General features: G+C 36.8%; 1 protein-coding gene across 1 annotated transcript; it reads left to right on the top strand.

The window, feature by feature from the left end:
• The first annotated feature begins 16,551 nt into the window (after positions 1-16,551).
• LOC109045056 (teneurin-2) lies at positions 16,552-154,941 on the top strand. Its single transcript, XM_042770552.1, has 7 exons — positions 16,552-16,861; positions 20,144-20,251; positions 120,224-120,523; positions 134,777-134,818; positions 136,653-136,928; positions 154,755-154,811; positions 154,922-154,941. The coding sequence occupies exons 3-7, from the start codon at positions 120,295-120,297 to the stop codon at positions 154,939-154,941; spliced, it is 624 nt and encodes a 207-aa protein (XP_042626486.1). The 5' UTR covers positions 16,552-16,861; positions 20,144-20,251; positions 120,224-120,294.
• The last annotated feature ends 53,577 nt before the right edge of the window (positions 154,942-208,518 follow it).

The raw sequence follows: 208,518 nt of genomic DNA, 5'->3' as shown, positions 1-208,518 counted from the left end.
CATGAGGCTGAAGTCTCTTCATGTGACCCTCTGTAGAAAAGTCCATCACTATTTCTGTTACAGACCATTACGTTTAAATTGTCATTATACCACAAGCAAAGTCATAATATCAGTTTTATGTCCTTTTATCTCTGTATGCGGTTCTCTTTTTAGCCTCACTGCCAAGTCAGTCACATTTTGGGCTGTTCTTATACCAATGTCTTAGACATTATGTTCCTGAAAATCAAATTAGCTTTCAGGTCAATTTCCTTCTGTGTTCAAAAAGCGAACAAAATGCTGTATAAATAACTTTTAACTCGGAGCGTGTGGACAATGGACCGTTAGCTCTCTCAGGGCTTTTTCTGTTCCAGTCATAACAGGCTTAATGGCCAACGTGGAGCTTTAATACGCAAACTTATTTAGTTTGCTTGTCTAAAGCAGACTTATGTGGCTTTAGTCGCCCACCTGTGATAAACCAGAGAATGCCTGTGAAAGTCTATTGTCATCAGATCATCCCAAGAGGTCACTACATCCCACCACTCATTATTTTCTTTCCTGTTGAAGCCACTGTCTCCATTCCCTCTCTTCTCTTAATGAGAATGCTCTGTTTTCTCTTGAGTATCACTCCCTTTCGGCCTCTTGCAGTTGCAGTAGTGATGCCCACTTGATCTCAGGAGCGTTATTTTGTTTAGGTGAATTAGCAGCAGTTTTTTTGAACCAAGCATTTCATTGTTGGCATATTTGTTGTGAAATAATCCTTCAGCTAATATACAGTAATCAATTACAACTTTGATCAATTCTTGGCATTTTACAAGTTAATAGTTAATTGACTTCCATTTCAGAGAAAAACAAACATATTATGTATGCAGGCAGATTGTTTAAGTTACATCTTTTAATTATCAATTCTTTGCAGTTTACAAACTAGACATAGTCAGTCTGGAAGTGATGAAACTGCAGTGAAACACCTGACCTAACTAAGTCTACTTTAAGGATGGAAACGAACGTAACACATGGGGATGAAGTCATTAAATAGTGTCACTTCTGAGTGTGGTATTTTAAGTGCAAAAACCTGCACCTTATTCACTATTCAGCTGCACTCCCATTTAACCAGAGACTGTCTGCTCTGAAGTAATGAATGCCACGAGTGTTATGAAATGAAGTAAATGTAATGGATTTAAAAGAGATATGTATACATATGTAGTGATGTAGTGTATGTATTGGGTTTGGAAGTTTGTAGTGATATTTTTTTTTGTTGTATGAGTTATGATTATAAAGTAGCTGTAAAGTTAGCAATGTTTAAGATTGTGATTTATTTCAGCACTTGAAGTGTAAATGTCCTGACAGTGATTTAGCTCAATAACGACTCCTTACTTTATAATTGTTATGCACCATGAAATCTGAAATTGGCTTACAATCTGATCCAATCCAGTTGTTTTAGATTGATTCATAACTATAACCAAAAATTGCGCTTAGAGGAGAGACAGTTTGTGTATTGGCATGGAATATTGACAAATTAATAATGTTAAGCTTTAGATTTACAGTATCATTTGGATACAAAAATCAATGTATATTTATAATTGTTTCCATTAAAAACAAGTTATGCCAGTTAATACTTAAAGATATTAAGTTTAAGATATAAATGAGCTCTGCCATGTAGTATTTACCTCGTTTTGCAATGTAAAGTAAGCTATTTACTGTGAATGTGCAACACTTCAGATACATTAGCTTCTATTGGTAAATAACTAGAAGAATATAATTTAAGTACAGTAAAAGGTAAAACTATTTGTGCTATAGTTGTGTATGTTAATGATTATGATAATGGATATCAGTTTGCAATATTAAGCAGCGCAAAAGATCTGCAAGTGATGACACCGGAAGCCTTGAATGCTCAAGTTAATAATGGCTGCATCTGCTCTAAAAATGGTGGATAATTGACCATTTTTAAACCAAGCAGGGTCATAGAATTACAAATTATGTAATGCCATATAACACATAATGAGGAAAATAATCATTACAAGTCGAGTCAAGATGTGTGTTGCACATAATAAAATGAAATAGGGAAAGAAAACAAGAACAATTAACTTTATTTGCTTTAAATGCAATGTTGCTAGTGTGTGCATATGTAATCTGAGACTCCATCTGTAACACACTGAGTAGTTCTTGTCATCATAATTGATTATTAAATTCCATTATTGTTGCATCATATCAAACGGATGCATTTTTGTGCATGATTGCACTCTTACCTGATTCACATGAGTCTGTTAGTGACAGAGAGCACGATGCTGTCAGTGCGTGCAAATTATCCTTAGTGAATCCTCCCACAGTGTTCACGGTTACTCTGAGATGAGGGACTTTAACTCCCCTCTGCTTTTCTTTGGCTATTTATTTTTAAGATGGGAGAGGACAGAGGAGCACATGGAGGGCATTGAAAGTGTCTCCTTAAGAATTTAATAAGAAAAGAGATCTTGATGGATTAGGGGTCCTACCCACATAGGAGACATTCACCGAATGAGGAATGACGAAGTGAATTTTTCTCTGCCCACCTCGTCTCTGGGGCCTTTGCTTTCAATTGATGGAGATTAAAGAAGGCTAGAGGAATGTGGTCTACCGGAAAGGTTTTTATTAATATTTATATGCATATGAAACAAGCTCGTTCGAGCATTGGAAAGTGGTTGGTTTACATCATCCAGCATGACGAGAGATGGAAATACAAGTCGCTGGCTCGTTCAGACAGCAGCACCCTGTGGAACATCTGCAAACCCTCGAACACATGTCCGATGTGTGTTTGGATATATGTGGTGTGCTTAATGGGACATCCACCCTCAAGGTTAAAAAATGAGTGGGCTTCAGCATCAATGGATCTGTGTAGGCAGCGAATCGACCCAGTGGGGGCCTTGATATTACACAGCGGAGAGAAGAGAGAGTAATCCCTCATAAATAATAGATAACCAAATCCTCTAAAACACAGCCAGCATTGCCAGCCATGGGCTGGTGATAACAACTCTCACAGTGGCTGGGTCAAGCTTCCATTAATACTCAATTACACCCTGGAAGCAAGGTGCCAGAGGTTACTATTGTTTCTGTTATGGGAGTAAGATGGCTAACTTTACTACAAACATTGAGTGGAACAGGTGTTCCTCATCCATGTAGTCATGTCGTATCAAACATGAATACTCTTATGTCCTTGTATTATTTTCTTTGTGGAACACATTTGTTTGTGGAACACAGAATGTGAATGTTGAGGTTTTCGTTTCATTTGTGAGTGCTTAGTGATTTATGTTGTTGTAGTTTTGTAAAGAACAAACGAATACAGTAAAGATACATTTATTCCCTGCAATGTGAGTGGTGGGGGGGGGGGTGGCGTATTCTTGTTTTGTTCTATTTATAAATAGCACCTTATATACTTTAAATTCTAAACAAATGTATGCATTTTATTTTTAATCACAACTGTAACTGGTGGGAACTAGTCAAAGTTACTCAAAAATGGTTAAAAAAAAACCAAGATCAAATTAAAGTTTCTTCATTTTACTTACTAGACCAATAATACTAGGCACTTATATACCGAGACATAATCTGTTGCCTATTAAAAATTATGCTTTCATACTGGTCCCAGCATACATGTCCTGTGAGCAAGATTTATATGAGCCAGACTAATGATATTACAATATGAATATATTTATATGTACCAAATGTGGCAGTTGCATCTGTATTGTGGTTTTACATTTTGGTGCATCAACATTAACTTGAGTTTTTCAGAGGGGCAGTCAATTTAAAGGGGTAGTTCATCTAAAATTCTGTCAGCATTTAGTCTCCCTCAAGTTGTTCGAAATCTGTATGCTTTTTTTTTCTCTCCAGCTTTTGAATACAAAAGAATATATTCTGAAGAAATATTAGTAACCAAGCAGTTGACGGTAGCAACTAGTATGTAAAAAAAAAAAAAAAACTTGGTCAAATGTTTGGTTACTAACATTCTTCAAAATATCTTCTGTGTTCAAGGTAAAAAGGGTGTTGTTTTACACTACCATTGAGAAAAATCCAAATAGAGGGAGAGCAAATGAAGACCAAATTAAGATCACAAATTGTGTTTGCATTTGTCTTAAATTTCAAAATTGCACCTTTACATGTTTCACACCAGATTTGATCACTGATGCCAAATGTCACTGGTTCTCATGTGTCGTAATCAATGGCGACAAGGCAAATGAGTACAGTAGGTGGCCATCCAAAACTTTGTTTCTACCGTCGCTCATAGCGCCGCCACAGCGTCTGCAAAGTGCATTTGCAGCTTTTGACCACTGAGTGGCGCTTTAATCACAAGTTTTCAAACAAGCGCATCAAAGCACATTTTCGCAAATAGACGTCAGCTTTGCCTCACCGAAGTGTTATATTTGACTGCAGTCGGGGAAAACGAAAGAAAAAATATTTAACATTCACAGATGAAAGTTTAGTCCCTATGAAGATATGTGCATTTCTTAGAACAAATTCAATAAAAGTGGTAGCCTATTGTGAGCTAGGCTTGCGTGTTTTATAAATTATTTTCTTTATTTTAGTAAAACATGAGGCACTGTATAATTTCGCTCCCATTATTTAGGCAGCCTATTGTGAGAGAAACAAATAAATTAAACCTGCACGATTTAACTAAATCATTGAAACTCTGTAAAGAATGGATGGATTAATAAAACGTCCTCACTTATCAACAAAGTGCACACGATAAAAAAAAAAAAAGAGCTTCATTAATTGACAACTTCAGTGATTTTAAATGGAGTCATCTTTACTTGCTTTCATATAACAAAAGTAAAGTAAAAATAAATAAAATAAATAAATAAATTGCAGCCGCATTTAAATGCAGGTTTGTATAATATTCCGTAAAATATCAGTGCAAGATTTGCTCTGCGCATGATGCTGAGTGCACGTGCAGCATTTATTCTTATTTGTCTACATATTTTATTTTCATTACAAATCTTGTTTGGTTTTATTTTGGATAATTGCATGTAAAAAAATTATTTACTTTGTAATGCATATGCATGTATTATCATTCGCTAGATATATAATTAATCATCTACTGTCTATGTATAGAAAAGATCATGTTTTTATTTTAGTAAGTAAATGATATCGATTGTGATATAATGAATTTGATTTTTGTGTGATATTATAAAATATGAATTTAATAGATGAAATTTTTGTGTTTGAGAATTTGAAGAGTGAGCTCTTACCTGTCATTTCTGCTTCTTGATTAGAGTAATTCTACAGTCAGAACCAAATTAGCAGCGGCAGATTCTGAGTCATTAGAATTAATTACATCAACAGCTCTTTAAAAGTGACTCACAGCGCTCGGCGTCTCTAGATGCGTACGAGAGTGTGTTTGTGAGAGAGCGTATGCTTGCTTCCCTCTCGGGAAATCTCCCTGATGAGAGTTCTCCCTGATGGACACTGCTCTCAGGAGACTTTGTGATGAGATTTGCAACTGTTTAGCAGTTAATAAATCCATCAGTGCACTCCAAACCCCCACAAACATACTTCCACACTGTCCTTCTGTGCAGAAAATAGCGAGAGACTGATGATGCATGCCAGCATAATTAAGAACAGCCATTCTCTCTCGAGAGAGAAAGGGCTTAATCCGACCTCCTTTAGGGGACTGTCTCTGATGACATGCTCCCTTAAAGACATGCACATGATCACAGACAAGGAAAGCAAAAGGAGGAAGGGAGCCGAATCGTTAAATGCTTGCTTGTTGTCCTTGCACTTTTCAGAAATGCATCAAGGTATTTAGAATAATTATTATCCCCATCTTAAGCTGCCAAACTAATTGTGTGTTTAATTATTTCGCTACAATAGCGTCGGGTTTTCCCAAGGTTCCGGTGCCAGTTAAGCTGCTCATAATTGTTGTCAATTTGGCATTAACTATTTAGCAGATTAAGGATTAAATAGAAATCGAAGTGCAATGAAGGCCATCGAACGCTTCACAGTAGCCCAGTTAACAGAAAGGTGTTGTTTTCGGCCCAGCGAAGTACAAATCCTGTTATGTAGCACACTGTAATGCGTTCCCATCATTCTGTGCTCTCTTTAATGATGTTCGCTCCTAGCATCAGCAGTTGTTGTGGTAGCGGTGCCATGTGTATGGTAACCACCGCTCTGCCGTGATGGATGGGGCTACATGCTGTTGGGGTGCTTATACTTGTTATACGTGTTGTATCGGTAGCTACACAGACAAAAAAAATGTGTCTCTTCAGGCTACCTGTAACGTTCTATCATTTTACCGCTGACAGAAAACCCAAGTTGTGTGGGCCTGTGTTCGTGTAGAGAGCGCGGGGATAGGAGAGAAACCGAGAGGCTTCTCAAAGCCGCCCACACCTGTTTGGCCTATAGGAGAAGCTGTGTGCTCTCCATTACATCTGAGTGATCTAACCGAAGCACCAACCTCACCTGCTCGGGCTTTTCCTCGGGCCATTAAATCTGAACTTGTTCTCCAAACATCCAGCATCATACATGCTCCAGTCCAGCGGTCTCTCAGATCTTATTGCACAAAACCCTGTCTGACTAAACCAACAGAGCGGCCCCGCAGTCCACCAAAGTAGCTTGAATATTTCTTGCTCCTTGTACTTTTTAGGAAATGAAGGGTGATTCACTTGGATTGAGTTGTGCCTGCTTATATCACTGTTTAGTTGCATGCATTTAATGCTAATTCACTAAAGGAATTATGCAAATCAAGTAACAACAAAAACTCGCCCTCAGGATCTCTTCTGAATGCAATTTGCGTGGCACAATACCATAAATTACATGCTGGTTTTGAGCACTCTTTTGACTAGCACAATCTTACTTCTGGGTATACATCTAAAGGCATTGATATCGAGACATTGATTGTAGCAGATCACTGAAAAAAAAAATGGTTTGGAAACAATTATCACTCAGAAATTGCTAGTAAATTTCACAGTGATTAAAAAAATGATGGCATGTAAAGGCTGGAATACACTGTGTGTCTTTTAAAATCTGAACAGATTTTAAAGCACAAGGGTCAGATAGACAATAACAGTAGCAATGGGAGTAGAAAGTTCTCCAGGTGATCTACTGACAATGCAGGAATTAAAGAAGACAAAAACAGATCATTTCCATAATAACCAGAGCAATCTAGGAACATCACAAATTTGTGAATATGGTCGATGTTAATCATGTGTGTGTGATATGCTAAAAACAGAAGCTTTGGGGATTTGTCCCCCTTAACAATATGATTAAAAACCACGCTGTGTATCGTAAATAACAATGTTTCATACTTTAAATAATTGTGTAAGTACTAAATCAACACAAACGGGGCAAAAAAGTGTTTTGAGTTTAGAAACATTTTGAGTCTCCCCCTCCCTTGCCTCACAGTGCTTTGGTCCAAATGCTTGCTTTCATCTTTTACATCACCTACAGTACCTACACACACACATGTCTGGTGAGAGAGAACAAAGTCAGTAGTTGTGGAACTCCAGTAAGTATGGCTGTCAAGGCTATTTTATTCAGTTTAATATAGGATGAAGTGATTATTTTCTCTTTAATACACATGATGCCAATGTATTTTTCGATGAGTCCACTATGTTAGCAGTAATAAAGTTACCTTCTTGACGGACAGGGTTGCCAGGTTTTCACAACAAAACCTGCGCGATTACTTCTCAAAGCTAGCCCAAACTAACCACGTTTCGAGGGGGTTGCCTGGTAAAATTTGCATTCCAGGGGCTAAATATCACATTATTGGGTTGCTTCAACCCACGGACATGAAAAAAACCCCCGCAGCAACAGTATTAAAGTAGCCCAATTCCAAGGGAAAACCACAGACTTGGCAACACTATGACAGATAGTAATGTCTACAATAGATGCGACCTCTACAACGCGGCGTGACCACAACAGCTTGACGTTGTCTAATTTAGCACAGTCTCCCTGCTGCAACATTTTTATTTGTCCTTTAATTTGTGTTTTAGTTTTCCTTATAAGTACAATTTTAGCTGTATTATTTGTGTCCCCTTCAAAAATTGCTTTTGAGAAATTTTATGTTTATTGTAACATAAAACTGTTAGATGGAATTTACACCCCTGGCCCTATGCATCATACATTTGATGACTTTGTAAATAGTTACAAAGGAAAAACTGGGCATCATAAACTAAATGGGTCACACACTACCAGTCTTTTAAATCATTTTGAACACAGCATACTCACAAAGAACCAAGTTCCTTTGATAAAGGAGGGGTGTGACAAATGAAAACAGTGTTTTATAAAATCAGCTCAAAATATCAAACATGTTTGATATCCTCCAACTGGATGGAATCATAGTCTAAAGCAGAGTTTTTTGACCATGAGTGACCATCATACACTGCAGTTAACTCAAATCTGCACACTTTCGGCAACTAGGATCAGTTTGTCCAGACTGTAAATTCAAGGAATAAATCTGGGCAAAAGTCATATACTGTAGCATATTTCAATCTTAAAAATGAATTAAATGTGAAATTTTGGAAGTAGAAAGAGTGAAATAATGTTTTCTTGTAAAAGGTACCACAAAAGACACTATATATAGAGTAACACTAATTTATATAGTTGTGTTTGTGCTGAAAAAAATGAAAATAACTTAATTTAGATACTCATGGCCCGGTGGATCAAAGCTGGGTTGCGAAGCATTAGATATGATTGTGGCATTTTATTTAAAGCGAAACGATTCTTAAATGCTGCCGAAACCGTCAAATAAATTCATCTCATGCAGGTAGTGTGGCATAAAAAATCCTTCCTTAATAGTGCTATGAGGTCATCGGCTGAATGTTTTATTAGGTATCGCTAGATGATGAACGATGATTTTTACTTTGCTTTCAAGCTGGTGAAAGTGCCTCATAAAAGACTCTTTGCAATATGATCTCTGAATGTTGAGATGATTACCTACCATGCTAAGGCTGTTTTATTTTTAGCAAAGTGTGTAATGGAGTGCTAAATTACAGCTTCCTTTCAATGAAAATGTGTCTGCTGTGGAAGAATAGGAGTAGTTTGCAAACAGTGAAAATTATTCTTATTTCCACACATACTGTAGCTGGATTTAAGAATAATACAGAAACAAAACTAAATCATTCAAACACAATTAACAAGCTATTCATGTTGTCCCACTGTTTATCTCTAAATTAAGATATTATGATAGGAAGATAATGTGATAAACTAGATTTGTAAAAGGAATAATCAGTGCTACTCCTGTTTAAGTGCCTGAATTTGCTGTATGCAAGCCATTAAATATTCATTTGATATTGGTTATCAATCTGTTTTTTTTTTTTTTTTTTTTTTTTTTTTGGTTAGTGGAGAGTGACTGGAAATTAAAAATACACATTGCAGGCTGAACTAGAAAGTCCTGCCACTAACTCTGACATGCATCCCAAAAAACAACATAAAAAAAGAAAAAAAAATATGCACAAGATCTTGTCCAGCAACTAATTGATGCATCAAAAAACAACTAAAATATTCTAAAATGCTTGTACAGTTGGCACATTTGTTAGTGTTTTATTTCTTCATTTTAACCTACAGGTGTACAGAACCATATGGCTCCCTGATGTTGTTAGTCTATGTAATTGTTTTAGCCATGTTTGAATGGCTATAACAAAGTAAGCATGTATTAAATGAAGTATGGCTCGTTTAAAGCTCTTGGTACCTGTTGCCATATTGCGTTTACAGCTGTGGTGAAACATCTGGAGTCTTGTGTGTCTGAGTATGCGTGACGCTGTAGTGATGCTGTGGACAGTCTGAAGCAGGAGAAGGATTTCTGGAGTTGGGGATGTCAGCGTTTACGTTTCATTTGGTTCATTGGGGTAATACATCATCCTGCAGCACATTTCTGTTCAGTTTGATGGGGAAGGATATCTTGTATTGTGGATGATAGGAGGGATTAGGTTTGGTTTAATTTAATTTGATGGGTTGGTTGGGTGATGACAGAGGGCATGACAGAGACTGGCATGCCCTCATTGTGACACAGAAGAATAATTCATGCATTCATGTCATCAACAGCTGCTGTAGAGATAAAATATATTTCTGTTAAAGCCAGAGCTCTGTCTGTCAAGCCAACACAAATTTCATATCCACACTGGGGTTCAAAAGTACACATTTGAAAAATGCTTCTATTTAAGTTTTTGCTTGTAGTTTAGCAGTTGTCTTCAATGCAAAATATATTATCAGTACAATGTTTGTTACCATTAAAAACGTCGGTTAAATTAAATAAGTTAATTTCGGTAACACTTTACAATAAGGTTCCATTAGTTAATGTTAGTTAATGTATTAACTAACTTTGTTACCATTAAAAACGTCGGTTTTAACAATTTTCATCTTTGTTAATGTTAATTAATGAAAATACAGTTGTACATTGTTAGTTCATGTTAATTCACAGTGCATTAAAATGTTAACAAGCACAGCTTTTGATTTTTTAATAATGCAGTAGTAAATGCTGAAATTTACTAAGATGAATAAATACTGTAGAAGTATTATTCATTCTTAGTTCATGTTAACTAAAGTAGTTAACTAATGTTAACTAATCAATCTTATTGTAAAGTGTTACTTTAATTTCTAAGCTTAAATTAGCATTTGAACCCCAACTGTATGTTATTTGTTGGGGCATTTCCGTAATCCTGTCAGGTCTCATCTTTATCCACATTGTCCCTACATTTTAGGTACACATTATTTTGAGTTAAATCTTCTAGGATAGCAATAAACCTAATGAAGTATAACAAATGTCCCATTTTCCTTGTATATATGCTACACAGATCATTTCTGCAGTGATGGAAGTGGTGAGCTCTTAATGGAATGAAGCACTGTAATGCTGCACAGTGCCAAAAGAGGTCATGTGTGTGCTATGCCAGTATACTCACTTAAAAGCATATGTTAAGATTGACTAAGAGCATACAGCAAAGACACACAAGCTTCTATAAATTCCTTCACATACAAATAAGCTATTTTAAGAAGCACATATTTTTGTATTCATTTTTGTTTGAATAAATTGTTTTGTGTATTAAATATGTTGGAGTTGAAAGATTTTTTAAATTTAATTTATTTCTTTTTTTCCCATGTTATTCTGTGTTTTTGCTGGTAACTGAATATTTTATTAACCTATTGGTCTCTATATATGCTGTATCACACTAGGTAGCCCCGCCTACCACTGAACCTCATTGGTCCATACTGCAGTTCTCCATAGCTGATGTAAAACATCAGATACATTCTGATTGGCTGTGATTGTGTCATCACACAGCAGTTTTGCATTCAGTGTGGACAGACGCATCTCTCGTCCCTTGGAGCTTGTTACATTGTGCTTGGTTAAGATGCAGTCAGAGAGATGGTCATGAAAAATAAAAGTGTCTGTTTATGGTGTATAAAAAAATAAGGGCACTGCAGGTAAATAAGTAATAACAATAAAACGACAACAAAAAGTCTACCATAGAGTCTAGTGGATAATTTTGACCTGCTTTTTTTGTGTGTGTGTGTGTGTGTGTGTGCGCTGAATAGATGAAATTGAAATGACTATAAAGGTCCTGTCCGATTAGTAGATTCTAATTCGGCTCTCTGAGAGCAGGAATTCAAAGAGGAAGAGAAGAGTCCATCTGTCACAAATAATGAACACAGTCTCCATACACATTAAACCAGGAAATGACTATATAATGGCACCCGGTGGACTGAGGCACTATTTATGACAAACGTCCATCTTGTCAATTAGCCAGCACAGACACACACATGCACACACTCACACACGCAAATGGCATCGTCACGTCAGGTATCTCTTAGATGGGCAAGGGGGGGAGGAATGGGACTAAATTGGCTGAGGAAGGTTATTGTAGTTTTCCATTTAGAGTTTATTTTTGTTTTTTTAGTATTTTCATTTGTAATTTTTTTTTTTTTTTTTGTTATTTTTAGTTTTAGTTTTCATTTTAGTTTAATGTTTATTGTTTTTATGTCAAAAACAGGTGCTTATTTTGTTTTTAGATATTTTAATTTCAGTTTTACTAATTATAAAATCATTTCGGGAATCAACATCACATTAACAAAGTAATTTACATCTGAAATAGGCAGAAACACTGCATTGTGTCTGTTGCTTGTTGCTACTCCAGCTCAGATGACAGAAAACATGACAGCACTGCATCTTCACAAAGCCGCCGCAGCTCAGCAGTGTTAAAGACATCTTCAAATTGGCTAAATCTGCTGAGTGAACTTCTCCCACACAGACAAAACATGTTAGACTATTTCAGGATAGCTCATTTACTTGAGTTTTATTTTAGTCTTTCATTTATTTTCCTTTATTTATTCCTGTTTTTGAAAATGTATTTTCAGATCAAATCCACTTTTGTCTTAGTTAAAACATTACTTGTGAAGTGTGCCATTTTCAGCCTTGTGAAAAAGAAACAAACTTCAGCATACTTTTCAAAAGAGTACTTATTTCAGAAATGATATATTTTAAAAGAATGCAAGTCCAAACTGAATGTTACGTTTCCGCACACTTAACTGCAGGATAATTACAATGAAATGGAAATGCATTTAAAATTTATATTAAATGCATTTTGTTGGAAATAAGAGTGCTTTTTTTGACCTGCAGTTTTCAGTGTAATTTCATAATTCAGTTGTCTTTGAAATTTGTTTAAAGTTTTTTTTAAAGTGTACTTAAGTGTGTTAAGAAAAATAGATATGAAATTATACTGCATAGTGGTTTTTTAAAAAAAAATTAAGTACACTGCATGTGCACATTTATTTAAAGTGTATTTGAGTGTTTTGTGAAAATTAGATGTGTTTTTTTCACAAGGGCACACCAAGGGATAGAGTACAAGGCAGATAGATAGGAAAGGATTGAGGATGTGAAGCAGGTCTTCAGGCATAAGCAGGATGACGAGCAGCTTGCAGTTGTTATGTTCCTCTAAGTGACAGCTAATGAGATCAGACCTATATCTTTGGGATGTTGAGTGGCAGTGCTTCTATTAAAACTCTCTGCATCATTCCATCCAAGCCTCTCTTCTCTGTCCTCCATCCATCACACACTCCTTTCAGGAATGGACTTGAGCGTAGGTACGAGGAATTTCAAATAAAGTGTACAAAGAGAAGCTGTAGCGATGTGGTACGTTCTGTAGTGCATTATGGGTAATCTTTGTGAATGAGGATGGCTCTTGAGGGGTGTACTCAGATGTTGGTGTTGCTAAGAGTGTAACATTGTTTGTGTGTATGAGAGAGAGAGTACTTTGTGTTGTATATTGTGCTTCCAAAGATCTTGCTGAAAGGATTTATTTATTTATTTATCATGAGATCTTTAAGGCTCTGCATGTGGACGTTCTTGCTGAAAGGATTTATTTATTTATTTATCATGAGATCTTTAAGGCTCTGCATGTTGATGTTATTTTTTTTTTAAGGGACGAAAAAAAGTATGGTTTGTTTTTTTAGGACTTTTAAAGAGATGTTTTCAGTTAAACTAATTTCTTAAACCATTGTTAACTTAAATAATTATTTTTAAATATTAAAAATATGCATTTATTATGTATTTATTTATCTCAGAATGTTGTTAGATTTATGCTTAAAGCAAAGGAAAAAATCTACAGAGTGCATTTATGTATGGATGGATGGATTTATGTATTTATTTTATAACATAATATATTCAAATATCACATTAGTAATATGTTTGTTTCAGTGCTCTGAAATAGTAGTATCTCAGAAATAAATATATATCTGTCATCCTTGGCATGTTGTCATTTAAGTATTTCCAAAAAATGTCAAGAGCACTTGATAAGTGGATTTCAGATTGCATTCCTGACTAAATCTGTTTTATATATGATGTGAATAATGGTGAAAAGAGGTGTACAGCACAATGTGATGAGAGTGTCAATATTAATGAGCTCTTTAAATGGGTATGTTGTTTTGAAATTAATCTAGTCGGTTGTTGCAGTGGTTTTTGATGGTATTTTCAAAAAAGCCCGTGTGTGTGTGTGTGTGTTTTTTTTTTTATTCATTTACATGAAAGCAGAGTGAAGAAAATCAAAAGGGAAAAAAAAGGAAGTGTGTATTTGCACTGTATATCCAGCAGGTGCATGAGTGGGTTTAAGTGAGTTTATTTGCTCCAGTTTTAGATGCTAAGCAGAAGGATGCTAAGAGACAGATGTCTATGGTCTCACTGTATCTGTCTGGTAAGAGAGCAGTGATCAGGGGAATGTGATTCATCCTAGAGGGGGTCCTTCAGAAACATGCTATACCCATATTCAGAATGCCAGCTTGGGTTATTCAGAGGAAATGCCAGCTTTTCTAAGAAACATTTCCACTGTGAAGAACCCTTTGGACTCTTCGCTTCAGTTGATGTTTGACATGGCGAACTGATTTCATACCTTACTCAATTTCAAAGCACTTAGTGAAATTACATGTGTTTGAAGATGAGCATCAGCAATGATGGCAACGCTATTTGTATTACACGCATAACAATGCAAAAAATGCAGAAAGCAGAGAATAAACCATTGAATAACATTTGGCCAGATAAAAGGTGGCAGGCCTGCGGAGATGAGAGCTGCTGCTGCACAAGTGCTTTTGTAAACACTTTAATATTTCATGAGATCCAACCAAAATCTTTCCTCTCATTGATTTGGTTTGTGGCTCAATAACTTTTCTTAATACATCTTCCCTCTCATCAGATTGTTTCAAACGAGAAAGGGAAGCATCTGTGGGATCTTTTAAATATTGGAATATGTTTTCAAGCCTTTCGTTAATGATTTGGTTCCAGTGTTGAAAAATCTATTTTCTGTTGATTGCCAAGCTAAAAGATATACAGCATTTAAAATCAGCATGAAATCCAAATGCACTTTTTTTTTATGCACACTCCTGACTTTATTATTCAAAGCTTGGCAAAAGTGTGGCATCTTTCATCAAAATAAAATAACATAGATATTTTTGATCATCTAAATTGGGCCTAAAAAGTTTTTTTTTTCTTCTTTTTTTCACTTTTTCAGTTTTATTTAGTGTGTAATGTTGCTGTTTATAACCTTGCAGAATTCTTTTTTTTTTTTTTTTTTTTTTATGTGCAAAGCTCAAAGTCCACTCTAAAAGAAATAAAACAAATGGCTTGTTCGGACTACAAAGCGCCTCTTCTGGATATTGTGAAGTCACAGTGACACACAATTCCTGCAACAACAAAAAAAAAAAAGTGATGAGATGCAATTGAGACCATAGACTGGGAAGAAAAAAAACATACCACTGTGAAATGTCCTGTAAAATCTGTTACAAAGGTTTTACATGATCTTAATATTGATCATAAACATTCTCAGGATCTGAATCAGGCTCAAACTGGTATGGCAAAATTGACGGCATCATTAATATTTACAGCTGAGCAGACAGACTGTACCTTAAATACAAATAAAATATAAAATAACTTGACTTGAATGAACCAAGTTGAAGATTCCTTCCTTATCATTTTTCTACCTTCTTTGTGGTGTGAGCGCTTGCAGTTCAGTGCATCTAATAAAAAATAATAAATCTATAAAAATAAATAATAAATCCACATTTTGTTAAAAGTTGTTTACCTAACCAAACTTCAGTTTCATTTTCACCCGAGTTCTTTAGTGAATGTAGACATTTTATATTATTTTATGTTTCTATTATTCAACTTAAGATCACATTGGAATGGTTGAGCTAGAGAAGAGCACATTTTCTTACATGGTGCCTTTTCGCAATCCAGTCAATTCCTTGTATCATTTCTAAAGTTGTACTCTGTTGAATATCCAATTACACTGAATCTACACTTGGGAAAGCTGTGCTACAGTTTACAAATACAAAAGTGCCTAACGAATCAAGCTAACAAATTGAAATTGACCATTTGAACAAATTGATTCACTAAAATAACAAACCAACACTGAGCCAGGACATTTATTGAGAGTGTTTTCTTATTGCTTAAGCTCATTTGTGCTCAATGCAACAGCATAAAAGCAATGATGCAACATTTTGTCACACTACACCGCAGTCAAGATCCTGACAATGTTTCTAAATTAATCCCTGCACTACTTTTAGTTGTTTATTTCCCAGCACCATTTGATTTATGTGGAAGCAACATGCACATGCAGTATGAGTATTGCTTTTGCAGTTTACAGCATCAACCTTGAAAATGCCTCTGCAGAAAAATGATTGCAGATGCTGATGGTCTTACAGACTTTGTTAGTAATCCTTCATGAGAGTGGAGCCAGTGTTTTGGACTGGTTGAAGATGGACAGATAGCATTCTGTGTGGCTTGATGAAAGAACAACACAAAGAAAGAAGCTTCACCAGTGTATCGACAAAACGCCAACGCACAGCACAAAGCTTCGGGACAAATGAGTTGGAGCAGAGGTTTGCCATTTTAAACAAGCTCTGCCATTTTAAAGAGAGATCTCACATGTGATTTAATCTCTAAAGAGTTTCTTTCTTTCTTTTGTTCTTTCTTTTCTTTTTTTCAAACACTACAACTTTCGGCTCCTTTTTTTATGATAATGCTTGTCTTCAAATACACATACCCCTCTCTCGCTCTATCTCTCTTGGTCTCGCTCAAGCAGCCGTCTCTCTCTCTCTCTTTCTCTCGTAGCAGAAAGACATCTCGCATTCATTATCCCTTGGCCTTGGCTCGTGCTGCTGTCCTCCCTTCTGCACTGCTCAATTACTCTGTCTTCCTGGAGCGTGTGGTGGTGTCAGGCTACTGTAATGACTTTCTGATTATCTGTCTGTCCATGATGAATGAGATGGAAATGTACCTTTGTGGCCAAACAGGTCTCTGGATCCGCACCAAGTGGGTACGTCGAGGGGCTACGAGCACGGCTCACTGACAAACCTCTACCATAAATAAAATACCACCGACTTGAGCAGTTTGCCTCATGTGCCACCATTTCAAACAGTTTGCTTGGTAGCAGCATTACAAAAGGTAAAGCACCAATCCATTACCTTAGAAGAATGGATGAATGGACATTACATAACAAGTGAGATGACATTTTACAGTTTTGTTTGATGATATAGGTTAATCAAAAGTATTAAAAATTAATATTTGGTAAAAATTAGGTAAAAAGTAATAATACACTGTTTTTGGAGGGGAAATGTAAATGATTATTGGGGTACATTGGACAAGAAAATACAATTTCAGTTTTTCTACTTCAAAATTTCATGTTCAGCTTGTTACAGTATGTGCTGTTTTTTTTTTTCTTCGTTGTACTATTTTCTATAGCATCTGATTGTTCACGTGTATTTGCATAGATAAACGTTCAAAAGTGCTTTTGATCAAAATATCTACAGTAGGTTAAATATGTGTGAAAATATGGGATTGTTTTGTACTTTAATTGTTAATGTAAATTCAGCCTCCAGCTGTCAATTTATTTACACTATTGGTACTATTTTTTTTTCTGAGTTGCTTAATTAATTATAAGAATAAATAATTATAATTATTATACATAATAAGGATTCATAATTGAAGGCTGCATGCCTTCTTTTATCTTTAGTTATTATTTGAACTACGTTTAATAAAATGTGTTAGCACATTATATATAAATAGCACTTTTTTTCCCCCTTCCTGCTGATATGGCTGTCGACTAAAACACAGCTTTACTCTGGTTTCTGAGTAAGGGCAAGGTCAGACTCTATGTTACTGACCCTATTGTAAATGACATTGACATTAGATGGTTAACCAGAGTGACAGTAATAGGCAACCTGATCAGGTCTGGTTACCTGAGAGACGAGTCGAGTCTCAGTCGTCACTCAATCCGGACCTCCATCGGTCCCTCGCTCTCCCGCTCTTATCTAGCTTCTCTGTCACTTCCTCCCTCTCTGTGTTTGAGCTTCTTGTTCAACCTCTGATGCTTTTCTTGTTGCTCATTTACTCATGTGGCTGCCCAGTGTGGACACAGTAATGACATTCTGATTGTCTGTCTGCAAATGAGAATGAAATGGGTGTCTGAAGAAATTGCTATTTGTAGAGCCATCAATTGTAAATTGTGTTCAGTGCCTTGTCTGACAAATGCTTAAAGAAGGAAACATTCTGGCATTGTGAATGCATGAAATTACACTCCAGGATTTGAATTGACCCCATTCAAGGCATCAATTAAAAATTAAACAATACGCTAGAACGGCTGTGCACCATCCAACAATTTCATTGAAATAAAGAGTCCCCGTCCCTATTACTGTATTGTGTTCTTTCAAAGCTGCTCTAAAGCCGATCCTCTCTATTCTCTGTCCTATTGCCTGACCAGTGGCCTAATGTTCAAAACTCTTCTTACAGCTGAATAAGTCTGAGCTTGTCTACTTATTATGTGAATATTTCTCTTTAAACTCAATCCAAGCGTTAAGATGAAAAGTCCTGTGCAGCCTTTAAGATAAGAGATTGCGCACATTTGCTGCTTCAGAGAGAAAATACATGAAACATTTACTGTGCTTGTCTATGCACGATGAAGCATGCTCCATGTGACAAACTGGTAGTTTAATGAAAAATAAATGTTTGCTTAAATCACGCTTTGTGATTTCTCTCTTATTTGCAGAATAAATGTGAGGCTTTCTGCTTTGAACTCTCAAAAATACAAAGAAAATATGCACTAAAGTATATGGGCATTTGATTCATAGACTTTTTCATTGCACAATTTCAAAATTCCACCATAGCAAACAGTTTCTTAATGTGTAATGTTGTATATTATGATAGATTTTGTGTGTGTGCAAATGTTACCTCCATTTTAAATATGTGTAAATGAGAATCAGCATCTCAACTACAAAATTCATTCTCTAATCAGCGCTGATACTTGAGCGCTCCACTCGTATTTAATAAAATTTTAACATTCAAATCAATCACTTGAATGAATATTTTTAGGCATTAATGCTCTCAAAATTTAACAGATGTAATTGTCATAGGAGGACTCAAATCCCCATTGGTTTTAATTGCTCTTTTATTAATTCTGGCTGGGCGAAAGGCTGACGCATTTGAACAGTACATTAGACAGAGAGGGGTCATTTGGCTGTGTCTGCCAATACATCAAATCCTGACAATAGTTGCCTGTAATGATTTCACTGTATTTAACTCCTACCACATACTGATAAAGAAATGTTATATATATATACCTCTACTTTAGGATTCCAGTGTTATGACAACCTGCCATTTTAAATGTATCATATTATAGCTTGTGTGTGTTTCTGACTTATCTAAATTCTTTTTTTTTTTAAAGAAACTTGCATTTATTTATGACTTTGGTTTTAAAAATACAAAATGGTTCATGAAAAAAAGTTATTTATATTTTTTTTTTTTTTTTATTTTATTGAATTAAATTGTAAGTAGCCTGCCATTTTAACTTAACAAAATGTACAGTGTTGGTATTATGGTATCATATGGTAGTGCCGTGATGGTTTAATATATATAAAAAAAAAAAAACATGGTTTTGAACAATTGTCATATATGCTGTAATGTTTACATTGTATTCATTATGTCATTATCATTGTACAAAGTGTTGTGTGTGTGTTTATTGGTGTGTTTGCATTGTGTATGTGGGCACACACTTTGCCCTGTTATGGAGGGTTCAAGGAACAGTGATCCATGGTGGACCCAGGCGATAGGGCCATATGGTGTGGCATGTTGTGTCATTAGTGTAGGAACTTGAAGGGGAAACCAGTGTCTTAATTATCTCCAGACATCCTGCAATACTCAGACCTGCAGAGAATGCTTTAGAAAATGCCCACACAGGCGTTAATGCATGGCGAAGCTATAAAAATGCTAAGTACTTTCTATCTGATATCTGTTTGATTTAATAGTGTGAATTTAATTAGTTTTGTAAATATGGGCTTGCAAGCAATGTTTTTAATTCACCTCACTTATAATCATTCTCCTAATCTTTTGGGAGCTTTCACACTTAAATCCTGATTTATAACCGCACAATTCAGGTAGGCTCTTCCCAGTTCCAGAGCTATTATTCTCTATGTGAATTTGTTTGCTGTATTTCTAATGAATTGTGTGTTGAAATCTCGCATGTTGCTCTTTTCAGCTGTTTATTAGGCATTTGTGTGTTTGTTTCCCCTCCTTTCTGTTTCAAGATACAAATGAAACATGAAACATTCTGTTATGAACCAGTTTTTTGGAGTTTGAAATCATTGCACACTTTGCATAAACTGAACAGTTATATATGTTCGCATTGCATTAAATGTGATCTATTTTTGTATGCTTTCCATGTTTGATTCTCAGGTCATGTTGAAGTTTTGGAGAGAGACGTGAGAATGCAGCAGAAACTGTCACACACAGCGCATTAAACACTCAATTAGATCTTCGCTGCAACACTACACCTGTAAACTGGTAAGTAATTTATCATACCTCTGTTCATTAATTTTGTAAAATACTTAAACGCATACAGAAAAAATGCAAGTAAGTAATGGCTGATTTTATGCATCAACACTAAAAAAAAAAAAAATAATTGACGAACTATGTAATGGTGATTGGCCAATCAGAACTCAATATTGTAACAAGCTGCTCACAAGCTCATGCATGTTTTTGTAATTATTCATGCAAAATGGTTCAAGCCAACTTTTGACATTCTTAAAAGTCATCAGAAGGTATGAGCATTATCCAGCATGTCACCGACTTTGCAAGAAAAATACATCTTGAGAATCCAAAAGCATTCACTGTGTGATGAAGCCTATAAGAATGCAGTTAGAATGTTCCTATAATTCAAGTTATGAAAGAACAAAATATCCATAGTTAAATTCCAAACAAAGCTAAAGCAGCAACACACTGGAAATAATTAATCATTGTGTAAAGGTAGCTATAGGTATTCCCTATGGGATTTTTTTCTTTTTTTTTTTTGTGATTTTTTCTTTATTTATTTTTTTTTTGTTTTAAGGTAGCTATAGGTATTCCCTATGGGATTCAAGTTGACATGTCCCATTCCATGGTGTTAGATAAACCAAAGTTTATGTTTACAGAGGTTAAAAAGTAGTATTTTGCACCAGATGAGATAGAGGTTAAACATTATAATGCTGTGTGGGCTGTTGATTTTGTGTTAGTTACTGTTGAATGGTATTGTTAATTTTGATCTTTTGAGTTTAGATTTTGGGTTTTTTTGTGAACTGGTTAATTATAATTATTGCCTAAAATTAGAAATATCTTTAAAAATGATTTTATCCCTAATGCAATTCGGACGTTGAACAACTGTCCTCATGTACTGTTGTATGCTCTGAGCAGCCGTTTTGGAAGATGTCTGTGTGTTAGTCTGTTGTTCTTGTTGTTTTTGAAATTGTTGGTTTGATTGTTGACTTGTGAGACCGAATGCAAATTTATCATTGTGCATAAAAGTGCTGAAAATGAAATGAACCAGCTGCACAAGTTGGTAAGTGCAGATTAGATTTCTGACCACTGGCAATCTGTCCAAAATGGGCTGTCCCACCAAATTCAAGAACGGAGTGCAAGATGCTTTAGGATGTCTTTAAGGACCCCAGAGTGTCTAATGGCAGCTATGGAAACAGTCATTGTAAATGTGCACTAGTTAAGAGTTAGAAAGAGACTGCACAAATCTGGTAAGTTCAGCAGAGCAAAGTTCTGCTCTTAAAAAAGATTATGAAGGTAAGATTGGAGTTTGCCATCCAACACCTACACGGGGAACAAGAAGAGAACTCCAAAGAGTGGTGATGGAGGAGGTGCTGTGCTTTGGAGGTGTTCTGCTGCATCAGGGTCATTCTAAAGCCAACTGTGAATTTCACATTATGCCAAAGAGTGCTTAGGGAGAATGTGAGACTGTCCATAAAAAAAAAAAAAAAAAAATACTGAAGTTGGATATATACTGCAGATAGATAGAGTGTGGTTGTATGTTAGCAGGTATATTAGCTGGAATATGCTGTGTGAAAGTATGTTGTGGAGCTGTGCATGTCTGTAACAACTGGAGGCATGTTGCCTGTGGCTGCTAGAGGTTTTGGCTAAATTATGAATGTGTGTGAATGGAGTGTCTGTTTTTTTCTGAAAAATTCAGGAACGAGCAGTAGCAACTCGTGCAGGAACACACTGAAATGTGCGAGTCAGCCAAATTTTGACAACAAAAGAATCCTTTATTATATAAATGTTTGATGTGCAATTTGCTCTTTGGATTTTCTAAAGCATGTTCAAGGCGTTTAGTACAGGAGTTTAGCAATTATCGTGGCTATTTTATTTATTTATTTTGTTAGTTTTGGTGAATAGCTGTTCTAATTTTACCTGTGCTGGTTTCCTTGACAACATGTTGAAAACTGAGCGGATGTGAAGACTGGTAATTTGTTGAGTATGTGTAGAATATCGTGAAGGGAAGTTGGTTGTTTTTTTGCAGATGTGCACTTGTTTTTTGCAAGTGTAGGTTTTGTGCAGATGGGATTTGTAAGATTGTGTTATGATACATACAGACACAGACTCTAATGTTTCTCGCAGTTTACAAGGTCACCCTGTTTTAAACAAAAGCACGAAAGGAACAAATTGAACAGCATCAGTTGTGGCTGAATATTTTCACGGACATTTATTTCAATGTATAATTAATATTGTAGGCTAGATGTGTTTATTAATATATTAAGAGTTATTTCTTTCCATTCATTCATTAATTTGTGCATTTATTTGTATTTATTGTCATTTTTGCAATTTACTATTGCTAACTAGTGTCTTTGGACTGGAGACATTTTTTTTGTAGTACAGTGAACGCTTTTATATTATTTTCAACCACGTTTTTCCACAGCCATTTATTTACATTTTAATTTTATGTTGTGGCAGTGGCAGTATTTTATTTAATTTTATTATTTTTATTTTTTATTTTTTATTTTTCAAATCAAGCCATTTTTGTAGTTTAGTATTGTTAATTATGTAGACACTCGTTTTCTATTCTGAAAGTTACAGCTTATTTCATAGTACAGTGAACACTTTTAATTCTCAAGATCAATGAGTTAGATTTTTTATTGTGGCCCTTTAATCATTTCATCCTAATTTATATTATATTAAAATAAATTATCAATTTGTTAGTTTTATCATATTTTTTCTTTAATCAATTTAATTTAATAATGTGTTTTATTTAATTGTAGCAGGAGAATTAGTAAAATTTTTGAATCTGTCACCTTCATTAATGTCATATAGATGTTTACTCTCTCAGCATTAATCAGCATCAGTTTTATTTCACAGGTGCTTGTGTCTGTTTAGGTATGAATGTCTGTATTGAGTCTGGTATAGCAGTTCTGTTAAACACAGACTGGCATCAGAAAATCAGCGTTTAGTCTGTCCCGCATCTTGTGCTCTATTACATCCCATCTCCCTCTTCTCTCAGCGAGTTGACCTGAAATCAGGGCTGCGGGTGAGGGCATCTCTCTGACACACGCTAGCACAGCTTCTAGTATCACACACAGGTACACAAACACATTGACAGTAAAGATATCCTGCGGCGGCCTGAAACACTAGCTGAAATCAGACACCTACTCAGCTCTCTGCCAAACTCAATGTTGTCAGCGTGTGTGCGCGTGTTTGTGTGATGCATCTACTTTTAAAAGCCCTTACCTAGGAAGAAAAAGCATTGCATGTCAAAAATATAAAATGTATTCTTATGTGCTCAAAGGTTGGTCTTGTTATGCTGTCATTTGAAACGTTGCTTCTATTCATTTTCCCACCACTTCCTCTTTCATTCCTGACATCTACAGATCACTACAAATCACATTTTGAAAACAGACGTTCACTTGCAAACATCATAAGGCATAAACGTCTCCGAGAATCGAAGACTTGTTTTCTAATCTTTTCTCCACTATGACAAAATTACTCTGGAAAATAAACTCCGCTAGACAAACAAACAAAACCCTTGTGGCACAGCTGTCATAGAGCATCAGCGGAGAGGACGACTATTCCTGGAGCTCTTCAGAAAACAGTAGGAGCACTCGTTGCCACTTGCAAGACATCCTGCTGGCGAAGGGGCCATCTCCTTCTCCATTTCTTTCCCTCTCATCATCTCTCTCTTTAGCCTCATTCTTGTGGCTTCCTCCCTCCATCTCATTCTGCTCTCAAACAGTGGGATCTATTTCCACATGAAAGCGGAGAGGGAGGTGAAGGCCGCTTGGAGTGTCCTGCTCTTCCTCTCTGTTTCCATGGAGATCATGTGCAGTGTGAGCATTGTCCAGTTTTTAGAGTGGATGGAGTGGTCTTGTTTCGGATGCTTTCTTCGAACTTGATGACTTTAAAAAGCATCTCGAGAATAGATCCGTACTGTATATGAGAAGTGCCAGCGGAGGAAGTTCTTGATGGCTGAGTGGCCCGTATTTTTGTTCGATGTGGGTCACTTAATCAAACACATCCACTTGTAACTGAGTTCTCATTTTTATGCATTAAGTCAGTGTGACGTCTGTAGGCCCTGTAGGGTTGTGAATTGAGTCTTGTCTCAGGTTTAGAAAGTTAAACCTAAAAACTATATTTTAACTTTTTGTGCTTGTGTAAAATATGCTACTAGAATCTAAGAATTTCTCCCGGACAGATTTCCAGCATTTTCTAATTGGTTGCAAGGTGTTTTGAATTGCAGCTAGTGCATTGCTAGGTGATGTACGATAAGGGGTTGCTTACTGACCCATATCATAAAAAGCGCTCTGTGGTCTCTCTGCCCTTCTTTTCACCACATTTAATTGTGCATGCAAATGAGTTTTCATGATCTGCATTTAGCTAAGTATTACAGTATGCAAATAATCATATACTGTATACGCTACTGTACATTATATTACTGTACTGTACTGAACTTAATGGAGTTAAATCACATTTTTGCTCCCTCTTGACTTTATTTTTTATTCTGATCTTGCAATGTGAAAGACAATAGACACTGCACTCTTATTTTCCCCCTCATCCGATATATTCAACATATCCAATTATTTAAATAATTATTTCACTGAATTTCACTTGGATTATTGTTTCTCTCGCTTATTTCCCCAAATCTTTTTCTGTACTTCTCATCTCTATTTAGATCCTTTACTAAGGAGCTTGTAAGAAAGCAACAGAGATGTTTTGGTATTATTTATTTATTATTATAGTTTATATACTATATACTATTATAGTATATTTTATGTGCTTGTCATTTTATTAGTTTTTTTATATATAGTTCTAAATAGTTTTTAAATACAGTTTTAGTTTGATTTTAGTACTTAAACTTTCAATTAGATGCCAAGTTAGATTATTTGTACTTATATTTTTTGTTTATTTTTTTTTATATTATTTATTTTTTTTAATTTTATTTACATTTTATTTTATTTAAGCTTTATTTCAATAGACAGTGTGCTAGATTTAATGTAGATTTAGTTAACAATAACAACACTGGAAAGAAAACACACACTAAAAATTTCAATCACTGTACTTAAAATTTGGTAAATGACAGATTATTTATTTATGTATTTATTTATTTATTTATTTATTTATTTATTCAGTTAACACGGCATGTCAGGTTTGTTTATTTATTTATTTATTTATTTATTTATTTATTTATTTATTTATTCAGTTAACACGGCATGTCAGGTATGCCTTTGCATCCTGTAGAAATGTGTGACTGAAATCCAGACAATATCCAAGAAAATATCCAGATACTATCCTGATAAGAAATGTGTATTCATTTCAGGTGTAAAGGGGACCAGTGGTAAATATTGGTTATTTTATTTTTTCAAGATTTAATTATTTTCTATATTTTTAAAGGACGTTACATTTCATTGTTTTATGCTGGTAAAATATAAGATTAGCTACATGCCAAACTTGTGTACTTTAGAGGTTTGTTCACTTCCTGCCTTAGCAAAAACCACTAATAATGTATCATTTTCCTCAAACTTTGAGAACTTTCTGAGCTTTTACTTGTAAACTTTTACACACTGACTACTTAAATAGAAACTTTTCTCTAGCAAACTCTCGTTCCTTATCCCAACTTTCTCTCTTTCTCGGCTTGACCTCTAGCAGTGAGTTCATTCAGATGGAGCTTCATGTGGCCAATCACACTTTCCAGCCAAGTAGTCTGCCTCTGCCAGCCGGCCAGTAGGAGCGATGAGGAGCAGGATGTGTTTTTAAGCCACCAAGGAATATCTGGCCGGAATCATTGAGATTGGTTCTGGGAGGAAGCTTTGTATGTTGTATGACAATGCAGACCTTCGTTGCTAGTTCATACCTGGTTTCTACTTGCTATCAAAACTAATATTTGAGTTATAACAAGTCTCTGAAGAGGCTCTGCAAGAAATCAACCCCAGAATAAATAATCTTATGAACCGAGGTGTGAATCTAAGGACAAGAGCTTGTTAGAGATGAATATGATTTGTATTGCATAATTTACACCTTTCGATAACTACAATATAAATCAAAATTTTCACACTTGAACTTCCTTTTTAGATGTGTGTCTTCAGATACAGGTGATAGCAAGCTAACAACCTGGGAAGAATTTGTTTCCCTCTGAGTGCTTCTTTTTTCCAGACAGACTGAATTTCAATAACCTCTGTGTTTGACAGTGAAAGGAAAAAAGATGGTATGCAATTTAAAGTGCTAAATCTTGGTTTTGACTGACATCTAAATGCAGATGTCATTGAGTTTTTTTAGTTTAAGAGAAGAATGGAAGCGTGAGATTTAAAGGGTTATATCACTGCATCACCATCTGCCCCTCGCTGACCTATTCCGTCCCGACATTTCCCCAAAAGCTGTTTGAAACCCCAACTGTGGACTCTTCCAGAACAGATCTGTTCGTCTTTAAATGTCTTCCTTTCTTTTATATAGAGTGTGCTATGAGGTCACTTCAATTATCATCCATCTCCAAAGGTCACTGTTGTTCCCTTGAAGAAATGCCCTAAACTGCCTTTGTTTAGAACACCCACAAGTTTTGGGCACCCACTATTCAATATCTATGCAAACCGTTAAAAGGAAAATGAAAACCTTGTCATATTTGATGTATCGTGTTGTAACATCTGTAATAAAGTGCAGTTCAGCCGACTGTAGTTAGAGTGGCTGTTTATATAAACATCTGACATTTATATGCTTTGTTGTTGTGTGTTCTGTTGAGGTCAGCGAAATGACAGAATAAATTGCAGCCCACAGAGGCAGGCAGTATGTTTGGATGGGGGGAGAAAAGAAGGAAAAAAGTAAAATTTGGTTCTCGTAGGATGTTTTTGGAAAGCGAGTGACAAGGAGAGGTTGATCTCTGACAGCATGCTTTTATTGAGTTGTCTGAGATATGTCAGAGACGGAGGTGTAGCTGAGTGCATTTGATGGCTTGTTTGTTTTTTGCAGTGTTTTTGACTCTAAAACAGGAGCATCGAGGAATAATCTTCAGTGTAATTAGCTTCTATTGATCCCAGCGATTGGGCTGAATTCAAACCGTGTTAGTGCCCCCCAGCTCTTCACAGTTGAGGTGCTCCACCAATTTCCTCTACTAATTAAAGTCAACATGAAATAGCATGCACAGCCCATTTTAATTCAGTAATGTCAGTTAAAATGGATGTGCAACACAAATAAATTTTTGGTTGGGTTTTGTTTTTTTAAATGGGTGTTCAATTAGATTATATGTATTGGGTGTTTTGTTTTTGAATGCAAGTTTGCACCCAATTATGAGGAGTTTTTTTTTGATTAGGACGTCGTGGCTGAAGGTCAAGTTCACCCAAATTTTGTGTTTTTTTTTTTTTATTTGGTTGTATTGTATGAAGTTGAAGTTTATGATAAGTTTTAATTTGTAATAATTGTAATGTTTTTTATCAGACCCCTCACCCAACAACTGGACTGGGTGCCGGCATGTCTGTGAAGCCACAACTAACAACCAGAGGCAGACAAGGGCTGCGTTTCTCAAAAGCATTTTAAGCTAAGTTGATCGTAGAGACCATTGGTGGCAGTGGAATTATGATCTAGCTTACAATGCTTTTGGGAAACGCAGCCCAGGCCTCTGGTTACCATAGCAGCAAGGACACATTGCAAGGTAAGGCTGGTTTTATGGCCCAATGATATTCATCTCACCCCACTGGAAGTCACTTTGAATCAGACAAATACTGCCCATAGGAAAGGACTTATTTCATTAATTCATAGCCAATCCTTTCTATGAATGAATATGCATATCCTCAGATCATTGTGTGTATTTTAGTTAATTTTAGTTTCTGTTTTTAGTTTTTCAACTATAATTACCATGATGTAAATGTCAAGGACCGCACTAGTTATTTAGCAAAACTGAGAAATAAGAATCTAAAGATTGCTTGTCTGTAACAGATCATTTAAACTTGCCATTTCATCTGTACATTTTATATCCATCATAAATGCCTTGTTCCAATACCAGTCATATTACAACTTGGCATATAATTCTGCTGCCATAATGACATGCTGAGGGGTTTCAAACTGAACCTGTCTGTTCCAATCTACACCTCCCGAGCCTCGTCAAACATTGAATTATGATATTAATATTTTCATATTCCAATATTAGAGTCTTAGGAGATGGTTTTGATTTGGTATGAAGTTAAAATGAGCAGGAGAAAGATGACGATTGAGGTTTTTCTAATCGCCAGCAACAAACCTGACTAAATGATTCGCTATTCTCTCTGATTGTGCTGATGTTCCGGGTGCTTCAGTCTCATTAGCGCAGATGATATGCATCTTATATTCTTCATATTGTCAGATGAATAAATTGTCTCCCGATTGGAGCAGAGACGTCCAACTTAAATGAGAAATTCAGTGAATATTTCTTTCATTTCGCATATCATCTCTTGGTTACCCAGGAAAAGCAGCTTCTCTCTTGCTTCCTCTAGTCTTTCTCTCTCTCTCTCTCTTCTCAATTGGTAATCATAATAATGTAGCGGCCCATAATTATAATAGACCTGCTTGTCAGAGATACGGAACAGATTTCAAAGCTTAAATTATTCACAAGGCAACTGAGAAAACGGAGTTTAAACAAAAAGAGAGGCTGTGAAAATTACATGTTATGTTCAGTCTCATTCATATTAGAATGCAGTGCTGTCCAGGATTTCTGACTAGCTAAGCCAGATTTTTTGAAGTTGTATGAAATATGATATTGTCTATCTCAGTCCTGCTCATTGTTTTACTGTCTTTCAACCAGTCTTGTTATTATCAATTTTCAGTGTACTTCTAAGTCCGCATTGGTGCAACAGATAAACAAAGACTAAACACTGATGAAACTCGATGCTGAGGATTGTTAGTTATAATTGACCGAGAATCGTTTCACATTGCTCTACAACATACAACTTGTAAGTAATCTCTCTAAACCTGAGACCAATCTTCCCTCTAATGTTTCGATCTTGTTCTGTCCAAACCAGCCCACTCTGGTTAGTGTTGTGTGCAATCTCATCTTGAATGAACTCGGTCTTGGTGCGTCCACAGAGCTGTTCGAACAGATTGAAGTAAAGGTCAACAAGACGAAGGAATAGCCACATGAAGCAAGCCTTGGCAATTTGCTTTTCCCTCTTATTTAGAGCCAAACTTTCATCAAAAAAAGAGAAAGTTTAATCGAAGTGAGAAAATGAAAGGCTTTTTTCTCCTTTTTGTTATTCCTTTTTGAGGTTCATGTTAGGGGGACAGATTTGGGTGTGGTTTCTTTGTTATGCTTTTTGTGTAAAGCAATTTGTATTTTTTTGATTGGTTTTTAGCTACTTGTTTTGTCTCGCACCTCAGGAATTTATTTAAGGCTTTGCCTTCACCCTAAGCAATATATTTGCTCATTGCTGTCTTGCCAAGTAAAAATGTTAAAGATTTGGGTTTCATTTTCAACTGAGAACCGGTTTATGTTTGTGAAACAAGACACACTGAGTTTAGTGCGTGTGAGTGTGTGTGTGTGTGTTTAGGAAGCAGTTTCATTTTGGTTTTGGTTTTGGTTTTTTTTTGGGGGTTATTATCTGGCTTGTCAGACTTGTTTTACTCAAGCTCCCTCTACCCCTTCACTCAAGGGATATCCCAGTGACAGTTGTGAGCTTCTTCCTCTCTCAGTCCTCTTGCTTTCCATCACAAACTGTCATTCTCTTCTCTTTTCTATGGCTTTCAGATTCTCTCCTGCTGTTCTATGTCCACTTCATTGGCAACTCTGCCAGAGATACCACAGTTGGACTTTTGCTAAGTTTATTTTTTATTTTTATTTGATGGATTTTGTGTCAAAATTTTATATGTATCTTATTTTAAAATGTTTTGTATGGTCATCTAAGTATAGTCTTTTTATGGTATAGTCTTATGGTGGAATGTTTAGTATAAAGTTGTTTATTATAGGTTATGATTTTTTTTGTAATGCTTTTTTCACTATTAACTAGCACACTTATCATATTGGCTGTTCATTAGTACTTTATTAGTACTACTTGATACTAAGTAAATGTAAAATAAAAAAATAAAATTCTGATAGTTATTTAGCAGTTTGTATACTACCTGCTATTTTAATAGACATTTATTTAGAGGTAATTATTTTTTTTAAGAATGCTTTTTTTTTTTCTTTTGAATTAATTAATTTATGTTTAATATATATAAAATATGTTTTTTTTGATGTTTGTTAGAATTAATTTTAAATGAGTAAATAAAAATGTTTTATATTACTTGATATTATTTTAGTACATTTGATATAGTAAATAAGTCATGTGAATTGCATTGCAGGATACAGTATTCCTACGGTACATTATCCCTGCGACCCTACAGGGAATTAGTGGTTTGGAGAATGGATGGATGGGTGGATGGATACAGTTTTCCACACAGTGTGTTTTGTTGTATACTGTATACTGCATACTTTGTCAAAAGTAGCGAGCCATCCAGATATTGCATGCATATGGAAAATGTTTATACTGTGAATAGTATATGTACTGAATACTAAGCAAATAATATGACTTGTATAGTAGTATGCTATTATGAATATAGCCTTTCAGCCCTCATTTTATTTAGCACTTTTAAGCGTTTTCTGTTTTGATGCAGTACCCTGTTTGTATCTAAAATACATTTATTTTATTCTCTCCATTAAAACTGTTTAATGAAACAAAATGATTTGTGAAAGCATTACAGCATAGCCCAGATTTCACTCACAGCTGGGGTTCTGAATTTAGTTTGATAAGCAACAGAAACTTTTATAAATACTACACCCTTGTTTTATTCAAGGTAAAACATACTATACTAATGCAATGTAAGATTACAGCAATATAATAACTGCTGACAAATCAAGTGCTGGACCTGTTTTTGCACACTCACTCTCATGGAGCAGTGATTGTTTCATAGCTGTGAATGCTCAGATGTCTCTCAGCTGCACTGAAGTCCCATTTCCCAAGTGGGATTAAGAAGCAAAAACAAATCTATGCAACATCTGTGTCTTCCTCACAAGAGTGCATTACTATTGACTTGTAATGTGCTTCAGATACTTATGAAATTACCTTGTTAATTGAGCATCTGGTAACCCTGATTCTGCACAGTGCCCTCACAGTCAAAACGAGAAGCTCGATCTGTAGTAACAAAGTACCTTTTTTATGTGTTATGTGGTCAATGTTGAGATTAGGTTTATTTTTGCCATTTACCTTGTTGGTTTGTGGTGATATTAGGTCTTTTAGTTTACCACCCTTCTCCTCAGGTGTCCTCTATTCCAGTGTTTCTCAATCACTGTGTCGCGGCACACTAGTGTGTTGTGAGAGGTTGTCAGGTGTGCCATGGAAAATTATCAAAAACTTCCTATCTCTATTATATTTTGTTGTTGTTATTATTTTAAATCAGTGCTATTGGTTATCGTTATGTCTGTTTGTGGGTTTTACAAATATTTAACCAATGAAAAGCATTCAAAAGAGCTTTAAACTAAATCTTTAAACGCCATTGGATCCTCAAACTGTCAGTCAAACCTCATAACTCCACCCACTGGGGCAGCTGTGGCCTAATGGTTAGAGAATTGGACTTGTAACCAGAAGGTCGCAGGTTCGAGTCTCGGTGCTGGCAGGAGTTGTAGGTGGGTGGGGAGAGTATAAACAGCACTCTCTTCCACCCTCAATACCCATGGCTGAAGTGCCCTTGAGCAAGGCACTGAACCCCCAGTTGCTCCCCGGGCGCTGGATATAGCTGCCCACTGCTACGGGTGTGTGTTCACGGTGTGTGTGTGTTCACTGCTGTGTGTGTGCACTTGGATGGGTTAAATGCAGAGCACCAATTCCGAGTATGGGTTACCATACTTGGCAAATGTCACAGCTTTCACTTTTTAGATGTCTACTTATTCACAATGCAAGGGTAATTAAAGAACTGATGTTCGAATAAGTACAGCGTTTTCTTTACTCACTGTTTTTAAACATTGTCTATAAAAGCTAATGTTTTTTGTGTGTTTGAAGAGCGGAGAAGAGTCTTATTCTTTTGCACTTTTTAAATATCCTGTGCATAGCGGTTCATCTTTTATTTCATGAGATTTTGGCAGAATGTATTAAAAAACAAGAAAAACCGAGCTCCCATATAGCTACAATAAACTGTATGACCTGTAAATTGATAAAAACGTAATGTGATTAATTTACTGCCTCAGATGCGGCTGTTGTAATGATGGACAAAACACATACCTTTGTCATTTGCTTGTCAAAAACCTCGTTAACTCCATTTGAGCATGATTTTCAGAAAATATTAAGACCAAGTGTCTGATCATATTTAAAGCCAAAATACCAACTCTGACGACGCATTTAATTATTGGAAAAATAATTAAACAATGTGTAGTACTTTGTAGTACTTAGTGGTGTGCCATTGGATTTTATTTTTTATTTATCAAAACTGTGCCATTGGGAAACACTGCTCTAATCTCTTCTGCTTTCCACCATCAAGATGAGTCCTTCAGACCACCCCCTGCTCACTCAGACCATTTCCTGTGTGAGGGAAAAGCTCCAGGTAAACCTGTTTTAAACCTGACCTCTGCTCCTTCCCATCCCCGTCTACAGTTGCCATGGATACAGGGCCACCAAGTGTCTGTCAGGTGTCACGGACAGCAACCAGGTGTGACCTCTTGGCAAGCATCTGACTATGGAGGGTTCCACACGAGCAGCCTCAGCCAGCGCAAACAACATCTGACAGGAACAGGCAGAGGAAGTAGGCCAGAGGTGATGACGTCTGTGAAGATGTTGGCCAGAAACTATGCTCTTCAGGATGGATATGGTTATGGTTCTTTTAATGGTTAATGGTTCTTCTTTTATACTACTTCTTATTGCCAGAGACATTGTAAAAAGGACCTGAAATGACAGGAAGTAGTGGTGTAAAGGGGACAAGTTGTGAGCCAGGTTTGAACTGGCATTTGCCATATGAGCACAACAGTTTTTTGAGCATACTGTATATTGATTATGTTTTGCATAACTACTGTACATGTTGTACATAGTATTAAAGGAGTAGTTCACCCAAAAATGAAGATGTGCTGAAAATGTACTCGCCCTCAGGCCATCCAAGATGTAGATGAGATTGTTTCTTCATTGGAACAAATTTGGAGAAATTTTGCACTACATAACTTGTTCACTAATTGATTCTCTGGAGTAAATGGATCCTGTCAGAATGAAAGTCCAAACAGCTGATAAAACAATAATCCACACCACCACAGTCCATCAATAAACGTCTTGTGAAGTGAAAAACTTAATGTTTTTAAGAAACAAATCCATCAAGGCATTTTAACTTTAAACTGTTGCTTCTGACCAAAGTATGAATCCAAAATAAAGCTGCTTACAGTGAAAAAATCCATTTCTTGTTTTCCTCTCACATCAAAATTCTGTTTTGGACTGTTGACGCTTGTAAACTGTGCTTGATCTTTGCATACAAGTACAGTGATAGTAAATTGTAAAGGGTGTAATTTATGTGGATTTCTTGTGTTTTCAATGGAAATAGCAAAAACAAAATGTTTTTCCCCTGTACTTCCATTGGCTTATTGTAACAAGTAGTCCTGACCCAACTCAAGTTATTGGATGAGCCAGAAGTTGACATGCCAGTCTTTTTAAAAATTTGTTTTTCACAATGTCTGCAAAAAGTCAGCTTACACAGTACTTTGCTATTTTAGCACATTAAAGGGAAAAAAGTATTGAAACATTTTATTTAAAAAAAATGCACACAACATCTTTGTAGCAACAAAACTGTGTGCATGCATACATACTATTCCAGCCCAGCAAATATTTCAGTCCCAGCAAATTCCAGTTCTTTGCAGAACTGACTGGCACATGTCTCGGGCTGTAGAAAGAAAACCACAAATACAGGTCTCTGTGTAAAGCAGGCTATTGGCAGTTGCAGGGTCATGTGATTGGAAATGAATAGCACTTTGTGGTGAGGGGGATTGACTGCGTAATGGAACAAAGGGTTTTGAAAGGCTGTTAGCTGGAAGCAGCGGGTCCCATTCCTTGAGAGATAAGATAGCACAGGAAGTGAAAGGTTCTGTCACTCGGGCTGACTTTACATGGCTTTTAGTGTATAGATAGGGTTGGTCATATCAGACCGGTAAACATGCAGAGACACATGCACACATACTGTACACACATTGCTCTGTTGTTTACCTTTAAATCATATTTGATAAAGCTTCTGATTGATCCATTTCTCTTTCTGACAACATTAATCCATTTGATATTGCTGTGCTGTAAACAGAAGGTGGCATCAAAATCCATTCTGCTGAAGCTTTTAGACACATTCACCTGTCAGTTTACTGATCTTAATAAATGGGGCCTTATGTTTTTTTTTTTGTTTTTGTTTTTACATTAAAATAACACACAAGCTGACCAAAGCATATCCGATTCATTAATTCTGAATCTCAAAATGAGTTAAACATTACAACTAGGGCTGGGCTATATATATATATCTCGATATTGCTAAAATTTTTACGATATTCAATATATATCTCGATATGTTTGCATTTGCATTTAAATAATAATAACAAAACTCTAGACCAAGTGATCATTACAGCTTTTTATTAAATGAACACATGAATATGCAACTGAAGTAGTGCAAAACAAGTAAAGAAAGTGCATTCTGTCAACTTTTTAGTGCATGCCATTGGAAATTTACACTCTGCAACTGGGGGAAATAATTAAATTGGGATAAGTATTTTTTTTTTTTTTTACAAGTTTTTAGCTAAGAACACACGTCTGTCTACTGTCTCTGGTTTAAGAGAAGCTCTGTGGAAAAAAAAAATAATAAATAAAACTATGTTCCCACTGGCACTAAAAACCTTCTCAGGTGGGGAGCTAGTTTCTGAAGCACATAGGTATTTCTTTATATATATATATATATATATATATATATATATATATATATATATATATATATATATATATATATTATTTAAAAAAACGGATTTATGTGGGTGAATTTTCACATTGGTCTGAACAAAAACTGCAGACTGGATTATTGAAAATGCACATCCATTCTCTGCCAGTAGGAGGTGCTTTTGGAACGTCAGAAATGTACTGGTTTCCCCGGTAACGGCTGTAAACAAAGCTGCTCAGCTTATAAATTATACTATATCAGGTAAAATGAAAATGCGATCGAAAGTTTTCTGAAGACAATTGAATCAGCCTATATTGACGAGGAAAGTCCACTGATGAGTTACCAGCTTAAGCCTACATTTAATTTTAGTCATTTTAACTTAGGGCTGTCAATCAATTAAAAAGCATTGTTCTGTGTCAAGATGCACACCTGTAACATTTTCTTCTAAGGCATTTTTGTAAAAGTTGCTTAAGTATCTTAATTTAACTAAGGCCTAGTCCTGTCTTAAACTGAGCGCCGTTTGTGAAACCGGGCCGTCAAGTTTTTAATCTAATCAACATGGGCATGGACAAATATGGATGCTTTATGTAATGTATGTTTATTATTAGTGAACCATAGTTAATAGAGCATGAAGAGCAGACATGTTTCATAGGTCATAGATGTTTTTCAAAGAACTTGTTCATGTCTATTAGACACATGAAAGAAAGAAAAAAACCCATAGAAATACTAGGTTCCTATTACTTCTCTTTCTTTGCACTGAGCAATTTACTTACACAAACCTGTTTGCATTTCCGCAAGACAGGGCAGCTCACTTCTTCTGAACATGCAAAATGTACATGTATTATTTATTATTACATTTGTTTGCCTCTCTGTGCCACATACTGTATTTTGATGCAGCTAAATTCTCAAAACTTTCATTGATATATTTGACTGTTTCTGTTGTCAGACAACAGGATGAATATGAAATAGTGACTGAAACACAACCCATTAAGACTAACCTGCTCTCCCTTCCAAGATGTTAATCTGCACAAAAATCCTGATTTATAATTGTGCCGTCTGATAAAATCAAATAGGCTACACATTAGAGAATGTGTAAAATTAGAGAAGCAACATATCTGTTTTAACTGAAAGCACTAAACAGAGCAGACTCAGAGAGAGAGAGGTGTGCACGCACTGGGAAAGAGAGACCTCACACTCATGCGGCAGTCAGCCTTAGATGCATAATATTTTCATGTGCTACAAGCAGGATACACAAGAAGAACGTTCAACTCGGACACGCAGATTATTGTAATAAACACTGTAAACAGCAACCGTTCGCATGTCCACGCTTAATGCGCATCTCGTACATGAAAAGCATTTTAGGGGGCCCTTGGCTTTTGGGGGCCCAAGGCAGTCGCCTACCTTATGGGTTGCCTAATGGGTAAGTCTGCCCCTGGATGCAGACATATGTTTGTCTGCATAATAATATAATTAATATATGTATAAACATAATAGTTTAGCTTCTGCATCTTGAATACTAATATTTACTTTCAGCTTAATGGACTAGCCTGCTGCATCCTTTTTTCACTTTAATTTTGAGTTTCTTTGTGTGTGTATATATATATATATATATATATATATATATATATATATATATATATACACATATATATATATATATATATAGCTGAAATGTAGCTCAGGGGCATTTATTTTGCTTGTAAACGTTACCACACTTTGATTGTGCAGAAAGGAGAAATCTACAGAAGGACAAGCATCACTTCAACACTCAACCGATCTGGGCTTTATGGTGGTGTGGCCAAACTCAATCCTCTCCTCAGAGTAGACACATAAAAACACACTTGGAATTTGCAACAAAGTACCTAGAGGGTCCTCAGACTGTGAGAAACAAGATTATCTGGTCTGATGAAGCTCAATTCCAAGCATCATGTTTGAATGAAACCAGGCATTGCTCATCACCTGCAGAGTACCATCCCAAAAGTAAAGTGTGCTGGTAGCAGCCTCATGCTGTGGGGCTGTTTTTCAGCAGCAGGGACTGAGGAACTTGTCAGAGTAGAAGAAAAGCTTGATGCACCAAAATATAGAGATCGCCTTAATGAAAACCCAGTCCAGAGCATTCAGAACCTCAGACTGGGCAGAAGGTTCACCTTCCAACAGGACAGTGACCCTAAGCACACAGCAGGAGTGGCTTATAGACAACTCTGTGAATGACCTTAAGTGGCCCAGCCACAGCCTGAGCTTGAACCCAATCAAATATTTCTAGAGAAACCTGAAAATGTGCTTCTGCGCCCATCCGACCTGACAGAGCTTGAGAGGTGAGGAGAAGAATGGCAGATAACTGCAGAATGCTGATGTGCAAAACTTGACACTTCATACCCAAAAATACTCTAGGCTGTAAATGTGCTTTAGCTAAGTACTGAGTTAAGGGTTTGAATACTTATGCAATGTACTTATTTCAGTATTTTTTTTTTTTTTTTTTTTTTTTTTTTTTTTTTTATAAATTTACAAAGTTGTGACAGTTCTGTATACAGTACACATACTCACTGGCCACTTTATTAGGTACACCTCACTAGTACTGGGTTGGACCCCCTTTTGCCTTCAGAACTGCCTTAATTCTTCGTGGCATAGATTCAACAAGGTTCTGGAAACATTCCTCAGAGATTTTGGTCCATATCGACATGATAGCATCACACAGTTGCTGCAGATTTGTCGGCTGCACATCCATGATGTGAATCTCCCGTTCCACCACATCCCAAAGTTGCTCTATTGGATTGAGATCTAGTGACTGTGGAGGCCGTTTGAGTAAAGTGAACCCATTGTCATGTTCAAGAATCCACTCTGAGATGATTTGAGCTTTGCGACATGGTGCATTATCCTGCTGGAAGTAGCCATCAGAAGATGGGTACACTGTAGTCATAAAGGAATAGACATGGTCAGCAACAATACTCAGGTAGGCTGTGGTATTTAAACAATGCTCAATTGGTACTAAGGGGCCCAAAGTGTGCCAAGAAAATATCCCCCACACCATTAAACCACCACCACCAGCCTGAACCATTGAGACAAGACAGGATGGATCCATGCTTTTATGTTCTTTACGCCAAATTCTGACCCTACCATCTGAATGTCGCAGCCGAAATCAAGACTCATCAGAACAGGCAACGTTTTTCCAATCTTCTATTGTCCAATTTTGGTGAGCCTGTGCGAATTGTAGCCTCCATTTCCTGTTCTTAGCTGACAGGAGCAGCAGCCGCTGTGGTCTTCTGCTGCTGTAGACCATCTGCTTCAGGGTTCGACGTGTTGTGCGTTCAGAGATGGTATTCTGCATACCTTGGTTGTAACAAGTGGTTATTTAAGTTACTGTTGACTTTCTATCATCTCTAACCAGTCTGCCCATTCTCCTCTGACATCAACACAACACAACTGCCGCTCACTGGATATTTTCTCTTTTTCGGACCATTATTTGTAAACCCTAGAGATGGTTGTGTGTGAAAATCCCAATAAGTCAGCAGTTTTTGAAATACTCAGACCAGCCCGTCTGGCACCAACAACCATTTCTCGGTTATGGTTGTGTGTGAAAATCCCAATAAGTCAGCAGTTTTTGAAATACTCAGACCAGCCCGTCTTCGGTTGTGAAGCTTGAACAAGGTCACCTAATAAAGTGGCCTTGATGCCTAAAATCATTTGACAGCCCTAATGCTGACATGTGATATGGCTATATTATATATTTATATTATATATATATATATTGAACAGGTGTAATTTGTTATTTTTTATTTTATTTTATTTTTTTATTTTTTTGCTGGTCAGCTTTTAATGTCTACGGATTTGTCAACATACATACATTTAATTATGATGCAAGTAAAATTTGGCAGCTAACTAGTGTAGCTTAACTATAGCCTGAAGAGCTTTTGTGATCAACTAATTGACTGAGGAACGCAGCTGAACTCGTTGCTGGTTTCGTGCAAAGAGTGCTCTAATGTATCAGGCAGTGCAGCGAATTCATCAGAATCAATTGTAGGTCTGTGTAAAAATGATTGACTGCTGGATTTGGCCTGCAGGGTGCCAGTTGAAGAGGAGAACTGACAAACAATACACCAGGCTTAGGAATTGTATTTTGGTTAAGCAATGATTGCATAATACATTTGGGTATTATTATAGCAATTATAATCGATTATGCAATCAGTGCTTTGAATACTGTCATTGTCACAGAGACCCATAATGATGCATGGGTGAATTTTTATACCTGTAGTGCTGCTGTAAGATTTACTTAGCAAAAACAGACAAAAAGTGTTGTGTGATCCTATCAGAGTTTGGTGCACTCAGGTTTATTGGGCTTTAGTATAATAGATCTGTTGGGACTAGACTTGTGACCTCACTTTCAGATGCTGCTGAGCGGTCCATTGAGATTGTCTGGGTCGGCATTTGCTACTAAGTAAAGACAGTTTGCCCTCGAGCAGCTGTAAGAGGTGGCGACACTGTCCCTATCACGTCCTCAGGGTCCTTCTGTCCCATCTCCTATTATATTCAGACACATATTGGTGTGGATGCAGCATTGCACAAGTATTTGGTTACCAGTGCCATTATTTACACTACCATTCCAAAGATGGTAAATGTGATGGAAGAGACATTTGTAATGTTACAACATATTTCTATTTCAAATAATTACTGTTTTCTTTAAATTGCTTTAATTGAAGAACACACACACACACACACACACACACACACACAGAGAGAGAGAGAGAGAGAGAGAGAGAGAAAACTCAGTTTCCACAAAATTATTTAAGCAGCACAACCATTTTCATCTTAAGCAACAAATCTGCATATTAGAACTGGACTGGTGTAATGATGCTAAAAATTCAGCTTTGCCATCACAGGAATAAATTACATTTAGAAAAAAAAATATTTTTACAGAAACTTTTTTTTTTTTAAATATTTGTTATTATATGAAATAAATACAGCCTTGGTGAGCATAAGAGACTTATAAAAAAAATCCATTAAAAGTTTATTTCTTATTTTTATTTATTTATTTAAGATGTTTTCTTTTCTTTCACAGTGAAGATGATTTTGTATTATTTTTATGTTGTTTTGAATATTTGTTTTTTTTTTTGTGGAGATGTTCCGGAATGTCTGGATTTCATCCAGTCGATTTTTAGCTCTTTATCTATGGATTAAATCAGCTGTTTTACGGGAGCCATAGATCAATGATATAAAAGACATCAAAATCAATCAGCCTTGAGACTGTATTTTTCTGTTTTTTTGATTACCAGTGCCGGAATAACATGCACGCCTCCCCTGTTCTCTCTCAAATGCCTCTGTTACTCTTCCTAGCTGAGAGAGAAATCAATCATAACTCAATGCTTTTGACATGCTCAATGGCACTGTCTGATTGGCTGCGGCTAGTCCAGTGATTTCTCATTACCGGCACCTCATACGGTACCCCTTGGGGCTTCTGTGACCCCTGTGATTCTGCCACTGTTACTGTGATGTCTGCTCATCTTGCTGCTGAGATGAAATAGTGCTTCTCTAACTAGTACAGCACACTGCATTGTTTAATGAGAGGCTACTGCATCAACAGGCTGTGCGGATTGTGCTTGTTGTGCGTTCACTTCCTGTGTGTTGTTTTTGAAGTGATATGGTGGTTGAGTAATGAAGTCTCCACAGGTTATTCTAAGAACACATGGTTATTTTTCTTGGTCATTAGCAGGCAACGTTGTTGATTGAAAATCCAGCCTCCTGGTGGTCCAGCACGGAAGTCTGCTGTGGTGATAGAGGTTTATCAAACATTCTCACATCTAATCTGTGCAGTGACTGTTAGAAAGTGAAGCAAAGTACATCATGCTGTATCTTTTAGAAAGTGTGTGATTAGTTGTGTGTGTGTGTGTGTGTGCGCGCTGGTCCACTTGTGTGAACAGACATTTGAAGCAGGCTGTTGCAGTATACCATGTGTCAGATGAGATTACAGGAGCGTTTACCCCTTCACAGTGTCCTTGAACTGCCAGCACTCAGTCAGAGATTGAACTCTTATGTGTTTACTCGTGCTCTGAGACCTTGTGTGTTAGTGAGGCCATAAAGTACTGTGAAATTTGCAATTAAAAAAAAAAAGTTTTATGAAAATCACATATTATGGAACCCACATGTTAATTTTAACTAAACATATTCTTAACGACAAAATAATACAAGAATGTAATTTATGATATTTTTTTCTGCTTTCTGTACGTGTTAATTTTTTATTACGTGTTTAAATAGTAAGAGGAAATGTATTGGGTTGTATTAAAAAATTGTAGGTTGTGAGAATTTAGACTTGACTCAGATATCAGTTACAAACTGAATTTAGGACAACATATGATAATAGCCCAAATCGGATGCAATGAAATAAGATCTGATACAGTATTGTATGTGTTTTTGCTGTTTATGCACATGTAACAAGATCCGCTTACACTACAATTCAGAAGTTTCAGATCAGTTTTTTTTTTTTAATGAAATTAATACTTTTATCCAGCAAGGATGCATTAAATTGATAAAAGTGGCAGTAAAGACAGTTATAATGTTACAAAAAAATCAATTTCAAATAAATAAATTATTCTTTTAAACCTTCTATTCCTCAAAGAACCATAAATAAATGTCATGTTTTCCAAAAAAAAAATACAAAAAAGCACCACTGGTTTCAACATTGATGGTGGTAATAAAAAGAAATGTTTCCTGAGGAGCAGTGAGGCATATTAGAATGATCTCTGAAGGATCATGTGACACTGAAGATTGGAGTAATGATGCTGAAAATTCAGCTTTCCCATCCAAGGGATAAATTATAATTTAAAATAAATTAAAACAAGTTATAATAATATTTGACAATATTGCTGTTTTTACTGTGTTTCTATTTAATAAATACATCCTTGGTGAGCTTAAAGGGTTACTCCACCGCAAAATAAAAATTTTGACATTATCACTTACTCCCATGTCATTCCAAACCCGTAAAAGCTTCACACAACTATTTAAGACATTTAGTACACAATTTAAGATATTTTGGAGGAAAACAGGGAGGCTTGAGACTGTCCCATAGACTGCCAAATATATAACAGTGTCAAGGTCCAGGAAAGTATGAAAAGCATCGTCAGAATTGTCCATCTGCCATCAGTGATTCAACCGTAATGTTATGAAGCAACGAGAATACTTTTTGTACACAAAGAAAACAAAAATAACGACTTTATTCAACAATTCCTCTCCTCTGTGTCTCTCCAAATCAGCCTAACGCCATTTTGGCAATTCTGAGCTGTACGCAGATGGCTTATGCTCTTCTGTGTCAAAAAGTATTCTCGTCACTTCATAACGTTACGGTTGAATCACTGATGGCAGATGGACTATTCTGTTATTTATTTGGTAGTCTATGGGACAGTCTCAAGCCTCCCTATTTTCATCCAAAATATCTTAAATTGTGTTCCGAAGACGAACAAAGCTTTTATGGGTTTGGAACAACATGGGGTAAGTGAATAATGACAAAATTTTAATTTTGCGATGGAGTATCCCTTTAAGAAGGCTCTTTCATAAACATTTAAAATCTTTGCCACCCCAAATTATGAGCAGTACTGTCCAAAGCAAGGCATAATGCACAGATATGATCTTTGACACAATCAGTTTGTATTCCTTTGCATGAGTAAGTAAAATATTTACAGTATTTCAGCTGTTTTCTGTATGTATTGATTGATCTTGTTTGTGAAAAAAAAAAAAAAAAAAAACTTAAGTAGCTAATGCTATGATTACATTTTATTACAGTGAATATTAAAGAGGCCATGAAATTAGAAATCAAATTTCCCATCATTTTGTATTATTAAAACATCAGAGGTTCAGAGTGAGGATTAAATACAATAATTTTTGACTATTAAATGTATGACTCAAATAAATAAATAAATAATCCTTGTCATGACATCTTTAAGTAAGAACTGTATAAAAAATTGTTGTTTACATGTATTTAGGCTTAACTGATGATCAATAATGATTAGATATCACTTATTGGATTTGGAACAACATATGGTAGTTACATCCTAAATCTGATGCAATGAAATCAGATCTGATATGTGCTTTTGCTGTTTATGAACATGCAACAAGATCTACTTACCGTATGCTGCATACGTTTAAACCGCAAAAACATGTATAAGATCTGAAAAAAAAAATTGCTCTTTGCAAAATTGCTTCATCGACTTCCATTGTATGAGAAGCATTTCTATCAACACTTTTGTGTCTGATTTTTTTTAAATCTTTTTTTTTTTAAACTGTAAATATAAAGTGAATGTAACTTGTAACTCTGAGAATGTGGTGAGGAATTGTATTAAAGAGAAAAGTGCAGGTGGACAACTAGGTCACACTGCACAGAGCAGTAAATGTTACACAGCTGTTTTTCCTCCTCCTGCCCTCCCTCTCACTTTCATTGCTTCAGTACTATATTTCTAAAGGCCTGAGCTCCCGTGTGTGTTAGTGTGTCTTACTGCCTTGAGTCCACACACAGCAAAGCTGGACACATTTGGTCAATGAAGGGCTCTTCCAGCAGTATACTCCAGCAATAATGCGAAGGCTGAGAAACTGGCCTCGGTTTGCCAAAGTTTTTGACATTTTGAATTTTTTTCCACCTGTCACAATCAGTTTCTACTCGCTGCCTTAGTCTCTGATTCAAACCGTGTGCTTAATTCCCATGTCAGTGATGCCGTTCCAGAAATTTTTTTTTTTTTTTTTTTGATCCTAATGCTCACTGTTTTAATTGTTCTGTTTGCATTTGCAAGAATTGTGAGATGTTTTTTGTAAATGTTGTTCCACTGTCGAGTTTGCCATTTAATTACCATACAGGGAAATATTCAAATTCATTCAGAAAAGCAACAGAAAAACAAAGCAATTTCAGTTTATAATTACATGTACAATTTCACTGCAATACAAAAATGTAGTTTGCCACTTTTTTCTGTGATGGTGCTATTTGTTTTAACTGTGTTCTGAAGCATTTAATTTTTTTCTTTCTTTTATTTTTTCTGTTAAACCATTCAACCGTGATTGGTTAGTTCACCTTTCATGCATTTGCACCAGGTATTAAATGCACTGTGAATGCTTTCCAGTGCCTGTATTATGACCGCATTTCTCTCCTCCTTGATAATGTGTTTATTATCACCTGATGTGTGGAGTGCTTTTGGCATCTGGCTAAATACAGTCTTCACATCTCTCCGCAATGCAGGCTTAAAGAATGACATTTTAAGAACAAATTTGAAAAATCTCAGCAGTGAGCTTGTCCTTAATGCTTGGTCACGGTGTCCTCTGCTATGCTGGAATTTTTTGAAAATTCAATAGCAACAGTATTGAATATTCTTCAACACAACATGTTCACTTTTATGTGCCAGGTTTTGATTTTTGTATATAGCAAAAGACTACACTTATTTATTGCCCTGCTGTCTCTGTTTCTTCCCTTTATCCATGTGCTTCATTTGAACATTTTTGTCACCTGCGTGTTTCTGGCATGCTTGTGTATTTCTACTCCCTTAATCCAGCCTCTACACTTTCTATGATACGTTTTTTTTTTTTTACCATTCATTCATTCATTCATTCATTCATTCATTCATTCATGCAGATAGACAAACAGACAGACAGACATATTGTCCATTTTATTTTAAATTGTCTGTTTATTTCAATGTATGTAACAGATGTTTGGTCTGTGTCTAGGTTATTTATTTATTCATTAATTTATTATTTTTTAATGCTCTTCAGTTATTCTAATATATATATATATAGATGTTTGGTCTGTGTCTAGGTTATTTATTTATATAATATAAATACCCATTGTTATATTATGCTCTTCAGTTATTCTAATATATATTTTTATTTTAAATTAGAATTAAGTGTAGAGAAAATGAAAGTATGTCCTGCATAAATGGTTTTAGATCTCACTCATCCCATTGGCTTCAGCATCTCGCCCTGTCAGGTCACGAATGCAAAATCAGCCACACCGCAGGCTTGCCCTGAAAACACTCACTGTGTGTGTCAGGCGTGTATTTGTGTGAGTGACCAGAGGGAGAACAGGCTGACGGGCCCGGAGGGGTCACACAGCTGGACTGGGACTGGCACTGGACATTCACAGCAGCCTTAGGGAAACGTGCACTGGGAGCGTCCTCTCATTGCAGCGTTACACATGCAAAATCACACACTGACACCACCACACTCACTGTAGCCTGAAGCGGGAGCGGGAACTCAAGATGGCCTACCTTTGTCCACACGTATCCCATCGTTACTCCAGCAGTTTGGTGGTTGTGTTAGGGGGGTTGGGTTTAGACAGAACACTATGCAGCTAAGCTGCAGATCGCATCTCTATTTTTGTAAGTGCATGGTGGTGGATTGATTGTGGCTGGCAGCGTCGTGAGGCTGGGCTCCAGCATATAAACTAATGTTTGTTTTTCTCTCTACCAGCACCAGTGTTCCCTGAACTCTTTTCCGAGAGTGGGTTGAGCGCAAATTCCCATGGATTCGAAAAACTTCACTCCATTGTGTGCCTTTATGGATGTTCGTTCATGCTTTGAAAAAGCAAACGGCTGCTTTGAGCATTCAACATTTTAAGTTGTCAGGGGAGCCCATAGATCTTTATTGAGTGGGCAAGAAGTGCTCTGCCCAACAACGATGCCACAATATAGCAAATAATACTAAGGCAGAACTTGCTAATAATAAATGTCAAGTACATATTGCTTCTTTCTTTTGTCTGCAAAAGTAAATCCCTATGTAAGCTTAAAATCAGTTCGCTTAGAGATTTTGCAAACAGAAACTAAAGCCATTTGATCTAGGTGATTTTCTCTTTGATTAAAATTCTCTTAATAAAAGTCCCATGTTTTTATCTCTTGCAGACAGAGTAGCATCTTTTTATTTCTCATTCATCTTCAGCGTCAGAACTCACCAATAGTGTCTCGTTTAGACGAGCAGCTAATTTTCATTTGAAGCTCTTCAGTTTTGAAGTCACAATTGTGGCACAGTCTCAGGCCTGTGAAATGTGACTCCTTTATTGTCGGCACTCATCATTTATTTTATCTCTGCTGTAGTGTCTTTAAAGATGAAAGGAATTAGCGAAGCATGAAACAGGTTCATCCATTTTCTATTCTTGCCAATACTCACAAATCCAGCAAAAGCATGCCCACATTTTCATATCTCGGGGATATTTTACCTGCCTGCACATTCAAGTCCAAATTCACACGTAAGCTTCCTAATTGCATTGAAATTTGCTTCTTATATTTCATCTTATGCAAGAAATATTGTGCCTAATTATGTATTCATAGAAACCATTAGGAGAAGGAAGCAGGCATCTTAATGCATTTATTTTAAGCCCTAATTTAATGTAAGTGGTCAGATTTATGCATTTAGAATAATGATCATCAGCATTCATCAGCTCCTCCTGTGATCTCTCACTCCAGAACACACTCTTAGTGTCAGAAATGCTTCACCATTCCTGCAGGTAACAGAATAACAGGGAGTTGAAAATGCAATTGGCAAAGATGAAGCATGCTTAGAGATGGAGCCTCTTCTTGCACTACGCTTTAGTCATCAAGTGTCTCTGCGTTTGGAAAGTTACTCTTGATTTCCAAATCAGTGTGATTCAGGAGTAATGAGCTGCCTAACGTCTGTTCTGTGACTCTGTGTGCCAATGAGCAGTGATACAACTCTATCTCTGTGTAAATAAAGCAAGCACCCACCAGAGAGATCGCACAGCAAGTTGAAATGTGAGATGAGTTGGTATTGAGACAGACACATGGTGTTAGTATTTAAGAGCATCTTTTTTTAGGCTTTCCTATAAACACAGACTCACAACCGTGTTATGGCTTCAAACAAACTCTTCTTTTTTTCTTTTTTTTCTTTTTGATCATTCTCTTGTGGCTAATAGATGCATTTAACTTGCTCCAGTTTCTACCACAACAAAACAGAATTGTGTAAGCACATAGAGCGTCTTGATCCAGACAGAAGAAAGCGTGTCTCCAGACCTCTTCTTTTGTGGGCCAGTTCAGCTGACTAATGTGTCCCGCTCTGTCCTCATTTGGTGAGGCTTTTAAAGCTAAAGAGGTTATTGCAATATATATCTTGACTAAACTTGGCCTTCTAGCAGTCACCCCCAGAAGACTGAAACTCAGACACACGTGGAGCTTTTCAGGCTGGTGTTGCTGTCCAAGGTGCTGAATCACACTACCCACATTGTCATAAGAGCTGTCCAAGGTACTGCTCCTCTGTCAGATGTTGCTATTTAAAGTTCTGTGGCTGATGATTTGCCATGTTTCTTCATTTTGTTTCTTTTTTAAATTTTTGTAGTTGATGTTTTGGTGGGGTTATATTATTGTTTTATTATTATCATCATCCTTTTTAATTGCTTGTTTTGTTTTTATTACATTGTTGTTTTGTTTTTTGTTTACATAGTGCTTAAACAGATTTTTTTTTCTTAACAAAAAGGTTGTTTAGTTTCAGTGTAGTTTTAGCTTCCATCCCTTGTAAAACAACGTCACGATGCATACTATGCTTTATCAGAAAGTGCACCATAATCAAAATGACGCTATTAGAGTTTGCTGAAAGTGTTATTTGTCAAACTCATAACAAAACAGTTGCAGTTCTTGCTGCTATAAATGTCATTGCTGTAACCGCTCTTCTGCATGCTGCTTCATTATTGTGCTGTTATTGATTTCAGTTTTATCAGCCTCTAAACGTCATGTACAATAACAAATGGTGGCTTGTTTTACAATCAGATGCCCCATCCTGTCTAATTGTCTCTGATTCTTTTCTTTTTTCAGACTACCTGATACTGATTGAATATACAGTTTGAAAACTTTTTTTTTTTACACTAAATATCTGTTAACAAATATATGGCCTATAAATATGTGAAAAACAACTATATATATGTGCAAAAAAAAAACAAAATATAATATATATATATATATATATATATATATATATATATATATATATATATATATATATATATATACAGGTCATTCTCAAAAAATTAGCATATTGTGATAAAAGTTCATTATTTTCCATAATGTAATGATAAAATTAAACTTTTCATATATTTTAGATTCATTGCACACCAACTGAAATATTTCAGGTCTTTTATTGATTTAATACTGATGATTTTGGCATACAGCTCATGAAAACCTCAAAAAATTAGCATATCATGAAAAGGTTCTCTAAACGAGCTATTAACCTAATCATCTGAATCAACTAATTAACTCTGAAAAACACCTGCAAAAGATTCCTGAGGCTTTTAAAAACTCCCAGCCTGGTTCATTACTCAAAACCGCAATCATGGGTAAGATCTGCACTAATTAACTCCTGACAAAAGATTCCTGAGGCTTTTAAAAACTCCCAGCATGGTTCGAGAACTCAAAACCGCAATCCATCATTGACAGATGGCCCTCAAGCGCCGGGAGGGTAAGACACAGAAAGAAATTTCTGAACGAATAGGCTGTTCCCAGAGTGCTGTATCAAGGCACCTCAGTGGGAAGTCTGTGGGAAGGAAAAAGTGTGGCAAAAAACGCTGCACAACGAGAAGAGGTGACCGGACCCTGAGGAAGATTGTGGAGAAGGACCGATTCCAGACCTTGGGGGACCTGCGGAAGCAGTGGACTGAGTCTGGAGTAGAAACATCCAGAGCCACCGTGCACAGGCGTGTGCTTTTGAACCAGAAACAGCGGCAGAGAAGCGCCTGACCTGGGCTACAGAGAAGCAGCACTGGACTGTTGCTCAGTGGTCCAAAGTACTTTTTTCGGATGAAAGCAAATTTTGCATGTCATTCGGAAATCAAGGTGCCAGAGTCCGGAGGAAGACTGGGGAGAAGGAAATGCCAAAATGCCTGAAGTCCAGTGTCAAGTACCCACAGTCAGTGATGGTCTGGGGTGCCATGTCAGCTGCTGGTGTTGGTCCACTGTGTTTTATCAAGGGCAGGGTCAATGCAGCTAGCTATCAGGAGATTTTGGAGCACTTCATGCTTCCATCTGCTGAAAAGCTTTATGGAGATGAAGATTTCGTTTTTCAGCACGACCTGTGCACCTGCTCACAGTGCCAAAACCACTGGTAAATGGTTTACTGACCATGGTATTACTGTGCTCAATTGGCCTGCCAACTCTCCTGACCTGAAACCCATAGAGAATCTGTGGTATATTGTGTGAAGAGAAAGTTGAGAGACGCAAGACCCAACACTCTGGATGAGCTTAAGGCCGCTATCGAAGCATCCTGGGCCTCCATAACACCTCAGCAGTGCCACAGGCTGATTGCCTCCATGCCACGCCGCATTGAAGCAGTCATTTCTGCAAAAGGATTCCCGACCAAGTATTGAGTGCATAACTGAACATAATTATTTGAAGGTTGACTTTTTTTGTATTAAAAACACTTTTTCTTTTATTGGTCGGATGAAATATGCAAATTTTTTTGAGATAGGAATTTTGGGTTTTTCATGAGCTGTATGCCAAAATCATCAGTTTTTAAAACAAATAAAAGACCTGAAATATTTCAGTTGGTGTGCAATGAATCTAAAATATATGAAAGTTTAATTTTTATCATTACATGATTGCAATGAATCTAAAATATATGAAAGTTTCTAATTGCTAGACCTGTTTATTGAGAAGATATATATATATATATATATTGATATATATATATTATATATATGTAATATATACAGTATCATAATATATATATATACAAAAAACACAAAACAAACATGACACAAACAAAAAAAAAAAAAAAAAAATTCATGATGCTTATTTATTATGCTTATATTCTTATATTCAGAACCCTGACATCTGCCACACTATCCATCTTTCATGCCCCTCTGTCACTCAGCCCGACACCGTTTCATCTTATATCACCAAATTTTGCCAAGAGGTCTTTGAAATGCAGACTGTTTATGAACATTTGAGAGAATGTATGTGTATATGTAGATGTTTCCCAACTTAGTCACAACAAGGCATTAAAAAGAAGCCTTTGAAGTATTTTGATGTTTCTTTGCTGCTCTCTTGCCAGTTTCATAAATAGGTCAGACGCTCTTTGCGTCACTTCTGTTCATCCGGTAGGCATATAGTGTGTATATTCACTCCGGCATCTCTTTTCCTTTCCTCCTGCTTTATGCTTCTGCTTATTTTAAGTCTTTTCTTCCGGAGCTGTTTCTGTCAACTTTACAGATGTACTTTATTATTTATCATACACAACTGGTTCTTAGAGAAATACTCATTCATTCACAGAAGACAGTGTAGTATTACACAGTCATGTATTGAGGGCTGTAATTTTTGTAATTTTCTTTGGAGCATGAGAAAGGATTGCACTTCTTTAAAGAGGTGTGATGGTACACTATTTTCTCTATTAGTTATGTTTGCTTCCTACAGACAGAAACTTTTTCCTTTTAGATGAGCTCTTTGTGGTTTTGTTTGTGTGCCAATTTCTACTGAATCCATTCAGCTGCGTTAAATTGACTGATGCATTTATCTGGGCTAAAAATGTGTGTAGTTTAAAGGTGTGTTATGTATCATTCGAGTTTATTATAGAGGGTAAGGCTATGATAAAACATCAAACTGTTTATATGAATTTATTTACTGGTTGTAAGCTGATCTTGCGCTGCAAATTTTATAGTAAGGAAGTGTATTGACACTTATGTTCGTGCATGTGAGTAAACCCTATATGCTTGCAAGGCCTCACATCATAGCAACAGGCATCTATCTCCATTTATGATGATAATTTGCATCTTCTCAGGCTGTAGATTATTCAGTGTCTGGAGGATTCTGTCCTCCTCTGCACCAGAAATTCAGACACAGCCAAGTTGTGGTCGCACCCATAGCAGATTCATAGAGATGACACACATGGCAATGACGCACACGCACATCTGATCCACCTGGCTTGACTATGAACCACACTCATATTGCAGCCATTCCAGACGCACTGAGAACTCTTCCCCACAAGTGCTGTTCAAAAATATATTCTTCTGACTCTTATATGAGACAGCATTCATAACACACTTTGCTTTTTTAGCAGATTTCCAATGAGAATGCTCAATAAGGGACTAAGAGGACAAGGAATAAGCCTGTGTGGTAGTAAACATTTCTTTCTTTATTATTTTTTTCAGTATTGTTTTAGATATTAGAATGCAGATTAAAATAATAATGTTGTTTATGATAATTATATATATATATATATATATATATATATATATGTATATGTGTGTGTGTGTGTGTGTGTGTGTGTGTGTGTGTATTTATATATATATATATAATCTGTGTGCAAAAATTTAGTTGCATTACATAGAAAGTATAACACATTTATATTTATAATACTTGTATTATTATTATTAATATTATTATTCAAACTCTTAAAAATCATTTTCAGAAATTCATATAAGCTGACATAAAATATACGTATCAAATAAAAACAAACTTAAAAACTTAAATGTTGCTTTGCCAATCAACTGAAATAAGTTTGAGTTGGAACTATTAAAACTGAAAAAATGAATAAATAAATGGTTCAAAGCTTAAAAATAAAAAATAAAAATCTAAAGCAAATAAATAAATATTATAATAGTAAATGAATAATACTAATTTAACGCTGCTGGTAGTAGTAGAATTACAAACCTGCTGCACACCTTAAGTTTTATAAGAACCGATGATTTTGTCCAAATTGACATTGGACAAACTGGAAATATCACAAAGTTTTCAAATTGTTTTAGTATTATTACAAACCTGAGGCACACCTTAAGTTTTCTAATAAGCCATGATTTATTTTCCCCAAATTGACAGTGCATGATTAAAATATTTAATAAGAAAGTATTAAGCTAATTTTTTGCTTATTTAGTCTCATTTAAGCCTAGAAGCTCTGGCTCTTTCTTTGGATCTTTCTTTAGATTGATGATTAGGTTTGTGATGTGGACTGAGGTGTTGTGTAATGTCATTTGTTTTGTTTTTTGTTTGATTTTCTGTGGCATTAATCCACTCCACTCTATCTAGATGTTTGACTTCAGCTGTTTAATAAGACTGACCTCTTCTCTCTGGTGACTTTGACGCATTAGATTCTTTTCACTGCGGTTTTATATTTGTCTATTGTAATTCAAGGAAGGGATAAAACATTTTTTTTAGAAACCTCCTCTTTAGTGCTGTGGCAGTGTTCCCTCTGTTCACATCAGAGACTGAATGGGACGAGTCACAGCTCTCAAATGTTTCCAGGCGGAGTGTATTATCAGCGCTTCCTAGTCCGAGGGGAGGTTGTTAGCGTCTCATCTTCATGCAGAAAGAAATAAATCAGAAGCAGTGAAGGCACTTGTGTTACTCCTCAGACACTGGCTTATGCAAACCTTGAGGGAAGAGGCGTTAGATTGATTGTTAAAGCTGACTGGGAGTGCAGGAAACTGTCTGAAGAGCAGGATAAATCCTGTTTAAAGAAATATCCGTGTCTGGTTAGACATCATGTGACTGCCAGGCCTCATAGGCATTGTTCTTGAGGTCAGTGAATGCTGCTTCGGTATGGCAGGAGACTGGGGGTGATTTTGGGGGGTGTTGTTAGTTGATGTTTAGGGTGTTTTGTTGGTTTGTTGTTGAGCACTGTTTGCCAGTAGATGGAACGTCTGGGACTGGGGAAGCTAAATCCTCAGTGTTTTCTTGGTGGCTGGATGGACAATTTCATATTTCTCGATTTTCTACTTCCTGACTAACAAAGGAAGCTTTTTAGTGCAGTGAATAGCAGATTCTATGCACTATACAAGCTTTTATCTCTGTTTTGTCATTTTTGTGCCACATAAAGTAATGAAAAATGTACACTACCATTTGGGGTCGGTAACATTTTTTATGTTTTTGGTTGGTTAGTATATTTTTTTTGTTTTTTAAAGTAAAACAGTAATAGTGTGAAATATTATTCCATTTCACAATGACTGTTTTCTATCTGAATATATTTTGAAATATAATTTATTCATGTGATGCAAAGCTGAATTTTCAGCATTATTACTCCAGTCTTCAGTGTCACATGATCCTTCAGAAATCATTCTAATATGCTGATTTGCTGCTCAGTAAACATTTCTTTTTATTATCAATGCTGAAAATGTTTGAGAAAATCTAATATTTGAATATTTAAAATGAAATATTTGTAATATTTTTTTTGTTGTTGTTGTTTGGAAACCGTGATTCATTTTGTTTTTCAGGATTCTTGATGAATAAACATTAGTTATTTGAAATAGAAATCCTTTTTACCAATGTAAATGTCTTTACTGTAATTTCTAATCAATTTAATGCATCTTTGCATGAATGAATGAATGAATTATTATTTCTGACTCCAATCTTTTAAACAGCATTTCTTTTAAGTATTGATTACTTTTAGTCACTTTTACAGTATAATACCTCACATGCTAATTAAAGTGGCAGTGTAACAGTTAGTATTGATTACTTTTAGTCACTTTTATAATACCTCACATGCTAATTAAATTTGCAGTTATTTGGTTCTGTTCCTGTCCTAGTTTAGTTTATTGATTCATTAGTGCTCATTAGTTAATTCCCATCACCTGTTTGTCATCAGCTGCCTGCCTTATTTATAGTCACTCCTTTGTTCTAGTCTTCGTCTGGTATTAGGTTTGTATTGGTGTGTATCTACCCCTCACCTCTGTGGATTATTTTCTTCCTGGATGTTATTAAAGTACTTACTGATTCTATCATCGTTCTCATGTGCCTTCCTCAACACAACTGTGACAGGTAGATGCTAGATTACTTAAATTTTTGTTTTTGTAATAGAAAAAAAAGTTAGTAAAATGGCATTTTTAAGGTGGAAGTTTCTGAAGTTGGTTTGTGACGTGTGTCAGTGTTTTTTCTCTGAGCTGAGTTATGAGTGCAGTGTCATTTGCGCATGTGGGAGTAAGAGGTGAGATCAGACATTCTCAGAAGCCTTGGAAAGCTGCTCTGAAAGTTCGCCTCTAAGTCACACTTCATGTTCAATCAGAGAGGCATACTCTCGTCAAACTGAGGAGATAAACAGGAGCTTCCGCTGCATGTGTTGCATGATGGCAGCATGATGTTGCCAATGTGTTGCATGATGTCTTGATATATCTCTTCAGTTATTCATTAAAACGTATGAATTCTGCTCGTTTTCTCTGTTTTTAAACAAACAGAACTGTAACTGAATACACCTAGCTTTTTGTCCTGATTGTTATAAATATTCCATTATTCCCCAAGTCTGGGAGTAGACTAGATGAGAGACGGGCAGAGAGCATGAGGTTTGCTCTGCAACATTCTAATACACATTTCAGGCATTCTCCTTTCTTTTCAATTTCCCTCTTTGACGACTTTACAAATAGAGCGTAAGAAACTGCGCCAGTGGACGGGGAAATAGAGATGCCTGAGCACTGCGTCTATCTCCTCTGGCAATCTCCGCTGTACTGTAACAATCCCGTCATGTTCCAGAGAGGATTAAATGGGCTTTAATGGCAGACTTGTCTCTGTATTTCCTGGAGAGTGTTTTAATCTGCAGGAATATCCCTTTCTTTTGAGGGTTTATGTCAGATTTTCTACTGCCCTCAATGTTCTGCTTAATGGGGAGTCTGGGAGATTGGGAGAGCATGTCAGGAAGCAGGTGTTCAGGATAAAGTGTGAGCAGTCATCAGAAAGGCAGTTTAGTACAGAAACGTCCCCCCACACTGCCGTTTAGACTCAGTCTGACTACAATAGTACCTCTCGGATCCCTTACAACAATGAGAGCCATTACAGTGTGGTGATGTACAGTACTGTCTTAGCAGATACAGCTTAAGACATCTGCGTAACAAAATATAAAATTTTCATATATAGGTTGATGTGTGTGAGATAGATGAGTTTGACATTTTATTTTAGGTGTGGTTTTAGGTTATATAGTTGGCCTTCACCTCTTTTTCTCTCCTTTTTTTATTGTATGTTTAGGTAGATGATTAAATTTTTTGTTATCTGGTGTTTTTATTGATTAATGGTTGAATATTTTTGTTAAGTTATTCTGAATTAGTTGTGTGTCTGTACTGAATGCAAAACACAATAGAACAGATAAGAAGGGGGAGTAATTGGATATTTTTTCAATATATTCAATGTATTCAGTGTATTCAGCTACTGTAATTACTTTGTTCTGATTGTTTTTGTACTTTGTGTATTAGCGAGGGTCATAAATAATCAAAACTAGCTTGCGGAGTCATGCTGTATCTGTGAATGGCTCCAAATACCAAATTATACAAATTGAGGACAGCAAAAACCTCGCTGTGCAACTTTGGAGAAACAAAACAGTGTTCATTTACATTTTCATTTAATTTTCTACTGGCCCGTTGCACCGCATACAGAATCAATCTTTCTAACTTCATTTTCAATATATTAGGAGGATGGGAGGGAGAGCCGGGGAAATATTGATTGTCTGAGCGTGCATTGTGTCTCCGCACAGACTGAACTCTTTGTATGAATCAAATGAAATTGCAGTTTTTCTTATCAGGGTGAAAAAGAAGAATAAAGAGGAAAAAGAAACACGAGAGAATGATAGTGGTTATTTCATCAACAAAACCGTGACGGTTAAACAACAAATTACAGCCCGGCATAAATTTTTTTTTTTTTTTAAATCACCCGGCGGTGGTTGTAACATTCCAGCCGGCTCAACATGCTGAAGAAAGGATTGGGAGACAGTTTACTGAATGTCCAGGCTCAACATGCTGCAGAAAGGATTGGGAGAAAAGACAGTGCCCAGCAACTTTGCTGAAACATAATCCAAGGTAAACTCAAAAATATTTTCTGACATGAATTTGACATGTGATTCAAATCAAAGAAACGCTAAAGAAAACATATTTCATAACCTTTTCTTTATCTCTGTTTAAAATAAATTATTAATAATATTTATAAAATTATACAAATTGTATTTTATTTTTATTTTTTCAGGACAGAACATGTGGCAGTGCATAGTCCTATGTGAAATATTCATTCATTCATTCATTCATTCATTCATTCATTCATTCATGTTTTTATTTATTTAAATTCATGACAGATGTTTTTTATTTTTTTTTTTTCTCTTTCTCTTTTTTATTTTTTTCTTTCTGTCTCTTTCTCTAATTTCTCTATCTCTCTCTCTCTCTCTCTCTCTCTCTCTCTCTCTCTCTCTCTCTCTCTCTCTCTCTATCTATCTCTCTCTCTCTCTTTCTTTCTTTCTTTCTTTGAGCCCAGTCTCATTATAATGTATATAGTTGTGAATATAAAAACAGATATTGTTGTTATTAATAAGAAATTTTTTTTTTTGTGATTATGTTTTGTATGTGTTTGTTTTATATTATGTTATTAGTTTTGATATTGAAATTTGTTGGCGTGCAAAGGTGTGCATTTTTGAATTTTTGCATTGAGACAGTTTGAAAAATTGAATTGTGATATTGTTATATTGTTTCAATGTTTTAGGGTTAAATATTTCTCAGTTAGGCTGGATTGATTGATTGATTGATTGATTGAATGCGATTTTTCACTATTAATACACATAATGCAAAGTAAATTTTTTGCTTTTTAATTTTTTTTTTTTTTTTTTTATTACTATTCTCCATTCTGTTTTTTTTTTTATTGTTTTTTTAGGTGTTCAGAAGATAATAAATGTTTGAAAGATAGGGAGTAAGATGAGACAGGAGGTGGTGTTATTATGAGATCTGTTGGTGGATAGACAGCACTTTACTTGATCTTTGTGTATGGGGAGCAGATGTTTGAAAGATAGGGAGTAAGACGAGACAGGAGGTGGTGAGAGAAAGAGAGAGAGAGGCCTCTAATGGTGGTTGTATATTAAACAGCTGTCTGTCTGCACACTGTCTGATTGATGGTCAAAGACAAGCTTCATTTCCTTGCCTAGCCAAAACTTCATCTTGTTTCAGAAAGCAGTCATGGGTGTGATTCAGGTAGAAAATTGGACCCATTTCCATGGGACTACATCCTTGGAATAAGCACTTGTAGACACACATATTTTCTCCCCATCATCCTCAAATGGTTTTAGGCTCTCAAGAGACGTACAAAGCTATTGTGTGGCAGCCATCAGTCTAACCGAATTAAATTGCTCAGTCATGCACTGTTTATTCAAATTTTCATTAATGGAATAGTCATCTAGCAGAGCATCCGAGCTATTTTAGTAGTAAATGGCAGCCATGGCTATCCCTAGTCTCCATCCACTTTAATTTTATATAAAAGAGCAGCTTGGACATTCTGATAAATATCTTGTTTACACACAAGAAAGAAAGTCATAGGATTTTGAGTGATGGCAAAGTTTCAGATCTGTTTTTGGTGTGAATGTGTATGTGTGTGTATTAGTTCTCAGATAGTTCATTATTCATGCTCAGTTGCAGAAGTTTTGCATGTTTGCACCGGTCATCAATCGTATTTCAGACCAATAACAGTTTTTATTAGGCTGAACAAATAATTCTGCTGAGAAGAGAATAAGTCTAGTCCCCACAAACACTGAATGAGTGAGAAAAAAGAATGAGTGAGTGTTAATCCAGCTTACATTGCATCTATTTCAAAAGATCTTTCTCCTCAAGCTTTTTGTATCTTTGAAAATTCATTGCACACCTGCTGGTACCACTTTGAGAGCAGTATTATACTAAAAAATCAAGCTGCAGGATATATAAATATATGTATTTTTCATAGAATAAAATGCTGCAAATCGTCTGTTCTGGAAGGACAGATTTATACACTGATTGTATTGTAATTGCTTTATTACCTCACTTTTATTTCATGAGTCATCTGTCTGAGTTTTTCATCATGAAGTTTGAAGTTGGGCAGCCAGATGGACTGCAACAATAAATGTGAGATAATGTGTTTTCAGAACTCGGGCATGAGATTGATAATGGTGCCAAAATATGCCAGAAAATGTAGGCTAAGTGATACGTCTTTTTTGGCCATTATTAGAACAGCATTTTCAGTTCCACAACTTACATCTTTACATCATTCAACCAGTATCAGCTGGTGGCATCAAGATATGTCACACTTTGTTGGCATATTTATTTACATGTATAGATGATCCGTAAGAGTGTTTAAACACCCTCATCTTGCATTTGATCTAAGTCATGTCTCTGGCTGGCTGACATCACAGTCCTTCATGTGTCGGTGTGTAATCCGCGTGATCCATTATCAAGCAGAACGCAGGAAGCATATGTTGTCAGACTTGTTGGTTTTGGTTCATGACAACACATCGCGAGAGTGAAAATGTCATCTTTCTCTCTGGTTTGTTTGTGTGTACGGCAATATATCTGGCGCCAGTGGCAAAATAAATGACAGTTTTCAGATGATTTCATAGCATCACTGAATTCATTAAGAGAATCCAATCTGGGAGGCCTCTGTATTTCATTCTGGCAGCAGCATGTCACCCATTTTCCCCAACGCCCACCTCCTCCTGGTAGTGGAAGAGAATGAGAATTTGTCTTTTTCAGTTTTTTTTTTTTAAGATAAGTTAAATTGAGTTGAGAAGCTGTTTTGTTTTGAGGTAATATTTTATTTTCAGATAGTGTATCTTGAATAAAGTTTATAAATTCAAGATTGAATTAAGTTTTTGAATATAAATCTAACAAAATTAGGTTCTTGTTTTGAATATTAAACAGAATTTGGTGAGGTTTAGTTTGAACAACAAGAAAAATGTTAATGTAATAATAAAAATAATAAATAAATAAATAAATACACCACCATTTGAAAGTTTGGGGTCAGTATGATTTTTCAGATTTTTTGAAAGGAGTATTTTATACTCACCAAACATTAAATTGTGAAATGTTATTTGCAATTTAAAATAACTTTAGAATAACATATCTATTTTAATATATTTTAAAATGTGATTTTAATATAAAGCTGAATTTTCAGCATCCAGTCTTCAGTGTGTCACGATCTTTCAGAAATCACTCGAATATGCTGCTCTACTGCTAAAAAAACATTTCCTATTATTATTAATGTTGACAAATGTTTTTTAATATTTAGTATTAAATATTTTTAGTACTTAATATTTTTGTGTAAACCATGATACAATTTGTTTTCCAAGATTTTTTGATGATTAGAAAGTTTAAAACAGCATTCGTTCATTCATTCATTTAGTAACAATGTAAAAGTCTTTACTGACACTTTTGATCTAGGTTATGTCATGTTTATTAAAGTATTAATTTCTAAAAAAAAAAAAAAAAAAAAAAACATTTGATCTAGGTTATGTAATGTTTATTAAAGTATTAATTTCTAAAAAAAAATACAATAAAAAAGGCTTGCTGACGCTAAACTTTTGAACAGTTCTGTATTCTGTAAACAAAACAAAAACTAAAAAAAAAACCCTAACTTTAAACTACAAACTCTAAACTTTAATTTTTAATTGTTATTAACATTAGATATCTTTACTGAAATAATCAAGATAAAAAAAAAAATGAAACATGTTTCTCTCTTTCCAGTGTTCAGTACTTTTTATATACAGCATTCTTTGTTCTCATAGTTGAAACCTGCAGTTGGTGAGAGAATAAACTGGACAGGTGAGAGGAGTGAGCTGGGAACGCTGAGCTCTAACCCTGCATTATGCATGGATGACATACAGACATAAACACATTTTCCAGTCTGCAGATTTCTCCGTCTTATCCAGCAATGTCCTATTGCACTCGCTGGAATGTTTAAACACCTAGCGTGAGTCCCCGAGGGTGAGAGGAGTAGAGAGGGAAGATAAGAGGTGAGAGTAATGTCAAAGCTCCTCCCCTCTGTGCCTCACCTCTTCTGGGGGAAATTTCTATCTGCGTTGTGTATCTGTCTATCTCTTCTCCCGTCTCCCTGGCACGGCTCCTCTATCTTTCCATTATCTCTCTCGTGGGCCCCGGCATGAATTCACTGAATAGCTCCCTCTTTCTGCAGTGCTGTTTGGGCAGCACACCGGGACGCTTTTAACCTCCAGTGTTTGTTCCTGTGGATCCCAAAGATCGGCCGGTTCAACTACTAGTGGGACTCTTTTTTCATATGTATGTGTATGATTTTATGTGTTTTTTTTTCTCTTTTTGTGTGTTTTTTTTCTATGGTGTGTGTGATGAAATTAATTGAAAAGAAAAGCAAATAGCTGCTCAAGGAGCTTGGGTATTGTTATCATTATAATTAATGGATGGAGCTGAGTCCTGTTTTCTCTGTGGCCCATTAGCTTCAGGGCTTAGGGATCTAATGAGGTGGCTTTCATTTGTTGTCAACTGTACTGTGAAGGAATCACTCAAATGAAGCGGAAGACACTGTCATTTGGGATGTCCTGAGGAGAGGCTGACGGGGCTCAGATGTGGTCAAGAATTGCCAAGTGAGGCAGGCCGGATCGCACTAATATAGCACTAAACGGCACCGCTGAGCAACTGTAATACAGGAGGGAGCTTTATCTATCTATTGCTATACCCATGGCTATGCCCCATTCCTGTTTGTGGAAAGATTTGCCACTTACTAAATTGGTTTTACTGTACAGGAAGCTATTTTATCTTATTCTTTTCAGTCCTTTGAAAGCTCACATGTAAAGACATATAAGCTGATCCATTTGAGGAAAAGGTGTAACACTTACGGTACCTGCAGTTTTAGGAGGTTCTTGGTACAGTACTGTACACTCTTAAAAATAAAGGTGCTTGAAAAGTTCTTCATTGCAGTGCCATAGAAGAACCATTTTTGGTTCCACAAAAAACCATTCAGTCAACAATCTCTTTCTTACCTTATTATAATCTGAAGAACCTTTTGTGAAACAGAAAGAGAATGAATTGGAGATACTGTAGCTGCTCACTCCACACCAGTGGACATGTAGGGTGAGCCCTTGTCTCCAAGGCAGGCTTGAGATACATCCAGTCATGTGACCTGGGCAAGCAGACTATATGTGTGTGTGTGTGTGTGTGTGTGTGTGTGTGTGTGTGTGTGTGTGTGTCCAAGGGGATGTGTGCCAGATATAAGCTCTTCATTCATCTCAGCAAAACAGCTGTGAAAGTGCTGAGTAAAAAATTCAATTAAGAGCCAGCTGTGCTGTGCGTCACATCTCCCTTCAGCCAGATCCTTCTCTCCCAGGCTCCTATCTCCCTCTTTTTTCTTTTTCTCTTCTGTAACATCCTTCTGGCAACCCGCCTGTGCTCCAGCACCACCCCCTACTGAGGGAGGCAACCCCCTTCAAATAAATGCCCACTTACCCCCTGCAGCACCCTCTAATTTGTGTACATGACTGCAAGCTCGCATAAATATAGTTTTGAGAGTAAACAAATCAAATTACTTGACTTGTAGAGAATTGTTATATTTTAATATTATTTTATTGTTAATATTAATATAATTAATCTCAAACCTTATCATTATCTTTTGTTGAACTCACCTTTCTTCTTCTTTTTCTTCTTCTTCATAATAATAATATTAATTAGTTTCATTATTATTATTATTACTATTACTACTACTACTCCTACTACTACTTTTATTATTGTTATTATTATTATTATGAAGAATAAAAAAAGCATCTTCTAAACTGTGGTTTTTAATGGTGACATGATGATGATGATAATTTTTTTGTTGTTGTTATTATTGTTGTTGTTATTATTATTAATCAAATTATTGTCTGTAATAATAATAATAGTCATTATTATTATTACTACCGAATTGTAGCCCTTGTCATTTTCTTTATGCCAGTCCAATTATATGCATTTAACTCCAATCATATATCCATCCACTCTTAACCACAAGGCCCCAGTACTGCTTTGTAAGCTAATCACTTGTAACTCTATAGGTTCAGGTTTTTAATGAACTAATTTGCATTTTAGAAATTAATCAAAATTGATTTAATAATTAACAGTGTAATACATCTTACTCAAAGTTTAACAAATGTGGTTTAGGAACTTGCACACAATGTCGTGCTTGCATTTACAGTGACATCATTAACCCTGAAACTTGCCACTGTTATGAATTATGAACAATGATGCAAGCAAAGCAATCAGGAAATGCTCATTGCACATCAAAGCCATCGATAAACTTCCCGTCATCTTCTGTCATCGTAAGTAATGGCCTGTTACATGTTTTAGAATGCCCGTTGCCATGCAGCAATTAGGAGAGAACGAATATGTCGCCTACATTGTGGTTTGTGGGGAGAAATGCCTCCTCCACACTAATTCCAGCATGTAGCAGTGCAGTTTACCAAAGCAATTTGCCCTTTACCGAAGCGATGCTTCTAAAGGAGTCAGATTAGATTATAAATCCATGTTGTTCCCACATGTACCTCATTCCTGGTGGAAACTAGTGGGTCTGTAAGATTTAGGAGCTAAGGAGAATTAGGACTTCAGTTAATCTTCACAAAATACCCTCTGCCGGGCTACCTCAGAGATGAGAGTTCAAGAAAGCAGTTTCGACACTGCTGACATCGGAGTTCTTCGCTCAGAACAGTTAAGAGAAGTAAATTAACTCCTGCATCTCAGTCACGTCCAGACGTGAGCACATTTGGCTCTCCCACAAACCCTGAGAAAAAAAGCTTCTAAGCGAGGGGCCATTGTGTCCTCCCTATGCTTGGCCTCATGCTGATTCTAACAGTCTCATCTGCTTACAAGCGCACCTTTGCTCTCTTTGACTCTCTAAGCCCTGGTGGAAATCTAATAGCAGCAGGTGTGGATTGAAGGAGAGGATTGCATTGCCCTTCTCATTTGGAGTCAGAAGAGAAGGTTCTGCTCATAAATATACAGCGTTTGGTGGAATTGGAATGCAGCCCATGGGTGAAATATTGAACATCCATGTGCACCCATACAGTGTGCAATATTTCATGCTTACACATCATTTTAGCATGGTGTTGGTATTGCCTTTGTTGTCTTGTGAAATTTACAAGTTGATATCTTTGTTGAACCTCTTCTGAGCTCTGACTGCTGGCCTGTCCTGGACTTTTCTATCTTTTACTGGCTTTCCAACAAACACATACATATTATTTTGCATGCAAACTTACACAGGCGCAGCATGACTATCATGTTTTCCATCTTTGGCTTCCAAAACCATGTGTTTACATGCAAAAACAGACATTATTTGGCTCCGCAGGCGTGATGTGGTGTGGTATCTGCAGGAAAGAGACTGATAGACTGCTCTCTGACATAAGGTGACTCTGGTATGTTGTTTGCAGGTAAATGTGGGTCTCCTATGGAAACATTTTCTCATATGCCTGGTTGCCTAGTCCCAGCCTCACACGGCATGCCTGTAGATCAGCCACTATCCATTTCTTGATGGTCTGATGCATAATTCTCCCAAAAGATGAAAGATTTATCTCAATTTAGCAAGCTCTGATTTGACTTCACACAACTTCTGGGAGTAAGTGGCACTGAAGATCTGAAAAGTAATGAATGCTGAAAATTCAGCTTTGCATCACAGGAATAGATTACGATTAAAAAATATACTATAAAAATACATATTTACAATATTACAGTTTATAATTAAATAAATGCAGCCATAGTAAAAATAAGACATTTCAAAAACATACAAAACAATATTACCGACCCCAAACTTTTGAATGGTTGTATGTGTAAATAGATATATTGCAAGTTCTTGAACACATCTGGAGGGTCATATGGTCACATGTGGTCTGGTATTACAAAGACAATCAGCTGTCCTTCCTGTCTCTCTGTGGCACTGTCTTACGTTACAGACATTGCAGTTTATTGCTCTGGTCACATCTGCACTCCTCATCGCTCTCTGCAGCATGTTCACGCAGGTGATTATGAACCATGAACAACATCTGGTGTTTTTCAGAGTCAGCAGAAAGGTCTCTTTATTGGCATAAGTTATTGGAACTGTGACATTAATTTTCTACTGCCTGTATCCTTGCATGAATAACTTCTCCAAAGGTGCATGTGCATTCAAATTTTTAATTCATAGAAGAAGAATGGAAAAAATTGTTTAAACACTTTCTAATAAAGATCTGTAAAGGTTTTTTTTTTTTTTTTTTTTTTTTTTTTTTTTTTTGATGATATTTTTTTTTTTTTTTTTTTTTTTTTTTTTTTGATGATATGCAGGATTTTGTATATATATATATATATTATATTATATACTTATATATATATATATATATATATATATATATATATATATATATATATATATATATATATATATATATATATATACAGTGCCGTTCAATGGTTTGCGATCAGTAACATTTTTAATGTTTTTAAAGATATTTCTTATGCTCATCAAGGCTGCATTTATTCGATCAAAAAATACTGAAAAACAAATTAAATTTTTGTGTATATAATTATATCATTTAGTCCTGTAATGCAAAGCTGAATTTTCATGAGCCATTTTTCAGCCACCTCCAATCTTAAGTGTCAAATGATCCTTCAGAAATCATTCTAAAATGCCAATTTATTATAAGTGTTGGAAACAGTTGTGCTGCTAGGTTTTTTTTTTTTACCTTTGATATGTTCTGCATGATTCTTTTGTGAATGAAAAGTTAAAAGAAGAGCTTTTTTTGTTATATTATCATATCTTTGTAGTATATGCAAATCCATATATTCCATATTCTCTCTGCTATTGAGTGTGAATTGAGTGGATGTGCTGCTTTAGAAAGTGTCAGCTGGCACCTTCACACTAACTCATGCCTCGCTCTCTCTTTTACTTCCACTCGTTTACTTTCTCTGAATCACAGGCAAATCAACATTTTGTAACAAAAGCTAAAGGTGGGTTTGTGTGAGGACAAATGGTCAGTGTTGTGGCAATGCTGAAATTGTATCTTTGAGACTAATACCGTCCGAACCATGGATTAAAGCCGACTGATTTTGGTCGCGGGACAAGGAAAACAACTCCATGCTGAGCAGTGTTGGTTTGAAGCAGAGAGAATAACCTCATTGAGAATCACAGCTTGGTACAAAACAGTTTCTCTCTTACTGGCCTCTATCTTGTTGCAGGTGGGGGGGCACGAGCCAACATGGACAAAACTGAATGCCTCCCCATCTTTGTCTCCAAACAAATCTCAAGACGGAACACACGCTGTTTTATAACCAAATCAGACAATCACCTGTAGAGTGTAAGAAATGTTTGAAATGCGTATTTCAAAGAGCAGCCATGGGGTTTTTCTAACAAGGTGTTCTCAAATAATCGAGTTTTAATGTTCCCAACCTATAGGGAAATATGCAGTAGATCTTCGTTTGGTGTTGAATAACGCAGAAACTCTCAACAATGACTCCCTGGTTATGGGCTTTAATTGCATCCCATTTTCGTTCTGCCCTGTTCTCGTTCCTTTTTAAAGTAATTTAATTGCAGGTGCATTAATGCACTAATCAGAGTGTCAGATTTGTGAAACTAAAAGACCAAATTTCAGTCACTTTGTTTGTGTGCAGGGTAATACACCCTCTCCCCATTTGTGACATACTGTACCCTCCTAATATTATTTGTCAGGTATGAAGTGGAAATTATTGTTCATGACTGACTTGTGCTAAAAAGACTTTAGTGAAAGGACTTCACAAAACATCTCTTCAACAGGTGAAAAACCTCCATAAACTCAATTTGGCCTTGACATTGCTGAAGAAGGCTGCAAATGATACACGTTTAAGTGAATTATGGTGCATTTGGTTAATAGTGTGTATTATTATTCAGAATTGCTGCCAATAGGGACAAATAAAATCATGACCCCCCTCCCTCACCCCCCTTTTTTCCCTTTTTTTTTTTTTATATATAAATGCTCAGTTTTATTCAGTAATTATGGCCTCTCTGTAAATGGGCTTTCCCCCCCAGTCATCTATATAGCAAAATAATAATAATAATAATAATAATAATAATAATAATAATAATAATAATAATATAAAATAAAATAATAATAATAATATATTTGACCTGAATTCACTAATATTTGATTGATTGGTCATATGTGGCTTTCAGAGGTCAGCTATTTGTGAATAATAGTTGTTGTCCATCCACTCATCATTTCTTGGTCTATACAGGATAGCTGAAGACAAATTTCAGTTCAGACCAATATTTAATTTGCATTTGTTTGCTTATGGATAATGTACAGCCAAATCCTGATCACCCTTTCTAGGTTTATTTTGTGATAATGATTTTATTTTTTTATAATGATTTGTTCACTTGTATGATTTGTTGTGTCTTAATTGTTTTGAATGTGGTATTAAAGTCTTTTTTTGATACTGGATAATGAAAAAAAAAGAAAAAGGAAAAAAAGAGCTGATTTTCATTCTTCTCCCATCTCAAGCAGGTGCACCCGCATTCGGGGCATGTACCTGAGGAGCGAGCACATACTCCTTAAGGAAATTACAGTTGAATAATTTTCTGAGGTTTAATTCGATTCGAAGGCTCATAAGTTCCATCAGCGCTAATGTTTATCCGCTCGGACAGATGCTTGAGGCGTCGGTCAGTTGTCCCTCAGCGTGAATGGTAGCGTCCGATCTTACTCACACGCGCTCATTCAGCGCGCGCCTCTGTTTCGCTTAATCAACGCAGAAGGTTGTAGAGACTCGCGATCTTGCGTCGTGTGCGCATTTTAAGACAGCGGGATCCCTACGGACGGTCATCGTCTAACTGACTCTCCTTTCAGTGGTCATTAGCTCTCTGCGTTAGGCATTGTATCCGCTATCCTTTGCTTTCAAGTGTGATGCTATATATTTAAAGGAATTGACAGTTATCTTAAGAAAAGTATTGACTCGTCGGCGTTGCGTTTGGAAGGTGCTCCTCGAGGGAAATAAAAGTTTCCTTCGGGAAATGAACAGGCTGTTCAGCGCAGGTAAGATCTTGCATTTATATGTCAAGCTCTGTGCGCTTTTGCCAGCACGCGTTTATGTCCCCGGATGCTTTTTTACACTTGTATGAATGCTCAAAATGCAACTAAACAACCATGTCGCTTCACTGACAAATCCTTTTGATTAAACTGACCCGTCGTTGTAATGTGGATCTCTCTCGTTGGTTTCATCATCCTCATTATTTCTGGCGCTTGAGCGGAAAGCCAAAAGGACGCATCGAACACTTTTTTTTTCTAGTTTGCAATTGTCTCTCGCGTCTGCTTTGCAGTTTTGTGGATTCAAAGCTAGATCGTTGAGAAACAGGCTTACATTCCGGTTTAAGGACACTGCATACCGACACTGTCCATCTATGAGAGCCCGCTCTCGGTGAATTGTCTGACCCTCTGCACCTATTTCCCCTCCGGCTATTGACAGCGATGCATAAGGTCATGTATCATCAGCAGCTTCAGAACATGCCAGAAATGGCTAATGGTGTAGTCTGCAATTAGTGTTTTATGCTCTGTTAAGGTCAGAAAAGGCACATACCTACTTAGTGTTTCAGCAGGGAAAGCAGTGTGTTATTGCCTCAGTTTACAGCAGAATACTCAGGGTTTTGGCTCTCTTAGGTTGACTATTTTGCTGCTATGCACTTAAAGGGATAGTTCATCCAAAAATGAAAATTCTGTCATCATTTATACTCAACTCATGCTGCTTCAAACCTGTACAACTTTTCTCTGTTAACACATTCTGAAGAGTGTAAGAACAATGGATGGTGACTGAATATGTCAAACCTTAAAACAAAGATGCAAAGGTATCTTAAAAGTCCACCTGAACTATATTTCATGTGCATGGGAGGAACAGACCAACATACAGTATAAGTTATTTACTGCTTTCCACAAATCAGTCATGAGAGTACATGAAAGAAGTTTTGATGTCAGATGACTCATTTCTGATAAATGATTTGGTTAAAAATGGTGGAGAAGCTATGAGCCAGATGTGTGTTTTTGTGTAAATGCAATAGATACCAAGATAGTGCTTTTTCATGGTTAAATGGAAGTCATGTGTCTAATGGATAAGTTAATCCAACAATAAGCAGTTTCCAATTTATGTGGCACATTTTGTAGTGACAATTATGTGTTTGGCTTTAGAATACCCTGTATTTGTGCACTTTAGATAGATGGATGTGATGGCAAAGAACAAGCATTGATTCTTCTCATTTATCTTTGAAGTAATGCATTATGCACAGGTGCAATTTGTTCACCACCGTTTATAACATGAAGCAAACCTGCTACGACTGGCGGTGTGAATGGGAAAGGGATTGTCCACTTAAAAATTTAAATTAATTAAATTTTGATTTAAACTTGTATGACTTTCTTCTGTGGAATGTAAAAGAAGATATTTTGAAGAATATTCCATTTCATGGGCAACAAATTCAATAGTAACCAAAACGTTTTGATTACCAACATCTTTCAAAATATCTTCTTTTGTGCTTCACAGAGCAAAGAAATCCATACAGAATTGGAACAACATGAGGATGAGATGATAATGACAGAATTTTAATTTTTGAATCTCTTTAAGTACCGAATGTCCAATTACAAGGTTTAAAGAACACTCTCGTTCTCTCCCCAAATTGCTTGCTCAAGTTCTTTCATTTTAGCTGTCTCAAAAGAAACTGGAATGACTTTGCTGAGTGTTTAAGAATCATAGCTGTTATCGTATCATGTTATACTATCTTAGCACTGGCTGAATGTCCCTTACTATGTGACGAGTTCGCTGTATGTTTGTTAATGTGTTTTTTTTTATTGATTAGGTTAGTTATTGTTGTTGTTGTTATTATGTAGATAGAAAAGATCAAGAGATGGAAGCTCCCTGCTGGGCCTCTGGCTTTCATCTGCTCGCACTATCTCCCCCCGATCCGTCCCTCTGCCTCATCCCCCTCTCATGTACCGTATCTCTCAATTAGAGCTCAAAATCAAATGGACACCAAGTAGAGATCAGATGAGGGCTAGGAAGTGAGAATATGTGATGTTTGAACAGAATGAGTCAAATCTTCTTCAGTTTTCACAGATACAGACTAAAAATCTGGCCAACTGCGTATTTGTGCCTCCCTCTTTAAAATCCCACATGCAGTTTCAAGGGGATGAAGATTGGACCGATTATCCCACTATCCAGTTGGCACCTGCCAGACATCGTTATCAGCCTCTTAGTACCTGGTGTGTGTGAAAGCCAACAGAATATTTAGATGTAAGCAGTATATGTGTAGATAACACTCAGTGCACACACACACACACACACACACACTCTGAATGGCTAAATGGGTTTAACGCTGGACAGCCTTGCATGTCATACACAATCCCTCATCCTGGCCCAGTTGGCACAGTGTAACTCCAGCTAACATGGCAGAGCAAGCAGTGAAGAGCCGATCACACTTAGCAGTGCTCGCTCTCACTCTCTCAGTTAGTGTGTGTGTTTGTGTGTGGCCTTAACCCCCTTAAGCTCACACACTGGCTCGTTGCCTCCTTTGGGCCGCAAGCAGCATGGCTCTCTCCACAAACTCCAAAATGAGAGCAGATGCTGGACTCAACCCGGCTCTGCTGAGCACCTTTGCTGAATGTAAACTCCTTCTGTTTGCATCCCCCTGTACCTGCTGCACTTGTCTCTCGACTTCTTAGTTTCTTTGGTGTGTGGTTTTTCACACTTAATGTAAAGACATGTTAACAAACAGCAACAGATGTCCAACTTGTTTAAATATATGCTTTAGACTCATCTCCCTTCTTCTAGGTGAATGGTCCTTTAAGCTTCAGGGCCACCTCAGGTCAAATCAGAACATTCAAATAGTCACACCCATGTACACAATGGGAAATCGAAATCACTTTGAGTGAACTTTGTACAACTTCTTTTCTTCTGTGAAACAAAAAAGAGAATACTTTGAACAGTATTGGTTACTATTGATTTCTGTTTTATGGACAAAAGTTTTGAGAACAGAAATTTCTTAATTTATGTTTCACAGGTTTGTGGTGACATGAGGGTGAGAAAATGATGACAAAATGCCATATTTTGTTAAATCATGCTTCTGCAAGAGTTTCATCAGTTTTGCATTGCAAGATTGCAAGTTGTTTAACATTCAAAAACAGACAAATAGCTAATAATAACCATACTTATATATAGTCGCTTTGGATAAAAGCGTCTGCTAAATGACTAAATTTAATGTTTTTGAAAGAAGTTTCTTCTGCTCATCAAGCCTGCATTTATTTGATCAAAAATACAGAAACAGTAATATTGTGAAATATTATTACAACTTAAAATAATAGTTTTCTATTTGAATATACTTAAAAAAATAATTTATTCCTGTGATGCAAAGCTGAATTTTCAGCATCATTACTCCAGCCTTCAGTGTCACATGTAACATCCAGTCTATCACATGATCATTTAGAAATCATTCTAATATTCTGATTTATTATGACTGTTGGAAACAGTTCTGCTGTCTAATATATTTGATGAATAAAAGGTTAAAAAGAACTGCATTTATTAAGAAAAAAAAAAAAAAAAAAATTCTAATAATATATATTCTAATAATATATTTTCTTTACTATCACTTTTTATCAATTTAACACATCCTTGCTGAATAAAAGTATTGATTTTATTTAAAAAAAAAAAAAAAAAGACAGAAAAAAAATTACTGACCCCAAATTACTGACCAGTAGTGTATATTGTTATTACAAAATATTTATATTTTAAAAACATAGCTTCTTTTTTTTTTATTTATTCATCAAAGTATCCTAAAAAAAAATCACATGTTCTGAAAAAATATTAAGCAGCAGAACTGTTTCCAACTTTGATAATGAATCATCATATTAGAATGATTTCTAAAGGATCATGTGATAGTGATCCTAAAAATTCAGCTTTGCATCACAGAAATAAATGATAATTTAAAGTATAATAAATTTAAAAACAACTATTTTAAATTGTAATAATATATCACAATATTACATTTTTTTTTTTTTTGTATTTTTGATCAAATAAATGCAGGCTTGATGAGCAGAAGAAACTTCTTTCAAAAACATTAAAAATAGTAATCTTTCCAAACTTTTGGTCTGTACTGTATATATAGTGTATTTCTTTTATTTTTAATAATAATAATAATAATAATACCTCTTGACCCTGTTTCATTCAGTCTAAGAAATGGAGTGTCGGCTTCTCTTTCTTTCTTTTTTTCTTTCTTTCTTTCTTTCTTTCTTTCTTTCTTTCTTTCTTTCAATTAATCTTACATTGAATTGTGTAGACACTTTTTTCAACTGTTAATCAGTTGTAAATTTACTGCATTCCAATGACTTGCTGTAATGTGTTTGATGAACTATATTCTGTCTCTATGTGTGTACACCAAACAGATCTGGGTTAGCGCTGACAGTATTTATTTATACCCACATTGGCGTCTCCCACATTTGAGGACACACAAGAGGATCAGTCTTCATTACTGTCAACATAAGCCTGACCCTTTTCAACCAATTAGCATTGTTAGGCAAAACTCTAGTTCACGCTTGTGAGTGTGTTGTTGTAGACTTGTTTGTGTGTAGATATTGGCCTGGCTGATGTAGCGAAATCCATTTGCAGTTATAGGAGTGTCTGCATCATTATCAAGCCACCCTCCCCAGTCCTGCGTCCTTCAGCGAGGTCCGTGGCGTGTGTGAAGGAGAGCTGGGAATGAGACCAGATAGATGGGGTGTGTGTCAGGTAATGGAGTGTTTGTTCGAGGTATGGAGATGCACTAATGGATGAATGTGCGTGTGTGTGTGTTCATGCTTGTGGTCAGTGATTTGGCTGTTGACTTGGCATAAAGTGCCAGATTTGATATGCTGTCTCACAGGAAGTCACAAAATGCTTGTGTGTGGTGTGTTGACACATTAGGTGTATGGCCTCTCCCCTGTCGAGCACTCTGACAGATGCAGCCTGTGATTCCAGTCCTCAGCAGATTAAGAGATTACGGTGTTGGGTGGGAGTGTATAATAACCCTAATGCATCTAAAACCGCATTCACACACGGACAACTGAGAACATCAGAGTGCTGATGAACTATATCGGCACTCTTCAATATCTCTTCATGATAGATCAGGCCGACACTGACCATGTAGTTAACAGCTGATAGTTTCACTTCTAGTCAGGCTGGGATAGATGTGGCTTACCTCAACACGGCACAGCTCAGGTTGCTGTTGATAAGTGTTAACTAGGTGACAGTGTCAAATCCACGACCCAGACAGACTTACAACTACATAGCAGCTTGGATGCAACTTTTAGCACAAGAACAGTCTCTCCTCGCACTTGCTGCAAAGCAGGATGGGATTGCTTTTAGTTTACAATTATAAACACTACAATTTGAAAGATTGGGGTCATACATTTCCATTTCAAAATAAATTATTTTTACCTTTCTGTTTATCAAAGAATCATGAAAAACTAAATATATAAATTTTCCTAAAAAAATAAGCAGCACAACTGTTTTCAACATTGATAATAATAGGAAATATTTCTTGAGCAGCAAATCAGCTTATTAGAATGATTTCCGAAGGATCATGTGACACTGAAAAAGACTGGAGTAATGAGGCTGAAAATACAGCTTTGCATTACAGAAATAACTAAAATTTTAAAATATACCATATTAAAATAGATAACAGGTATTTTAAATAATATTTCAGCAATGAATAATCAAATGAATGCAGCCTCATTTTCTTCAAAAACATAAAAAAAAATATATCGACCTAAAGTTTTGAATAGAAGTTTCTATTTTTGGAAAAGTAGCAAAAATAAATATATATACTTTATAATAATACTAAAGTACATGTACCTGTCTCTGAAAAGCACGTTTGTGTGCTCTACATTCAATAATAGGAAATACGTCAGCACAGAAAAGTTAACTGTGCTTGTCAAACTATTTCATGGGGTCTTTAACTTTTGGGAGCTGGTTCATGAATGTCTGTGTTTCTTTGTATAAACATGGGTTTTAGGCGTTAGCGAGGGAGTTCCTGATTGATGGTGTCTTATTGCAAAGGTAAACTCAATGCTGATTTGGCAGTGGCCCAGGATGCTATCTTCAGCCTGTATCAGAGAGGAAGAGCCCCCTAGACATCTGTCATCAGTGTCTTGCCCGCTCTGATACCTCGCCGCTGGCACTCTGAATTGGTGCTGAGTTACAGCAGAGCTTCCCAAAGCTTTCATAAACCATCATGAGTGTGTGATTGCTGTTCTATTGATTTTGTGTTGGGGTGAGGGGAAGCTAGGGTGCTGTTATGTGTTGTTTTGTGTTAATTTATTTTAATTTTATGCTTTAACCATAGACTTTTACCAGAAACTGATTGAGCCATAGTCCGTACTGTATTATCATCATGTTGTCATTAAAAGCTTATTCAGTACTCTGTCTTTCTCTCTTTTTCCCCTCATTTCTGTCTTGGCTCCTGTTGTTCTGGCTGATTGTTAGTTTAATTTGACGCTTTTGAGGGATGGTACATCACTTTGCATTCTGCTTTTTACAGGTGCTTTTATACCATTTAAAAAGAAAAAAAGTCTCTAATGCTCACCAAGGTTGCATTTATTTGATCAAACACACAGTAAAACAATAAAATTGAGAACTATTTTTGCTTAAAAACCCAGAACTAATCAGAACATATCAAATGAGCTGAGAAAACAATAAAATTGAGAACTATTTTTGCTTAAAAACAGTGAAGTTATTAATTATGTATAAAGTTATGTGTTTTATAAATTCATAGGAATCCTGAATTGTTTAATAAAGTTGTTGTTTTGACTTATGCCAAAAGATCTGAAATTTCTCAATTCATAAGCATTGCTGAATAAATTTCATTGGGAAGAAAATATATATTCAAGAATGTCCTGATGAGCGGCAGTTGTGTGGACAAAATGCCTTGATGTAATGTCAGAGGTCTGTATCAGAGAGGAAGAGCTCCCTAGACATCTGTCACCAGTGTCTTGCCCGCTCTGATACCCCGCTGTTGGCACTCTGAATGGGTGCTGAGTTACAGCAGAGCTTCCCAAAACCATCATCTGACTGTGATTCCTGGCACTGGCTGTTCTGTTCAGTGGGGTGAAAGCGAGGGGTCACTCAAATGCTGTTCTGTCTAAATTTATACACTGGTCACTCAAATGCTGTTCTGTCTAAATTTATACACTCGTGTTATTGATGCAAATTTCTGTGCTTTAACTGTAGATGTTTACCAGAAACTGATTGAGGGAAGCTTCTTGACACATGAATATGAGTTCACTTTACTCAAACGGCCTCCACATATCTATCAATAGAGCAAAAAAGATTCACATCATGGTTTGCAACAAAAAGCTGTTTTGAGGCTATCACAATATGGACCAAAACAAGAATGTTTCCAAACCTTGTTGCATCTATAATTAATGGTTTGACAAAGGGGGGTCCAACCCGGACTACAACTGACTGAAAAGTTGATTGCATGTATATTATTATGCAGATTCAAAAATATTTTTATATTATTCATTGAGTCACAAAGATTTTAACAGGAGATTTTTATGCTGTGAGTGTACGTTAACAGGAAGAAGATGGAAAATTGAGAGACATTGAGAGCAACAGATAGGGGGAGAGAAGATTTTTTTTTAGAGTTTAGATCAGATAACATCTCTTGAGACTCTAGACAAAAGTAATTAAATAAACTCAGATGTTTCTACAGCTAACATGATGTTTAATTCATTAAATTCTTAAGAGAGTTTTTTACAGTTCTGTTTAAAGGAATAATGAATAAAGAATAATATAAGAAGATGAGAATAAGAAGTCTGGCCATTAGTAGATATGACTGTTTGCTGATTAGCGGTGCTTTAAGGCAAATTAATAAATAAAGATAACTTATTTAGATTAAACTCTCATAAATGTCCTGCTTTTACATCTTTATTGAGCAAATGAAAATACTTCTAAGGCTTGTGAAAAAGGCCTGTGTTCTAGTAATTTAAGCTTTAAATAAAGCAGTGACAAACAGACAGTTACCATGTAGCTGATAGTTTATCTATGCAGTTAAGTATCTCATAGTTTGGTTGTAGATAAACTGGCTCACAAACCAGCTAAATGAGTAGTATACACAAAGTTAGGGCTCAAAGAAAACCAAAGTTTCCCATCGGTAATTACAACATCACATTTATGTGTTCTCTATTTTGTAAATACAATCATTCAGATGTGACCTGAAGAAAGCATAAACACTCAGACATCTGTTTAAAAGGTGAAATTCAGCAGCTGTTCTCTCTAGCAGTGGGTCTCCTACAGTGATTAGTGTAAAGGGACGAACAGAATACTAAAATAGGTGACACAGAAACCTGGGGTCACCGCTAAGGGTCTGCAGAGACTTCTTGCAGGTGATAGCATCTGTGTTCGTCAGAGAAAAATCCTCAATTGCTCGCTATAAAAAAGCAAAACCCTCTCCGTTAGCTTGCTATAGACCACATGTATATTCTAAAGCAATGCTTCAACAATTACCTGCTGACAAATGAGACCAAAGTCAATGTATTTTGGAAAAAACAAAAGAACATGTACCAACAGCAAACGTCAGAAAAAAAAGAACAACTACAGTAAGTCTGTAATCCCATTGGCCTCAATCCCATTTAAATGTGAGGTGATCTGAAAAGAATATTTAAGCATTTCAAGACAAGATCACACAAGCCCTTGTTGTGATGTGAAGAAGATGTTTATGATTTTACCTGAACGTTCCCAGTTTGAGCATCTGGAACTAAACGGGATATTTGGCTTATGTTAGTGCCAATACAAGATTTCACATGTTTGTGATTTTAAAGGTGCCTTAAGCAATTGGAGACATTTTACTAACTTTTTTCTGAATTACTCCGCCGCACCCTCTAAAGACATGTCAGCAAATCTGAACATGCAAAAAAAAGGATGAATTGAATTCAAAAGTGAGTCACTTATTCTGTACTTGAAATAGGGGGTGAAATGACTTGAAGTGAGTACTATGAAGGGTGCATGTGATCGTAAATGGCAAAATTGCTTTCTTTAAGTGACCTGTTGTCTGTACGCTTTGCTAACGGCCTTGTGTAAGAGCCATTTGTGAAGAGATCCAACTGCTCAGTTTAATTTGAAATGACTCTTTGAATGTAGTTTGGTTCCTGTACTGCCTTTCAAGGCAAAAAAAGCGTTAAGGATTTACCCATGATTCAGAACAGATGTTTCTGACTGGATAGTTTTCTGGCATACTGCATGTTTTCTGTTTACAGAGCCTAAAGGTGTTACAGAGACAGCCGTGATTATCCCTGCACACCTATTTCACTTATATCTGAGGCATATTAATCCCCAAAACACCTACAGCACTTTTAAGAAAGAGATGCAATGGTCATTTCCATATTTACCTGACTTGAGATACATGCACTTTGATAGATACGTAATGTGCAAATTTGTGGCAACCATCACACAGAGAGCAATCTCGCTACTCACCGCTCCTCACTAATATCACAAGAAAGAGGAAAGAGATGTTATGACAAGTGATTTATGGCTGAGATGTCAGGCCCAATGATTTATTGATTAATCTCTGCTGGGAACACTTTCAGGAGTACAAGTTTAACCTCTGAACACCCTCTCCCCAAATACAAAACACATACACTATACTCTCTTGTGCATGTATGCGGTCATTTCCTGGGAGTTAGAGGAGAAAGATCTTACCTGGGCACATTTTGTATCTGATGACCTTCTGTAGATGTGCCTCTGTCCTTGTTTGTGGATAAAATGTGTGCGTGAAAAACACTTGTAGGGTACCTGACTAAACCTTTCCACCTTTTTCACTTTTAAACTATTTGTGCCTCACACACATCAGCGATAGCTGCAGTGTTCTTCTATTGATTATAGGTGCTAAAAGCATTTGTGTTATGTTCTGTAGAGCTCTGTAGACTAAAGGGACATTTTTATGTAGAGAGATGGAAAGCACTGCTAGTTCAGACAAATGCTTTCAGCTTTTCTGAGACCTTCTGCAAGCTTCCCTTTGAGGATAAATTACACAAATAAAATAGCCGGATTACACTTCATCCTCAAATCAAAAGGGGGGAAAAGAGATTACATTTCTCAAGAATAGAATAAAATAAAACAAAGCAGTTTTAAATGCCTTTATTTATTTATGTATTTATACTTTTTTATATTTATGCATTTCGTTTTTTTATATATTTCTTTTTCTATTGCCATTTTGTGAAACTCACCCTTGAACTGTCAGCTCTACACAATCCTCTGTATTTATGTGTGCGCTTTGACTGCACTGGACAGTCAGAGGTTCTGTTTAAAGAAAAGACTTCCTGTTTGATCCACAAAAATCTGTACAGCTACTTAAGATTAAACTGTCCTATCTCATTCATCTAGGTTCTTTTACTCACCCTCAGCTGGTACCGGGTATCTCAGCGCTTGTGTTTGTGTTTGTATGTATGTGTGAGTGTGGCTAACAGTTCTCATCTCTTTCATTAATTATGCACGACATGCTTGTGATTGTCCTGTTGCTGCAGTGCTTTATCAGACGGTGAAGGCCACAGTCACTGATGAGTGTTTTTCTGAATTCTCAAGCGGTTTGAACTGGTGCATTTTGTTGCATTAATAGATGTAATCTTGGGGTTTTTTTATTTTGCCACCAGTGTGATAACAGACAGCAGGTAGGGTGTGCATGTGTTTTGTTAATCTGGTTGTGTGTGTGTGTGTTGTAACCTGGCCATCGGAGCACAGGTGACATGAAACCTAAGTCTGTGGTCAGTGCAGGGAAACAAGCTGTTTCTGTCTTAGTTTTTTGTTTGTTTTGTTTAGTTTGTGAGTATTGTTTTATTAGGTCTGATAACAGCAATCGGAAATGTTGGCTTGATGAACATGAGTGCGTTAACAACAATCGTTGATGCTCACTTTCTTCAGAACAGCTCTTTTCCTCTCTCCTTTACAACCCTTCCATATCCTCTCTTCGTTGGCAGTGGAATTTGTCTCTCATTCCCCTCATTACCAGCAGCATGTAAAAGCTGCCTAAACAAACCTAATTAGCTCATTAAGAACCAGTCTTAACTACCTCCTGGGCTTTGTTCACATGCTGTAGACTTCTAAATGTTGTGGCTGATTTACTCTTGTACCGTGTGATTACTTTGCTGGGTTCATAGTATCTCCGGCTGCATCGCCCCAGTGCCGCTCCTGCGTCTTACTGTACGATTCTCTGGCTCTCTCCCACTGAGAGCCTTCCATTACAGAACTTGTTGATTTACGATTCTCTGGCGCTCCCTCTTTTCTTGTCTGGTCATAATCAATAAAAAGACAAGTTAAAAATTGTAATCGTAGGTAAAAATTTATTATATGTTTTACATCATAGGTGCCCCAAATTTTTATTATAAAGTGTCAACATTTGTGAAAAACATGATTGAGGGCTGTGGGCAGAAAGTATTTGCATTTGTGAGCAATCAAAATTATTTATATCCTCTATATTTCAATGCATGTATGGATTGATTGATGGATGAATGAATGAAAATACATACATGCATGCATACATACATAAATAAACATTTTCACACAATCGAACTAAACACCATTGGTTGAGATGGTTCTTTCTTGTTTTTTGTTTTTTTTGAGCTGGTCAAGGTGCTCAAATAAATACTATACAAATTCAAAATATTTATGATTTACTTCATAAAGCTGTCTCATCATATTAAGCTGAGATAAAAGTATTTTATTATTGAACAACTTACAGGTGCATCTCAATAAATTAGAATGTCGTGGACAAGTTCATTTATTTCACTAATTCAGCTCAAATTGTGAAACTCATGTATTAAATTCAGTACACACAGACTGAAGTAGTTTAAGTCTTTGGTTCTTTTAATTGTGATGATTTTGGCTCACATTTAACAAAAACCCACCAATTCACTCTTAACACATTAGAATACTTCATAAGACCAATAAAAAAATATTTTTAGCGAATTGTTGGCCTTCTGGAAAGTATGTTTATTTACTGTACATGTACTCAATACTTGGTAGGGGCTCCTTTTGCTTTATTTCGGCGTGGCATTGAGGTGATCAGTTTGGGCCACTGCTGAGGTGGTATGGAAGCCCAGGTTTCTTTGACAGTGGCCTTCAGCTCATCATAGATTCTCTATGGGGTTCAGGTCTGGTGAGTTGGCTGGCCAGTCAAGGTCACCAACACCATGGTCATTTAACCAACTTTTGGTGCTTCTGGCAGTGTGGGCAGGTGTGCCCAAATCCTGCTGGAAAATGAAAATCAGCATCTTCAAAAGCTGGTTAGCAGAAGGAAGCATGAAGTGCTCCAAAATGTCTTGGTATAAACGGGTGCAGTGACTTTGGTTTTCAAAAAAAAAAAAACGCAATGGACCAACACCAGCAGATGACATTGCACCCCAAATCATCACAAACTGTGGAAACTTAACACTGGACTTCAAGCAACTTGGGCTATGAGCTTCTCCACCCCTCCTCCAGACTCTAGGACCCTGTTTTCAAAATGAAATACAAAACATGCTCTCATCTGAAAAGAGGACTTTGGACGACTGGGCAACAGTCCAGTTCTTCTTCTGCTTAGCCCGGGTAAGACGCCTCAGGAGTGGCTTAACAAGAGGAATACGACAACTGTAGCCAAATTCCTTGACACGTCTGTGTGTGGTGGCTCTTGATGCCTTGACCCCAGCCTCAGTCCATTCCTTGTGAAGTTCACTCAAATTCTTGAATCGATTTTGCTTGACAATCCTCATAAGGCTGCGGTTCTCTCGGTTGGTTGTGCATCTTTTTCTTCCACACTTTTTCCTTCCACTCAACTTTCTGTTAACATGCTTGAATACAGCACTCTGTGAACAGCCAGCTTCTTTGGCAATGAATGTTTGTGGCTTACCCTCCTTGTGAAGGATGTCAATGATTGTCTTCTGGACAGCTGTCAGATCATGATTGTGTAGCCTAGTGAACCAAACTGAGAGACCATTTTGAAGGCTCAGGAAACCTTTGCAGGTGTTTTGAGTTGATAAGCTGCTTGGCATGTCACCACATTCTAATTTGTCGAGATAGTGAATTGGTGGGTTTTTGTTAAATGTGAGCCAAAATTATCACAATTAAAACAACCAAAGACTTAAACTACTTCAGTCTGTGTACTTTGAATTTATTTAATACACGAGTTTCACAATTTGAGTTGAATTACTGAAATAAATGAACTTTTCCACGACATTCTAATTTGAGATGCACCTGTATATACTTAAGATTAAAGTAGTACTGTAAATAGACATTCATTTTTAAAAGTGCATTTTTTCCATGTAGTCACTTGAGTAATAAAAACTACATGTATAACTTTATTTGTTATACAAGAAATAAAACTGTAAAATGGTTTAAATTAAATATAGAAAGTTAGAAACACAATGCTAATGAAGCTTGACTTGTCATGTCAACTTCCCATTTACATTCACTGTAAGACAATCATTCGCTCATGTTAAAATTCACTTAAAATCACAGTGAGCTCAGTGTCGTGATTCCAACGAATCCTCTTTCCTTATTTTATAGGATTATTTATTTATTTATTTTATCCACAGTTGTGCATGAGTCTCTCTTCTGCCTCTCCATCCAACAATCCTGACTCCATTAGTAAATTCAGGGATCTGGGAGAAACATGGGAATAATCTCGTCCAGTACACAAACTCTGTCATATCAGTTTAACCAGGCTCGATCACTGTGTCGGGTAAAGAATAGATTAAATGTCTTGGCTGATTATAATCTGATCCACCCTACGGCTGTGCTGTTCATATTTGGTGTTTACTTAAAGCGGATGAAAGGTAAATCGACAAAAAACACTTTAGCTTTGATTTTGCATCATCCTGACATAAAAACATATATGATGTAATAGCGTGAAGTAGCAGATTTAGCAGGCTACAATGGATTTGCAGTGCGATGCTATGCATGCATGTGTGTATTTGTAATATTTTTGCCTCTGCCAGTTAGCAGTGTTTAATCCTTGGGAGTTTAATTAAGTCAGAGCTGTAATTAAATAGGCAGGTGCTAATTTGTCTTAAGTCTTCAGTTATTGGGTCAGAATGTGACTGTGTGAGTGCGCTGGCGAGCCTTAAGCTTGCTTTGGTGCTCGCACGCGCTTCTCATTGTCCAATCACGTTGTGTTTATGTGGCGAGGTATTTAGGGGCAGGACTGCGCTCTATTTGCATGTGTAGATAGAATATTACGAGCGTTGGGCCGGCAGACTCCATTTGAAGCAACAGCTAGTCATTTGCACACAAAACAGCCTCTTCTGCGAGGGCCCTATTGAATTTACATGACGATCGATTTTGATATTTGCTGACAAGGGTGCTTTTTTAAGTACTTTGTGTCTCGTAGCCTGCAGGTAATTCCGGCTGGCCTATAGATTGCACATGAAATAGGTCTTTGTGTTTGATGAGTCCACTGGCTTGCCCTGGGCTCACCTCTCAATGTGTGTGCAAGAACGATCCGTCTCAGCCGTAGGGACTCAGGCTGGCTTCAGTGTGTGTATTGATCTATTACCCCTCGGAAGCCACTCACGCTTTTACCCTGCAGACTTGCACGACACCAAGCCAAATCTCTGTCTCTCCTCTTTTGTACACGAGTCGTCTCTCTCTCTGCCTTCGGGCTTTAGACTTGTTCAGCTCCTGCTCTCTGTGTTGGCCCTCATATTGATGTAAATTTCCATGCTATTGGTTTGTTTATCTGTTGGTTTGGCTCCGAATGGAGTGTAAGCGACAGGTTTTACTCTGTGCTGTAGTGTGTGAAGAGAGCACTTCAGATGAGCTGCCGTTTTTTTTTTGTTTGTTTGTTTTTTTTTACTTTAATATCTCCAAGAGGAGCCACAAAATGAAGTGTCAATGTGGACCTGGGCTCCTGGAGGAAGTGATGTCGTGACACATCACGCAGCTGACCTTCCCGTTGCGCCGCTGAACTGAAATTAAAAATTAATCTATAGTGTAAAGTCACCCAAGGTTAATGAATTATGAATTGCTGCTAATCTGCACAGAATCAAACTGGAGGAATTCTTAACGCACATCTTTGTTAATTGTGTTTTAACACTGGCTGTGAAAGTCAGGTCGACTCTCCGGTATTTATTCTCTCCTGCGAGCTCACCTTATTGCGAAAGCTGATCTGCATTACAAATGCAGCACATTACTTGAATAACCAGCAAATGACAAATTCACACATTTCCCCAAATGCTCACATTACCGGCACATGCAATGCAATTTTGAGGGAATTTATAAAGAATATATATATATATAAAGAATATATATGCTGTATGTTGCTTTATATTTTGTATTTATTATATATATACAAAAAAAAAAAAACAATGCAAATGTTGCTTCTAATTTGTCACAAAAAAAAAAAAAAAAAAAAAAAAAAAACAATAGACCTTCTTTCATCTTTGGAACACAAATGAATACATTTTTGATTAAATCTTAGCTTTCCGACCCTACATAGACAGCAACTGAACTACCACATTCAAGACCCAGAAAGGCATTAAAGACATTGTTAAAATAGTCCATGTGACATCATGGTTCAACCTTGCAATGAACAATGAGAATACTTTTTTGTGTGCAAAGAAAAACAAAAATAATGACTTTATTCAACAATTTATTCAACAATTAATGCATTGTAATGCATTTCAGTTGTGATGCTGTCTATGCAGGCTCAGAAAGCTCTTAGATTTAATCAAAAATATCTTTATTTGTGTTCCAAAGATGAACAAAGGTCTTACAGGTTTGGAATGACATGAGGGTGAGTCGTTAATGACAGGATTTTCATTTTTGGGTGAACTTTAACTGTATATATGCAAGAGTATAATAGCAATATCTTTGCTAATTACAATTGCCAATGCAATTTTGTCATTGCTAGCAGGCAGTTAACCACAGAAGATGTGATGTTTATGCAATCAGATTGGAAGGGTTAGTCAGTATGTGTAAACAAAATTTCTAACCTAATCTTTAAGTTTGTTGACTTATTAGAGTTGGAATATCTGTAATCATTTACACTGTCATTTTGTTTCAAACTTGTATGACTATGAAGCACAAAAGATGTATTTTAAGTTCTGTATTATTTTTTTTTTTTATTTTGATTAGTGTTAGGTTGGGGTTTGTTTTGTAGTGCTGTTTATTTTGCTCGTCTCACAGTGCTAGATTAGGTCTAGTCCCACAGTGAGAGGAAGCTTTTCTCTGTGTACTCAGAAGCTGCTTCTCAATAGAATTACACGCACCCCGGCTTCCAGTCACGCTGGGGAACTCACAATGAAGTGTGAAAGTTCGAGACACGTCCACTGCAGTCCTCTTCAGACACAGTAAAGCATACACAAATGAAAAGTGCACATGTCTATGTACACGCACATGCAGGTTTGTACACGCATATGTTATTGAGCTTGTTTTGTGAACATTGGTGGGTGTAAGACTGGTCAGGGGTTTGTCAGATTAACAGAGCTGACTTCAGTGTCAGTTTGGGGGCAGAGAGATTCTGGCAAAAACACACACATAGCACACACACACACATAGCCATACATACATATACAAGTAGAGTTCACACAAACTCATAGGTAGCTCCTGACAGAACAGTGTTTTTCTTTATCTATATTTCTGGCTTTTTGGTTTGCTTAAACATATTTTTTTTTCCCCTGAACTACCGAATTTTCAAGTAGGAAACATGAATAATAATAATAAAATAAAACGTAAAAATAAATAAATAAATTTTTAGAACATGACTTCAAAGAAACAGAATCCCAGTTACCATAGTTACTAATTTATTAATTTCTGTGGAGATATTTTAAATAGATTAAATAGGTTTTATTTATTTTAAAAGAAACAGAATCCCAGTTACCATAGTTATTTATTTATTTTTTTTTTTTTTATTTTTGTATTTTTGTTTTATTGTTGTTTTTTTGTTTGTTGTTGTTTATTGATTTTTGGCTTTCATGTAACTTCGCTGTCAGTTTCTGGTCATACAATAAAATAATCTCCAAAATCAATATTCTGTGTCCATTTTTTATTTTATTTATTTATTTTATTTTTAAATGTATTTATTTATAGTTAATTGTTCAACATTTTTACTTTGAGATTCAAGCATTATTAAAAGCAAATTTCTTTGAGCTTTTAAAGTGAAAAAACAAACAAACAAACAAAACAAGGACAATCAAAAATGATGATGTACTAGCTAAATTGCCTTCAAAATTTGCTTTCAATTTATTTTTTTTTTATTTTTTTTGAGGATTCTGGGAGATGTGTTGTACTAGTCTATGTGGCATAATATGCATGATTTTTTTTTTCTTTCTTTTTTTATCAGTCAGAGGAAGAAGACAGACATTCGGCTCCTGTTCTCCCTTAATTCTTTCCTCTTTTAGATGTTGTAAGTAAGTTGATTTTCCTTTGCTCATATGTCACTACAGGCTTATTGGATCAGCTGGCCCATCAGTCTGTGTGTGAGTGTGATCTGCTTTAGTGAGCTCTGCTGCAGCTGTCAGGCTGACGAGTGAAACCCTGCTGTCCACAATCACACCAGATCAGCTCAGACGTGTCCGGTCTCGCACCACACCGCTACTGGGCTGCATTAGTGCGGATGTGCCTCAGGAGACGTGAGAGATGCTTTACCACTGTAACAAACTAGTTTCCTTGGTAAGAGCGTTTCAGTTATGTGCTCCAACAACAGCAGAAGTCAGTCAGCCAGCTCCAGGCTGTTGAACAGCATTGCTGAAAATAAACACAGGTATTACTATTTTTATGCCATGTGCTGTGAAGGCGTAGCCTATAAATCTCTTTGGAGTTTTTTAAATTGTTAGATTTTTATGGATGAACAATATGCTGTGAAAGAACAGCGTGTTAGTGCGAGATTCTTGTATTCATAGTCACATCTGTGTGTGTTTGTGAGTTTGTTCTGCTCTGTTCCTAAAGAAGGTTGACAACTGTGTTTATGAGTCAAGCGCTACATTTAATTCTGCTTGTGTTCTGTCATGAAAGCCTGCAGAGATGACCATGCTGCCATATATTCAGGAACAGATGCACAGAAACAGAAGGTGGAGTCTATTGCTTTCAGGACCAATACATGTGAACCTATCAGAATATAAAAGCCATGTGGAGGTCCGTTTGATATGCACAGTTATGTGGAGGTCTTTTTGATAGTTGTTTGTTTTTATTTTTTTGGTTTTTTTTATTAATTGGTTTTTTTTTGGCTTTTTGTTTTTTTTTTGTTGTTATGTTGAAATGGATTGAGAATTGGATGAAAAATAATTAAAATATATAATTCATATTTATATTAATATACATTTTTATTCATTTTACTTTACATTAGGACAGTGGAAAACATTAATTTAAAATATAAAATATTTTTTATAAAATTTTTGATTGATTGATTGATTCATTCATTCATTCGTTCGTTCGTTTGTTTTTGGCTTTTTTTTTGGTGTGCAGGGGGGGGGTGGGATGAGATAAAATAATTTATTTTTTTTTATTTTTATTTATATTTTTTAATATTTAATTTACTTTTAATTAGCACAGTATTCATTCATTCAAAATATACACACAGTTGTACAATATAATATACAATATAATATAATATATATATATATTAATATAATATAATATAATATAATATAATATAATGGGAAAATAAGTTGTAAAAAACTCTCTATGTTGCCACTCTGTTTACCTTCAAAATGCATCACAACATGGAGGTTTGAACATGGCAAACACCTTGCACATTTCCTTATGTCTTTAAGTTTGTCCAAATTGATATCAGAGGTAACATTTCAAAGCCCATCTGTATAAGTGAAAGACAGGAACGGTGAGCAAGGAGCATTACGGGTGCCTGTTAACTGTGTTAATGAGATGATGCCCTTGATGGCTAGGACAGTTGATTGAAAGTTTCCTGGCATGATAATTAATCTTCATTCAGATCAGCACATGGGGTCATTTAGTCTGTACAGGTGTATTTTAAAATCCTACATCACCTTTCAGGGCTGCAGTCACTTGGCAAGTTTACAGTTTATCTTACAGTTTACTCACACAGAAACAGAATGTGTAAATACAGTATGGTGCAAATACAAATACATGATGGTGCACATAGACCGGTTTCAATGCTACAGATGTGTGCAGAGTCTCTCAAGGTCTCCTTCAGAACCCTGTAGTTGACTCCAGCTTTAGTATCTGTGTTTAAATAAAAGTTGTCTTAGTGTTGCACTAAGTTGTTTGAATGAGACAGACTCTGTAAAGAATAATATTGTATAATTGATGGAAGACTGAACCGCACTGCTCAGACTTAATGCAGTGCAAATTTAAAACTGTCAATAGTTTAAAGCTTGTTTATAGATCTTGGGGATCATTAAATACTAAAGCAAGATCTTTCAAGCTTGTACTTAAATGCTGAGATTTTGTCAAGTGCACATGAGATGTGTATTGTAGATATTAGCTACTATTGAACGTGTTTGTGAGGCTTTAAAATAAGAAGCGGTTCAACAGGTGGATCTGTGTGCATTAATCTCCACTGAGAGAGACTTTGGCTTATAGCTGCATTTGCTTGGATCTCCATCTGGAAACTCTGACCACTGAAACACATTGGAGGGATTTTTTTAATGATTGATGTGATGTATTCTATTTTGAGTATTTTTTGTATAGAGGGTGGGTGTTTTTTTTTATAATATTATTGTGGAGTTTTTTTTGAGCACATTTAATGTCTGGCTAAACTGGATTGTACTGTAAGTGCTTAGAAATAAGACATCTTTATAGTTCATTTCTAAAAAATTAAAGGCTTAATAATAATAATAGTAATAGTAGTTATTCTAAAACTATAGATTCTAAACTAATATTATTTTTGTTGTTGTTGATGATGTAGTTTTTGTTGAATATGTAATTGTTTTTTAGATTTAAATTATTGATTTCACATTCAACCTCATCTGTTAATGGATTAAAGATAGTTAAGCAGCTTGTTTGCTAATGGTGGTATCTAAATGATATCCCTTGAAGGAATGTGTAATCGATCACCTGCCCAACACAAAGTCAGAAATAAACAAAAAGAGGAAATGAACGCAATTGACAAACTTACTAAATTAAAACGGCTGGCCGCTGTTTCACCAAGAAACACAAACTATCTATTTACCCTTGTAGGCATAAACTTGTTACATCTTTTCAAACGCATACATTAAGCTTGACTGTATCGATCTCATATTGCCAGCAAATTAGCAGAACCGATGTGAATGTAAACTGGTAGTTAATCTTTTATTAAGCCTTTGATAAATGACCAATTGCAATCAATGTCCATGAGAAATGGACATTCATTTGCTTGATGTTTTTCAGGTAAAAAAAACAAAACAAAACAAACAACAAGATGAACTAAAAGAGACAGAAAACAAGTGTTGTGAAACAGAAAGGTGTTGGTTTCAGAAAATGGAAGATGTGCTATTCACTGCTGAGGATTGAATTTTGTAAGTATATTTGGTTTTATATTTTTTATAACATAAAATATAGCTCTTTTATAGCTCACTTCGAGGAATTTGTATTCATCTCTGATATTGTTTGTGAATGTGTGGTATGAATGTGATTCTTTACCAGAAGCCTTTATTAAAAGCAAATCTCTGAATAGACTTAAAACCTCGGAATTCGTCTGTTTATTCATTCCCCAGATGAGCTGCAATTTAATTTTCAAACAGGGGCCACAGTGAACAGCATGGTACTCGTTTAAGTCGAGGTGTGTTTCATTTGAGCAAAGTATGCTCTCACTTTTTCTATTGCTTTTCCTTCAGTTGGATCAGAAGGTTATCTGTCTGGATGAATGGCCTTTGTTTCTGTACATGTGTATTAGTCTCTCTGTGTAGACGGCGTGCTATTGAAGAGCAGTGTAGTGTCATCAGCTTTGACAGGATGATGTGTGTTTTGGGAATATTTCACTGCGTGAATCTGCTTGTCTCCGCCCACTGTGCATGCGGCATGCAGGAGGTGGGAAAAGCTAGCTAGCTAGCGTGCGTTAGCGGTTACGTGTCTGGCATGTGTGTGTGCTGTTTGGACTGAATAAACCTATTGAACAGGGACCCCTGTGATTTCACGTCACCCATAGCAAGCAGGGAAACATCCCGTGGGTCTTTGCTCGGAAGTCTCTGAATTCTCGACAGCACTGTGACCTGTCAAATAAACCTCATTCTGACTGCATAGTGGTGCTTTGTTAAGCCGTCTCATTTTCCCGTTTTCCTCATTTCTCTGCATATCAATGGCACGCCTGCTTCCCAAAGGGTTAAGGATCCAATCTTCTAACTGCCGGGATCTCGTCAGGTCCGTGTGTGCCATTTGTTCCACACGTGGAGAGACTAGTGCTCTGCTGGGTAGGATGTGCCATCCGGGGTGTGCTGAAAAGGCTTCTTGCTGATTAAAATGATGATTTAGTGGATGGTGGTGAACTGATTCCCTGAATATGCCTCAGATGAAGTCTTTCAAATTAACTGCTTTCCCTTATCCATGTGAAGACTTATGAATAGAAAAACCTTTAAAGATGGGGAATATGTCAATCAAACTGCACCCCATGAAGATAAAGCCTCATTAGCTACAGGTATATAGGGCTGAATTTAAAAACAAGGTCTTCTCTGGTTATATATCTACTAGTTAAGTGTGCTTTATGTTGGGTTACTGTAAAAAAACTGATGTAAATAATATTTAGAAACATGAAAAAAATTAAAAACTTAATATTTATGAATTAGTAATTGCTGTGTTTAATAATAATAATAATTATTATTATTATTATTGTGGTTATATAATATAATATATAATATTCATTTATTTTCTTAATTACAGTGTGTGCACTCATGTATAAAGTCTTTGATTTTTAAGTTGTTACAATAAATCTCCTCTTGAAAATGTTATGAAAGATCTTGAAAGATCTATTTGTTATATTATTCTCTAATTTCAGAGCAAAGTTTGGATCATTTTAAATATTCAAAGACACAGTAAAAGTGTGGTCTACTTCATTTAAACATTAAAGACCGCATATATAGTGTGCTTCTTATTTGTCTACGCAAATGTAGCGAGCCCTTCCACCTGCGAGTGCTCATTAATAAACATGTGCAGAATGAAAACAGGCTTGTAGAAAGGCCACCCATTTGACCAAGCAACTAATCATTGAACGAATCATGTATACACACATCTGACATAAGATCAACATCAGGTGGTTGTGTGTTTGTGTATTTGTGCATGTTGATTGAGTGATTGAGGATTTGTGAATATGGAGGGGCTTCTGTGAAGGTCAGCGGCTCTCTGGAGTGTTTGAGGGTTGTTACCGATACCTTTCCTTGCATTAACAAGGCCGTTAGGTGTGTGTCCATATTGTTACAGCAGCGCTGAGCTTTTAAAGCTAAGAGTATCTTTACTGACTATGAATAAGTAAAGGTGTCTCTGTGTATCTCTGCACATTATTCTTTCAGGTGTTCAGCAAAATGCACCATGATTGTCTCAGAAGGTGATGGCTGTCTTCAGGTGGGAGTTGTTGTCTAAGAGAAGAATGGAAATGGTTGTTTAAAGAGGCAAAAACGAGTTAAATTGGGGCGATGTTTGCTGGTGTTGAAGCAGGCAGGATGGAATATATGTGGTATTGTTTTGACTTTGAGAGAACGAGGTGGATCTGACATATAGTCTCATTACAGGGGAGGTTGGCAGTGTTGCGAGCGGTGTCATCAATTATGAAGAACTTGTGTGGTGTGTAAGTGTGGGGCTTATGAATAAAGCAGTGTGTTTTTTGTTTATCCCACAGGATTAGATGTGCTGACTGAGGTCAGGCTCTCTCTGGGGCTTTGGGTCACCTGAGTATAAACATTAGAGAGAAAAGCAGACAGACCACTGGGATACGGTGCAACAGGGAGGGGTGATTTCCTCAGGACACACTGATCTCCTCCTGGGTGTGTGTGTGTGTGTGTGTGTGTGTGTGTGTGTTTGTGTGTGTGTGTGTGTGTGTGTGTGTGTGTGTGTGTTTGTGTGCGCAGGATGTTTTTGTATCCACACAACATATAGCTAGGCCTTGCTGTACAGTCCAGCTTAAATTGGTAGCTGTATTTTGGAACATTGTAGCTGATTTTGAGCTGGATTTTAAATGGTCCAAGCTAGTCATTAGCTTCTGCAAACAAATTAGCTTCCAGTTGGTCATGCCAATGTATGTTTACGTGTTTAAAGGGATAGTTCAACCAAAAATTACAGTTCTGTCATCATTTACTCACCCAGTTGTTCCAATAATAATAATAACAATAATGTTTTAACATTAGTGTATATTATTAAATATAATAAATATTTGAAAAAAAAATTTTTTAAACGTAATGTCTTCCGTTGTTAGGGCCAGATTTACTAACAGCTTGTGCCAGCGCAAACCGTCTTTTGGCGTTAAAATAGTAATTTCTGGATTTACTAAAGACACACAGTGAAGAATTAGCACTGAAAAGGCGTTGACAGTTATTTTTTCACCTGACCTTGTTGAATATTCATTTTTAGGAGTTTCCCTTTCAGATGCACAATTTATGGTAGGAGAGTATTAAAATAAATCACGCAATGTGATTTACTAACATTTGTGCTCGTCAAATTACTGGCGTTTGCGCCATTATTTAACGCCCAAATACAAGCAAGTCCAAAAAGCAGGCGGTAATTTGCGCTACTCTTGGTAAATTGCGCTGGTCATTATGGAAATGATCTGGCTGCGTTTGTGTTCTTTAATGTGTGCATTGTTAGTAAATCACTCACAGAATTTCCCCCTCCCATTGGCACTTTTATGGAATTGCACTCTAACACTAGTTACTTGACTCAACTACCAGATAGATTTTTTCAAATTTTTATAAATAAAATATTGAATGTGGTATTTTTGTTTTTTAGTATTGTTATCTTTTTTTCACCCTGCTGCAAGATATTTACACACATTTTTATTTTTATTGCATGTTCATTTATAATATATATATATATTTTTAAATAATCAGAGGATGCATTCAGCTACCAGCAAGTGTTTTGTACTCTCAGGGCCGTTTAAAACCATATTCAAACAGAATTCCTCAGACATTAATCCACAATCAGCACAGAAAACATGAAATGAGTGTGCGGATTCCGTGTGGGTTTCGGTGACCCAACTTCTCCTGCCTGCTCGGCTCACAAAACTCCTTTTCTCTTCTCTTTCTCTTTTTTCTTTGAGTGTCATGTTGAGTTCATGGCTCATACATTTATACAGCCATGGCCTGACCTTTCTTGTTCCGTGTGCCCTATTTACTATTGTTATCCTTCACACAAACGTCCTCTCCTTTTTACTGTTGTTATAGTTCAAGCATGCGTGGTCTCCTTTTTTTGTTGCAAGAGCTTTTCTATTGCATAGGCAAGATGAAGTCCCTCAGGCAGGGGTGCTATTCCCCGCTGTAGGTATAATGAGCTCCAATCTGTCTGTTTGAGCCTCAGCAAGAGGGGTAGTTGCTCTGGGGGCCTAAGAGAGATGGGCTCTGCGATGTAGACTCTGCTAAGGGCTACACCGTCCTGGTGCTTCTGTAATTGTCTGAAGTTGGTCAGGGGAGCGGTCTAATTGTTTCACTGTTTAACTGACTGACTCCATCAATATCTATTAGGGCTGTGGATTGCAGGTGCAGGGCTGCTTAATTCACTTCTGGTTGGGGTTTTATCTAGGCTGGTGTTATAACATTATCATTCAGCGGAGAGTGTGTGTTTTTTTATTCTGCCGCTGCTAACACGTCCCCAGCGTGTTGATTCTAACACGTCCCCAGCGTCTTCTGTGTTGGTTTTTTTTTTTTTTTTTTTTTCTCTCCATCCACAGTGAGCTGAGTACACTCTCAGGTTATGCTGGGATATATGACACCCTCAACTTTAACTGATGTCAGGAGATCTAATTGCACAATTAGTGTAGGCCTACAAGTTTGTAAAACTTGTAAAAAAAAGTTTGGCTTGATGGTACACATTTAAATAGAAATGTACCACCAGGATTTCACAGCCTGAAGGCATCCAAAATCCTTTTTATTTTACACATAAAACTTTATTAGTTTATTAGATATACATCTGCATACTGGTGCTCTGCAGTATTAGAGAAATGCAGAAAAGAGGGGAAAAAACTTCTATGATGTATATTTCACTTTGATACAGATTGTGAAGGCAAACGTTTTATTTCTTTGGAATAACATGTACTGATGCACAATAAGAGGAGGATTTTTGCATCAATAAAACCATAGTCTAGTATATTGTTATAAATGATGTATAGTATAACATCAAAAACTTTTATTTTTGAAGAACCAAATAGGCAACAAAATGTGGGCTGAACTATGGATTAAGAAAATTTTATTTTTGAAGAACCAAATTGTTAAAGTTTTGTGGTCTTTAACTTAGATTTGTGTTTTTCTTTCTTTTTTTTCTCCCTCACCTGTATGACTTACTTTTCTGCAGAACACAAAAGTATATCTTTTGAAGAATTTTGGTAATCAAACAGTTTTGGTAACTATTGACTTTGAAAAATAAAAGAAAAACAATATCAAAATGTCTCCTTTTATGTTCCGCAGAAGAAAGGACGTCATACAGGTTTGGAATGAGATGAGGGTGAGTAAATGATGACAGAACTTTAATTTTTAGTTGTATTATCCATTTAAGAGTGTAAAAAAGAAAATATCTAGAGAATTATAACTATCCCTTTTGGAGGGTTTTGTATCGTTTAAGGTAAGCAGCTGCACATCTCCATTTGTTCCCTCCATGGTGCCTGTAGGTGCTTTGAGGGCTGATTTTGTGATTGGATTATCTTCAGAGAAGCAGAAATGAACCTGGGTTGTCATAGCAATCAGGAAGTTCCAGTAGTCTCATGTTATTTCACACCTTGTTTAATATACCATTTTAATAGATTGGTCTTAATGGTGTTCCTCCTCAAACAGAAGGAAGAGTGAGGAGCTTTATTAATTTACCTGCAGTAGGTATGGAGAGGGTCTGCTGAATGACAGCTATTTTAATACGGTCTGGAGTGAGTGTGCACGCATATGTGTGTGTCCACACACCCACTCTGTGTGACTTATCAACCTTCTTTCTTTCTTTCTTCTTCTTTCTTATCAACCTTCTTTCTTTCTTTCTTTCTTTCTTTCTTTCTTTCTTTCTTTCTTTCTTTCTTAAGATTAATAATAGAGAGTTTTATATTTAATTGTTCTCGTCAGATGTGAGAATTTATCTCTCAGTCTGTTATTAAATACAGCTTAATATCCATCTATATGAAATTTCGTTTCAGAGCCTAATAACTTCTTTCTAGATAGCAGAAGGTGACATCCGGAAGCTTTAGTTGTACTGACACCTCACCTGGCTTTGATCACTATCTAGCTAGAAATGCCCATTGGCCCTTTAGGTGGGAAAACAGAAGTTGATACAATAAAGTCAATATTTCTGCTCTGATTTCCCCCTACACTTTCTCGCTTTCTCTCTGTACTTCCCTTGTCCCTGATCATCTTGTTTTGGACCGCTCATCCCCTCCTTCTGCTCCTAAGATGACAAACCCCTGCAGCTGTCTATGCTGTATTTGGGGAGAAGTGTTTGAAAGCCTGGTGAACTAATAGAAGTGTTTATACAGAGGCTTGCTGTGGTGTGGTGTTTTTTTTTTACTCTTGACTGTTCTCTTGTTGGTTACGGGGGGGAAGATGTTGCAGCAAAAGCTCTTAGGCTGCTTTTTCTCTGCCGCAGCCTGAGGTGCAAGAGAGAGAGTGGGTGTCTATGTGTCTTGACTGTGACTCACCAGAGTACTTTCATTCCCTTTAGTTTGACTCTCCTGTGAATGCAATTAAGCACATTGGGTCAGGAAATGGACTGCAGATTGTAAAATATAAGCACGACTGCTGGTGCAGCACTGATGGAGAATATCTGCATTCTTTAGTCAAGTGGCAACAACTTTTTATTTTATTTTTTTCCAAAGTGTTGAGCGACACACAGACATGCTGTCAGATTTGGGACTCGTCAGGTAGTCCGCCGTTGGCTGAAGGTTACCGGCAACATCTCTTGGGTTGAAAATGAGCCAAGGCAAACTTAGGCCCGTTAGTAACTCAGAGCTTCAGTCGAGCGTGAATATCATATCAGTCATTCCACGAGTGAAGTTCAGCTCTCCGCTCAACAAACATCAGTGACATGGCCTTTTACTGCGGGTTAAAACTCTGTATGCTAATTTGCACAATGCCCCAAAAGTCACAGCACGTTTAAAACAGGAGTTGACTGACAAGGCAAAATGATCTGAATCAGCTTTTTTTAATTAAACAGAGTCAAAAGGCTGCTTAACATCGGTTTTCCTGGGGTGAGGAGAGATATTGACAAACTCTCCATAAATGTCATTCTTGCAGACGTGTTTTGATGTTCTATGAATTATGAATGTTTTCAGTTTAAATAATTCTTCGGAGGGCATAGAGGAAGAGAGCGTGAGTGGTATAAATGGGAAAAAAAGTGCATTAGCATACAGCACACTGTCGATCTCTCCTCCGCTCAGTGGCCTGTCTTTTATTTACAGCCTGCGCCCTGTGGCAGTTCTCACTCTCCATCAACCCAATTAGAGGAAGTGTGGGTTGTCTGACCCCTGGTGCTGCCTGGTTCCCGGCGAAGCAATGGAGATGCTTGCTTTGTGAAGCTGCGAGCCAGCCTTGTTAGTATTGCAGACATTCACTACACTACACTACACTACACTAGCCAATCTTCAGCGCCGCAGCTTTCGCTACCTTTGGGAACCGGCTTTATGAATGCAGATACACGAGCAGCGGAGAGGTTTTGATCACTGTTTCTATAGGTAATGGACTGTGAGGTCTCTGGGTTGACATGAGATCACAGACTGAATCACTCGGCTCTGTTGATGTCTGTCCTGGTTAGTTTGATTCTGACCGCATGTACAATTCATGAATGGGTCGGTCTACACGTATGGAATGACAAATGGAGGCCTACATGTGAGACAAATTTGCATTTTGGAGAAGAAAAAAACGGTCCTTCATTATTTTGACAACATGAAATCAAAATCGACCCGTTTGCTAACAATAATAAATGTTCCTGGTCTTGTCGAGCACTATTCATCAGTGCACATTACTCTGAAGAGAAGAAAAAAATGTTTGTTTTGTCATAGATGTGGCCTGCTGGGTAATGCATACGCTCCCCCACGTCGCTTTGTGATACTTGTGTGTGGGCAACTGGATTTTGAATCCATCGTGGGTCATTTTCTGATCTTGCACTAACTTCTCCTTAGTATTTCTCTGCTGTAATGTCTGTTTACAGTCAAAACATCCATTAAAAAAAATGAATATTATAAATTAAAATAATGGCTCTCAAGCTCTAAATTACTTTGAAATTAATTTGGAGATAAAATATATAACCCAATGGAGTGTCCTAAAACCTGGAAGTTTAGCATTAGCGTTTTTGAATTTTTTTCTTTTTTTTTTAAACTATCCTGAAGTCAATGGGATTTTGTTAATCTCTGCAGGTAACACAAGCTCAAGATGTTTGCATATTTTATCCTATGGCAAAAAAACAAAAATAAAAAAACACCTGAAATACCCCACTTGAGACTTTTGGAGCTTTTACAAGTTTTTGAAAAAGGATTGTTGTGAAATGGGACTATGGGCCCTATCAAACACCCGGCGCAATGTGGTAGAGGGTGCAACGCAAGTGTTTTTTGCTAGTTTCAGCCCGACGCAGTTATCATTTTCATGTCCTACACCACGTTGTTTAAATAGCAAATGCATTTGTGCCACATTTAGATTAGGAGATGTAACGCGTCTTACAGCCACAAGGATGTTCCCAACCATAAACAGGAAGCTGTTAGACAGTCTGTTTGTCTGTGTGCCCCGAGGCCCATGAGCCCAGTAAAAGAGCATGTCTCATCAAGCCAGCATCACTTACTGCAGTGATAAGTTCTACCTCACACGGATAAGCAGCAAAGATGCTTCTGTATAATATTTCCCTCATTCCTCGAATCCCTCTGTCTGTAGCGGAGGCCGCTGTGGATGTTTGTTTATTTGTGTGTGGAGGTTTCTAGTTGAGTGGTGCGACGGCACAGTGCTTGCGGTTTGCTCTCCAGGCATGCTGTCACTCAGAGGGAAACAGAACCCATGACCCATAAAGCCCACAGGTTCTGAGAGGAGTGTAACTAATGGATACCTCTTAGAGAAAGGATCCCCGTGGAGCTGCACACACTGCCGCCACAGGGCAGAGAACGAGACAGAGGGAACGGATGAAGTATGTTATAAACATAGGTGCTGTGAAATGGTAAGAGGGGTCAGGAGTTATAGAAAAAAGGGAGGATTGAACAGAAAATAAAGGCAAGTGGGGAGAAGTTAGAGAAAGACTGAAAGAAAGATAAAATGGAAGCTCTGAAAGGCAAATGGATTCCCAAAGGTGTTGGTCTTTGCCTGATTGGCTGTGTATTCTTCAGACAGGGTTAAGTAGTTTGTGAACAATGTTGTGTGCATAATGAAAGAACTGAAACCTTGTTAGTTTAATAAGGGTATAAAATTAACTTTTTGCCATACATGTGGTAAGTGATTTTATTTTATTTTATTTATTTATTATAGTCACACCGCTGTTTATATTTCTTTTGTCCTTGTGACAAATATTGGTGGCAAACATATTTGCCATCACTCATGCCACCATATACAGTCCTTTGGTGGAATACAACCTTAATTAAATAAATATTAAAATACCAATATTCATCTCAGTTTTCTTCATTTTCATTGTTTGGAGTGGTTGTGTGTAGGCATGTACATATGTGGTTTTAAGTACATATGTTAATGCTGGGTCTGTTTTTGTATAATGTGATTTTTTCAGAATCAGTATCAGAAAATAAATATTTTCTCTCAAAAAATCTGTGTGCAGAATTACATTAGTTTTTGAGGATTTGTGTGTGTGTTATTGTTCAGGCTGTTATTTACTGTAACTCTTTGTCATCGGAGCATCATTCCAGGAAGGAAGCCACATACAGATCTCTGTATTGGTGCATTTCAAGGACATTTCCACACACACCCTACTCTAGTCATTTTGGGAAATGCCACAGTCACACATCTCTGTATTGTCCCCTTTCTGCTTGTCGTTTTTGCCCCCTTTGGTTAAATGTGAAATTGCAGTGCACATTCCCACCCGTGTGATTAAGTGTAAATACATACACACTGAAATGACATGCTGTCGATTTTAACAACACCATACCTGCGTCTCTTCTTTTAGTCTCCGCGTGTTAGTTTGTGTGGTCGTGAAAGAGAATGATGTTATATCACTGATTTCCCATGTTTTTCCTTTCCTAAGAGCCGGTTCGATCCGATATATCAGCGCAGGCATATTTGTGGAAGTCTTTTGTTCCACCGGGTACGGTGTTTTGCTTTCTCTTTCGACTTCGCTATTTCATTTAAGCTATTTATCATTCATCCAAAATCGCCAGGGACAAAGAAAAAAGAGTGAATAAAAGGATGGGGGAAGTGAGAGCTTCCAGTGGAGGATAACAGGGTATAATAGGCCCCAGAAACAAAGCAGCTCATTGATTGTGTAATGAGCTTTTATCTGCGGGTATAATTGCCCTGCTTGTGTTAGCTCATGTTCGCTCACTCTCTGATGAGCAGCTGCCCCGCCTAACGCCGGAGCATCCTCAACTTTACTTAGAGTTCTTCCAAGTGTCACAAACTACGTCTAGTTGTGTTTGATGGATGTCCTTGAGTCGAACAGAGTTCCTCTGAGTATTTTGGTTGAAGGCCACGCCTCTTTATTTTTGATAAAGTGCACCCTATAAGCCCAAGGTTGCCCATTCCCACAAAACGAACAAGTGTGATCAGACGTGTTCCCCGGGGTTTTATTTTTCATTGTGTTTGGCCAAAAAGGCATCAAAAACTGGATTTAAAAAACCTATTTAGAAACAAACAAACGTAAGACATTAGCATCCGGCCCAACCACGCCACTCTCCAGTCCTGAGGCCCTTCATTTGCATGACAGAGGCTCCCTTCAATTATTTAGCAGTCCGTATTTGATCAACACCGGAGAGCCCAGTGTTCTTCTGCAGGGACAAGCTGGATATTTTCCCTTCATTATTCATGAGAAAAAAGAGAAGACAGCAGAGGAAGAGGAACGGATAGGAGAGAGAGCAGAAGAATAGATTGGGCGTAACAACAATGCGGCCGGTTTCAGTTTCATGTGTATTAAAAGTTTTTTGGCTTTGATTAATATTTTACAGCGGGTGAAACTACCACGGACCTTTCTTCCATTCGGGGCCCTAGTGGAGGAGAGGAGTTCACGCTATCACTGAGGCTTTGACCCCTGATTCTGTAGTCATAAGGGTCAAGAGTTCAAAGGCTTTTTTTTTTTAATATGAGACATTGTGAAGACAGAATGTAAAGATGTGAGGATTAATGCTAATGTAACCTGAATTTAGCTGGTGTTCTACGGTTGACTGTCAATCCACAGAATATTTGATTGTAGTATTAAATGGGAAGATATTTTTTGGGCTTGTTTATATATGTTAGTTTAACCTGAGTTTATTTGATTGCAGATATTTTTTGGGCTTGTTTATATAAGATGACATATGGCATGGCTGGTAAATATAGGACCAATACAGTATGTTCACCATACAAATGGAACAGCACCAGTCACTATAAAAGTAATTATCAACAGCCTCTAACTCTCTACTCTGTTCGTGCCAGTGGCCTGGCTTTAGGTAGGTGACTAACCCACCAAACCATTCCATTCCAACTACTGCACCAAGTCAACTAAAATAAATAAATAATATGACTCATAACCTTCATATGTCAGTTCACAAAATCACAAAACATTAGCTAATTATATCAATAATACATTATTAGTATCCATTAACGACGACAAATTAGCCATCTGTACCATAACCCAGAAGTTCAGAATTTCTATTTTCAAGCAGACTCTGGTTTGCACAGAAAGCTCTAGTGTAAAAACACCCTTAGCTTGTGCTGATTTCCATCAGCAACAGGTTTTGTCAGCTGGAGCTAGCGGCAAGCGTCACATGAGCTCAACAGTTCTTTGTTCTTTCTGTCATTTACGCATGAGAGCGGCACCGGTAGTGAAGCCGTGAGCCGCAGGTCTGGAGAGAGCAAGAGGAGAGCAGCTCGGCCGTGTTCACTGTGGCTGACTCTGTCACCTGCGGAGTGACTGTCAGATCAGCCTGGAGTTTGGGCCATCCCTAATGTTCATTGCTGGGGAGTGTGGGTAATTGGAGAGAATCGCTTCTGTTCCAGCACAGCCGTGCCTAGTCTTAGTTCAGAGCCAGAATGCAGGAAGCAACACTTTTCCCCTGAAGAAATCTTATGTTCTGAGATCACTCCAGTTTGTCAAATCTGTGGCTCGGGCCTGAATGTGAATGAGATGCTCAGGCAGCTGAAGTCTGCGTCGGGAGGTGCTTTTGTCCTTGACTTGTATTTCACTTTTCATTTTGTGGTTTTCTGTCTCTACAAAAATCACCTTATGGAGGAAATCTCTGCAAACTGAGTCACACATTAGTATTGGCTGAGATGAACCTAGAGTGCATTAGGATAAAGTGGCTGAGAGCATTCAGAAAACCCAAAGCATTAGAAAAGACTGGAGAATGTTGTTAAGGTAGTATTCGTGGTTGTGTTTCTAAGTACATGGTCTCTATCTTTACATTGTAAAATTGTATCCAGCCATAAAAGGTATAGTTTAAACCTGTACGACTTTCTTTCTTCAGAACAAATGCTATGACGTTTTTCTTTGTGTGTGTGTGTGTGTTCCACAGAAGAAAGCTGTAAAGGTTTTGAATAACATGAGGGTGAGTAAATGATTCATTTTTTTGAGTGAGCCAAGCTAATATTATCCGATTCCTATACTCTTCTACAGAACTATTTCACAGCAAATCTGCCAGATGACGTTTAAAATTCTAATTATGCACCATATGTTACAAACGATGGCACATTAGTTTTCTAATATGTTTTATTTGCTATTATTATTATTATGATATTTTCCCCTCCGATATAAGATTGTATCCATGTTTAGCCCATATGCCATCTGCTCAAATGAACGTGTTCATGCCCAAAAGATTACTTGGAAATTACAGAGTGAATGTGTATTTGGAGTATAACCGAGCAATGAACAAGTCGGATAGCGACAGATAGAGAGAACGAGGTCTCGTAGCCAATCTTGAGCCACCACACTTTCCATTTCCTACAGTTCAGAAATAGACAGCTTTGTCAGCTTCTTTGGCAGTGTCTTGTTTGCAGGTATGAATAACAGCCAGCTGATATCTTCTCCATTTCTGATATCTCTCTCTCCGAAGCACGGCTGATCCTCCTTCCCCCCCAACCGAGTCCTCGGCAGGGGAAGACGGGTGTTATGAAACAGTCTGTTATTCATGCGTGAGAGGGCCTCATTGCGGATCAGCGTTATCGTGCCTTTATTTAGTCAGAATGATAATGAGAAACAACAATGGATTCAGGTTATGGGAATCTAACTGTCCTTGTAATAGCTGTGGCTGTGTGTTGACATCCTTCTGAAAAGATCCATATGGCCAGTCAAAACATTGCCACACAATCAAAACAGCACCGATGCGTTCAGATGTAAATAACAGGCTAGGTTGCCATTTGCGCAGTTAAAGCAGAACAAAGCAAAATGTGTTCTTTGTGATTTTTTTAATAGCTCCGCAAAGTCAGCGAACGGCACTTTTTCAGTTCCGACATCACTGAGATTCTTCCTTTTGTTTTTAAGTGATAGATTCACATTTCAAGCTGGCAGGTTCTCCGCTCTCAAGTGCTGCTGTTTTGAGCCATTGTTATATATCCGTAAACTCTTACCCAAGTGTCTTTTTTTCAGATTGTGGTGAAATTGTTGCCGGATAACAGCAACTGTAATTCTCCTTATGACACATTGTTATGCCATTTTGTAGGAAAGACATGAGTTGTAAAATAACAGTTGTCATGTATTGTCGTGTACATCCAGTTAACGACTGGATTCCATGATATCTCCTATCAACTGCATCATTCACTCTATATTTTTTCAAAGTGTCTTCACACGTTATCCTTTCACTGCATGATACAGAGATGGCAGTGTGTACTGTTCTCCTGTCAGAAAGCCATCAGACTTAGTCTCAGTCTCCAGCATCTCTCACTTGCATATACCTGAAGGAAATTGTCCATAGGTGTCAAACGCTCTTAGATAAAATTCAGCTCTGTTCCAGAACCTAATGAGCTGCCTCGCTGCCTACATAGGCAGCTTGGAACTTTAAAAGTGAATGATTTGGGAAAACAGAATGTTTTGACCTCTGCACAAATCTGCAATCAAAAAAATCAAATAAGAAATGTTTCTTGAGCAGAAAATAAGCATATTAGAATGATTTCCGAAGGATAATGTGACACTAAAAACTGGAGTAATGATGCTGAAAATTCTGCTTTTTATTAAAATAGAAAACCTGTATTTTAATTTGTAATAATGGAATATTTAATTAATTGCAGTAGAACAATTTTTACTGTGTTTGGTTCATAATCAACTTTTCTCTTGGCTCATCTGCCATTATTATATATTTTTTTAAACTGAGCTTGTCACAGACCTAATGATTTATCTAATGCTGACATGGAATTTGACCTTAATGTAATTGTGGAACAGAGCAGCTTTTTATACAGCTGTAGTTTGTAATTGAGTCGATAATTAGTTAAAATGTTTCACAATAATAACATTAAAAATACTGCTTTGTAGTCAAATTTCAATTAGCTTTTAAATATTGTTTGCTAACAGTGTCCACTATATAAAAAGTGTTGGCTTAGCATTGCAGAGAAACTTTAAAGTTGATTTAGAGTTTTAAGGGTAATGAAGGTAAATCAAGGTGAATGTTTTGTAATGTGTTCTATTAAAATAAATAATTTTATATTTTAGTGTCTAATGGGAGATCTATCTGTGTATTGCTTGTCTACCATCGGCCACCTGTGTTGATAAATATCTCCTTAATCTGACACATTGTGCATTAGTGTCTCAGACTGAGAACTAATGTTGTCCATTAGCTCGCTCTCTCCCACACCCACTAGCATCACAGTGCCAGGAGCCGCTTAGCATCCACTTAGAAGGGTGTTTGTAGTTGTTAGTGTGTTTCTGAAAGTGTCTCAACATCAAACGCTCTGGTTTTCTGGTGTTACATGCGTTAAACTCCCATTTACACGTCATGATGAAGTTTGTATGATAGATTGCGGAAAACTTTGGATAATGTAGTTTGTATGGTTTGATTTTATTTAAGTAATTTATTTATTTAAAAATACATCAAAGTGTTTTTTCTTTTTGGAGGTTGCATTTAGAAATCTGGGCTCAAGTATGAATCGTCCGTATAATTTCATAGTTGTGTCATAGAAATGTGTTGTGATTTGGCTAGACATAGTTTTCTGTGCTGTTGTACACAGTGTTTTTGGGGTGTTTATTCTGTCCTGTGCCAGTGTGGCACGTAGCAATAATGCACAATAATAACTACATCATCAGGAGCCGGTTATCTCTGTGTTCCTTCTGTCGCTCGGCCGCCCTCGTGTTTCATTCACCTAGAGCCTGAAGACATCTTCACCTCCATCTCCCTGACACAGAGCTCATTTTTAGCTTCAATACAACTATTCTATTCTATTCTATTCTATTCTATTCTATTCTATTCTACTTTAGCTGTTTATCTTTTATGCAGAGCTCTTTTTTTGCTTTAATATTATATTATTGCTTAATACAGGTGTAAAAGAGGTGCAAAGTTCTTTTGATCTGAACATGCAAACCACATACTAGTGTAGACAGAAATGAGAGATGCACATATGTTTGTGTTTATCAACATGCAATAATGCTCAAAAAGGCACATTACATGCAACTGATATTATGTATTCTCCATATTAGAGACCCTCCACAAGGAGGACCAGAAGGAATGCATATAGAACACTTGCTAGCACTGATCAGGATGTTAATAGTGAAAAAGGATGTTAAAATGACCTTAAAGCCTGTTTATGCTGCAGACAGTTTTGGTTTGTTTTCAGACACGATCTGACTGTCCGTGCTGTTATTTGTGAGTGATCGAATTGCATCTGTGTGTTTAGGCAGTGTAGTATTTTCTGGCATATCTACATTTGTTACTATAGGGTTTTTTTTAGCCGTCAGCATGATGCCAAGAGACTTTCTCCCATAACTGCTGGCAGTATGGAGAGAGCTGACAGAAAGCTGGAAGTTTGTCCTCGGCTTATTTACGTCATGCCGTTTGGCTACTGTGCTGAATTCAAACCGTGCATGTTTGAGACAGTGGGAGTGACAGAGGCGGGTATGTGCTGCTGTATTTTATGTTATGTATCATTGGCAGAACAGTGCATAGTGGTTTATAGAAGAGGAGGTGACTTGACTTGTGTGATATATATGGGTATGTTTTTGTTTTTTTTTTTTTTGTTTTTTTATTTTTATATTTTGTGGCAGTATTATAAAAACCCACATAGAGGTATCAACATTTATAGCCACTTTTCAGGTCTGTTAGTGTTCTTACTGGCTCTTCATCTAGGGTTTTCACATTGCATTTAAGCCTGGGTTAAAGCCTTTTTAAGTGTTGACTTTGCAGGTCTAGTTCCAAATTGCAATGCCATTTACAGTTGTTTAGATACAGACAACCAATCATAAACTTCCTCAGCATGTGCCTTATTAAATATTCATATACTTTGCGCAGTCACAGACATCTTCATGCTGTTTTAGTTTCAGAGAAACTGTGTAAAATGTTGAACAGGGATGACAAATGTGTTAATGAGTGATGAAGAAACACTATTATTATTGCCTTGACTTAAAATATCCAAAACTGATTTATGTGGTGGCATTTCTACAGATGGACGAGCGGTTATTAAAACAGGTTGCATGCTGTATTTGTCTCATTAATTTTATGAACGTTATAAATATGAAAATAAGAATCTTAATCCAGAGTTACCGATGTTCAGCATCAAATTTCATAACCTAATTACCAAGGGCTAATTACTAACCTAGGATGAGGTATAAACAGTGTAATACTGTTCATGGCACTAGATAATGAGGGTTATGTTTATATGCCGACCCAGGATTTACAGTTCCAAGTGTCACAAGCCAATATGTGTATCTGTATCTTAGGTAATTGCATGTCCTTTAAAATGTGCACTTTCAAGTTGCTGAAAGTGTTAATGGTGTTTCACTTAGCTAGACACCTCATACTTAGTCATCTAATGTTGACATTCAATGCACAACATAGCCATTTTTTTTCCTGGAAATAGCTTTAGCGCTATGTTTCACTCCCTAATCTACATGGGAAAAACTGAATGAGGCTTTTGCAGTGTTTTTGCATGTGCCAGAATGCAGCTGTAAGTGTTTCAGATGAGATCAGACCGAGAGAATGTGCAGTGCTTTGATGTGGGATGTTTTGCATTGGTGTTTGTGGAGATGAGAGCCAAATCGAGTGGAAAATGCTGGAGATACTTTGTCCATAAGCACTTTTAGTCATTAAAATGGAGAGACAGATATGTTAGATCATGACAGCTGTAAATGTCAAGGGGATAAACATCTTGAATAGGCACTCATTGTGTGCGCGCATGTCTCCTTACTCGTGCAATCAAGCTAATGTGCTTTCTGTTGCGTGTTGGTATATAAATTATAGAGAACACTCTTAACAAGTCCCTTGTCTCATATTCCCATACATTTTAACTTTTTGATTTGTTTTGATGCTTTGTCTTGTCTTATTTTGTTTGTTTTGGCTTGGGTTTGTTCCATATTTCCATACATTTTGTTTTCCTTTGCTCTGATGTTTTGTATTGTCTTGTCTTGTTTTGTTTTGTGTAGAGTGTTGTTGTTGATGTTTGGTTTTGTTTGTCCCATATTTCCATACATTTTTACAATTTGTTTTGCTTTGCCTAAATGTTTGTCTTGTCTTGCCTTATTTTATTTTGTTCCAGACGTCCCTACATTTTTACTTTTTTGTTTTGCTTTGTTCTGTTTTATCCTGTCTCGTCTTGTATTGTTTTGTTTTGCTTGTAAATAATCAGCAAACCTTTTCTGTTTGTTTGTTTTTGTTTTGTTTTGTTCTATATTTCTATACAAGTTTACATTTTGTTTTCCTTTGCTTTGATGTCTTGTCTTGCATTTAGTTTTTTGTTGTTTGGTTTGTCCCATATTTCCATACATTTTTACAATTTGTTTTGCTTTGCCTAAATGTTTGTCTTGTCTTGTCTTGTTTTATTTTGTTCTAGACGTCCCTACATTTTTACTTTTTGTTTTGCTTTGCTCTGATGTTTTATCCTGTCTCGTCTCGTCTTGTATTGTATTTTTTTTTTTTTTTTTTTTGTTTTGCAAACCTTTTCTGTTTGTTTGTTTTGTTTTGTTCCATATCTCTATACAAGTTTACATTTTGTTTTCCTTTGCTTTGATGTCGTCTTGCATTTTGTTTTTTGTTGTTTGGTTTGTCCCATATTTTCTTACATTTTTACATTTTGTTTTGATTTGCTTGAATGTTTTTGTTCTAGATTTCCATTTTTTCTAGATTTCCATTTTTTTTTTTTTGTGTTGTGTTTATTTTTTTAATTTTTTTTTATTTTTGTTTTTTGTTGTTTGGTTTTGTCAGTGTAACATTTATTTAGTGAGATTTAATTATATGAAAACATCAGTAATTAACAAAACGATACCCCCTGCCTTGACTATATATACTGACAAATAATCAGCAGACCTAATAATAATTCATTATGTAATTTGATTGGAATTTATTTATCAATTGACAGATTTCTGTGTTGTTTGCTCAATTTTCTTTTCTTTATTTTTTTATTTTCTGACATCCTTTATTTGGTCACTTATTAGAACAGCTTTAGTGCAGATTCGGGCAGGAGTCACCGTTGCATCATGGTAAAAAAAATTGCACGCTTCTCTGTAAAAAAAATAAATAAATAAAAAAAATATTTGCAAGAATGATTCCTGTCCATGGTTGATATATTCCCTGTGGTGTAAGCATTGGATGTTTGCACACCTCATCCATTTTTAATTTTTTAAGTGTTGTGGTGGAATGTTTGTTTGATGTTGAGGCTCACATTGCCTGCTTTTGACAAATCTGCTCTAATTACTCTCTGATTAGTATGTTTCTCAGAGTTGCTGAAGGTCACTTTCCGGAATGGGTGAAGATAATTACTGCAGGATGACATGTGCTGCCAGCCACAGGGACGGAGGAAGACTTTACACAAAATGAAAGGAAGCACAAGGGGATGGAAAGTGATGCTGAGTGGATACAATTAGAGTAGGAACACATGAGCGAGAACAAGTGTGTGTGTGTGTGTGTGTGTGTGTGTGTGTGTGTGTTTGTGTGTGTGTGTGTTTAATAACCCCAACATCCCATGTTGGAGGTGAGAATATGAAGCAACGTTTTCTCAAACACTCTTTTGAGCCCACTCTGAATCTTTTCACTCTGCGGAGATTAATCAGTCTGCCGTAATCACCCTTCAAACTCTACCTTTGTTTAATTAGCCCATCCAGCATAGAATCAAGAGTCGAATAAAGAAAATTTCATTGCCACTGAGGGACTGAGAGACAAGACCAACGGAAGAGTGAAGATCATTTGTGCGGTATAACTTAAAGCAGTGTAGCAGTGCATTTTAGGTTAGGAGAAAATGTTCTCATCAAACAAGCAATTCTTTTGTAGAGGGCGTCTGCTCCCTCTGTGCTCTCACTGCAGAGGCCGCATTAGACACTTTCTTTGCTTTCACACTCTCTCAATCCCCTCTTCCAGCTATTTTTTCTTTCATCAGGGCACCGTAGACTTTTTTTTTTATTTAGTTTTTGCACTCAGGAACTTTACAAGGACACCTTGTCTCTCTGAAGACAATTCACTTGAGATACAAACGTAAACATAATAATCCCAAAATGCCATTTAGAATTCATATACTGATGAAGGGCACAGCTAATGAATATGTTTCTGAGAAATAAGCTTTTGAGCACGTCCCCTAAGACATTTTTGCAAGTTTATGTTTCTATTGAAAGTGGGAAAGAAAGATAGAAATATAACTGGAACAGGTATAAATGAAGTAAGGAAATAAGTACACAATACCACATTTACCTTATTTATTTATTTTATTTATTTATTTAATTTTATTTATTTTATATTTTATTTTCCCTACAATCCAATAAAGTCCTATCCTACGTTGGTCCTAGTTGAATATCATGTTTAACTCACATATGTCACATTACTAAAGTAAAAAGGGTTGCAAAACCAGCACAAAATAAAATCGATTTGCCTTAGCATAACCTCATATGTAATGAATGCATCTTAACCTCTGTCATGTATTCATGCTCCCGTCTATTTCAAATTACAGGCCTATTTAATAAGCAGTTAGAAACTCAACAAAATGACAGATGCTCTTTGTTTGCAGTGTGCTATACCTGTTCCCATCGTTAATCTGTTTTTGTTTTTCAGAATAGCATCTTCACAGGAGATAATTTCTCTGCAATCTTTTACGTTTTCAATTTACCTTCTCAGCGTCTCCTTCTCTTTACCATTGGTCCCTCTGCACCTCTGCCTATTTCTCCCTCTCTCTTACTTCCTCCCACTGGCGTATTGGATTTTCAGTCCATTCTAAATAAATTTAGCCACTGTGTTTTGTTGTAACGAGCTCTGTCGATTGTCTAATGTAAGTATGCACAATTTACACCACTGACTTGGCCATTTGTGGAATGCTTTAACATTACAAACAAATAAAAAAGCACTATCGCCTGTAGGCTCTCACTGAGAAGTAACACTGCGAGGATGTGCATTTAGCATAAAATCCCAAAGGCCCCCATGTAGCGAAGGAAGAGCGCATTTCCTTTCTCACTTCCATCAATATGACAACTACGTCACACTTCTGCTTTACAAGACCGATGTTTCCCGCTGCATTTTTGAACTACTCTCATCCAGTAGTTGTTGCGCACAGGTTGCTCTCTTCTGAAGTTTTGAGCGGACCTTTTGAAACACGCACTAGCTGTGTGGATGTCCTTGGATTTACAGTCTGGCCGCTGTGGCATAATGGCTGTTATCAGTGGGGGATCCAGTGACTTTAACCTGAAGCATTGTGTAGTTTCTTCTTTCAGCTGAGGGTCAGATCTCTTCACACCCACTGTCTCAGGCCTCCCTGGAGGTCCCACTCACACTTAACCTTCCACTGTCACCCATGCTGTGTTCACGGTCATCAAGCCTCCTTGGAGGTCATTTGTTTGGTGGAGATGAATGGCCGACAGCATTCTCTTTATTGCTCAAATACTGCCATGCCAAATATCATTTTAAAAGGCTGGACATAAAAAAAAAAAAAAAAGGAAAAAGAAAAAAACTTAAAAAATCAATAAAAAAAGAAGAAGAAAACTGTCATCATCGATCCAGCCATAAATAAATAGTTTTTTATTTATAAAAAATATTTTAATAATAATAATTATTATAATTATTATTACTTCTACTATTATTATTATGAACAAATTATTATTATTTTTTTTAATAAAAAATAATTTTTATATATTATTATAAAAATATTATATAAATTGGGGGTCAGTAATATATAATGTTAAGTCTTTTATGTTATTAGCTTAGTTTTTAAAAATTATACACTTGCTTCAAGTAAATAAGTAAATAATAAATGAATACATAAATATTATTGTTATCGTTATTGTTGATTTTGGTGTTGATGATTTTATATATATATATATATATATATATATATATATATATATATATATATATTTATATATATAAGAAATTATTATTTGTTTAGTTTTAATAAAAATTACAATTAGGGGTAAGATTTGATGTTAAGTCTCTTATGCTTATATTATTAGTTTCTTTTTTAAAAATAATTAAAGTAGTATTCGGTAAGTTTAAAATGTTTTATGCTTACATACTGTAGTTAGTGGGAAATCTGTCAAATCAGTCTGTTATAAATTTTAGATCATTTTGTAAGAATATTAGATGTTTCAAACCACTGTGCATTAACTGGTCTAAACTGAAAGTTTGCGTATTCTGAGTGTTGTTATGAATGTGAAATGCACCGCCATGTTGAATATATGGAAAAGGCAGCCATCCCTACTCTCTGCACTCTGGTGCACCCTTCATTTCATCCCGAATTTCTTCCTTCCAAAAGATGTCTCTCCTAATGACGCTAAATCTAGCATGCTTAATTGGACCAGTGAACTATGTTATTGGAGCTGGAACTGTGTTTCTATTGGCCCCAAAGGCAATGTCACCCCCGTGACACCAGGGTGGGTGGAGGGGGAGGAAGTGCAGAAAGTGTTGGAATGGGTTGGTGGTCGAAAGAAAGACGGAGTCAGTGAATGTTGTCACTGTTTTGCAGGATGTTAACTCATAAATTGTAAGGCACTTGTTTATGTGGCATGCTCTTCAGCATTCGTGACTGGTTTGTAGATAAAATGGGACATGGTGGGAGAATGATGCACATTATACATGTGGCACAGCTGGGGAGGATGAAGTGCCCTTGGGAAACAGTGCTGGGCCTCGGTATTACCCACTGAGCGTCACTCTATTGTAAACTTTTCCTGTGTTCAATCTTTTCATTAGTGGCCTTTCAAACAATAGCCTCTTAGCTTTTCCTGTGTTCAATCTTTTCATTAGTGGCCTTTCAAACAATAGCCTCTTAGCAAATTTAATCAAAACATGTTTTGCTTCTATAGATGCATCACATCATACAAAGTTTCATATTTTATTTTATTCATATAATTTTTCATAACATTATTTATTTATTTTAGTAGCCAAGCAATCTGTTCAGTGGCAGTGCTGCATATATAAAGAAACACAATACATTCTCTGATAGTTTTGCAATGCATTTATGTGTTTACTGTCGTTTGCAGAAAATTACATATTGGCCACAGATGTACAGTGACATACAACACACATTACTCAAAAGCAGAAATATGTTAATTCAGTTTGCCATTGTGAAGGTGTGAGTCATTTTTCAAAGACCTGCCAATACGCAACCACAATATTTTCTTTGTCATACTGAGATGTGAGTGTTGTTGTCTTGTTTATCATACAGGTCCATCTTGAATTTCCCACTCTAAGATCTGGCGTCCATTGGCAACGGTCTTCTGAGCGTGCAGCATATTGCATATTCCCTCCCCCTGTCATTGAGCCCTCTGGGTTCAGCTGTCCCTTGGCCAGACCATCCTTCAGTCATCTGTGACTCTTCATCTGATGGACATTAATTGCCTCCCTCCAGACTTGTTTGCTATGACTAGGCCCTGATTATGATGTCATGTGTGCAAGGTTGTGTGGTGACCCATGGCCCATAGGCACTCTGGGAAAACTAGCTTAATAAGCTATTCTGGTGACCAGCCGCACTGCCTTATTATGCCCATTAAACTCATTAAATATATATAGACATTTTGAACAGTCTCATTGACATTAAAGAGATAGTTGATCAAAATAATCTGTCTGATCAAAAATACAGTTAACAAAGTAATAAAACTACTAGTTGGAAAAAAATTGGCCATCCATCCATCCATCCATTTTTAAGGATTGTTTGATGAATAGAAAGTTCAAATTAACAGCTTTTATTTGAAATAGAAATAATTTATAACATTATAAATGTCTTTACTGCACATCCTTGATGAATGAAAGTATTAATTTCTCGCTGATCTCAAACTTTTGAACTGTAGTGTTGTAAGTTTATTAGTTGAGTAAAACACAAAAATAGATTTAGCAGAGTGTTCACACATTTGTTTTTTCATACAATGCAAGGGAATGGAGACGTTGGATTTTTAAGCTTTAAAACGGATGAAAAACATAAAAATGTTATAAACGTAGTCAATATGATAAATTTGTTATGATGTTATGACAAAGACAATTCATAAATAGATTTGTGAGCCAATCCTAGCTAGTCCTTGTATGTCCAGTATTTGTAGCGTGGTGTTTTCAGTGGGTTTAAATTAGAGAATGAGGGCGTGAAGTGATTTCGGTGCTTTTATCACCGCCTTCTAAATTGAGCTGTGATGATGAGGAGGGGTGTCCTATTCACCTGATGAAGACCGCAGATATGTCGGCCCACTTGCGGCTCTCCCGCTGACATTTCCCGCACAGGAAATGTGTCTCCACTGGCATTTATTCAAGGTGGAGAGGTTTCGGCTCCTGGCCGTGCGTGTCATTTACCCAGGAGGTGTTTAAACAGTGCTTCTGCGGCTTTCTAACATGTTTTGCCCTGCCCTTCTCGTGTCCTGTGATATGAAGATTAAAACCAACAATAAGGCAGAAGAAAAATGCAGCTTCACTCAGCCATAACGTGGCACCTCTGTCATTTTGCTAATTACTCTGCATCACCACTCTCTATGGTGGCATTTATTGCAAATTTGAATAATTTGCCCAGCAGATGGTAAGAATGTCAAGCTGTGACACAGATTTACTAATCTTCCCCGAGATGACGGTACAGGGCTGTCAAGTGTATTGTTTTAATAATGCTGGGAGGTGCCGGCGGGTGACGTCTGACCAGCTCTGGCAGCCCTGGCATGGCCCGTGGGTCACATGCTCCCGTCTGCTCTCCACGTCGTCTGTGTCAAAGTCCCAACGTCTCTTTAACCCTCATCAAGGTTGCGTGGAGAGGAGATGAGAGGTGCACCTGTGCTCCTGAGCCACGCTCTCACCTGGTTCTATTCGTGTTCCTCATCTGCTGTTGTTGCAGGCGTTAGGCTTGTCAGCTTTTCTTAACTTCTGAACTTCTCGTCGGGCTCTTGGCATATGTTTGCACGCCTCGCTGAAAGGAAAAAAAAGTAACGTTTACATTAGGAAGTGTGCTTGGATATGCCTTTTTCCAGTGCTGGAAACACTCAGTGGAGCACTGCGCAATCTCGGTTATTTCACCCTACGTGAGCTGTAGGTTAATGTACATGTAATTCTGCTTGTGAGTGATATGGCATGGGTTTAGTCGTAATCTCGCCGGAGCTGTAGAGGAAGTCATTACTCAAACTCCCAGCAGACCAGACTGTGCGCTGTCTCTAACTGTTTCCCCTTGCAGCAGCTTCCCTCCGTCGGTCTTTAATTACCACACATGTTTGCACCTTCGCTCTGGCGACTGCGCGGTTTTGACGGTTGGTGTTTGCAGCGACGTGTCAGCACAGCACCTCTGACTGCTTTAAATCCCTTTGTTTAGAGGCAGATTAAGAAACTGAGAGCATGCAAGGATGTGGATTTTGAGATTAGTCTAATAAACAGCCAGTCTTGTAGCTCTTATTTGTGAGAGTGTGAAATTAGGGGGTTGATGGACAATTGAGACAATTGAGATTGCTAGTGAGAGGATATTAATACGGATGAGAATATATTGTATAATATGTTGTATTATGTTTTTTTTTATATATATATATATATATATATATATATATATATATATATATATATATATATATATATATATATATACAGTATATACAGTATATATTAAGGCTGGGCAAGTTAACGTGTTATTACCACATTAATGCATTAATTGCATTAATGCATTAACACCGACAATTATTTTATCGTGCATTAATGCAGTTTTTTATTATTATGAAAGTTCGTTGCTCGCTGGCTCTGACTACAAATACAGACAATAATTGCATTAATGCATTAACACCGACAATTATTTTAGTTGCGCACCGGTGTGAGCTTGAACGTGCCCCAGTACTGGCTTGGGATGGGTGTCATACGCATCTCAACCAATGAGAGCATTCGGGGTGGGTCTAGGATTGATAAGCGGGAAATAGGAAGATTCCGATAGCAAGTGAAGACAGCGGAGAATAAGCGTTCTCAGTCAGCACAGTGGAGTGCATCGTTTTGTTAACTCTGTGGTTTATTATTTTGAGTCGTTGAGGATGCGGTAACACACGGCCCTCTCACAATCTATTGCTTTAAAGATCTATCACTTTTGATAGATATTGAGCATAAGTGCATCACTAGAATTTGGTTGTGTGGACCTAAAATGGTGGCCTGTTTCCAGCTGAAGTCTGCCATGAACAGACTCTATCCAGTCAGTCATACCTCCATGTAGGACATGATTAATGACCCCTGCCTGGGAGAGGATGCACTCATTAAAATCTTAATCAAAAGCCACACAGTTCTCCTCTGTTCTGCTTTTTCCTTACCATCAAGGCTGCGGCACAATTTCAGATCTGTTCCTCTCATCTGTCTGTAAAATAAAGGCAATAATGTCACACATTAAAATTACACCGCAGATAAAACACATGTCTGTATGCTCTACATGCTTAAGGGAACTCTCCCCTCTGACTTTCTCCTAAAATTAAACCAAAGGGCTTATCTCATTGGCTGTCAAATAAATTTTGCCTTGATCTGTATGTGTTTTATGCCAATTTAATTCAGTGCATTGGAAAGGAAATGTCTTCTCATTTCTATCTTATTTGCCTTTGAAATATACTTTATGCATGTGGTGTGTGTGTATGTGTGTGATAAATATCACTGCTGAAGAAAAAAAAAGTTTGGGTAACACTTTATTTTGATAATCCACTTTAGACATTTTACTAACAGTAAGTAACTTTGCAACTACATGTCAACTAGCAGTCATTAGAGTATTAGTAGACTGTCTGCTTAAAGGGTTAGTTCACCCAAAAATGAAAATTAGCCAATAAATTACTCACCCTCAAGGGGTCCTAGGTGTATATGACTTTCTTCTTTCAGACGAATCCAGTCAGAAATTGTCTTTGATCTTCTAAGCTGTTTAATGGCACTCAGTCTCACATGGCTCTGGGATGTGAACAAAGGCCTCCTGTAGTGAATCGATGTGTTTTTGTAAGAAAAATAACAACATTTAAAACATAATAATCAATTTAATCTAGCTTGCGCTCACTGTTGTACACGGAAGCAGTTCCGGGCAGATGACCTATGAGGTCGGCTTTGCGCATGCGCCACTCAGAAGTGACGCATGGGAGAGATCAAAACAAAACAAAGGTCATGAATTAGAAGTGTAAAACGAGGATTTGTAAATAAGAATGTTGGAGGATTTCGATATAAGCCAAGAGGAGACTGGTTTTCCTTTGCTAAATTAATAAAACTGCTTCCTTTGCTCTTGTCAACAATCGTTGGTTTTCACAAGACTCACCGGCACATGTGCAACGCTGACTTCATGCGTCATCAGCCCGGAGCTGCTTCCGTGTACAACTGTTGGCGCATGCTACATTAAAGTGATTATTACGTTCTGAATATAGATATTTTTATTACAAAAATGCATTGATTCACTTCAGAAGGACTTTGTTCACCCCCCGGAGCCATGTGAGACACTTTTTATTATGAATGGGTACTTTTTATTTCACTTCCGCTGAGAGCCATTAAACAGCTTGGAAGATCAAAGACAATTTTTAATTTAACACCGAATGGATTCGTCTGAAAGAAGAAAGTCATATACACCTGGGATGACTTGAGGGTGAGCATTTTATGGGCTAATTTTCATTTTTGGGTGAACTAACCCTTTAATGTCTTCTAACACTTTATTTTGATGGTTCCACAACATACAGTACAACATACTGGCTATGAGAAACTTTGAAAGTATATGTCAACTTATTCTGCTAACCCTAAACCTAAGCTAACAGTCTACTAGAGTTAGTAGACATGTACTGTAGTTGCTAATTAATGAGTATTAGGTGATATGTACTGTAGTTGCAAAGCTACTTACAGTTAGTAGAATGTCTAAAGTGGACTATCTAAATAATGTGTAACCAATATTTGGACAAAGATAAAATCATTTGTAATTTCTGTGCCACTAGTGTCATCAAACAAAATGGCCAAAATAATGCCTATTTCATACATAATGTTTGTGAGTGAGTGAGTTGTACCTGCTTTATAGCCACAGCCTGGCCTAGAATAATGCAGATTAAAAAGCTGTAATATGCTGAATTACAGAAGCAGGTGTCAAGTTATTACTGATTTATGTAAGGCTTTGTATTTTGATTGATTCACTTAATGTCATTTAAATTCATTTCAAAGCAAGAAAGATACATTTCATTTAGTTTATAACTGTAAGTGCTGCGGTCTCAGATAAAAATACCTTCTAATGTTTCAGCTTGACAGTTTGTAGTTACTCTGCATTTTTAATATTTTTACATTATATGACTCAAGCAATAGCTGTATTTTTGAAGCGCCACAGATCATATACTGTGATGAGAGTTCAGGGTCATGTTTGTCTATGTTTGTTATTCTGGGTTTAACGTTGCTGGTGTGGACATTTAAACTAAAATGTGACCCTGCCATCTTGAATAGAACATTGTCATTATTTACAGTGAAGCTTCAATTTCTGAATCTCTGAGGTTAAGGGTTTGTTTATGTCTTTGCGTTGCTAAGAGTTCTCCCAGCTTAAATGCTTGGTGATCTCTCTGTAGCAGTCAGATTTTTCATACTGAGCTGTTTCTGCGGAGACCCGTGTCATTTTTAAGCTCTCGTCCTTGAAAGTTCAATTTAGGCAGAAGCTCTTTGCCATGCCAAAAATTTGCCTCTGTATTTTTTCAGATTAACTCAAAACACTTCTGTCGTTCTCCTGTAAAGCCTTCAGTTCAGCTGTGATTTCATGGTCTGCACTGCTGTTTTATTTACATTCTCTGTTTGTGTATTTTTGGGAATTGATTATTTGTCTATTTGTTTGTGACTGTGTCTTTTTGTGTGTTTTAATAAGTTGAACACAGATTCTTAACCTGATATTCATTGTTCATTTTTTGTTTACATTCTCTGTTTGGTGCTTTTGTGTGTGTGTTCACTCGTGTGTGTTTGTTTTTTTTAGAGTGTGTTTATTTAGGTACACACTTTCAGAAGACATCCATGTAGGTACAGGAAGGATAAATAGATGGAAGGATAGATAGATAGACAGACAGTTGGATAGTTGGATGGATAGACAAGCACACAGACAGACAGATAAATAAATGCACAGTATGGATAGATAGATCGATAAATATACAGACAAGCAGATAGATAGACAGACAGATGGATAGATAGATGGATGGATAGACAAGCACACAGACAGATAGATAGATGTATGGATGGATAGATAGATGGATGGATAGACAATGACACAGACAGATAGATAGATAGATGTATAGATGGATAGATAGATGGATGGATAGACAAGCACACAGACAGATAGATAGATAGATGTATGGATGGATAGATAGATACGTAGATGGATGGATAGACAAGCACACAGACAGATAGATAGATAGATGTATGGATGGATAGATAGATTGATATATAGACAATGACACAGACAGAAAGATGTATGGATATATAGACTGATATAGACAGACAAACAGATAAATGATAGACAGATTGATAGACAGATGGATAGATAGGCAAGTCCACGGATGGATAGATAGATAGGCAGACAGACAGATGGATAGATATATGGATGGATAGATTAATAAATAAACAAACAGATAGATAGATAGATTGTTGGAAGGTTGGATAGATAGGGATAGATTGGATGGACAGATGGATTGATAGAGGGACAGACAGATGGATAGATGGATATATAGGATGGATAGATAGACAAGCCCATGGATAGATAAATGGATGGACAGGCAAGTACATAGAAAGAAAGGAAGAAAGATTGATCACCTGTCCTAGATTCTTCCACCATCCTGTTGTTGCTCTACACTCCATGGCTCTGTCTTCATCACATCCCCCATCACTCTCTCTGGGGAGGATGGCTGTCCTGTGAAGGGGGGGAGTATCAGTGGGCTGAGCCTGAGGAGAGGGAGGCAGGATCTGCTCTGATCCCTGAGGCCTCACTTCTCCTTCACTGCCTGTAATGAATGGAACGACTGACCTGGTTGTGCTACAGCCTGGGCTCATATTGACCCGGTTCTCCTCCACAACATCGCGCATCATCTCACCATTGTGTGTTAGAGCAGCTCCAGGGCTCTCCTTTAACTAGCCCTTCCTCCATCCCACACACCCACGCATGTGATGCTCTCGAAGAAACCCGCGTCACTGCACCTTAAATCAGTTCTCTGAAAGGCCCCTGCAGCCCAGTGGCTGACCAAATAACCCACTCCAGACATCAACAAAGCTTTCTAGTGCAGGCCTGGTGGAGTGAAGAAAGGTCAGATGCAATGAAAAGAAGAACTTGAAATGGACAGTTTCGTATTTGAACATACATATACGGTGATTGGTCATTCATTTACAAACAAAGACTTTTCACGTTCCATAATCCGTTTTATATTCGCCATAGTAAACGCTCCCATTCTGAACCATTAATGGCCTCAGTGATTGAATGTTTCATTTTAGCCCATAATGAGGCCTTTATAAACATTAAATATCCGCTTCTAATCAACAGACACTGGAGGCAAATCTTAAAATGACCTTATAGTCTCCTTTAATGAATCCGCATTAAGCCAGTGTCGCACGCTTTGTCTCTCTCATTCTTTTATGCGAGTGTTCCGCAGTAAATAATTATCGCGTTAGGTGACCTGATTATTTTTTTCCTCTGCATATTCAATTATTTTCAGTCTGTGCAGGACAGCTAGTGGCCGTGTTGTTATGTAACGATCTGTTGCCGTACAGGAAAATAATTCTCTCTGCACCAAACGCCGGACCGTCCCTGGGGCGGTGGACTTCTCCTCCAATCAAGCTAATGTAGGTGGAACAGCATGGAGAGCGCTTGTTGAGGGGGATAAGAGCAGGCCGGGTAGGTTCTGGCAGCAGTTATTAGTAAAGAAGGGAGGAGAGGGGGGGGCTGATGTTTCCTGTACTCAGATGGCTCAGGTATAATAACTGTGTGTGTTTGTGGAGGAAGGATGCCTGCAGCTGGACTAATGTGGGTGAATTTACATTTAATTAGTGTCTAATTACTGTCAACTCGCTTTCATGCTAAAACCGTGGAATCGTGTCTGAAGTTAGAATGGCATTTGTGTCAGAAACATGGCCTCTGATTAGCTGCACACTGAAAGGTGAAAAAAAAAAAAAAATGAAACTGTGCAGAGAAAATTTATGTATTTTTTTTTTTTTTTTTAATGTATTTTTATGTTTACATGCTCTGTATTAATTCAGCATTTTTGTGTGTGTGTTTTGAGTTTTATGCTTATCACACACCCCTCTCTCTCCATGACTTGTGAAGCAAACCTTTCCATGACCCAAATGAGGATTGACCATAATAATAATAATAATAACATCATCATCATCATCATCATCATTTTATGTTGATTTTACATTTATTTAGGGGTTTTATTTTACAGATAATTTTCATTTTTTCTCACCAAGGCTACATTTATTTGCTCAAAATACAATAAAAACAGTAATATTACAACGATTTAAAATAACAGTATTCTGTTTAATATATTTAGAAATGTGGTTTATTCCTCCGATTATAAAGCTTAATTCTTCAGTCACATGATCTTTCAGAAATTGTTGTAATATGCCGATTATGTGATCAAGAAATATTTCTGCTTACCATTTTTGAAAACCAATTTTTAATACAGTTTTTTTTTTTTTTTTTTTTTTTTTTTTTGTGTTTGTTTGGTTCTTTGCAACAGCAATAATTTGAAATTTGAATATTTTGTAACTTTATACAGTAAATGTCCTTATGGTCACTTTAATCGATTTTTAGTGCATCCTTGCTCACTAAAAGTATTACTTTCTTTCTTACACCAAACTTTTGAATGGTAATGTACTTATGATTAAGTTAGTCATAGCTAATGTAAATAAACACATTTAATCACATAAAAGCATTAAAGGGGTCCTATTATGCTCTTTTACAAAGTCTTGATTTTGTTTTTGGAGTGTACTAGAACAGGCTCTCATATTAGTTTGTTTGAAAAACACATTATTTTTCACATATTTTACATTATTACTATACCTTTCTCCCTAGTCTGGCATGAACAGCTCGAAGAGTTCCAGTATCAAATAAAGGCCTGCTTTCTGGAATACGAGATCTGCTGTGATTGGTTAGCTGGGCCAGTCTGTGCTGTGATTGGTTAGCTGGGCCAGTGTGTTGTGATTGACAGCACTCGGCACCTGGTCAGGAAATGTAGTCCCTCTTACCATAGCTGCCTGCAACGAGCTTCAGTTTAAATATTGCAGCAAAATCAAATCAATTTAAGTGTGATTTAAACCCGGATGATTGTAACCACTCTAAGCTCGTCTCTCTCGGGAACACTGGCGTGTCTCCGACATAGTGATAACACTCGTTGTCTTCTCTAGTGCAGCTCACCAGGTCTCGTTCAATTCGTCGATCTTTGTGATATCACAAATCCCGGAAAATATGCGTTGTAGTCCAAACGAGTCGTTCGTTGTATTTTTTGAAAAGTGATTTCTGTTAAATAAAATATCTCCTTTTGAATTGGACTTTGAGCTTTGTAACTTTGCAGATCTTTTTATGCTCAAACAGCAACATTATAGACTAACTGAAGTTGAAAAAGTAAAAAAAAAAACATAATAGCACACCTTTAAATAAACGGATCATCAAATAAAAAAATAAATAAAATAAAATACCCCAAACTTTTGAATTGTAGTGTTTTTATGATTAAATCAAAGTTACCACAGTGAATCACATAATACCATGTGGTTCATTACTGAGTTTAAATAATAATAATTATAATAATTTCACAGTAATAATATTAACTCACATTTATAATAAAACCCTGAAAATACGAAAAATAATTTTAATTTAGCAAAATATTATAATGATAAAAGCACTTTCAAAAAAAAAAAAAAAGTTGGTTCTTATCTTTGATAGTTCAGGACTGGGGTAGCGTCTCAGCCAGTATGCATAGGATTTCAAATAGATTAGTGCTGGTGTTTTTGTGTGTGAGCGTGTGATACGATCAGGCCGGGCTGTGTTTGGCTCTCTGTTTTCCGTGGCACATCCAGGCATCTGTGATTATCCTCTCTCATCCACAGAGGGAGCTTTTCTCACTCTGTCTGCGATAATGAGGGAGAGACTCGCAATGCCCTCAAGTCATTTCCTTTCTCCTCCCCCTTCTCCTCTTTTTCACTCTATCACTCATTCTTCATCGGCATCATGACTTCACTCCTCCACACGTCTCAGTTCCTGCTCCACTATTTCATCTGTGATTATGGCTGTTATGACAGCTGCTTCTTTTTGTTTAGGTGTTTCTCCACTGTTTTGTTTATGAATGCACCATGTAACACAGATACATTTCCACTGTTTTGTTTATGAATGCACCATGTAACACAGATACATTTTGGTAGACGTTTTTTTTATAGTCCTGTTCCGCAAGTACTTTTTATAGCAATTATAATAACTAAACCTAACCTTAACCCATGTAGTCATCTTATATAGCCCAGTGCTTTCTTAGGCAGGTACACTGTGAGTGCACATACTGTAAAATAAATTGCACATATCAGTTCTGATTCTGTTTTTGCCTGTATTTTTGTTTCTGTTTGGATTTTGTTGGTAATTGATTTTTTAGTGTGGAAAGATTATATGGATGTTATTTGGTTGGGATTTGCTTGGCTATGGCTATGTTGTTCGGCTGGCAATACCAGCACTTACCAACTCAAATCAGCAATCCATGCTTGTCTTTTTAGCAGGGAATATATATTCTGTACTTTATTGATTTGTGTTGTCTTGTGTTACCAGGTGAAGGACTGTACAGCTGTTGAGACCTCCACCTTGCGGACTGATTTGATCATCGGGCTGCAGCAGCTGTCATGGATCTGAAGGAGCGCAGGCACCGTACACTGACCCATGGCCGCTGTGGAAAAGATTTCCAGTTCACCACCTCCTCCTTGGACAACGATGAATGTCGCGTACCCACCCAGAAATCCTACAGCTCCAGCGAGACCCTAAAGGCTTTCGATCATGAGTCACGCCTTCATTATGGGGGATGTGTGGCTGACCTGGTGCATCATGAAGCAGATGAGTTCACCAGACAAGGAGGTAAAAACACAAAAATATACCACAGGTTTCAGATATGCTCACATAAACTGCACATTTGCTACACAGACTTGGCCAAAATACAGGGTTCAGCCCCAAATAATCATATATACAGTATTTATTTATTATTATTTTTATTTACTATTTTGACAAAAATGAATACTTCTGTATATTAAGGATGCATTCAGTTGATCACAGTTGACAAGAAAGATATTCATAATGTTACAAAAGTCATCTATTTTAAATAAATGCTGTTCTTTGGTACTTTCTATCAGAGAATCTACTGATTTAAACAATGATAAGAAATGGAGGATAATAAGAAAATTATTTCTTGAATCATGTGACACTAATGGCTGCTGATAATTCAGTACAAAACATAATGAATCATACATAGAAATATAAAATATTTTATATTATAATATTATTGTAATAATATTGTGCACTGTATTTTTAATCAAATAAATACAGCTTTGCCTTGGTGAGCATAATTTTTATTTCTTCATTTTTATTATTAATCTTAGAGACCCTAAACTTTTGAATGAAAATGTATGTATGACAAACTGTACAATATTTTGCCTTTAATTATGACATATGTCAAGCACTAAATTACCAAATTACACACAGTTTAGTTTAAGTTTACTGTAATTCAATCAAAAATTTGATGGTTAGGTTTTGTTTTAGACCAGATTTTCTTGGTGGCACTTATGTGTGCACTAGAGACAAAGTGCGATGATAGAAACATTAGCCATGAGTATGCTAACTAGTCCATCCAGTCATTTGAGTCTTGCATACTACTGTTAAAAGTATAAATGTATGAATCTCATAAAGGTGCAAATGTTTCAAAGGAAGAAAATTATTTCATTTTATAAATATTCTGTGTTTTGATCATAACTCGAATTGTTTTGTAATTATAGATTGTTAGTTCATATTTTGTTCTAAATGTAAATTGAAATTAAAGGAAAAATTAAATCAGTGATAGCTCTGCTGTTAGATGTGATCTTAATGTGAATCTTACTGTAAATATAAGATGGTTAAGAGATGGTTCCTGTTTTGGCTGTGTACTGTATATTCACTGTGTTTTGCTTTTGCACAACAGAATAAGAACAAATTTAGACGTATCAGGAATCATTCTGAAATTAGATCATGATTCACTTTATATTCTCACACCTAGTTAGAGACTAACATGATTTAATTTCATTCTTATTTAAGGGTATGTACAGAGAAAATGTTAAAGTGATTATATTTTGATTAGATGTTTTTGGACATGGATATCTGTGCTTCTACATGGCATATGTTGTACAGTGAAGGTGTGAAACACAAAAGCAGGACAGTGTATTCAGTTGCAGGCCATGTCACCGGTAGCTAATCCCTCTGCTCTGTGTTTACGCATGCTGCTGGAGAAAAAATGCAACCCGATCTCAGAGCGGTTATTTCAGTTACAGGAAGTACCTCCAATTCCGCCCCCTGCTGCTTCAAATGTGTCCTTAGACGTTCCTCAGATTGATGCCACTGATCCGCCGTCACCTGTTCAGTCTTAGCCGTCTTATAACTTACGTCGGTCGACCCAATTCATGCCTCAGGCTGTAGACTTGTTGCTGACTCTGTGAAGGGATGTTCGGCACAGTGCCAAACTGCAGATGCATGCGAAAATAGCAGGAGACCTTTGATCGGTGCGGATCCAAATTGAAGGTGACTGGCTTACTAGCTCAGACTTGACTGATTGGTTCAGATAATCTTTGTCTTTTACATCCCTTTTTGAATGTCTTTGATGATGCTAATAAGAAAAGCCAGCCGCTTCACCTGGGTCTGGCTAGAAAAGGAAGCAGTAACAGGAAGAGAGAGCGAGTTCTATGGCATCATAATGAGCAGGCTGCCGTGGATCCGGAGCGATGCCACGGATGGGTCATCTTTGAAAAAGGCGGTGTCAGGCCTGCGAGTCGTCCTCTGCGTGAGCCGCTGCTGGTTCCGCATTGATTGCACCGAAATGGATTCGATGTCATTGATCACAGCCAGAACGAGTGAAAGAGGAAGACAAACCCGCTGGAGAGATTGCAGCCTCTTTTTTTCTCCCTCCATTCAACTGTTTCTTGCCACAGCACTTAGCACAGCACCACTGACAACAGATCCCAGAGCTCTCGCAGCCCGGGGTGGAGTGGCCTACAGTCCCTGGGGGACGTGCGGTGACAGTGACAGTGAGCAAGAATTATGGGTAGGTGTAGGGAACTGGAAGGGGAGAGGACAGATAGACAGACTGACAGGCGCAGTGGCTGTGGAGAAGCAGAGAGTTGGTGGCCGTCAGATTGATGCCGCTCGGCTACTTAAGGCGATAGCAGCTCACTGACTGCAGATGCATCTGTGGGAAGTGTTGCCACGGGAGACTAACAGTGTGCAAGGGGCCATATGTAATAGCACTCAAAGGGCACTGCCAAATTACGCTGCTCTCTCCCGCTCACTCACATAGTCATCACGGCCCACGTTAACGGTTGCGCAGAGAGGAAGCGAAATATTACTTTTCAACTTTTTAAGAGAGCTATTTTCTGTCTGAATGAACAGTCCGACCTTTCACTGTGACTCCATTTGGTGTTTGTGGACTCTGCATGCTCCTAATGCTCCTCAGAGTCACGCTGAGAGCAGATTTGACTCTTAATGCCCTACAATTTCTAAATCTCTTTGCTTTGTGGGATATGAGGACATGCTCACAGGTCAGGATTGTCAATCAGACAACTTTAAAACTGTACTTAAAGCATTCATGGAGTACATGTTTTGTATTTTTTTTTAGGGATACATGGTACTTTTGCTGCTATCATCTTTCATCTTTCATTCATTCGTTCATTCATTCAATTATTCATTCATATTTACATACATACATACATACATACGTACATACATACTTAATTGGTCGTGCTTTTTTTCGTTTTTTATTTTGAGTTCATATTTTTATTTACTTAAATGTATTCATACATACGTACATACATACTTAACAAAATAAATAATAAATAAATAATAATAAATAAAATAAATATGGTTATAATAAAATAACATAAATGTAAATAAATAAATAAAAAACATTATTTTTTAAAACAAAAATCAGTATCTAATTAATTTAATTAATTGTAATTAATTTTTTTAAATGTAATCAAATCTTTTTTAATTCTGTAATTTATTTTAATTATGTTTAATTATTAGATAATTTAAATTATTTTTTTTTAATGTATTTTTTAGTGATTATTATTTAATGTACAAAATAGTATATATCTTTTTTATACAAATTTAGCCAGAAATAGCAGCACCATTCCTAATTGCTTTAACAGTTTGACAAAAAAGTAAAATAATAATTATAGATCTTAATAATTATTATTAATAAATTCTGTCCCCTTTTAAGAATAGTCAATTACATTTAATGGCCAAATAACTCAAAAATATACAAACTGCATGCACACACACAAAATCTGTCCACTTTTGAATTATAATTTATGGCTTTATTTTTTTATTCTTATGTGGATTTTTTTTGTTGTTATTTAAGAATGTGGGTGACCAAACACTTTTAGTTCCTATTGACTTCAATTATATAAACAACAAAAAATACAGTTGAAGTCACTGGGAATTGAAACAAAATATAATTTTTTTTCTGTTCCACAGATAAAAAAAAATAAATAAAAATAAAATGCATACAGATTTGGAACAACATGAGGATGAGTTAATAATGCCAGAATTTCCATTGTTGTGTGGACTTTCCCTTTACGTAATTTACAATTAGTTGTTAGGAGTGGCATTTTAGCCAGAACAGTGGAAAATTGCACTTAATCAGTCAAAATGGTTGTAAATGGCATAGTATTGAATTGATTAGGAGAGGTAGATTCTTAGTATCCCGTGCTTTGATTATAATTGATCTGGCCACTTATTTCTATAAACTGATGTGTTAGACGTCTCAGTAATGGCCCCTCTTAGGTGAAAATGAAAACTGAGCTGGGCTCTTTGGCTCACTGGTGGCTCTAAAGCGTAAGGTCCAGCTGCAAGCAGTAGGGCAGTAGATCGAATGTTCCATCACTCTTTGCCCTTCTATGTCTTCACACCCCTGCAGGGGCACATCTGTGTCTGCACAGGCCTTCAGTAGAGGCGGCCCATCCTGCAACACCATCAGCTGCAGCAAGCTTTTTATTTGTTGCTTCTCAGCATTTGTGTTGGGGACACTATTGACAGCACTTTTTTTTTGGTAGGGAGGCTAATTTAATTTGTTAAATTAGTGCAATTATTTATAAATTTAAGTAAATAATTAAAATGGTAAAAAATGAGCTTTTTAATCAATTGACAGCCCTACCTACTGTATTAAATGTGCATCTGGGGTTTTTATAGATTGTCATCACTTGTCGTGCCACACAGAATGAGAATTAGTTGCCGAACTAATGAGTTTCACATCAGGAGCTTTAGCGGTCCCTCGAGGTGTTTGTTTGGATCCAGTTTGATCCTGGATTTGTGTGTTGGTTCTTGTTCCAAACGTCACAGGCTCTGTTGTGGATTTCAGAGGACCATGGCACCCTGCCTAACCCCTAATTCCTACTTTATGAGCTGAGCTAAAACAAGCAGATAGCTTGCGCGTGGTATTCAGAGAGAAGCAAGGAGGAGTTAGTCATATTCTGTTAAGGAGCCGTCAGCAGTTTGTTTGTGACATTGTACTCGACTTTTCCCACTCCGTCCCTCTCTCATCACCCCACAGCTGCTGTTTTGATGTGGAATAAGCTGTCAAGTCACGCATTTCATTGATTATTTTATTTTGTTGATTCTGTGCTTTGTTGGTGTATCGCAATAAATCTATGTAGGAAAAGATCAAAGGGAGAACAAAAGAACCTGGCGGGTATTAAATATAAAAGACTGTGAGATTAAATGCAGTCTCTCTCTCTCTGTCTCTCGCTGTCCTCGTCACATTCTATTTCTCATTGCCCTGTAGCCTCGTCCACTCTCCCGAACACCCTGAAACTCTTTTCACATCAACCTTGAGACAGCTGAGAGTTTTCTTGTTTGCTCATTGATGGCTTGGGAATTGGTTTCAAGTGTCCCTGAAGCTTCAGATGCCTCCTCTGTCTGTAACTGCTTGTCAAGGCACACAAGCAAAGAAGTGCAATTCAAGACAAATATTTTTATGCTTTTAATTATTTAATTAACCCCAAAAACATCAGAAATATGTCCGAACATTGATCCTTTAGACATGGTATAAAAATTATATCTGAATATATTGAATTTGTTTATGAATTGGCTTGATTTTCATTTGCACACTTTAAAAAGAATATACCATTTAATTTGATTTCTCTTTATTTTATAAAAACATTTTCCTCACTACCCTTGAAACCATTTGTCCTCAGAACAACTTAATTTGACCATTATTTATAAATCTGTTTTTTTTTTGTACTATTTTTATTTTTATACATGATTTATTTTATAATTAATTAAATATAATTACAAATGTTTATTAATGTTAGTATTATTAGAATAGTATATATGTAAATGATATATATTATATTAATTTAGTCTTTATTTACAGTTAGTATTTAAGTGCTTATTTTCTGTCAAAACTTTCAATTCTGTCACCCATTTGCAACATAAGAAAAACAAAACCTTGTCAAGTACAAAATTTAGCTTAACACCTAAAGATGTTCTGTCTCACTGTGGTACCAGTTCAATAGATCAAGCTGAAAATCATTTGAAACCATCCTGTAGTCTCAATTCATTAACTCACTGAAGTGTATGATACATTTTTGACACATTATTTTTGTATCTGACTGTGTGACACATATTGAGTGATAGGCAAGGAAAAACATGCATTTTGTGAAAAGCTCAAACAGCGGGAGATTACACCCAAACATAGGTGAAAAACTTCTGAACAGAGTAATCCAGCATTTTTTTATTCTTTGATTTATATTTGCATGTATTTAATTTATTTTAGTTGATAAGTAGATTTTTGTGTGTGTGTGTTCTGTCCCAGTACTCAGAATTAGCATTTAAGAATTATACATTTAACAATGCATATTTGGTATTTGGACAGTCTCCACTCACTGCTGATCTTACGTTGTACGTATATGCCAGCAGGCTTACAATAATTGCATTAACAGGTCCCTTAATCTTTTAAGAATTTAATATGGCATATTCTTGCTGAAAGCCTTTAATCTGTTCTGGAATCTCTCAAGGCAAATGCACATCATGATCACAGCCAGCATTGTTTCATTATGATATCTTGATTCCCATGAGGGCTGAATAATTTAATGAAAAATTAAATTTTATATGCATATATGTACATATGGCCCCTGCTATTTAGTCCAAATAACTTTTTTTTTTTGTTTTTGTTTTTTTGTCGCAAATACTTTTTGTATTACTATTTTTACTGCTACTAATAATAACAGCATTTTTTTTTAAATGAGTTTTATTAGTTTATTTTTTTATTGTGTGTGTGCGTGTGAAAAGTGCTATACCCTTCACAAACAGCTAGTTTAAAATTAGAATAGCTTGCAGGATTGGCATGGGGCCATTTTACCTTTTATAAAGATAAGGTTAAAAACAGTGACTTTTTCTGATTTAATTTATGCTCAAAGCTGCTGACTTGAAATGACTATAAATAAAAACCTGTGAGCTCTATGTTAAAGCTAATACATTGCTTGGCAACTGCAAACAACTTACAGATTAGTGTTGGGCGGTATGGTCATTTTTCAAATCGTCATATCGCCAGCCCGTGAGATCGCCGATTCACAATATTATCATGCATGCATGGCGGCAAGAGAGAGACTCTCTGTACTTATCATAGGTTATTTCATAACTATGTGGTGTTTTAAACCACGCGTGCGTGCGAGAGAGAGCCCATGAAAGCACCAATAATCGAAATAATATACTTTCAAACATGCTACTGATAAACTAACGTTAAATATATAAAATATATATATAAAAAGTATTCGGATACAACAGTCATATATTGCTGTTAGGACCACACGTCCTGTGTCGAGTTTGCCGCATCAGAGCAAAGTTATTAGTCTGCAGTCAACGATGAAAATCAAAAGTAGATTTATTTTAAAGACCAACAGTTTAACACTAAATATTGGACATAAACGAACACGTTAAATATAAAAGTATTTAAAACAGGTACATTCATATATTTGCAGTAAAGTTCAATTGAACGGATACATCAGTGATACAGCGCTCCGGACCGCGCTCCGCATGACGAGCCCGACGCACCGCCACAGAAACAAGAATGATAAGCATTCTAACATAACTGTGGCATTAAACTCAGTTAGTGAGGGCTCGTTTAAAATATTGCACATATATATGCCATTCAGATTACTTGTTAAAATTCAACAAAATACCTTTTATCAGCAGACGATGTACGTCTGTTTGTGGATGGAGACTCCTTCACTGACTACAGGCTCTAATCCTCATTTGCGAGCGAGTGTGAAATGCGGTACTGAAGTGAAGTAGCGGGGCAATTTGATAATAATAGCCGAATTATGATAGGCCGCCTAATAATAATAATAATAATCATTTAATACATTTATAGGAGAATGAGCCTAATATAGTCTTGACTATCGACAAAGACATCTGCTATCATCGATATCTCCGACCATCGTTGATATACGATATTATCGTCTATCGGCACAACCCTATTACAGATAGAATAATATAGGTTACTAGTTATGTCCCTGTGGGTCTCGGTCCTCCAAGTCCTACCTCCAAACACCCTTTTGTCCATGGCAGCTGCAGTGGGTGGTTGAGAAGTCTAATGAAGGAGCTTACCGCGGTACAAGAACACCATATCCAAAAAGACAAGACTCAATGACCGGAAGGCCATCAGGGGGTCAGCTGGTGCTTAATAGCACTCATGACATGCTGGTTAAACTCACAATTTGGACAGCTGTGACACCTCTTCTGACACCAGCCTGCTGAGCTCTGTTTAATTGCTGATGGCATTGCCTGTATCTCTGAGGCTGTTGTTTTATCCCTCTGTAGGAAGGATTCTTTTAATTATTAAATGTTTGGTACAGTATAGCGTGGCTAAGTGGCTGCAATTTGGGGGGCTTTTGCCCTTGGGTTCAATTATGGCACTACGCTGCTGAGCGCAGGGTATTTAATACTTTGTCAAATCCAGTCTTATAAAGCATCTCGCTCAGCGCCTGGAGACTCTCCGTAAAACATTCAGACATTTCTCATGTTTTTTTTTTTTTTTTTCTTTTCAGAGGTTAAAATGACACTTTGTGTAATGAGCAGCGAGCTTGTGGTGTAATTGGAAATACTGAAGGTCTCATAAATTAGAGATATGTTTTTTGGTGCTCTCTCGATTGATTAGTAAATACAACTCAAGCTATTATACGGGTGTAATGGAGTGCTAAATGCAGACAGATGTTTTGATAAAGTTGTCACCACAAATGTACAAACTGTTAACCAGATGCCACCAATGGGACCCCAACTCGAATGCCAAAAAAATATACTCACCCTCTTAGCGCTCCCCTAGGCTTTAGATCTGCTTCCTTCAGGTCTTCAAACATGTCAAGCTTTTGCAGCGTATGTGTTGGTGTTAATACCATAGGTTTATGTCAGGTGGTTTATGAGAAACAAAATGGTTCCCAGTGGGGTCAGATCTATTTCTGCGGCTCAATTAAAAGGTGTTGAGTGGCCGTGTGGTGCGGGTGGCTCACATGGGGCAGTGCGTTTGACACTGAGGGCCCTGTTCTTGCTTAGCTGTTAACTCTATGTCCCAACATTAATGGGGGCCCTAATTATGTGCTATGCATCTTGGGAACAAAGTATGCTGTTAAAACTCACCGGACACCTGCTGCTGAGCGTAAACCCTCTCAATTAACACCCTGCCCTTCTGAGACCACCGATGATGGCATACCACCTACAGCGCCAGCACGCCCCACGCAGGATCTGATGTCACGGGGACAGGTAGGAGGCTCTGAATCAGACAGCGTGCTATATGTGATCCTCACATGTTCAGCCAAGATGAAGCGGCTGTTTCCGCTCGGTATCTTCAGTGCTGGGAGACATTATTTTTACAGTACTGTATTAAAATATTGTGCAATTAATGTATTAAAAGTAACTAGTTGTGACACATCTTGACATTTTATACTTAAAACATGTCTAGTTATTTTTTCTGTTAAGTTTTTCAGAACTAGTTGATAAAGTTCTTGTGTGTTTTAAATTTAGTGCTGTCAAAATAAAAGCCATTTAATATAAAGTTAAATAAATATCCCCAAAATGTTTTTTTTAGATTGACAGTGACGATAAAGAAATGTATAATGTTACAAAAGATTTCTATTTCAAATAAATGTTTTTTTTAGCTTTGTATTCATCGAAGAACCCAAAATGAAATAAAATAAAATACTTATGCATCACAGTTTCCACAAAAATAATAAACATCCAACATTGATTTTATATATATATATATATATATATATATATATATATATATATATATCAATATATATATATATATATATATATATATATATACACACATAAATATATCTTTATCACCAAATTGCTGAAGGATCAGTGACACTAAAGACTGGTGTAATGATGTTGAAAAATCAGCTTTGCCATCACAGGAATAAATAACATTTTTAAATAGATAACTGTTATTGTTATTTTTGTGTATATATATATATATATATATATATATATATATATATATATATATATATATATACTATCGATATATATATATATATATATATATCAATATATATATATATATACTATATACCCATATCTATATTTTTTTAAATCAAATAAATGAAGCTTTGGTAAGCATAAGCGAGTTCTGTTAAAAATAAATAAATAAATATAATCATATATATATATGGTCAGCTATATATATATATATATATATATATATATATATATGCTGTTTGCATTTATATTCTTCAATCAAAAAATGTCTTAAAAATGAAAGGTTATGTGCATGAATTATGGTGTAAATTAAAGAAATGAACTTGTTACCTGTTACTTGTATCTGTGGCAGGAGCTGATTTACCATGGAGAGCAGTATGCTGTCAGTCAATTATGGAAAATCTGTATCTCTATCAAATGTAGGTGTAGCAGTCACGAGCAAATGATGGGGAACCCAACTGCATCTCTATAGCAATATAATTATAGAGCACTACATTTGCGAGTTGCTTGGAGAGCACAATACAGTGAGTGTTGAATAAGAGGCAAATCTGAATGGGTGCTGATTGATTGAAGGTGTCATGGTTGTGTATGTGCGTGAGCTGAAAAAGAGAATGGACCTGGGTGTAGATATCTAGAGGGGTTCAGAGCCAGCTGTGTAATTTCATTAATGGCACCAAAATCCCACGATCCACTTCATTGCATACCTTACCTGGATCCCAGCAGGCTGACCTTGATTTATTTCCTTTTGCTCTACATAGCTCCTTTTCTTTATATCAGGGTTTATTTATCCTCATACTCTCTGTATTAACCCTGTACACTGAAAAGAAATTGGTGCAGAAACAATTTTTACTTTGAAATTGGTTGTAAATTTCATTGATTACAAAGAAACGACAAGTAACTGTGGCAGTCTTTTATTTTTGGTTGTAAATTGGTGGAATTTTTTTTTTGGTGTGTATATATATATTATATATATATATATATATATATATATATATATATATATATATATATATATATGTATATATGTATATATGTATATATATATATATAAACTAAGATTTGTGAAATGTAAATCCAAAATTGTGTGATGTTTAAGAAAAAATTCTGAATTGCAAGTCATCAATGTGCAACTGAAAGTTCTGTGAGGAAAAGTTGAAATTGTGAGATATAAAGTTTAACCACTATTTTAAACAAGAATTGTAAGAGAAAAAGTCACAATTTATTTATTTATTTATTCCATGGTGGAAAAGTGGGCTTCAAATTGAATTATTATTATTTGTTACATTTTTATAATTTACAGCATATACAGTAGCACTAAAAAGTATTTCGACATTTATTCCACACTTTAATAAGTCAAAATGTCAGAACTCAGTTCACTTTTTTCCTGTTTAGTCTACCAACAAGGTTGATGTCATCCAACCAAGATATTCTTGTGAAATTGGCTCTTTAAATAAATATAAATCATATGTCACTCGGTTTGATATTCTAACACAGTGACAATTATTCATTTTAAAATATGCCTAAAGTGTCCAAATCCTTTTTGGATTCACTGTGCGTGATTTCTCCTACATATTTTATGTAGGTGTGACAATTTAAAAGTGCTGTACCCCACACGTAACTCTTCCCAAAGTTTCTTTTAAAAGAGGTAAAGTCTCAATTTGTCAAGTGGCAGATTTAAATAAGATTCAGGCAGCGTTCACTTATTCTCGCAGGTTCCCACAGAGTCATTTCCTCAGCGCATGCCTTCAATAACAGTAATAACCATCAGCCCACAGAACATGAACAAACATGCAGCACAAAGACGCTCTCTGGAGCAGGTCCATTACCCACCATCATCAGTAGTGGGGTGTGGGGGGTTATAGAGAGACCACAGAGAGGCATGCAGATCTAGACGCAGAAATCACATCCTTCTCCCTGCTGAAACGGAGGTCTTTTTATATTACTCAAACGGCCAATCAGCCCCATCTCTCAGAAAAGTCAAATGCTTCTTTCATGGGTCTGATGAAGTATAATGACCAGAGGACAGATTTCCAGTCTTGGGGCCTAAAATGGCATTTGAGTCAGTCCTCGGGGGCGCAAGGCCCGTGATTTATTTCATTGTTTTTTGTTGGGCATGTGTAAGGTTTTTAATTGAAAAAAGAATTGGGGAGAAACAGATCTAGAGTGTGTATATGAGCACTGGATGTGTAAATTACCTCTCTAAAAGCCCTTTTTTAAGACCCTACGCCACCCTCCTGTGGTCTTTAGAATTATTGAAACTAGTTCTGAACTTTTTTCTTAAGACATGTTAGACTGATTTGGCACCTAAAATGTAATACGAAAGTTATGCATGCATGAATAGATAAATATATAGATAGAGAGATAGATCCATTACTTTAGATCAGTTGACAGATCTTTAAATAACACTATCCACAACTGTGAATTCAGATCTGCACAGATGGCTTCTTAGTCAGCTGTACATATGTGAAGTGCACACACACTGTTAATCACTGTGATAATGTATCACTTTTTTTCCCTCTCTCTCCGATGAGCTGCCTCCTACCTTCTCTACCAGTTTTATTTTTTTATTTGCATTTATATTTACATTGATTCGCTTGGCAGGTTCACCAAAGTAGCTTAAAATGTGCATACTGTTGATGTAAGAGGGTCAATATGTTGTACCTCATATGCACAGATAAAGCTGGAATAAGAGCTTACGGATATGACAGTCTGTTAACTAAACATATATACATTAGAGATAAAAAGTAGTGGGGGTTTTTTTTCATTTTGTTTTATTATGAATATGTGTATTTGTATTAAGCTTTCTAGCACTTTCTGCACTCATCTCAGTCTTTGAGACCCCTCTTTATATATATATATATATATATATATATATAGTGATATTGGCTGAGTTGATTGTGGTACTGTTTCCCAGCACACCATGAAAAATCATGCAAATTATACCATATTGTTGACTGTTTCTACTATTCGTTTAATTATTTTCAGATTTATTTTAAGTTGTGTGCGTGTGGTGATCAATTAAAATGCAGCTGTTTTCTTCTGTTATTTGAAGTGTTATTGTGTTCTATACACTAGCGTTGAAAGAGACAGTTAAAATAAAATATTAATAACAAATAATATAATAAATTAGTAAATTTAAGTTTTAATTATTGATTGAAAAACACTGAAACTGAAAAAAAAAAAAAATTATTTTGCACTTTCTATTAATCAATGAATCCTGAAAAAAATACAGAATGGTTTCCACACACACACAAAAATAAAATAAAATAATAGTAATAACCAAATCAGCATATTAGAATAAATTAAGACTGGAGTTATGGCTCTTAGAAATTTAAATTTGACATCACAGGAATATACTATTATTATTGATTTATTTTACTGTATTTCTGATCAAATAAATGCAGCCTTGGTCAGCATGAGAGACTAATGTCATAAACATTAAAAAAAAAACACCTTACCAACTCCAAACTTTTGTAATGCTATTTTATATGCAATGTATGTGTAAAATGATTAAAAATGTAGATTAAACTACATCATGGGTTTGTGCACAAGTGGCAGTTTTATTTCTGCAAATTATTTGTGAAATATGAAAGATATGACCTATAAATAGTATATTTTCAGACGGTGTTGCTGGTAAACAGTTCATTATTAAAACTGTGATGTTTTAGACAACTACAGAACAAGGGCAAATTGTTTTACTGCCTCAGACACCATTGACTTTGCTAGCTGTAGGAAGTAGTTTGGTAACCTCAGTAAATGCGTGACATGTAGGAATTGAGTTCTACTATTTGAGGACCACTGTCAGGAGAAGAGTGAGCACAGGAAATAGAAAGCCAGAGATCAAGAATATATGGATCGCGGTGGCTCTTCCTGCAGTCATTGTAAGCACAGGTGAAGTGAAGTGTGTGCAATGAAGAAACAGGCATGGTCATTGATATGAGGAGATTGTCATGATCCCCAATCAGAGGTTCTCAGAGGTAATGAAAAGTGTGTAATTGAGTAAATAACCCACAGGAGAATAGGTATTCTGTAAAAAGAACTGCATCCACCAGCCAATGTAAAAATCTGAACATCTGAAATGAGAATGAAATACACACACACTCGCACACAAGTATGTTGTATTTTGGAGAACTTTAAAAGAACATATTGTAGTTTTGAGATTTTTTGATGACATTACATGGTCTTAAAGATGGTGGGTTTGTTTTTGCAGCCTCTCTCTGTGAAAGACCACCTCCTTTGGGATTTGTGATTTCGACAGGCTTTGAGTGTGTTTTTGGGATCGGTCCCCACTCCGGGAATGATTCCCAGTTTGAGAAAAAAGATGCCCATTCTTTTGGTTTACTATGGTATTTTTCCATCTGGCTGTACTAGAAATTTGTAAACATAAGAAGGGAGCAAGATGGTCTGTTTCTTCACAGTCAAAAACAGTCAAACCTGTTTTATTCTTTTTTTATGCTTTTCTGAAAAGCAGTAGTTATCAATCTTTAGTGTTATAAATTTTTTGTGTGTTGATTGAAGAAATGTTAGTGCAGTATGTGATAAATGTATCAGGTTAAATGCGAGTTTGTTTTGTATTAAAGATGGTGTTTTGTGTTGTTGTTGCCCTCGCAGAGTACATGGATCTCTCCCCATTCCTGAGCTACTTCATGTCAGGTACAGTACGGTCTGACTAGACTGATAGCAGTACTAGTTGTGTTTGTAGCATTACTAGTAACATAGAAAAGTCCAGAGTTATTTTGTAGCTGTGTAGTTATATTAGTTGTTGTTAATGTGTCGTTCCCATAGCATACAACTTAAGTTATTTTGAAAAGAATAATTATTTTTGAGCTACTACAATCAGAAGTGTTTTGTGTTTTATGTCCACCCACCGCATAGTATATGGAGTGAATATGATGTTATGTTGTCTTTTTTTTAAATGTGTATATCAGAGGCTGTGTGGATTTTTGTGTTTAGGAGTGTTAATGAATGAAATTGCTGCTTTGTTTACAGCTGATTGGAGGGCATGCATTGACTCTTTTAATTACTGGAGAGAAGAAATTGGTTGTGCATGCCTTATCCTTTAATTGTTTTCCCACAGCCTGTCCTTAATTGGGACTCCGTTGTGTTTATTGATTCAGTTTGATGTGCTTTAATTTAATTTGGATGGCGTGCTATATATACACATATATGCGTGTGTGTGTGTCCAGCTCTCTGTGAATGTGGTAGTTGAGGTTGTGTGTGTGCATGAGCACGGTCACACTCATCAAAGTAGGAGGTGTGATGCTGTGAGAGAAATTTCGCAGCAGGTAAAGTGCTGCAGTATAAAATAGGCCCCTTAGCCCTGCACCGCACATAACCTGACGTCTGAGCTGACGTCCACTGATTTGAGCTGTTAAACCTCAGGCTCCAGCTGCCCCCCTTTGCTTTGTGAGTCTCTGCCTTAATATAGTTTAAATGTTCAATTCAGTTCTATTCAATTTATTTGTATAGCGTTTTTTTCACAGTACATACTGTATTGTTCCAAAGCAGATTTACAAAGAATAGTGCCTTAAAATGTCCAGAGACAAACATAGGAAAAACTTACAATTATCTGAAGAGAATGTGTGTGTGTATATACTGTGTATATACTGTAGACAGAGAGAGAGAGATGCAAACATGCCACTGGACTTTGCGTAAATGTTTATTTTTATTTTTATTATTTGGTAAATGAATAAGTGATCATTACTTTGTGATATATTGTAACAATATAACTCTCCCTTTAGATTTTGTTTAACACATGCGTGCATTTCGGACAATTTTTATTTATTTATTCATATACTTTTGAAAGTATAAATAAATTGTTAAGAGTAAAAAGCACTCACAGCTCCTCCTTTGCATCTAGAAAAAGAAGCAGATTATTGGCGAACATTCATACCAATACCACTGACATCTCATGATTTGTAATACCACTGCAAAAACTAATATGCTAAATAATACTCCTTTTTTAAAACTGTTCAATATTATTACAAATTTGAACAAATTAACCAAAAACCAAGTGCAAGGCTTTCAAATATTTCTCAGTTAAGTAAATATTAATCATGCAGTCAAGGGAACAGTAAGAAGTAAATTAAAAGCAAAGAGTTGTTTTCTTTTTATTATTATTTATTTTACTTTTTTCTTGTCAGTATTGTTGTTTGATCAATATTAATGCTGTAATTCTGGTCCGGTATCATAATTTGTGTTTTGTTTTAGTATCGAGTCATTACCAAAGTAGTGTACAGTCACGATATCCTGTGTTTTATGTCCTGCCAAGTGATGCTTTTTCATTTTGGATGCTATTAGGAAGGCTGTATGCACTGTCTAAGCATAGTTCTTTAGTTTAGTTGGTTAACTTTCTTGATTAGTATAGCTGCAGTGTGTAGTGTGTGTGTAAATGACTTTCTTCACAGGATGAATCACAGCCGCCTCAGGCCATTCCCTCCATATGCATTGATGACTGACAGGTTGTGCTTTGTTTTTACCATTTTAGGGAACTTTACTTTAGCCGAGCTGGGCATTTGTGAACCGGCCCCCCATCAGAATGCGTACTGCCCTGAAATCGGCCTCTTGCAGCGTGGCTACTCTCTGAGTGCCAGCTCCGACGCGGACTCTGACCCAGAGGGCCCGATCTCACCGGAGCGAGCCATCCAGCTGTGGGCCGGCCATGACATCAAGTCCCGCCGCAGCTCTGGCCTCTCCAGCCGGGAGAACTCAGCTCTCACCCTCACCGACTCCGAGAACGAGAACAAGTCTGATGACGAATCAGGTGAGAGATAGCATGTGAGAATTAGCAGAGTAGAGAGCGAGTGTGGTGTTTACGAGAAATTGAGGGTGCGACAGAAATCTTTAAGGCGATTTTGAGTGTAAGGTGTGTGAGAACAGATGCCAAAAATGTGCAACGTGATAAAACATTCACTTTTATTTGTTCGACTCGTTTAGAGCTGAATTAATTTCATTTTGTGTTGCTCTTACCTGGGTGTCACTGTGCATCTGTAATCATTTCCCAAACCACAGCTGCTTTTGTTAGTCAAACTGCAGTGCTTTAAAGCTAATCTGCCACTGAAGAGGTGTATAAATAGATTGGATACAACATGACATGTCACACTCAGTTAATATAAAAAGATCATTCACCAAAAGAAGTTTTAAAAATGTCAAAAGGGCACATGTTCATCAAGCGAAAATGTTGTGGCTTTTCTCCCCCCACGCATTTCTCCACACATCTGCCTGGATGGATGTTATTGTTGACGACTGAATCCTCCCGGTACCTTTCCTGGCAGGAAGATCAGTTTTGGGTGATCTTAAATCTTCTCATAGTTTGTAGAAAGTAGGGATGTAACGATTCACTCAACTTTTTTTTAACAAAATGAGATTTAAGACAAATTATCAATTAAATGTGTCCTTTTGTTATTGCTTGGACAAAATGCTGCACGTTTCTTTATGGAATTGAAATATAACACTATAATAATATACTAATATAGCACTTGCATATTATTGCTCTTTTGTCGGTTTTGATTGCTTCTATTGTTCTCATTTGTAAGTCAATTTGGATAAAAGCGTCTGCTAAATAACAAAATTTAAATATAAATATGCAAAATAACATAACATAACATAAAATGCATATTATTGATTTTACATACATGCAATGAAAAGATTGTTTGATTTGATTTGTTAGTTGGAAGAAAAGAATGGTTTGTTTGACTTCAGTTTTGTTTATTTATAAAATAATATATGTATGAAATGGAAAAGAGAAGGCGGGCTGGACGAGATGCAGATTCACTCTCTGCCAGAAGGTGGCGCTTAAAGCGTTTCCTTGGTTTCCGCTGTAAAAAAAAACAAAACAGTGCTGCACTTATGAACTTTAATATGCATTACACAGAGGCAAGATGAAAAGAAAAATGCCATCTAAACTTTTCTAAAGACAGTAAGTTCCCCTCAGACATACATTCATATAAACCCGTAATTGAAACGCGATTTGTTTAGCATCTCAACTGTTTTGAATAGTCACATATTTGAATTGATTTTCAACCGGCTCGCAGTTAATCATTACATCCCTAGTAGAAAGTGTCAGAGTAGGTTAATGAAAAGGCAAAAACTCCTCCTAATTAATTGAGTTCTCACTGTATCAGACCTCAAACAGATCCGTCAGCTGTGAATTTTAGCATCGTTCAAACTCTCTCTGACAATTTATCAAACTACTCTACAGCTTAAACACATAAAGAAACACCTTGGAAAGCAGTCGTTTTCATCTCGCCGGCTGATAATTGCTTCACAGATAATTGCCACGCTAATCTCCCGGCCGCTGTTTCCTTGTGCCGTCTTCGGTTTTTACGGCACGGGAAGCGCGTGGGCACAGCATGTGCCAGTCACCAGATCGCATGCCTGTCTGCTCCGACAGCAGTGGACGCGAGCTGGACACCATCTCTCATTGTGGCACCGTGGCTCATTCCCACTGAAATCCCAATTAAACGTCGCACCAGGCTGTGCCTGATAATCTGTGCAGGATGTGTGAGTCACAGAGAAACCGTAAAATTCAAGAAAAAAAATTCATCTGATATAATTTTTTTCGCCCATATAAAGATAAGAATTCACTGTTCTGAATAGCATGTTAGCATACTACCCTTACTCTTTCTACAATATACATAATTTCTCAGTTGCTTGGCATACTAGCATACTACTTTTACTGAATTCATTATGATATTCTGAATAACATGCTAGCATGTTTACTTTTATTAAGATATGAATTCAGTATCCTATTCCAAAAAGCACACTGCTTTTATTGTTTCTGCCATATAAGGATACTGTAAGAATTCAGTATGCTCTTCTAAATAGCATGCTACTGCTTCTGCTATATAAAGATATGAAATCAGTATACTATTCCAAATAATACACTAGCATACTTATACTATTTTCTAAAGAAAATAACTCAGTATGACATTTCTAATAACATGCTTGCATATTTCTGAAATATAAAAATGGGAATTCAGCATGCTATTTTGAATGGCATACTACTATCAGAGACACTACATTATAAATATTTAAATCAATTAATTGAATAAGAGAATGGCATACTACTGCAGCTTCTGCCATATCTTCATATGTTTATATGAATTCATTATGATATTATTAATAGCATGCTAGCATACTGCTCTTACAGTTTCTGCTATATGAAAATTAGAAAATATGAATACAGAATAGAATTCTACAATATTTATTTATTTTTGAAGAAGAAATTTAATTCAGTAGGCAATTAGCATACTGCTCTTACTGTTTCTGCCATTTGAAATGTAGAAATTATGAGTTTGGCATGCTGTTCTTGTAATTCAGTATGTGATTGGTATACTAGCATACTACTTTTACTATTTCTGTCATATAAAAGGTAGAAAATATACATTTGGCATGCTATTACTATCGTGATTTGGTATGCATTTGGTATACTAGCATACCACTCTTACTATTTCTGCCATATACTGTAAATACATAGTATTATGCTATTAATTCAGCCCATCTTAACTATTTCATTGAACGAATGTTTCATGCATCTTATTCATGGCAGGGGCTAACATATGCCTAAAATCAGGCTGCTAAGAGCCTATCAAAATTCAGTTGGTGGTATTTTAAATTTTATTGAGCAGTCATCGTGAAGGTCTACATATAAGTATAGTGAATCTATAAGTATTATTTTACCCAGTTTTGGCCTTTTTTCTGAAAATTGGCCTTATGCATCCATTAGTTTTATTTTTTTGTTTGTTTTGTGTATATTTGTGTTATTATTCATTTGGATATATTTTGATGAAAAACTAGATAGGGTGTGATTGATACTTCTGTGAGTCTGTGCTCGAGAAAATCAAGCTTTCTTGCAGCTGAACTGAATTAGAAACGGGATATTGCTTTCAGTGGATGTGTTCTCACAAGGAAGAAAGCGTTTGTTCAAAATAGAAGCAGGTAAATCTGTCATTTCTGTCTTTCCACTTCTAACACACTTTGAAGTCTCACCCCATCTTTGCCCCTTATCTTTTTTCTTTCACTTTTTTTTGTGTATGCTGATGTACTTCAATATACTCCTCTCTCTCTCATTTTCCTCTTTTGCCTTGTTATATGGATGTGTCAGCAGCACCAATCACTTTGAAAGACAGGTGTCACTCACAAAGGGAGAGTGAATGGGGTCAGAAGAAAATTTTCATCCATTATCACCCTCCGTCTGCCTCTTTCCAAATACTCTCCCAGATGTAAAAGCGGCTTTCAAAGTCTACCACCCGCTTTGACTAAAAACATCCATTTGTGCTTTTGAGATGTTAGGTCTAGACATGAGCATACTAGTCAATATCTGATTGGGCACAGAGTCAGAAATTGTTGTTGAGATAAAAATAGCAGTCGCTCTTCAAGGTTCTTCATACAAGCAGCTTTTAGTGAAGACTGAGCAGCACTGAGCTTTATTTATTTGTTTTGTGTTAATGTCTGATAAAATTAATACATGTTATTCCAGTGTGATGCATAAGGTTTATTGTTCGAGATATTCCAAAAACTCTTTTTTAATTTAAATTAAAGCCAGTTTTTAATCAGTTTGTGATTTTGTAAGATGTGCAGTAGGAGGTTGTAAAATACACACCATGAAATAAATAATGCAGCATTTTATTCACTATTCATCAAGTCTTAGAATTGTGCCATATAGAAGAAAAAAAAAAAATATTAAAATAAAAACCACTGGATGTGCAATATACATCTTAGTATCTTATGCTCAACAAAACTACAAATCAAAACTATTGTAAAAAAAAACAGAAATATTGTGAAATTGTATTATATATTTAATATATTTTAGATTATTCCTGTGATGGCAAAGCTGAAGTTTTTGCAGCCATTACTTTTCTGCTGATTGATATTTTTTGTGGAAGTCATGATACTACCCAGTAACCCCCCCCCCCCAAATAAATTCTTTGGTGAATAGACATTTCAGAATAGCAGCATTTATTTAAAATAAAAATCTCTTGTAACATTATCAGTGTCTTTACTGCAACTTTTGATCATCGTTGCTGAATAAAATTGTTAATTTCTTAGAAAAAAAGCATTGGTGCATATAAATAACAATATCTGAAATTTAATCAAATTTAAAAACAGCCATGTTTTGTGGCATATAACAAAAGGCCAGTATGGGCTGTGGTGGTAACATGTCTCATCAAATCATCTATAGTGATTTTATTTATACAAAATCATCATTACATCAAAGTTGACTATGTTTTTCAGTCCAAATACAATTTTTGTGCATACTGTATCTGTTTGGAATGGCAAATTATCACATGAAATGCATTTTAAAAAAATCTATTTTAAGCTACATTGATATGGGGTTTGAAATCATATTCAAATCACATTTCTGGAAATCTGTTTCAGTCTGACTGCTTTGAATGGATTTGCGCCACAAAAAACCTAAACATGTCAGACATTACTGAAGGAAACATGCTGAAAGTCATTGCAGAAACAAAGCTGTTGATGTGAAGTGCAGGTTGTGGAGAAAATAACAATATACTGCTAGTCCGCCTACTCTGCACACCTCTTTGAAGTCAGAGACCAGCATAGAGAATAATGCTGTGCATACCAGCCTCCCTCGTTTCTGCTGCTTCTGGTAGTCCAGTGACACAGTTACACATTGTCATGTTGTTAGACAACATCTGTATTGCCAACATGTTGCTGTTGCTGATTTTTGACATAGACATTACAACACCTCATTGCCATAGAAACATATGCAGCCAGCCCAAGTCTTATGATGATGACCGGGATTTGTGAAGTATCATAATTAATGTCAAATCCTTTGTTTTTCCAGATAGTGAAAGTCTTGCCCAAATCTCCACTAGCCTTTTAGAAATGATACATTTCAAAACACAAAGCAATTTTTTTGTTAATTTTTATAATAGCTCAATTTTAAAGAAGCAATAAAGGGATAGTTCACCCATAAATTAAAATTTTGTCATTAATTACTCACCCTCATGTTGTTCCAAATCCGAAATACCTTTGTTCCTCTTCGGAACACAAATTAAGATATTTCTGATGAAATCTGAGCGCTTTCTGACCCTGCATAGACAGCAAAGCAACTACCATGTTCAAGGTTCAGAAAATTAGTAAGGATATTGTTAAAATAGTCCAAGAGACATCAGTGATTCAACCTTAATTTACAAGCAGAGGAATGCACATGCATGTGTCGTGTACTCTCGTGAATGTGCGTGAAGACTGACATGAAAGAGAAGAAATCTTTGAATAAAGTTGTTGTTTTTGTTTTCATTGCTCACAAAAAGTATTCTCGTAGCTTCATAAAATTACTGTTAAACCACTGATGTCACATGGACTATTTTAACGTTGTCTTTACTACCTTTCTGGGCCTTGAACATTGTGGTTGCGTTGCTGTCTATGCAGGGTCAGAAAGCTCTTGGACTTCATCAAAAATATCTTAATTTGTGTTCCGAAGATGAATAATGATCTTACAGGTTTTCTAGGAAGCATCTTCACCAAGCATTTGTTTGCTAACAGTAATTTAGTATAGCACGTTATTCACCATCATAACAAAAGCTTCCTTCATACTGTAACTTTATTCATGCTGCCCACACTATCAAATAGTTTCAACTCATCCCCTTTAAAAGAGTCAATAGTACATTAAAGAGTTCGATTCCCTCTGGGATGGATAAAACAAACCCTTATTCGACTCTTGCTGCTTATCGATGGCATCTCTTCCATGTGATCCTCCTAGAATATTCTCCTCACTACTTTTTGATGCCGGGTGAAGTGCACGCTTTTTGTTATTAAGCAGGCTGGATGACTGGAAGCCTCTTCAATTTGACTGACTGATTAATGCCCACATGCTACGGTTCCCAGAGCATAGAGTCAATGATCTTTACGTGTCTGGGGCTCCATTACACTGCATGGGTGCCGTCATTTCCTGCTGCTGTCTCTGTAGTATTTAACTCCAGTATTTCAAGTGAATACAGCTGTTCATGAAGGTGCAAAGTGCTGGCCTGCTGTCCAGACGAGATTGTCTGTCATTGCTGCTCTCTGTAGCATGTTTGTTTGCATAAGTATTTGTACTCCAGCCACATAAGAAATTATCCCATCATTCGGTTGCAGTCCCATGTGAGTTGCATTTGGCAGCAGTTCGGCGATCAGCGTTTCGCATCACGTTCGGTAAACAAAGCAAGCTTGGTAGGAAATTGTTGCGTGATTAGGTTGGGGCTTTTGTTTGCTGGATTATTTGTAGTCTTTCACACTGATCTGCATCACTAAGTATTTAAGAAGCTTTGTTGGGGACTTGGAAAAATTGTGTTTTTTCTTGATGATTTCTTCGTTTTCTTTTACAAAGTGGGGAAAGCATTTAAGATAATTAAGTTTGAAGCTTAAATGTTTCCCTGCTGTGTGTGTCTGCCTGTGTAGGAGGCCCATGACCATAGACGTGCAGCACATAACAGAGAGGATTGTGGGACTGACCATTACGTTTCATTATTACAATAATAACTGCAATTGTTTTCCTTTTTTTATCAGCTCCACTTTATCTGAATGAATAACCATGAATTGTGCTTTGGTTAATGCGAATTTCTCAATGATGTGGGGGCGGACTCGCATTAAACCAACAAGATTGAACCGAACAGATCGTGGCTCTTTTTGCAGATGTGTAGCGCGAGTGAGATTTGTGCTGAAGATTATGGTATGAATGAGGCTCACTGCAAATAACTGCAATCAGTCCTGTAATGGGAACATCAGGAGAGGTCTCGTTAATAAGGAAGAAAAGAGCATCAGTAGAAGAAGAGAGAAATCAAAGTTGCATGCTGGGATATTCATATCTTAGAGAGGAGATTGGAATTATTTGATACTCGCTGAAATGAGTTGACTGCATGTGGGCTAAAGGAACACCGTACAGATGCATGAAGGGGTTTGTGTGTTTGCAGGATGTGTTTAATGAATATTTCGCTATTTTGAATGCGCTGCTTAAAAAGGATGCTGATTGGTGGGAAAGCTGTGGAATTGTGCCAGAATATTTCTTGAAATAATGTTTCAACTTTCTTTGAGGTGAACTCAAATTGAGAGTTTTATTGCACTACTAATGACCCTCGATGAAACGTATCAGCTTTCACAATTATTTCTTACACACATGTTTGGCTAATGGAAGGGCCACTCTAAGTTAAGCACCAGCTACTTATGAACTTCAGTTCACTTCTGCTTTTTCCTCGCTGTATTGTCCTTTGCAATTTACAAATGTTTAAACTCTTATCTAGCTCTGGATAGAAAGGAGTAGTCAATAAACAGCATTCAGATTTTTATATGGCTGGTGGTCGACAGTGAAGTGGATAAAATCATTTGTGAAGAAGCTTCTCTCTATCCTGTCAGAACTGTTGAGCGCTGAGGTTGAGTAAAAGCTTTTTGTGAATCTTATTGACCTCTTCCACTAAAGTTGTAAAGGAGGGAAATGTCATAGAGTAATTTGATGGAAGGTAAACAAACTCACACATTTGTGCCGGACAAAAAAAAAAAAAAGGATGCCGATGCAGTGTTACCATAAAAGAAGTAGTTTGGAATACAGTTGTATTTAAAAATGACCACTGTATAATAAGAATAAGAATCAGTCAGTCAATCAATCAATCAATCAATCCATGCAGTTATATAATAGTATATCTGGCTAGTCATGTGATCTCGACATGTCAGACCCCATGAGATAACTACTGTAAAATGAATATTAATTTATTACTAATAATTTGACAATTTTTTGAATAATTGTTCGGTGCACTTTAAAAAATAAATAAATGTAGTTTGAAGTAGGACTGCATAAATTAATCGAATGTGATTGTCATGCGCATCTTGTCAGTAAAGCCGTTTCTGTAATCAGTAGTAAATCTCCATTCAGATGGAGCAGCATTTACTACACAGAGCCCTAGATCTCTGACTAGCTGTTGCTAGGAGTCCATAATAGTGTTAAACATGTCACTTCCTGTTGCCAGCAGGTGGTGCTATGCAAAAAAAAATTACAGACGATATAATCATATGATTATGAAATTAGAGAAATCGTTGGCGATAATAACAGCTGTTTGCGTCGCTTCTCAGTGAACATACGGCTCTGTGTAGTAAATGCTGCTCTATCTGAAAGCACTTGAAAATACCACATTTAATCACATATTTTTACTCCAAATTCACTTGATAATGTCAGTCGAGTGTTTGAAATAAATCCTTCTGTGAGATGATGTGACTTCTTACACAGAATAAGGCACGCAACATATTTCATAGTGTTCTAAGCAGTGATAGAGGCTATGTCGATTAGCACTGCATTATAGACATACTTTATTATAATGAAAATTATAATAATAATAACTCGGATAAACCATATATTGCCATAGTCGTGTGTTTATCACATTGAATCAATGAAAGCAGTGAAACCTGTTTATTCAGCAACTGCTATAAGCATTTCCTGGGTTTCTTCTGCGAGGCATATTTGGAGTTTCAGCACGAGAGCACCCTCTGACCTTTGGATGGAAATTTACTGCTGATCACAGAACCGTGCATCACTAAAAGATATGCATGACAATCGCAGCTTCTGTCTAATCGCGATTTATCGTGCAGCCCTAGTTTGAAGTGTGCAACTGTTTTTTGTCGACCTCATCAACAAACGCTAAACAAACAAATAAACCAACAAGCTGCTTTGCTATTCATTTCCCCAAACATTTAAGAAAATTTACAGTCAGCCAGCAGACGTGCTCGTAAAACTCTCTATATTGTTGCCATTCATAGGTGAAGGGAGAACACTTGTAAATTTCTGTGGCAAAGTCCACGCCTCATATCCGAATAACATTGATCTCTGCAAAGAATGATTAAAACATGCATTGATTAGATGATAAAAGAGTCATTGTGGACATTGATTCAAGCATTAAATATTCCTGCCTTTCACAGCTCTCCCTTGAGAGGTCTCTTTCAGTCCTCTTCCTGTTTTCCGTAGAATATTGGAGTCAAGATTGCCATTGCTGGGTTCATTACATTGCAGCTTTAGTTAATGAAACGGACCCAGGCCGACGCAGGGGCCCTTTATGTGCGCCAATCAATCGGGCCCCAGTAAATCTAATCCATCCTCTCTCATCTCAGTGCTCTGTAGATTTTTCTGCTGCCCAATGGCCAACCATCAGACACAACAATATATCATAAGGGGGGTGTAAATGGAAGTTATATTTAGCTGCCTGACCTTTCTGAGATGTACATCTGTCTGTCACCCTGCAGTCTTTGTGTGTGTGCTGTACTGATTGTTATTTACTGTCGACAAAGCTGGTTCTAATGTCAACTCAGGGTGCTCTGTTAGTTGAGCCCGTGACACACACACACACACACACACAGGCTAATAGATGCTTGGAAACACAAAGACACATTATATTTAGGGATCTTGCAATTTGAAAAGACCTACCCACCTCACTGTGCTTTATATGAAAATTCATGCCCAATCAACATGTCTCATCTTTATAGACTTTAAACGCTGGTTCTCATCTTTATATGTCTCTCTATTTATCTTAAAAATAGAAAACGCACACATACATACACACATACGCTTTTACCGCTCCTGCTGAGTTATTGTGTTGAAGGGAGCAAAACAATAGTGATTTTTAGGCACTTTTATCTGCATCAGGACCAATTTACTCTTGTCATCCCAAAAACTGGCAATTTCCATCGCTAACTGAACAGTATGTGGCCTCTGCTGCAGCTACATCAGTGCAGCCAGGAATGATTGTGAATGCCACATTGTTTAAAGACTTTTGTTGTTACAAATAATGCTGGGATAAAAAAAAAAAAAAAGAACAAACAGCTGTGTGTTTTCTTCTAACACTTTCTCTTTCTTTCTCTTTTTCTATTTTTTTAGAAATATACAAAGTCTGTGTTAATTTGTCAGACATGATCACCCACTGTAGAAACATAAGTTTGATTGTGGGAGTGCAGTGTTCAGCTGCTGGGCTGATTACTTTGTGCAACATTTGATGTCTACAATGTGCTCTAATTCGCTGTTGTAATGGAAGTCATCAGTGCTAATTCTCAGCTTTGATTTTTCGACAAAAGATGGTGATTTAGCATTGCCCAGGGTTTCTCAGACACCCGATGTTCTCAGACTTGAAATCAATTTTATTATTATTATTTTTGAGAACACATTTATTATAGCCCCCGAGTCCATTCATTTTTTTTCTGTGGTCTTCCATTGTATTTTTTTTTTTTCCTTATCAACTGCTTTGAGCACCGTAATGCCAGATAACTGTCCTCCAAACAAATGCATTATACTAGTAAAAGCCAAGGTGAAATATTTACAATTACAGTGTTTATAATTATATTTGTATTGATGTATTGATTGATTGTTTGTAGTGTGTGTGTGTGTGTGTGTGTGTGTGTGTGTGTGTGTGTGTGTGTGTGTGTGTGTGTGTGTGTGAATAGAGCCATCTACCCTTTAAATAAAAAATATTTGAGTGCGAAAAATTCCCCATATGGGTTGTTGCCTTATAGTTTAGCAGTAGCACACTAGCATAAGTGTAGTTTTTCTCCAGAATATCTACTCAATTACAATTAAAATAATTTGTTACTAAATGAATCCACATATTTGAACGAATAGACTGAGCTAATGATTCAGTGAGCCATTCATAAAGTCACTTTCTACTTTCTGAATTAATCAGTCATTTGATCAAATCGGTTGAATGAATGACTGAATGACTCACTCATTAAGACGTTAAGATTTGTAAAAAAAAATTCACATTTCATATTTCAATATTTAATTAAAACCCACTAATGTCCATTTAAATCCTGTTCATCTTATAGCATTATTTATGCAATTCTAATTGTAGTGTAAACACACCTCTGAAAAGTGTATATACAGTATGTATGTACTGTATGTATTAGAAGGCGACACCATAATTTTGTTCATTTGCATATAGTTTCGAACAGTCTTTGTTGAGTATGCAGCACAAAGAATGCCAGATTCTGACTATGGTGCCATGGCTGTGGCTCACAAGATTTTGGAACAGATCTTTGGTTAATACCAAAGACCAAATACCAAACCACTGGTTAATATTTATTTATTTTTAAGAAAAGCTTGCATTGATGAATAATGAAGCACATAATATTCACTGTATTACCCATTCTTCCCACAATTTTATCCAGTGTTGTCAAACCAGAGTCAGTGAGTGTAACGGAGTGGCGTACAGAAGTGAAGGCAGGCCTCCAGGGGCCGGAGCCAATGCGATTCATGTTTGGGTCTAAATAAGTTGATTGAGTTTGCTGGTGACAATGTATAGTGCGAAGGACTTGGTAATGTTGTTAGAGAATTAGTGCCCCATGATGAATTGTGCGACAGAGCGGCTCTGACAGCCCCGTGGTGGTTTACTCTTAGCTGTGCAGTTTATACTCATTTAAACGCCAAGGACTTTTCACTTTTGTTTAAGGCATTTATTCCTGTCCCCTGCGTGACAGCATGGCTCACTGTTGAATGGTAAAAAGCCCTGTGTGTTTGGATGAAACTTCAGTGTTGCTTTAGCTAATCAGGTTGTGGAGTTCTCCGCCTGCATGCTGGGTTTCTTAGCATTGAATTTTTGGGATATTGAAGGGTCCTGTATTTCCACAGGGTTGCAAAGGAAGCCTGGATTGGAGGAGAGCCAAATTCTCCTCTTGTCAGAGTCAGCGAGCAGCACTCCACTGAGCGTTCCCTATAACAGAGCAATAACAGCAGACAGGACAAATCCAGCAATGAATATAACTGTGTTTCTGACTCAATAAAGACACAGAAGAGACAGCGCTGGATTTGAGCCTGTAGGGCTGAAGATATTAAACACGCAGAGCACTTTTTAATGTGTTGGCTTGAGCTGCCATCATTCAGTGAAGGGGATTATTGATCCTGGCTGCCATTTCTTTCCTCAGTCACTTCATAAAGAATCGGATGACTGGGGAGGGACTGCTGGGTGTGGCATCCTTCTTCTCTTTTCTCCATTACTTTACCTCCTGATGGCATCGATCTCCAGGCTGGCCTCCTCTCCAGAGAGCCGCCGGAGCATCTCACTGGGCTAGGCTAGCTGTTATTACAAACCTCTTCCTTTATAAATGTGCAGTTCCTCTCTAAATTATGTCTGGAACAACGTCAGACCAATTTGTACCAAGCTCTAACCAAAGGAACACAAAAGAAGAAAAGAGATTATTGATTATTTAAACATCACAAGGATTGTTAGCTGAACAAAGATAATCGATATCGATAATTGGTAGGGAGAACCTTCTATGAAAGACAAAACATTTTCAATTTCAATATCAAAACAGATCTGCTGTTCATGCAATGGGAAAATGATGTAGAATTAGTCACAGTTCCTGTATTTCCTGTGCAGCCTTTTTTTTACTTTTTTATTTTTTTATTTTCTCTATTAGTGGAATGACACGTTTTTTTTTTTGTTTGTTTGTTTGTTTTTTGAAAATGAATTTCTTGAGGAATATTGCCTTATGCAGTGGTTATTTCTGAGGTGAGGAAAGAGTTCTCTGCTATGATATCTGCCCTCAGTTATGGTGTAGTGCTCAGTGAGAGCGGGTCTCTCATTCGTCCATGTCCTCTACCGGAGCAGTGTGCCGCACCCTCACCTTCATCCTTTCACCATCCTGTTTCTAATAAATGTGCAAATGGTGTTGGTTTGTGAACCCAGGAGCTTGTGCTCATCAAGGTCACTCCATAGCCATGTTGAAGGCAGCTTGTGGGTGGAGAAAAAAGACAACTTTTCTTCAGAGACAAAAGCAATGTGGAAGTAATGTAGTCGTTTTTATTTGATGTGGATTTTTTTTTTTTTTTTTATTATTTTTATTTTTTTTTTTTTTTTTTATTATTATTATCATTAGGTTTAGTTTTAGGTGTCATTTTTGGTTAACTATTTTGATTTATTTTGATCAATTTATTATTACTCATAATACAGTACTGTATAGTTTTTCAAAACAAAGGGAAAATAACTGGCTGCACTACTAGCTAATTAGTATATATATGTATATATATAATTAAATTTAAGCTATTTAAATGATGCAATATGTTTAAATATACGGTATATCAGATTGATTTTTCATTCATTCATTCATTCATTCATTCATTCATTCATTCAGCCATATTTATCAGGAGCAAAAACCATGAGGAGCTTAATCTAGATTTTGTATATTCTTTATCTAATATTAAATTGGATTGATGTAAAAACTAGAGAAACACTCAAAAAAAAATTATTGGAGAACTGCAGCATTTAACTACAAAGATACTCAGGGCCTCTGCGAATTTTAAATCAGTTCATTTACAGCTGTCTGAAAGAACTGATTTACTAAAATGAATCCAAACTCTGCTCAGCTTAGAAATAGAGTGTTTGATTATTGTATCAGCTTACAAAGCCACAAAGCTGTTATCTTAAAAAACACAATTTAGCACAATGTTTGCCTTCTCCAGAGCCATAGTTTCCTGAACTGTTGTTCGTGAACTGAAAGGTGTTTTGTAAGTTAATGGACAACTAATATATTCTCAAAATCTAAAATTATAATAAATAATTTAAACATAAAATCTAAATAAAACACTTAAATAGCATAATATTGCAGTTCATATGACCATTAACTTACGCCAGAGAACCGTAAACATGTACAAATGTTAAATGATTGAAATTTTAACTTAATATCCTCAGGAAGCACTTAAAGTAAATATTTTAGGTTAAGTGGGTTTGGCTTACAAAAAAGTTTAGGAATCCCTGTCCTAAGCAAAAAGTAGCTTGTTGCTGTAAATCTACTGTCTCACTTTTGAAAAAAATGTAGTTAATTTACTAGGATTGCTGCTGTTAGTTACTTCCAAATGCTGATCAGTGGCATACAATATTAGTTCTTCTCTGTCGATGTTACCCACGATGACAACAACACTGGGTGAATGGGACTCTATCCTCTAGGTAGCCACTGCACTCTTCATCTCAGCATATTCAACAACCATTACAAATTCCAATTATTACTCTCTAAGCCATACAGATCTTGAAAGCTTCTGCATCCTGTGCTGTGATTTGCTCTGTGGCTCCTTATGGATGTCTCCATGGGAGCCATAACAGTAGTAAAATATTACCCAACATTTTTTTCAAAACATGCTGACTACAACAACATGCAGCTAATTGAGAACTTACTCACCAATAATGACTTATCATACTCTGCTCAGCACAGTGCTGATGCAGGCAGGCTCATTTAGCAAGCCAGAGTTTACCATTTAATGAAATCTGAAAATGTCAGATGGAGAGAGAGAGAGAGATAGGACAAGGGGTTGCATATGGATTTGTCCATTGAAATCCTCTCACTCCAGTGCCCCCAGAGTCTTTATTTATTGTTACAACCTTCATTTAGACATTTGCTTAATGGGCAATTCAGTGAAATTATATAGTAGTGCTGTTTTTATTTATGTTTTTGCCAGGTCAGTAGGTTAATGTGTATCATAGCCATTCCCTGGTGACGAAAGAGGTAATGTATTGTATCACTCTCCTGCTATTCTCATGCTAAAGCAGGAGTAGCAGGCCTGTTGTTGCTTTGCCACGGCCTCCACTGTAATCTGTCAGTCAGCCTAACTGTGGCTGATTTAATTTCATTTTCTTTCATGGGTCATTTTCCCCTAGACTGTTGTCTTTTTGTCCTCAAAATATATACTGTCTGTCTTCAGTAGGTGGCGCTGAGGTTGATGTAATCTTCTGGATCGGTTCTTCATGTATCTCTCTCACTGCATGAAACTATTTACACTTGGCCACATGAAGACCAGATCAAAGATCTCAATATTACCTATGGTGTCCCACAGGGGTCAGTTCTTAGCAACATTCTGTTCCTCAACTACATGCTCTTACTAATTGAAATCATAAACAAAAGAAGCATAATGTTCACAGCTATGCTGATGATGAACAGCTCTATTTTAAAACTAGCCCCTGCTCCCACAGCACTGAAAAGAATTGCCTTTTTAGAATCAGCCTGTTTGCAGCCATAATCATAATGTTTTATTGCATTTTAAGTACTCTTATCTTTTTCTCTTCTTTGAGATTGCCTAATGCAATAATTTAAATTATTATTAGTGATGAAGTAATAGTGAAGATAAGATTGCTATATGCATTGAGTTGGGCCTGTATATGCTAGATATAAACACCCTGATAACTAAAGCTCTGTGTATGTTTTCAGTCCTTTCTTTGCCTACTGTACAGTGATGGTAGCTATTGTTCTGGGGGATGACATAGATGAATGGAGGTAGGGGTGCTCTAATTGTTTCTTGTGAGGGGGGCTGTCTGGATGGGCTGTCTAGTCCCCCTTAGAGGGAACATACACTTTTCTTTTCTCTGTGCACAACTAACCAAGAGCTGTTTGCTCACACATACACAGCCAACCCGCCTTCCCTGTTCTGTTTGTTCATTAAAATGTGTATCCTATCTTTCTTTTTTTGTCTATTGAGTTATATGTTGCATATTCTCTTCTAATTTCTTCACTGTTTCTTCTTGAATGACCCTTCGCCTGACCCTTTGCCTTCATCTGCAAAATCACTTTACCATTCTGAGCTGCAGTTTTGGGGTATAACTAAAAAGTAATAAAAGTAACAATAATACTAACATACTACTTATACAACTAATACTGACATTATTTTTAATTGGATCATTTTAAACCAATTCCATTTAAAGCTGCAGTCCATAAGTTTTGCCTCTTTGTCGCCATCTCTGTTTGAATACCTGGAATTGTAGCTGTGTGCTTCATTATCTAGTTTGCATGGGTTGTGAGTCGGCACGGCTCCAGCGCAGATTAATCTAATGGATATTTACTGTACTGTGCAATCCCAGATTCTAGCCTTCATCTTGGAATATATATAAGAATAACCCAAATAAGAATTTTCACCGTATATTGCCATCTGAACAAGTAAGTAACATGTCTGCCACGTTTAATCTGACCTACTGAGGAAAAAAGCATTACCATAAATCTCGCTACCCATGGTGATTAAATCTAAAGATCGGTTAGTTCATATCACATCAAACCATTCAAATTATTATTATTGTTATACTTTATTCTCAAATGATTAATGTTAATGACATCAGCATTGGTAACTATGAGTATAGTGTGTATTAGCATGTAAATTTCATTTTCTGCACAGTCTAATCTAGTTGTCATACTCTTCAAATTTCATATTAAGAAATTATTTGAACCCAAAAAGCAAATTATGCTCCCTTCAAACTTGTTTTCTTTAAAATACAAATCTTTGTAATCCAAGGCTATCTGTAATCAGAAGCACATTTATAACTGGAATATAATTATTTTCATTCACATGTGTTTCATAAACACGTAATCCTTTATGGATTACAATCCGCCATCAAAATGATACATTTAATTATTCTGGCTGCTGTGAGAAAATGCTAAAACAATCCTCAACTTGCAGGATCCTCACATGCGATAGCCTACTAGATGGGACAACTTCTTTATGTTTACAGATGTGACGTAATGACGCAGTGCCATGCTTAACCCTCTGGAGTCGACTAACGCAGATACGTGTTTTGTGGCATATTCTCCTGATAAGACCAAAAATAACTTAAATTACACTTTCAGTTTTGATCGTACAGATAAGAGCAATACATCAATCGAATCTGTAAAGGGTCTACTTTTATTTGATTCTGATTCTGATTGACTCTGATTCATTTAAGAAAGAAAAATATTATGAATGAGTCATTGAATCATTCATTCAACAATTCATTGAAAAATGCTGAATCATTCAGTAATGAAGCAAGCGACTGCCTTTGAGCAATTCATTGAATCATTCACTCAACCAATTCATTCAAAAACACTGAATCATTCAGGAACCAAACTTAACATGTTTAGAACTAGCAACGACAGATCTTGAAGCTGTAGTGTAGGAATGTGGCTCCATACACAATGTATTTGGGATATTATTTTTTTTTTATTTTATTTTTTTATTTACTTATGTACATATTTGTCGGCTGAACTGGTTGTATTATTTGTGATTGGTATATCTTATTGAGGCACTCGGTGTGTGATATTATTCATTCATTCATTCATTCATTTGTCAAACGCTCAAACGCTCAACTCCATTAACAATACAACTTCAGCATGGTCTCGGCCCCCACCGCCTGCATAACAAGATGTGCCTTGAGTAATGTTCTCATCTGCTGGAAATAACACAACTAATAGTGAGATGCAACAAGGCCCTGCCGCTCCTATTATCAATATGTGGCAGGAAGCGAGAGAGGCTTGGCGGCAGATGCAAATTAGAAAGGGAGAGAAACTTGTCAGACTCTGTCACTGCTGTTGAAATCATTCTAATCTTTTTACCGAGGTGAGACCAAAGGAGGGCTCAACAACATGCAGGCCTGTGGCATATACTGTAGTCACATCCTGTACGTTTGTGGGAAATTAACTCGTTTAAAATGTGATGCAGCTATAGAAAACCACTTACCTGGGTAGTGCTTTATGCCTCGGTGCTTTAATGCATTGTGTGTCTGTGTGCATTATTTTTTCTGTGCATTATTTTTGTTTTCTTTTACATTTATCTTTTACATTTATCTTTTTGTTGTCTCCATTGTTTTCCCTTTTTCCCATGATGCCTCTGAAGCATACCTTGATGATGATTTTGATGATTTCGATGACCCTTTTGGAGATATTCCATTCAGTAAGTTGCCACTGAACCTCAGCCCTTGTGAATATGTAAAAATTGAATTCCAAATTTCCTGGTCCTCAAGGAATAGATTTTGTCATGTTTTATGTATTTGTGTGTTTCAGTCTGTGTGCTTGTAAAATAGACAGTCATTTCCAGTGTAGCCTCTATTAACCCGATCCACCTGCTCCTGTTTATTGTGCCCGAGTTAACTGCCCACCTATCAGAGGCTTCCGGCCATCATATGAGACAATGTCCTCTGTTATTTGTGCATTATTGGCCTTGCCACTAGCAATATTGTATTTCTAACCATTTTATTTAATATTTCTCAACTTGCTTTCCACGGATGCAACAAAAAAGGGATCAGGGCACTCTTTCCTGGACTTCAGAAAGGTACATGCTGAACTAAACCTGTAGCTGTTGGTGAAATTAGTGTGAGAAGTTTGTTGTGGTTGTTAGTACTCAAAAGCAGTATATTCCTTTGCATCACGGGAAACTATTTCACCACTTAACTTTTTGGTTTGTTTATTTTGTTTAGTTTGTTTTGGTTGTTTTTACTCACAGACTCTTTTTTGCCTTTAGATCCAAGCCTTATTTGCGTTGTCTTGAAGCATGGATTCATGGGTAATGCTTTCTTATTGAATTTCAAAGTTTTCATTTGTAGCCAATTATGCAGTGACAGCAGACCGCATTCCATTTGGCTTTCTCTCACTCCGAGATAGTCTCAGTGATCCCAGAACAGACTGCTTAAATATATTAGCACGACTAATCATCTCCCTGATCATCAGAATAAACTCACAGAACTGACAGTCTCCCGTGGATAATGGATCAACCCCTTCCTCGGACTCGACATCTAAATATGAATATAAAATGCAGACACTGTATGATAAGGAATATAAAAGAGCCATCAGACAACGGCATGCAGATTCAGATGAGGAAGAGGTGAGATTTCATCAGACGCAAACAATCTTTGTGCCTCTGAAATGGAAAGGAGCAGTTCAGAGGTGACCTTGTAAATACAAAGCTTATTGGCTGCCATGTGGAGCTGCAAATCACAGGATTTGAAATAGCATTAGTGGCAAACATTATTATTTTTAATGTGTGTTTCTTCTGGATCTGTTGGTGGTGCTTATTAAGAAAAAAAAAAGAGGGAAATTGACATGCACCACACACGCACACTTGGAGATCTGCTCGTAATGCCCCTGATGGTCGATCAGGACTTAGAAGAACAGAAGACGAGACCCCGTGCAATCAGTGCTGCTCACTGGGTCTGATTGATTTGCTTGTTTCTGTGTTGTCAGTCTTTTCCTCCGTTGTGGCAGATTGTGTCTCCAGGAAAGTGTAGGACTTTAATTCGCCCCCCATCACGAGCCTGCACATTATGAACTCCATTAATCATTGCTCTTTAACAGACTCTGTAACCAATTAGTTTCAATGTTTGGCAGAAAACAGGATTTTCAGTCTATTTATCATGGGCATTGTATAATTATTAAAACAATTACCTTCTCGGCAGAATGCGCCGTTGCTGTTTTCCATCAGGGGACGTGAAGGACCCACATCTCCTGGTCCTCCGTTCTAAATGGTTTTGCTGTGACAGCGTAATTTGTGTATTGCAGTTTGATTGTAAGGTGGCAAACGATAATAATGAGTACTTGTTTAGCCTTGGGCCCTTCAATGCATTTGAGTTCTTTTCTCCTGTTAACTTTTTTTTTTTTTTTTTCTTTTTTTTTTTTCTTTTGTGAGGCAGGGGAGCAAGAGGATGCTAAATACTATAGCTATTGCAAGTGGAGGTAGTGATGGGACAGTGGAATAGTAAATTATGATTAATATGTGGTTAAAGGTCTTGGTGGTGATGGGACAATGAGCTAGCAAATTATGGTAAACTACACAAAAAAAATCTTGAATATCCAACAAATAATTGATGCCATGAACCTTGCAAGCCCACAGCTAAGCATTAATAGTTGAAGCCTGGAACCTTGGCTGTAATGTTTCTCTTCCGCTTGGTAAATACTTGTGAATGATGGCAATGACTAATATATTATTTGCCCATTAGCAAGGTGACTTTCTTTCTTTCTTTCTTTCTTTCTTTCTTTCTTTCTTTCTTTCTTTCTTTCTTTCTATTTTTGGATGTGTATATATTTACTTGTTTGTGTGTACAGTCTTTTATTTTTAAAGAGACTCTTAATTTTCTCTCAATTCAGTGATGCATAGAATTACCATAATCATAAATGTTATAATTCATAAATGTTTAATATTTAAATTATATTTTCATATCCAAACCAGTGGTGGCATTATCAGTTGACTTTTTTTTTTTTTTTAATTCCTATTTATTTATTTTACACAATCCATTTCACCTTCTCCAACTTGGTGGACAGATCAAATCTGCATACCTCGACTCCCAACAGTTGAGTAGCATCCAGTCAGATCTGAATAGGTGATTTTAGTCAGCTCTAGCCATTTTTTATATGCATCAGATGCTCCACGAATGGTCTGTGGGCGGTGTTGTCTGAGGCCAAATCTGGTTTCTGATGTCCTTCTACACCCTGAAGGATTTTGCTCAGCAGTCACAGTGCTAATTAATTACAGCGGTAAAGCCATCTGGCTATCAGTAATCCCAGGTAACAGCTTCAGACATCTTTCAGCTATCATTACATCGTTAGGGGTTATGATGTATCATGGCTAACATACGCTTACATTGATAATTGATGTTTTAATGTTTTAACGTTTTGATGTTTTTTGTTTTGTGATTGTTGGGTTTTTTTTTTTGGTTTTTCTTTTTTGGTTTTCTTTTATTTCTAATCTACTCTCAACATTCTTCCTTCCCTTGAATATCCCTCCATCACATGCATTTTCAGATTGTTGCAGTGAAGCAAATGGCCAGATTCTGTTTGTTTTGCCAAAATTGTTGGGTTTGTTAATTAACTAGAGTATCAGGTTGTAATGGTCACAGTGCTCCGGTCTGGTCATTTTGACAACACTGCAGGAGATAAGAGCGATAGAGAAAAAGAAAAGGAGATGTGGACTTGGAGAGAGCCAGACGGCATAAAAGGTTAAGAAAATAGGCCTTGTGCAAATTTTGCCCACGGTGCGGCATAAAGATGGAGTATATTTCTATTTGTGGTGATAGATGTTATAAATTAATGTTTACTTCACCCTCTGGCACAACATTTCTTTGTTTTTCTCACAGCTGAGTTGTTTTTTTCTTGTGCGCGGTCTTATAAGTTGGTACAGATTCCAGAATTGTCTCCAGCCTATGTATGTAAAGCCTCACATCATATTCATCTCAACCTGCCAGAAGAATCTGATCAGTTTGCCAGATCAGGCCCTGAGACTTTCATTTCCAGAAGCTCTCAGAAGTTACATGGCTTAATTATTATTCAGTCCTCGTCTGCTTAAAGATCTTCCTCCCAGCCCGGAGGCATGATGGGACGCCTACCCTGGTGTGCTGCAGGCCAGTGTCTGTCAGCTTAGTGTGGCCCCCTGCAGGGCTTGGCAGGTGGGCATAACTGCATCAGTGTGATGCTTAGACGTACTGGCAGGCTAGCAGATGTGCCTATTAGTAGGGTGAGCAGGAGTCTCCATCCAGCAGAGCGTCTCTTAACACTCATAATTTTTAGTGGTTTATCAGAGCCCCAGCGGTGTGTCTGAAATCTCCCAGATAGCCGCCACCCTCCCCCTTCTTCCTCTCAAGGTGACCAAACTGGCACGAACCTCCTGCCGTTTTCCAGGAAAGCCATGGGGTTGGATGTCTGAGATCTTTAGCCTCTTCAAGTCCTGCTTAAACCTCTCTCCTGCCATTTATTTATATCTCTCGACACATTGGTTTTGTGATATATTTTGCATATTGAAGTTCTGCTTAATGCATTGTTTCTAAGCTGCCTAACAGGGAGTATGTCATTATAAATAGTTTTTTCTTCAAGTATGGCTATGGATTTAGTCATAGTTCACAATCTTACTAGTTTATTTAATTTCTAATTAAAATGGTCCATTTTTATGTGAATCACATTAGAATTCTGTCATTTCTGTGTGTTATTTCTTCAGTTTTTTTTTTGTTTGTTTTTTCTTCATTGTAAGTCTAAAGTTTTTGGGGGGACATTGTAATCTGGACACTGTAATTGAGTATATACAATGGCCACCACTGTGTGTTTATATGTGTGTGTGTGTGTGTGTGTGTGTGTGTGTGTGTGAGACCCAGAGCCACAAAACCAGTCATAAATGTCAATTTTTTGAAATTGGGATTTATGCATCTTCTGAACGCTGAATAAATAAGCTTTCCATTGATGTATGATTTGTTAGGATAGGACAACATTTGGCTGAGATACAACTATATATATATGTATATATATTTGTTTTTTCTATATATATATGTATATATATTTATTTATTTATTTATTTATTTGTGTGTACTGTGGCAAAAAGAAAATAAAATAAAAACTATATAAAAACTATGGCAAATTCTCTAACGTATAAGTTTAGCTGCAGTATAATTTTCCTTTTTACCTGCCATCCAGAAATTTCAGGGGAAAAAATATGATTTTGATTTTGTAATGCATATGATATTTTGTTATTGAATTTTTCAGCTAAAATTGCTTTATTTTCATACATACCGTTACTATGAAATTATTATGATCTTGGACATGGCATCCATCCGTTTTTCTTACGGATGGATTTTCTTTTTGCAAAGGGTGGCTTAAGCTCAAGATTTCATCCTTTTTTAAAACCCCAAACTATTTCTGCTTTGCTTCCAAATCCTATCAATATTCATCCAAGCTCCCATGGTTCCATCTCACACTCAGGATTCTCCCTGAGGGCTCCTCTGTGAGCCCCCTGCTGGCCACATACTCAAGCTGCAGGATGGGGAGGGGGCCTCCTGGTGCCTCCCTCCAGTGTTCTAATCCAGATTGATCTGCACGGCACGCGGCCTCATCGATCGTACCTCTCCAGGCTCTAACGGAGGCCCTGCAGTCTGAGTCTGTGTTGCTTCCTGTTGGCAAGCCTATGCGTGTGTGCCTGTGTGTGTGTGTCATTATACTGTATGTGTCAAAGCATCCTCAAATTTGTAATCTTCCATTCATTAGTGGTCTCTGCAGCAAGACCTGGCATAGATTCATCTGTGATCTCTCCCACCTGTTGTTGTTTGTGGGGTCCCATCTCTCCCAGGGTCTAGCTTTGGTTCATCTAAACCCACCATGACAAGTCAATAAGCTAATCGTTACCTAATTGGATTTAGCGATCTTTGTAATGAAAAGGATTGTTTCTCTTTGATTAAAGGTGATAATGTGTGTTTGGCAGCACTGATCATGTTTGCGGAAGAGGCCAAAATGAAGGACTGTATTTAATTTTTAAATAAAAATCATCATGATGTTCCAAATCCATATGACTTTTTTTTTCATTGAACACGAAAGATGAGCTTTTGAAGAATATCCTGGCCAGTATAATCAAAAATGAATGAGACCAGGGCTGAATCCTTCAAAATGTTTTTTTTTTTTTTTTTTTTGCATTTATTTTTGAGGTCTTCAAAATATGTCTATATTGGATATTCATTCAATTATCTCCTTTTTGCAAAGAAGAAAAAAAAGTCTGGTTTGGAACAGTGTGATGTAAGTGATTAAAGAATCATCTTTTATAATATTATTTATTTTTTTCCTGGACTGAACTAGTGCTTTAATTGTTTAACACATCCCTAGAAAGATTTAGATCTAGAGGTCAGATTTCATTGATACAAGGCTGAGGCGGGATGTTACCACTAACAAGACCAGCAGCGTTTGCAAATGCATGAACCAATCACAGGTAACCTTCTCTCAAATGCTTCTGCAGTTCCCATGGCAATAGGGTGCCTGTTGCAAACCCTCAGGGGAAATAGCATAGTCTTCACATGACACGTTCCCTTGGTGACACCTGCATCTTTGGGGTTAAAAAAAAACGCTGATGCATCAACGGCATAGTAATTTGGCATCTGTTGAATCGAGAGCAAAAGGGCTAAAATTAAAAAGGAGACGAAAGAAGAAGAAGAAGAAAAAATGAGGAAAAGAAAAAGCTGTTATTCAGCTGAGCACCCTCAGAGTTGATCTCACAACAAAATCTGACATTGAAAATATTGAGTGGACAAATGAAGCATGGTTTTGCTCGCTCTACGGCAGGCAGCAGCACAGGCATCAACCTGATTTAATTCTCCTGCTGTCTGGTTTTTCAAAAAAAGTTGTTTTCTGTTGCTTACTTAGCGTGTCACCAGGTGGTGAAGTGACATGGAACTGCGAGTCCACAAATCCATTTTAATTCTCACCTCCGAAGTGGATCTAGTCTTATCCCTGGAGAAGATGTGGAGTTACAGCAGAAACAACAGCCGATCCAATATGCTTCATTTGCACATTGAGACAGATGCAAGTCAATTTATTGATATCAAATGAGAACGTGCCATTGATCGAAAGCACAATGTTCAGCAGAAAAGGTGCGTTGAGAATGCCAATATTCTCATTTAAATAGGGCTTATCTCAATCGTTAGACCCTCTAATAGGCATGCTTTGCATTACAAAAAGTTGCATAATGAGAGAATATAAATATAAAAAGCTACATTAACACCTTTGTTGTTCAGTTTCACTGAGGGTGCTAAACGCTACAGAAATACAACAGATGACGTGTCTTAATAAGTGGGCATTAAACCTTTGTGCAGCAAACAGAAAGATACAGAGAAACAGATGTCTGCCACGGTGTGTTCGATTAACGCTCAAGAACAGTTCTTCGAATAGGGCACACATCTCAATTTAACCTCAGCCTGCCAGAATTTTCTGTTCACAAGGGTCTGCTTGGTTTGACAGGTCAGGTAAGGCAAGTCGAGAAAGTTGCCTCAGTGCACAACAAATGTTCTCCAAATAGGCCCATTTCATGTCTGCAACTGACTTTATGATATGCAAACACACCGTTGTTGAATGTGCAGTGTTCTCAGTAGCCTTTCTTCTTTTTTGTTTCCTTCTGTCGTATATTGTTGTTCCATCGGTCTGCTCTGCTGGGAGCCAGAGCTCTGATATTTTCAGTGTTTTTTAAAACAACTTCTTTACTTGTTTATTGGTATATTGACACTTGAAGCCCACAAGACTCCTAATTTCTATCTTTTTAAAAGTTTTTGTTGTTTTGTGTATAGATGTGTCAAGATCGATTTCCTAGCTTATTTTGGATAGTTTGTTAAATGCACATACTAACTTACGCACATAGCAATGCAAAAATGTATCCTTGACAGCTTGTTAAAAAACAACAGGAAGAATGGGCTTGTGATTGTTTTTACACTGATTTGCACAAAAATGTGGGGGAAAAAAACAAGGAGCTGAAAAAATATGGATGAGACATGGGGAGCTGGCTCACGCTTCCAAATGCGTCACCCTCCTCTGGTGTTTTTCACTCTCTCGCAGTTTCTTTGGCTTTTTCTTGCTTGTTCGGGAAATGCACACACCTGAAGAATAGTCGGCCAGATTTCAAACCAGTATCACGAGTATGCATGCTAGAAAATAGTTGGTAACCTTTGGTTTGAATTAGTTCAAATCTGAGATTGCAAATGTAAAATATTGTAGTGTAAAAAGATTTAGTGCACTTGGCTTCAACACCACACATCTATCCTTTGTGTTCCCCTTCTTTCCTTCAATTTTGAGTCTTGCAGTGTGGCATGAGAGCTACGTACAATATGAGTCTAGGTTCAGCTAGAAGAGATGGCAACTCTATAATTTTGCTAATGGTGTAGATCCTCTTGCACTTTGTCTTCTTGGCTCATCAGGGTTTGTTTCTCTGTATTCCTCTTCTACTTCTCTTGTTCTCTATCTGTCACTAAGTGTCAGTTAAACTATTGTTCTGGCAACCACAATTCAATCAATTGCAATTCAGGATCAATTGCACACTCCACAGCTCCATCCTGGCAATCCATGAGGCTCGCCTTCCCGTTGGCTCCTTCCTCTCTATTCACAATCAATAGGTCATTCCTCTCAGCCCTATCGCAAATGAACGGGATTGGCTGTTCACCTATGCGGTTCCTCGGCTCCGCTGAGCTCACACTTTTTAAAACGGGTACAGCTTGTTGCTCTATTTAACTATGTTAGGCCTTCACTCTGAACTGCTGAGATGTTTTTTGTGTAACATCTTGGCTTAATGCCTTCCTCTTTAAAGATATGAGAAATTAATCCAATATCCTTCAGCCTCAGGTCTCTATTCAGTTTGTTCAATTCAATTCTACAATTAATCAAGATTCTAAAGTGGTTCTTTGGTTTAAAAAAAAAAGGCTCACAGACTCTAAGAACACAGTGCAGTGTATTTTCTTAAAGGTATTTCTCAATTTTGTTTCCAATGATCTTTGTTTTATTTATAACTAAAATATGTATAATATTATATTTAATATTTTAACATTTAATTTATTTCTGTGATGGCAAAGCTGAATTTTCTGTGTAATTTCTCCAGTCTTCAGTGTCACTTGATCCTTAAGAAATCATTCTAATATGCTAATTTGCTGCTCAAGAAATATATAGAGAGAGAGAGAGAGAGAGAGAGAGAGAGATTTTTTTTTAGGATCTCTGTATCTTTCCCATCAATGATGAAACAGTTGCTACTTAATATTTTTGGGAAAACTGTGATGCATTTTTTTCAGGATTATTTGATGAAAATTCGCAAGAAAAGCATCTAATGAAAGGCTTTAATACTTTTTTTTTTAAATGTAAATGTTCTGTCACTTTTGATCAGTTTATTGTGTCCTTGCTAAATAAAAGTATTAATTTCTTTAAGAAAAAAAAATACCCTTAAATTTAATAGTATTTTTTGACTGTTAGAATATTCAACATTCTAAATATTTGTAACGTTGCATACCAAATTCTTAGTCATCTTTCTTACATTTATTTGCAAATCAAACCTTGTTATTGTCTTTGTTGCATATATTGAAATATCTATAGTAGAGCTGTAGTCAAGTCCAGCTTTGTCGAGTCCAGGACTAGTCAAGACCGAGTCTAAAGAGGTTCGAGTCAAAGTCAAGTCTAAGTCCAAAAGTTTCAAGTCGAAGTCAAGACCGAGTCCAAATGAGAGAAAAAAAAAGGATCCTCTTTAAGACCACATACTTAAATATTGATAATGTATGTGATGCGAGAGACAGCATATCTCCTATTCCTCCTAAAATAATGTTACATTATTATTTGTATTGATCAAAAGCATGTGCAAAGTAACAACTCTGTAGGACAGGGGTCTCCAAACTAGATCCTGGAGGGCCAATGCCCTGCAGAGTTTAGCTCCAACTGGCCTTAACACACCTATCTGGAAGTTTCTAGTGTGTCTAGGAAGAGCTTGATTCACTGGTTCAAGTGTGTTTAATTAGGGTTGGAGCTAAACTCTGCAGGACACTGGCCCTCTAGGACCGAGTTTGGAGCTGTAGGATAAAATTATTTTTTTATGTACTTTATTTACATTTAATTTACTTTATAATGCTGCTGTTTGCTGACATCATGTCTGTGGTCAAAAATTAAAATGGCTGATGCCTTAGCACAGCACACACACACAAAGCTTGGGATATGATGCATGCGCGCTTTACGGTTAGAGCTGGTTGGGATATGTTTGGGATTAGTTTGGATGTACTGGTAATTAAAGCATATATACGTTTGTGGGTTTTTAGGTTTTGTCGTTAATAAAACACAATCTAACAGGTAAAAAATGTAATTAGAAACATCTAAACTTTTCAGAACGCAGCAAGTGTACCGCTGGTCATGTGACAAGAATCAACAAATCAGCTTCATCCTTTCCCATAAACAAAATTGAAAACTAAGCCAAGATGGAGAAACAGCTGATCATAGCTGTACAAGGACAGCCATTTTTTAAATGAATTTGTTAGCAGAGCTACTGCAGCTAAAAGCTAGAAGGGATCGTTTTGCCACTAATGGGATGCACAATAAATGCAGTACAGTTTAGGGAGGGATTCAAAAACTGAACAGATTTTTAGTGCTGGAAATCCATTTATCCTTTGTTAAACTTCTGCATCTTCATGGAGAGCAGGTCATGGTTGCTTAGCAACGGCAGACGCCACTGGAGTGCAAGCATAGAGCGCAGGCTACAGGTGTGTTGGAAAACAGGAGAAAACTGCACGCCTAGCGTTTTCCACACGTTTTCAGGTGTGATATGCAAATGTGGTTTTGTTTTGAAGGAGAAAAAAGCATATTGCTGGACTCGGTCGAGACCACCGAGAACATTTGGCGAGTCCAATGACCAAGTCCGAGACAAGTCAGAATGCAAACACCAACGAGTCCAAGACAAGTCCGAGACGATAGAAAAATGTCTACTACAGCCCTAATCTATAGCCATCTTAACATTGCACAGTGACTTTGCATTGACTATAAAACAAAACTCTACAACCTAAACTTAACTCTGCACAGTTTATTTGCCACCTACATATGCCTTTGTTTGCAGTCAATGAGGTGTTTCGGTGACCCTTATACTAGATGATTTGGTCATTACAGCCCACCAACCAACTATTAATGGTTGACTCCAAAGCCCGTGGCCCTGGTTGACTGGTTGACCACCTTCACCTCACTGCCAATCAATGGATTAGTCCGTTCACCTTCCTTCTAAATCAATGAGTTATTTACTTTCCTGTTAAAGATGAATAGCCACTGCTGCAACATCCTTTGAACACTCTAGACCATATGAATAGTCTGTCCTCTTAAACTAATACACAGTTAATGAAACACTCTTGTGAACCTAGCTCTTCTTATATTCAATTCCACTGATACAGCTTCCCACGCATAGGAAGGGCTGCAGGCATTTTCTCTGATGCAAGCAATGTTCTTGAAGCTTCCAGATGGTGAAAAGTGGAAAAAGAAAGTGGAAAATTCATTGTGACCACAGTCAAAGCTGATTGAATTGGATCTGTGTAGAATGTGTGAGAAATGTACGTGTTTCCATGGTAACAATAGAGGCTTGGTTGTTGTCACATGGCGAGGATGATGTGTCACAGAATTTGTTGGCGGGAATGTTGTGTACGTCTGTCTCACACAATCTCATACTTATGGGTGCATACATATAGAAATTTCTGAGAGGATGGATTATTGTCCTGCGAGAGCCCGGGGTGCAAGCCTGTTTTTAAGGCCACTTTTTGTCAGCCCACATACTGTCTTTGCCAAAAACGACATTACAGTATCCTGTTACTGTGACTTTTGCACAGTTGCAACCAAGAATTAAGACTTTAAATGGCAGGATCACGGATTCACACAAGTTCACATCATGCACCTGCAGCGTTTCTGTGAACGGAGAAAACAATAAAACTATATAGGCTACATAAAAAGGAATATATAGGCCTATACACAAAATATATTTCACTTAAATCATTAACAGATTAACAAAACGAAAGAAACAATTGTGCTTAGTTTGGCTTGTTAATTGTAACGCCCTCCGAAGTTCATGGAAAGGAAAGCCGTTTTCTTTATTTTGCAAAAGCTTTACAGTTTTGAATCGCGTCAGCAACTCACATGCTCAAACAAGATATTTTTGCTGACTTGACATCACAGCCTGTTCATTATCAAAATAAAATACAGTTAAAGATACATAAAAAGTTGCACTGCTCAATTTAAAGTCCCTAGTACAGTCTGTGCCATTTAGCGTAACCACTGCCTCACTGTGCTGTTATAGCCTATGTAAATGATGAGGTTTTATGTCAAAAATGCGAGTGAAGAACAAAGCCTATAGTTTACATAATAAATAAAACTTTTGCATCAAGATACATCGTAAATATGGAACCATTTGGATTCATGCAGAATGAGAGAGGTAGGCTTAAGAATCGCTTTTAAATTAATTTGTTTTGGCTTACAACTTTAGAGGATTTGTTGTGGAGAGAAGGGAACTAAAATTGTGTTTGTAAATATTTTTTCTTTATTTACCAGTGTTTTAGCCTACATTTATTTCTGAATGATATTAATAAAATAATATATTAATAATAAAATGCGACATACAACCTACTAATTTAGGCTGTTTTTTTCTGTCAAAACGCTTATAGGAAACATTTTTAAACATCTTGAAAAAATAGGCCTACTTTAATGTCTCTAAAGCGTTGACAGTATTTTCTTTTGTTTAATACATTTGGTGAGAATCTAGAGAAGATGAAGCTGTATGGGCTATGACTAAGCACAAGATATGCTACCAGAACAAGATCCTTGTGTTTTTTTTTGTTTTGTTTTGTTTTCCTTTTTGAGTAAAGAAAATGCTGTTCATTATTTTTATTATTATTATTATTATTATAGGCAAAGAAAATGTTTTAAAAAATGTTAGTATTTTTTCTACCCAAAACGGTTTCGGAATGGTAAAAAATACAGAGGAACACAGGAACAGAAACATTCAAATATCAATTCTGCTCAGAGTGAACCGATCAATTTTAATTAATTAATTTATTTATTTTTTCTGTTTTTAACCCCTGCTTTATCCAATTGACCAATATCGGTATCATGTATTTCACATTGTGCCAGCAGTCACTGGCATGCATTCAAGTGCTGATTGCCTGTATCAATTTTACACTAGCAGTGCCTTGTTTCTGGGTGCCAGTCCACTGTGGGGCTTTCAGCTCGAGGCCCCTGGCAGTTAGAGGTCCCAGGGCACTGGCCTGATTAGCCCGAGCCATAATCCATCCTTCCACTCAAGCATGGAAATTCATGTTAGTCTATTAAGCAAGGAATTACATGCAATTATAAATATTGTTATTTTAAAAATAAATAAATAAATACAATTAGTATACTGTAATTGAAATTAAAGCTGAAATAATGTGAAATATAAATATTAGATTAAAACATAAACCTAAATGAAAACAAGAAATGTTGCCTTGGCAATAAATAAGTTAATAAGTGCTAAAATTACTAAAGCTATAGAATTATTTAAAAAACAGAAGTTACTAAATTACTAATAATTAACAAAATTACTGAAATTGAAAAAAAAAAAAAAAAAAAAAAACATTTTCAAAATAATTTTAAATATTAACTTACTTTAACAATACTTAAATAGCACTAAAATGGCAGATACTAAATAATAATATAATGGCAAGTATACTTAGCCACATGACTAAATTTCGTGAAAAAGACAGACACACATACATGTAACCAAACATGCAAACACACAAAGCCATCTTCCTAACTAAAATCTGCTATGATATTTGTGAGTATTTTGAGTGCTATCACCCCCTGTTCTCTCTTACAGACCCTTTTAGACTCTCATCAAGCCAAAACCACCACTGTCGTTCTTTAGATGACAGCACATGAAGGAGTTAGTCATCATATGCACAAAGCATGTGTGCGTGTGTGTATGCATGTGTGTGCTTGTGTGCTGAAGGCACCCTGCGGGCTGTGTGAGAGGCAGCACAGTGTTTAAGAGGACAGCAGCACAATATGGACTCTGCCCTGATGGAGAGGGGAGAGGAGGGGACTGATGTGATGAGTGTAGGACCAGAAGGGTTGTGCAGGCTTTAGGGTCCATTTGCTGCGGGGATGTTGAACAGCTGTTCACATACACAACCCAGCTGAAACCAGGCTGAAATGTTCTTCACCTCTGGGTAACTGTGGAGTCTGTGAGAGGAGGGACATAATTCAATTTGATGTGAATGAAAATGAGGCTATGAGGGGTAGATGGATAGTACAGTCCGTTTGATATGTAGTACTGGCCTAGGTCATGCCTAGGACACGGACAGAACATGTCTGTTTTTATGTGTATATGTATATTTCAGTCCATTTGATATGTAGTACTATCCTAGGTAGATAGATAGATAGATAGATAGATAGATAGATAGATAGATAGATAGATAGATAGATAGATAGATAGATAGATGTATCTGCTTATTAAGCTGTGATAGGAAAAAGTCATAACAGACAGCCTTTACCATAACTGAGCAATTAAGCTCATAACAAACCATCATCCCATCACTGTATCTCTGAGGGTGTGAGGGGTCATATTGAAAAACGCTTAATGAACTACTTGACCTGTCAAGCAGCACCTGTGTGTGAAGACATGAAAGCTTCTCTTTGTCTTTTATTTTTGGATGTGTGTGATTTCAGCTTGTCTCTCTCTTCATCAGGTTACTCATTAAATGAGCATGTCTTTGATGAATGCATCTAATTATATCCCTTACTTCTGTTAAATATGATATGACTCGTCTTGTCACCGCAGCACAGTTATTTCTCAGCTTTGTGTAATAGAGCCTAAAATGCTTTGTATTTTCAAAATTATGCTTTCTTAAAAAAAAAAAGAGGTCATAAGGCTAAACACGAAAAGTTGACCTGTACTAGACAAAATCGAGAAAGCAATGAGTGTAATACATGTAAAACAACACCCACAGTAGGCTTTTCCTTCCATTAAATATTGTATTTACAACTCTGAAAAAAGGCTTTTACTGGGTGAGTCTCAGGGGCCGCAGACATGTGACCTGGTTAAGAATCTCTCTCCTTTAGGCCCTCGAGAATAGTGAGAGCAGACTGAGATTTCTGTGATCAAAAAGCACCACTGTGACAGACCAAACTTGCCCTGGTTTTGTCCGCCTTCACCCCTATTTTAGGCTTTTTTTATCAGTACCGCTTCTATACTGAATTCAGTTGCATTTCTCATGCCCATTTTTTTTCTTTTGTCATTGTGAGTGTTGAACCATAACTGCTGTTATTAAGGTCTTTTTTTGTTCTTTTTAAAATGTGTTTTATTTCATAATCTCATATTGTAAAATGCAATCTTTACTCTTCCTTGAAGGGATAGTTTACCCAAGAGTGAAAATTCTGTCAACATGTACCCACCTTTATGTCATTTCCAAGCTACTGTTCTTTACAACAAAAGCATATAGTGATCTGTGTATAACAAGTAAATATAAAATGTACTTTTATTTCCTTTTGACCAGTTCATAAAAATAAAATGTTATTCTATTGCATGGTTTCAAATGACATAACATAAAGGTATGCATATAGGAGCTCTTTTATAGTTCTTATATGTTGATTTTTGAAGCTTGACAGGTCCAGGTCATTATTGAAGTTTGTTTCCGCCACAGAATAAAAACTTTTTCGATTTTTGGTAGGTGTCGTTATTTATTTTTGTTTGATTCAGAGAATGAATAATTTTTTTTTTTATTTATTAGTTGGTTGTTTATTTCTTTTCTGATTTAGGGTGAGTTAATGCTGAGAGAAATTTAAATTTGGGTGAACTCTCTCTTTAAAAAAAATATATATATATTTTTAATCCATGGGTTTCAAATTGATATGAGATATAAAAACTGCCATTTAATGATCTTGTTCAGACAGAGAGCAGTGAGTAAGTGGGTGTGTTTGTGTGCGAAACATTTTATGTGTGTTGCGATGACAGAAGATATAAAGGCAATTTCGTACCAAAGCAATCGACCACCTCTATCAGAGGGACAATACTGGCAGTCATAAAGCTTTCTGGGAGGACTACTCCACCCTCACACTTATATTGCAATGCTTTGTTTTTGTTGTTGTTATATATATTTTTTCATACTTCAACTTTGAGTTCATCCCACCCACCTTCACTGAAACAGCACCATCAAAGCTCGCTGAGACCTTTATGAGAGCACAGAAAGAGCCTGGTTTGTCACTTATTCTCTTTGTCCTTTTGTTCCCTGTGCTGGGAAGAGATGAGAGGGAGCAGAAATGATAGAGGAGCTTGATTTGGTTCTCTGTGTGTGTGTGTGTGTGTGTGTGTGTGTGTGTGTGTGTGTGTGTGTGTGTGTTGATAGAGAAGACTGGATTGGGCATGACAACCCCACACAAAGACCCTTAACACACACTGACCTTTAACACATACTGACTCTTATCTCACACTGACCCCTACCATACAGAGAGTCTTATCAAGCAGAGACCCCTGCTTCTCTCTGTCAGACGGCTCGACCTCAGACCGCAGTTAAGTAATCGAACTGCCTCAAATATCAGAACTATGATGTGTGAAGGTGAACACATACAGATGTTTAAAATCATAAACATAACCTGAACCATACTAGTTTTTAATGTCTCTTGTCTCATTGTGCATGATTTGTAAGTGCATGTTATTCAAAAGAAAAGAAATGTCGTTGTATTCCATCAAAATTGACTAACTTTTTTCATCTCTGAAATGATTTTTTCTTTTCTGCTGGCATAATCACGGCCGCATGGATCAGGAAAAAAATAAATATTTAAGATCCCATAAAATCCCTAAATTTGATTTTTGTATCTTTTAATCCATGCCTATTGGCTCTCAAGCCTTCTATATGCTATCGTACTCCTAAAAGCTGACCTTTAGCAGATACACACATTATCATAATGTGATCTCACAATGAACAGTATTTTTCTCCTGGGAAAACAGAGCAAAAATATTAATGACTTATCTTCATCTCTGGGCTCTCTGTCTAGAATAGCCCACCTGACTAACTTTAGCAAATATTATAATTTGGTTTATGGCTGTGATGTTAACTGGTATGAAATACAATTAAATTGTGAATACATTTAAAAATTCCCAAAAATGTATTCCTGTGATATCAAAGCTAAATTTTCAGCATCATTACTCCAGTTTGCAGTGTCACATGAACCTTCAGAAATCATTGTAATATGCTGATTTGATGCTCAAGAGCAATTACTATTACCAGTGATGAGAACAGCTGTGCTGCTTATTATTTTCTTTTCTTTTCTTTTATTTGTTATTTTCTTTTATTTCATTTTTTTTTATTTCTTTGATAAAAAAACAACATTAATTTGCAATACAAGTATGTTGTAAAATTATAAATGCCCTCACTGTTTTATTTAATGCACCATAGCTTTATAAAAGTATTGTAAAAATAAATAAATAAATAGATAAAATAAAATCTTGATGAATGGTATACATTATCTGATTATTTCCATTCAGTTTCCATTTTTTTCCCCTCTATGCAAATTATGACCATTAAATGTGTTGTAAATACAATTTCCTGTTATTTCAATACTTGTTTAGAGTTGTTTTCCTCGTCTTGGCTCCTAGATAAAAATATATTTCATCTTTAAACCTGCTCATAGTGAGGAATACCTACACGCCAATAGCACCTCATGCTAATTAGAGCAATACACCAACACATCTGCCTAATTAAAAAGGTTAAGGTCAGAAATAAACACATGCAAGCAAATTGACAGTTACAGACTGCCACAAGCTTCATGTTCCAACAAGCATCAAGTTTCATCCTCTTGTTTTGAGTGAATGTCTTGCTAGCCTGTGTATAATGACAATAGGTTGTTAAGCGGCTACCTCTGGTAAGCTCAACCCAAACTCAATGACCTTTTCAAGATGGTGGTGATGTTGACATATTCAGATTGGTTCAATTCAGAACATATATACTTCTGCTGCATAGAAAAGAATCAGAATCAGAAAATATAAGAGATTTGCATGTACATTTATGCATTGGTTTACCTCCCCCACCCCCCAAAAAAATAAAAATTAAAAATAAAATAAGAAACCTCCAATTAAACATTTTAGCAGCACGTACGCTCTTGAGAATCAAACCCGTGACCTTGGTCTTGCACTGTGCTGGACCGTCTTGTTCAGTGAGATCTAGTCAATATTGTTCCTTTTCATGGCACTGTGAATGTGAAGCTCTGCTCTTTGTTTGCATTTCATTAATACATGAATTCTTTGTTTAATTAATAAAATTGGTTTGTACAGATGACACACCGCTCTGTAAGAGAAAAAGAGGAATGAAAAAACCCTAGATATACACACGCACAAAGAGAAGTAATTGCTAATAAGCGTGCTTGACTCTGTGAGTTAAGCACTTGTGGAGTGGCTGTCTGTGTGTAGGCTACGACTGCAGCGTGCCATTCGAGAGCGAGCATCCTTATGCGCACCATCCCACTCCGGCCTCTGCTGCGCACACGGATCACGCGTGTAATAAGTGGTTAGAGAGAGAAGCCCCTATCAATCATGCCGTATTAGTCTATGGAAAGGATCTGCGTGCTGATTGGTCAGGAAGCTCTGCTAATTGGCCTTTGCATTGCATTAGTGCTGCTGTAGGGGGGCCGTGTTTTGCTTCGATGATGACTGATAGCGCAGGCGGTACATGTATGTGTGTATGTGTGTGTGCGTGCGAGGAGACGGCGGGCCGTAGGAAGGATGTAATGGTGGGTTGAAGGGACAGATTAAGAAGTGGGGGGTTTAATGATCCCGTCTGCAGTGCCTTCTCTGAGCCAGCTGCATGTCTGCGAGATCTAAAAGAGACGTTTCCCTTAGGGAGTCTCCTCAGATGAAAACTCGCGCACAACGCCGATGTTGCTGTCATGCTAGTTTCAGCTCAGGATAGGTTGGCACGTGACTTGACTGTTTTAGAGGAGTGCTGCATGGTGTGTGCATGTGACTTTGCAGTTTTTTCTAACATCCTCTCTGACAGATACATGGAGATGGAGAATAAGACTTCCTTAGGTTGGAATGGTGCGTTTAAAGCTTTTCATTCCAGTACACTTCTCGGCAGGGCTACGCAAACCTATTACGCTAAAGGCTTGCTGTCAGATCAATGCTGCAGAGACCGGCTGCTCTGATCGAGGTGCTTAACCTGAGATCTACAGCTACTACTTCATTAGAGTACTACTGTGATCAGGAGACACATTGTAAACAGGATAAGGTGTGTATGTGTGTGTGTGGTATGGAGGAGACCGTGGCAGTTTACTGAACCTGAAACTCTGATGTGTTTTCTCCACAGTACTCAGCTGAACCTTTAAAGTTACTCTACTTCTAAGCCTCTAAAGTCATCTTTATACTGCAAAGTTGGCACAGAAGTATATAAATCCACAAAAGAAAAGAGCATTTACAATATTTTTTAATGTGGCACAAAGGTGCATGAATTTACACAGGTATATATCCACAAAAGTAAAGAGAATTTAAAATGTTTTTGATGTTTTTTTTTTGACAATGTTGCTTTCAATGTGGATTTGTATGCACAGCTGACAGAAATCAAGGCAGCAGCAAAGTTTAAGGTAACTTTAATGCAGTGTTTCATTTACACAGACGTTAACGACATCATGCTGCCTCTGACACACGGAGGTGAGGCAGGCCAGAGCTGACAATTTTTTTTTTTTTTTTTTTTGAGGATTAAGGACACTTTCAGCACCGCCTTGAATGCAAATTAAGGACACTTTCTTCCACCACTTTGTGTAAATTATCTATTATGTCTTATACACATGTATGTATATGTGTATTGAAAGACCCTCATAAATTTTTACCGTGATTTACAGGAGATGTCCACTAAAATGTCATTCAGTGTAACAATATTGTTTGTTTTTGTGTTTTGTGAGTCTATGGTTGACTTTTTCTTTTATATGTTTTAATAAGTACAGGTTAGAATAAGTATGTTTTTATAAACAGATCTTATATTCATTGAATAATGAAGAACATTATTTTACAATTATTTTGGCATTTTACTTTCATGAAGTCAATATGTTATATGAAACATGAAACATTTAATGTTCTTTTTATGTATATAAAAAATATGTATTATATATATATAATACAATTAAAAATGATACCATGCTAATAGTCATGCTAATAAATTAATTAAAAATGAAAAAGAAAAAAAAAATCTGGTATTATAAAAAATAGTTAAGAATTAGATTAAATGGATACCATAAATAAATTAATGTATGGCTCCTACAATATAATAAAATGAAACTGAATAAAATGTTTAACAAAGATTTAATGAATATTAATAATGTTACATATACAGTATACACAGGCTCTTCTTGTTCCATCTCATTCCACCCACGTACACAAGAAAAGGTGTGTAAGTATTGTGCCGTCAGAGCCTCACAGTCAATCAGGTCACACACAAAGAGATGAATTAACACACAGATGCTGCGCTTTTCCAAGCCTTCTCGGCCGATTGGCAGTGTGCTGGGCTGTTGATAGAATGCTGGCAGCCGTTCAGCAGACTGCTCAACCTCGCATCAAACGCACACACCCGCCCATCTCGCTTTCATGCCTCTCCGTAAAAACTCTGTTTGATCTGCCTGACACAACACACACGCTCACACACGTGTAGTGATAAAAGCAATTTACAGAGAGAAGCCTATGTTTGCGCTGTGACATTCTCTGAACAAACATCATGAACATGTGTTAGGGGAAAAAAACTGACATTGCAATAATTTTTTCTGCGATGTATTGCGATAATAACAGCAATTTTTCTCTAGATTACTTTAATAGTAAAGAAGTAATTATACTAACAATTGGGGTGTTTTTTTTAGATTTTGCTCTGAGACAGAAAACACTGTTATCATGAGCTGAATGAATGCAAATGAACCGTGTCTCATTTTTTTATAATCGCGCTAAGCCATATTGGGATTACAAATCTATTTAAACTTTTTTTTTTTTTTTTTTTTTGTAGTTTAGAACAGGTTCAGAGGTCAGCTTGTGCTGGAGGTTAACGTCACTACCGATTTATGCCAAGCATTAATTTCTCTCCAGCCTATCTGCCAGAAACGATACACTTCTCCTCATAAATGAATCCAATGGAAAATAGTGCCATTTCAGATTGGGGATTTTATTTATTAATGTGTTCATTTGATTAAAAAGAATCTGGGGTGGGTGGGTGGGTTGGGACTGAATGGCATTCGTTCATTCTCCTCTCTGTAGCCGTTTGTGTTGGTGGTCACTTTGCTCATTGAGTGTGGGCTGAGAGACCATCTGTTAGTCTGGTCTACCGCTGTGACCCTCAAAAGAGCATTTCAGCAGACAGGCGGAACCCTCGGAGCATCAGTGATGGTCACAAATTGTATAATGGACTGTTGTCCAGCAGCACAACTGCTGTTTCCATAAATCTATGTGAATGTCTAATGTGTGTGTGCATGTGCCTGTGTGTTGGGCATGAGGATTGGCTCAGTGTACAGGTAGGCTCTTTGGGGGTCAGTGGTGTAACAGACTGTCTCCTAAACCCCCTGGCTCTTCAATCCACCTGTCTCTGTGAAGTGAAGAGGGTGAGATCCTGCTCGCTGCACCTGAGACCCTCCTGCACACACGCACATAAAGATGCATGCATAGGCTCTGCTCCAAAACCCAGTGAGCTGTATGCTGTCCACAAAGCCAGCTACCTTCTAAGGCAGCATCCTGACCCAAATGAAAGCTCACAAGTAGGGTTTAAGATGCTTTGATAGGATATGCTGTGAGATGTCTGCTGTTCTCAAAGCCGGGTTCCAAATTTTTTTAATAATATTGTTCATATATCCCCCATATATATGATGCCAATGGTTTATATATATATATATATTATATATGTATACACCAGCCATGTATTTTATAACCGATAACGATGAATACCATACAAATTTTTTAAAGGTTTCACAAAATATAAATATAAAATATTATATATATGGTTTGCCTTTAAAATTTGTATTCATTTGAATGATTTTTATATCACAAAAAAATTGATTTTTTTGTAAAAAATATAAATATTATATATATATATGTATGTGATGAATATTTATATATAAAATTATTTATGTTTTGTTAAATTGATTCCAAAATATTTAAATAAGTTTCTATAACTCTTTTTAAATTTTATTCTTTTGTTATTATTATTACCAAAATTTAGTACTCTTAACTAGATCTAGATAAAGATAAACAAGATAAAATATGTCTGTGAATAGTATAAACCGATTGTGATGTCTTTAGAAAGTGTGATGCATATTTTTTGTTGTCTTGTTTTTTTTAATTTTATTTTTTTATTTAATTTTAGGTGGTTTTAGACTATCACTTGGCACTTGAAAAGTGTTAATTTTTGACCCGTTTTATATCTGCCGAATAAAAAAAATAATGTAACACCAAATACTGGGTGAAGTGGTGTGTTTTAATTAAATTTAACTTTTCTATTTATACTTTTCACCACTGAATAAAATATATTCATTACCATTTGCCCTTGACTTACTGCAGTGCTTTCTGTGATTGCTGTATTCGTGAAGGATATGCACAGGCTGTATAATTTTGCTTTGGGAATAAACTTCACCTCTGGGGCACACCTGTGATGCATAAAAATCTTCGGTGGTTTGTTTCACTTCTGGGTTCGTGATGTGGTTAATAATATGGGCACTGAAGAACATACTATATAATGGCGGGTAACTTGGCCTCCTTCACTGAGTGGAGAGAGGTTGTGCTCCGTGTTCTTGTTGAATCAGATCTAAGCGATCACATTATATCTTGTAGTGGGAGAGAGATAAAAAGAACATGTGTCCTGTTTTGCCCTCATTTTCACGGTCCTCCATTGTAAATGGCTGTGGAGTGCCCTGGATTCTCATACTCCTTTATGAGTATTGATAGCTCTCTCTCTCTTTCTCACTCTCTGCCTTGCGCGCTCTCTCTCAACTTTAATGTTTTAAAGAGCAGACAATGTGAATTTGAGAGCTTTGTGGTTCCCGTCACCATGGTAACCACTCCGGCTTTTGTGGGGCCTGTTGTGATGGTAGTAGTGCTGTCAGTTAGTGGAGTGGAGGGCTGTGCGGGGCCATGCTTATCAGCCATCAGTCAGAAACCAGCATCCCACATGCTGGACCATGCTTTGGTCCTCTTTGGTCTTTATTTTTTTCATCTGTCTTTACTCAAGTCTGAATAGAAGTCAAATCTGTAGTGAGGTTATTCCGTGACATTCATATATCAATTTTGTGATTCTTTTTCTCGCAATATTGTATTACTTCAGGTCCTCATTTTGATGTTTGATGCAACCGTCGTAATATGTTTTATGTCAAAAAGCTATGCAGTTTCTGTGTGAATGATTTTTACGTACGTGAATGTCTGAAGGGAACCGTTTGTCTTCAGAAAAGTTTCACAAAATGTCATCATCACAAAATGTAACTGTATTTGTGCCCAGTGCACGAATGCATGAAAGTCCTTAAGCTAAAAAAAATCCCTTAGTTATAAGGTGAAGTATATAATTAGTGTAACTTGGTTTTTAGGTGAAGTATACTATTGGTCAAAAAATTTGGTTGTAAGATTAAGACTTTAGTTTAGAAAAACCTAAGGGAACCTTAAGACTGTAAACAATGAATGATACGTAATTATTTAGAGAGTATCAGTTTGACTTTCAATAGATCCTTCATCTCAATACAGTCCAGTTTGGTTTACATTTTATTTTATTTTTTATTTTTTTCTGTGATCTTGGTATTCTCCATAATGCAAATATATTAGTATAACTGTGGTAGTAGCAAAGGTTAGGTTTGTAGTTTATGTTCTGTATATTGTGAGATGTAGTAACTATAGCAACCACGGCGCCCATTGCCCGTATGTTGCCAGAAACTACCTTGAAACAAGGGTGACAGTTAAGACGTTTGTTGCAACGCTCTTAAAGAAATCTCTTGCCTCAGTATGTCCAATATTATGTGCACACACAAAGTATATTTGCGTAGAGTGATTGTATACTAAATAGAAAATCTCAACTGCTTGATTGCTTGTATCATCACAAAATGTAAACCATATTGTTGCCCAACTGTAATCTTCAGAATGTGACTAAAAGGTATGAAGATATTAAGATATTATAAACAATTAACATGAAGCTGCTTTAAAACAATGTGTACTGTGAAGATCGCTATACAAATAAATTTAACCTGACATATGTTTTGCATGTATTCATTTAGCACAAGATTCTTCCGAGCCTTAAATTTATTTAAATTCGGTTATGTGAACACAATCCTATGTAAACTGTTAAAACACTAAAAAAAAAATACAAATGTACAACATTATACTGACATATTTTTGAGATTGTTTTTATAGCAACAGATACCAGAGGTACATATGAGCTTAAAAAGGCCTTTGAATTCTGTCATGGACAAAGAGGGACCTTGGAGTCAAAAAGACTGAGAACAACTGATTAAGCAGATGCTTTTATTAGCAAGTCCGCATGGGTTCAGGTAGTATTTAAGTTTGAAAACCAGCCATTACAGCTGAGATGATAGTTGATAGTTGAGTTGATAAACCACGGTGGATAAAATGGTGGGGACATGTTTAACTCTACTCCAAACTGAACTGAATAGCTATTCACCATAACCTGCCTGACCACTATAACCTGGCCTTGTTTTTTTGGGGAAAGCACAGAACCAAAGCCACATCCGAGCATGTACTGAGTATGAGCAGGTCAGAGCCAGCTATTTTAGTGTAGTTTTTATTCATCACTGCATCTTTATACAAATAATAATGGACGTGTGCAGAACACTCTTAATTCTGCACATTAAAGATTCTTATTTTCAGCCATTCATGCCATGTCATTCTCCGTCCCTCTCACTCTCTCTGTCCTGTGCTGTTCTGTTCTGTTCTGTTTTCACCTTGTCAGAGGACTGGGCTGAGATCTGATCTGTGCATATGCATTATTGATTCACAACTCTTCTCTCACACTGACCAGAGCTCACAGTGTCCTTTATCTCCCTCTCTCTCTCTCTCTCTCTCTCTCTGCATATTTACTCACTCACTCACTAATTTTTGATTTCTAGATCCAGACGTTCAGTCATCCCTGCAAACAGGCTTCTGAGGGGAGACTTTGTTATCTTTAATGAAATGTCAGATATCAATCTTGAAATGGAACAAATGCATTAAGAATTAGATTAATATATACATAGACTCAAAACAAACAGAGACAGCTCATCTAATCACTATATAAGGTGAGCTTCAATACTTTTTGTTTTCATATAAATAACATACCTGTAAAAATAATGATGATATATTTTGTATACATACAGATAACATACCTGTAAAAATAATGATGATATAATAAATAATAATAATTAATATTATTTCTTTCTTGATAGAGGCACTTCTGAAGACTACTAAAGAAGATACCTGTAAAAATAATGATGATATAATTTGTTATGATATTTAATATTATTTCTTTATTGATATAAAATTACCGCCTTCAGCTCAAATCAGATTTTTCAGCCTGGTCAAGCAAATTTACATTAACGTGTTTAATAAAAAAGCGATTGGCTCTTTTAGGTGAAAGGTGGGACTTTCATTGCTACAGCCACCATATTGACCCAAACTTTTTTTTTGTTCTATACATATTTCTACAAATCTTCCGTCTCCTCCCTCTTATATGGTCCCTGATGTAATGCCACACTGGTGTATTATTGACTGTTTTATACCTGTCCATCAAAAAGTCATCAGTCGCCACCCGATCGGCTGAAGCACATGACACAAAGTTCAATGAAATCCATATTCCTTCCATCTCATAAAGTACCTCATATACCCAGCGCCCCAGGCACCACTCTGAGCCCTTCATCTTGGTGTAGCAACGCTCAATTCCTCTTCTATCTTCTATCACACTCTTCACCACTGTTTCCACTTCTGTCCTCCCACAAGTCTTGCTGTTCTGCTGTCTTAGACACCTGCGCAGGGGTGAAAGCTCTCCCACACATACACACCCCGCCCCACCCCATCCCATCCCGGCCTGTCCTCACTGACCCAAAACTTGCTTTTCCTCTTCCCAGTTCACACACTCGCTCTGGAGGTATGAGCGTGGTGTTTGCAGGCCGAGTGATGCTTGTGTAACAAAGAGAGCAAAAGTGAATGAAAGATTAGGAAAGATAAAGAGGAGGAGGGCAGAGGTGAGACAGAGGAGAGGATAAAAGAGGGATGAGGATGAGAGAGGGAGATGAGAGGGTTCGAGAGCAGAGTGTTGAAGAAGAGGAAGAGTGGGCTGCTATTTTTACAGCTCTCTATAGGGAGCCCCTGTGGTGTACCGCTATCCATCTTAACACACTGAGACACTGAGAGAGCGCAGATACTCTATTTGTGTTTGCTTTTTCTCTCTCTCTTCTCACCCTCTTTACTGTGTCCTGATCCCTGCACACCACGCATGCCACAGGGTTAAAAATTGTTGCACTCTGCTCATGTAATATGTTTGTGTTTGTTACACGTTTTTATTTTCCCTTTTTGGATTGTAATCGCAGCTTTCTTTGCTGTTGCATGTGTGCATTTTTTTTTTTTTTGTCCTTGTCCTAATTGTTTTATTTTATTTATTTTTAAACGGTTTGCTTTTCAGTTGATTTTCACATACTAAATAGTGAGAACATCAGCATGTTTGGACACAGTGGTTTATATTTATTTATTTTATATTCTCACTTCTCGGTTTACTTGTTTCACATTCATCTTTATGTGATTAAAGAGTAATGGAACAATCTGACGGTCACATTCAGGGCTATGACTAACCATGAACCAAGACAGAGCATTTGAATTAAGATTTACAAAGGCACTCTCTATACCCGCTGTATGTGTTTGCCGTCTACACAAACATCGGTGCTTGCTTTTTCCTGTCACAAGCAATTAATCTGTCCATTGCTTACATTTATTGATCCGGCTGAGATAAGCAATGTAATCTATTCAGTTTTCCAAAGAGGCAGATTTAATGAATGATTTCAACTCATGTTTGCAGGCATGTAGGAGGCATGGGGAAATCAATCCCCATGTTAATGTGCTGCCCTGTTCCGGGAAGAATCCCGGGGCTGGTGCCAGCCTGCACTTGGACAAATGGTGAACGCGCCGTCAGTGCTGGAATGAGGATCAGCGTTCTTCTTGGGACACGTGGAGGGTGTTAGGAACACCATAGAGGCCAGACCCAAACTGCTGAATTGATCATCTTTAGTAGGAAGAAGGGAAGGAAGTGTTTTGATCTGGTGGGGCTTTGTGAGAGTGCAGTGGGGATCTGGGCAAGTGCCATGAGTGTGAGATGCTATGAGCCTATCTGCCACATCCAGACCACTCTAGACGATGCTTAGATTATGATCCTTCTGTTACACCTTCTTCAGAATGCTGTGTTCTTCCTCTTGTCTGTCCTCTGTATTACACTTATCCCATTAGCCTGTCTTAAACTCATCCCATTATTAGTGTCTCTCTCTCTTTCTCTCTCTCTCTCTCTCTCTCTCTCTCTCTCTCTCTCTCTCTCTCTCTCTGTCTCTCTCTCTCTAGTAATATTTTATTTAAAGCACACACACTACAAGATTACAAGGATACAAGATTCAAATTATTGAATAAAAGCATTATACTTTATACATTGTTAATTTTTTTTTATATAAAGCAATATTAGTTTTATTATAGATTCAAATTTTATATTACCATTTTTTAAAAATATTGTTTAAATAATGTTTTGAAAATTTTTATAAAAGTTATGAAAAATGTAAATAGATTATTGTAAAATACTGAATTTATAAAGTTGTAAAAAAAAGTTTAAAGCCATGTTTGTTTAAGTATTTTTTTTATGTTATTTTATTATTTAAATATTGGATTTTTTAAGTGTTTTTTTCATGTTATGTTAAGTATAAAGCCATGATACCAAGATCCTCATGAAGCCAAGATTCTTTTCAAATTATTATATTAAATTTATTATACTTTTTAAAAAATCATTGTTAAAGTAATTTGTTAATGTTATGGAAATTTTAATAATTTTATTTTTTTTATTATATATTTTTTTGTTATTTTGATTTTTTTTTAATTTTTTTAATTAAATGTTTTGTTGTTTTTTTTTTTTATTTTATTATGTAAAACAATATTAATCAAAATCGTTGTTTAAGTGATTTTTTATTTTTTTATGCCAAAATGTTAAATAAAGGTGAATATATTTTAAATATAAAAAATTGTAAATGTATATACTTTTTAATTATTTATTGCAATAATAATGCAAAGTTCTACAAATGTTATTTAATGTAACTATATATACAAAGTTTGAAAATGTTTGCATAATAAACATTTTAAAACATAAAAAATTCCTATATATAACTATATATACAATAGTTTTTTTTGATTTTTTAATATTTTTAATTTTATTTTGTTAAAAAAATTATGATTTAAAATATTTTAGCTGATTCATCCATATATATTATTTTATGTAATTTATACATGTTGTTACATATATTTCATTGTTTCGATGTTTTATATACATTTCGTTTCAACAAAATAATAACAAAAATATATTCCAAACTGAAGCTATATTAATAATTCTTATAGTTAAGTGTATTAAAGTGTATATGTTTTGTTTGTTTTTTAAAGGAGAGAATATGTTGATTTTTAATGTTTGTGTTTTTTTGTGTTCCCACTTATGTGCGTGTGTTTGTGTAATGATGAAGAGCTGCTGATAGCTGACATTTCTGATTAGTGGATTTGCTCATACTTCAGATTTCATTATCACCCCACCAATGACTGATCAACACAGCACTCATCACTCTGTGTTTATCACATGCTGCTGTGCTGGCACATAGGTGTAAATATGCTGGAAATAATAGGCCTGTCTTCATAGAGATATGATACACTGCAGCACACATGAGGACACACGCAAACCCGCAGAGGGCAGTTGTCACTGTAGACCAGGCTTTATATCATTCACTTCCTCTTTGTATGTGTGTATGCGTGTGCTTCTGTGAGTACCTGCCATTTTGTTAAGTAGATCTGATGTGACTTTCTGTAGAGGTGCATGGACTTGTGTGTGACTAATAGTACATTTTCATCCTAGCGTTAATTAGGTTATTTTAGTCACTCAGATGAAGGCATGTGTGGAAGCACATTATGTTAATTGTGAGACTTATGATCTTGCTTTTTGTATGAAAAATGTAATTGTGTCTTTATCTTTAATAAAACTGAAATCGTATTGGATTAGGCACATTTGGAGCGGTTTTACGGTAGCCAGTACACACACACACACACCTGTGACCGGCATCAGTTTAATTCTGTATTTATATCTGTTTAACAGCATTATCACTTACATTTTTGTGAAAGCAATATTTTAAGTGGTGGGAGAATGATTATTATAGTGAAAAATATATTTTAAACGTTGTTGGCTTTTATCATATTATTGTTGTCATTTCATACATGCAACAAACCACTTAAGGTCAAGGTAATTAAGTTTTTATCCTTTTTTTAATATTTTTGTATTAATTGTGTATATTTAAATAACTGTAAAAACGTCGCCTCTTGTGGCTTATTGCTTTATTAAACACGCCATATTCCTGTTGCATTAATTGCAAGTTATCTTTCACTTTTTTCCATTTTTACCATGTTTACTGAACACATATTCAGGTCAAATTAATAAGGAGCTCATGAAGTTGGTTTTCTTTTTAAAGCTTCGCTGTGACTTCTTTCAGGAAGCAGAATAAATGGAACACTTTGCACCCAAACCTTTTGTGTGGAATTAACATGTGAGTGCGCAAAGAGCTGGAATCTTTGCATTGAAAGTAAACCTTCACAGTGCTCTTTATAGCTCACAAGCTCTTGGATTTGAGATGAAAAGATGCTTGTTGTCAGGTATGCGTGTACCTATGAATTGGGCTATGAAAGTAAAAGTTGTAAACTAAAAGGGTTGCGTGCAATTATTCTTGCACTCCTGCGGATGACATGTGTATGTGTGGAGGAAGTGCACAGATGCACAGCATGAGGTGGGACAAGGAAAGTGAATTATCTATGTCTAAATGAACTTCTGTTTTTTTTTTGATAACCAAACTTTATTGTAAAATACTATTATAAAATTTATCTTAAGATTCCTAGCATTATTGTGATTCTCACCATGCTTTATTTGGCTTTATTTTTAGTTATTTATTTATTTAAACTATTTATTAATTATGAAAAATGTATTATTATTTAAATCAAATAAAATTTTTAATTAAAACATATTATATTATTATTATTATTAAAGTATAAAGCTTGGCACTTTGTCCTGGTGCATTGGGGAAAGATGACAAAAACCATATGAAAGTGCCTTTATTCATATCCTTTAGCCTTCTGCAGACCTGTTAACAGGGCTTACACATGCTGTACATGTGTAAGTCGTACATCTCTCAGTCTCTCAGTGCACATTGAATTTGCCAGGTTATTTTATTCATGGCAACCTGATCTCCGGTGGGCCCCTGCACTCCAGCACTTTGTCTATTCTAATCTGATCAGTCTTTACGAAAGCCCACATTCCAACAGCACTGTAAAATTCTGATTATATAGAAAATGAACACACACACAAACATCTGTAGCATCTCACGGCATATGCGGGTGTGTGTGGTCTGAAGAAGAGCAGGGGTTGACAGGTCCCAGGTGCCCAGGGTTGGGTCTACAGGCTCTAGAGAATTGGAGAGTGGCACCTCTCCACGAGGTTCAGCTGTTCTTTCGCCATGCCTCAGGCCCAGTGAAGATCTCTTTGATGGGCAGAGACAGACACCTGCGGGCCCTGCACCCATAGGACCTCTGGATGTCTGACTCATACACGGTGCCAAAATCACTCACCTGACACACCTCAGGCTGCTAGTGTCTGACAGTGATGTGCACACAAATAAATAACAATATACACACGCATACAAGTTTATACTGTATAGATGGTGCTGTGTCCCTGCAATGCACACGCACTGCACATGTTCCTTGGTTCTCATATGAGAAATGTAGGTTCGGATTAGTGTTGTCAAAACATTTGAGCACTGTTGAGTGGATTCTTTAACAGCGCTGATTGGCCATAGTGTTCCCATGCTCAACACTTATGACTGTGATTGGCTACAATGATCATTGCTTCACGCTCTTCACCGAGCGGAGCACTCTTATTGTATTAGGTTTCTTGGGATTCGCATCTTGTGATATTTGTTTTTTTTTTTAGTCGTTGTTTGCTTTTATTTATTAAAACTAGTTTTTTTTTTATTCAAAATTCATGTATTTTTTTCTTTATTATGATTTCTTTTAAAGTGCCCCTATTATGGATTTTGCATAATAGCATAATTCTTTCATGCAGTGTGTAACACAACTCTAAGTGAATGAAAACATCCTGCAAAGTTTTAAATCTGAAAATGCACCATGTATAAAGATATTGTCTCTCAAAAGAAAGAGTCGACTCTGAATCATTGAAACGAGTAGTTTTTAAAACGAATCCCAAGCCGTTTCATGTTGACGTCAACATGAAACATTAGCATATTGCCCTCCCACATGTTGGTCTTTTCGCATTGATCTGAATGAAAATGCAGATTCATTCTTTGCCACTAGGTGCCGCATTTGGAGCAGTAACAATAGCGGTTTCCCCGGTAACGCTGTAAACAAAGCAGCACTGCACTCACAAACGCAGCTTTAATAGACATTACAGACAAGATGAAATGAAAATGAGACCAATCAGACCAATCACCGCAGATTAGCATCACACAATAGAGGGGTTTGGAAAAATTAATCGTTGAGCGGATCATTTGGGAGTCGTTTAGCAAGTAAAAATAGTTAAAAATAAATGCATATTATAAGACAATAAAAGTGTTATTTGACCTTGCATGCATGTCAACCAAACCCAAAAAAAAAAAAATTAACCTTATCCAAAATTGGGGCACTTTAATAAAATATGTATTAAAAATGTATTTCTTATTTACCATGAATATTTTCTTATATTATTTAAAATGTATGAATATCTTTTTAGATTTTAATAATATATTTATTTTTATTGCCATTTCTATTTCTCATTAATTATGAATAATTTATTTCGTTTTTCTTTTTTTGTCTTATGAATCTTTTCTTGTTTAGTTTAAATATTTTTTATTTAAAAAATCTGTTCTTATTTATTATATATAATTTCGTATTTAAATATAACCTTATTTGATTTATCCAACTACATTTCTTTACTTTTAATATTTATTATTTAAATTTTTTTTTTTTCTTTAATATATATTTTTATGTTTTTTTTATTTTTCATTTCTTTTTTATTTAATTTTTATGCTTTTCTTGAGTGTTTTTTATTAAAATTTTTATGCAAAATTGATAGGTATGGGTTTTGATGTGCTTTATTGATTCTTTTTGTGTTTGTTGTGTGTTTCATAATTAGAATCATGAGTTTCACACCCACTAGATAAAAACACCCACATTCAGAGGTCAATCTCTCCGTCTAATGGCAAAATTGAGTATTATATAAAGGCCCGCACTGGATACGAACCCCTCTGTAGGAACGACGGATCAAAAGCTGAGCACTGAAAGGCCTAGTTGATTATATCGGCTTTTTTTTAAAGGAGCACAGTTTTTTGATTCGGCTGCCTTTGTGCGAGGCGTGTGGGAGAGATAGAAGGCAGGAGATTGATTCAGACCTGTTGCCTTGCACCTATGCGAGGGCCATTGTGGCCACGGGAATGAGAGGCCTCCTCTGCTTAAACACTTTGATTGAAAGCGAAGGAGCTCCTGTCAGGAAGCTGAAAGCCTGTGACTGATCTCTCTGTTGGCTCGGGGCGTGGCCAGCTTTGATTGACAGCCACGTTTCTATAACGGCCAGACCTCTGTTTAACGTCTCAGGGGCCTGACAAAGTGAGACATTACCGCACGGCTGACATTCCCTGCTGAACACTCTGTGGGCAGCAGCTTTGTTTAGGTACAAGTCCCGTTCTAAGTGTGGCTTAGATGTGGGCGTCCTGTCTGGCTAATGTGTTGTTGTGTTATGCATTAGTTTTGGCACTTACTGTTACTTAAAGGATACTCAGACCCCACACGCATCTCTCTTTTTCCTAATCGCAGGTGAACAGTTGGGTTGAGTCTACACTAAGTGCCTCAGCCACCCGTGTCATCATGGCAGTCCTGTTCTCCTCGTCTCCTCTCACGTCAGACCCTAATTAGTAAATAACTCATTAGCATGAGGTGATTAATCACTCACTGGAAGGGCCTGTGGGTGACAGGCAGCTGAAATGCTGTTTGCTTATGCGTGTGCGTGACTTTCATTTCTCTTAAGAGCAGTGTTAAGGAGATGAGGGATGCGGGTTAATGAAAGAGCAAAGGGGGAGATGTGTTCTTATCTCGAGACAAGAAATTCTTCCAAAATAAGTTGAATTTTTCTAATCATGAATGTGAGGGAGTGTTTTTGTTTGTAAATAAGTTGTGTTTTTGTGTGTGTGTGTGTGTGTGTGTGTGTGCCTCTTGCATTTTCTCTCATCATTATATTACCATGTTATGTCCTGAGGCTTTGTGTTTATTGAATTTTTTATGATAGTTTTTTTACCATATTATGTCCTGAGGCTTTTTTTGAATTGTCCTAATTTAGGTGATATTTGAAGGTGTACTACGGTGGTACTATAAAGTACTATGCTGTTACCATGTTTTTTTGTTTGTTTGTTTTTTTGGCTGGTTAGCATGGTCAGCCCCTGCTACAGCACACCATTCATTAAACTATTCTCACTATTCACACACTATATTTTAATTAATATATTTGTTAATGAAATTAGTGAATTAAATCTTTAATTTCTGAGTGACATATATTGTAAAGACACCATAAAAAAATCACTGTGTATTTTTTGTCAATTCAAACTTATATATATATTATATTATATTATATTATATTATATTATATTATATTATATGTGATTACTTAAATTTGAAAAATTTGGTGGTTCACACTCAAAAATTAAAGGTTTTATTCACTGTTTTTGTTCATATATAAATATCACATGTTATTACTAAAAATAATGAATGAAATCTTTGGGTTTTGAGTGTGAGATACTGTACATAATTTAAAGACAAAAGTATTTGCGGATTGTGGGTATTTTTTTCTTCTTTTTGCAATCGTAATATGAATAGTATGTATTATATCACTTTATTATACTATATCCTAATATTATATTATATTACATTACAATATATTATATTACATTTTTTATTTATTTATTATTAGTAATTTGTCACCTTCAAGGCTCATTTGAATGTCTAAAAAATAAAACTTTATCTGGAAATTGATTTGCTGTGTGGAATTGTGAATGGATGCATGCTGGGTGTTGTGGGTTAGCTGAGAAACTGGCATTGTTATGATTGGGAATGCTGACAGAAGATAGCTTTATGCATTGGTTTTGGTATTAACAAGCCATAGTGTTACCATCTCATACATCACTGTCCATGGTGTCACCCCAAAACTTTATTTTTAAAAGTAGAAGTATATGACCTGATTCAAACAGGCCTGGCTTTCCTTCGAACCCCAGAGCTCTTGTGAAACCAGAACGAGTGCCCAATGAGACACCATTCTGAGTGACCCCATGCTCTCCACCTCCAGCTAGATCATACATTTTCCTCCTCACATATGCTCTCTCACTATTTTTCTTTCTTTTTGCTTTTGCTTTTTTGTTCAGTCTCCATCACTGAAACTGTGTCTTGCTTTCTTGTGTAACCCCCACCTTTACTTCATCTCCCTAAAGATTGGTTAGTATAAAGAAGAGTGCTATAACCTGTGTCCATGAGACAAAGACAAAGGAAGTGAAGGACAGAGATGGATTCAGAGAGACGGGGAAGAGCTGAAAGCTGCAGCCAAAGATAGTTGCATAGAGAAGTTGATTCCCCCTGTGACTCTCTCTCTCTCCTTGTTAAGGGTACAAGCTTCATCCAGCTGCTCCATCCCTCTGGTCTCATATCATCTAGTCCTTCTGCTCCTGCTGAAGTATCCTCAATTACTGACTCATAATTCTGCCTCCTCTAATGTCACAGAAGGCCATCCATTAATCTATGTCTTAATCTGCAAGATGTCATCCACCTCGTTCCAGGCTTTATGAGCATTAGCCTGTTAGCATTTGTGAGTTATTGTGTGTGTGCTCGTATGGGGTTAAACCCAGTGCACACTGCGATTTTTGCCATCTGATTGTAAAAAATTTATTTGGTTTAGACTGTTAGGGTTTTTTTGTTATGCTTAGTGCAAAGATTGCAGAGAGGCTTATAGAGACTCAGGGGATCTACAAAAAAAGGACAAAATTATAATTTTTAGAGCTGTCAAAGGTAACATGTTAACTTCAGATGTTAATGAAATATGTTTAGCAGAATATTTTAACAATTTTCTTTAAAATAAGGATAGTATGAAAGCCAATTATTTAACTTTAGACAAAATAATTTCATTTTGTAATCGTTGCAATATCTCACGTTTTTCCTCACACAGTATAAATTAGTTTTTATCACACTGTTTTTATATTATAAAAATATTAAATGAACTGCCTTTATATTTCAGTAAGGGGGTCCTTTATGCATACCATACACAACATCTGCGACATTAGTTGTGATAGATAAAACAGGTAGGTATGTCTGTTTTTTTTTATTGTGTTGTGTAGTTTGTGGTGCAGCTTGAGGTGGTTTTGAGTATTTGTCCTTATTGTGTTGTTTTTTCTTTTAGATTTGGGTTATTTTGTCGGTGTGGTTGATATTTTTTATTTTGCTTTGAGAAATGATAAAGAACATCAATGATGTCATAATATACCTTGTGTGATTGAATCAGAATGGCAAGTAAAGAAATTCTGTCTGTCACTCCTCTGAAGTCACTTTTATCTGTATGTTATGGGTCAGTTGAGTTATTTGTCTGCCAGTCGTTTGACAGGGAGCAAGAAATGTTTGTTTATGTGGAAACAAATAGAGCTGTAGGACGTCTTTATCTGAAATTTGAAAACTGTGACTATGAAAGATTGCCTATCTATCTTAATTCCTCTCACCAGCTGTTTGTCTGTTTTGATATTTCTTACTAAATTGATGCTTTACAGCAGAAGATGGTCTGCCTCCAGTCAAATGTACATATTGTTTTGACTCAGTGGCTGTGCCATTCTAATTGTTGTTGTTGAATAGTTTTGCTCTGGTGTTTTTTCATGATTGGGTGTGTTGATGATTGGCTGACTCACATGGTTGCCATGGTGATGCCGCCTTGAGTGACAGGCTTGGGGGCAGGTTTGGCAAAGGACAAAAAGAGCTAGCCACTATTACTAACTGGTTTCTCAATGACCTGCATATAAGTATAAAAGTGCCTTACTAGACTCAGGACAACATGACCCATAATTCACTAGAAATGAGTGCTGAAGTGTTTGTCTGGTACGGTTGCTAAAACCATATCTTGAATAAATGATGTAACCAATAAAAATGCTTGAACCAGCCTAAGCTTGGTGTGCTAGGCTGGTGTTTACCTCAACAGCCAGATGGAAACTAAAAAAAAAAAATGGACCGGGCTGGGAAACCTCTCTAGTAGGTTTCTACATGTGGTTGTAGACATTCATACTTTTGTGCAGTGAAAATATGGGATGGCGCTCTAAAATCGATACAGCAGTACCACCAGTTTACATAAATGCATTGAAATGACACCAATTCACAATTATAGTCGGCAAGTGGATTTCTGTAATCTCTACATATCTACAAATAGGGCAATAGCTACAATCCTTCTTTATGTCCTTGCTCATGAGTAGAGGCGACCCAGATGTCAAAAGTGCATAGCGCAGCGTTTTGCAAGGTACATGGGTCTCAGAGCATCGGCAATCTATTTTCACCAAGAATATTTTTCTTGGTTGATACTTTTTCTGTGTTTTTTCATTGCTGGTAGGCTCCCCAGGGGCTTCCCAGGAAAGGTTAACTAGTCTTTTCTTAAGCTTTCACTGGATGACAAATGGCTGTGTTCAACCCACGGGTCCCTTCGCTGCCCATCCCGTACCTCCTTTAGCTCATTCACATTCACTTCCTCTCACCCTGGGCCAGAGGAACGAGAGCGAGAGATGAATGGAGAGATGAAAAAACAGTTGAGATAGTGGGATGGGTGTGATGTAAACAGTGTGTGATGGAACTCACAGGATTGCGAGAGCCGTTCCACCCGTCGTTGTCTGACCTTGTCCTGCTCTTTCTTAGCAGCCATAGATACTAGTCACTTCCAGTTCTGTTTTCAACTAAATCTAGTGCATGCGTGGAATCTCTCTGTGCTTTTATCACCTACATGACTAGGGTTGGAGCAATTTGCTTGTGTGACTTTCACACCGTGTCACCGTGGAACGATGCCACAAATTTATTACACGCTGCTATGACCCTGCCTAGGAGGAGGCCGCTACATACACTGGAATGCAAAAAAAAATCTCCTTCGCTTTTTCATTTAAAACAAGAAGGTAGGTCTTTTTGGGGTGTGCATAATTAGTACAACAAAACAAAATAAACATTCATAGTAAACCATCTAATCACTCTGGAATAGCGGTCAAATAATGACATGACAACACTGATTGGCTGATGCTACAACAAGAACTCAAAGTTTCTTCTATAAAATATCTATAAAATATAGTTATGATGTTAGTGGCAGCAGAAGAGGAGAAATGTAAGTCCATTTCATGCTTGTAAGAGTTTTTCAAACAGAAACTGGATACTGGTATAAATCTGCTATAAATCTGTAAATGTTATAACATATTTGACTTATTGTTTTTGCTTGTCAAAATGGACAGATATTTTGGAATAGTCATCAACAGCCAGAAGGAAGTGTTTCTTGAACACTTTGTCACAATATAATTTCATTGCATTAAAGCCACTTAAATTTGTAAAATGGGAGAGTTTGATGAAATTATTTTGAATTGTTCTTAAGTGTCAATCAAGATGTTTTAACAAGAGTACTGTGAACACATGGTAGAGACTGAGAAGAGAGAATAAATTGTTGAATAGAATTTTTTTTTTTTATTTATTTTTTTTATTTTTATTGTATTGTGTTATAGTATTAAAGTTTGAAGGTTTCACATGGACTATTTTAATGATGCCCTTACTACCTTTTTGGCTCTTTTTTTTTTTTTTTTTTTTTTGCTGTATGAAGGGTAAGAAAGCTCTCGGATTTTAATCAGAAATGTCACTTAACAGTGTTACGGCTTTGGAATGACATGAGGATGAGTAATGATGACCGAATTTTCATTTTTGGGGTACTATCCCTTTAAAGCAGGGTGATGATTTCGGAGAAGCAAGCAATTGAAAGCTAGCTTTGAATACAAAGATCCCACGCTCCCTGCATTAATGATGCCCTTACTACCTTTTTGGCTCTTGGCACTCTCCAAAGCCATGCCTCCTCCAAAAACACATGAACACATGCACAGGCAAACCAGAAGCTAACCAATGTCAGATTACCTTGTCTCTCATTCCCCAATGAGAAAGCATTACAGTACAAAGTGCATAATATTACAATAATAACGCCTTACATACTCGCTTGGTCTGCAATAGCGTAATGGAACACACTGATGACGTATCATCAGTTTGAACAGGGTATGCGGAGGTATGCAAATACATACAAGGAAGGTAGAACAGCAGTGCTTGTCATCGGGATGTAAAGAGACTTTCAACCAGCATAACAAAAACTGTTTTGGAAGCAAATCACCCTGCCTTTAAGTGAAATCTGAATGTTGAATCTACATGGTATTTTATGTCAACAAAACTCATTTCTAGCATGCAGAAACACAATTTAAAGTTAAGTCAAAATCAATGCAACGTGGGTTAACTAGACTATCTGACAACAGCAATGGTATAGTAGCAACAGGAAGTCAAGCACAAAACAGAGCTCCCCCTACAGGCTCAGTAGTCCCTTTTATTCTCCTGTCTCTTGCTCACCAGTCATGAATGGGGATTATTTAAAGCTGATCAAGTCATTTGAAAGATGCAGAGACAGGAAAGAGAAAAGGAGCAAAACTGAAAGAAAAGATTACAAGACACTACTGAGTGTTGATTATAAGACATGTGATGAATGTAATCCCAGGTCAGCAATACTTGTCAAAGTGCTGCAAAGTTGCATGTGCTGTAAGCATGTGTGTACATGTGTGTGTAAGTGCGTGCATCCACGTCTGTTGGAAATGATGGATGAGGCGGTCGATGGAGCCATCAGGCTGAAGGTTGTATGCGTGTGTTTGAGTGCAGCATGCATTCGGTATATTTAAGCTGAGAGGTGTAAGTGCTGTGCTCTTTTTCGGCTCAGCGAGTTGGAAGCCTTTAGGCTGAATAAGTTCCTTTAATACTGCAGGAAGGCTCTGTCTGCATTGATTACAGAGCCTCAGACTGGACGCCAACATCGTCCGTATCTGCTGCACTGCACACCAGTCACTGCGCCGCATCACAGCTCAGGGAAGACAGGTGCTATTCTACTGAGGTCAGGAGAAGTGATTATATGCAGAAAATCTTCCTCTTTAGTGCATTTTCTTCTGCCTCAATCCATTTCTTATGGAAATTCAATAGTTTGGCATTGAATCATTTTACTCTGTGGGCCATTTAAAGAAATATTCTTTGTTCAATATGTGAATATTTCAGATTATTATTTTATATGTCAGGCTTTACAGGTTTAAAGAAATATTTTGGGTTAATTTTTTGTTTTATTTTTTAAGAATATTATAAGTTACGCGTGGTTTAGTCAAAAAAAAAAAAAAGAAAAAAAAAGGAAATAAATTTAAAAGCAGAAATGTGAAGCTTTATAATATTATGGTTTTTTTTTTTTCATTGTATGACAGTAGTCCTTAAATGTCTACAGTAAGGCGCCAGACTCAAGGTTCAAACCTTTCTGTGAAGCATGCTTTCTGGTCTCCAAATGGAGGCATGGGTTCAAATCCCACTTCTGACAGTACATTTTAGGGCAGTCCTGGCCTAATGGATAGAGAGTCGGACTTGTAACCCGAAGGTCATGGGTTCTAGTCTCAGGTCCAGCAGGGAATATCCAGTGCTCTCTCCAACCTAAAATTCCACAACTGAGCAAGGCACCGAACCCCTAACTGCTCCCTGGGTGTTGTAGCATTGTCTGCCCACTGCTCCGGGTATGTGTTCACGGTGTGTGTGTGCACATGTTTTTTCACTACTCACTGTTGTGTGTATGCACTTGGATGGGTTAAATGCAGAGCACTTAGTTGGCCAAATGTCCTGTCCTGTCCTATCCTATTCCCTTTCCTTTACTTTTAAACAGGAGCCACTTGGTGTCCCAAGCAAACTTGTAAGGGGGCCACAGAGTGACTTAAAATGATTTAAATTGAGCTATTTTAAATAACCCAACTTAATTAAAATGTAAATAAATAAAATAAAAACAAGGTTTTTTTTTTTTTTTTTTTCTGCAGCAACCATTGTTTTATTTTAGAACATACAGTTCTCTGAATTTCTGGAATCAAAAAAATATTGTTTAATTAATTTCATATATTGCTATAATTTAATATATATGCTCCCAATTTTTTTAGTCTTTTGTGGTTATCTGCATAGTGCTGTGTGTTAGTCTGAATGAGATTATTTTTTTTCGAACGGTTTAATTTAATTTATGCGGTTAATTTGTTACAGGCTCCATTTTTCACTTAACAGTGATTGCAATAGCACTAATGAAGAGTGGACACTGATAAAACACTGTTTGATAAGTCCTCTGTAATTACGAACACAATGTGAGGAGAGTCTGATATGGACTGAGCAGAAATGAATCCATCCAGCTGTCTGCACTTATAGTGGTGTGGCCTTCCAAAATTGCTCTCTTCATTAGAGCTCTTGCTATGGGTGGATGCATGTTTGTGTGCGGCCAGATTGCTTATTATATGTACAGGATCCAGTCCCTCCCTATGTTACTGTGAGCCCAGAGAAGGCAGGGGAGAGAGAGTCATTTGAGTAGACTGGCTCTTTGTCCAATCTAGAAGGGTCAAACTGCTCTAAATATAGAGGCGTTGCAAATATAGCCACTTCTGCGGGAGTATGTGTGTGTGGGTTGGTAACTCGGGGACAGGAAGCAGGCGAGATTGGAACCAGGATGCTTTCTGGATGGGATGGATGACATCAGGAAGATGCTGATCTGTAGCCCTGCCCTCTGTTGGACAGAGCAGGAAGTACCATGGTCAGCTCCTTTCTTAATGCACAGTATTGGAAGCTGTTCCCATACTCTAATACATAAGTGTAATTGTCTGCAGTCTGAACTTTGACTTTTTTAAAGTCGATATGAAATCAAAATTGAGTCTGTTTTCTTTTGTAATACAAGTTCAGAACGTATTGTTATCATTTGTCTGGATAACCTTTCATCAAAATATAATTACTTCATATGCCTCTGAAACAGCTTTGTGTTCATGTTCTCATGTTCAGCTGCCATCACCTAACTTAGTCAATAGCCAAAAGATTTTTAAGGCACTGTTTTAGGCTGGTGTTATAGGTAATGACAACCTTTTTAACACTTTTTTAACAATTTCAGGTGTAAAGCATTCATGTAAGCTGAAATAGTAATGCATAGCTCTAGCAACATCAAGGTAATGGGTTTGATTCCCAGGGAAAGCAAGTCACTTCAGAAAAACGTGTCAGTGTAATGCATAATTGTGAGTTTAAATGGATAGTGAATATTCATCATTTACTCACCCTCATGCTGTTTCAGAAAAAGACAGAAACCTTTACCGGTTTGAAATGACATGAGGTGATCCTAAAGGTGTTAAAGGTTATTAAATAAATGTAGTAAAGTGTACAGCTATATGGCAAATACCAGTTTGAAAGTGAAACTTTCTTAATGATCCTTGACCTTTAACCTCTACTTCTTGGTTTAAGGCTTCCTCAAAAGTGGGGTGCTAAGGTTGTTAAGATTGGGTGTAGCCGCAAACTCTCATGCTAGTATGTGATGCCCACTTTTATCTTTCAATGAATTCCTGATAGACAAAGCCAAGTTTTCTTGTTTTCTCTGAATATCCTGTTAAATATTTTGCTACTGAGTAAAATGTGAAGGCCATTTTATGTTGACTTGAACATTCTATTCTCAAGTCTTTTTAAGCTAAAGTGCATTGTATTCCCACACAGCACTTTTGATTATTTATACATTACGAGCAGTTGTTTGCACTTTGATTTTTTGTATATTATGAGGGGTTGTTTGGTTGTGTATTATTGTGCTGTAATTTCAAATGTGTTACCTGCCAGAGATGTGTGCGAGGCACAACAAAGCTTGTCTCTCTGGCTTGTGTATTACAGCAGTCCGGCTCAGCGCGTTTCAGTATCAGATCGTGTTCCGCCGCTCAAGACCCAGAGTGGCTGCCGGATCCCCAATCTAATATTCACATATCCAGTGTTGTTTGCGTGAAAGCATGGCAGTACAAGGTTATGTATTTTTAGCCGCGCCGCTGCTTTTTAGTCCATCGTTGTGTCAGCTTGTCAGCGCCTTTGATGCTGAAAGCCCTCCTTTCCAAAGGGACCCACTTGTACGTGTAAAGAAGTGAAAATCTGTCTGTCTGCATGCGTTAAAGGACGAATACTGACCGTACTCTTGGTAACACGGCTTGACACGTTCTCATCTCGGCTAGACGGGGGAAACATGCGCGATCTGTCTCGTTTTCTCTCCTCCTCTCTCTTTGATGAACATGCTTTGTCACATTCCCCCATCCTCACCCCTCCTTTCTTTCTCTCGCTCTCTCTCTGTGCTCCCCCGCACTCTTGTTCTCTCCCACACCTCTCTCTCTCTATCTCTCTCTTTCTTTCTCGTGCTCTGCAGCGATGCTGTATAATTCTCAGAGCTGAGAGTCTGTGCGGAGCTCCAGTCATGTGCAGATGTAGGATGGAACAGCCCTTTGCATTCTTCTTTCCGCGCTCGCAGAGAGGTTGAAGTGAATATGTTTCTTTTTTTCTTTTTTTGTTCATTTTTTTGCTCTTGTTTTTCTTTAGATTTTTCCCATCGGCTTGTGGACTAGAGTGCCTTGCAACCCGGGAAGGGGAAAGTGGCTGCGTGCTGTATGTGCGCGCGTGTGAAGTTGTGTGAGAGAGGGCGTACGGAGATAGAGAGGGCACAACTGCTTCTCGAACGTGACTTCTGAAGCCCCTCGCCCCTTCCTCCAGGAGAGAGAGACCGCCAGGGGACCGTGTCCGACGGTTCGGAGAAGAGGAGAGGAGGAGATACGAGGGGAAGACTCATGCTAGGAGCGATGCATCACTCGGGCAACACCTGCGGTAGAGCTAAAGCCCTCTCTCAAGAGACCGGTAAGAGGCTCTGCAGAACCGCGCATGTGTGTGTGTATTTTGTGTGAGAGAGAGTGATACTGAACTGTGAAAGAAAACTACTTCAGACCCTGCTGGAAAAAAACAGCACATTATGTATGGGATGCTGGTGGCTTCTTATCTAGCTAAAAACTTCCTTGGTCAACCAGCTTCTTCAGAAACATCATGAAGGACTAAGTTTTGCTGCTGAGCATCATGGATGTGCTGCTCCACCAGCTGGATCAGCAACCAAACCAGGCAATGTGAGAATTCAAGCTGGTCCTTTCAGTAGGGATGCTCTACATAGACCAAAAGAATGTGTTAGAACGTCAATCATTCTCCCTTGCATGCCTCTAGGAGATCACAGATAACGGAGCATCCATTCATTGGAGAGCTCATGTTTCTTCTGTTTATGCCTTCAGTTTTTATTGTTTTGTCTGATAATGTCTTTTTTGGTTTTTGTTGTTGGTATTGGCTCTTTGGGTTTTTGTTTGTTGTTGGTTGTTGGTATTTGTGACGTCTGGCTGAGGGTGGCGAATGGATGCACCTCCGGTTGGTACATCTCCTCCCTCTCATTTAATTATTCATGCATGTGCGAGTTCCAATATTTACAAGCCTGCAGTTTAGCCCTAATTTACCTCCCAGAATAAATGGACTAAATTGCCAAATTTGATCAAATTTGCATTTCGGCAGAAAAAACAATGTGAGCACTTTGTTGAGGGAACATTGTTGCTAGGTAATTGAGGAATGTTTGGGTGGGGGGAGGAGGGGGTGATGCTATGTCTTCAGGGAATTGCAAAGTAAATTAGGAATTACGTCTGGTTTGACTGCATTTTAGTGAATTTTAGGTTAAAGGCCAACCATGTTCAGGGTGGGAACGCCTGAGGCAGGTTGTTTACAGTTGTCTAACTGAAACTGGCATCTCAGTTGTGGCTGCTATTTACAGCTGTCTAACGTTTGTGAGCTTATGGTCTGATTTAGTATTCCGGTGATCTTTAGTATTCAGGTGATCCGTTCCCATGTGACATGACCGTTAAGATGTGAAATGTCATTGGTCGTTAAGTCATTGTTTGGTAACTTGTTGTTTGTTAAAAGTGTGTTGTTTATCCTCATACCTGATGACCGTTAATATGTTTATTGTTTTTGTTATTATTATTTGTTGTTTTTCGTTCTGTGCTTCACTTTTTACTTGAATGTGCAAAACAAAAAGAAATAAAATGCAAAAAAAAAAAATCTGTTTTTCTTTTCTTTGTTCCCTCACATTCACAAACATTCATGCATGCGAAAGCTCACTTGGCTTTGACATCCTTTCGTTTCTGCACCATACTCGCCTTAGAGATTCGCGTAAATAGACCTGACTAGAGGGGTGAAGAATAGTGCGAGAAAGAGAATGATTGGGTTAAAAGATAATAGCAGACCTTGTGTTAGATACAATTTAATTTAAACCAGTACATGCGCTTGAGTGTAAATGTGAGCGTTTTGTTGAATACACAGTCAGTGATGGCGACGTGTAGATACAAAGCACTGGGGGGGCCTCTGATCAAGACCCCTAAATCACTTCTAGGCCGGACTGAACTGATAACATTGCATTTTGAGGATTTTCAGTCCAGTGGCACACACATTCACAGCTGACCTCAGCATAACACACACATTGCAAGCTGATGTAGAATTAAAGACAGAACAGCTTTGGAGGAAGCAAGGGTGCATTAAGCGTTCCCTCGCTTTCCATCTCTTTTCTCCTGTAGTGAGCTAGTTTAATGGACCCTGGGTCTGTTGTGGAGCCATATGCCTGATGACAGCTCATTTGATCACACAAAACGAACTGTGAGAGTGATAGAGTGATCAAAAGATGGTGAAACTTAATTGGCTCTGTTTACCTCACCGAGTTGAGGCCTGTTTGTGGCGACGAGGACGCAGTCCATCAGGAATAGAGAGAGAGGGAGCTTTTAATTGAAAATATGGATTCTATTAACCCTGCCGCCCAGGGCTCTCATTAGCATCTCATTAGTGCGGAGGAAAGGTAAGGAATAAATTCTAATATTGTTGCAATAGTTGGCGATTTTTCATTTACAAGGTCCAGAGTGTAAACGCAGCCACTTGCTCTGTAACAATCACCTCATATTGATAGAAAGTCTCTGTGGAGAATCAAGCCACAACATGTTAGAGAATAAACATGCAGTATGTGTAATCATCTGCTGTTAAATATCACGTCTAACTTTTGTAAATATGCACGCCTGCAACCGATATATAGAGGTGTGTATTTGTTTGCGTGGTCATTTCTGTGTGAGGCCATGCACACATGCTGGGAGGCTTGTGGAGAGGAGAAAAGAGGAGAGGGGACAGCGTACAAGACTCCTGCAGTCAGCTGCGTGCCTGCAGGTTGACAGACCTCCCTGCTCGTCTGAGCCTCAAAAAAGCTCACCCCCCACCAAAGCCATCAGAAAAATCAGAATTCTAGAGCAAAAATTATTTCATGTGATTTTCCCTCCTCTGGTTTTCAGGCTTGGTTTGACATCCTCCCTTTATCCCCCTTGCTCTCTCTGCTCTCCGTTACTCAGACACCATCCCCTCCTGCTGGAGACTCGAGGTACTGCATGCGAACTCAAGCGGGCACCAGCAGCGCAGGTGGGCTAGACAAAGCACGTTTAACCCCAGAGCACAGCATCAGCGCTTCCCGGGCTTTTGTGTTGACACAGATGAGTGAAAATCGAGACGCTCTTTAGTGTTTGTTCAGCCTTTCTATTGTGCTAGTCACGTGTCACAGTAGCAGTAATTCATCAGCCAACACATGTGGGTCATGAATCAGATCTAATCTACATATGCTGGTTGTAAACATTCTTTCATTGTGTCTGTGTGATGCAGAATGGGTGACATTGATTCAGAGGGTGTGTGTAGGGGCCTTGGGGATGAGTCAGGATAGTTTATTGGTGAGGTTGACTCATTTGTTACATCTTTTTTTTCCTTAAAATTTTAGATTTCAAGTTTTAGATTTTAGGTGCTAATGGGTTAAATTAGGAGAAATATCTTTGCTAAGAGGATTTAAGTGAGATCTCACTGTGCTGTGCAGTCAAAGTTGTCCTTAAATTCATCCTCTTTAAAGAAAGACCTCTTTAGCTATCAAAATACTACTTATGTGATTGTATAAAACATTGCTTTCGAACCTCAAACCAGCCATTGTAAAAAAAACATTGCTTTCGAACCTCAAACCAGCCATTGTAGGTGATTTTCCAATTATTATAATAAACTATAAATTATATTATTATTATTAGATATAATGTGATAGATTTTATATGATAGATATGCTATAATATGATTTTTTTTTTTTACTTGAAGTTATAAATAATATTTATTTTTTTAAAAACTACATAAAGTTATAAAATACTTATTTTTATTTTTATTATTCTATTGACAATAAATTATGCACCATTCAAATAAATGCAGTTCTTTTCAAATATTATTGGTTTTGTATGAAATTTTTAAGCTGTTTTATTAATTTGTTTTATTAATTAATGTTTATATTAAGGTTTATGTAGAAATTATTGAGTTGTTTTTAATATTTATTAGAATATGTGTGACGCTGATAATATTAAGACACCTGACTAATGGCTGCTGAAAATTAAAGCTATTTCCATCATATTTTAAATAGTGTTGCATTTTAAAGTATATTTAAATAAATTTAAATAAAAACCTTGCGTAATGTTGCATTTTAAAGTATATTTTTATAAATTTAAATTGAAACCTTGTGTTGTCGATTTTGCTGTATGTAGCTATTTTTATTTATTTATAATATATACAAATAACAGTTGCATTTTCAACTGTAATATTAAGTATAGTAAAAAAAAAAAAAACTTTGAAAAAGACGTATTGAGACAGCTGTTCCATTCACTTGCACTCTGTCCAGCTGTTTTTGAACACTAGAACACTAGTCTTGTGTGAACGCCTTTAAATCAGCATAATTATACAGGGCTTCCTTAAGGTCATTACGTCATTTAGACAACCTGCAGAATAGTGGTTTATGAAAATATGTCGTTTTGCACATCTCTAATGGGGGCAGCATGATAAAGTCCCCGTGGGCTTGCATGCAGAGCTCTTGAAAAGGATGTGTGTTCATGTGTGTCATGGGTGCACTATTAAGCATGTGTGTGAGCAGATGGTTGTAAAGCTCTGTGTGATGCGGGTGCTGCTTGATTTCCATCTCGACCCACACGTCTTCTCTCGTTTTCTCATTCGCTCCCTCTGTTTTTCTCACTTGCTCCTTCTCTTTCTCATCTTGGCCTCTTTCTCGATCAACTGATGGTTGTAAACTCAGTGATTGACCTTTCTGCTGACAGTATTTACAACTTAATCACATCCTCTGTAGCTAGTTCTCCCTTGGCTCCTCCATGGCATATGCTGTTTTTGCAGCCTCACTCCTTCACTCTGTCAACCCTCTTCACACATTTACTCATTTTTTTAACACTTACTATTAACTTCCGCTGCTCTTCCATTTGGTTTGAGCCAGAGCGGAGTTGTTTTAGTGAGAGGATGACTGAGCTACTTGGGTTCCTAATGCTTTTGGGGTGATCTGTGAGGACGGGACGTCCTCAATCACACTTGAAAGCATTTGTTGTTGTTTTTTAGATTATGCATTTGGCCTCTTTGCACCTCTCTAGCGCTCTGTCCTTCACAATGAAGGTCATTGGGAGATTGAGTCCAGCCTACTGTGTCTCTGTGGAGCTTTCTGGGTGGATGGAGGACGAGCGGTGTTGTAAATCAGACGTCCCAGCATCCCTGTATCAGCAGCAGAAAGGGAGAATGCAGATATGCAGCTAAGCTGCTAATGCTTTGGCAATACCAATGCACAATTACTTATCATGCCAATAAAGCACATTAAACTGAAACTGAGAACGAGATGAAGAGGGGGAGAATATGTGTTTTGTGTGTGCATTTCTCCTCGTCTCTACTCTTCTTGTACTTTCTCTTCCTGCCTCTTCTTTTGTCCCATTTCTTGTCTCATCTCATTTTCTCGTGTTTTATCTAAAAACAAAAATTGTTGATGCAACTTTCTTTTTCAGCTTGCCTCTTCTTGTCTCAGTTTGCCTTGTCTCATATCTTCACTTTTTTTCTTCCTGTATGGTCTTGCCTTGCTTCATTTTGTATCACGTTGCCAACATGTCTCTTCTCTTGTTTATTTTTGTCTCGTCATGGTTTGTCTCTTTTATTGTCTCCTCTTGTCTTATTTTGTCTCAACTGGCCTCTTTTCTCATTTTGTCTTGTCTTCAGACTCTGTCTTGCCAACTTGTCTAACCTTTTCTTTCCTTGAATCAATTCAGTTTGTCTTTTTTCTCTCTTCTCCTTTCACATTTTTATTGTTTCTCTTCTTGTTGTTTACTCCTCACCTCTAAACATGCTGATGTGTTTCTTCACTTTTTTCATTTTGTCTCGTCTTGGTTTGTCTCATTTTGTCTCTTCTCTTGTCTCATTTACCTTGTATTTTTCTCTTGTCTCATTTTGAAATCAACTGGTCTTCTCTTATTTTGTCTTGACATGCTTTATCTTTCCATTTCAGTTTGTTTTGCCTCTTTTTTTAGTATTGTCTTTTCTGTTCCTTGTATTCTTTTCTCTCTTCTTCTCTTCAGTTTGTGTTACTGTTAACTAGATGAAGAGAAACCAAGAGCATGTGACACTGTATAAAGAATGAGTGTTCAGTATTAACTGAACTGTCGTATGGCAAATCTTTTTAAAGCCTGTCAACACATGCACATTATGTACTTCACAATAACAATATGTGTGATTAGTCTCTAACACTTGAATATTAAATGGCTGAAAATGCCATATGAAATGTTCCCTCTGCCCACATAATGGCACATTGTAAATGTGCAGTTGATTCATATGTTGAATTCACAGTCAAGTGAGGTGAGTCGACAGTTGAATAATTAGCTCAGTTAAACTCAACTGCCTAATATCCCTTTGTGACACACACAGCAGACACGGCCAACTGCTGTAAACAGCATTTGTTCTGCTGTAATCAGGTGCTGTTACAGCCAGAAGAATGAGGGGAAAATTAGCATGGCGAGGCCTTGGAGAGACAATCTCGAGATTTGAGTGTTTAAACCCATCATTGGTTCACCTGTCATCTCCTCCATGTGTGCAGCACTTTCACAGATGTGCAGAAAAGAAAGGGAAATGTTTGCGTTTGAGAGTATTTGTGTGTTAAGAGTAGGCGATATGAGCAATCTTGTGTGTGTGTGTGTGTGTATATATAAAGACTTCAGATGTGAAAACCTCAAAGTCCATCACTGATTTCTTTTTCTTTTCTTTTTTTTTCTTAGTATTTTTAACAGACTCCAAAGTTTAGGTTAAGTAATTTCACTTCAGTGGCAATAAGAAGGTTATTAGTCAGTTATTAAATGGCTAATTTTCGAAATGATATCCAATGTTATTTTAATAGAAGCCTGATACAAATGCTCCTTCAAAAGAAAAACTCTCAGGTGGACTTTTTGCGATTTACTTTTTCTTATAGAAATGCTTTATACAAGGTATTTATTGCATAAGGAAATGCCTGTTTTGTGAGTTTTTTTCTTACTTGATTGCTTTCTATTTTATTTGGAAATCGATAGACACGAACCAAAACATTATTCATATGATTTAATAAAATGTCAACAGTGCTAAAACAGATTCACATTATATGACACTTGAGTAAAAACTAAAAGATTCTGCAGTAAAACAAAAACTAAAACTGACAGTTTTGACTTGGTGTTGTATAATACATAAAATGGAATTATATTTTAGTTGTACTTATTTATCTTCTTCACTGCAAAAAAATGCTTTTCTCATTAGATTTTTTTTTGTCTTGTTTCAAGACAAAATATGTAAAAATTCTTAAATGAAGAAGGATTTTCTAGAAAAGTAAAAATTAGTGTCTTGTTTTCAGAAAAAAACATCAAAAGTGAGTGAGTTTTTGCATGAAAAAAATAATAATAATCTGCCAATGGGGTAAGCAAAATAATCTTGTTTTCTGTTTGAAATAAGGTTATTTTGCTTACCCCATTGGCAAATTATTTTGCTTGTTCTAAGCAAAACTCACTTACTTTCGTTTTTTTTTTCTGAAAACAAGACAATCATTTTTAAAATCCTTGATTTAAGAATTTTTTTGATATTTTGGCTATAAACAAGAACAAAAAACTAAGTAAGAAAAGCATTTTTTGCAGTGTTCTTGCCTTGCTGTGACACGTCTGGCTGTGTATATTCACATTGTTTCTCAATCTTCCTAAGTATCACATGTAAATAGCATAAATTAGCCCATCCCACTAACATCTACACAAATACATCTACTGCGATATTAACAGTATAGCAAAACCTTTACCAACTGGCACATTTGTAGTGTCTCATGGCATAAACAGCCATACCGTCCAGCCCTAGTGTGTGTTTATTTGATTAGGCATGTCGATATTAGTGTGTTATGAGTGTATGTGTTTAAGTATGTGTGTTTAGTGGGCCTGGCCTGTTGCTATGGTTGGATGGAGGTATTCATTTTCTCTGCAGTAATTTGGCCGCTGATTGTGTGTGTGTGTATGTGTGTGTGTGTGTGTGTGTGTTTGACTGTCTGGCAAGCTGGCCAGTTTCACGCATCATTTCCCTGGCTGCTCGCTCGAGAACTGCTGCTGCATGTGAACCAGCTACGCATCTCACAAACCAGCATTTCTACACCTCCCCGTGTCCCATGGATCCTCTGTCTCCTTCACCTAATCTCTCTCCTCCTGTCCCCTGTGCTGTTGCGGGTGATGTAATCTGGGTGGTGTGATTGCTCATTGTCATATATTAAACTCTTGTTGTGTTCCAGATATATCGAGTCTCTCGGGGCCACGAGACTCAGTAGCACAGCGGTCCCCTGGTGCCAAGAGGAACGAAGCCCCCTGGCCAACACTCATTAAGCATTTTGTGTGGCTATTCAGGTAGCTAGTGCTGTCACGTCTGCGTAAGGAAAGCCTCTTGGCGCCCGTGACGCCGTGTGACAGCTTGGCTGTCAGTGCAGATCGACCTAAAGATTGCTCTCTACAATGAGAGCGAGAACTTCGGTTAGAGCCAGCTGTCAGCGGCACGTCTCCTCACCCAGACGCGAGCGAACGGCAAGCTCACCTGTACCTAAACTCGAGAAGGACACACCTGAATGCAAGCGCAGGTGAAAATGACACTCAGCCGAAGCCGTTCCCACCCTGTCTTCAGGAGGAGCAGGAGGGGGTTAGTCGCTAACGCTTGTTTGCCCTCCACTTCCCGAGATCGACATCCTTATGCGGCTTTGATGTGCACAAGATTCAGGTTTGACTGTCAGAAGGACTGAGCGGCTTGCGAGAAAGGTCATACGGATGAGAAAGGATGTGTGAATGAGCGCAGAATTTGGGAAATAGATTTTAGGCCGTTTGTCATAAAAGAGATTGATATGAGAGACAGTTTATGCCTCAGAGTCTTGCGCGCCTGTGTATACATGTGTTTGTGTGTGTGTTTTCGGGAGACAGATGCCTGAGAAAGGATATCTGTGTAATATTGTGTATTGAGCTATTATCTGAGCAGATGCTAATGATGGGGAGAGGGGCGACGGCAATGTGACCTTGCCTTGGGGACGATAACAGCATGAAATCCAGCCCCCTGCATCTGTGTGTGTTTGGCTCTATGGAACGGCAGTCAGTTAAATGGGCAAAGAGGCTTGGAGACAAGAGGGCAGTGTGGCGTTTTCATCCATCATTCTTGATCACCCAGTGACGCCACCTCTCAACACTGAGCGCATCTGTCGTTTCACTCACACTTGCGTACATAAGCAAGCTCAGATGCATTTGCTGGAGATTTTTTTTCTTTTGCGTAGCTGTTTTATGTCATTTGTATCTGTTATTGATTTTTTTTAGTATTTGATTATTTTTGTGATTTATATCAATAAATAATATAATTATTTGAGGAAGTAATGTAAAAGTAAATGTCAAAAGTAACAAAGACATTTATCAAATTTACAAAAGAATTCTATTAAAATTAATGCTGTGTCCAGTTTGAGCTTCAAATAATACTGGATATACATATAAAAAATACAAATGTGGCAGCACAACTTTGACACAGTAAATTTTATTTTTGAGAGACTTCTATCAAAACGTCAGTTTTCATACTTGCCTGGACCTTGTTATTAGTAGTAAGTGGTTATACATGGGTTAATTCACATCTGGTTAATTATAATTAATTTTAAAATAAAATTAAAAAAACTGTAAAATATTTTTATATGTTTTTATTATTGAATGTAAGTAGTCATACATGCATACACACCATATTTTAATTTAGTGATTTAATGTACTAAAAATAACTCAAAATATTTAAATATGGAGTAACCCTTAAAAAGAGACCCTAAAATAAAGTGTTACCTTTAAACCTACTGAAAAAAAAAAATAAAATAAAAACTCATTTAAAATATTAATAAAAACTATAATAGTATTTTGAAGATGCTAAAATAACTTTAATACAGACAGACGCACACACACACATCTATATATGTAAAGTAGATGTTTGTGTATAATTTGCAAGTGTGTGTTCATGCATTTACATGTGTTGTCCTCATTCAGCATGTGGATTGCACAAAGGTAACGCAGGGCCGCTCTTGGCCATGTGCCGTCAGAAGCAGCGTGCTGTTAGCATTCCTTGCACTGACTCCAGACTGGTATTGATCTGCCATCCTTTCCATTCATTGCCAATTCTTTCAGCAGCACACGCCAATACACCTGCCCCTGCAAACATCCACACACGTACTGGCACACTGTATTAACAGGTGTGTCCGTAGATTCATTCACACGCTAAGCCCCCAGTCGTATGCCTCCGTCACATTCAATAAGCACATCCCGCTATAGGAACTCGCTGGATACGAGGGCTTTGTTTTCAGAGTGATGTTTCCTGTGGATCTCAGATACGCTCTCTTGCCACCGTACTCTCTTAAACCTGGCAGGTGTGGACACAGATGGCGCACGGGCTTATCGAATATCAAAACACACAAAAAAGGAAGAAAATCCTTTAAGTGCTGCGGTGGGGGAAGGGGACTATTTATTTTCTGTTCTTTGTCCTCCTGGGAGCCGAGTGTGTGGGGCTTGTGTCCCGATCCTGAGTTTTGAGTTTGTCAATGGCAGGGCTTTGAATTTCAAACAGATCAATGGGTAGAAGCAGAGGCCTGAGCCTAGTGAGTTTCACTGGAAGAAACTCTCTTCCTCTGCTATTGTGATGGCTCAACACCCTGCTGTCCACATTATGGCCTGTGCACACACCATCTACTCAAGTTCTGCCACGTCCACGCAGTCACTGTGTGTTACAGTGGCCTCGCTGTGAGCCACCCTGCTAGTAAGTGCTGTCAAAGCTAGAGGAAGTGCAGTCCAGCTTGCTGAGACATGGATTTGGGCAGAGCTGCTTCCCACTGGCTCCATGCAGGAGTGCAGCTCTCCGGCTTTGATTTGGAGCGGCTGTGATGGATGATCTCAGACCTGTGTGTGCACAGTTGCTTGACACAATGCACCAGCATCTTCTTTTGAACCAGAGGTGTGGCATAGCAAACTCTAAACCCAGCAAGAAATAAATAGTCAACATGAAATCAAAATGGATTTATTTATTGTTTGTTAACCAGAGAACGCTCATTGATGTTGTACAGTTAAATGAGTATGTGTAGTTTACTCTTTGTATTGGCTAATGAGACTAATTGCATGCAAAAAAGTCAGTATAAGTGTGTAGTTTATTCTTGGTTAAATTTGCAAAGTTAGTTTTAGTTTTTTGTTTTTTTTTTGTTTAAATTTGCACTTGGTGTTTTTTTTTATACACTTGGTGTTTTTTTTTTTTTATTATTATTATTTTTTTGGATTTTGATTTTTTTTTTGTTGTTAATTTTTTTGTCCTTAGATTTTCTGACAGTTGAACAGGAATGAAGCTGTATGTGACAGTTGAGCAGTAGCCTTAGATTTTCTGACAGTTGAACAGGAATGAAGCTGTTCTGGTTATGTGCAATAGCAAAATTATGTTTAGGCTGCATCATACATTTTTCCACATGCATTACCATGCATCGCATTACAGAAGTAAAATAGGTTGAAAATGCTCTTTCATGTTGACTTTAGACAGAAATCTTGAGAGATTGTGTTTTGCATTCAGA

Source organism: Cyprinus carpio, chromosome A14 (assembly GCF_018340385.1).
Source record: "Cyprinus carpio isolate SPL01 chromosome A14, ASM1834038v1, whole genome shotgun sequence".
In the NCBI taxonomy this organism is placed as follows: Eukaryota; Metazoa; Chordata; class Actinopteri; order Cypriniformes; family Cyprinidae; genus Cyprinus; species Cyprinus carpio.
This window is presented reverse-complemented; position numbering and strand designations above follow the sequence as displayed.

What these genes read in the sequence shown, in the direction of transcription:
- LOC109045056 (XM_042770552.1), top strand. Translation starts at nt 120,295, where the DNA reads ATGGATCTGAAGGAGCGCAGGCACCGTACACTGACCCATGGCCGCTGT. An exon ending in CCTGAGCTACTTCATGTCAG is followed by an intron (nt 134,819 to 136,652) that starts GTACAGTACGGT and finishes TTACCATTTTAG; the next exon opens with GGAACTTTACTTTAGCCGAG. An exon ending in TTTTGGAGATATTCCATTCA is followed by an intron (nt 154,812 to 154,921) that starts GTAAGTTGCCAC and finishes TGTGTGTTTCAG; the next exon opens with TCTGTGTGCTTGTAAAATAG.